The 271,916-nt window shown below is 37.4% G+C and overlaps 2 protein-coding genes and 1 pseudogene across 9 annotated transcripts; 1 reads left to right on the top strand and 2 right to left on the bottom strand.

The window, feature by feature from the left end:
• Positions 1-24,022: 24,022 nt before the first annotated feature.
• SFPQ (splicing factor proline and glutamine rich) lies at positions 24,023-42,886 on the bottom strand. 2 transcript variants are annotated; one of them, XR_011967233.1, is made up of 12 exons: positions 41,970-42,865; positions 41,056-41,244; positions 38,972-39,273; positions 38,563-38,658; positions 35,652-35,848; positions 35,470-35,554; positions 35,040-35,157; positions 34,572-34,617; positions 34,365-34,483; positions 25,321-25,365; positions 24,982-25,050; positions 24,023-24,126 (listed from the first exon to the last, which is right to left on the bottom strand). XR_011967233.1 is itself a non-coding variant. In XM_072610090.1 (10 exons), exons 1-10 carry the CDS (start codon positions 42,774-42,776, stop codon positions 31,801-31,803), a joined length of 2,094 nt encoding a protein of 697 aa, XP_072466191.1. In that variant the 5' UTR covers positions 42,777-42,886; the 3' UTR covers positions 30,967-31,800. The 2 variants fall into 2 exon arrangements, 1 of the variants encoding a protein (XP_072466191.1); XM_072610090.1 differs by lacking the exons at positions 24,023-24,126; positions 24,982-25,050; positions 25,321-25,365 and adding an exon at positions 30,967-31,935 and having other exon boundaries at positions 41,970-42,886.
• Positions 42,887-127,627: 84,741 nt separating this feature from the next.
• On the top strand, positions 127,628-265,739 carry LOC140504754 (zinc finger MYM-type protein 4). 7 transcript variants are annotated; one of them, XM_072610083.1, is made up of 30 exons: positions 127,628-127,774; positions 164,999-165,044; positions 184,026-184,550; positions 189,763-189,827; positions 190,206-190,376; positions 214,173-214,257; positions 214,504-214,756; positions 220,463-220,637; positions 220,725-220,937; positions 225,741-225,891; positions 226,360-226,475; positions 227,035-227,310; positions 227,461-227,611; positions 228,775-228,947; positions 233,080-233,233; positions 233,917-234,051; positions 234,242-234,279; positions 235,281-235,425; positions 245,019-245,137; positions 245,820-245,991; positions 247,082-247,135; positions 247,268-247,447; positions 247,821-247,915; positions 250,089-250,260; positions 250,450-250,536; positions 252,087-252,238; positions 257,643-257,754; positions 258,424-258,672; positions 261,952-262,081; positions 263,872-265,739. In XM_072610083.1, the coding sequence occupies exons 1-30, from the start codon at positions 127,733-127,735 to the stop codon at positions 264,077-264,079; spliced, it is 4,644 nt and encodes a 1,547-aa protein (XP_072466184.1). In that variant the 5' UTR covers positions 127,628-127,732; the 3' UTR covers positions 264,080-265,739. The 7 variants fall into 7 exon arrangements, with proteins under 7 accessions (XP_072466184.1, XP_072466186.1, XP_072466183.1 ...); XM_072610085.1 differs by having other exon boundaries at positions 127,631-127,783; XM_072610082.1 differs by having other exon boundaries at positions 127,637-127,783; positions 189,766-189,827.
• On the bottom strand, positions 169,296-169,819 carry LOC140504755 (MOB kinase activator 1B pseudogene; annotated as a pseudogene).
• Positions 265,740-271,916: the final 6,177 nt, after the last annotated feature.

The following is a 271,916-nucleotide window of genomic DNA, read 5'->3' as shown; positions in this document are numbered from 1 at the left end:
GCCTTTAGTACATATGATGTCAAAGCTCAAAAGGACCTTGTGAATAGAATATGGAAAGGCAGAGCTAGAAGGGAAGGGAACCAAGGAAACTTTTATGTTGGGGAAACAGGGCCAGAAAGGGAAAATGACTCTCCCAAGATCACATAAGGAGTTGAGGAGAGGAAAGGGGCTGGAGCTGCTTGTTCTTCTGAATTCCATCCCAGGGTGCAGAAAAAAGAAAGATCACATCAGCAATGCTTCTGGGATTTTTCCAGTCTCAATTTTCATTTGTCACCCTCCCTCCTGCCTTAAGCTGATAGGTTATAAACCATCTCTAAGCCAGAACAATTTCAGCTTTTCTTTTCTTTGAGGCCTTCTCACTGAAATTATTATCTTGTAATATTCCCTGGGTACGCTCCAGGGCTGATGAGGCAAGTAGGACCAAATGACCACAAATGGAAGTGTTTGGGAATGATTGAACCACAGAATCTGGAATTCAGAAGGGACTTCATTGGCCTTCTAGTCTAACCTATACACAAAAAGGAATCCCTATTGTAACGTACCTCAAAGGGATGAAACTCAAAGAAGCCAGCTGGTACAGCCAGCCAAACTCCCAAGAGCATAGAACCAGATTAAAATGTAATTAAGAAATGTTTAACAAAATAAATAAACAACATAGATGATGTTATTTGTGGTTTTTAAGTCAATATGCCCCACAGAGATCCATTTCTATTTGAGTTTGACCCTGTCGAAATACTTTACAAATGATCGACCAGCCTCTACTTGAAGACCTTTGAGAAAGAACCCACCACCTCCTGAGAGGCACTTTGAGACAGCAATACTGTTGGAAAATTTTTCTTGACATTGAGACTAAATTTCCCTCTTTGTAATTTCTACCCTTTGCTCTTCCCTCTGAGGCCAGACAGGACAAATCAAATCCTCCCCCTCCCACACCCATCAAGGGACAGACATTTCAAATTCTTGAAAACTGTTATGAGTCTTTTCCAACTTAAATATCCAGTTCCTTAGCCAATTCTCATATGACATGGACCCAAGGACCTCCCCTCTGGTCACTTTCCAGTTTGTCACTATTTTTTTTTAATCAATGTCCTTAAACCTGGTGTCCAGAACAGAATACAATATTTCATAGCAGGTCTCATAAGATAGTGCAGGGAGACTCTCATGTCCCAATTCCTAGAAGCTATGGCACTATTAACAAAGCCCAAGATTGCATTAGATTTTATAGCCACTGTTTTGAACAGCGGCCATTAGACTCAGAGTTCCTTGAGATCAGGGAATGGCTTTTATCTTTCTTTATATGCCTAAGGCTTAGCACAGTACCAGGTATATGGTTCATGCTTAATAAATACTTATTGATTGATTGACTGACATATTGCTTACTCCTATCAATCTTTCAGTCCACAAAAGCCACAGATTTTTTCAGAATAATTTCTGTCTATCCATGCTTCTCCCACCTTTTATGTTTGGGTAGTTGACTTTATATTAGAAGTCACTACATTTATCCCAAATTAATTTCATCATATTAAATTAAAACCAATATTCCAGTCCATTGGTGTCCTTCTGGTTCTCTTCTCTGTCTTCCACTGTTGGCTATCCCTCCCAGATTGTGTCATTTACAAATCTGATGAACAGGAACTTTATTCAAGATTAAAATGGTAAACAGGACAAGCCAAACACACATTTCTGGGGCACTTCATTGGAGATCACTTTCCACATTAACACTGAACCATAAACAATGACTCTTTGAGCCCAGCCATCCAACCAGTTCTGAATTCCTCTGTTTTATTACCTAATCCATCTCTCTCTACCTTCTCCACAAGAATAGTTGGAGATACTTTATCAAAAGCTTTGCTAAAATCCAGGTCAACTAAATCTACAGTTTAGTAAATCTGTCTGGTTTAGTAAACCCATCAAACAAGGATATAATGTTAATTTTTTTATGATCTGTTCTTGATGAAACAATGCCAGCTGTTAGTAATCTCTGTTTCCCTTTCTAGGTGTTGACAGGCATCCCTTTAATGATCCATTCTAGGATTTTCCCAGGAATAATATATAATAATAAAATATAATAGGCCAAGCCCATTGACCTATACCCTGTTCTTTTTTCCTTTCCAAAGAATCAGGTCAATAGTTGCCCTTCTTATCTTATATTATATTATATATAATATTATCAGTTAATCTTATAGTACCTCTTCCATTTTCCATGATCTTTAATCAAATCTTCCCTTCTTCCTTTTACCATTGAGGGTATCAGATTCCTTGTTTCCTCACGTTCATCTCAGGCATCCAATCTGACGTTAAACCTTGCTATTTTCACCTTCTTATGTTATAGTGGATAGAGTGTTGAGTCTGGAATCAAAAAGATCTGCATTCAGATGTGACTTCCTAGGCAAGTCACTTAACCTCTGTTTGCCTCAGTTTTCATATCTATTAAATGGGAATAATAATAACAGCTACATCCCAAAATTGTTGTAAGGATCAAAAGATAACAATTATAAAGTGTTTGGCATAGTGTCTGGCACATAGTAAGTACTACAGAAATGTTAGCTATTATTGCTGTTATATTATTATTTTCTCTTATATAAGTCTCCTCTCCACTCAAAGAGCCACCAGCCTAGTACAGACCCTCATCATCTCTTGGCACACCGAATGCAATAGCCTTCCAGTTGTTCTTCCTGCCTCAAGATTCTCTCCATTCCAATCAACCCTCCACTGCCAATGTGAATTTACCTAAAATATAGGTCATGTCCCATCCTACCCCCAACTCAATAAACTCCAGTAGCTCCCTATGACCTCCAAGATCAGATTCCTTACCTTTGCCACTCTTTATTCACTCAACAATACAGCTACACTGACCTACTTGTTCCTCACATAGAACATTCCATCTCCTGACTCCAAGGGTTTGCCCTGGCTATCTCTCATGTGTGGAATGCCTTCCCTTGGCCTCCAAGCTTCCTTCAGGATTCAATGCAAATTCCACCTTCAACAGAAAGTCTTTAAATCCTCCCTTCCTTTGGACCTTACCATTGCACACATCTAGCTTGTAGCCAGCTATTTGCATGTTATCTCGTCCAGAAGAATCTAAGCTCTTTGAGGAGAGAGACTGTATTTCTGCCTTTCTGTATATTCCTGCATTACTTAGTACAGAACCTGTCCTCATAGTAAAGGTTTAACAAATGTTTGTTGACCAACTGACAGACTGATGGTGACTCAGCAGTTCTAACTACCGGTTCTTTCATTATCTAAGCCAGATGACTTGAATTCATCAGGGCAGCTAGGTGCTGTCTTACTATCTCATTACTTATGTTGGCCCTAAACTCCCTATTAGTCATTTTTGTTTTGTCATTTCCAATTTAAAGGTTGATTTGCTTCTTACAGAAGACAAAAACATAAGAACTGAGAAACTCCATCTTCTCTCCATTGTCAACTGCCATCATTCTATCTGCCCTAAGCAAAGGTCCCATGCTCTCTTTGATCTTCCCTGTCTCCCAATATAGCTTAAAAAATAAAAACAAACAAAATGTCTTTTGTTGTCCTTAGCTTTGGTCACCAGCCTCAACTTATTTTGAGTTTTAGAATAGGCTCCCAATTGTTCTTCCTGCCTCGAGACTCTCCTCACTCCAATCCATCCTCCACTTGACTGCCAACATGAATTTACCTAAAGTATAGGTCTGACCATATTCTCCCCAACTCAGTGGCTCCCTATTGCTTCCAGGATCAAATATAAACCTCTCATATTATTTTTATAGGACCATGCTATGCTCTCATATTCACCTCCTTTTAACTAGCCTTTATCTTCTGTACATTTCTTTTTTAAATTTTAAATTTCAATTAGTGCATCAACATCTGTCTCTTTAGACAAATCCCATTTTTTCCTCTTTTCATTAAAAGTTTCCTTTATATCTTCAGAATTTCATTCTTTAGCCTCTTCCATCCCTCCTGAGCTGATTTTCCTTGTTCTGTGGAGTCTCACCTGTCTTTCCACTGAACCTTTTGAAATCTACTTTCCCAAAGCCCACAGTGCTTTCCAGACCATACTCAGATTTCCTCCCCTCAATTACAAATTCTAAGAAGGAATGATCACTCTCCCTCAGGGCTCCCATCATTCCCATTTCAGCAACCAGTTCCTTCCTATTAGTGAGAGTCAGATTTCCCCTTATCAGTTCCTGTACTTTTTGAAGGAGGAAATTATCATCATGACAATTCAAGACATTATCAAATGCTCTGCTTTTGACAGAGACAGCTTGGACAATTGAAGTTCTACATCTTAACTATATGATACCTCTGTGCTGGATTTTGATCTATTTCCCAAGTTTCTCATCTATTTCTTTTTTCCGTCCAAGTGATCTGTAGCATGCTCTGATGACAAAAATCCCTTTCTCTTTCCCCCATCTTTGACCTTCATCCAAATACTCTCCATCTGGCCTCCTCTTTCTGGTTCCTGGATTTCCTCATAAGTATACCTTCTTAATAGACAATGCTACCCTTCCCCCCATTTCCTTTTACCTATCCTGTTTCTTTTGTAAAAGCATACCTAACCAGAGCCATGGTCCAGTCCTAGATTTTAACCCACTAAGTCACAGTAATTCCTGTGAAGTCAAATTTGACCCTTTCTGTTAGGACTTCAAGTACCTTTTGTTTGTTACTTTAACTTTGGGCATTTGTGACTAGACACTTCAGGCCATGGGTTTTAATGCTAGATCATTTCTTGGATTTTGTCTTCTATGAATGTCTGTTTCCACTGTTATTCCTTTCCTTTTCCTTTTTTGGGGGGGAAGGGGCAAAGGAAAGCTCTTCTCTATCTACAATATTTAGTTTTGTGACAACATACTTGCCTGGGTTCTGGATTATGGATGATATTCTTGCATGTTCCTAGTCACCAGTGGAGTGAAAAGGTTTATGTGATGATTCCTATGCTTTTTTTAACATAATATTTTCATTGATGTTGTCAGACACCTTCAATGAGGACAAAAACCACAGTAAGCTGAGCTACAGCACTTAGGGTAAATTTTTGAACTTGAAAAGGCTACAAGCCAAGATTAAAGTGAAGGGAGAGTTGGTGCATGACTTTTTGTTTACAGATAGATTTTGTGTGTGTATGTGCTCTCAATGTAGCCTCTGAAGCTGAGATGCAACAAAATCAGGATTGATTCTCTGCTCCATGTGCTAATTTTGGCCTGACAACACCAAGAAAATAAAGGCTCTCCATCAGTCAGTATCATACCATCCGTATGTGGAACTATCAGTTATAGCAAATGGAAAAATTGTGAAGGCTGTGGATGAGTTCACTTGGTAGAATATAAATATATACATAAATGATGAAGTTTATGCACACATTGCCAGAGCTAGTTTGGAGTTTTGGAGACTCTAAACGAAAGTATGAGAGAGAAGAGATATTAGACGACCTACCAAACAGAAAGTCTACAGAGTCATTATGCTGACTTCATTGTTGTATGCCTGTAAAATCTGGACAGTATACCAGTGCCATGCCAGGAAACTAAATTGCTTCCATTTGAATTGTCGGTAAGATTCTGAAGATCACCTGATGAGATAAGGTGCTGAACCCTGAGGTCGTTTCTTGAGCTAAACAGCCAAGCATTCAAAGTTTACTGCAGAGAGCACAATTCTGATGGGCTGAACATGTTGAAATGCCAAATGTTGCCTAAAAGACTATTTTATGGAGAACTCACACAAGGCAAGTGCTTACATGGTGGTTAGAAAAAGCACTACAAGGACACTCTTAAAGTTTCTCTGATTGTGAGACATGGGAGACACTGGCACAGGATCACCCAGCATGGTGTGCCCTCATCAAAGAAAACTCTGTGCTCTATGAGGAAAGCAGAATTTCATTAGTTCAAAAGAAACATGAGATGTACAAATTTAGAGATATCTCTATTCTAATGTTCATATGAACTTTTTGTGCCTAACCTGTGGTAGAGCCTTCTGAGCTTGTATTAGTCTGATCAGCCACAGGCAGACACAATACGTTAATCCCAACATAGTGATGCCATTTGGTCCTCTTTGAGTACAAAAGACAACAACCAACCATCTATAGTATTTAATTTGGGTGATATACATAGGTGGTCTTCTCTTTATTCCATCCCTACTAATGTTGAGCCTTTTTCATTAGACCTTTAAGACACCTGGCAAACCAACCTTTTGTTAAGCATGGTCAGGAGTCTGCCAACCCTATATTGTAAGCCAAAATCCAAACCCCATTTTTAGACACCTCAGCCAGTTCTTCACTTCCTAGTTTAATTTTACATTTCTGTATCCCTTGCCTTCAATGGGCAATGGTAAGTAAAACCCAGCTTGTGTCCTTATGGTCTTCAGTTCACAATTGATAACCTTTTAGATTCTTTCTGAAAATCCATTTTGACCTATGTGAACCATCAGGAGTGAGTAGTTTTCATCCTTTTTTGATAAGTCTCAGGAGATTCTTTGTTATAAAACTGCTTTCCCCAAAGTTACTAATGATCTCTTAGTTGCCAAATCTTTTCTCATTCCTCATTCTCCTTGACCTCTAGGCTGCCTTTCATACTGTTGATATCTCTGCTCCTTGATACTCTCTTCTGTCTAGGTTTTCAGGACATCCCTCTCTCCTGGTTCTCCTGCTACCTATCTGACCACTTCTACTTCATTTCCTGTGCTGGATCCTCATCAAGATCATGCCCTTTAACTGTAGGTGTCCCTCAGAATTCTGTCCTGTGTTCTCTTCTCTTCTCCCTCTATACTACTGTGTGGATCAGAGACCACTGACTCAAATAAAAATCAGAGACTTCTCAAGGTAGAAGCAAAGCAGCAAGATTTTATTATGATCTCGCGAGAAAGGGCATCTCCTCTCTGATAAGTAGTCAGGAGAGCGAGGCAATTACAGAAAACAAATGTAGAGATTATATAGCCCTAACGCAGATCCCACCCCCACCCCCCACCTCGCTGGTCTTTTACTCCCATTGGCTGGGAGGCAGGCTCACAATCTAAACTTGACAGTCTACTCTGTGAATAGGGGACAAGGTAGCAATGGAATAACCAATAGGCATTATGTTGATGTAGATGTTGATGTGGCAACCCAAGGGGGTTGTGTTGTGGCAATCCAAGGCGAGGGTTTAAGTTTCGTATTCCCAAAAGTCACATGATTTCTGGGAAACCAAAACTTAGACCTAACCATCTACTAAAAGCCTTTTGTTGAGCACTGAGAAGTCTTCACTAACTTCATTCCATTCACTACTTCCCTTGGTGATCTCATCAGTTCCCATGGATTTAATTACCATGTCTGTGTTCATAATTCTCAAATCTAACTTTCCTAACCCATTCTTTCTACTGACCTCCAATCTCATATCTCCAATTGCCTTTCAGATATCCCAAACTGGATGTCAAGAAGACATCTGAAACTCAATATGTCCAAAACTGAACTTATTCTTTGTTCCCCTAAATCCTTCCCACCTTCTATTTTCCCAATGTCTAGAGGGCAATACCATTTTCCTGGTCTTTCAGGTTTACATAGTTTCCTCACCTTGCATCCTGGATTCCTCTTCATCTCTCATTCCCCCATACTCAATCTGTTGCCAAGGCCTGTTGATTTCACCTTTGCAACATCTGTCTAACATGCCCCCTTCTCTTTTCTTGACATTGCCACAACTCTAGCACAGACCCTCATTACCTCACAGCTGGATAGTCATAAGAGCTGATGTGTCTTCCTGCCTCAAGTCTCTCCCCACTCCAATCTATTCTCTATTCAGCCACTTAAGTGGTTTTCCTAAAACATAGGTCTGATCATGTCTCACACCTACACACACACACACACACACACACACACACACACACACACACACTTAGTAAACTCAAGTGGTTTCCTTTTGCCTCCTGGAGTAAATACAATATGCTCTGTTTGGTGTTCAAAACCCTTAATAACCTAATGCCCTCCTACCTTTCCAGTCTTCTCCCTAACACATACTCTTTGGTCCTTCTTGTCCCACAAACAAGACACCCGATCTCTCAATTCTGAACATTTTCTCTGTTTTTCCCCTTATGTCTAGAATGCTCTCCCTCCTCTGCTCTCACTACTGACCTCCCTGACTTCCTTTAAGTTCCAACTAAAATTCTACCTTGTGAAGAAAGCCTTCCTCAACCTCTCTTAATTCCAGTGCCTTCTCTCTGTTAATTACTTTCTATTTACCTTGTGTATAGCTTGCCTTGTATATATTTGTTTGCATGTTGTCTGTCCCAGTAAACTGTAAATTCCTTGAGGGTAGAGGCTATCTCTTTTGCTTCTTTTTGTATCCCCAGAGCTTAGCATAGTGTCTGGCACTTAATAGGCACTTAATAAATGTTTATTGATTGACTGATTGATTATGTCTTGGATACAAGAACCAGGAAGACAAAAGACCTCTCTATTATTGTTCTTAGGTCAACAAATAGTTACTTTGGTACTAAGAAGACTAAGATTGATCCTGTATCATTTTCTTATTAATCCTATTTACAATTAGTTGATTTTGTCCTGTAACTGCTTAAGTCATGATTATTTGTCTCTGAACTTATTTCAGAGTTCAATTGGTCTGTAATGGGTTAAATTTTAAAATCCAGCTTTCTTGTCTCAAGGAATTTTGCTAACATTGGGAATATATGAACACAAAGAAGTTGGGTTTAATATCTTATACTACCAAACTATCCTTCAAGGATGTCTGGTTTTCTGTCTAAAAATCTGTGCCACTACCTCACACCAGGACTCAAACAGAGCACTCATGAGATAAAAAGGGGGAGTGTCATTGCTAGCTCCCATTATCAAACTTCCAACCAATCATGTTGTTTTCTTGGCTTCAGCTCTGTAACCAGTCAAGACACCCTTGAACCCATGATGTTGTCTACCCTCTTCTGTTCTTTGTAATGTGCTCCCCAAACTCTATAAAAGGGGAACTATCTTCTTGCTCTTGGCATTAATGGAAGTGAGCCATTGACTCATTTATTGATAAGTAGCACACCCCCTACTAAGAAATGCTATCTTGCTTGAAGATCTGCCTCAGCTTACCCCTTTGTTAGAATCTCAATCACGACCACCCCCTGAGCAGGGAATCACCAATCATTCTTCTCTTCTTCCTCTGCCCCTTCCTGAATGATCTCATTCCAGATAGTTTCCATAGTACTATTTTATTATTACTGGGAAGAAAAGTAATCTTTCTCTCTCTCCTCCAAGCATCCAGCTCCACTCTCTTCAGGTTGCACCTCTAGTCTTTTAAGCTCTAATTGTATATGTCCTTTTCCTTCTCTTTCTCCTCTGTGTAACACTCTTCCATTTTCTAACCCCTCCTCCACCGCAAACACTTTTTTCTCCATTGAATCCTTCCTTTTATTTCCTTAAGAAACCCCTTCATTCTCCCTGACAACATGGAGTACAGAGAGATGTTCTTGTCTCTTCACCCTTTTTCCTTTGGGAGGGAGATCAGCCCACACTTAGAGCAGAGATAAAAGTCACTTAACTGTGGCAGAAATACAAAAGTGGTCAACTTGATGCTAGTCACTGCACAGTTTCTGCTGCCATTTACAATAGTTAAGATTTTAGCCTTGTTCCTTGAAATTACTTGTGAGTGCTTATGTCCCAATCCTAAGTACCTCAGTGAAACTTTTTATATCCAATTATTAATTTCTAAAAGTAAAACTTTTAACATCCAATTATTAATTTTTAAAATCTAAGACTTTTTAATAACCAACTTGCCCTAACCATTAATCCAGTTTATTAATTTACTTAACTCTCTATTTGTTCCATGTACCTTGTCTTACTTACCTTGCCTCATCTTGCCAGTTACCTTCTCCTTAACCCTGAATCTACCTCTTCAGATTCTACCCCCTGTTATCCTTTTTAATCCTTGTATATACTCCTTAATCATCCTTGATCTTACTTTTCTTAGACTCTGGAGCATAATTTGGGTCTAGAGATTGTCCTCCTTCAAATTTCCCTCAATTTTGATGATTTTTTCCTTCCCAAATTTAATCTCTGACCTGCTTCACTAAACAAGACCCTCCCTAGATATCTACATGATTTTCTTCACCTTATGGGGCTCAAGTCCTCTCTTCTCCTGCTTCTTCCTGCCCTCCCTCCACCCTAAACCAGAATTACATCTGCTTGGGGGTTTTCCTCCATGCTTCTACTGCTGTTGGTATATCCTACCTATAGTGGTCATAATTTAGAATTCATTACTTTTAACCTTCAGCAGGCTTCAAAAACAATTATCCAAGCTTACTAGAATTATATTGGACAGATGAGAATTACTGTTTGTAAATGTAGCCAAGAATGCACATCATAAACTTGGATCTATATATCTTTATGTCTATACATAAAGATACATATCTTTATATCTATGTGTGTATATATGTGCACATAGATAGATAGATAGATAGATAGATAGATAGATAGAAAGAAAGAAAGATAGATAGATAGATAGATAGATAGATAGATAGATAGATAGATAGATAGATCTATATGAGATTTTTTTCAGGTATGACAGCCATTAAACCCAAATGTCTAAATAAACTATTGAATGATAATGTATTAAACCAAGTAATAAATTAAAGATGTTAAAAAAATAAATTAGATAAATAAGAAGACATGAGTCAAAGGCTGAGGTGGGGGATGAGGGCTATGCTCTTCTATCACTACAAGCAAGGATTTTGAGATACATTTTATATATATATATATATATATATATATATATATGTACATATATATGTGTGTGTGTGTGTGTCTGTGTGTATGTATATATATATAGTATATAGTATAAGACATTCCTTTTGGCTACTTGGAAACCTGTTTTGAGCAGGGGGAGGGCTTTCCAATTCTTGCCCAGCACCTACCTCCCAGGGTTCTTATGAGGATCACATGAGATAACAATTATAAAGTCTTAGCACAGTACCTAGGACATAGAATGTCGATGTTAGATACTGTTATTATCATTGTGATAATTTTCATTATTGTGCAAAGGCTTCCAGAGAACTGTGACCTGGACAGGGTTTAACTATTCTTTCTATGCAGATGACTCCCAGACCTACATCTCAAGGCCCAATCTCTCACCTGAACCCCAGTCTCAAATTATTAATTGCCTATTGTATATTTGAAACTGGATGTCCCAGGGAGATCTTAAACACAATATCTTCAAAAATGAACTCATTTTTTTCTCCTGAAATCTTCTCTCTTCCAAACTTCTCTACTTCTGTCAAAGACACTACTATCCACTAAATTCTCCTGCTCCTTCACACCATAGCAGTTACACAAACTTGCCATTTCTACATTATAAACCCTTCTCTCAAATTTTCTCTCTTTCTCCACCTTAATTCAGGCCCTCATCACCTCTTGCCTAGATCACTGCAATAGCCTACTTCTCCACTGGTCTCCATGCCCGGGTCTCTCCCCTTCTATTCCATCCACCACACAACTGCCATGGTAATTTTCCTTAAATTGTGATCTGACCATGGCAGTCGCCTACTTAACCAACTCCAATGACTTCTTATTGCCTTTAGAATAAAATATAAACTCCTTTATAAAACTCTTTATAATCTTGTCCTAACCTATATTTTCAACTTCATTAAACACTACTCCCCCTCCCATACTTTGCAGGCCAATGTCTCTCTCCTCCCCATCTCCTCTCTCTTTCCCTTTCTTCTTGCCTCCCCTCCCTCCCTCCTTGTCCTCCTCATTCTTATCTTCCTTCTCCTTCTTCAACTTCTCTCTGTCTCTCTCTCCCACCTCCTTTCTTCACGATACTGCATTTCCCATCTCTATGCCTTTGAACTGATCATCCCCCATGCCTGACATGCACTTCTCTTACCACTACCCTCCTCTGAGATGCAGTTCAGAACCTATATTCTGTATCCAAACTCCTGATTTCCCCAGCTGCCAGAACCCTTCCTCCCAAACTATCTTGTATTTAACTATTGTGACATTAAATATGTAACATCATAAATTAAAAAGTAATGTTATTATATTATATATTTATTAACCTAGTATTTATGCTGTATATAATTTTTCATGTGATCTTTGTCCTCTACCTTAGAACATAATCTCATTGCAAGTCGGGATCTTTTCACTCTTTGTCCCTGTGTCCCCAGTGCCTAGCACAGTGCCCAGAACAAACAAGGTGCTTAATAAATGCTTATTGATTGATAGGTATCCTTTCTTCCTTCCCTCCTCCCCCACCCAAGGTTTTCTCACTGGGCAAAGTCATTCCACCTGTCACAGAATGACTTTCCAACAGACAGACCATTCCAATAATGATACGGGCATTCAACTCCACAGCCCTTTAAAGCTTCTGAGGTAAGCCTACCTAAACACTAGGTTGCATTAGTATTATCATCACCATTTTAAAGATGACAGAACAGAAGCTCAGAGAGAGAAGGTAATTTGCCCAAGGTCACACAGCTAGTAAGAAATTACTGACTTCCCCTGCCTTGGAGGTCTTCCAGGAAAGACTGGCTATCATAGAGGGAGTTGTGGTACCATTAGAATTTGGGCTTGATAAATGCCTCAAGGAAAGCTTTTGTATGCTTTATAATGCTATGGAAATATGAGTTAATATAATGGTTGACCTTTGATATCCCTTCCAACTCTAAGATTCTATGAAGCCAAGAGGCTCAGACCCCTGGATTACAGCAACCTTAATCATTCACAGCCTCCCACTCCCCAAAGGAAAGCACATGAACCAACTTCAGTAACATTCCATTCCAGTTTGAGGGTTGGGGGAGATATACAAGCAGTCTTTTTTTTTCCACATTCCACATATGGCCTGGAGCTGGTGCAGGGCCTGGAGGAGGAGAAGGAGGGGAAGTGGTTACTGTTGCCAAGTGGGCGTCAGTGCCAACCTCACACATTTACCGCTTGCCCGCCTGTTGCCAACTGCTGTGTAGAGCGCCCTCAGCTCCCCTGATGCTTGGAAAGCCGTGGCTCAGACCCAGAGGGCAGGAACAGGAGGGGCAGAGAGTCAGGGCAATGCCAGCCAGGCAGTAACTACCTTCGAGGCCTCAATCGTTTCCTCCCCCACTTTCCAGATTCGACTGAGCTCTGCTTTCCACTTACTAAAATATGGCGATGACGGTGGTTCTCAATTACATAATACATTAAGCTTTACAAGGCATTTTCCCCATAACAACTTTGCAAGGTAGATAATAGGAGAATTAGTAATCCTCATTTCCCAGAAAAGGAAATTTCTTCAAAGGGAGGGAGTTCTACGCCCAGGATCACTCAGCTTAGTAGGCATCATCACTAGAACTCAACTTTCTGCTCCCAAGGCCAGTGTTCTTGCCATTCTATCATACTGCCTTCTGTTTAAGAAGGCTACCTGACACAAAAGCCATCTTTTTAACACCAATAGAGTTCCAGTGATGTGACTCAAACCTTCACAATCTGCAAAAAATAAATAAATGAAAATCATGGGTGGTCAGAAAGAAAAATGAGGAAATATGCCTGAATGAATGAAAAGCGCTTATTAATTTCTTACTATATACCAAGCGCTGTGCTAAGAGCTGTGGATTTAAAAAAAAAAAAAAGAAGACAGTCTCAGATCTCAAGAAGCTCACATTTTAATTAAGGGCTAGAACCTACACAAGAAAGGTCGGATGCAATACAGACAGAAAGAACCAGAAGTCCTCAGGGTGCAGCAGTAGGGTTGGGTAGCAAGACCTAAGGGCATCTGCCCTTAGGTTATGTAAGCAGGTCAGATAACAGCACCAGGGGGCTACACGATGTAGAGAAAGTGCAGCGGTATGTTGATTAAGTTTAACAACCAACTCTCCAAAAAAAAAAAAAAAAGACCCACTTTTACTTTTCATCAGCATTATGTATATTTTCTCCTTCATTTTCTTAAGTCTAGAGAATCAACAAAGCAATAAACCAAGCCCTGATTTGTAGCATTTGCCAATTTCTGAAGGGTCAAAGCTCACATTGAAAATTTGACACAAATGTTTTATAGGGGTCAAGCAATGCAGATGAAGGGCAAAAGCAAGGGGAGAGTGTACCCCAGTGGTGGCAAGTTTTCTGCCACATCTGGATAGCTTCTGGAAGGGCTAAATAAACCAGGATTACCAATAAGGATGTATGCATATATCTGTGTGTGTGTGTGTGTGTGTGTGTGTGTGTATACATATATACTGTGTAGGTACTATAGGGCAGCTAGGTGGCAAGGTAGATAGAGCGCTGGGCTTGGAGTCAGGAAAAACTGAGTCGAAATCTGGCCTCAGATATTTCTGAGCTACGTGACCCTGAGCAAGTCACTTAACCCTGTTTACCTCAGTTCATCATCTATAAAATGAGCTGGAGAAGGAAATGGATACACACACACACACACACACACACATATTACACAAACACTATACATGTATATAATGTACATACGTACTCTATCCATTGTGCCATCTAGCATATGTACACATAAATTATGCATAAGTACATAAATGCACATAAGCATACGTACATATACACATACAGGTTGTTTCAAAAATCTTATTGCAGTTTGAAGTTTTAATAGTTCATATTGAACTTCAATATGTAGGTGTGAATATATACCGTCGTTCAGTTGTTTCAGTTGTGTTCAACTCTTCGTCACCCCATTTGGGGTTTTCTTGGCAAAAATACTGGAGCGGTTTGCCATTTCCTTCTCTAGCTCATTTTACAGATGAAGAAACCCAGGTAAACAGGGTGAAGTGACTTGCCCAGGGTCACACAGCTAGTAAGTATCTGAGGCTAGATTTGAACCCAGTGCTACTGTGCCACCTAGCTGCCCTGTGAATATATAATATATAGATACACATGCATAAATAATAATACATAAGTATATAAGGGTAAATAAGCATGTAAGCACATACATAATTCTGGATCTGTGCTTTCATCAGCATAAGACTTTTCCAGAATATAAACTCCCTGAACTGATGCCCATCAGCAAGTTATCTGTAACAGTCTGAAAGAATTGCCCAGGGCCCTGTAATTCCCATGGTGACACAGCTAGTATGGGTCAGAGCCAGGGCTGGAAAGCAGTGTTGCTTACTTCAGGCCAGCACCCTATCCACTCTGGTACACTACCTTATGTAAAGAATTTCACCTATGATTTCATTAGAGAAGGGCAAATCGAGAGGGAAAGACAAGAAAATACTCACTCTGGGAGCTGCCATCATCTGGAACATTAAAAATATCGAGGATTGATGGGAAGATAGAAATAAGAATCACATAGAATGAGAAAATGTGGGCAGATTTCAACTGGCTTCTGTGGCAGGAAGACCAATGAGATTTCAGATTCATTAAAGTTTACCTAGAGTCTCAAAGAAAATTTTGAGGCATGTTTACCCAATTCAGATGAACTCTCAGGCACTCATTCGGCTCTGTACAAATGAAGTTAACATTTGAAGAGTCTGAGACCTGTATCTCCTACCAAAAATCAGCAATGTCTCTATACAGAAAAAAACTTAGCTCAACATTGAAGGGCCTCCAGCAGTCAAAAAGTATTTACCATTTAAAGAAATTTTAATAAAATTTAATAATATTTAAAATGATTAAAATTGAAATTTTAGTAAAATTTAAAATAATTTAAAAATTAAAAAGCATTTATTAAGCTCTTATTATGTGCCAGCACTGGGCTAAGAGTTGGAGGTACAAAGAAAGGTAAAAATAGTTCCTGTCCTCAAGTAGCATACATTCTAACTGGGAAGACAATATGTAAATAATTCAATATCTATAAGATATATGCAGAGTAGATGGAAAGTAATCTCTGATCTATCACACTTCTAAAAGCTAGGAGAACCTGGAAAGTCCTTCTACAGAAGGTCAGCTTTGATCTGATTCTTGAAGGAATCCAGGGAAGTCAAGAGCCAGCAGAGTTGAGATTGGAACCCAGTTCCTCTGGTTACTCCAAAGTCAGCCCTTTTGCCACTACACCAAGAAACCCTCAGCTTGCTTGCCTTTTGCCTCTCACCTGGAATACTTTTCTGCCCAACGTCTTCTACTTTTCAAGGCTCCTCCATAGTGACTTCCCTGGTCCTAAAGAAGGAAGTCTTTCAGTATTTTATAGTTCTGTAATGATACTATGTGTACATGAAAAACACACCATAAACATTCTACGATTTCTCCTTCCTTTCTCTCTTCTTCCTTCCTTTCCTTCTTTCTTTTCTTCCTTTCTTTCCTTCCTTCCCTTCTCTTTCTTTTCCTTTTTTCTTTCTTCATTCCTTCCTTTCTTTTACTCTTTCTTGTAAATTCATTTTGGCAGTTGAGTAATGGATGGATCAGAATGAGGAAAATCTTGAGGCAAGAAGAACAAATGGAAGACTATCGCAATAGATGAGGTAAGAGATGATGAGGGCCTATACTATGTGAACGGAAAGGAGACATGTGAGAGATGTGAAGATAGAATCTAGAACACTTGGCAACAGATTGAATATGGAGGGGTGGGATGAAAAGGAGCAAGGAGTCAAGTCTCAGTGACCGAGAGAATGGTGTTACCTTTGATCCTTATAACTATGAAGAGGAGAAGGTCTGGGAGGGAAAGATGAGTTCTGCTTTGGATATGTTTGTGTTTGTGATGGTTACAGGATCCCCAGTTTGAAATGCCCAAAAGGTAGTTGTTGATGGGAGACTAGATCTCAGGAGAAAGGATAGAACTGCATATTTAGAAGAGTAAATCATCTGTATAGAGGTTGATTGTTGATCCTATGGGAACTGATGAAATTATCAAGTGATATAGCATAGAAGGAAAAGAGAAAAGGGTCTGGACACAGTCTTAGAGGATACCCACAATCAGGATCAGTCAGACAAGTAGGTGGAAATCAAGAAGAGGGAGCTGTCATGAACATCTAGAGAAGAGAATATCTAGAAGAGAGTACTGAGAGGTTGAAGGCTGCAGAGGTCAAGAAATATAAGCATTGAGAAGAGGTCATTACAGTTTTCAAAGAAAGAAATCCAAACTATTGCCAACTGTATGAAAAAAATTGCTCCAAATCATTAATAAAGATATGCAAGTTAAAGCAATTCTGAAGTTCTACTTGACACTCAAACTGGCAAAGATGACAAAAAAAAGGGAAATGATAGTTGTTGGAAGAGTTTCAGGGAATACAGGAATACTAATGCACTGCTGGTGGAGCTATGAAATGGTCCAGACATTCTAGAAAGCAATTTGGAACTGTGTCCAAAATGTCACTAGACTGATGTAAACTTGACCTTGGCCTACATTAATAGAAGCTTAATGTCCAAAACTGGGGAGGTCATCATTGTTTTCTACCCTGGTCAGCTTACATCTGCAGTACCAAGTTGAGATCTGGATGCCACATTTTAAGGCCGTTGAAAAACTAGTACCAGTACCTTGAAGAGTGACCCAGTTTAAAGACAAGAAAAGGGCAATCCAGATATCGAGAGAACTAAGGGATAATTAAGCTGGAAAAGATAGCTTCAATGGCTGTTTGAGTGCTTAAAAGTTGTCTAAGGGATTAAATTTATTTAGCTTATCCCCAAAGGAAAGATAAAGGAGAAATGGGAAGTTACAGAGAAGCAGAATTAGGATTCATGTAAAGAAGAATGTCCTAATAATTAGAGCCATCCCAATGTGGAATGCAATGACTTGGGAAATGATGTTTCCTATCACAGTTTTCAGTGATGATGATGTAACTGGGAGGGATCTGGGGACTGAGGAGGTTTGCTGATCTGTTTAGCCTAGGATTACATACCATAAAATGATAGAGGAGTCTGAATTAGGCTAGGTAAGTTTCTATTTACACACTTTTAATTATTGGTAACTGATCACCTCCAGTTTATGGGGTATACCTACTGCAGAGATTGTAACCGCCAGAGGCATTTAGAACTCACATGGCCAAATGCCCATTGGATAAGTCAAACACCTTCCCCACTCAGCCACACAGATATTAATAGCTAGCATTTATACAGTACTTTGAAGTTTGTAAAGCGTTTTATAAATACGATCTCATCTTCACAACAACCCTGGAAAGTAGGTGCTATTATTATCTCCACTCTACAGATGAGGAAACTGAAGCAGTGGTAAAGTGACTTGGTCAGGTTCACCCAGCTAGTATGAGGCTGGATTTGAACTCAGGTCTTAATGACTCCAGACACTTAGCTACCTCTTCAAGGAGTATACTTTCTACCACCATGGATATCTAGCCTTGGCTAAATGGAAGAATATCTCTGTAAATGGTGAGGTCCCCCAGATTAGTGGCCTCCAGAGTGGGGTGCACAAAAAAATATAAGAATCAAGGACAATAGCACAGTCACCTGCCCTTACTACTCTCCTTCCCCTTACCTTTGCCCAATGTGAGCTGCATACATCCTCTTATGTTCCCTGGCCCAGGCTCCCCCCAACTTTTTGATAACATGCCCTTATTGGTTTAAAAAAAATAAAAAAGCACTCACCTCAATATATACTTATTTGCATTACATATGTATATATAAAAGCTATACAAATGTTTTATGTATCATAAAATACGTAAAATAGAATTAAAGTATGAGATGATGAAATATTTTAAAATATTTTATTTAACAATGATACAAAACTTTTCTGCTCACATAAATATATATGCATAAGTATTTAATAAAGACAATGTGAATGAGTCTGCTGTTATTTTTGAAAATCTTTCTTGATTTAATATTTTGGGTTATAGCAACTCAAAGATTTAGTTCCAAGCTCAATTTATTTTGATACTTAGTTGTAACGCTCATCATAAAAAAGAGGTTCCATAAAGATATATAGCCCCAAATGAAATGGATGCAACATTTAAGGTTTCCCTTCACTATACTTATCCTTCAATCCCATTCATTAATTAGGTAAAGGTTTTTATTGAAATTCAGCTAAGTAAAGAAGTACGATCAACATAACGACCAACCACAATTCCAGAGGGCTCAAGATGAAGAAAAAACTTGACTAAGAGAGGGAGTGGAAGGGAATACTGACCTGAAACTAGAATCTGAATTAAAAGAGAAAAAGGAAATTTGGTCAAGTGAATCTGCATTTTCCCTGATGATCGAGGAAAAAGGTAGAGGGTGGTGGGGAATGGTCTCCGGAGGTCATGTCCCAGTTCCAAGTAGAGAGAAGGAAATAGAAGTAGGGCAGATAGCAAGCTGCTCATACAAGCCCTAGTTTCTTGGTGGTGGGCAGCCTTTGTTTCCAAGTTGTCCAGTGCGTTTGGGGGAGTCTTCTGAATTTGAGTCCTTATTACACTGGAGCCACCTCTTTCTCATCTCCTGCTATTTGTGCTCTCCCTCTCTCCTTGGTGAGCTTCCTTAGTTCTCTTGGTGGGGAAGGAAGGCAGCACAAAGTTCACAAGCACATATGGAGCCTCAGGCAAGGAATTATGTGAGGAGTCTACCCCTCCTGCTGTAGTGGAGACAGGAAAGGAAGGCCAGAGGGTAAATGCCTACCTGGGGAGCAGCACAGGCAGTAGATAATCCAGCAGCAGCCACTCTGGGTGCAGGCAGGAGGACAGGCAACAGTCGCAAGTGCACTGAACAGCTGTGCTGCTCCCTTCAATTCTAATAGTTTCTTTGCCCACTCCACAGTGGATCTTGCGCACCCCACTATGGAGACCACTGTTCCGCACCCTCCTGTCCTGGCTCCATCAAGTTGCAGAACACCGCAGAATCTCCAAAATCAATCCAGAAGCATTAGATGCTAGGGATACAAAGATAAATGAAACAATCCCTACTCACCACACTTCGATTTGCATTTAAGATTGAAATAGGAAAAATTAAGAATGCCTTTTCCCTGACACCACATAGAGTTGGATGGACAGATTGCACAATTCAGATATGTTGTTTTAATGACAAGTTTCTTCATGGAACAAAAATCCATCTCATTTTTTAGAATGATCCCTCTGTGACTGAGAATCATTTTGGAACACCAGAGTAGCAAACACCCAAAGGTCTATGGCGAGGTATATTGTTGGCAGTGATAATCTGCAGATATTCCTACAAATTAGGTATATGTTGCACAAAACTATCATCAAAAATCCGTAGCTTTTGCAGGTTAGCAAGTTCACAAAAGACAGATGCACTAGAAAAGGTGGGCTTAAAAAGAAAAAAGGATAACAAACAGACCAAGCCCATATGATGTGTTAATCAAAGGACCTTAGAGGAAGATCCCCAGCACATGAGATGGAATCTTTCCTGTGGACTGGAGGAGATAGGCAAAAAGACAGGGATGGGTACCACAGGAGAGAGGACTTAGCTCATGTTGATGAAATCACAGATTCACCAAAGTACTGAAGGGAAGATTACAGGGGCCAAAGAATGTCCTATTTCACAGATCTGGGTCCCCAATCCAATGATCCCCAGAAATTCAAGTGGCAATCTGGAGGATTCCTGGGAAGCACTCATGTTTCTAGCTACCTTCAATATCCCACCAGCACCTAAAATTCAATGGCCCAAACTTAACAGTATTAAATTCAAGAAGCCTGCTGTTCTCCTTAACCTCGTTATTGGCCTAAATCAATAATTTAGGCTCCTACATTCCAAATGTTCTTTCCTAACCTGTTACCAGAACCCGATTATCTCCATCATAATGCTCACCTGGTTCTGTCTCCTTCATGTTCCCCTAAATTATCAAATAACTTCCTGAACTATTACATTAGCCTACAGAAAACACTTATTGCCTCCACATTCTTCCTTCAGTATAGATCTGACCACATCAGTCCTGTGCCCAATACACAAGGACTATCTAGTAAAATTCATTAACTTCTCACATCTGATGGTAAGGTCTTTCACAATTTTATACCACACCACACTATCTACTCTTCTCTAAAAATTACATTCCAAAGGAACTCGTCTCTACCCACCTTTCCTTATGCCGTGTCCTAAAACCAGCTCTCCCATTCTTCTGTTCTTGAAATCCCACCTTATCTTTATTGTCTAGTTCAAATTCCATGAAACCTTCACTGATCTTTAATAAACATCTAAGCTTTTTCTCTGCTACTAGGGCATGAAATCTATACCCTCGTTAATGCTAGTAATGCTAGTATGTAGGTGGGTGAAAAACAAACACTACATTGTCAGCTTTAATATTAAAGCTAATCTTCCAGTAAGGCTGTGGCCGATGCTCAAAGGAAGGGGATGAGGGCCTAGTAGTCTTTGTAATTGTACAGAGCCCTGGATTGGTGTCAAGGCAATGGGGTTTGATTCCCAGCCTTCGACGGTCACTACTCGCCTGAACAAGAAAAAGTAACAGCATGTACTTATATAGTACTTAGTTTGCAAAAGATCTTTACACATTATCTCACTTAACCTAAGGTAGGATGCTTTTATTATGCACATTTTACAGGCAAGGAAACCTAGACTACGGTCTTTCAAACAGGCAATCTATGCACTGTGCCACCTAATTTATCCTCCTGTGTAACTGTTCCTTGCTTCATAAAATGGGAATTCAACGAAATCAACACCACTACCCATTCCAGCTCTACACACTATGAAACCTACATTCCAGGACTCACAGAAGCATCGAAAGGGGAAAGCAACAAGACAGCAACAAGACATTGGAATGTCTTCAGAAGCCACCCAAGTTTGCTACAGCTGCCACTCAAGACCCTTAGGTCTATTTCCTTAAGAAATGGGGCAGTATAAGTTATGCCTGTGACAACAACAAATTTTTGGGTTTTAGGAACATTCTAACAAGATGGAACTTTATAAAATACAAATTTTGGAAGCTTGAAAACAAGAATTCTCTCCCCCACCATTAGTTGTGGTATTTAAACCAAGTGAATGATTCCAATCCTGCATTCTACCTTGGTAATCACTGATGTCCACAGGCTGACTGAATAAACTGGGAAGCAGTCTCCCTTACACTCGTCCTGATTACCAAGAGCCTGCACCTCCCTCTGGGCCTCTACCGTACAAACACTGCAGATTGATGTTGAAAAGACACCAAACAAATTTCAAACCTAAACTCTAACCCCCAAGTGTTCCCTCATGAGCCTTTTAAAAGACTCCAACTAAAATTCTTTTGGATAAATTGCTTTCTAGTTTAAAAAAATCCAATTAAAATTATTTTTGCTGCCTTGTCTAAATCTGTTATCAAATGAAAAAAAAAATGGTGGTATAGATAATACAAATGGAAAGTTCACCAAAGAGAATTCAAACGACAAGGAACTGAAAAAATAAGGACTCACAAATACACAAGGAAGCTTTCCAAATTATGAGTCATATTTTTACTTCTTTTCAATATTGAAGAGAGTCGGGAATATTCCCAGCAAGTGACTGATAGGGAAAAGAAAAATACTTAAAAGGCATCAAGTTTCCTGATGCCATCACCTAACATTCAAGAGAATTTACTTTGCAGAGAAATCCTGGGTGGGATGACCTCTCCACCCACACACACCCCCACCCCCACCCCTCACACACACCCAATGAGTAAAATTAAGTCAAGGATGCCTAATAACAAAGGCCCTGCATATTCAGAGGGTTTTTTGTACATCAAGTTTCATTAACCTAATGTTTAACAAATGTTAATTCTTCTACAAAATCTCTTTACTGAAAGTCACATATCCAAAACCTCATGTAACCCAAAAGTTCATATGTGTAAGCAGAAATAATAGAAATTCAATGCTTAACTTCTGATGCAAAACTTCCCAGTTGCTTAAAAATATTTCAAAAATTCAACTTTTGAAAACACATGAAAAACCAAATCTGGGTAAACCAGTTAAAATATATGGCAGAAAAATAATTTTACACCGTTAAAAATTAAATGACACACAAAGCTAATTAACTGTTGGGGGAAGCTATGTTGCAAGAAACAGCAAGATGCACAGTATGCTACCATGATCCACATTGTTTCCACTTTTATCTGGACTGAAAGGTAAGCCCCGTCAAGCATGCTCAAATATACTTTGAATGGCATAAAATACTATACACCAAGAGAATCACTTGCAACTGGAGGGATTAGCAGCTTTTACTTCATGCTTACTGGATCTGACACTTGAAAAGGGACTTTCAGGCATCTATTGTCAACTGCCCACTTTCACGGACAAGCAGTTTATTTCCCAGTAGCTGGTGAAATGACACATAGGTTAAAAGCATCTTGAATTGCTCAAACAAGAAATTTTAATAGGCAATGGAGTTATTTTAGATCCTGGACCAGTCTATTAGTGGTATACAGAGTAATGATTTAGCTGAAAAAATGAGGTGAAATGAAGAAATCAGGGAGGGCCATTTTGATTTGAAGTGACTGAAAAAAAGGTATATCTTGGGTAACCAGACCAGTTTGTCTAGAGAACATGCTTGGCAAAACTGAGGACAGCAATAGTTTGGGTAAGGATATATATCATGCACTTGAATCATTCGTAACTAAGTGATTTCTGAATCACACATTTGCTTTCACGAAATTCTTTTTACATAGCCATGATACTCATCACTCTGCTTAAATACTGATTAAAAGTCTTTTATACCGGAGAGAGCCACTTAGAAAGAATTCAATCCTCCAATAACTCAAAGTGACTTTACAACTGGGCTGAACAACTAGGCAGCCTGCAAAAGAAAACATTTAAGAGGATGTTTTCCTCAACATTTTTTGTGGGCCGGCCAAAATCCTTTGGTAGGCCACAGGTTGTGCAGGTCTGCATTACAACCACCTAAACACATCCTACATCATGAATGCAACAAAACCATTATGGTCAAAACAAACTCTTGACAGGAAAAATAAAGGTATGCTCCTATTTTAAACTGGAGCATAACATGTTAACAAGCAGTTCCCAATTTTAAAATGACATTTCTATACCTTCACCAGTTGCGATGTGTAATATGTAAAAAAATGTCAGGATGGTTTTAGAAATAACGTGAACAGCCATAATGGTTCGAATGGATTTTTAAAATGTTGGTACAGAGAGCATGCCTGAACAGGGAATGTTTACAGAACTGGAGACGTCCCATTGGTTACCGGAACTGATGGTGCTTTTGTGCCACCTAGCAGTGAGCTCTGGAACTGCCAGGGGCAATAATGGACCATGTGTTCTTGCCAATCATATTTACTAAAGCATGTTCTCTACTAAAAGCAGAACTACTAAGGTATAGGTTCAAACTTTTTTTATTATTAAGAACAAATTTCTTCAACAATCCTGGCTCCTCTTCATTGCTTTGTGGATTTCCAAAACACTGCCCCTTTTTCCTTGCTCCTGTAAATTCAAAAAAGGCATCATTATCCCAAAAGGCTTTAAAAACTATTAAATTACTAATGTGTTACATGATTCACTAAAAGCCATCTTAAAAATGGCTAACACCAAACATTAAGCCTTAAGTACAGGCAAAGTTTTAGTACCAAACAATTAAGACAAGTGGCCAATATTTTCTATATGCCACTAAGATTGGCAGTACAAAATTACCCAACTAGGAAACACCTAATAGAGTGACCAAGTCCAAAACCACTGTGTTTCAACATCTGGACTACCGAAGTTTCTTTCCATCCTGTATCAGTCTCTATCATCTTCACTCTGTTCAAAAACCTGGAATGGGGCTTTCTACTGTCTTCTTTATGCAACCTAAACTGCTTGGCCTAGCATTCAATTGTCCTTCTTTTAACTGGCAGTCCACCTTCATGATATAAACCCTAGCCTGAGACTTAATTCCTCTTGTAATAAGACCATCCATTCCCAACTCACTGAGAATCTTCTCCCCTTTACTCCTGTATACATTAAACAGCATTCCAAGCAGCTGTACTTCATTAACTACAACAAAATCAAATAGGCATTTATTAAAAAGCACCCATTACCAAGATCTTTGCTATAAAACCAAAATTAATAATCAACATAACTATTAAGTGCCAAGACATAAGCAAAAAAATGCAAAAAATAGTTCCCACTGCTCACCCAAAAAGCTTATAAAATATAACCCCTAGTAAAAAAAAAAACCAGAAGATGGCTAATTCTGATCTTAAAATTTCCTTTTACATTATACACTCGTGATGAATCCCTAGGTCTTGGTATTCAGCAAAGATTGCTGCCTTTTCAAAGTAGGCGATATCAAACACTTACCTATTTATTATTTGATTGGGTGAGTGGCCACGGCTCACAGTCTGGATATGCTCAAGTTGTACTGGAAGACTGAAACCAAAAGTGTAATGTTAGTCATTAAGTGCAATCAAGTCATTATAAAAATATTACTTTCTAGATCTTGAAGTGAGTAGCAAATGAGGACTTAACAAGGAATAATGCCCTTATCACTATCCCTAATAATTGGATTAAGCTTCAAATGACTGGAATGATTCCACAATTTAAGTTCTCAGAACTTGAAGTAGTTCATTATACCCTGGAAATCAATAATTATCATTTGTAATCAATTAGTTCCACAGTTCAAAAAGCAGGTAAACTTACCTCAATGGATGAGCACTGTTTTCATCCTACACCAATCATTCTTACCTAAAGAATAATAAACAAAGTTATTATAGAAGCCAAAGATCCAAATATGCTAGTAATTTCACAATTTAAAAGGTAAAAATTCCAGAGATAAAGATTGATAAATTGGGGGCAAATTATGGCATATGAAAATAGGAGAAAGAAGCTTATGGGGCAGACAGTTTAGTTTACATAATTCTCGTAAAGATGATGTCCAAGAGTAAGCAACTGAATTAAGAGTGAAGAACACTTCCTTTTAAATACAAAATCCTGAACTGCTACTTTCACCAGTCTGAGCACAGTAAAGTTTGATTGCAACCCAAAATATACTATCCCTTATGTGAAGGTATGTGACAACTTTTACCCTAACATCATCAAGCCCTGCTCTTTACATTAAGAAAGCACCTTTCCTGTATTATCTTCCACCAATCAGGCAGACTGACCAATCTCAGCAGAACCTGTTCAAGAGTACTCCCCCCACCCCATTTCAAGTGTGAGATACTTCAGCTGTTGCCCCTTCATTCTGGACAACTCCCTTCTCCCACTCCCAAGTCCTCACTGGGCTTTTATATTAAGGGCAGACTAACAATGCCACTCCAAGGGAACCTGAGTAAGTAAAATACATGGCCTTCCTCATCAGAGGGGGAGGACATCACATTCACGATGCAGGTCCACAGTGCACAAGAACAAGATCAGCCTTAATAAAAGTTGCAATTCCAAGCTTTTCTCCCTCCCTAATTTCCTGTTGCACATGTACCATCCATAAGGGATACTATATCTTTTTGCATCCAACCCCTCTCCAGATTGTCCTATTCTGTCCAGCCCCTTTCACCTGGGGGAGGGGGGGGGAAGAGGAAGAGAAAACCAACTTTGTCAGCACTGGTGTTTTAAAGCGACATTTTATATGTGATGGGTTTTTCAGATGACTGTGGGGTTTCCACAGTTAAGTCTTTTAATTGCCAATCATTATCTAGCAGCAATGACAGATGAAAAGGAGTAGTGAATCCTCCAGATTCTTTCCCTAGTAGGCAGCCATTTGAGAACTGCACGAGCTGACAGAGCACTGACATATCAGCTAAAGGCAAAACCAAATAAGGTCCAGAACAAACAGCATGGCTCTCCAAAAACATGTCACATAACATTTTAGGGAAAGGAAATAAAAACACAGATCTTGCAAATCATGTCACTGCAGCTAACAATGATTAACAATAGGAGACATGCAACCCCCCATTAAAGCTAGAGTCCAAAACTGAGTCACACGCATCTGTTTTAAGTATTGGGGAAACTGCAACCATCATCCATACTTTGTATGTAGCTTTACAGTATTCTCAGTAAAAGCACCCGGTAGTATTTCATCTTTCAAACAGCACCATTATCTTGTTTCCAAGGGCCTAACAAGTACTCAAATACATTCTGGCATCACACCTCTGAGCTTCAAATTTTTTAAATTTTAAAAGCACCAGTTCAATTTTGAATGGTAATGTAAAACCATGAAATACAATGCAAACACCTTGGTATTTCCATTATTACTGAAACCCACTTAATTCCCAACTTTTTTGGCTGAGATAGATGTCTTTATTACTTTTGCTTTTTTCTGGTTTGTTTTTTTTGGGGGGGAGGGGACACCTACTGCATTGAAATTCACATTTGATAGCTAAAGCAAAAGAAAACCCACTTATTTCACAGGTTGCTTGTTCTGTAAGAGTAAAAACCCAAACAGTTTCAAGGATGAAGAACAAAGCAAAGTGATAAACCCCTTCATGATGTTCCTTAAGTCCAAACTGTTATGTCAAGTATGTGCACTTAATTAAGAGCATACTGACTAGTGAAAAAGAAATCCTAAACTTAAAAACTCAAGCACTTGTGATACGGTAGCAAATATGGCCACCGATTTAACGTGTTTTTTTTATGCACAGAAAACCCCACAGTGTAAGAAGCCAGATTTAGTGACACTCATGTCACTTGCTGAGCAACAGAAATACAAACTACATCATGTTACTACTATATTGAGCTAAACTATTCATTAAGAGACATCAAAAGTACAGAAACTACTTGCTTGAATGGATTGGAAAGCAAAGTACAAGTCTGTTTCCAGTTTGGAAACTATGCTAATAATGAGCAAACTATTTTGCTAGGAAATACCTGAAGAAAAATTCTCAAGAAAAGTCTACACCATCATTCATGCAAAGTTGGCACAACTTTGCAGTTACAAAACAGAAATCATTACACCCGAAACCTGCTTCTTATGCATTAGCCAAGAACCAGTTCAGGGATATTAAGTTAAAACTTCAAATTCTAAAACAACAGTGGATACAAGTTTAAGTCCATCCTTCCTAAACAGTAAAGAAGGTGCTTTGGAAGACTTGCATTTTCTGGCAATTGAGTTTAGAATCATCACATTCCTAAAGCTAATCAGAGCCAAGTTCACAAGACTGTTCTGAAGATTATATTCATTCTACATCACGACGAGCTTTTTAAACTGGAAAACCATGATTCCCAGATTTTGTTCAACTGTGGCAATTACTGGGAAGCCATGATTCCCAGATTTTGTTCAACTGTTGGCAATTACTGGGAAGCCATGATTCCCAGATTTTGTTCTACTATTGGCAAATGAACATGCCACACCAATGTCCTCCCACCCAACACCTCAGGGTTTAAATGTAAAGACAGGTTTGGACAAGCCACAAAACTAGAGAACTGTTCACACTGGAAGATTCCCACTTGAACCCATTATTAACAAGCAGAATTCCCAAGGATCCCCCTTTTTAAAAAAAAATGCACAATACAGGAAACTGTATTTTGTATCTTAGTTCACTTATCCTTCAGAAATGGTTACACCAAGATGGTATAATGAAGTCTACACCCATGCTGACCTGGTCGGGTCAGTCTGCTTCTACAGAAGACTACAACATGCTACAAAGTCTGTTTCAAGATCCTAAGAGCAGCCAACTGTATCTAAGTATGGTTTTTTGGTTATGTATACCCTCCTTCCCAGAGCTGCAGTGTTCAATTTTATCTTCAGAGTTATACAATGAAACCAAAGAAAGCCACACAACTGAGTCAGATACCAAGGCATCAGAGGTTTGCGGTTTTTATCTCAGAATTGCAATACAGCACTGAATTCTGCTTACATTACAGCTCTAACCCGAAACCCACGCAGTTTTGATGCGAGCTAACTTCAACATACAAGTGTTGGGTGCTGCACTGTAATTTCATTATCAGAAGTGTGATGTCAGAATGCCCACAGAATAAAAGTACATAGCAAGTCACCAAGTTAGATTATATTGCTTGTTACCTACCTGTATGCAGTCGGCAATGAGAATCTTGGAGCAAGCAGGAATACTACATCCGGGTCCTAATGTCCATTGCCATTTGCGGTACTACGTTCCTCACAGTTACGCACTGCAGAAATGCTGGCTAAATGCAGTTATGTAGCAGGCCACTACTTGCACAATTGCAGTCCAAGAATACCAGAAAAACTTTCTGCCACAATAAAGTGGCTGCCAAGGAGAAGCCAAGAATCTAGATTTTATTCTACCATAAAATGCCACGTAAAGTCTCACAGATGTAATGTTACAATTTCTCATAAATTGTAATGTTTGTTAAATGGTATAATGCATCTATGCAGCTGTGGGATTATGTTCCTACAAGTTTAAAAAGGATGCTTAATACACTAAGTAAAGAGAATTACACTTTCACGGGACAGTGTGTGAAAACATGTTAAGCTTATTTACTACCTAACTGCTAAATCTACCCAGAGTTTGGGGGTTCTACAGAATGCAGTTTAAGATTAGAAGGATTGAAGTATACTTAAAAATATGCTGCATAGAAAGCACCAGTGGTCCTCTTAAAGCCTAATCCAAATCAAAATTATGAGTAAGGGAGAAAAGTGAGAAGGGAATGAGAAAGTTGGGAAGGGAGGGTGTGTGTGAAAAAGTTCTTCTGTTTTAAAAGGAGAAAAATGGCTAACAATGACTATTAATAGATTAGAAACTACCAAAACCCCATAATTATGGACTAGGCTAATCACCACCCTCTCCAAACCCACGTGAATCAAGCTTTTAGAAAACTTCCTTTTAAAATGATTTAAAATCAAATTAGTTAAGGCTACCTTACACCTGTTTAGCACAAGGATCTCAAAAGAACTTTTTGAAAGTCAATTTGAGCAGTTTACAACACTTGGTACACTGCTGTTAACATGACAAGTCAAATGTCAGTTTAACTGAAGTTTTTTGCTAAACTATGTTTAGCAACTTTACTGCCCAAAGTAAGGGTATCAAAAGCCACAACTTTCAGGTTATCGATTAGCATCCTTTACCACTCTTCAAAGGTACAGTACTACTTAAAGCTTATTTTAGGGTCTGTGCCAGCATCTCTTTTATAAAGAAAGGCATGTAATCTGAAAAATAAACTGAAACATTAATTTTACAGGCAGACTTCCCAATTTCCCCCGCCATCCCCCACCCCCCCCACAATCAAGTTCACCCTCCTTGGGTGTCCCAGGAACACCCTCTGAATAGTGTTTTTCGGTTATTAGTTGGGCCCTTACTACAATTCAACCAAGTTATAATAGGACTGGCTTTCAAGCCAAGAGACATGTGTCTATAGAGAAGATCTCATGTGTCAGTGAGAGGGCAAAACTTCCTAACCTTAGATATAATGGTAGAAAAAGTCAACTGCCCTCTTCCCTGTAACTTGGTAGAGAATAGGAACAATGATTAAGATTAGCCAATATCAAAGAGTCTACCTCAATTAAGCACATTGCATGTACCCAGTAACAACTAACATTTTAGTGACAAGACTTGCTTTGCTAGTCTTTACGTTTGGGGACTTACTAACTCACCATTGCCTAAGTGCCCAATTATTTTAACAAAAGGTCTGCCTTTATACATAGGCAAACTACAGAACTAAGCTTTAGCCTTTTAACAAAGGTTTGGCTTAGAATTTCACATTTGCCAATTAGTACCAAGGGAGGGGAAGGGAAAGAGGGAGAACAATACCATAGAACAGCTACATAATGTACAAGTTTTGAAATACATAACTAAGAACAGAGCCAAACCAATCAAAGCAGGATGGTCACACCTCTGCTAATGTATTTAGCACTGGGAAACCAGGTTCCCAGCACTCACAGGCACCCAACTACATTAATGTTACATCATGAGATACTCTAGAGTGAAGGATTCAATGAAGTTGACAATTAACTGGCAACACCATCGAAAACATTCAAAAAGCTTTAAAAGGGAGTAACATTTGTACTGTGTAGCATGAGCTATGCCCTCCAGATTTAGTGCTACTTTATAACTGAGACACCAAATAGCAACTATAGGGATATCTACCAGATCTACAATTCAATACACTTAATTTACAGCCCTGAATGTAATCACCACTAGCTCTCAAAAAGGAGAACTGCTAGGCTCTTGAAGCTTCTAGGTTTAGTATTGCTACGCTGTATTTTGCCCAACAGAAGTAGCACAATGAGCTGTAAGTTACAGAGTACAAATTTGTATGGATCTCCCCTGCTTTAGGTCATTCAACTACCTTGCAGCTTTCTCTGGTAGATTAACTATTTCAGGCAGAACACGCATTCCCTGTTTATAGAGCCACTTAAAAGTAATGCATGAAGTCTTCACATTTAACAATCTTTAATTTGGAAGAGAAGTCAATACAAGCCATTCTTCAGGGTTTGGTCTTGGGGTAAAAGGAGGGGTGAAACGACCTATTTTTTTCCAACTTTAAAAACTACCAAGCACAGGGTAAAAGTCATAGATAGGGCTATTTAAAAAAACTCAGCCAGCCCACCCTCCTCCCCCCACCAACAGTTCTAAAACCCATTCCATAATCTTGTTACATATTCCTGCAGAAGATTTACAGTTCTGCTTCAACTTACATCACCATCTCCAAAATACTCAAGATAGCTTAGCCTCATTGCTGTAGAATATGTAATGCACAGCAAGAAAATAATTACTATTCTTTCAGTAACCATTACTTCTTTAAAACTAGAACTATTTGTGGAAAGAAAACTTGCCTCTAAATATATCTTCCCACAAATGCAAAGTACCTTTCAAAGGCCCAGTCTTAAACTTCCAAGGTATATTCCCTGACCTAATATGATGGAAGCATGAATGGCAAAATTAAAGATCAAATTTATAGCTAGTTTTTTCTATTTATTTGAAGCACAGTAAAAAAAATTGGTACACTTTGGGAATTCAATGGCACAAGGTACACTGCCATAACTTTAGGGACGTTATACATCAAAAAAAAGCTAGATTTTCTCCCTTTTTGAAACACTGCATTACATAATTTTACTCGCCCAAACAGACCATTTACAAATATTAGGTCAATAAATTTCTAACATCCATAAAAATGTAGCTTTCTTACTAAAATGCAAGAATTAAAAAGATCGGTGTCTAAACAAGAAAAGACAAAAAACAAACTGGAATGAAAGCCTAGATATCACATCTAAAATCGGGGCTTTTTGTTTGGGCCTTCATATTCTTCTCTCCCTCTACCATATCCTGGAGTTCCAGGTCCCATTCCTCTAGGGCCCTGCCCACCCACAGGCCCAGCTCCTCCCTGCCCAAAGCGCTCAGTACGCTATTGGAACAGTATTAACAGTTCATTATATGTAGTTGATGTCCATGTGTGTTAAGTAAATATTTTTAGAAGGTTCCGTAGTCAACGTTCGTCGATACAATCACCATTGAGTCGATCCACAGGTACCGGGAACATAGAAAGGAAAAAAGGGTAATTCGAAAATTAGTTTATGGTAATACATGCCTTGAGGTATGTTCCCACTTGATCCATTCTCATACACCTGTGTTTCAAAGAACAGATCTTCCCTGTAGTGCTAAAAAATTTAAGCATTAGTGCAGATGTGAATACCCATTCCAAAATGAGTTCTAGAAATTTTCACACCTCATTAACCCAGAGAAAGGCTTGCATACTCAAGGTCTGAACAAAGAAATTTAGTTGACTCCAGTCAATTTCCAAGAAAGCCTAACCAGAAAGATTCAATTCACTCAGTATGAGTTGACATGAAAGGCCTACTCACCAGTTAGTGGCATGTGCTGCATTAGAGACCTTGTGCTTTTCGAGATGGGCTTAAGACAGATCTGCTGACTAAGCTGCAGATGTCTTAAAAAGTTGAAAGTTTTAATACAGTGCTACTGGACTACAAAAAGAAAAAGCATAAGAGACTAATGGATTTAATGATTTAACCTAACCAGCACAGTAAGTAACTTAATAAAAACTTGTTGCCATATTTCTACTTCAGAGCCATAGCTACGTAGCCAGATAACAATTTCACAGTACCATCTGACTTTCAAGTTAGCTAAAGACACAGGAGTGATGTGCATCCATTAAACAACCCAACACTTCCCCAGGTCTCATGCAAGTCCACTTCGAGACTTCACTGTGATTTCAAGGCTTTATTGGCATTTCCCACACAGCTTTGCCAACAAGCCCAAATGACTGCAATAAAGCAGTGATTTCAAGACTGCATCTAATGTCATATTTTGTACTAAGCAAAAAGGCTAGTGACTGAACAAAGCAGTAGCCCCTTCTATAGGTACAGGAGCACGGAAGCCTAACTTGTTTAGAGTTGCCTATCAAGTAAAATTAGATGTCAACTACTTTCCCACCAACTACTAAAAATAGAATAGAATCAGTATTTACTGGTTCTACAACTAATACCAACAACTAAGAAAACAATCTTTCAAAATACTAGAAGAGATATTGAGAATACTGGCTTCAATTCTTCCAAGTAGTGAACTGTCAAAATCAGTCAAGTTTTCCTGAATTTTTTTGTGATTAATTTTAATTACAGCTAAGAACACAGGAGTTGCCATTAAGTGACATGTGTTACCATGAGCTATATATGGAACACAGAACCTTGTCCACAGGGACTAATTATCAAATTTTTGCTACAAATCTGACAGGCACCTTTTATTAGTACTTTAGTGAGCAGTATGAAGGTGCACTGGTTTTACTAAACCACTCAAAATATTAAACTAAAACATGAAATCTTTTCCTTTTTTATTTTCAAAAGGCCATAAACAGAATTATCAAAGGCCATAAAACTAAACTGACTTCCTCAAGTTGCCTATTTCATTTTAATGTAAAGAGATGATTGTGGTAAGCTACAGCAGCTCACCATAGCCCAAGTCCTATGAAAAATGATCTCAAAGATCCCTGGAATTATTTTTTTTTTATCACCCTCTAAACCCTCCTATGCCACAGTGCACTTTATAATGATGGTGAAAGCCTAAGTCAACCACTCAAACCAATTCAGATTATTATTCCCAAGCATTCTTGTAAGCTATCAGTAGTAAAACTATATTACGATAGCATCAAGAGAGCTAAGATCAAGAGCACACAATTAGTATGTTAAATAATCTATAGTCTTTAAATGTACCCTTGAACAAAATGGAGATGTAAGTTGAATTAAGAGGCTGTAACCACAGACAGACCCAACAAGTGGGAAACGACGAGTCAGAGCACAATCAGAATTCCCTTGTCATGATAGAAGACACAGCAAATAGAGGCCAGAGTCCTATCACTAAAACATGCCTAAAGCTACAAACTATGATTCTAATGCATATGGCAAATACCAGCTTTAAAAAAAATGATACTTTGCCATGTGATTACTCCCACTTAGATATAGAGTAATCTGATATGTTCAATAACACTATAGGTAGGAATTTGGGGTTGCCAAGCACTAAATCAAAAGTGCATCAGCAACAGAATGCAGAACTTCAAACCTAGTTAAATGCCAAAGAAAACTGCAAATATTCCAGAAAGCATTATTTCCGATTCCCTTGTTGGCAACCTTGTCTTCAGCTAAGTTACCACACAGCTGAAAAAGCTTTCTATGTATAGATGCATCGCCACACTAATCTTCCAACACTATTTACAAAGACTAGGGGAACTAAGAAAGTTCAAAGTCATCTGCTTTAAAAAAAAATTAAATTAAAAAAAGGTGAAAATGAGAAATTCCCTCATTAAGTCCCCACAAGATACGTTACCATGTCACTTCCCATCATGGAACCACTCAGGGCTGTTGGTGGAACTCCAGGGCTGGCCTCATAGCCTATGCCACCACCACCTAGAGGTGGAAATTTCTGGCTTCCTGAGCCATAGGGATCTAAGAAACAAAAACACTGGTTATAAATTGAACCCAATTACTCAGTCAACTAATGTTGTTTAAACAAATACACATTTTCAATTTTTACCTCCCATGTTCATTGTTCCTGCACCCATTCTTATCTCTCTCTCACGCTGTAAAAAAGAAAATTGGTAATGCTTAGTTACAAACATGCAAAAACTACTTTCCAACACATTTGGAAAACAAAACTTTCCAAATTCCAACTACAATACTGTAAGTTAAAAAAACAGGAGTTACAAAAAACTTAATACAGATAAATCATGTCAAATGTTAACTTTTATTTCAAGGTCTGTACACAATATAGGTCCTTTCCCCTTTCCCCCATTTTAGTTACCTTCTGGCAATCCATAAAGTTTAAAGAAGAGAGAAGTTAAGCCCACTTTGCCTACTAAACACTTAAACCAAAACTCCCAATAAAAGGTTAAGTTAGGCAAGAGCCTGAAAGTAAGAAATAAAAAAAAAGTATGAATCTTATTCCATACTTCTATTACTGTGGTTCACAGGTATACCAATTTTTAACAACCTCCAAACTTACTGGATCCATGTATCCCATCCGACTATAACTTTCTTCTCTTTGGCGTCTCATTTGCTCTTCCATCTCACGTTGGCGAATCATCATTTCTTCTTCTCTTCTACGCCGCTCTTCCTCTTGCCTAGAAAAATGCACTTTGTTTTAAATCTCAATGACGTTTACATGAACATTCTAGAGATTATCATATAAAAATAAGTATGATGGCTGTTTTACCATGGGGAGGAATGAAGATGGGAGAACAAGTCAGAGAACTGAGCTGAGTATTGGTTCTGTCATTGAACTAGTGGTATATGACAAGTCATTCAAACCTTTCTATGCCTCAGCTCAGTTGTAAAATAGGGGTAATTTTTCCCACTATTTCTTTGGCTGCTAAGCAATGTATCAAATTGTTTTAACAATGACAGATCTCCTTAAAACTACAGACAAATCCTACCTTAACTGTATTTCTTTGCGTTTCTGCATTTCTTGATTGTGAAGTTCCTCCATCCGTCTTAGCTCTTCTTGACGCCTCATTAGATCTGAGTATTTTAAAAATTAAATTTCTTCCCATTAATGCAGTCAATACACAAATTAAGTAGGACCACCTCACATGTGACTTGCGATGAGGATACTTACCCTGGCGTAGAAGATTTGCCTGATGCTCGTGATATGCATCTTCCATTTCACTTTCCAGTTTGTCTTTTGCATCTTTCATGTTTTTCTCAACCTGCTCCCTTTGCTGTTTTTCCATTTCATCTAAAGACTTCCATCTCTGGGAATATTCAAACTCAAAGGTCCCATGCTGAGCAAAACGTGGAGGGTTCTCTCTCTCCCTGAAAATTGCGTTAAGTTTGTCAAGTCATTTTGTAGATGCAATGTATGATTTGGAAAATCTTAGAGCTTGTATCAATGATCATCATTCAACAAAGAGTAAGATTGAGATTTAGCACCCAGGCAACATTTTTAAAGTGTCAGCACTTTCTCACTCACCTTTCTCACAGATGAGCATGTATATGTGAACAAAGAAATTTGCTACTATGTGCTAAGAAAACAGGCGATGATAGATCTGCAACACAGCAGATCAATCACCACATACAGAAAGATCCACTGATGAAGGGAGGAGATAAACACTCCTCAAAGAAGACATAAACCAAAGTCAGAGATGCTATGCTAGGAGCAAATATGCCTCTAAGGGTGTGCCAGGGCACTACCAACAGAGGCAACAAAAGTTTTTCAACATACATTATTAGGTCCTACCGAAGACATCTTACAGAGATCAGGGTCAGCTCAATTGGAAGTAAGGGAGATGTTCCAAAAGGTAAATCGGAATAAAAAGAGACTTTGTGTTAAAGGTAACTATTGTGGATGAGATGGAAAAAGTAGTTCTACAAAAAAAAAAAAAATTAGTGAGCAAAAAGTGGTATCATCCAAGGGTACTGTAACAGACATTTACCCCTCTTTTCACTTGGATAGTAACAGCCTATACTTAAAGATTGTCAGAAGCAAAAACTTGCCCTTCTACTTTTGGAAGACCCACTTGCCTTCTCTACAGCTTCAAAGATTTCTTGACTAAACACCCCCCCCCCCATTCTTTCAACCCATTTCCATATCAGGTTCATGGGCACCCTCCTCTGGATGCATTTCAGTTTCTCAATGCCTTTCATAAAAGATGGCACACCAAATCAATACAGTATTTCAGATATGATCTGACCAGGACAATTTTATAAAATGTAGCTTCTCCTACTATGGACACTATCCTCCTATTTGATGCAGCCTGAAACTACAACACTTTTTTTTTTTTTTTGCTATCACATTTCTAACTCATTTTCACTCAATTTACAATTCACCAGAGTTTTTCACTTCATGAATTGCTGTCACACCTATTCTTAGCTTGAGAATGTCTTGCAAACTACAGTCCGGGAAGTTTGGTTTGGTGGAGAAAGAGACGTGCTGATTAGTTAATACGATTAGAGAAAATTTCAAACAGGTTAAATGGCCATACTCCCAAGAACAGCTGATTATCAAGGGTTCCAACTTGGCCAGTTCTCCAGTGAACCTATTCCATCATGCTTAATTTTTATCTATGATTTGGATAAAGACACAAATGACAAGGTTATCAAATTTGCACTAAACACTTAAACAGAGGGACAGCCGATGAAATGGAAGACAGGATCCAAAGATAACATGAAAGGTGGTTTAACTGGGCTGAACCTAAAAAGAGCAAATGCCATATGTATTTAAAAATTTCCATATGTACACAATGGAAAGACTGCCTGAAAAAAATTTGCAGGTTTAAATCAAGATTACAGAATTAATGAAATCAGCAGTGTAATGTAGAGGCCAAAAAGTTAATGTAACCTTGGGCTGCATAGATTCCAGGAATGAAGCACAAATCTTTGTGTACCCTGGTTTTGTCAGATCTCATCTGGAGTTGTGCTCCATTTTTGGTCACAAACATTTGAGAACACTGATACACTGAAAGTCCAGAGGAAAGCAATCAGGGCAGTGAAGAACTTCAGAGACCAGATTAATTGAAACTAATGCTGAGTTCAGTCTGAGAAGAGAAAAATCAGGGGAGACATGAGTGATTTGAAATATCTGAAGGCCTGGCAAATCAAAGAATTATTTGTTATTTGGCTCTAGAGAGCAGAAATAGGAACAATGGATAGAAATTACAAAGAAAAAAATGTAGATCTGACACGTAAGAGAAAACTTCCTCAATGATTGGAATTGGGGCTAAGTTACACCAAAAGGCTGCCTCAAGGCTTTCAGTTTCCTCTAGGTTCCCTCTTTGGAAATGTTCAAGCAGAGGCTAGACCCCTTCCCCTTTCCCCACTTGTCAAGTGTGTTATAGTACATTCTTTTTTACATGTGGGTTAAACTACACAGCTGGTAGTTCCTGTTTCTTGTAGCAGTTTCTAACACCTCAGCAGCATGTGAATTCTTTAAGAGCAAGCAATGCCTCTGCATTCCTCTGCATAATGCCTGGCGCAAGTAGGAACTTAATGGTTGCTGATACGTACAATTTGAACCTAAGCAGTGACTAGATAGCTACTGAGGTCCCTTTCCAACAGTCAAATCATTAGATTCTGTGGATTTCTTTTAGTTGAGGGGGAAAGCGTTAGATGACTACTTAAGTTGTTTCCAACTTTCATTTCTATAGAAGATTGTCTTTTGTTTTTTAAAATCAAGTGTTTTAAAAAACCACCCCTTAAAAAATAAAAAACCTAGAATTTCACCAGCTATAGTTTGACTCTTATTTCCCACCCCACTCCCCTTTAAAAAAAGAAAATAATACATTTCTTCACTAAAGTAACACTTCAGTGCCTCTGTGGATGTACAAGAGACCCGAAACTCTTGGAAGGCTATTTATTTAGGAACTCTGGAACAGAAAGGCTTTTGAAGAAAAAAAAGATAAATTGTCTACTGATAAGTTAGCTACCAATGAGTGCTTTTTTTAAGGGCCACTACAACTCATCAAACTGTCCTGTAAGGCAGAGATGTATTCTGAAGGAAAAATCACATGAAACTATAAAATAATTCTTACTTTTGATACATTGGATTCTTCTGTGCAAGCTTTTCAGGAAGACCATCTTCATCATCTAGTTGCTCAAGTGGTTCCACAATGACTGGACGAGGAGTTCTAATGAGGCAAAAAATAGTGCTGAAGTTTGTTCAGGTTTCCATACCTTCTTTAGATAAAAATCCTACGCTAGAGGTACCAAACTCAAAATAGAACCAGGGACCACTAAATTGTACGTAAGGATCCCTGTATCAAATTAGAAAAATCACGTTAACATTTACCTGCGGTTTTATTGTATTTATTTTGTTAAAGATGTCCCAAGTACATTTTAATCTGGTTCAGATTACATTTAGGAAGCTCGTGGACCACGTTTGACATCTCTTTTCCACACCAAACTAAATTTAAGAGAACTTAAAAATTTGAGATAGCTTACGTTGTCAACAAAAACACTCCTTCACTGCATCGTTCAAATGCTTTTCTTGCAGCTGGCTTAGAAGCAAATTCAACTATGCCTTTTCCTGTAGATCTTCCTCGATCATCCACAATTACAACAGCCCTTTCAATAGGTCCAAATTGGCTGAATGCTTCTTCCAATAATTCATTGGAAACATACGGTGAAAGATTTCGTACAGAGAGGGCAGCTGCATGCGTGGCAAAACGAACACGAAGTTGTCTCCCTCTCATGGGTGTATCATCAAGTTCTGCTTTTGCAATTTCTGCCAGGGCTCTAGATTCCTGAAAGTATCAAATATTCGAATCTCAATTAACAACTTTGGATTTGACCTAATGTTGAATTGTCAACAAATTTTGAAATGTTATTTAATTCCCCAAGGACAAAAGTGAGAAAAAGGGATTTTCTATGGAATGTGCTGGTCTAAGAGTCAAATGACCCTAAGTCAGAACTTTGAGACCAAAGTTTGCCATCTGTACGATTTCACTTCTTCAGAGTTGTGTACTTGTGTTAAGAGTTGTGTACCAGTCTTAAGTTCCTAAGTGTTCCAAATTTAGCCTCTGACACTACCTGAGAGCCTAGAAACACATCATTTCAGTTCATTTATGAAATGAAGTTAACCCCTAGTATATACCCCAGGAAGTTGTCATGAAACTCACAGGAATGTGCACATAAAATAGTTTACAAATTTTGATACTATATAAATGTCTGCTACTTTTATGCACCTCACATCTATGTACCAAGTAGTATGGAAAGATAAGAGCTCTATAAACTGCTATCTACTCCCAATGGCTCATTTGATAACTCACTCAAATATCTAAATGTATGTAAGTGCTGTGTAACCAGGTGTTGAAACAAAGTTTATATTTACATGGCAGGATCAGTCCTAGTAAAACAGTCTACTAGGTTAAGAAAGTGAAGTTAATACAGCAGTTTCAAAGTTCACAAAATGCATTCTCATTTGACCTGCCCAACGACGTTTGTTCTTTTCTACAGAAAGACAAAAAATCACCAGAGCAAAATGATTTGCTCATGGTCACCAAGTAACTAAACACAAGTGACTCCTGACAAAGTTCTCAAGGCTCTTTCCACTAAATAAGGTTAGGTAAAACACTTTGCAATCTTTAAAGTGATACATAAATATAAGATATTACACCACAGTGCCACTCATAGATCATTACACAAATAACATTGGTAACTGAAAAACAGGCTGTGCAGACAGAGAAAGGAGGTTGTCTGGCAAAATGTCTTAGAAAAAAGAAAGGACTTCCTCAAAACTCCGTATCATACTATGCATAAATATTTGTCCAACTATTATCTCCAATTTTATAAATGAGAAAGATGAAATATACAGGAGGATCACACATGACTTATTTGCTCATGGTCATTGAGCTAAAGTGGCAGAGCCTGGAGATCAACACTTGATTACAGTGCTTTCCATCACAACACACTGCCTCTAGTGGACCAGACTAAAACAGTCACGTTACAGAACCTACTGAGGATGCTCACACCAGCTGTATAAACTGCCAGGGTACCAATATTATGTACATTAAGAAACGTTAGAAATATGCAGCATCAATTTCTGCTAGCTTAATATTTAGCATTTACTCTTTACGTCTCCTCAAGAGGCTTGAAAGTTTGCATAAAAACCTTGGCTGCCCAGGCTATGCCCCTAAAACAAACCCTGCCAAGGTACCAATTCAAGACAGATAAAATCACAATAAGGGCATTATCAAATACCACTTAGCTTCCCCCTAAGCCAGAGCTGAGGAACCTGAGGCCTCCAAGACTTTTATTAAGGGGATTTGTTCTGTGAAGTTTGGATTCATCAGCACTCAAGGATCTAGAGGGCTACATGTGGTCCTAAAATACCAGGTTCCCCTCTCCTGCCCTAAGTCATAAAGGGACTCCTTATCATTTAAGTACATCAACACAGAAATCAGACTTCTGGACTCCTGTATCCCCCCCCCCAAGTCCTAAAGCCAAAATGAAAAACAAGCCACAGAATGATATGTTTTGTATTGCATACATGTGTATCTTCTAGTGACCAAACAGCAGACACTCACCAGTTTGATGAAACCGAATCCTTTGCCTTTGTTAATAAAGACTTCACCAGGTTCTCCATATTTAGCAAATAATCTTTTAAAGTCTTCATCTGTGATATCAGCTGGCAGATTTCCAACAAATAACCTACATCGCTGTGTATAAGTTTTCTCGCCAGGCCTCCTCAACAGAGACAAATTTGCTTTAAAGCCCTAGAAAAGAGGCGGAGGGGTTTGGTCAGGAGGAAAGAAGTACCCACAAAACTAAAAAAACAATTCACTTTTTCTTCCAGACTTGCCAAGGAGGAAGGAAAACTTTCTCTGAATTAACTGTCACTCCCTCCTGCCCTCACCAAAAAAAAAATATATAAAAAAAAAATATTTTCCCTGCCAGGCTAACCTTTAACCCAGGGGGACATTTTATCTTTGCCTCTGGGTTGGTTTTCCTCCTTTCATTCCATCTCGGGGATGGGGGGAGGGGTATATGGAGGGAATAAACAATTACAAGACTACTCTGGAGCGAAAAGAAAAACGGAAATGGAATCTAACAGGAAGGGAAACAGAGGCAGGCCGGTGGTGTGGGCGCGCACGGCCACGGCCCCACCTCCCCCGCTATAGCTCCTCCTTCTCCTCCAACCAGCGCCATCTTACTACATAATATCCCAGCCTCCCCCATCTCTCTCCAGCCACACTAGGATCCGTTACACCCCAAGGTGGAGAAAATGGCGCCGCCGCGTCACCGACCCACCGAGCGGTCCCCGTGCCCCCGCCCCGCCCCCGCCCGCGAGGCCCGGCGCGAGGCGGCCGGCGGGCCCCGCTCACGCATGCGCAGCGCCACCTCGATGCCGACAAAATGGAGTCCGAGGCCTAGAGGGGGAGGGGGAAGGAAGGGGAGCAGGGCCGCAGCCGGACGCCATTTTATCGAGCCGCTCACTCACCTCCGAGTCCGAGATCTTCTCTTCGCTGCGGCCCGCGGGCCCGCCAGGCGAGGGCCCCTGGTGGTGGGGCGGCGGCGGGGGCTGTTGCTGGTGGTACGGCGGGTGGTGCTGCCGACCCCCTCGGGGCTCCCCGCCGCCCCGGTGCGGCGGCTTCGGGTGTCCTCCGGGAGGAGTGAGGCCCGGGCCGCCGGGCTTCGGCCCTCCGGGCATCTTGCCTTTAGGCCCGCCAGGGCTCGGACCCGGCTTGGGCCCCGGGGCGCCCGGCGGCGGAGGGGGTGGGCCCCCACTCGAGCCCGAGGACACTGAGGCTGGCGTCGAAGAAGTCTGCTGAGGGCCCCCGGGGGGGGCCGACGGTCCGGAGGAGGCCTGGGAGGCCGCCGAGCCGGGGCCGGGAGGACCCCCCGAGCCCGGGGGCGGCGCGGACGGCGCGGAGACGGAGGCCGGGGCGGCGGTGCCCACCGTGGGTCCAGGGCTGCTGCCTGGAGGAAGGCCCGGCTTCGGCGGGTCTGGCGACGACGCCTGTTGCTGCTGCGCCGCCGCGGCTGCCGCCGCAGCAGCCGCCGCGGCCGCGGCCGCCTGTTGCGCTTGTTGCTGCGCCAGTACCTGAGCCGGAGGCGGCGGGATGGAAGGCTTAGGTCCGGTCTGGACGGGGCCCGGGCCCAGCGGCCCTCGATTCTGGCTCAGGCCCATGCCCGGCGGCGGCGAACGGAAGTCATGGCTTAGGCCTCCGCCTCGCCCGCCGCCACCACCGCGCCGGTGGAAGCCGCCGCCGCCGCCCCCGCGACTCCGGAACCGGTCCCGGGACATGTCCGTGATCAGCGGGCGGGCGAGGCAAAAGCGGAGAAGTCGCTCGGGGAACGTGGAGGCCACCTTGCTGATCACAAAATGGCGGGGGACACAAGCGCCGTGCCGCCTTTGTCCTCCGTTTATATAGGCCGTCGGCTCTGAGCCCGCCCCTTGCGCTCCCGGACGGACAGCGAAACCAACCAATAGCTAGGCCGCCGCACAATGACGCGTCCCGTCCTCCCTTACTGGTTCGCCGCTAAGGGGTGGGACCCGTGCCAGGACTGATTCTCTGAACCAGCCAATGAACAGCAGAGCAAAGGATTTCTGACTGCTGTGATTTGCTGGCGGAATTTGAATGAGCACTCGGGGGGGACGTGTGTCTGTGTGTCTGTGTCTGTCAAGGTCTTGTGTCTGCCTGCCTGTGTGTGTGTCTGTGTGTGTCTGTGTGTGTGTGTGTGTGTGTGTGTCTGTCTGTCTGTCTCTCTGCGTGTCTGTGTGTGTGTGCGTGCGTGCGCGCGCGTTGGGATGGTTGGAACGTCTTGTCTAGTAAGGGGGCCGTGAGCGTGCCGGTGTCTCGGGAGCAGGATTCAGAACTGGACCGATCCTGAAGCCCCTCTCGTTTGACCTGACAGTGTAACTCCAGCTGACGCAGGTCCTTAAGTCTCCGGGCCTCTAAAGCACCGCTCGAGCCCCCGCCCCCCCCTCATAAAACCGTGAACCCCAGGGACAGATTCTAGGGACTTTCTCTGTGCCTTTGAACTCAGAGTGAAGTAAAACCATGTATTAAGCACTGTGTGCCGGAGGGCCCTGGGCTTAGACTAACTTAAAAATAGATGCGGCCCCTGCCCCCAAAGACCTTACGTTCTAACCAACCATCAGAGCCAGAGACCGACCGAGTCCGACCCTCCGTCCCCCGGGACACGAAGGTGGAAATTCCGGGCCGCGGGCTTGGGGGCCCGGCCAGGTGGGGGTAGAGGACTTGGCTCCTCTGCACGTCCCCAAGCTCTAGCGGTAGACTTGGGCCGCTTCTGCTTCCCCATTCAAGCGCGCTCCCTGGGGGCGGAGGGCCCTCGTGGGCTCCCCGGGGTGGAAGGCCCGGCCTGGGCACGGCAGGCCCCCGGCAGCCTGGCTTTATCTCCTGCTGCCCCCCTCCGCTCTGCATTCTAGCCTCCCTCCGACGCGGCCCCCTGCTTCCCTCGCACTCACAAGCCTCGGGGTCCGACTGATCCCCGCCTTGTCTTGGCTCTCCCTCCCCTTTCCCAGCCTTGCTCAGGGCGGGAGGGACCCTGTCCTTTTCGTTTCTGAATTCACAGGGGTTGTTGAATAAGCCTGGGTCCCAGACAAACGAGGAAAAGCTTGGTTAACAGAAGTGGAAAGGCCGTACAGTAGTGGTGCCAAGCAGGGATGGGGAGGGATAGACTGGGAGCCAGGCCACCTCTGGAGCCTCTTTGCCTCAGTTTACCCTGGACCTTGGGCAAGTCACTCAACCCTTCTGAGTCTGTCTTCTCCGAAGTAAAAAGTAACCTCTAAGGTGCTTTATGGTTACAAATCCTACGGTCTTGTCAGTGGTAGTGAGTTCACCCATCATTAGAGGTTTTTAAATAAAAAGTTGGCCAACAACTAAGCGCTTCATCATGTGCCAGGCAGCACTGCAGATGTTGAGGATACAGAGAAAGATGCAAAAAAAAGAAGACAGGCCAGCTGCCCTCAGCTGTTTAACCGGGGAGACAAAATGCAAACCACTGTTTACAGACAAGACTCGTAGGTTAGATCAACTGGAGAGAACCTGAAAGCCAAGGGTCCAAGAGGAAGGAGGACCAGGAAAGGTTCCTTGCCAAAGGGGGAGCTTTGAAAGAAGCCAGGAGGCAAAGCCATGGAGGAATGGGGGACAGCCAGCGGAAACAGTCCAAGTCTTGAGATGAGTAAGGAACAGGCCGGAGGCCAGGGTACCTGGATCCAAGAGTACATAGAGGGGATTAAGGTATAAGGAGACGGGAAAGGGGAAAAGGGCCAGGTTGTGAAGGACAAAAGCCAAACGGAGAATTTTATATGTGACCACTTAAAACAGGCACAGTTTAGGAATTCTGCCAAGCCATGAAGACATTGTCCCTTCAGGTAACCCTGGTCACTCCCCGGACTGGATAGCATTGTGCATTAAGTAGATGCAGAGCTATGTGCCCTTATTACTGGGCCACGTACATGACACTCCCAGATAGTGTTTCTGAAATGTGGTATGGGTATAAGTGGCACCATAACTAGTCCTGGACTTGGAGGCAAAAGCCCTTGGTTTGAATCTAACTACTAATCTAATTTTAACTACCTCTTCTGACCTTGGATAAAGCCATCTTGCCTCAGTTTACCCATCTGTAAAATGAAGTAGTTACACTAGATAATCTCTAAGGTCTCTTCCGCCTCTGAATTCTAGATTCAATATGTACTAATTCTCCTTAATTATTGTCTGACTAATGTAGGGATTTGTTTTGAGAATACATTTTTGTAACGAGTTTTTTGTTCATTTTGGTTTTTTTTTCTTGATTTCTCAATGGAGGGAGAATGATTTGGAGCTGGGAGGGAGAGAATTTGGACCTGAAAATAAAATGAAATTTAATTTTTTAAAAATTATTGCCTGGCCTCTCCAAAGGACCCAGAACGTTGTAAGCCTTCAATTGATATAGTATTGTGTTATTTTTCTTATTATTAATAGTAACAGCAATAGTAATAATCTGTTCAAGTTTTAGTGTTAGTATTGCAGCTACTATAATAATATTATTTAAAACTTCTGTGTGTTTACCTGTTACAACTCTATTTACCATTTTAAAGTTTGTAAGACACCTTTTTTTTGCTGTAATCATATTTGTGTTTAGGGGTGAGCATGGAGCCCAGACCTGTGATTTCATTGGCATAGGTTAGCAGTTCTCAAAAGTTTTGGTCTCAATACTCCTCTATACCCTTAAAATTTTTTGAAGATCTTCCCCCAAAGGGACTTTTGTTTATGTGGGTTATATCTATCCATATTTCCCATATTGGAAATCAAAATGTCATAGTAATATTATGAAAATAGTTTTGCCCTCAGGGGCTCCCCAGACTACACTTTAAGAATTACTAAGGTCCGGAAGCCTATTATATATATGTCAGAGCAAGACTTGAGCCCAGGCCTTCCTAGTTCCAAGGCCAGTCTTCTGTGGACTACACCAGGATGTGATAAAACAGCAACAATATTAATGAAGTTGATAAATACCTCTTTGTATGAAGTCAGGAAAAAGTTTGTCTTTCCAATTGACCTTGTTTGGTGTTTTTTTATCATGCAAGTACTATAGGCAACATTTTCCTCTTTTCTGCTTTCATAGTGAGGCCTGAAGAAGGACCAGCACCAGAGGATTTAAGCATATAGGATTTGAATTCAGACTTGGGTTGCAATGCCATTTAGAACCTGTGTGACCATGGTTAAGTCAGGTCCTCCCTCCTATTTAAAATTAAAATGACGAGATCACCTGTCATATCCACCTTTAAGGCTGTTGAAGAGAGAGAGATGGGAGAGCTGGTTCAAAATGTGAATGAATTCATTTAGACCTTCTCTGTAGCCTTTGGGAGCTTTATTGATGCAAAAGCAGCAGACCTGAGATTTAGCAAGGAGCTAAACAAAGGCAACGGTAGAGGAAAAGGCCCAGACTTATATAGGAAGATTTTAGGGTTTCCTTGTGAGGGTTGGAGATCTAGGGTAAGTCTTGCAAGATAAAGGTACAGAGTAAGGACTATGAATGACACAAGATAAGGAAATCCTATTCCCCTGGATAAGGGGTGGGGACATGGAATTTTGTGATCCAGGATAAGCAGAAGTTGTGGTAAGGGGAGACTTTAGGGCACCAAGGGCTTCAAAATCAATCAATATTATTTTAACTCTTAGGGCTTTGTTTCTATCCACATCAAGGCTGGGATCCTTTGACTCTCAGTTAAAATGAGTGCTTAACCACTATAATTATCTGATCCCAGTGGCAATGATTTCTCTTCTCCTTGTGAACCACATTTTTTTGGTTTTGTTTTGTTTTCCCAATTTTTGTGCAGCATATAATTTTATAAGCCATTGCAAAGTCTTTTTTGGAAATAACAAGCTTTTAAATAAATAGATAAAGAGAGAGGTAAGAGAGGCCGAGTGGATAAGAGGGCTGGACTTGTCATCGAGAAGACCTGATTTATACTTAATAGTTATATGACCATGGGCCAATCATGGCCCTAAAACTTAACAACTAGATTTTAAATTTTAGACCAATTGCAATCTGCATGAAAAAAATTAGTTTTCTCAATTCTTAAGCAAACAGACAAAATAACCTCTTTCCTCTGATTTCTGCACCTCCTGCCTCCTACTGTCCTATCTCTGTCCACTTCACCACCAATCTTATGGAGTTATCTCTACCTGCTACCTTCATATCCTCACCCGCCTGCTCCTTAAAAGAATCTGGCTTTCAAAACAACTCTGAGGTACCACATCACACCTATAAGATTGGCAAACATGACAGAACAAGAAAATGATAAATATTGGAGAGGATGTGGGAGAGTTGGAACACTAATTCATTGTTGGTGGAGCTGTGAGCGCATCCAACCATTCTGGAGAGCAATTTGGAACTATGCCCAAAGGGCTACAAAAATGTGCATACCCTTTGACCCAGCAATATAGCTACTAGGACTGTATCCCCCAAAATGGGAAAGGGTCCCACATGTACAAAAATATTTATAGCAGCACTCTTTGTAGTTACCAAAAACTGGAAGTAAAGGGGATGCCCATCAGTTGAGGAATGGCTGAATAAATTATGGTATATGAATGTAATGGAGTACTATTGTGCCATAAGAAATGATGAACAAGAAGACTTCAGAGAGGCCTGGAAGGACTTATATGACCTGATGCTGAGTGAAAGGAGCAGAACCAGGAGAACTTTGTGCACAGCAACGACCAAAGTGTGCGAGAGTTTTTTCTGGTAGACTTGGAATTTCGTAATAACGCAAGAACTTCTTAAAAAAAAAAAATCCCAGTGGTGGTTTTCTAAGGCAAAACGCCTTCCACACTCAGAGAAAGAAATATGGAAGTCATTCACAGAATGTAGCTGATCATGTTTGTGTGTGTGTGTGTTTTTGTGTATCATGTTTTGATTTGTTATATGATTTCTTCCATTTATTTTAGTTCGACTACATAGCATGACTATAGTGAAAATGTACTCAATAGGAAAGTATATGTAGAACCTATACAGAATTGTATGCAGTCGTGGGGAGGGAGGGGGGTAGTGGGGAGTAGGTGTGGGGGGGATAAAATCTTCATTTTATGACAGTGATTGTAAAACATTAAAAAATAATAATAATAAAATTAAATTAAAAAAAAAGAATCTGGCTTCCTATCTATACCACTGTAATAGGCCTACTGGAGGGAGGCTAAAGCCTTCAGACTATTTCTGTGGGGGTCATTGTCTCCCAGGACAAGGGCTAGAACAGGGGTGGGGAACCTGCAGCCTCGAGGCTACATGTGCCCTTCTAGGTCCTTGGGTTCAGCCTTTTACAGAATCAATCCTTTTATTAAGGAGATTTGTTCTGTGATGTTTGGATTCAAGTCAAAGAGCTGCACTTAAGGACCTTGACGGTCACATGGGGCCTCGAGGCTGCAGGTTTTCCACCCCAAAACTAGAATATCAAAAGAAGTTACTGAATCTGGCCAAATAAGAAAACAAAAACAAAACCTCTGAACAGCTGAAATAGATGTCACTGCTCTTACATGTAGAATACAAAGAATAACAAAGTCCTAACTCAGAGCCTAATTACATTTGCTTTAATAATAATGGTTAATATTTATGTAGGGTTTATTATGTGCCAGATACTATGCTAAGTGCTTTACAATTATTATCTCCTTTGATCCTTACAACATCCCTGGGAGGTAGGTGTTATTATTACCCTCATTTTACAGAAGAGGAAATTGAGGCAAACAGGTTAAGTGACTTGCCCAGGGTCACACAGCGAGTAGGTATCTGAGGCCACATTTGAACTCAGGTCTTCCTAACTCAGGGCTTGGTGCTCTAACCCTAGCTCTACCTTGCTGCTTTATACAATTCTTTTTTTCCTCTCTTTCCCTCCTATTTCTTTTCTCAATTACATGTAAAAAAATTTTTTTAACATTAGTTTTTTAAAATGTGGAGTTGCAAATTCTCTCCTTCCTCCTCCCCTTCCCCCTCCTTGAGAAGCAAGAAATTTAATATAGATTGTGCATGTTTATACGCAGTTCGAACCAGTTTGGTTATCTGATTGCCAAATCCACAACAGATTAGAAGGAGCAGATTACAGAAAGTGGAAGGAGGTGCTAGAGATAAGCAGACTGGCTCCTATGAAGAAATAGCAAGGGCTAATGAAAAAGTATAAAGGACTCCTGGCAAAATTTTAGAATTATTACGGGGATAGTTTGTTGGCATTTAGACAGCGAAATCCTGGTCACTGTCTTCACGCATTCATCACCAACAGGACCTGCTATGAAAGAAAGCCCTGATTATTATCATTAGTAACGAAGATGGTGATGTTGTTACCAATACTAACTAGAATATTTATAGACTCCGCCGTTTGCAAAGCATTTTACATAGGTTACTCCTGCAAGGGCCAACTCTAGAAGACCAGAGGAGGAAATCTGTTTTCCTTGGTGTGCTGTAAATGCTTAACAACCTGCTATGTGAAAAATAAAATACACACTGGCACACTTTTCATTTTAATCTGCACTATTTTCTCAATAGCTTTCTTAATGAAACAAGAAATCAAGCCCTGATTTGTAGCAGTTGCTGATTTCCAATGTGTACCTGCTCAAGCTGAAAAAAAATTTTTTGATAAATTTTGTGGGTTTTTTTCTCAATTACAGGTAAACAATAATTTTAAATGTTTTTTTTAAATTTTGAGTTCTGTATTCTCTCTGTTCCTCTTTCCCCTTCCCCCCTGCAAAAAAAACCTAACAGTTGCCTCTCCTGGACTCCAACCTGCTTCCACGTGCTTGGCAGAGAGGGAATGGATTAGTGGTACACAACAAGACAAACATTTTCAGACACAGACAATGAATGAATTTGTTTTACTTGACCATATTTTTATTTGTTTTAAGGAAGGACTTTTGGCAGGGAGAGAGAAGGGAGAGGTATAGTGATGCAAAAAAAAAAAAAATAGAAGAAAGAAAAGAATCCCAATGAAAGATTAAAAATATACAAAAGAGAGCAGAAGGAAGCTCAGAAGGGCAAACACAAGTACAACAATATTGGTGCTCTCGTGTTAAGTTCAACATAAACTTAAAAAAATAAACTTCATACAATAAAAATTCACTATTTTATAGATAATGCTCTTTATTCTGTTATTTGTATAGAGAAATTCCTGTATCTATGGGTGTTTGTTCAGCTTATAATTAAATTAGAAATTTTACATTTAAAGATTTGTTTAAAAAAATTTTTTTAAATAAGTTGTATCTTATGTGTTTGTCTTTCATTTTTGAAGAGGACTATGACATCAGAGAAATGATGACAAGACTTGCACTTGCCTTTGTTTTGAGAGAAGGAGGGCTGTGCAAGGTCACCAGCCTTACTTTCTCCTCCAGAGCCATCTGGGTCCAGTGACTAAATATTCATCAGATTGACTGGAGATGGCTCAGAATGCAATGGGAGATCCTTGTCCTTTTAGGCTAAGGTCTTTTCCGGTGCTCACTTAAAGTGAAGTAACATCCATTCAGTGAATGGTCCTATCTAGAAACCATACACACACACACACATACACATGTATGTATATACATATGTAGGTATAGACATATTTTTTTTTGACAAGGCTTCTAAACTTGTAGCATATCTGGATGTCAACAGGGCATTGGACAAAGTATCTCTTAGTGAAGGAGACAGAGACGTAGGGGCTTAGTGATACTACACAATTAGATGGTTTCAGACCTGGTTGAATAAACATCCCTGAAAAGGTATAATGAAAGAATCGATGTTACCCAGAAGGCTTTTAGGATGATAGTTCCATCCACAGAAGGCACCTCAGAGATCACCTAGTCCAACCTGTCTTTATTGGAGTTCCTCAGCAATGAGCTAAGGATCTTCTGCTGTGCCATGTTTTTTATTAATGACTTGGACAACACATAGATGGCACAAAGCTGGGAGGGGTAACTAACACTTTGGATGAAAGGGGTAACAAACCAGCCTGTGGGTTGAATCCAACCAGACAAAATTATAGAGGTTACCTCATACACTTAAATTTAAAACAACTGAGTAAGTGCAGAACAGGAGGAACATAATGTCTGTGGTTCAGTGCTCAAAGTCAGCCTAGTGCCCTAGAGACCAAATTGCTAATCATAGACAGCATTGTGAGAAGCCCATGGTCCAGGATAAGGAAAGTGATTAATCCCAACATCTGACGACATCTGGATTGACATCTGGAGATCTGACTTCAATTCCTGGTGCCACATTTTAGGGAATATATTGATAAACTAGGAACTAATTCCCAGGAAAGTGTAAAAGATTTTGGGAGCACTGGTGGAAATATCATATAAGGATCTGTTGAAGAGACAAGGGATATTTTTTTCTGGAGAAGATGAGACTTGGAAGGAATATCATGACTGTCCCTGTTTCATGGGCTGGCCTATGGAAGGGGCCCAGAGAGCAGAATGGGGAGCCCCTGGAGCATTTCAAAATCATTGTGGGGGCGGAGCCAAGATGGCAGAGTAGAAAGACGCACATACACATAGCTCCAAACCCACAACCCACAGAACGGCTAGAGGGGACCAACTCATGGTGAATCCTGCACCCAGAGGCCACGGAATATTGGAGCGAGGGAGATTTCTGTTCCAGAGAGACCTGCAAACCTCTCGCGGGGGGTCCTTCACGCTGCGGACTGGGTGCCGGGACTGGGAGCTGAGGGCAGCCCTGCAGCAGCCGCGACACCGAGAGGAAAAGATCCAAGTGGGCTACGGGGACGGGATCTCCAGCGGCCACGCGGGTCCCTCCACCCACAGAGGGACCTGCAAACCTCTCGCAAAAGGTCCATCGCGCTGCAGACGCGAAGCCCAGCCCAGACCTGTGGCAGCCACGGCTCCGAGAGGTACAGATCCGAGCAGGCTTCAGGGACGGGATCTCCAGCAGTGGCACAAGCCCCTCCACCCACAGGTGACGGGGGTTGGTGAGAGAGTCTCTTTGGCGGGTCGAGAGGGGAGTGGGGTGCCCCCATGGCTTGGGCCCCCCCGGGAGATAGAAGCTGAGAGGCGGCTGCAGACAGGCGCTCCCCAAGCGGGGCGGGAGCCTGGATCCATTGTGGAAGGTCTGTACATAAACCCCCTGAGGGAACTGAGCCTGAGAGGCAGCCCTGCCCTGACCTGACCACCTGAACTTAATTCTCACACTGAATAGCAGCCCTGCCCCCACCAAAAGCCCTAAGGCAAGAAGCAGCATTTGAATCTCAGTCCCCAAACGCTGGCTGGGAGGACCAGGAGGCGAGGTGGGTGTGAGGAGAATATCCAGAGGTCAAGTCACTGGCTGGGGAGAATGCCCAGAAAAGGGAAAAGAAATAAAACTATTGAAGGGTACTTTCTCGGAGAAAAGACATTTCCTCCCTTCCTTTCTGATGAGGAAGAACAATGCTTACCATCAGGCAAAGACACAGAAATCAAGGATTCTGTGTCCCAGCCCACCCAATGGGCTCAGGCCATAGAAGAGCTCAAAAAGAATTTTGAAAATCAAGTTAGAGAGGTGGAGGAAAAACTGGGAAGAGAAATGAGAGGGATGAAAGAAAAGCATGAAAAGCAGATCAGCTCCCTGCTAAAGGAGAACCAAAAAAATGTTGAAGAAATTAACACCTTGAAAACTAGCCTAACTCAATTGGCAAAAGAGGTTCAAAAAGCCAACGAGGAGAAGAATGCTTTCAAAAGCAGAATTAGCCAAATGGAAAAGGAGATTCAAAAGCTCACTGAAGAAAATAGTTCTTTCAAAACTAGAATGGCACAGATGGACGCTAAGGACTTTATGAGAAAGACAGATATCACAGAACATAGCGAGAAGATTGGAAAAATGGAAGATAATGTGAAATATCTTATTGGAAAAACAACTGACCTGGAAAATAGGTTCAGGAGAGACAATGTAAAAATTCTGGGACTACCTGAAAACCATGATCAAAAGAAGAGCCTAGACATCATCTTCCATGAAATTATCAAGGAAAACTGCCCTGAGATTCTAGAACCAGAGGGCAAAATAAATATTCAAGGAATCCGCAGAACACCACCTGAAAGAGATCCAAAAAGAGAAACCCTAGGAACATTGTGGCCAAATTCCAGAATTCCCAGGTGAAAGAGAAAATATTGCAAGCAGCTAGAAAGAAACAATTCAAGTATTGTGGAAATACAATCAGGATAACACAAGATCTAGCACCCTCTACATTAAGGGATCGAAGGGAATGGAATAGGATATTCCAGAAGTCAAAGGAACTAGGACTAAAACCAAGAATCACCTACCCAGCAAAACTGAGTATAATACTTCAGGAGAAAAAATGGTCTTTCAATGAAATGGAGGATTTTCAGGTTTTCTTGAGGAAAAGACCAGAGCTGAAAAGAAAATGTGACTTTCAAACACAAGAATGAAGAGGACCATGAAAAGGTGAACAGCAAAGAGAAGTCATAAGGGACTTACTAAAGTTGAACTGTTTACATTCCTACATGGAAAGACAATATTTGTAACTCTTGAAACATTTCAGTATCTGGGTACTGGGTGGGAGTACACACACACACATGCACACATGCACACATACATAGAGACAGAGTGCACAGAGAGAATTGAAGAGGAAGGGATCATATCTTAAAAAAAAAATGAAATCAAGCAGTGAGAGAGAAATATTGGGAGGAGAAAGGGTGAAATTGAATGGGGCAAATTATCTCTCATAAAAGAGGCAAGCAAAAGACTTATTAGTGGAGGGATAAAGAGGGGAGGTGAGAGAAAAACATGAGGTCTACTCTCATCACATTCCACTAAAGGAAAGAATAAAATGCACACTCATTTTGATAGGAAAACCTATCTCACAATACAGGAGAGTGGGGGACAAGGGCACAAGCAGGGTGGGGGGGAGGATAGAGGGGAGGGCATGGGGAGGAGAATGCAATCCGAGGTCGACACTCATGGGGAGGGAAAGGATCATAAGAGAATAGAAGTAATGGGGGACAGGATAGGATGGAGGGAAATATAGTTAGTCCTATACAACACAACTAGTATGGAAATCATTTGCAAAACTACACAGATTTGGCCTATGTTGAATTGCTTGTCCTCCAAAGGGAAGGGGTGGAGAGGGAGGGAGCTAAAGAAGTTGGAACTCAAAGTGTTAGGATCAACTGTAATGTTTTTACCACTAGGAAATAAGAAATACAGGTTAAGGGGTAAAGAAAGCTATCTGGCCCTACAGGACAAAAGAGAAGACGGAGACAAGGGCAGAGAGGGAGGATAGAAGAGAGAGCAGATTGGTCACAGGGGCAATTAGAATGCTTGGGTTTGGGGGGGGGGAGGGGAGAAAAGGGGAGAAAATTTGTAACCCAAAATTTTGTGAAAATAAATGTTAAAAGTTAAATAAAAAAAATAAAAAAAAATAAAAAAAATAAAAAATAAAATCATTGTTGTGATCTTGTTTGGGGGTTGGATGCACCTATACTTTTCATTAGTGGAGGAGGCAACTGGCACCTGGGTGCCAGTCTTGGAGTCAGGAAGAACCAGGGGTGTTGGGGGAGGCAATCCTAAAGGAAAGTGATTTGTTTCATTTCCATTTATACCTCAGATTTATTGCTTAGTTGATTGTCTAGACTTAAGAAAATGTTAATATAATAGATTAGACTTAAAAGTATGTGTGCATACATCTCCACCCCACCAAGAATCCAGTTGTTAAACACTTAACAGCATACACACTCAATTGGGTATGGAAATCTATTTTACCTGCAGGAAAGTAGGGGGGAAAGGGATAAGATAGTGGATGATAGAAAAGAGGGAAAATGGGGAGAAGAGCATTCAGAAGCAAACACTTTTGAGGTGGGATAGGGTCAAAAGAGAAAATAGAATAAATAGGGGGCAGGATAGAATGGAGGGGAATATAGTTAGTATTTCACAACATTATTATTCTTGAGCTTAACAGGAGTGCAGAAAGCTCGGGGAAAGGTGAATAAACATTTAAATAAATGATAAACATTTATTAAGTGCCTACTCTGTGCCAGGCCCTGTGGTAAGCGCTGGAGATACAAATAAGAAAAAGAAAGACAGGCCCTACCCTCAAGGATCTTACAATCTAATTGGAAAAGACACAAAGTGAGGGCAGAGGAGGCAGAGAGAAGGGCATGATGATGATGGAGCTGAATCTAAGGAGTGTAGCTGGTAGGAAATGGTGGTAATAATAACTGACATTTTTATTATTATTATATTTTACACTTACTTATAATTACATATTATATATATTACATATAACATATAATATTATTATATATGTTATAATCATAGTTCTAAGATTTGCAGAGTACTTTATTTCCATTATTTCATTTGAACTTCACAATACCCTGGGAAGATCTTAATTTGGAAGCAACAACCCTGCCTCCCGCACACACCCACACCATGTGACCCTGGGTGAGTCACTTAACTTCTGCCTTTCTGTAAAATGGAGATGATAAAAACTTCCTATAAAATGGGGATCATTTTTTAAAATACCTCCCAGGTTCTTGTCAGGAATAACAAATGAAAGGACGTATAGAAAGTGCTTTTCACACTTCAAAATATTTTGTAAATGCTGACTACTACTATTATATCAATTTGAAACTAAGTGTTCTAAGAGTTCTACTGTGACTCATGCAGCAGTTATCACTAAAGCACCTCACCAATGGTATGGCTTCATTCTTCCTTTCCAAAGTCACTAAGGTAACCAACCCTCAGTCTTCTGCAACTCAGGTTAAGCTTGAGCCAACACCACCACTCGCCCACCCACTACAAATGCTTGCCACACACATTTCATTCCTCCATTTCTAAGACAGAAAGCAGAAGTGATCATTACATAAATGTGGTACATAATTTATTAATTATACAGTATATATTTGCGCAATTATGCAGTTCCCTGGAGGGCAAGGAGTCTAGGTAACATGCAAGATGAAACACAACGAGGACACCTAATAAATATGAAGGAGGATTAATATGTTATTAATTAACGGTCTTCACAACATCCTTTGCCTTGGTGACTCCTGCTGGTCTGCATCTGGGCTGACTAGCTTCTTCCACTTCCAACTCCAAAGCAGAAAAGTCTCCATCCTGTTAACACTTTTCTCTGTAGCTCTCTCTGGTCTCTAGCTGGAGTCATGGGCTTGGTCAGAAGCCTCAACCCCTCCTAGATGCAAACATCCATCCCCATAGTTCTCCCTCCTCCTTCCTCCCAATGGGCATCAGTCCACACTTCCACCACTAGGGGTCTCCATAGTCATATGAGAGTCTCCCATCATTCAAAGGCATGATTGAATGGTGAATAAAGGCCAACCCCCTCATTTTCCTGATGTGGAATACATGCCCATAAAAATGAAATGACTCATCCAAAGTCACATTAGGAAAGTAAAGTGAGGAGGTCTGATTCCAAAGCCAGTGCTTTCCCCACTATACCAAAGCCTCAGAGCTGGAAAGTAGGAACTAGAATCAGAATTAGAACCCAGGTCACCTGGATCCTGGTCTAGGATTCTTTCCACAATGGAGAAGTTCATTGATTTTTCTCCTCATTCCAAAGCATGGCTCTGACACAGAGTGCTTCTTCTCTTGTCATTGACCCCTCCAGGTTATTCTGTTACTGCCATTTGAACACATTTGTGTTTGTTTCTCAGACGGTATTATCTATTCCCACACAACTTCTTTTTTTTTTCAGAAGTATAAAAAAAGGGTGTACTCTATTTATTATCTTTGGATTTTTTTCCCCAACATGTATTGACATGAGAAAATATTTTTTCTTAAAAAAATCATTTCTGATAAGCCACCCATGCCCTTCACCATGTTGGCCAATATCTCCTGCAAACCATCAGGCCTGGTTGTTTTCCAGATCCCACAACAATCCTTAAGGGGAAAATTCATTGGCACACAGCTTCTTTTGAAGAGAGCTCTTGGTGACCAAGCAGTGGTCACCCCTCCTTTCTCTCTCCCTCTGTTGGTCTGCAGATTGCTCTGCAGGACAGATATATTTTGCTGTTGTTTTTATCTTGGCCATACTTAATCTTACAGGCATGGTGCCCCACTGTACTGTCTCACTTCTCATATCTACTGAGAAACAGGACCCATTCTAATCTTTATCTGAGCAGGCAATTCAAACCATAAATCACGGTTAGCCATTTCTCTGACACATATACACTGATAAACTTTGTTGAAAAAAGAATCAGAGAGGTCATTGAGAGGACCAACTTTCTGTCCAACGCAGTTCCTCTATAATATCCCTAAGAAAGGACATCTGGTTTCTGACTGAAACCTTCTAGTTACATAGAACTCACTATTTTTTTTTTCTTGGCAGCTTTTCCATACCTGGACAGAATTATAGAGTGTTCAAGTAAGAAGGAACTTCATAGCCTTTCTAGTTCAACCCATGTTGGTAGTGAAAGTCTTTTAACATATCCTCCAAAAGTGGCTCTCCAGACCCATTGTCTACCTAGCCAACCTGTTCCCATTTTGTAGAGTTTTAAGTTGGGAAGTTTTTCTTTACACCAAGTAGAAATCTAAAACCTCCATCTAATTCTAACAAGCAGATCTTGCACAGGAGAGCCTTTCACATACTTAATGACACCTAGTATGTCCTCCTCCCCCTCCCCCAACAAAGTCTTCTTTGGGTTTAACATTTCCATTTCCTTCCCATTCCCATTCCCAAAAAGGCTCTTGGTGGTGCAAATGATCTTCTCCACCGAAACATAATAAAAAGAAAAGAGCTGGTAATAGCTAGGAAGCATGAAGGCTTAAATTAGAAGGGAAGTTCCCTATTGACTAGAAGAAGGTGGACAATCCCCAAGGTAGATCAGGTCTGCTAGAGGGCCTGTAGTGCTAAAGTGTGAAAGACAGAGAGAAAAGCTAACAAACAATCAGACAAATTCACTGTCCAGACAGTTTGAATTAGTTGAGACTTGGAATGGTTGGGAATTGTGATCTCTGAGCCTATAACCCACAGAGTAACAAGGGAAAGGAAAGTCCCTTCTTACATCCTCTCCTGCCTCCATCAGCCATAGCTTTAGCAGCAAAGCCATTGGCCCAGAAGACAGCTGGTAAAGGAGTCAGAAAGTCAGTTCTATATTTGTCATTTCAAGAGTTTAAGGCAAAAATGCGAGAGCAGGCAGACACAAATACAGAGAGACAGTCCCTCAAGGTCAGAAACAGGTTCAAGGAGCAAGACCTCTGGCAACAAAAAATACCTGGCTATGGACTCAGATGACCCTGCCAACAGAGACTTGAGCTGCAGAGACTGGCAGATCCTTCGCTCCTAGCTAAGCAACCTGTAAGCTCTTTGGGCAGGGACTGTCTTCTTATTTGTATCCCCAAACACACTGTGCTTAGCACAATGCATGGCACATAATAGGAGACCAATAAATATTTATTGAAGTGAATATCCTGAGTTTGACTTGACTTTGGTCATGCTTTATATAGACTTTCCAGTGTTTCTGCATTATCTCCCTCTTTGTTACTCTTAATGATCTCAGTTTAGGGGTCCCTTCTAACTCTGAGATTATAATTCTGTGGATGAATAAATCCAGATTGGAGGTATGCACATATATGTAGTCCAGTCATTGATGAAAAATAAATTGATGAATATTGAAGAATATCCATTATCTTTCCTCTTTGACTCACTTCTCCCAATATCTCTCCTTCTGTTAAGGGTACTAGAGTTATTCCAGGCACTAAAGTTCACATCCTCAGATTCATCCTCATCGCTTTACCCTTCCTTACCCACCATAACCAATTAGCTAGTAACTCTTGTCAATTCTACCTCCATTGATCCCTTTCTCTCCACTCCTAAGACAACCACCCTAATTCAGGAGTATTCAGTTCCACAAACATTTATTAAACACTTGTGCTAGCTCCCTGCCTTCAAGGAGTTTGTAGTCTCATAGAATGAGATCTGTACACCATTAAGTTCAGTATAAGTTAGATATTTGTTGAAATGTTGAATTGAATATATTATTGGTAAACATTACATATATGTATGTAAGTATATACATATACATACATACATATATACAAACAATATGATATATATGTTGTCTACCTCTATCTATATATACCCACATATCCATATATCCATTTATGTGTATATGTATATATAAATATAGATGTAGATATGGACACATATACATAGATGTATGTATATAGAGATAGATCTACACATAAACACATACATACAACTCCTCTTCCATAGAAAACAAGTAGAAACAATGTGCTATGAGACCAGAATGGGACGAGATCACTTCTGATTGTGATGGGGTGCTTGGGTGTATATGCTTGACCTCCAATTCTAAAATCACATTTCTCTTTAAAAATCACATTTCTCCCTAGCCTCAAAACACTATCTCAGGCAGTTTCTCCCCAGCCTAAGGACACAGCCTGCCCCAGCAACAACCATTATCTCCCTTCCTGAAACAGCAGCCAGCTGCACCTATAGAACATATTAGTCTGAACCAACTGTGTACTGGCTGAACTGGCTGTGCACTGGGTCATAATGACATTTACTACTCACTGACCAATCATATGTATCCTAGACTTAGACATAACATTTATCTTGTCTAAGAAGACATTAATGAGAGCAGCCTGGGTATTTCTCAGTCAGCCCTGACCAATAGTGATGTTACAGGCCTAAAACCACACCTTCAGGTAATCCCACCTTGGGCTATTTTCCAATGAACTCTGGGTAAAATACCTGCACAGTAGATACCAAAAGTGCATGTTCCTTTAAGGACTAACCACTCCTTAACTACTCCCTAATCCTACCCTGAATCACCTAGTTAGCATATTTGGCACATGTTTCACTATAGAATATCCCATATAAACTTTCCTTGTACCACTCTAAGGTTGTAGGTTCCCTAAGAATTCTTACCTACTGAAAACAGTAATAAAGATTTAATAGCATAATAAATAAATAAGCATAATAAATCTTTATCTTGATCTCAACAATGGTTGAGTCCATGAATTCATTCCAGGCAACTTGCCCAGAGTACTCCAGCCTTTGTAGGGGTCTCACCTCCCCCTTCTAGCTCTCATCAATTGGATTCCGGGTGAGTTGGGGTAGGGGCAGGGAGGGGAGTAAGCCTAGAAGAAGAGAAAAAGGGACAAACCAGAAATCTCATAAAAAAATGCACAGCCTAGATAGTTATTAAAGAAATGCAAATTAAAAGATAAAAGCATACGACTTTCTCCCTTTTTTTGTTGTTTTTTTTTCTCATGGTTTTTCCCTTTGTTCTGATTCTTCTTTCACAACATGACTAATATGGAAATAGGTCTGATATGCACATGCATATCCTATATCAGATTATGTGCTGTCTTGGGGAGGAAGGGAAATTTTTAGAACTCAAAATCTTATAAAAGTGAATGTTGAAAACTAAAAATAAACTAATTAATTAATTAAAAGAAATGCACATTAAAACAACTTGAAAGTATCATTGTATAGCTACTGAACTAGCAACATGACCAGGATTTGACGTAGCCATTGGTGGGTTTGTGGGAGTGTCAGGTTGACTTAAATGTGACCTAGGCTCTTATAAATTAACTCCATCTTTCTGAAGAGCAATCAAGTAAAGTGTAACAAGAGTTATTAAACTCTTCATGCCCTTTGACCCAGCAATTCCATTGTTGGGAATAAGTACACAAGAATTTTTTTTTAATGCAAAGTAATTTGAACACAGGAAATAAGAGGCCCAGCCCAACTTAGTCCTACCCAAGTTAGCCAACAAAGACTTACTAAAAACCTATTATGTACAAGGCCCCTCAGTTAGACTTTAAGGATACAAAGACAATAATTAAATATTCTCAGACCTCAAGGAGTTCAAGTAAGAAAAAGAATAATTAGCATTTACATAACATTTGTAAGGTTTACAAAGTGCTTTGTTGTTGCTGTCTATGGTCTCTCTTTGACTCTATGTGACCTGACCCTATAGACATTGTGTGTGGGGTTTTCTTGGCAAAGACACTGGAATAGTTTCTATTTCCTTCTCCAGTGTGTCCCCATTTTATAGATGAGGAACTGAGGCAAATAAGGGTTAAGTGACTTGCTCAGGATCACACAGCTAGTAAATGTCTGAGCCTAGATTTGAACTCAGTTATTCCTGATTCCAGGCCCAGTGTTCTATCCCTACAAAGTTTAACAAACATTATTTCATTTTATCCTCACAACAACCCTTGGAGGTAGATGCTATTATCACCCCTACTTTATAAATGAAGAAACTGAGGTAGACAGAAAGACTTGCCTAGGGTCATAGAGCCAGCTAAAACTGGAGACAGGATTTAAAGTCAAGTCTTTCAGACTCCAGGTCTGGCATTCTATTCATTTTTCGATCTAGCTGAGTGCATTTTACTAGGGTATGGGAAGGAAGGGGACAAATTTATATTCAATAATTTAATAGGTAGAGAATACTTACAACTACTAGTGACTTCCATTTATATTTAATAGGTAGAGAATACTTACAACTACTAGTGGCTTTTTGCAGGAGGTGTCATGTGAGATAAACCTTCAATAAGGCTAAGGACTCCAAGAGACAGAGATGGAGGTGAAGGGTATTCCTAGAAAAGAGTCAGTTTATACAAAGGGGGAAGTGGGAACATTAAAGGTGAGTTCAAGGAACATTAAATAAATTAGTCGGACTGGAATGGAGAACTCATGAAAGGTGGTGATACTCTAGACATAACTAAGAAAGTCTGGAAAAGGAGGTGGATCAGGGAGGAGAGACAATGAGTTCTGTTTTGCACATATTAAGACTGAGGTTTCTGTCTGTGGGACGTCTAGTTTGAAATGTCCAATAGGCAAAGATGACCAGTAGGGCTGGAGCCATGGGGCTGGATATGTAGAGATCCAGAAATCCTCTACAAAGTGGTGATCACATCTCTATGTAAAAGTTACCTGAGACACCTATTAAATAGTCACTTGCATAATATGGACAATGGCTGTTGGAGGTAGTAGAAAGGAGATGGATACTGGACTTCCTGGAACTAGATCTAGGACTTGGAGGATGAGTTCAAACAAATGGAGAAGAGAATGAGAACATTTTAGGTAAGGTAAGATTGAGGGAGAGCACTGCAAAAAAAGGCTTAGAAATCAAAATAATCCGTGTGTTTGGGCTCTGAGGACCAGCTTGGATAAAGCAGAGAATTCAGGTAGGGGAAAAAGGTTTTAGAGGTAGAGTGAAGCCATGTTTTGGAGAGATGAGAAATAATAGGGAAGCACTGAAGGAAGGTTTGGGGAGAGAAGGGAGATATGACAACAAAGAAATCTGACTGCTGCCTTCTCAAAGACAGTAAACAAGGAATTATGGCATGTAGGCCAACTCTCTTATGAAGTCAGACAAGTGGTTTTTTAGCAGGAATTGCTGCTGTTGGTTGGAGATGGTTTGGTGGAAGGAACACTGCATCTGGAGGCAGAGGACCTTGGGAAAGCAACTCTGGGCTTCAGTTTTATTTTTACAGGTACTTAGAATGAGGAAGGTGGACTAGGTTCCCTCTAAGGTCACCTTCCAAGTTAAAAACCTATGAAAGATAGACGAGAGCAGACAACCTACTTGGCACCCCTTGAACCATATACCATAGACATTTCCTTAGTCTTCCCAGAGTCCACCCAGCTGCCCACAATCCCTATTTTGCTGCCCTTCCACATCTTAGAGGATCACTCTACCTATGCCCACTAAGAATAGTCAATGGACAGAAGATTGACCCAGTAGCCCCAAAGTCTCAATGAGACCCAGCACAAATCTCTTCTAGGAGGAGCTATACAGCATAATGTATAAAAATGCAAGACTTGGAGTTAGGAAGACCTGAGTTTTAATCCTGACAGATACCTCCAACAAGTCACTTAACTGCTCTTTGCCTCAGTTTCCTGATCTGTAAAAATGGAGATAATAATAATAACATCTACCTCATAGGGTTGTTGTGAGGATCAAATCAGTTAAAAACATGGCTTATATGAGTTAAAATATGTAAAGTACTTTATAAACCTTAAAGTGCTAAATAAATACTTATCATTATTATTCTCCTGTGATCACCAATAGGTAATAAAGATTACTCACACTTACTTAGCTCTCTGAGTACAAGACACTTTTGCACGTATTTTCCTGCTTGCTCTTCACAACAATATAGTGAAGTAAGAAGTTAAGGTATTATTATCCCCATTTTACATATGAATAAACCGAGACTCCAAGAGTCAAGAGATTGACTACAGCCCAGGACTGGGATTTTCAGTCCAATATTCTTCCCACAATATCAAGCTTAACAACAGCAAATATGAAGGGTTCACCCCTATATGAAACTACAAAAATTAAAATATACAGTCTCTACCTTTTCAGGGATACTTTTTTTTGGGGGGTCCAGACTTGTGATTTCAAGAGTGTGGGGAGCTCCCAGAAAGGGAAATCCTCCCACTGATGCAGATTGGCAACTATTTTGCAATTTATAGTCTTAAAGAGTGCCCTGAGGCACTGAAAAATTAAATGACTCCACCAGAACCACACAGACAGTAGTATGAGAAGGAAAAATTGAACCAAGCTCATCCTTAAGCTCAGTAGTTCTCTCTCCTGCCTCTCCGATAATTTGTATGCTTTAAAAAATTTGCCTCAGTTTTCCCTATTTAAAAATTGAGAATCAATTCTTTCCTGTTACTTCTTAGATGAGAATAGAAGTTGTTATTGTCATTTTTTCAGTCATGTCCAACTCTTCTTGACCCCACGTAGGGTTTTCTTGGCAGAGATACTGGAGTGGTTTGTCATTTTCTTCTCCGGCTCATTTTACAGATGAGGGAACTGAGACAGAGTCAAGCGACTTGCCCAGGGTCACACTCCTAGTCAGTGTCTGAGACTGAATTTGAACTCGAGAAGATGACTCTTCCTGACTCCAAGTCTGGTACTCTATCCATTGTGCCACCTGACTGCCCAAGAATAGAAGAGATATGTTTAAAAGGACTTTGAAGACTTGGGCGAGGAGCGGAGGGCACTACAAATACTTGGTTCTTTTATTAGCATCCTTACAGCTCCGTTCTACTTGGCCCTCACAGTTCTGTTGTGTGACCATGGAAGGATAAAGCATTTCCTTCTGATTTCAGCCAACGTATTCCACGTGGCACCACTTTATGATGGCTGGGTGAGCTTGCAATTCTGCATGAGCTGATCTGGGCTGCTTTACATAGATGCTGTCCACCTATTTCCATCAAGATGATATTTCTTCCCTTCCCCCTTCCTCATGCATCACTACATTTCAGGCTAAGTGCATTGTGGGTCCCTGTTTCCTCTTGACAAATCCTCCAAACTAGGCCACAGCTGGAAAGAGAATTCAGAATCCCCCGCAGGCACTGTGGGAGTCTGTCAGCAGCAGTGGGGTCCGGGCAGCAGTTGAATATAAATTCTAGTGAACAGGTGTAAATGAGCTCAACTCTACCATGAGAACACACTGAAACAGGGATATTTTCTTCCAAAAATCTTCCTTCCAGGCCCACTTGTTCCAGAAATCCCACATGTGGCAACAGGCCATAATGGAAAAATGGAAAAATCCTGATGTCAGGATTCCTGAATCTGAATCTCTCTTAAGATGCTGGTAACCAAGGACAAATCACTTACCCCTCAGGGCCTCACTGTCTTCATTGACAAAATGGTTTAATGCCTGAACTCTTTACCTCACGGAGCTGTTGGGAGGAAAGTCCTTTGCATACCTTAAAGCACCACATTGCTTTATCTCAGTGCTGGAAGAGACTCCAAGTCTGAACTCTGTCTGAACAAGAACCCCTCAAAAACATGGGGTCATAGATAGGGAGCTCAAAGGCCATATTGTCCAAACCCCTAATTTTACTGATGAGGAAGCTGAGGCCCAAGGGAGGTGAAGAGACTTGTCATATGGTCACATATATAAAATAAGCATTGCATTAGCAGTGGGATTTGAACTTAGCTCCTCTGACTCTCAAGCTATAGCTCCATCCACTGTATCACACTGCCTCCTTACTAGTTAATCGTCTAGCTTTTGTCAGTACAAGGACACTCTCCAAAACCCCAACTGATGTAAGTTAACAGGATATTCTGCCCCTGATAGCTTTATCAGGTGAGAACTGCTCTTTGATTTAGATACAGAACCAAACTGTAACAGAGATAAAGGTCAAGATATGTACCTCTCTATTGAACAGTTAATCAAAGATGTAAACTACGTATGAATTGAATGAAAGTAGATGACTCTGTATTGGGAAATTCCCGGTGCCCAGCTGAAGAGAATTAGTCACTCTGTGGGGGCTTGCCTAAATTGACAAGACAGTTCAGCATATGAGTTTGAAGGAGACTGTCCCAGGGCTCCAGCTAAGCCCCAGAGACAAAGCTGCTTGGGGGCAGGGGTAGACAGAGGCAGTGAGGGAGGTCAGACAGAGCCTCCTCTCTCCTGCCCCCTGCCCTTGATCCCCTTGTAAATGCCAAAAGATTTGGACTTCTCATCATCAGAGGTCCCTGGAACAGCCTTGGTTGACAGTAGCTTCTGCAGCGGAGCCAAGGACAAACGGACACGCTGAGTAAAGGCAGCTTTAGGATTCTACAGGGGCACCTACCCTGGGAGCCCAGCAGAGAGTTTCCCCAATAGGGACCTTCATGGGAACTCCAGGGAGGGAGCAAAGAACTTCTAATAATTAGGAGCCATGAATTTACCCTTTGGCTACTTGAGCTCTCTACATTTCGGTCCATTCTCCTCAGAGACCTTGTGTGTGCCAGACTTTTTTTTTTTTGAGGGGGGAAGTGGAGGTGTTTTGTACCTACTTATCATGCCATATTAATAAATACGCTTTTCTAAAAGCTAATTAAGTCTGGCTAGTAACCACAAAAGGACAAGTACAAAATGGAATAGAAAATCTACTCCAATTCCTCAGGATTACCCCTAGAGTCCTGAAGGGAGGAGTCAAGGTTTTGGGGACCCAACCTTATAGTCCAGCAGAAGATGGGAGAGTGGACCCAAGGTTGGGGGTGGGAGGGTTGGAGTAGAGACCTACTTCCTCTTCAGACCATGCATTCTACTTTGGATAAATTAATATTTTTTTTTTGGCTCTTTTCAGTTTATTACACGAATGAATTATCCTAGTCTAAATTAAACAGAGAGGACCCCAAATAGTTACATTCTACAAGATGCAGCTTTTAAAAACTGATGACAAAGGACAGAAGGAAATTTTTCTACTCCCTGCAAGGAAATCCTCACCTAAACTTCAGTGAGCCAAAGAAACTTAAAATCCTTGAATCTTTAGTTAGTCATTCTTTACTAGTACAATATCAACAAGGAATTGGCATATGTTCTTGTGCTGGTCACCCTGTAGGTGAATTATTTCTCCATATTCTGGATGCTAATAATAGCTAGCATCTATAAAGAGCTTATGGGCCAGGCGCTGGGTTAAGCATGTAACAGTTATTATCTCATTTGATCTTCACAACAACCTTAGAAGGTTGGTGCTATTATTCCCATTTTCCAGTTGAGGCAGGCAGAGGCTAAATGACTCGCCCAAGGTCACACAGTTAGTAAGTGTCTGAGGCCAGATATGAACTTAGTTCTTCTGATTTCAGGCCCAGCGATCTATACACTATACGCTACATACACTATCCTAGGATGCTCAATTACAGGACCATGGCAAGCAAATTTCTTCCTGAATTCCTTCACTAGTGTCTTTTCACCATAATCATCAGTGGTCCCCTGGATAATAATGAGGATCTTCTCTGTAGAATTCTTATACAGATTTAATCCTTAGTCCTAGAAGGAAGCAAGTCATCACCCTTATTTGCAAAGAGCAGAGACTCTTGACAGAGGACGTACAATATAATTCCTTTTCCTTGGTGGGAAATGCATGAAAATGATGGTGGGAGAAGGGGGTCAGAGGACAGAGACAAATTCTCAGAAAAGGAGGGGGCTCCACAAGGAGACTTCTAAGTCTTTGGTAGAGGCTCGGGGACTGGGGACAGATAGATTAGAATAAATTCTTAAGAAGTTTTCCCTACATTTCCCTTAATAAATTTCCCTTAATTTTTATCTTTGCAACTTCTCCTCTGTATTTGTCTCTCTAGAGCATGTCTGACTCCTCCATGAACTTTTACAAGCCAGTGTGTAGTTAGTTCCCCTGCTAGATGCCATGACTGACATGTGGTGACAAAAAGAGGAAGAAATCCCCTCTCCTCCTCCTCCTCCTCTGAAGAGTTCCCTCAGAGGGGGTCACACTCTTCTTCCAGCAATTGGCTCTTGCCAGAGGTGCCTTAAACTGTCCCACTGTCTAACTGTCTCCAGCACTTAGCTATTTAAAGACATAGAGGCATGGCCATTTTTTTTTTATTGGCCTGTCTAATGGCCAGGCTCTCTTTGTGTGTTCGTCCTTCGTTGCTGAAGAAGACCATGACATCAGAGAAATGATGACATGACTTGCACTTGACTTTGTTTTGAGTGAGGGAGGGCTGTGCAGGTCACCAGCCTCACTTCTCCTCCAGAGCCATCTGAATCCAATGACCAGATATTCATCAGGATGACTGGAGATGACCCAGGATGAGCCAATTGGAATTAAGTGACTTGCCCAAGGTCACATAGCTAGTGAGTGTCAAGTGTGAGGTGAGATTTGAACTCAGGTCTTCCTGACTCCTGCCCTATCTACTATACCACCTAGCTACCCCAGGCTCTCTTTAATTCCTCAGAGAAAGATAATAGCAACAATAATGATAGATAGCACATAGTACTCACTAGGTACCAGACACATAGTGATAAGTGCTTTACAATTGTATTGTTCATCCTTTGGTTTCAAAGAATGATGACATCATGGGTGATGTCTTGACTTCCTCTGGAATTGGATTTAAGTGAGACTGAGTTGTACAAAGTCCTCAGTCTCACTCTCTCTTTCAGAATCCTCAAAGTTCAGTGAGAGGACAAAAGTCAAGACTCCTGGAGATGACCCAGGATGCAGAGGATGACCTTGGCATCTTCCATGTTTTACTATGGTCTAAGAGTTCCTTTCTTCATGGTTGCCTTCATAGTGATTGGAACAAATTGTTCTCATGAATCTATTTGTATTAATAAGCACCCCGGGGGACCTGCTGTCACAGGTTCTTTGATCTGCTTTTCTAAAAGGAAAGGCAACTTTTGAGGGTTTCACAATCTCCTTAATCAAGCACACAAATCATTCATTTAGTTCAGGAAATCAATAAACAGCACTTCCAAACTGTCTGACATAAGCAATACACATATCACAAATCAATAGACAGGTCCAACTGTCTGACCATAGTTGCCAGAGAGGGAAGCACAACAACTGAGTTTTCAAAGCAGAGGGGGAGGGGAGGGGGGAATCCTTAGTGCTTTCCTAGAGTCTCGTCTGACACATAAAGCTTCTTCTAAAAACTAAGCCCCAATGTAAAACCTTACCCTCAGAGTATTTATACCTTTTTTAGAGCCAGAGGGCACCCTTGAGAACCTGTGTCCCATTAACAGAAGGGGTGGGCTTTCCCACAAATCTTCCCTCATCAAACTTCCTTTAATCGGAAGGCCCATTAATGGGTGGGGAAGATCTTTAATCACATTAACAATACAAATACATATCCTGTTTCTAGTTAAAGAAACTCTTGCTTCTGTACTTTACTCCTAGTTAGGACTCTTGGTTGATAAAGGCAAGATCTGGATCAGAGGCACTTGATTATACTAAAACAAAAATAGCAAAAAGCTCCTACTTTGCTTGCCCTTACAATTCACTCTTCCAGGATCCTTGGCCTTACAATCTAAATAGCCATGGATCCTGAAACAAGTAGAGGCACTATACATCTTGATTATACTAAAACAAAAACAGTAAAAGATCCTACTTTTCTTGCCCTTACACTATTCTGCTGGGGATTGTCTTCACCTGCTTGGAGTAGACACCCCCCTCCCCAACTCACCAGTGGGTTTGAGGTCTGGTTTAGCTCTTTTGCCAAGACAACTTTACTAGGATGGGGCTGCTGCACATGTTACAGCTTCTTGGAGCCAAAGTTGAGAGTTGGGTGAAGGTGGACACCAAAGGTGAATGAGCAACCATGAGAAGGGCTTGGCAAGCCCTCCCATCAGAGAGGCTAATCCTCCCTGAACACTCTACTTTACAATTATCATCTTATTTGATTCTCACAATAATCCTGGGAGGTAGGTGTTGTTATTTTTCTCATTTTACAGATAAGAAAACTAAGGCAAACAGAGGTTATGCAACTGTTCCAGAGATACACAGCTAGTAAGTACCTGAAACTGGACTTGAACTCAGATATCCCTGGCTCTGGAAAAGTTAGGTGGCAAAATGGATAGAGTGCTGGGTCTGGAGTCAGGAAGAACTGAGTTCAAATCCAGTCTGAAACACTTAGTAGCTGGGCAAGTCATTTAACCCTGTTTGCCTCAGTTCCTCATCTGTAAAATGAGCTGGAGAAGAAAATAGCGAACCACTCCAATATCTTTGCCAAAAAATCCCCCCAAAGGGGTTGAAAACAACAATAACTTCCTGGCTTTAGACCTAGTCTCCAACCACTTCATCACCTAGCTGCCCCATGATACTTATATGTAAAAGGATCAAGGTGGTATTAATAACTTGTTACCATATTAACAACTTGTTCCCTACATGAACAGAGTTGGGGAACCAAATCTCTCTCCTTTCATGTAGAGGGTGGTGTGTGAGTTGAATCTGGAAGGAAAATAGCTATTCTAAGAGATAGAGAAGAGGGAGAGTATTCCTAATATGGGGGACAGTCAATAGAAATGTGGGAGATGGAGTCCTTTGTATGAGGAATGTCATTGATGGGGTATGAGTCCAAGCCAAGACCTTTGTCTCTTGGACCCAGAGGGTTTCAGTCCCATTTGTCTGAAAGGACCCAGAAAGCCTGGCCTTGGGGGCTCCTTGGATTCCCCTTATTTGATTTAGCATTCTCTTGAGGTCCATATTGTCAAGCCTGGATGCACCGCACCTTTGATCCTTATCAAAATCCTATTGTCCCCACTACTGATCACTATTTAGCATTCTCTTGAGGTCCATGTGGCCCAGCCCAGATTGTCTGGCCATTCCAGTCAGGGTCCTCCCTGGATTTGATCCACATTCCAGGCTGACCTCCCCTATCAAGACCATCCTGGGGCCCCAGACTACTTGGAAACACCTGGATTCTTCCCTCAGTCTTTCTCTGTATTTAAGTTCCATCTCATCTCTGTGAAGTTGCTCAGATTCAATCCAACTCAGACTCTGTCTAGTTGAGATTCTATCTGACCCATTTGTTAATATAAGCATTACAAATGCTTAGGCTCCTTAAGAGTCAACCCAGTATGCAAAACTGTAATAAACTTTGTTTTTCTTTGGTTTTAAGAAGGCTTGTGTCAATTTATTCAAGCAGGACCTGGCGTGTCAGAATTTTGGGGGTCCACAGTACCCCTAACCTCAACAGTCACTAAAGTCAGTATGGCTAGACTATATAGAGTATGTGAAAGGGACTAATGTATAATAAGACTATTAAGAACAGGAATGGGAAAAGATGTTGTTAAAAATCAATAGGCATTTAGTAAGCACCTATAGTTAAATACAAAGTTTAAGTTGAAGAGATATTTGAAATAACATATACAAGTGCATAGTTGTCCTTCTTGTTAGCCTAGAAAAAACATCTGAACAAGTCTCTGATGTGCAAGTTATACATCCTGTCTGCTGTAATTTTATACATTGGCTATACATGTGGTGAGTCACATAATGAATCATATGCCTTAACAAATTTAAATGCTTGGAAATGTTATAGGAAAGTCATTTTTTTCTTTCTTTGATTACTTCCATAGCCTTTGCCCCAGTCTCAAACTCTAGCAATATATAGTGTTGTCTGCTTCTCATAGATGTAGAGATATCACTATGTCTCTATTCAGTTCAACTGAGGCAAAGAAAAAGAACTTAATCAAGTTGGGAGGAAAACAAAGGGGCCATTCCCTGACTGGCCTATTCACTGAATGGGCATTACCTCTCCCTAAGTGAGTTATTTTTACTTGATTCTCTGGGATTCTCTAAGTATATCATCTGCAAACAGTGGTAACAGTTTCTTCTTTGCCTGTTCTAATTCCTTCAATTTCTTTTTCTTCTCTTATTGCTACAGCTAGCATTTCTAATACCCTATTGAATAACAGTGGTGATAATGGACATCCTTGTTTCACCCCTGATCTTATTGGAAATACATCTAGCTTATTCCCATTGCATATAATGCTTGCTGATAGTTTTAGGTAGATACTGCTTATTATTTTATGGAAAGTTCCATTTATTCCTGTGCTCTCCAGTGTTTTCAATAGGAATGGGTGTTGTATTTTGTCAAAAGTTTTTTCTGCATCTGCTGAGATAATCATGTGGTTTCTGTTAGTTTTGTTGTTGGTAAGTTCAATAATGCTAATAGTTTTCCTAATATTGAACCAGTCTTTCATTCCTGGTATAAATCCTACCTGACTGGGAAGGGGGGAAAACTGAGCATCCAAGACTCTAAAATAATCATCCACCCATTTTTAAAAAAGAAGATAGAAAGATATATAAGACAATGAGCTTGACTTTGCATGCAGCACCTGAGTTCCCACAGATTCCATAAAAATGAAGTGGAAAGAATGAATTAAGTCCAAAAAGAGACCTACCCTGAGTTAACTTGATATTGAGTATTTAAATTAAAATTCTCCCTTCAAATAAATAATATTCTCCTATCAGAGATAAAATTGAGAATAAAATATACAATGTATCAATCCTGAATTATGCTCCAATAATTGGTTGTAATATGGTTTAGGTAGGATTTCACTTCCATTATTTTGTTTTAATCTTCTTTAAAAAAGAAAACAAAAAAACGTGGTTTTGTTGTTTACATGTTAGAAAATAAATGCATCTGTTAACTCTAAGAGGTGAGACTGCAAGTTGCCTAGCATTTTCTGTGAATCTGCCATTTTAGAAACACTTCGGAGTTTTCATTGACAACTGATAGCTACAATACAAACAATATATTCTGAAAATGCATCCACAATAAATGAAATGTCTCTAAAAAAAAAAAAAATCCTACCTGATCATAATGTATTATTCTCCTGATAAGTTGTTGTTTTCTTTTTTGCTAATATCTTATTTAAAATTTTTGCATCTATATTCATTAGAGAAATTGGTCTATAATTTTCTTTCTCTGTTTTGGCTCTTCCTGGTTTAGGTATTAGAACCAAAAAATTATTTTTAAAAAAGAGAAAAGCAATTATGATATAAGATAGAGGCTTTCAATTTAATAAAGGATATATATATCCTTTATATATATATATATATATATACACACATATATATATATATATATATATATATATATGTATATATATATATATATATATATATATACATACACACACACAAATAAAGGCATAATGTGAGAAGAATAAAGGAAAGGTTCAAACAAATGAAAAATTTGGAGAGAGACTATTTCCAGCTATGGCAATGAGTCAAAACTTCATGGAAAAGATGGCACTTGAATTGGTCCTCTGATTGAACAAATGCTAATGATGATGATGATAGCTGACATTTATTATATAAATTTTGTTAGCAAAAGAGAGAGATAATTGAGAATGGTTATTCTGGTAATGGTATGTATATGGAGATAGGCTAGAATGGGAATGTGAACTATAAAAAAGCAAAGTAAACTACTTTGAGTAAATGTCAACAGCAAAAGAAGCTCCAATTATCTTAGGGTAAAACTTCCACATGACCCTGGGTCATCTTGGCACTATGCCTTCTTTGTTCTGTTTCTATATAATAACTGGCCTGACTTGGCCTAGGGTTGGTATAGCTATCTCTGTTGTTACCCAGTCTTGCTGCCACCCAGGACAACTGTCCTCTTGTGAGTAAACCACCTTAAATAACCCAATCAATCTAATTAACCCTAAGAAAATCTTTTAATACCCAAGCTGGTATGAGCCCCTGTTTCTTTGGTATTTCAGTATTGTCTAGAGCTCTTTCTACCACTCTATATAGTAGTGAAATGGGTCATCTAAGATCAAGGCTTCTTAAACTGTGGGTAGCTACTTGATATGAGATTGTGAAAAATTTGGCAATGGTAAAAGGTTTATGAACATGCAACAACCAAAAATTAATTTAAAAATCAAATATGTAATAAATCTGACATATTCCTAGCAGTGTTTACCTGTGTTCTGAAAACAAAGCATGCGCACTTTGTACTGTGCATGCCCTCAAGCCACACAATGCCAATGAACACTGCCAAAAAGGGGTCAAAAGTGGAAAAAGTTTAAGAAGCCCTGATCTCAGTGAGAGATGGCATATATGCAGTTGGCAAACATGTAGGTCAAGAGTAATAGTTAAAACTATAGGAATCAATTAAATAAGCAAAGAACGAAAGATAATGAGGTCACAGAAAAGGCTGAGAACAGATAGACTTTTAGGGAACACCCATACAAATGTTCTGGAACATTCAGTATTTGCAACCAAGAAGTCACCTTTGACCCTCCAATCTTACTCATCATTCCTCATTTCTAAACCCCTTGCCAAGTTTTATGGAGTTGACCTCTTCTATATCATCCATCTTTTTCTCCTTCTCTCCTTTTCTCAGGTCCCCATGACCCTTCACCTAGACTATTATCAAAGCTTTCTGACTGGTCTCCCAGCATCCAATCTCTCCCTCAATCCATCAAAAATCATTATTGTTTACTGTATAACAGACAATGCACTGAGTGCTAGGGATGCAAAGAAATATGCCTTTTAGACCACTGCCAAATTGATATTCCCAAAAGCTCAACTCTGGACATGCTCCTCCTTGTTCATGAAGTTTGGGGGGCTCCCTATTGTCTCTAAGATAAAACTTCAGACTCTTCTGTTTGATGCTGAAACCTTCCACCAGATGACTCTGGCCTATCTTTCCAGTTCATGTTCTAATTCCCCCGTATGCCCTACGCTTATGGTTCTCTGTCTGCTACATTCCTTCTTCCTTCTCTGTATCCTTGTACAACCTACATCCTATGTTTGGAATTTGCTCCCTCCCTCCACTTCTTAGAATCAATCAAACAATAAATATTTAGTAAGTGCCTGTTGTGCACCAGGCATTGGGTCAAATGCTGGGGGATACAAAAAAAGAATCCCTGCCCTCAAGGAGCAAACAATCTAATGAAGGAGACAAAATGCAAATAAATATACACAAAGCAAGTTATGTACAGGATAGATAGGAAATAATTAAGGTGCTAGAATTAAGAGGGGTTGGGGAAGGCTTTCTGTAGAAAGTAGGTTTGAGTTGAGACTTAAAGCCAAGGAGGTCAGTAGTGGCAGTAGAATGAGAGTATTTCAGGCCTGTAGGACAACCAGAGAAAATGCCTGGAGCAGAGAAAGAGTGTCATTTGTGGAGTGGCCAGGGTCACTGGATAGAAGACTATGTGTTGGAGAGTAAGTTATAAGAAGTTTGGAAAGGTAGGAGGAGTTTAGGTGATGAAGAACTTTGAATGCCAGAGAGTGTTGTATTTGCTCCCAAAGACAACAGGGAGCCACTAGAGTTTATTGAGTAAGAGAAGTGGGAGCAGTGTGATCTGATGCACCTGTGCTTTAGGAAAATCACCTTGGGAGGGAGGATTCTGAGAAGGTAGTGGAATAAGGCAGGAAATTAACGGGCTCTCCTAAATTCCTCCTCACTTTCAAAATATAAAATAATACCTCAAAGTGAACTTAGAGCAGCAGAAATATTTAAAAGTCAAGGTAAAACAGTTGTCCACCTAAGACAATTTGGAAGGACATTAGGAAAGACTTGACCTTCCAAGGAGGTGGTTTGGCATGATTGAAGTGCAAATACCTCCAGGCAGATACAGAGGAATCAATCAACAGCAAGCCCTGAGGGCAGCTGTGTACTGGCAGGAGCCTCAGCTTCAGGAACTTTTACCTCAAGGACAACTGGGGTTCAGACAGCTGATTTGGGGAAGATTGAGGGACCTTGCCCTGGGGCTGGACTCCAGGCCCAGGTGCACTGACCAGATACAGTCCCAGACTGTGGTTATGAGTGAGGAGAAGTGAGCACTTGCTCCTAGTGAGTATAGTTGCAAGGAGTAGGGGCTGTACTGGCTGTGAGGAGAGTGGAGTCCCTGGTTTTGGTTCCAGGGCAGAGAGGTGAGGTGAAACTTGGCAGCAGTGGATGGGACTGCAGGGAGCAAGAGTGTTTGTGGTGACAATGTTCCTGAGAGCCCTGGTCAGCATTGCTGGGGGCCCTGGTCATGGCTCAGGGACAGAGAAGAGTACCTCAGGTCAGACCCCAGATAGAAATCAGAGATAGAGAACAGCATAAAAAACCTAAAGCCTGACCTCCCCTGTACCTCAGGACTAGAGCCTGACTTTGATATAAAGTTAACAGACAAGAAATATGCCACTAAAAATGAGTAAGCAAAAGAGAAAGAGCCTAGTCATAGATAACTGCTAGGGGGATAGAGAAGAGATGGGTTCAAACTCAGAAGAATATAGTGAAGTTAAAAGTGCTACTTCTATCTCAAATAAGAAAGGAAAATGGTCACAAGTGCCAAAAAGAGTTTTTTTTAAAGGGCTTAAAAAGGACTTTAAAAATCAAATAAGAGAGGTTGAGGAAAAAATTAGGAAAAAAAAGAGGGCAAGAAAAAATTTTAAAAATATGAAAAGAAAGTCAACCAATTGGAAAAAGGGATCCAAAAACTTACAGGAGAAAATAACTCCTTAAAAATTAGAACTGGGCAAGGGGAAAGTAATAATTTCATAAGATATCAAGAAATAATAAAACAAAATCAAAAGAATGAAAAAATATAAGAGAGTGTGAAACATGTCATTAAAAAAACAACTGGCCTGGAGAACAGATCAAGGAGAGACAATGTAAGAATTGTGGACTACCTGAAAGTAATGATCAAGAAAAGAGTGTAGGCACTATAATTCAAGAAATTACTAAGGAAAAATTTCCTGAAGTTTTAGAATGAGAGGGTAAAATAGAAATAGAAAAAAAGCCACTGATCACTCCCTAAAAGATATCCCAAGGTGAAAACTCAAAAGAACATCATAGCTAAATTTTGAAGCCCCTAGGTCATGAATAAAATGCTGCAAGCAGCCAGAAAAAATTCTAACAATTTAAATACTGTGACTATAGTCAGGATAACACAAAATTTAGCAGTTTCTACATTAAAAGACCAAAGGAAATGGCACATTATATTCTGAAGAGTAAAAAAGCTGTGTATGCAACCAAGAATAACTTACCCAGCAAAGTTGAGTATCATCCTAAGTGGGAAAAAAATGGATATTTAATGAACTAAAGAATTTTCAGGTATTTGTGAAGAAGAAACCATTACTGAATAGAAAATTTAACCTACTAGATCCAGGAGAAACATAAGAAGGTAAACATTAAAGACCTATTATAAAGCATTTAATAAGGTCAAAATGTTTACTTCTTATATGGAAAAATATTATCTGTTACTCTTAAGAATGTTATCATTACTTGAGTAGTTTGGAAGAGCATACATAGATGGAAGACTTGGGGTTGAGTTGAGTATGATGAGATGATTCTAAAAAGTAAAATTGGGTAGGGAGAAGTAAAATGGGACAATTATTTAATATTGATTGTTGCATTCCTCCTTCGTTGCTGAAGAAGATTGTGCCATCAGAGAAATGATGACATGACTTGCACTTGACTTTGTTTTGAGTGAGGGCTGTGCAGGTCACCAGCCTCACTTCTCCTCCAGAGCCATCTGAATCCAGAGACCTGCTATTCCTCAGGATAACTGAAAATGACCCAGCATGCATTGGCATGAATGGAAGAACTATTACAGTGGAGGCAGGAGGAGGTGAAGAACCAATAGTGCTAGAATTTTTCTCATCAAAATTGGGTTAAAGAGGGAATAACATACATCCAGAAGAGTATAAAAGTCTTCTTAACTTACAGAGAAATGGAAGGCAAAGGGATGAAATAAAGGAGGGACTTTCAGAAGGGTATGCAGATCAAAAAACTGAAGGGTAAGAAGAGAGCATAAGAGAGGAACTCCTACAAGGGTAGGTAAACTAAGGAATAGGAGAGAAAAGGGAGAGGATAAGAAAGGGATTTTTAGAAGGGGTATATAATAGGGAGACAGTGGTTAGAATTCAGTTAAATGTCTGAGGAAGAATAGGATAAAAAGAGAGAGAGAAGGCTAAACAATGGAAAAAATAGAATGGAAGGAAATGCACAGCTAGAAAGCATAACTTTGAATGTGAATGGGATGAACTCACCCATAAAATAAAAATGGATAGCAGAATGGATTAAAAACCAGATTCCAACAATATGTTGTTTATAAGAAACACATTTAAAAGTGAAAGATACATATAGAGTAAAAATAAAGGGCTAGAATAGAACTTGGAACATATTACTTATCAGATTTATGATTGGGAAAAGAATTTATGAATAAACAAGAGATAGCATTGTGAGATGTAAAATCGATACTTTTAATCACACTAAATTAAAAAAGTTTTGTACAAATAAAACCAATGTAGTCACAATTAGAAAGAAAGCAGAGAACTGGGGGGGAATTATAGATAGTTTCTTGGATAAAGGTCTCATATCTCAAATATATAGAGGACTTTGTAAAATTTATAAGAATTTGAATCATTTCCAAATTGATAAATGGTCAAAGGACATGAACAGGTAGTTTTCTGAGAAAGAAGTAAGAACTATACATAGAATTTATTATGCTTCATCTGATGCAAAAAAAGCAGGGGTAGTAATCTTGTTCTCAGACAAAGGTAAAGCTAAAATAGATTTAATTAAGAGATAAACAGAAAAATTACACTATGATAAAAGGTACCATAGATAATAAAGTACTATAAATACCAAACCTATTTGCACCAAACACTATAGCATCCAAGTTGTTTAAGGAAAAGCTAAATGAATTACAGGTGCAAATAGGAAAAACTATAATTGTGAGGAACTTCAACCTTCCCCTCTGAGAACTAGATAAATCTAATTAAAAAAATAAATAAGAAAGAAGTCAAAGAGATGAACAGAATCTTAGACAGGTTAGATAAAGTAGCTATCTGGAGAGAAATGAAAGGGTATAGAAGGGAATACATCCTTTTTCTCAGTAGTATGTGGTACCTTTACAAAAACTGAGCATATATCAGATCTTAAGACTTTATAGTTAAATTCAGAAAAGCAGAAATATTAAATGCATCCTTTTCAGATTATAATGAAATAAAAAATTATATTTAATAAGGGACCACAGAAACTCGTATTAAAAATTAATTGGACACTAAATAACCTAATCTTAAAGAAGGAGTGGGTTAAAGAACAAGTCACAGAAACAATAACTTTATTAAGGAGAATGACAATGAAACAACGTATTAAAACTTATAGGATATAGCAAAAGCAGTAATCAGAGGAAAATTTATATCTCTAAATGCTTACATCAATAAAACAGAGAAAAGATTTGTGTACGAGATTTAAAAAAATGGGAAAAAGAACAAATTTTAAGTTGCCAATTAAATATCAAATTGAAAATCCTAAAAATTAAAGGTGAGATTAATAAAATTAAATGTAAGAAAACCATTAAATTAATAAATAAAACTAGAAGTTTTAGATAAACCATTGGCTAATATGATTTTTAAAAAGAGAAGAAAGTCAAATTACTAGTATCAAAAATGAAAAGGATGAATATATCACTAATGTAAATGAAATCAAAGCAGTTATTAAGAGTTATTTAGCCCAATGACATGTCAATACATTTAACAATTTAAATGAAATAGAAGAATCTTTACAAAAATATAAACTACCTAGATTAACAGAAGAGGAAATAGACAAAATAAACCTATTTAAATAAAAAAACACAATTGAACAAGCCATAAATGAGCTTCCTAAGCATCAGGATTTTACAAATCCTGGATTTACAAGTGGATTCTATCAAACATTTAATGATCAGCTAACTCCAATAGTAAATAAATTATTTGGAATAATAGACGAAGAAGGCATTGTACCAAACTCCTTTTATGCAACAAATATCATACCTAAGCAAGGAAGAGTAAAAATGGAGAAAGAAAATTATAGACCATTTTCACTAATGAATATGGATACAAAAATCCTAAATAAAATGCTAGCCAGAAAACAGCAACAATATGTCACAAAGACTATAGATAGTAACCAAGTGGGATTTATACCAGGAATGAAAGAATGATTTAACATAAAGAAAATTATTAACATAATTGATTATATCAATAACAAAAACAACAAAAATCACATGATTATATCAATAGATGCAGAAAAGGCTTTTGACAAAATGCAACACTCCTTCCTTTAAAAAAGAAAACACTTGAAAACATAGATATAATTTGATTTTTCCTTAAAATGATAAGAAGCATCAACCTAAAACTATCATCAAGCATTATTTGTAATGGGGATAAGTGAGAAACAAGGATACCCATTACCAATATTATTCAATACTGTATTAGAAATACTAGCAATAGCAATAAGAGAAGAAAAAGAAATTGAAGGAATCAGAATGGGTAATGAGGTAATAAAACTATCTCTTTTTGCAGATGATATGGTGATACACTTGGGAAAATCCTAGAGATTCAACTAAAGAGTTATTTGAAACAATAATTTGAAGAGAGTGGTAGCATATAAAATAAACCCACATAAATAATCAGTATTTATATTTATTACCAACAAAACCTTGCAAGAAGAGATAGTAAGAGATACCTAGAGCATACCTGCCAAGACAAACCTCAGAACTATATGAACATAATTATACAAAACCTTTTTATACAAATAAATTCAGATTTAATTAATTGTTCATGGAAAGGCAGAGCCAACATAACAGAAATGACTATCTTATTCTACTAAAACTAATCTATTTATTCAATGTCATCCCAATTAAATTACAAAATTATGTTACAAAAAGTTATTTTATTGAGCTAGAAAAAATAGTAATAAAATTCATTTGGAAGAACAAAAGGGCAAGACTATCAAAGGAATTAATGGAAAAAATGTAAAGGAAGAAAGTCCAGCAGTACCATATCTTGAACTATATTATAAGGCAGTAATTATCAAAACTATCTGGTACTGGCTAAGAAATAGAAAGGTGAATCAATAGAATAGAATAAAAATGCAATACATAGTAGTAAATATTTATAGTAACCTTGTGCTTAACAAATGTAAAGACTTAAGCTTTTGGGATAAGAATGTACTATTTGGTTAAAAAAAAAGATTGTTGGGAAAACTGGAAAGCAGCCTGACAGAAACTGGGTATAGACCAATATCTTATATAATTTACCAAAATAAGGTCAAAATGGATACATGACATACATATAAAGGAAGATATAAGTAAATTGGAAGAACTTGGAACACATTACTTATCAGATTTATGAATGGGAAAAGAATTTATGAATAAACAAGAGGCAGCATTGAGGGATGTAAAATTGATACTTTTAATCACATTAAATTAAAAAGGTTTTGTATAAATAAAACCAATGTAGTCACAATTAGAAAGAAAGCAGAAAACTGGGAGGAAATTATAGATAGTTTCTTGGATAAAGGTCTCATATCTCAAATATATAGAGGACTTTGTCAAATTTATAAGAACTTGAATCATTTCCAAATTGATAAATAGTCAAAGGACAAACAGGAAGTTTTTTAAGGAAGAAGTAAGAACTATATATAGTCATACAAAAATGCTCTAAATCTTTATTGATTAGAGAAATGCAAATTACAACCACTTTGAGAAATCATCTCACACCTATCAGATTGGCTTAAATGGTAGAAAAGGAAAGTGATAAATATTGGAGAGTATGTAAAACAATTGGGACACCAATACATGGTTAATAAAACTGTGAACTGATCCAAACATTATGGAGAACAATCTGAAATTATGCCGAAAGAATTATAAAACTGTCTATTCTTTGACCCAGCAATACCCCCTGTAAGATCTGTTTCCCAAGGTGATAAGGGGAAAAGGAAATGAACCTAAATGTTCTAAAATATTTATGGCAGCTCTCTTGATGGTAGTAAACAGCTGGAAATTTAGGGAATGCTCATCAATTGGAAAATAGTTAAACAAGTGGGGATATTATGATAAAAGACTACTGATTGTGATAAAAGACTACTGCGATGTAAGAAATGATGAACTAGGAAAAAATGATTAGCTGATTGATTTTAGAAAAACATGGAAAAACTTGCATGATATAATGAAAAATGAAATGAGAAACCCAAGAGAATATTGTATGCAGTAATAGCAATATTGTTCAGAGAATAATTGTAAATAGTCAAGTTGTTCTGAGTATTATAAATCTTTAAATCAGCTACAAAGGACCTGTGAAGCTTGATGCTATCTGATCCAGAGAATGATAAATAGAAGTATGAATAGCATGGTTTTACATCTATTTATAAATCTGTGTCATATGGTGGTAGGGTGGGGAGGGAGTGAGAGAGGCAGTTCAAAACTTAAAATGTAACAAAAATAAATAAAAATTTAAAAAATCACTTTAGTGGCTAAATAGAGGATGGACTGATGAAAGATGAGGCAGGTAGACCCACCAGCACGTTATTGTAATAGTCCAGATGTGAGGTGATGAGAGTCTAATTACAGCGGTGGTAGTGTCAGAGAAGAGAAGGGAACATATTTAAGAGATGTTGCAAAGGAGAAATCAACAAGTCTTGGCAATAGCTTGGATATGGGGGGGGGGGGGGGTGAGAGTTCAGGATGACACCTGGTTGTAAGCCTGAGAGACTGGGAGGTGGTATTGCCCCCTACGGTAACAGGAAAGGTGGGGGAAGGGGAAGGTAGATAGGATTTAGAGGAAAAGATAATGAGTTCTGTTTTGGACATATTAAATTTAAGATGTTTACTGGATATCCAATTTGAGATGTCTGAAAAACAATTGGAGAAGAGATTGAAGGTCAGCAGAGTTTGGGGAGGATAGGTAGATTTGATAATCATTAGCTTTGAGATGATCATTAAATCCATGGGAGCTAATGAGGTTACCAAATGAAGTCACACAGAGGGAGAAGAGAAGCCGCCCAGGAGAGATGCTGAGGGATACCTACAGTTTGAGGGCATGACCTGGATGAGGAGCCAGCAAAGGAGACTGAGAAGGAGCAGTCTGATAGGTAGGAGGAGAAGTAGGAGAGAATGGTGTTCCAAAAGACCTAGAGAGAAGAAAGTGTCATGGAGAAGAGAGTACACCATCAAAAGCTGTAGAGAGGTCAAAACAATGAGGCTGTTAGATTTGGCAGCTAAGAGATCATTAGTAACTTTGGAGAAAGTTGTTTCAGTAGAATGATGAGAGGAAGCCAGATTGTAAGAGGTTAAGAAGAGAGGGAGAGAAGAGAAAGTGAAGGCATGCACTGTAGAAACTTTTTGGAGGAGTTTAGTTACCAAGAGGTGAAGAGATATAGGAAAATAGTTAACAGGGATGGAAGCATCAAGTGAGGATTTTTTCAGAATGAGGAAGCCATGGATGTATTTGTAGGCAGTAGGAAATGAGCCAGTAGAGAGAGATTGAAAGTAAATGAAAGAGTGGGGGATGATACAGGGGCTATTTATTGGAGAAGATGAGATGTAATGGGATCACTTGAACAAGTAGAAGGCTTAGCCTTGGTTAGGAGTAAGGCCACTATCATGTGAAACAAGGGAGAAGGAGAAAGAGGTATCATTTTTACAGCACACTTATAATAGATTCCTTAATAAATGTTTGTTGATCATTTAACCCTGACCCTTCTCCCAGCCCTGGAAGGCCAGTTATGTTAGATTTCATCTCTTTCTCAGGGTTTTCTGGCACCCTTTAAGGGGATTAGGGGAACTGAAACTCTCTACAAATGGTTCCAGGCTCCACCAATGATGTTCTCCCAAGTGTAATGGGAGGTCCCTTGCATCCCAGTTCCATTTAGCCACTGAAGATCAGGTTAGCTTTTACAAAGAAACTATTTACTTCAAAAACAATCAAATATTCAAAATTATTTCAGTATGTAGGAGGCATGATCACTATCCCCTCACCTCCACCATAGCACTTTGATCTCTGGGGAGGAGAAAGGGGTTAAGTTCATAGCTTAGATCAGCTCCTATAGAGCAGAATTTCAGTTCAAATTCCAAAACCTCACCTTGGGCTTGAATCTCAGGACTCTTGGCTTTTTCTCCAGGCCTTGAGCTGGCTGACTACACCAAATGACTGGCAATTCTGGCTCCAAGGTCACCAGGGCTCAAACTCCCAGGTCTGGTGAAGATCAGTGTGGCTCCTGAAACTAAAAAGACAAACAACATTGAACAGAAACAAACACCTCCAGGCCCACTTCTCAGCTGAGGTGAAAGAATGAGCAGAGGAAGGAAGTCTTTCCCCTCTTGCTTGTTCAGTTCATGATGTCTGTGCTCTGGATGACCTGAGATCTTCACCCTCTGGACATAGCAGGAAAGAAGGTGGCAGAAATATAGCATCATCTCGGTCTCACCAGTTTTAAAGAGGCAACTTTTTCTGGTTATTCAACCAATCAAAAGAGACTACATTTATCCGCCTGGTGAGAGATAAAAAAATGCCTCAAGAGATCTGGGCATATTCAAGCAAGACTGCTCAGGATACCTCCATGTAGGTGATCTGGACTTGCCCAGACAGTTCTGCCTAGATTACAATCAATTAATTTAAAGGGTCAGCAAAGAAGAGAGAAGAGTTAGAATGAGAAGAGAAGTAAGGGAATATTTTAATTGAGCCATGGGAGGAGTGGTTGATGACCATCAAAAGGAGCAACAAGGTCAGGAAAGATGACCACTTTAAGAAAAAAAAGGATATTCTAATTGTTGATGAAGAGCTCATTTTTGAGAGAGTAATTTCAGTAGGATGGTGAAGATAAAAGCCAGATTATGAAGTTCTAAGGAGAAAATAGTGGCATGTGAAGTGGGACGTAGTGTGTGTTACAACTTTAAAAAAAATTAGCAGTGAAAAAGGAAATGGAGGGGGATAAGAAGAGAGTTCAGATGATAGCCAAATATGCTAGAAGGCTCAAAGGAAGGGAGATATGAGCATATTTGGTGAGTACGAATGTAAAGAAAAGAAGATATTTATGTTACATCAAGGTCCTGGAGAAGAGGAAATCTGTGTAAGAAAAAGATGAACAGTGAAGAAAGGATAGACCCACACCTCAGGGTAGATTGGACTGTAACTAACCACAGAAAGAAGAGGTACTCTGATGCTATTTCTTTCTACTCTACCAAGAAAGATGACCTTTGCACTAGAAATGACAATAAAAGTAAGGAGCTGATACCCTATTAGGTAAATAAGGAGATACAGCTAACTCGCTGCCATGATGATTTTAAGTCATTCAGTGTATATCATTAGGTATTCAAAGAATGGTCAGATAATGAGTACTAAGCCACTGGTTTTGACTTTTATTTTCCAGCCGGGCTGACAAACAATTTCATCTATATATTTATTTCAGTTATTTATCTATCTTTTCCATTTCCTGTCTCCCAAAACAATTTTTAAGAAAAAAGATAAAGAAAACCCTCATTAAAAATATAGATGGTCCAACAAAAAAAAATTCTCATATTGGTCATTTCCAAAAACTAGACAGGAGCCAGGAAAATCTAAGTTTAAATCCAGCCTCAGATATTTTCTAGCAGCAAGACTCTGGGTAAGTCAGTTAACTTCTTTCTGCCTCAGACTCAACTGTAAAATGGGGATAATAAGAACATTTACCTCCCAGGATTGTTGTGAGGATAAAATGAGATAATATTTAGAAAGTACTTTGCAAATCTTAAAGCATGATTTAAATGCTGACAACCACACCCATGTACTATAATTTCTTCATCTCTCTTGCAATAGATGCACCCCTTCAATTTCCAGTTTTTGCCTACTTTAAATGAAAAGAGTTGCTATAAATATTTTTGTTCAAATAAGTACTTTTTTTCTTTCTTTAAAGAGAATTCTCTTTGTGGATAGGCCAAGAAGTGGTGTGTGTTCGTCCTTTGTTGCTGAAGAAGACCATGACATCAGAGAAATGATGACATGACTTGCACTTGACTTTGTTTAGAGTGAGGGGGGGCTGTGCAGGTCACCAGCCTCACTTCTCCTCCAGAGTCATCTGAATCCAGTGACCAGATACTCATCAGGATGACTGGAGATGACCCAGGATGAGGCAGTTGGGGTTAAGTGACTTGCTAAGGTCACACAGCTAGTTAGTATCAAGTGTCTATAGCAGAGGCAAAGATTATGCACAATTTAGTAACTTTTGAAGCCTAATTTCATGTTACTTTCCAGAATAGCTAGACCAATTCATGGAACCATCAACAGTACACTAGTATGTCTGTTTTCTCATAGCCTCTCCAACATTTGTCATTTTCCTTGTATTTTCTCCACATTGCCAATCCAATGGATATGATGTAGACCCTCAGAGTTGCTTCGATTAACATTTCTCTAATTATTAGAGATTTGGGGCACTTTTTCCCTGATTGTTGGTAACTTGGATTTCTTCCTTAGAAAATTGTCTGTTCATATGCCTAAAGGGCTAAAAAACTTTGATCCAGCAATGCCATTGCTATGTCTGTATCTCAAAGAGATTTTTTTAAAAGGTGGGGAGGAGAATCTAGTTGTACAAAAAATATTTATAGCAGCTCTTTTTGTGGTGTCTAAGAATTGAAAATTGAGGGAATGCCTATCAATTGATAAATGACTGAACAGGTTATGGTATATGATTGTAATAGAATATGATTGTGCTATCATAAATGATGAACAGGATGATTTCAGAAAAGCCTGAAAAGAGTTACGTGAACCTCATACAAAGTGAAGTGATTAGAATCAGGAGAACATTGTATACAGTAACAGTAATACTGTATGATGAAGAATTGTGAATGACTTAGATATTGTCAGTACTACAATGATCCAAGACAGTTCCAAACAACTCATGATGAAAAATGCTGTCTGAAAGAACTGATGTTGTCTAAATACTGATTGAAACATACTATTTTTCCCTTTTCTTCCTCCTTCCTTCCTTTCTTCCTTTCCATCTTCTTGCACAAAACAACTAATATGGAAATGTTTTATATGATTGCGTTTATATAACCTATATTGGATTGTTGCCTCAGGTAAAGGAGAGGGGAGGGACAAAGAGATAATATTTAGAATCAAAACTTTAAAAAAAAATGATGAAGAACATTAAAAATCGTTTTTACATGTAATTGGGGAAAAAAATAAAATATTATTTTTAAAAAGAAAATTGACTGTTCATATTCTTTTTTCTTTTTTATTTTTTAATTTAATTTTATTATTATTTTTCAATGTTTTACAATCACTGCCACAAAATTAAGATTTTATCCCCCCCACACCTACACCCCACTACCCCCTTCCCTCCCCACGACAGCATACAATTCTGTATAGGTTCTACATATACTTTCCTATTGAGTACGTTTTCACTGTAGTCATGCTATGTACTCAAACTAAAATAAATGGAAGAAATCATATAACAAGTCAAAACATGACAAAAACACACACACACACAAACATGATCTGCTACATTCTGCGAATGACTTCCATATTTCTTTCTCTGAGTGTGGAAGGCATTTTGCCTTAGAAAGCCACCATTGGGATTTCTTTTTTTTTAAAATAAGTTCTTGCATTATTACAAAATTCCAAGTCTATCAGAAAAAACTTTTGTACACTTTGGTCGTTGCTGTGCATAAAGTTCTCCTGGTTCTGCTCCTTTCACTCAGCATCAGATCATATAAGTCCTTCCAGGCCTCTCTGAAGTCTTCTTGTTCATCATTTTTTATGGCACAATAGTACTCCATTACATTCATATACCATAATTTATTCAGCCATTCCCCAATTGTTGGGCATCCCCTTGACTTCCAGTTTTTGGCAACCACAAAGAGTGCTGCTATAAATATTTTTGTACATGTGGGACCCTTTCCCATTTTTCTGATCTCTTGGGGATACAGTCCTAGTAGCTATATTGCTGGGTCAAAGGGTATTCACATTTTTGTAGCCCTTTGGGCATAGTTTCAAATTGCTCTCCAGAATGGTTGGATGAGCTTCCAGCTCCACCAACAACGAAATAGTGTTCCAACTCTCCCACATCCTCTCCAGCATTTATCATTTTCTTGTTCTGTCATCTTCGCCAATCTTATAGGTGTGATGTGGTACCTCAGAGTTGTTTTGATTTGCATCTCTCTAATCAATAGTGATTTAGAGCATTTTTTCATATGATTATAGATATCTTTAATTTCTTCCTCTGAAAATTGCCTGTTCATATCCTTTGAACATTTATCAATTGGAGATGTTCATATTCTTTTACCATTTATCTATTGGGGAATAACTCAGTCTAAAATTTTGAATTATTTCCAAAAAATATCTTGGATATGACACTTTTATCATAGAAACTTGCTGAAAAGATTTTTCCTCAGTTACTAGTTTCCTTTTTAATTTTAACATTAAATTTCTTTGTGCAAAAACTTTTTAATTTTGTATAATCAAAATTGTCCATTTAATCTTCAGTGATTCTCTCACTTATTTAGTTTTGAACTCTTCTAACCAACTATCTTACAAGTAATTTCTTCCTTACTCCTCTAGCTTACTTATGATATACTCTTTTATATATTTCAGATATCCATTTGGTGTTTATCTTGGTATGTGGAATGTGATTTTTGTCTGTACTAATTATTGTCAAATTGCTTTCTAGCTATTCCAGCAGTTTTTATCAAATAGTGATTCTTTACCTCGGTAACTGAGGTCTTTGGTTATATCAAACACTATGCAACCATGCTTGTTTACTTCTATATGTTAAACAATTTGTCTAATTAGTAAACATTTTTTAGCCACTATCAAATAATTTTAATAGTACTGCTTTATAGGTCAGTTTGCAATCTGGTACTGATAGAACCCTTTCTTTCCTATCTTTTCACCATTATTACCCTTGAGATTCTTGACTATTTGTTCCTTCATGTGAATTCTATTCATTTTTTTTCTAGACCTAAAAAATAATCCTTTGGTGATTTGATTTGTAAAGACCTGAATGATCAAATTAATTTAGGTAATATTGTCGTTTTTATCATATTAGCTTGACCTACTCATGTGAAGCTAATATTCCTCTAGTTATTTAGGTCTGTCTTGATTTCTGCAAAAAGTGTTTTAGAGTTGGATTCATGTTGTTCCTGGCTATATCTGGCTAGATATAAACCCAAATATTTTATACCTTCACTAGTTATTTTGAATGGAATTTCTAGCTCTTCCTGCTGGATTTTGTTGGTAATATATGAAAGTGCTGGTGATTTATATATTGCAACTTTGATGAATTTATTAATTGATTAGTAATTATTTCAGTTAATTTTTGTTTGGTTTTTTAAAGGCTTCCTAAGTGAATCTTTATTTTGTCGGCAAAAAAGCCATAGCTTTGTTTCCTATCAGTGATTTTTCAAAGATCACAAAAGAGGTGAGAGATACCTCAAGACTAGAAATACACAAATGTCCCACTTTTTTAAAAGAAAGAACTATGATCTAGTGAGTCTGATTTGGATTGCCAGTAAAATTCAAGAACATATAATTAAAAGCAATGACTTGTGACCATCTAGAAAAGGAAGTGGTATTCAACAAGTACCTGTATATATTCATCATAAACAGACCATGTCAGCCTAGTCTCATTTCCTTTTTTATCAGGGTTTCTAGGCTGGTGGAGACTGACACAGAAATAATTTACCTAGAGTTTGGCAAAGCATTTGTCAAGTTCCCCATGCTATTATTGTGGACAAGATGGGGAGATATGGGTTAGACAAGAACATAATTAGATCATTCTAAATTGGTCAAGTAAACAGACACAAAGAGTAAATTGACTATAAATTAATGGCTTGATGTTAGTGCAGAAGACTTTCTCCAGTGGAATACCCCGGGAATCTATGTTTGGTCTTGTGACATTTAACGTTTTTATCAATGATTTGAATAATGGCAAAAATGGTGTGTTACCTAATTTGCATATATTACAAATGTTACAATGGATTCCAGAGTCAGAATCCAAAAAGAACTCAGCAGGTGAGAGAACATAGGGCTAAAGAGGGTAAGTTTAAATTTAATTAGAATAAATGGCAAATCATACTGTTGGGTTAAAAGAAAAACAACTTCTCAATTATAAGAATGGTAGAACCCTAAGTAGGCAGCAGTTTGAAAAAAGTTCTGAGGGTTCTAATGGACTTCAAATTTAGTAGGATTCAGTATGATATAGCAGTCAAGAAAACTGAAGTAATTTTAGTCTATGTAGAGAGAAGCATAGCTTCCAGAATTAGAAAGATGACAAATTATACATTATACTCTACCTTAGTCTAGAGTGTTGTGTTCAGTTCTGGGCAACACTACTAGGGAAGGACTTTGATAAACTTGAGACCATGCAGGGAAGAACAATCAGAATGGATAAGAAACATCATATCATATGAATGTCATTTAATTTAATTGGGGGACGTTCAGCCAGGAGAATAGAAAATTTAGGGTACTCAAGACAGTTGTCTCCAAGTCTAAAAGGACAAGAAGGGTTTGCCCCTGACAAATGGATCCCCATTGATAAAGTTACAGCATATAAGTCCCAAGTAACAGACAATAAGACAGATGGGTATTTGACAAACTTTAAGTGGCTCATTTCAATCTTGTAATGGTGAAAAGACTTCTGAGTGGTCAATTTGCATCTCATAAGTCACAGACCGTGGAATGAAGGTAACTAGTGATTGACTAAGAGGGTTAGCCATGCCCCTTGTCACCTAGCCATGTGCCCTACTTATTCCCTAAAGGTTTCTCCTCTCCCCATTGGGTATGAGAAAATATGCTCCAAGTTTTATTGCTTATTGCTTCTCTTTCTAAAATGCCTTTGCTTTGAGCTAATTGTGCCTCGATGGCTGACTATTGTAGAAAAACACTTGGGAAAAAGCTTGTGAGATACTGTTTAAGGAGTATGGACTCAAAGAAAGAATATTTTGAACCTAGGGTAGTAGACTCCGAAGTGACTCAATCTGTGAGTGTAATTTGGGGATAGAGGGAGATTGCCAGAGAGAATAATAATCATTTATATGCAGGGTAGTATGTGTGTTTATCCTTTGTTGCCGCAGAAGACCATGCCATCAGAGAAATGATGATATGGCTTGCACCTGACTGTTTTGAGTGAGGGAGGGCTGTGCAGATCACCAGCCTCACTTCTCCTCCAGAGCCACCTGAATTCATCAGGATGACTGGAGCTGACCTAGGATGAGGCAATTGGGGTTAAGTGACTTGCCCAAGGTCACACAGCTAATGAGTGTCAAGTGTCTGAGGTGAGATTTGAACTCAGGTCCTCCTGACTCCTGCACTGGTGCTCTATTCACTGCACCACCTAGCTGCCCCATTCAGGACAATATAGTCAAGAAGGAATTAGACCTAGAGGAAAGAAATGGGAACTACAGGTGGAAATGGCCAGAGGTAAACTTAGACTTGATATAAGGAAAGAAAAAGCACCTTCCTAGCACATAGTAATTATCCAAAAGGAGAATGGGCTATTTGGTGAGGCAGCAAGTTCCTGATTATTAGAGGTTTTCAAACAAAGGTTGTATAACCGCTAGTCTGGTAGGAAGTCAAGGAGACTCTTGTTCAGGGAAGAGTTGTACTAGATGCTCTCTGAGGTCCTTCCAACTCTGAGAAGCTCTTATTCTGTGAGTTGGTTCAAGGGACCATGGCAAAGAGATTATCCTTAGTGATAAGGATAGAAGGATAAAAGAAGGAGGAAGGTTTCCCTTCTTTAACAGTAGAGAGAAGGAGAAAATAGGCAATATACTGAGGGTAGGGAAGGGAGACATGGATCTGAGGAATGTCATCTCTAAAGACCTTAATTTCAGTGAAAGGATTGAGGTGGACAGAAGGAAAGATCTACAGTTTGTACACACTATGGGGTAGAAGACAGGGAGTTTATGGAGGTGATCAGAGACTTAAAAAGGAAAATGAGAGAGGATTCTGGGAAGATGGTGGAGTAGGTCAGAAAATTTTCAGCTCTCCAAATTTTCTACACAGAAAAAGACAGAACATTGCCTCAGAGGGAATGTAAAAAAGCAGAAATAAATAGAAGGCTAGGTAAAGTAGTTGTTCTCCTAGGACTACCTAAGAATACCCCAGGAAAGACCTGACCTCCAGGGGCAGAGGTTCTGCCTGGGTATAGGACAAATACCTCTAGTACAACTTGGAGGAATCAACAAGCAACAAGCTCTAGGGCCATCTGGGGTTGGGAGGCAGCCTAACAAACACAAACTTTCATCTCGTAACAGTGCAGGGTCTGATAGTTGAGTAGAAGATTGAAGGACCTTCCACTATTCAGGGACAACCAAGCACAGCTGTGCTAACTAGATGCATCCCAGGCTGGGCTGCTGATGCCAGAGCTAGGGTTTGGGGGTGGGGGGAAGGAGCTAGCACACACCTGGTGAATGTAGTAGCAATGGGGTTGGGGACCCTGCTAGTTGTGGGCACTTGAAGAAGAGCAGAGTCCCTGGTTTCAATTCCAGAGAAGAGAGGGCAGCTGTAGTTTGCAGCCACCTGAGGCACCACAGGGAATAAGATCATTTGTGGGCCAGGGTGACCTGGGGCTCTAGCCATGGCTTAGGAGTGGAGAGGCAAGCCCAAGGTTGGGCCCAGGGATAGACCTCAGAAAGTAACAGTTAAAAGAACCTGAGGCTTGGGGCATTATTCACCATACCTCGTACTAGAACTTGATCATACTAATATCTGCTAAAAATAAAATAAATTAAAAAATAAACAAAAATGAGAAAGCAAAGAAGAAAGAAACTAGCCGTAGATAGTTACTATGGGGATTTTCTTTTCTAGCTTCATATTCAGAGGAAGATAATGGAGCTTCAAAAAGCCACTCCTTTTTCAATGAGAAATGTCAAATGGTTCCAAGTATAAAAAGATTTCTTAGAAGAACTTAAAAAGTAATTTTTTTTAAAAAAAAAAAAGCGAGATTGAGAAAAAAATTAGGGGAAAAATAAGAGCAATCCAATAAAATCAAGATAATTATGAAAAGAAAGTCAGCCAACTTGAAATGGAGAACCAAAAACTTAAGGAAGAAAATTCTAAGACACAAAAAAATAATAAAACAATCAAAAGAATGAAAAAATAGAAGAGAATGTGAAACACTCACCAGAAAAACAACTGATCTGGAGAACAGATCAAAGAGAAAAAAATATAAGAAAGTTGGTCTGTTTGAAAATTATGATAAAAAAGAAACTTGATATAATAATACAAGGAATTATCAAGAAAAAATGCCCTAAAGTTCTAGAACAAGAGGTCAAAGCAGAACTAGAAAAAATTCACCAACCACCATTTGAAAGAGACTTAAGGAGGAAAACTTACAGGAATATTATGGCCAAGTTTCAAAGCTCCTAGGTTTAGGAGAAAATATTGGAAGCAACAAGAAAAAAGAAATTTAAACATGGTGGAGCTACAATAAGTATCACACAAGACCTAGCAGCTACTATGTTGAAAGACTATAGGTCGTGGAATACTATATTTCAGAGAATAAAAGAGCTGGGGTTACAACCAAGAATAACTTACCCAACAAAGTAAAATCCTGAAAAAAACCCAAACATTTAACAAACTGAAAGAATTTCAGGTATTTGTGACAAAAACAGCAGAATTTGAAGAAAAAAATCAACATATAACATCCAGGGGAAATATAAACATTAAGGACCCAATGATAAGGGACTCAATAAGATCAAATCACTTATTTCTTATATATGAAAATATTCTCCGTTCTTTTTATGACTGCCATTTTTATTTAGTTAATTTGGAAGAAGGACTTGGGCTGAACTGAATATGATGGGGTGATTCTAAAAAAAAATAAAACTGTATAGGGAAAGATAAAAAGGAGCAATTATCTCATACAAATGAGACAAAAAAAGAAAAATTGATACTGTAGAAGTTAGTAGAGGGGAGGGCAGGTTGTGCTGAAATCTTACTCTTATCAGGAATGGGTTTCAGAGGGAATAACATCTGTGTGTGTGTAAAATCTTCTAAAATCGGAAAGAAATAAGAGGGTAAGGAGATAGGGTGAGAGAAAAGGATAAGGGAGGGATGGGTAAGTTAAGGAAGAGAAGGGCAAAGTGGTAGGTAGAAGTACAGCAGAGGAGTGAGGAGGGATAAAAATAAAGTGAGAAATATAGGAAGGAAAAACAGGAAGGAGGAAAATCTACAAGTAATTACAGCTTAGAATGTGAATGGGATGAATTTACCCATAAAATGGAAACTGATAGATTAAAATTTTGAATTCAACAATATGTTGCTTTCAGGAAATACTATAAAAATGAGGGATACTTACAAACATAAAATTAAGGTCAGGAGAGAATTTATTATATTAAAAAAGCAGGGGTAGTAATCATGATTTCAGACAAAGTTAAAGCTAAAATGTATTTAATCAAAAGAGAAAAATAGGGAAACTACACTGTGTCAGTCATATTATTCAATATTGTTTTAGACCATTTAAATAACTAAACAGTATAAAATACCAGATAGTATACATGCCAAAACATATACAAGAACTATACAAATATAAATAAAACACTTTTTATACAAATAAAGTTAGACCTAAACAATTGAAGCAATATTTATTGTTCATGGGTAGATAAAGTCAACATAATTTTTAAAATGAAAAATTTATCTAACTAATCTATCCCAATTAAATTACAAAAAAATTATCTTATTGATTTAGAAAAAATAAGAAAGTTCATTTAGAAGAACAAAAATCAGGAACTTCAAAGAAACCAAGGGAAAAAAGATGTAGAGGAAGCAGATCCAGTTGTGTCAGACCTTGGACCATATTATAAGATGAGAGTATTGTTGAAGTACAGAATGGATAATTTTGATCCTTTTAAATTAAAAATTTCTTATGTAAATAAAACTTATGCAGTCAAGAATGGAAGGAATGCAGAAAATTGCCAAAAAAAACTTTCAAAGACAATCTTTCAGAAAGAATGTGATTGGGTTGCAGTATTGCTGTGGTATAGGAAATAGTGAACTGGTTGAATAGAAAAACATGAAAAGTCTTGGACTTATGAAAGAAAATGCTATCCACCTTCAGAGAAACAGATGATAAGTAGAAATAAGCATACTATGGCCTTACATGTATGTGTATGAGTGTGTATGTGTATGTTTATGAATATTTATGTGTCTCTCTCTCTATATGTGCATATATACATACACACACATATATATGTGGGTAATTGTAGCCTTCTTGGGGCAGGAGGAGGGGAAAATAAATAAAGTAAAAAGTGCACAGCAGAGAACAAAAGAAAACCTACAAGCAAGCAAAGCAAAGAGACATTTCAACAGAAAAGACAGGAAGAGGGTTGAGTCCATTCCAGGTATATATCCTTGTCCTCCTTTGACCATCTTTAATGCTAGTGCCTTACCTTTGGTGATTAGCCTCAATTTATTATGAATATATCATGCTTGTACATAGTTGATTACATGTTGTGTGCCCCGTTAGACTGTGAGATCTTGGGAACAGGGGGTTATCTTTTTTGCCTTTCTTTCTGGCACATGGTAGGCACTTATTAAATGCTTATGGACTAACTGCTTCCAGTTGCAATAGGATCATTTCACAGTTGGCAAGATAAGTTCTTTCATCAGAGGCCAGTTACAAGAGGCAGATAGAATGTCTAGAGAAAAAAATAAAATACTATCATTTTGTTCTTTGTTAGTAGAATGCTAGTCAACGTTAGATAGGGGTAGGGACAAACCTTGAAAGTCACAGAAATCTTGAGTTTAGACCTTTTCTGTCAGGTTGTCTTAGGTTCCCATTCCCCTGGGTCCTTTGTGAGTGGCGTGACAAACATAGGATAAGGAAGATGAAAGTCTGAGAGACTTGAGCAAATAGTGACTTTCATCTCCCCACAAATCATTTCAGAAATACCTGGTTTCTTCTTAAGTCTGGGGAAGATGAACACTTTTCTAACAATTGCTGTTTCTTCCCTCGCTAACTTCATTCCCTTTTAAGGAGCAGATCTGATCTTTGCTTCAATACAAAGATCAGTTCTCTGCAGGCTGGACTATAGTAAATTTACCTCAGGGCCAGGTCATAACTTGGAGGAGCAAAAGAGGAAGCTAGGCTCATGAATAGTTAAGACTCAATGGGGAGGAGAGACTAAAAAAAAAGAAAAGAAAATGTATAGATAGAGGAAGGGAAAAGAGAAAGAATATTGGAGATTTATTTGCCTAGAAAAGCAAATTTTCAGTAGATACTATGTTTTCCCTTCCATTAAAAGCCTTTTTCTAAAGAGTCATTGTGATATGAAGGAGAATGTTCTCAAAAACTGTCAGTTTGGCAGACCCTACTAAGACCGAAATGATTTGAATATAGGCCTAATAATGGGCCTCTCTCTTTGCCAAAGGCAATCCTCTCTAGTCTACATGGATCCTTGATGCCTTGCCTCAGGTCTTTTCTAGCACATTGCCTCCACTATCATCCCCTCTTTTACTCTAATTTCAATCTCATCCTATCTACTCGTTCTTTTCCCATTGTCTACAGATATACCCAAAATTCCCTCATCCTTAAAATTCCTCATTGGACCCAGCTACCACCTGAAAACTATCATTCTATACCTCTTTTTCCTATCTTAGTCAAACTGTTCTGCATTCATTGAACCTACTTCTTTCTCTGTCTCCTAAAGTTTGCCATCGGGTTTCTGACCTCATCATTCTCTAAACTGCTCTCTCTAAAGTTAGTAATAATCTCTTAATTGCCAGATCTAATGACCTTTTTTCTCTGAGGTCACCCTCCTTGACCTCTCTACAACATTTGACACTTTCGATAACCTTCTCCTATAGGATAATCTTTCCTCTCTGTGCTTTTTGTGAAACTGATCTCTCTTGGTTCTTCACTTATCTGCCTAACTGCTCCTTCTTAGTCTCTTTTGATGGATTAGTTTCTTTGTCATATCCATTAACTATGGGTATACACAGAGGCTCTTTCTGTGACCACTTTTCTTGTTTCAATTTAATTTTTTTATTCTTTGTTTAATGACTACCAAGAAGAAAAAGAACATTTACAAAGTACAAAAGAACTATATATGATACTGTATATCTCTATTTTATACAACTTCCTTAAAAGAAGGATACAATATATTCAACATGTTACTTTCAAAGTTCAATTTTATTTTTTAATTAAAAAAATCTATTTTCCCTCCCATTTCTGCCCTCATTGAAAAAGAACAAAAATTTTGTAACAAATATGAATTGTCAAGCAAAACAAATTGCCATATGACTATGTCCAAATTAATTCATAGTTCTTTTACATTGTTCTTTTTCAACTTTCGATAACCTTCTCCTATAGGATAATCTTTCCTCTCGGTGTTTTTTGTGAAACTGATCTCTCTTGGTTCTTCACTTATCTGCCTGACTGCTCCTTCTTAGTCTCTTTTGATGGATTAGTTTCTTTGTCATCCTTATACAAGGATGAGGTACCTGTAGTCTTAAGGCCACATATGGCCCTCTAGGTCCTCAAGTACAGCCTTTTCACTAAATCCAAACTTCACAGAACAAAAGGATTTGTTCTGTAAAACTTGGACTCAGTCAAAAAGCCACACTTAAAGATCAGAAGGCCACAGTTTCCCATCCCTGCCCTTTCTATCAAGAGATGGGTAGTATATTTCATCATCAGTTCTCTGCATCATGATTGGTCATTTACATTGATAAGAGTTCTTAGATCTTTCAAAGTTATTTGTTTTTAAAATGTTATTATTACATAAATTATTCTGGTTCTGATCATTTCACTCTATCAATTCATACAGGCCTTCTCAGATTTCTCTGAAACTACCGTTTTCATCATTTCTATTACACCATTCATAAGGAAATACAATATGTTAATATACCATAATTTGTTCAGTCATTCTCAAATTGATGAATACTCTCTTAGTTTCCAGGGTTTTGCTACTATAAAATTTTTTGTACATATGAGTCCTTTTCTTCTTTTTGATCTCTTTGGGGTTTGGACCCAAGTAGTGAAATTGTTTTGTCAAAGGTTACATACACATAGTTTAATTACTTTGGGGGCATAGTTCCAAATTACTTTTCAGAATGACTAGACCAGTTTACTGCTCCATCAATAGTGTATTAATGTGCCCATTTTCCCACAGTCCCCCCAACATTTGTTATTTTCCCTTTTTGTCAATTTAAAAAATCTAATGCTTATAAGGTGGAACCTCAGCGTTAATTTAATTTGCATTTGTCTAATTATTAGTGATTTGGGGCATTTTTTAAAAATGTGGCCTAAACAGCTTGAATTTCTTTCCACAAATACCTGTTCATATCCTTAAATCATTTATCAATTTAAGAATGGCTCTTATTCTTATAAATTTCTATGTATCTTAAAAATGAGACCTTTATCAGAGAAACTTGCAGCAAAGATTTTCCCCAGGTACCTATTTCCCTTTTAATTTTATCTGCATTGATTTTGTTTTTGCAAACACTTTAAAATTTTATATGGTAAAATTTGCTCATTTTATCTTTGGTATTACTATCCCTCCTTTTTTTTTTTTTTTTTGGTAATGAAATCTTCTCCTATCCATATATCTGACAGATCCATTAGATTGAAATTTCCTTGAAGACAGGGACTGTCTTTTGTTTCTTTTTTGTATCCCTAGCACTTTAGCACAGTGTCTGACATATAGTAGGCACATATTAAGTATTGATTATTTTAGGTAATTTCTTCCTTGTTCCTTTAATTTGTTTGTGATATCATCCTTTATGTTGAAGGTAACAAGATTTATTAAGCACCTTTATCTCAAACATTACTTCATTTGATTTTCACAACTTTGAGAAGTAGATACTATTATTATTCTTAGTTAACAGATGGGGGAACTGAGACAGAGAAAGTTTAAGTGACCTGCCCAAGGTCACATCGTAAGTGAGGTTGAGTTTGAATCTGAATCAGGTCTTCCTTACTCTAGATCCAGAGTTCTATCTGTTACATGACCTGGCTGCCCTTTTTTATCTAAGTATGTTTCCATTTAGAGCTTCTCTTGCTAGATGGCCTCAGATGTTGATCTATACCTAATTTCTGCCAAGTTACTTTCCAATTCATCCAGGAGTTTTGGTTAAATAATGAGTTCTCACGCTAATAGCTGGGATCTTCCAGTCTAGATTACTATGCTCATATCCTTCTGTGTACTATAAACCTAATCTGTTCCACTAATTGATTTCTCTAATTTTTCACTAGTATCAAATCATTTTGATATTATTAGTGCTTGGTAATATGGTCTGAGATCTGGTATTGCTAGGCTCCATTCCTTTCCTACTACTTTTTTTCCTGGACCTTCTCTTCACATTCTCTTCTGACTATCTCATGCATTCAATAATCATCTCTATGGAAAGATACTCATATTTATATAGAAATGGCCTAGACTGAGCTTTGGTCTTATGTAACCAACTGACATCTTGAATTGTACATCTATCTCATAGTTAATTCAAACTCAAAATAGAGTTTTGTCCAGAACAGAGATCATTGTCTTTTCCTCTCTTGCCCAATCCTCTCCTAAACTCCCCTCTTTCTGTCAAGGACACTACTGAATTCTAGTTACCCAGGTTTGTACCCTGTCTGTCATTTTTGACTCTTTATGGCTCTCCACCCCATATAAGCATTCATTTGTCAAATCTTATTTCTACCTAAGAAACATCTCTGATATCTAGCTCCTCTCTATTCACATATCTTCTTAGTGTACTCTCTCATCCTCTACATCCTGAACTATTGCAAACAGTCATCTGAAGTAATTTGGTCTTCCTGCTTTGTCTCTCCACTCTAATCCATCCTTTGTACAAATACCAAAGTGATTTTCCTAAATTGCAGTTCTGGCCATGTCACTAATCCAATGGCTCCCTATTACTTCCATGACAAATATACACTCCTCTGGCATTAAAACTTGGACCTGGGGGCGGAGCCAAGATGGCGGAGTAGAAACACACAAATACGCTAGCTCTGAACCCACAGCCCATGAAATATCTGTAGAAAAGAGCTGCCAATCAATTCGGGAGCAGGAGAAGCCACAGAACAGCAGAGCAGACAAGATTTCTGTTCCAGAGAGCCTGAAAACCTCTCGCAAAAGGTTCTTCATGCTACGGATGCAGAGCAGAGCCCAGCCCTGTGGTGGCCGCCCAGCGCCGAGAGGAGCGGATCCGAGCAGGCTTCAGGGACAGAATCTCCAGCAGCCGCACAGTTCCCTCCACCCACAGGTGACAAGGGTCAGTGAGAGGGTCTCTCTGGCTGGTCGAGAGGGGAGTGGGGAGCCCCCATGACTCAGGCCCCCTCGGGAGGCACCAGCGGAGGTGGGAGCAGACCAGGGCTCCCCAAGCAGGCAGGAGCCCAGATCCATTGTTGAAGGTCTCTGCATAAACCCCCTGAGGGAACCGCGCCCCATCAGGTGGCCCTGCCCCCACCCCAGCAGCTGAACTTGATCTCACACTGAATAGCAGCCCTGCCCCTGCCCAAAGCCCTGAGGCTGGGAAGCAGCATTTGAGTCTCAGACCCCAAGTGTTGGCTGGGAGGATCCAGAGGCGAGGTGGGTGTGAGGAGAATATTCAGAGCTCAAGTCACTGGCTGGGAAAATGCCCAGAAAAGGGAAAAAAACCAAGACTATAGAGGGTTACTTTCTTGGTGAGCAGGTTTCTCCTCCCCTCCTTTCTGATGAGGAATAGCGGTGCTCACCATCAGGGAAAGACACAGAAGTCAGGGCTTCTGTATCCCAGCCCACTCAATGGGATCAGACCATGGAAAAGCTCAAAAAGAGCTCAGAAAATTTTGAAAATTATGTTAGAGAGGTGGAGGAAAAACTGGGAAGAGCAATGAAAGACATGCAAGCAAAGTATGAACAGCAGGTCAGCACCCTGCTAAAGGAGACCCAAAAAAATGTTGAAGAAAATAACACCCTGAAAAATAGGCTAACTCAATTGGCAAAGGAGGTTCAAGAAGCCAGTGAGGAGAAGAATGCTTTCAAAAGCAGAATTAGCCAAATGGAAAAGGAGATTCAAAAGCTCACTGAAGAAAACAGTTCTTTCAAAATTAGAATGGAACAGATGGAGGTTAATGACTTTATGAGAAACCAAGAAATCACAAAACAAAACCAAAAGAAAGAAAAAATGTGAGATAATGTGAAATATCTCATTGGAAAAACAACTGACCCAGAAAATAGATCCAGGAGAGACAATTTAAAAATTATGGGGCTACCTGAAAGCCATGATCAAAAAAAGAGCCTAGACATCATCTTTCATGAAATTATCAAGGAAAACTGCCCTAATATTCTAGAACCAGAGGGCAAAATAAATATTGAAAGAATCTACCGATCACCACCTGAAAAAGATCCAAAAAGAGAAACTCCTAGGAATATTGTGGCCAAATTCCAGAGTTCCCAGGTCAAGGAGAAAATATTGCAAGCAGCTAGAAAGAAACAATTCAAGTACTGTGGAAATACAATCAGGATAACACAAGATCTAGCAGCTTCTACATTAAGGGATCGAAGGGCATGGAATAGGATATTCCAGAAGTCAAAGGAACTAGGACTAAAACCAAGAATCACCTACCCAGCAAAACTGAGTATAATACTTCAGGGGAAAAATTGGTCTTTCAATGAAATAGAGGACTTTCAAGCATTCCTAATGAAAAGACCAGAGCTAAAAAGAAAATTTGACTTTCAAACACAAGAATGAAGAGAAGCATGAAAAGGTAAACAGCAAAGAGAAGTCATAAGGGACTTATAAAAGTTGAACTGTTTACATTCCTACATGGAAAGACAATATTAGTAACTCTTGAAACTATTCAGTATCTGGGTACTGGGTGGGATTACACACACACACATGCACACGCACACACACATAGAGACAGAGTGCGCAGAGTGAATTGAATAGGATGGGATCATATCTTTAAAAAAATGAAATCAAGCAGTGAGAGAGAAATATATGGGAGGAGAAGGAAGAAATGGAATGGGGCAAATTATCTCTCATAAAAGAGGCAAGCAAAAGACTTTTTTAGTTTGGGGAAAAAGAGGGGAGGTGAGAGAAAAACATGAAGTTTACTCTCATCACATTCCACTAAAGGAAGGAATAAAATGCACACTCATTTTGGTATGAAAACCTATCTTACAATACAGGGAAGTGGTGGATAAGGGGATAAACAGGGTGGAGGGGACGATGGAAGGTAGGGCATGGGGAGGAGGCTACAATTTGAGGTCGACACTCACGGGGAGGGACAGGATCAAAAGAGAGAACAGAAGTAATTGGAAGTAGGATAGGATGGAGGGAAATATAGTTAGTCTTATGCAACATGACTATTATGGAAGTCATTTGCAAAACTACACAGATTTGGCCTATATTGAATTGCTTGCCTTCCAAAGGGAGGGGGTGGGGAGGGAGGGAGGAAAAGAAGTTGGAACTCAAAGTTTTAGGAACAACTGTCGAGTACTGTTCTTGCCGCTAGGAAATAAGAAATACAGGTAAAGGGGTATAGAAAGTTATTTGGCCCTACAGGACAGAGGAGAGGATGGAGACAAGGGCAGAGAGGAATGATGGAGGAGAGCGCAGATTGGTGATGGGGGAATTGGAATGCTCGGTATCTTGGGGTGGGGGGAGGGGACAAGGGGGGAGAAAATTTGGAGCCCAAAATTCTGTGAAAATGAATGTTAAAAGTTAAATAAATAAACAAATTCAAAAAAAAAAACAACAAAAAAAAACTTGGCCCTATTCTACCTTTCCTGATTTATTACACATTACTTTTCTCTACGAACTGTATGATTATATCAAACTCATTTTGCTGTTCCTTACATGACATATTATCTCCTGGAGGATTTCTAAAACTGATCAAAGACTTTTAATTTTTTTCACATTTATTTATTTTATTTTTAATTTATGGAGTAAAATCACATTTCTATAACATAGTATAATATAAAAGCTATTGCATATGAAACCACAAATCTATTGTGTACAACTTACCAGTCCTTTTAAATATATAATAAAGTAAATTTCTTTTTTTCATTTTTTCCTTTCCTTTCTATCTTTTTCTTCCCCTCATCAGAGGTGGCTACCATTAGACTGTATGTGTGTGTGTGTGTGTGTGTGTGTGTGTGTGTGTGTGTGTGTGTGTGTGTATAAAATTGATTGACTCAACTCCAGTCTTTACAATTGCATGAACTTCAAGGTTTCTTCCAGCTCAGAGTCTATGATCCCTGTCTAAATTTATGAGATCTCATATGGGGAATCAGTTTCCTTAACTGTAAGAGATTATATATACATATATATATATATATATATATATATATATATATATATATATATATATATATATATATATATATATATATAGCCATATCTAAAGCCTCTTGCATGTGGCATGAACTTAATATTTGTTGAACTGAAGGAACTGAACTAAATAGTTGTAGAGATTCCTTCCACTTGTGCCATTCTCTGTTCTAGCAAAATTTAAGATGCTTTAAGATGTACAGCTCTGGTATGCAGAGAGGCTTTGAAAACTTGCTTGTGAACACATAGACAGCAAATATCTACTCTAAAATCTAATCTATCTAAATTTTCAAACTCAGGTTTTGACATTAGTTTTTGCCACTGAATCATACTCCCTTTCTAAAATTACATACTGATTTATGAATTTTCAATCTACATAGGACCATAGATTGAGATCCGGAAGGGACCACAACTCACCTAACTCCTTCATTTTGAAAAAAAAAAAGTGAGATCCACAGAAGTTAAGAAACTGGCTCAAGTTCTAGTAGAGTTAGGATTCGAAGTCAAGTTCTCTGAATTTGTGCTCTTTTAGCCTTACATTACAGTGCCTTCCTCATATATGTATATACACATGCATATATATGTATATATATGCATGTGTATATATACATATATGTAGATATAGATATATCATCAGAGATTCATTGGTTTAATACAGTAATGGAATGTAATATTCTATTTAGAGATCATCTTTTTGACCTAGTAATGATCACTTTTCTAGAGAGCTTTCAGGTTTTAAAAAATATTTATAGATTTAATTAAATATTTCCCAATCATGTAGAAAAATGTTAACAATTATTTAAAAAATTTTTGAGTTAAATTATCTCCCTCCCTATAGCTCCTTCCCCCTCCTTAAGAAGGCAAGTAGTTTGATAGTATCTATACACATGAAGTCATACAAAGCATATTTCTATATTAGCCATGCTGCAAAAGAAAACACAAACCAAAAAACCCCAGGGAAAATAAAGTAAAAAAGTATGCTTCAATCTGCATTCGGTGTTCATCATCAGTTTTCTCTCTGGAGGTGGATAACATTTTTTATTTCTCATGCATCCTTTGGAATTGTCTTAGACCATCGTCTTGATTGGCGTTGCTAAGTCTTTCACAGTTGATCATCATTACAATATTGCTGTTACTTTATCTAATGTTCTCCTGGTTTTGCTCACTTCATTTTCCATCAGTTAATATAGGCTTTCCCAGGTTTTTCTGAAACCATTCCCCTTATCATTTATTATCGCAGCATTATATTCCATCACAAATATGTACTATAACTTGTTTAGCCATTCCCCAATTGTGGACATCCCCTCAATTTTCAGTTCTTTGCTAACACAAAAAGATCTGCTATAAATATTTTTTTTATATCTAGAACTTTTCACTTTTCTTTGATCTCTTTGGAATACAGACTTAGTAGTGATATTTCTGGGTCAAAGGCCTGAACAGTTTTATAATTCTTTGGGAGTAGTTCCAAATTATTCTCCAGAATTATTAGGCTAGTTCACAAACTCTCCCAATGATGCATTTGTGTCTCAATTTTTCCACATCCCTCCAGCATTTGTCATTTTCCTTTTCTGTCATGTTAGCCAATCTGATAGGTATATCTCAGAGTAGTTCTGTTTGCATTTCTCTAATCAGCAGAGATTTAGAGCATTGTTTCATTTGACTATTGTTAGCTTTATTTTCTTCTTCTGAAAAATTCTTATTCATATCCTTTGACCATTTATGAACAGGAGAATGGTTCTTACTTTTTTACAAATTTGGTTCACTTCCTATATATTTGATAAATGAGACTTTTATCAGAGAAACTTATTGTAAAAATTCTCCCTCATTTTCCTGTTTTCCTTCTCATTTTTGTTGCATTAGTTTTGTTTGTGCAAAAGCCTTTTAATTCCATGTAATCAAAATTATCTATTTTACTTTCAATAATCCTCTCTGTATTTTGTTTTGTCATAAACACTTCCCTTATCCATAGATCTGACAAACACATTTTTCCATGATACCATAAAATTACTTATGCTGTTACCCTTTATGTCTAAATCATTTATCCATTTTGATCTTATCTTGGTATACATTGTGAGATGTTGGTCTATGCCTAGTTCCTGCTAAACTGCTTTCTAGCTTTTCCAACAATATTTGTCAAATGTTGTGTTTTTACCCCAAACTTAGTCTTTGGGTTTATCAAACACTAGATTATTATGGTCATTTACTTTTGTGGATTGTATAAGTAATCCATTCAAATGATCTACCTCTCTCTTTCTTAGCCAGTACCATACTGTTTTGATGATTGCTATTTTGTAATAGAGTTTGAAATCTGGAACTGGTAGGCTACCTTCCTTCACTTTTTTTTTGTTGATTCCCTTGATAGTCCTGACTTTTTATTCTTCCAGATGAATTTTGTTATTATTTTTTCTAGCTCTACAAAATAATTCTTTGGTAGTTTGATTGGTATGGTATTGAATAAGTAAACTTGGGTAGAATTGTCTTTTTTTTTTTTATGTTGACTTGAACTACCCATGAGCAATTAATATTTCTCCAATTGTTTAGAACTGTCTTTATTTGTGTGAAAAGTGTTCTATAATTGTAATCAAGTAATCCTTGAGTTTTTCTCGGCAAGTAGACTCCCAGGTATTTTATGTTTTCTGCAGTAATTTTAAATGGAATATTTCTTTTGATCTCTTGCTGGTATATTTTGTTGTTAGTATATAGAAATGCTGATGATTTGTGTGAGTTTATTTTATATCTTGCAACTTTTCTGAAGTTGTTAATTGTTTCAGTTAGTTGTTTAGTTGATTCTCTAGGGTTCTTTTATACCATCATATCATCTACAAAGAGTTATGGTTTTGTTTCCTCATTGCCTATTTAAAGTCCTTTGATTTCTTTTTCTTGTCTTATTGCTATAACTAACATTTCTAATACAGTAATGAATAATAATGGTGATAATGGACATCCTTGCTTCACCCTTGATCTTATTGGGAAGGCTTCAAGTTTATCCCCTTTACAGATAATGCTTGCTCTTGATTTTAGTTAGATTACTTATTATTTTAAGAAAGGCTCCATTTATTCCTATGCTTTCTAGTGTTTTTAATAAAAATGGGTATGTTGTATTTGTCAAAGGCTTTTTCTGCATCTGTTGACACATGATTTTATTGCTTTTATTATGCATATGATCAATTATGCTATATTGAACCAGCCCTGCATTCCTGGTATAAATTCTAAGTGTCAACCTACATTTTTTTCAAAGACCAACCTTCTTGACTAGAAAAAACAATTGTAACCTGGATTTTCCTAGTGGCTTATTAGTAGGGCAATCTCCCATTTTAATATGGTGAATATTGGTCAAGGATAGAGAGGCATTGTTGGGGAAAGGAAAGAAAGCTTATTAATTCTCAAGAATAAGAAGAGAGGGAGGCTAATGGGAGAAGGAAGGAAAGCAGATTAATGAATCAGAAAAAAAGAGCTTGGCTAGATTCTTATCCCTTAACATACAAGAAATGGAGGAAGTACTAAGCCAGAAAATCCTTTTGCTCTGTTATTTCACTGAGCTGCCTTAAAGACCCACAAGGTCTGCCGTTAGTTAGGCCAACAGCATTCAGCTGTGCTAACCACTGATAGGTCAACTCAGCTGATACCATCTGGTGTTTTCCAATGAAAAGAAAAAAGAGGAAAATGAAAAGACTTGTTATTGGGCTCCCATCACCAAGGTGTGCTTTAGCTTTGCACATTTAATATCCCATCTGGTGCCTGGATATAACTGAACACAGATTTGCAAGCCAATGTAAAACTGCTCCCATCTAAAAAGAAGCACTTTGTTTCTCGGTAGGTGCTTGGTCCTCCCTGCCTGTGCATGCACAATGTCTGACTGCCCTGGGAGAATGAAGGGGCAAAGCAATTGAAATTCAGGAGGACATCTGTTACAGGAGATGAGTGAGCTAAAAAAATTCTCTTTTCAACTGGGCCTTCCTCCTTTTGTCCCACCCCCTGACCAGGCACTTCCTGGAATCTCCCTCACTGGGGCAGTGGGAGCAGCTGCATGTGTTCTCTCATTTAGCTGGGTTGGGCAGAGCTGAGCTGAACCAAGCTGCTTGTGGGCAATGTGGAGGGAAGTGTGCTGGAGAAAAGGAACAGCTCAGGGAGAAGGGTCTGAGCTTGGGCATTCGCTCTTGTCGATCAGCCACGGGGCCTGGAGATAGTAAGGGATGGGTACCTCACAGTGCCAGGCTAGGGGGAGCCCCTAATCCAGAGCATAAATCCAGGATGATTTCTGGAGGAAGAAATACTAGGAAGCCATTTTTCCCCCTATCTTTTTCCTTTTCCTTTTTTTTCTTTTTTGGCCTGGGGGTTTGTCTCTTTTTTCTTCCACTCCAGCTTGGCTTTCTTTCAAAGGCTTTTTCTCTTAGGGTTTTCATGTATTATTCTGTACCTCATCCTGTGCTCCTCAAGTTTTCCTGGGTTATTCCTTTGGCGTAATATGTATTGATTGGGTTTTTCACTCCAAATCTCTTGTTTTTCATTTCCACACAAATGAAAAATAATGCATGAAAGTTGCTTTGGAAAATAGAAAAAGCAGTATGTGTCAGTTTTTATGTTATAGAATCTTTATAAGAAACAGAACTCATAATAATGTGATTATAAAGATCAGTTAAGAATGAATAAAATAAAAATGTATTCGGTTGTCTTCATGAGGAGACATTTTCTGATATGATCTTGCAATATGAACATTCAACAAACATTAATTCCCTACCTATCTGTGCTAGGTGCTGAGAAAGATGGAAAAATTAATTAAGATTTGTTTTTTGCTCTCATGCAATTTAGAATTTAGATAGAAGAGTGATAAGGATATACATTTTGTACTGATACATAGTGGAAAGGGCATGGGACTTGGGGGAAGGATCCTGACTCAAATTTACACTAGCTATATAACCTTGGGCAAGTTTTGAAGCCCAGTTTCCTCAGTGGTAAAACTGGGAGTAAGACATGAATGAGACCAAAGGCTTGTGTACTACCCAAATGCCTCCTTGGCTATGCATTATGAACACTTTCTTTGAGAAGATGGACATGAGCACTAAATAGCAGCTAAAAATAAAATTGATTATATTTTAACAGACAGGAAATGACTCATTACTGGTGTGCAAATCATTCCTGAATTAGACTTGCTGTGTTAAAGCAAAGATCAAAATTAATGTAAAACTATGTAAGAGATAAAGTAAAAAAACCCAGGATTTAATTAATTTGATGTTTAACTTGCAGTTACACAAAGACTACATAGAGCCTTCCTCCGTATCCATACATGTCAGCCCTTTCCACTTCTAACCTAGCCTTCCATTCTGATGGCTTATTATTTCACATTTTAAGCATTTGCTAATGCTTGCTTATAAAATCTTTAGTGTTTTAAGCATTTCTTTTGTGGTAAAGGAAATAAATAGTTGCCCTGTACCTAATATCTACTTTGTACTTTGAGCATCATTTCTAGAAGAGGACATCCTTTTTTAGGGAAAACCTTAGATATGAACCATAATCAGACTTTGTTAAAGAGATTTCCTTAGGACTCCCAGGAGGAGGCATAAAAAGCCAGGGAGCCCAAAAATCACCACATACCTTATCTTTTTAGGTATATCTTTTCTAATACTGAATCTAGTTGTATTCCAGAACCAGATCTAAAACCTTTGTAGGAGGAGAGAACACTCTATCCTTCAAATTTCATATATATATATAATATATATATATGTGTGTGTGTATACATACTTATATAAATAAATAAACATTATATAAATTAAATTATAACTAGTCATTATAAATTATAGTATGAATAACTAGGAACATATTTGTAAGTTATAAAGAAATTATGCAAAATTGTGTATAAATATATAATATATACATATATAATGTGAAGTGCAGGGTGTTTTCTCCTCCCATAAAAGGTTCCAAATCTGGTTCTATAAATGTGTGCATATAGGTATGTATATATACATGCAGTGTGTATAATATTTAATTTTCTATGTATCTATTTTTGACAATAAAATGTAAGTTCCTTGAAGACTGGTCCCGTTTTATTTTTGTCTTTATACCCCCAGGACCTCATGCAGTGCCCAACACATAGTAGGTGTTTAATAAATGCTTGCTGAAATGGGATAAATTAAAAGAAAGAATAAAAATGAAGGAAAAATGACATGCAATTAAAACAACTCCAACCTGAATTTTTTAAATGAGATGTTGCTAAAAAATGGGAAATGGATGGTGGAGAAGACATCATAACAGATTATATCTGTCTCCTAAAGAATTTTAAGTTATACAAATCAATTGCTGTAACAAAGAGGTTAAAAGAATCTATAAACTTATTCAGCTAGCAAATATTTTATCTCCTTTCCAAGTGGAAATATATGACAACCAGGTTTACAATAACAACTTATTCGCAAGACTTTATGGAGGAGGATGGTGGAAGTTTAGCATTATGAAACAGGAAGAAAATTGGAGGAAAAACATGTTTGCAGAAATTTTGGAAAGAAACCCAAGTAAGCAAAGTCATCCCAAGTGCAATTAAGGATGAAACTAGAATGAGTTTAACAAACTCGAAAAATGGGAAAGATCTGCAAAAAAATTTTCTTATAAACTCTTGTCATCCTCAAGGGCAGCAATATCACTACTAGACATATGCCTCAAAGAAGTTAAAGACAAAGGAAATAGATTTACATACAACAAAATATTTATAGTAGTATATATATATATATATATAAACACATATCAACAAAATTATTTATAGAAGCATTTGTTATAGAAAAATATTGGAAACAAAATGGGTTCTGGTCAGTTCGGGAAAGCTTGAACATGTGGTAGCATATAAAAGTAATTAAATATTATTGGTAAAAAACAATCAGCATTACAATTTGAAAGACTCTTAGAAAAACTTGTATATATTACTTCAGAGTGAAATAAGGACAACAGGAGCACGATTTACAGAATGACCACAATAATGTAAAAGCAACTTTGACAATTCTGCTACAGAATTCTGATCCATGTGTGACTAATCATAACTTCAGATGACTGATGATGAAGCAGCCACCTACCTCTTTTCAAAGAGATGATTGATGGACTAGAGGTGCAGACAAGATGAACATTTTCAGAAATGGCCGATGAGTCAGGTTGCTTTGCTTGACTTTGTTGCAAGTGAGGGCTTCTCTGTGGGACTGGAAGTGAGTAAGTGGATAGCAGTGAAGATTTAAAAGAGAAAAAGACAGAAAATAACATCAATAAAATATTTTTAAATGTACAATACCCAGAAAAAAATAAAAAGAATTTCAGAAGGGGATTCAAACAAACAGGACGATTGCTATCATATTAAATGTAATATACTTCAAAAAATATAACAAAGGTTCAGTTTCATGCAAAATTCTCATTCCTGTTCTGCGTATCTTAAAGGATCATGTTAATTGATTCTTCAGTTCGTAATGAAGAATTTTTTTTAAAATTTAAAGAAACAGTTGAGCTAAGTTATGTATATACAGTAGAAGACCATTATGGAGACAACACGATTTTGAAGGTGTGAGATTAATTCTCAAGGTATCTAAAAAGAAGAAACTTTCAAAGGCATAGAAGTGATTTCATATATTATTATTACTAAAAATTAGGTAATTGAGAGAATGTCAATAAATTCTGACCCATATGCCAACTTTCCCATTGATAAATTTTCTTGTTTTATTTTATCTTTTGAGACTGAGTCTTTCTGTCTCTCCTAGGTTGGAAGTGCAGAGACCAATTATGGGCCTGTCCCTATTGCTGTTTGGCACAGAAATTTTGACCTGCTTTGTTCCCATCTTTGCAGTTTTGCCACTCCTTGGGCAGAGTCTGCTGGCCCCCAGCTCCTAGAGGCTCAATATATTGGTGCCTGTCTTAGGGTGGACATTAGGTTAACTTCAGTTCTGTTGCAGTTCAGAACTCTCAGACTCAAGCTATTCACCAGACCCAGTGTCCCCTAGTAGCAGAAATTATAGGTGTGCATTGACCATGCCAATTTGAAACAAAATTGTTAAAACAAAAATCTGTACATAGTGGGAAACAGCATGTACAGTGGACAGATAACATCTCAGGGTCAGGTAGAGCTGGGTTCAAATCCTGACTGACAAATACCAGTCTCATGAACCTGGCCAAATGATTTAATTTCTTGATGTCCCAGAAAGCTCTCTAAGGCTATAAATTGTGGAGAAGATGCTGATTTGTACAGGTAAAGAAAGTTCTTTGCTTCATCAGGAACTCCCTACAGTGAAACAACTGTCTGTAACACATAAATCAAGGACATCTTTGATGAAGAAGCGAGAAGATAAAAAGGAAGACTTTCACAAATAATATTCTGTAGTGGACTAAATATTTTTAATTTGTTTTTGTGTAGTTTGGTTTTTTCTTCTTGGCTAAGCAATCAGGGTTAAATGATTTGTCAGGTGTCACACAACTAGTAAGCGTTAGACCAAATCTTTATAGGTATACAAGTGACTGAAAGGTGAAGGACATATAAAATCACCTTGTGTTTATTGAATACCAAAAGAAAAAACCCATTTGATTCTGTGGAGGAAAATGTTGCCTTAAAGGCTCTCTAGCTGTCTCCTTGGAGGTCCCACTGAGTGCATAGCTGTGTGACCCTGTGCAGCTGACAACTTCTGAAGTCTGTGTATCTCAGGGATACCAAACATCCCTAGAGCTATCCGTCTTGTTTCTCATTCTTGTTAGTCTTTTCTCTACAAGGTTGTCAGCAATCTCTTAATGCATCCAATGACCTTTTCTTAGTTCTCATCCTCAACCTCTCCATCTCTTGATCTCCACTCACTCCTCATGTACCCTCTTCCATTAGCTTCCAGAATCAAGCTAGCCTGTTCTCCTCCTACCTGTCAGATGATTCCTTCTCAGGCTCCCTTGCTGGTTCATCATCCATCTCCATATCCCCCATATCTCCTTCCTGGGTCCTTTGTTTCTCTAATTTTCCCTCTTGGTCATCTTGTCAGCTTCCAGAGATTCAGCCATCATCTTTTTGCAGATGACTGAATCTAAATACAGTATTCAGTCCTAATTCTAGCTCTGCATCGTAAGCGACATGCTAGACAGCCCCACTTGGATCTCCCATTGGCATCTCAACCTCTACATGTCCAAAATGGATTTTATCATCCTTTCCTAAAACCGTCCATCTTGAAATTTCCCTGTTTATACTAAGGGCATCATCAACTTCTCATTCACCCAAGTTCACAAACTCGAGTTGTCTTTCACTTTTCCCTCTCCCTTGCCTCCCAAATATCCAACAAATTTGCTATGTCTTGTCAATTGTACTTCTACAACATTTCTCACAACCATTCTTCTTCTCTTCCGTCAGAGAGAGATTACTCTAGTTCAAGGTCTTAAAGCCTCTCACCTTATAATAGTCTCTTGATTAGTTTAATTGTTTCCAATCCCTTACCTCTCCAATGCATCATCCATACAACTGCTATAATAATTTTTCTAAAACATAGTTCTGTGTCACTCTTAATCTTAAATCTCCATTAACTTCCTATTTCCTAAATAAATAAATAAATTTATTTTAAAATAAACTAAGTATATGTATTCATTTTAAAATAAACTAGACATTTATTTTTAAAAAACTAAATAAACAGATATTAAAAATAAACTAAATAAATATTATTTCAAAAGTAAACTAAATAAATTGTTTTAAAACAAACTAAACAGATATTTATTTTAAAATGAAAGAGATAAATGTATCTATTTTAAAATAACTAAATAAAAAAGAAGGTAAAATAGAAACTTCTCAATTTGACATTTAAAGCCCCTCTAACCTCCCTTTCCAGGCTTATTTTATATTACCTCCCTTTGTATCCTCTATATTCCTGCCAAATTGGTCTGCCTACTCTTCATTTAGTTGTCATCCCGTTTCCTACCTCTGTTCCTGTTCCCCATACCTGGAATATACTCTCTCCCCACCTCTGCCTCTTTGAATCCTCAACTTCCTTTCATATTTAACTCAGACCTCTCTCTCTCCATGGGAAACCTTTCCTGACACTCCTAGCTGTTAGTGATCCCTCCCTCCTTGAGTTCTATATTGTATTATTTTTCTGCCTTTCCCCAATAGAATTTCATTTCTATGAAGGGCAGAGGTATTCTTTCTGTCTTTTTATCCCCAGTTCCCAGGGCACTTGTTTTGTACAGCAGTTGGCTTAGAGTCAGGAAGACCTGAGTTAAAATTTGGCCTCATAACACTTACTAGCTATGTGACATTGGATGAGTCAATTATCCTCAGTTTCCCCAACTGTAAAATGGAGATAATAATAACATCTACATCCTAGGGTTGTTGTGAGGACCAAATAAGATAATATTTGTAATTAAAATAGTGCTTGACACACAGTAAGTGCTATATAAATGCTTATTCCCTTTTCTGTCTCCCTCATTCTTTAGCAAAGTACAAGTGCATATTAGGCACTTGATAAATGCTTGTTGAATTAACTAAATTGTCAAAGGATGTTAAAAAGCCATTTATTCAACACACACTAATAGGCACCCACTGTGTGCAAAGTACTGTGCTTGACCCTGCAGGAAATATGAAGGAGAAAACACAGATTATTAATAATCATTTGAAAATTATCCAAATCTAATAATCAAAGAAAGTCAAATGAAAAATGTTGAGCTGTCACTTAAGCTTATCAAATTAAAAATATACTTAAATCTTATAATATTCAATATTGGGACTACTTTGGAATAATTTCCACTATTGGTGGAGATATAAATTGGTGTCATTTTTGGAAGGCCCTGAAAATATAAGAATTACAAAACTGACTTTAACTTTCGACCCAGTGACCTTAATATTATAACTATATCCAAAGGGTGTTATTAAATGGGGGTAGAAGACTTATCAGTACACAAATATTCATAGTAGATTTGTATGTAGTCTTTAAAAACTATTAGCTTGTATATACAATTATTGGTGAATGTTTGAATAAACTGCCTTATGCTAATAAAATGGACAATTATGACTTTATAAAAATGACAGATATGAAGACTATAAAGAAATATGGAGAGGCACGTGAAGAAAGAATTGGAATAGTACACACACAGAGAAGAATCAGAACAGCATACACATACAGTAGAACCTCAGTTTACAAGTAACCTGGTTTACTTATGCTTCCCTGGATGAAGAAAAATTTTTCTCAAAATTCATCTTCTAGGACAAACAGAAATTTGCAGTATGAACATCAAAATTTTGTTAAAAAGCATCACCCAAATAAGGCAGTAGCAATGAGAGCCATGAATATTTTTTTTTAACAATAATGAAATGTCTCATTTCCATGACATTCTGAAAAAATGTCAAAAATAAGTGTTGTCAGATTCCTAGTTAGAAGCAAATGTAAAGGGAAAAAAAATCAGTGAGTCAAAACATGAAAGTGATTCTAAAAAACTAAAAACAAGTGAAGGCAGTAGTGTTAGTCTTATTTTTAGTGAAAGTAGTAGAATAAAGAACACTCACCACATTGAAATCCCCGATCATCCAATAGGAGATTCTCCTTCCAAGCAGTAACCCTTCCTCCTCCTCCCTCTACTCTCCCTCATGCCTGTCACGACTCTTTTCAAAGGTAAAGTGCAGGATAATTTATTTTATTTTCGGTTTATATTGTGTACTAATCATTGCTATTGTATTTCAGGCTCATTGGGGACAAAAACTTACTTAAAATTATAAATAATTATTTTTATATAAATATTTTGGGGGATGTGGTATCGATCATCCAAGTTTTCATTATTTCCTATGGGAAAATTCACTTTGCAATTTGTATTGCATGACAAATTGCATGACAAACATAATCTCAGAACGAATTAAATTTGTAAACCGAGGTTCTACTGTATATGCATATATCACAAATAGATGAAAAATGAGAGGGGAAATTCATACAGTAAGAGCTTAATAAATGTTTATTGATTGAATATGGAAGAGTCAAAAGGGACACAATGAAAATAGATTTTTTTTTTAAGTTTATAGAAATGCTTTTTTCTATTTAGCAAATTATAAGTATTTTGGAGTTTAAGGTTTTGTGTCTGATTTTTTCCCATGTTTTGTTCATTTGATTCCTTATTGTTTATATAACACATGCTCTGGACTTAACTCTCCCAACCTCCAGAAGAGTTGGTAGGTTGAGTTCCTAGATGGTAGCCACTGCATCTTCCTTCAGAGTACCTACTAGGGGTAGCCCTGAGGGGGCATAGTTTACAAGCTCAAAAACCCCTACCAGTGTAGTTCTTTGATTATCAATTGATATCAATTAGCCAGATTTAACTGGCTTTTAGAAGTGGGTATTTACTATTCTCTATGTACTATGGTTGTACAAACATTTCCCTAAAATTCTGTAACACACTCTCCCATCAATATGTAGAGAGTCAAGGGGAAAACTTGAAAGTTGTTTTGCTAGAATCCTCAAGAGGTTCTCTTTAGGTATGGCGCAGTATTTTTGCTGGATTCTTTTCAGAGGCTTGAATGTGCCTTTTCTTTTCTTGTTCATTCTGCCTTTGCTCCCTGATATGACTGTTCCAAGGATACTGCCAGGACACCAATGTGAAGTCCAAAATCCTTCAAGCCCTTTGAATCCAGAAGATCCTTTTCCATCCAGCGTAGTGATTGGGAATGAGGAGAATGAGGTTGAAGGTAGGACTTTCTTCTTTTCTCTAAGTCATACTTTTTCAGTACTTTGGTTGAAAGATCCTCCTATATGTTGGGAAAAGTTTGAATCTCTGAATTCTGTACTAGTTGACAACTAGAAGACCCACAGGTCATGGTGAAGTTTCCCACCAATACTAACAGACTTCCTGTCACATTTTGTCAAAATAGGAGGTGTCCAGACCTTGTTCACATCTAATTAATTATGATGGTTGATTTATTCCTGAGATAATAAATAAAATTATAATAATAAAAAGTATCAGGACCAAGTGATGTATGATGACTGTAAGCTCTACCCTTAAATTTATAATAGATGAACATTAATTCAAAATAATTAAATTGAGAATTTTGTACTTAATAACCTCCATGGTCCCTTCTAAGTCTTTAAGAGATGACCTAACCACATCACACCTATAAGATTGGCAAACATGACAGAACAAGAAAATGATAAATGCTGGAAAGGATGTGGGAGAGTTGGAACACTAATTCATTGTTGGTGGAGCTGCGAGCGCATCCACCCATTCTGGAGAGCAATTTGGAACTATGCCCAAAGGGCTACAAAAATGTGCATACCCTTTCACCCAGCAATATAGCTACTAGGACTGTATCCCCAAGAGATCATAAAAATGGGAAAGGGTCCCACATGTACAAAAATATTTATGACAGCACTCTATGTAGGTGCCAAAAACTGGAAGTCAAGGGGATGCCCATCAATTGGGGAATGGCTGAATAAATTATGGTATATGAATGTAATGGAGTACTATTGTGCCATAAGAAATGATGAACAAGAAGACTTCAGAGAGGCCTGGAAGGACTTATATGACCTGATGCTGAGTGAAAGGAGCAGAACCAGGAGAACTTTGTGCACAGCAACGACTACAGTGTGTGAGAGTTTTTTCTGGTAGACTTGGAATTTCGTAATAAAGCAAGAACTTATTTAAAAAAAAAAATCCCAGTGGTGGTTTTCTAAGGCAAAATGCCTTCCACACTCAGAGAAAGAAATATGGAAGTCATTCGCAGAATGTAGTAGATCATGTTTGTGTATGTGTATGTTTTTGTGTATCACGTTTTGATTTGTTATATGATTTCTTCCATTTATTTTAGTTCGACTACATAGCATGACTATAGTGAAAATGTACTCAATAGGAAAGTATATGTAGAACCTATACAGAATTGTATGCAGTCGTGGGGAGGGAGGGGGGTAGTGGGGGGTAGGTGTGGGGGGGATAAAATCTCAATTGTATGGCAGTGAATGTTAAACATTAAAAAATAAAAAAAAAACATTTATAAAAAAAAAAAAAGAGAGATGACCTAATAATCCCCTTAGGGACTCTGTGGAGATACTGAATCCTATCATATCAGATAAAACCTGAATAAAGGGACATAAGCTGGTGGGAGGTATCAAATTTTTAAAATTAATTTTTTTATTTTTGTGACACAAAGCAAAGGGGTATGAATCAGGATAATGATAGCTAGCATTTATAGAGTGCTTTAAAGGTTGCAAAGCACTTTATACAAATTATCTCATTAGATCCTTATAACAACTGTGAGGTAGGAGTTATAATTATCTCCATTTTACAGATGAGGAAACAGGGTGAGAGAGAATAAATGACATGCCTAAAGTCACATAGTTAATAAATGTCTGAAGTTGCCTTAGAATGCATGTCTTTCTGACTCTAAGTCTAATACGCTATTAATTTTCACCACCAACTGTCTCTATCAAGAGGAAATATTTTCAATGGTTCAGTCATAGAGATAAGACTAGGTATGATAAAACCAACAAAAACACTAGACTTGGGTCATAAATCTTGGCAGCTCCATTCACTTTTGTGAACTTCAATCAATCCCTTCCCTCTTTAGGCTTTAGTATATACTTCCTATTAAAATTATGGGACTAAATTAGATATTCTTGAAAGTCTTGGGTCATGTGACATAGTCCATCTCAGCAGTGTTAGGCCCAGAACTCAGATTAAACTGTTCCATTGTAACTATCTAATCCATATCACTTGAGAAGGAAATACATAGTGGAATGTCTTCTTTTGACCTGGATCTGTTCATTTTTATGCATATGAGTTAGACAGAAGCATAAATTCATTTATTCATTCAACTAGCATTTATTAAGTACCTCCCTTTTCCCAGAACTGAGCCAGGTGCTGGAGATACAGAGAAAGACAACTCCTTGCTCTCAAGGAGATCACAGGCTAATAGGGGAGTCAACATACAAACAGGATATACACAGGACAAATTGGAGACCACTTTAGAAGGAAGGCACTAAGATTAAAAAGGACTAGGAAAGACTTATTTTTCATTTTAAATTGAATATTTTCTTATTTTCAGTTCTGAATTCTCTCCCTCCCACTCCACCCCCTCCCTATCCATGGAGAAAACAAGGCAAACAAACCTATTACAAGCATATATAATCAAGCAAAACAAATTCCTGCATTTGCCATGTTAAAAAAATACCTCTGTGCTCTAAGTGACAATCTGTGCTCTAAGTCTATCATCTCTTTATTTGTAGGTGGGGAGCATGGTGAGAAAGTCGTTTTGCAGAAGGTTAAGCTTTAGCTGAGGCTTGAAGTAGGCAAGAGAAGCTAGTTGACAGAGATTAGGAGGGAGATAGTTCCAGGTATGAGGGACAGATAGAGTTGAAGATGGAGCATCTTGTACAGTGAACAATAACAAGGCCAGTGTCAGTGGATTCTTGAGTACAAATGGGAATAAAGTGTAAGAAAACTGGAAAGGTAGGAGAGGGTCAGATTATGATAGGCTTTAAAAACCAAAGAGAAGATTTTATATTTGATCATGGAGGCAACAGAGTTTAGTTAATGTGTGTGTGTGTGTGTGTGTGTGTGTGTGTGTGTGTGTGTGTGTGTGTGAGAGAGAGAGAGAGAGAGAGAGAGAGAGAGAGAGAGAGAGAGAGAGAGAAATGGTTAGACCTGCATTTTAGAAAGATCAGTTTGTTAGCTGAGTAGAGAATAGAGAAATTTGAGGTACAGAAAAATCAGGCTATTGCAATAATCTAGAAGTAAGGTGAAAAGGGTCTGTACCAGAGTGTTTGCAGTGTTAGAGGAGAGAAGGGGAGCATTTATTATGAAGGTAGAAATGATGAGTCTTGACCACTGATTGGATATAGAGAGTGAGAGTGAGAAGGTAAAGATGATATCTAGGCTTTGAGCCTGAATGACTGGGAGGATAGTGGTACCCTTGACAGTAATGGAGAACTTAGAAAGAGGGGAGGATTTGGGAGGAAAAGATAATGAGATCAGTTTTGGATCTGTTGAGATAAAAAGTCTATGAGACATCCAGTTTGAGATGTCTGATAAGCAGCTGGAGATGCAAGATTGAAGAGCAGCAGAAAGGTTAGGGTTGAATAAGTAGGTTTGAAAATCATCAACATAGAGATGATAATTGAATCCACAGAAGCCAATGAGATCACCAAATGAAGTAGTATAAAGGAAGAAGAGAAGAGGGCCCAGAATAGACTCTTAGGGGACAACCACGATTAATGAGGGAATGGAATGAAGATCCAGTAAAGAAGACAGAGGAGTGGTCATATTGGTACAAGGAGAATCAGGAGAAAGCAGTGTCACAAAAAAAAATAATGTTGCAGAAAAAGAGTATCAAGGAAAAGAGAGTGATCAACAGTGTCAAAAGCTAGGTCAAGAAGAATGAGGATTGAAGAAAGGCCATTGGATTTGGAAGTTGAGATAATTAGTTTTCAGTTGAATGATGAAGTTGGAACAATGATGTGAGAAGACTACAAAGTTAAGGAAGAGAGACGAAAGAAAGTGGGGACAACTGTTAAAGACTATCCTCAAGGAATTTAGCCTCAAAAGGGAGAAGATATAGGAAAATAACTAAAATAACTAGCACGGATGAATGAATCAAGGGAGGATTTTTGAAGATGAAAGAGGCATGGGCATATTTGTAAGGAAGCAGTCAATATACAGGGAATGATTGAAAATTAAGGAGAGAATAGGGATAATAGAGAGACAATCTGCTGGAGGAGACAGGATGGAGTGGGATCATTTTTGCATAGCTTTCATGTGAGACAGGGGTGAAGGAGGAGACAATGGCAGAAAGCATCTGGGTGATATGAAATGAAGAGGAGGGAGATTTTTCAGTGAAATTTAGGGTAATTTTCTCAGTTGAAATGGGTGGGGCAGGGGAAAGGTGTAGGAGGTTTGAGAAGGGATGAAAAGTTTTGGAAAAGGAGCTTTGGGGTGTGGGATAGTGAGTTATTTAGAAAAGTGTAAAAGTTTCTTCACCACAGTGAAGGCTCAGCTGAGATTATATAACATTTATAAACTTGTATTGGACTCAGCATAGTTTCATGATTTTCTCAAGTTTCTTTTAGCAAGAGGTAAGCAAAGTGATGGCAAGGGTTGATGGGAGTAATCCAGGGGTTAGGCTCTGGCAAGTTAAGATATATGTATGTATAAAATATTTGGGAGTTTACCTACTAAAAAACACTGGAACTATATGACTATAATTACAAAAAACTCTTTATTAAAATAAACAGACCTAAATAAAAGTAGACAAACGCGAACATATTATAAAGTATAATACTACTTAATTTCCTTATTCAGTGCGATTCAAATCAAACTACCAAAGTATTATTTTTGCAAACGAGAAAACAAAAGATCAAGATATTAAAAGGAAATAAAGAAAAAAGAAACGACCTGAAAGTATAAAATCTCAAACTATACACAAAGCAATTATCATCAAAAATGATTTAGTAATGGTTAAAAAAGAGAGAGGTTAATCAATGGGAAGGTATATAACATGTAGAAACACAAACTTAGTGTTTACTATAGAAGAAGGGAACAAGCATTTATATAGCACCTACCAGGGACTGTGCTATAAGCACTTTACAAATAATCTCATATGATCTTCACAACAACTCAGGGAAGTAGATACTGTTAGTTTCATCTTACAGTTGAAAAAAACTGAGGCAAGCAAAGGCTATGTGACTCACTCAGGGTCACACAGCTAGGATGGCTTCAGTTTCTTTGGCTAGATTTGAATTTATCTTCCTGAACCTAGGCCCGTGGCTCTCTACCGCCAAGCTGCCTCCAATATACCCAAGGTTCTAGCTACTGGGATAAGGACTCCCTATTCAATAAAAAACTGCTGGGAATATTAGAAAGCAATCTGGAAGAAATTCAAACATGACACCCTAACCCCCCTCTCCATTTCAACTCAGTAAACTCCAGTGGCTCCCTATTACCTCCAGGGTAAAACAAAACAAAACAAAAATACTCTGTTTGGCATTCAAGGTCCTTTATAACTTGGCCCTCTCCTATCTTTTAGTCTTCTTACAGCTCTTTCCTCACCATGTCTTCTTAGATACAGTAATATTGGCCTCTTTGCTGCTCTGTGAACAAAAGACTCCATTTCTGTCTTAGGGCATTTTCTTTGGTTGTCCCCCATGCCTAGAATGCTCTCCCTTTTCAACTCTGCCCATTGGCTTCCTTTAATTCCCAACTAAAATGCTACCTTTTACAGGAAGCATTTCCTATCCCTCTTAATTCAAGTGCTTTCTCTATGTTAACCGTTTCCTATTTATCATATATATAGCTTGTTTATATATTTGCATGTTGCCTCCCTTAGATTGTGAGCTCCTTGTGGGCAGGGACTGTCTTTTGCCTCCCTTTGTATCTACAGCTTATCAAGGTACCTGGCACACAGTAGTAAATGCTTAATAAGTGTTTATTGATTGATTGAAAAAATATCTGACACCTTCTACCCAGATAAACTCCAAGTGGATTAATGAACTGGATATAAATTTAAAAGAGCAAGGAAAAAAATACCTTTTGTGTTTATAGATAGGGGAAGAATTCATAACCAAACAAGAAAGAGAGAAGGTCACAGAAGATAAAATGTACTATTTTGTTTATGTAAAATTGAGTTTTTGAGCAAAAAGTCAGTGTAGTTAAAATTAGTAGTGAAACCTTTACCTGAGAAAAAAATCTTTGCAGGAAGTTTCTCTGATAAAGGACTGATATCCAAGATACCCAAGGAAGATTCAAATATATAAGAATATAGCAATTCCCCAAAGATAGATGGCTAAAGGATCTATGAATAGACAGTTCTCTAAGTAAGAAATTCAAACAATCAACAGCCATACAAAAAATACTCCAAATCATTAATAATTAGAGAAATTAAAACAACTGAAGTTTCACTTTATACCTATCAGATTGACAAGAATGGGAAAAGAAAGAATGATAATTGTTGGAGAGGCTGCTAGCAGATAGACACTGGGGCATTCAGTGGAGCTGTGAATTGGTCTAGGCATTCTGAAAAGCAGTTTGGAATTATGCCCTAAAAAGTCTCCAAACTGCTTACTCTTTCTCCCAGCTATATTATCACTAGGTTTACAGTGGTAAGACATCAAAGACAGATAAACAGGACACACAAGCAAAAAAGAAAAGAGAAAAAAATTTACAGCACCACTTTTTATTATACAAAGAACCATAAACAAAGGGTGTGCTCATCAGCCAGGGAATGGCTGAACAAATTATGGTATGTTAACATAATGCAATATTATCATGCCACCAGAAGTGATTTTTTAAAAGTCTATTTCATAGAAGCCTGTGAAAATTGTACAAGAGTGAAGTGAGCAAAACCCAGAGAAGGGTATATAAGGTAGAACAACATTGTAAAGAAAAACAACTTGGAAGACTTAATTTAAGAATTTTAATCAATGCAATGACCAATGAGGACTCTGGAGGAGAGAGGAGAAAGCACGCTACCCAGACAGAGGAATTATGGATTCAAGGCATAAAATAACATTTATTTTTGCACATGGTAAATGTGTGAGAATGTTTTGCTTGCTTACGTTTATTTGTTACAAGGATTGTGTGTGTGGTGGGGGTGGGGGGGGTGTTGTATTTGGGTAGGGGAGGCATCTTGGGGGTAGAGGCAATCTAGTGATAGGGTTTCCAAAAAATAAAAAATGAAAAAAAAAGAGGGACATGGAAGCCTTTTAAAATATGTACAGAAGAGAATTGAAGGAAGTTCCGAAACACAGACGAGCCGGAGAGTTTCGAAAATAACACTGAATTTGTTATACACTCCTTCATTTTCCATTGTTAAAACTCTATTTTCCATCAGCAGCTCTGTTTGGTTTCAATTGCACAGGAACAACATTCCCTTTTTCCCAAACACCCCTTCTCCCCTCTCACCCTTCCTCCTCCCAAGAATAAGCTGATCACTTGAAATCTCATCCCCTTGAATTGAAGATAAAGTCAGGTTTTGATACTCAACAGCTTCTCAACTCACCCTGATACCTCTCTCTTCTGACTGGAGGGTTGGAGAACTGAGCATTTTACTACTCCCAGTCTTCCCTTTATAAAGGGTTCAAAACCTTGGTAACTCCATTTTCTAGCAGCAGACTAGGAACACATTCCCTAAGCTGGATATTCTTGTTCCTTAAGGGCACAAGTTACCTCTTTTTCTTATTATATCTCCAGTGCTTACCACACAGTATCTGGCACATAAGAGGCACTTAGTAAATGGGTCTTTTGAATTGAATTAAAACACTTCAAAAAGCAAGCTATACATAAGACATTTGAATTTTCATATGTAATCTTTTTCTGTTCTACTTTGTATATAGACATTCTCTGTTTTGGGGATGTTTGTTAAATTCAGAATTAAAAATCAAATTAAAAGAAAGACAAGAGAAAAAGAAGGTAATTTGTATTTTTTTAGATGCTGGTGAGGCTTCTTTAGAAGAGAGTAACATGATGAGGCTTGTGCTTCAGGATTGTTGGGGTTTTTTTTCCATCTACATGGAAGATAGATTGGAGAGGAGATGAATTAAAAATATTGCACATATATCAAATTTTCAAATAATTCAAAGCTGAGATGATTGACTAATAAGATAGAGTCAAAATCCAAAATGATCTTAGTTGTCTGGGAAAATGTAGCCAGAAACAAAAAGAGGAAATCTAGCAGGTATAAATCCGATAACCTGCATTTAGTTTCAAGCATTCAATTATATAAGTATTGGGAAACAGGGAAGAGACATGGTTTGATCACAGTTTATGTGTAAAACGATCTGGGGTTTTTGCTTGATCTTTGGTTAACATAAGCCAATAGTGTGGCACAACTTGCTAGAAGGCTAATAAATGGAATTAATTACAGCAGGGTGTTCATACCCTGTGAGGTAATAATCCCACTGAGTTCTCCAGTGTTCAGGCCACACTCCATAGTTGGGACCAAAAATACTCACATAATCTGACTCCTACCACAGTTATATAATAGGTGCTTAATAAATGCTTGGCTAATTGATATGTGCCAAAGTTTAAGGACATTGTAAATCTAGAGAGACTATCTGGGTGACGATGATCAGGATAGTGTCCTATCTGGGAAAATGTCATGGGAGTGATGACTCAGGGAAACTAGTGGTATTGAACCTTGAGAAGATTTGGGTATAGAGAGCTTAGTAACTGTCATCGTGTTATTCAACATAATTCAGTACTACGCAGAGCATTGTGCTAGCCTTAGGGAAAATATCAAATTTTAATAAGAAATAGTTCCTGACCCCATGGAGTTTAGTCTAGTTAGGGGGATAAGACATATATACAAAAGTTTGTTATAACCCACAAAATAATCCATGCAAAGTGTATCAGAGAGTGCTAGGAAAGCAAAGTGTTAGAAACAAAGGAAGGAAAAGGTCATAGGGGTTGGGGAAATCAAAATGATTTCATGTTGGGTTATGTAGAAAGTTCTCTAGAGTCTGAGCTTGAGGGTAAAGGGTGAAATTTACAAGGAACCGGATTTCAGCACAATAGAAAGAGCTTTCTAATAATTAGAGCTGTCCAGCAATGGAATGTACTACCTCATGAAGCCTAGAGCTTCCTGTCTCAGAAGGTTTTCAGTGGATTCTGAATAATCATCAGTCAGGAATAACACAGAAGGAATCCTAGCATGACTAAAAGAATCAATTAATGAGATGAACTTTAATTACCTTATCAATACTAAACTTAAAACTATTTTAGAAATTTTTTATAGATCTTTCTTGTTTTTTTATATCACAATCATTTCCACATATAGCATCCCCCTGAAGGCATTGATTTCAATCTTCTAACAAAGAAAAAGTTATGCAAAACCAATTATAACAGTGACTGTCTGCCACTGCCACAGTCCCCTACCTCTGTATAGAGAGGAGGAAAGTATATTTCACAATTTATTCTCTAGAACCAAGATTGATCATTAGAATTACTGTTTTCTGGCATTCTTTTCATTTATATTATATTCATTATATTATTTTCATTTGTATATATTGTCATGGTATATATTCTTCTTCTACTAGCTTTGCTTGCTTCATTATCCATCAATTCATATATCTTTCTATATAGTTCTCTGAATTTCTCATATTCTTCATCTGAGTAGACAATAACATTCCATTATGTTCATATACCACAGGATTCAGCCATTCTCTAATGGCAGAAATTATGGTATACTTTATACAACTTTGTTTCCAGTTCTTTGCTATGACAAAAAATGTTGCTATGAATATTTTAGTATTTATAGAATCTTTCTATCTTTGTCTCCTCTGCATTATATCTTACTCAGATCACTGAGTAAAAGGGTTTAAGCAGTTTAGTGAATTTTCTTGCAGTTTAAAATTTTTCCAGAACTGTTGTGCCAATTTATAGCTTCACCAAAGGTGTATTAGGATGCTAGTGTTCCCACAGCCCAAAACTCATTTCTTGAAGGTTTGCATTTGGGTCTTAGTATCCCTATTCTCTATCTGTTCTATCTATCCTTTAAGGTCCAGCTCAATTCTCACTTCCTGGACTTCCCAGATCACAGTGATGTTTTCCTTCCTTTGAACTTAATGCTTCTAACTACTCATTAGGCAATTAATTATTGACTCCCTTGTGATATTTTATAGTCTTTTCAACATGCTTTTAAAAAATTCTAACATCTTTATGTCCTATGTTATTGATCAGTTTGCAAGCTCCTGAAGGAAAAGGATGTAGTTGCTACAAAAAGTAGCTGTAGAACATCCAGCTCATGGTGGGCAATACTATATTTTCTGCTTTCTTTCCTCTTTAGGCCTTTATCCTACCAGCAAAAGATTATTTTTCTTCTTCTGTTTCTTATATAAAGCACTTTTCCTCTATACTTGGATTTCTTTTGCTCTTGTACAATTTGTCACAAGGGAGAAGGTTCTGGCAGCTTTCTGTTTAGTCAAGTGAAACCTTTTTCTTCATTCTTTTTTTTCCCCTGGAAGTTCTGTTCCTTCTACCACTCAGGTGCTTAATTAAAAGATAAGCTGGCTTTAGATAGGAATTCTATGTCTGGGAATTTTGTGGACAGTTTAAAGATCAAATGTCACAAATCAAGTGATTTCATTCCTGGATTTCACATTAGCAACAAAATAACAGAAAAATATGAAATTATATTTGGATCTGTTGTAGATCAACCTGGTAAAAGCATATATCTACTAAATACTAAAAATGATTATCCCGTATTCATTTCTGTCCAAACACTTCGACCAGTGGCTGATCCCACTATGTTCTCAGACTCATAATTGGTTTGCTGTGGTCCTGTGGGATCCAGTATGTTAATCATATGACTTAGCTCATGTGTGATAAACTGCTTTCAGTACATTTTTTATTTATTGTTTTAACATTAATTCAATGTACATTTATTAAGTGTCTACTGGGTCTTCAGCCCTGTGCTCAGTGTGGGGAAAACAAAGATAAATAAACATAGTCCTTGTTCTCAAGCATGTGTCCCAGATGTGTGAAACACTTCATTTCTTATGCGATCAAAGAAATTCTGTATATCCTTACTACTGTGTGCAGAGTGTATATTTCTGCTCTTTACCCTCCTTGTGGTTCAATATTCTCACATACAGATCATTACAGGAAATCTTCAGGATTTGAATTCAGCAGGAATTGGACATTTCTACTTGGATTTTCATGATCATCAGTGGTTAGCAATGTGTGAATGGATGGTCCAGAAACTGATACAGGTCTTCTTGCATCTTCTTTCTGACTTTATCTCTGGTCAAGCTGTTATGATCTCTAAATTAACACACATATATATATGTACAGTTGGATTATATATAGATTGATATTCAATAACTGCAATTATTCAAAATACTATTTTTATCTCACATGTACATATTGGGTTTGTTAAGGAAAGGCCTTCAGGGTTTTATTTATTTGTTCTTATCATGGTTCTTCATCCATCAAAACATGCATGGAAATCATAAAGGATAAGAAGATTCTGAGAGTGTGTAAGGAGTTTCAATCTGCACTAGCATCCACACCAATGGCATCACACAGAAGTATCTAATCATTACATTTCTTATGATTCTCCTTTATATTTGATATTGATGATGACAATGACCCATTTTCTACTGACCTGTAGGAAAGCGGAGTAAACAGAAGTATGAAACAAGGACAATCATGCCACCTCTACCACATAGACAGAAACTGATTCTAGAAGACAAGTTTATCTACTTCAGATTTTCATGGCAGAGAGCACCATTTCTCCTACTTTAGCCAAGTTCTCACGTTCTATCAGTAGGAGTGAGAAGCCAAGATGTTCCTATTTCATCAGCTCCGGGAGAACAAAACTGGACTTATTATGATACAGATCCTCCCGTTACTCATCCTCAATCTGGGCTAGGGATGATACTGGCATCTCAGAGATGAAGAACACTCCCTCCACCTTTGGGGTGGGAATGCCGGGCTGCTAGAACCATTAGCTCCAGTAACTGGTCTACTCTTTCTATGCAGACTTGTCTTCATTTGAAGTGTCCTTGCGTTGGGAGGTGCTTGGCTCTTTGGTGCTCCAGGCTCCAGTAAATTCAGTTCCAGCCTCACCTGACCCCTCAGATTGGGGCTACTGAGCCCATGAAAGAAGCTGGGGTTTCCTTTGGGCTGTTGACTGGATCCTTCTGGTTTGGCTCCCAGCCAGGCATTATCCTAGGCCTTTAGAAGAGAGACTTAGATTTGGCAGAGGAGGCTCTGGGTTCCGCCCCTTCACTCATTTTGCTGTTTTGGGCAAATCCCTTTGGCCGAGCCTCAGTTTCCTAATCTGCAAAATGAGGGCGTCAGGTTGAAGCATCTCTAACGCCTTTTCCAGTTCTAACTCCTTGAATCTCCCATTAGACCTGGGTTAGGTGCACTCATCTTGATGATCACCATGGCAAGTCACCATGGGGTCTCAAGACCCCAGACACAAGGCCTTGTACCCATATTCCCCTAAGCCTCTTGTCAAAATTTGTTCCTGGGGCCTTTAAGAGGGCAGCCATAACTCAGTGGAGAGAGCAGCAGCTGGTAGCTAGAGGGCTCCAGGGGTTTGGCCTACCCAAATTTACTCACTGCGCATGCCCAGAAAGGGTGGAGTGATGGGAAGGGAGGGAGGGGCTGGCAGTGCGCAGGCGCTGCGCGCAAGCGCAGTGAAGGCCCGCGCAAGAGGCTGGTTTTGGTGACCGCTTTAAGAAGGGGGCAGGCGGAGGAATTTCTCCGACAGAAAATAATCCTCCACCCAGGGCCCATTAGACACCATTAACCCCCCGAGTCCCGGGCTCCCCGCGCCCCTTCCCCGCACCCGTCCTGCCTCTCCTCCCCAAGCCGGGGAGTCAGACACCCCGCCACCTCCCCTCAGAGTGCGGGACCCGCCCCCTCCCCACTTGAGGGAGGCGAGGTGAGGCCCGGCCCGGGGAGGGCAGCATCGAGGCGCCGGTGCGTGTGCAGGGGCGGGCGGACGGGGGGGCGGCGGCGGGAGGGCAGGGGAAGGGTGGGCAGGGCCGGGCCGGGCCGGGACAGGGGCAGACCACCAGCCCGGGGGCCGCCGCGGCCCGGAGCCAGAGCCGGAGCCGGAGCCGCGCCGAGCGGCGCCTCCGCCGGGGCCCAACATGGCGGAGCGAGAGGCGGAGGAGCCCGGTCCCCGAAAGAGGGTAGGTGAGGTGAGCTGCGGGGCCGGGGTACGGTCGGGGGCGTGAGGAAATGCGCGCTTGGGGCGGGTGGGGGGCGCGCGGCTGGGGAGACCCCAGCGGGCCTGGGGGGCGGGGAGGGAGTCCCAGGAGGAGCGCGAGGGGAGGGGAAGGGGAGGAGGAGGGGCTGACCTAGCCCCCCCTTCCCTGAGCGTGTGCTGGGGGGGCGGGGAAGGGGCCCCCACATGGCGGATCTTGTCTCGGGGTAGGGGCCCCAGAGAGGGGGGGTACGAGTCGAGGAGCCCCAGGCAGGGGCAAGGAGGAGGGGAGACTCAGTCCGGGATGGGGTGGGAAAAGTGGCTCTTAGGCAGGTGGGACAAAGCTCGGCCGGGGGAGGGAGGGGGCAGTTGGTCCCAACTCTTGCCCCGTGGTGGAGTGGCGGTGGTAGTGGTGTGGATCCTCCCTGGAGTGTGCGTGTACGTGTGTGGTGGGAGGGCAGTGGGGGGCGGCGGGGTCCAGGGGGAGTCGACAGATTTGTATTTTCCATATGTAGAAAATCAGTGCTTTTGAAAGCCCTGTGGGGCCTGAGTTGTTCGAAGAAAGGAGGAGCTTGGAGGCTTTCTAGTCAGGAGTTCATTGGAGATCCGTTTTGCCAGAAAAACATTAATTCATTGTTTGTCCGTCCTGCCCCTCTTGGAAACCCCTCCCCCCTTTATTGAGATGAGGGGACGGTGTGTGGCTACCTAGAAGAAGGTAGAGGGTAATGCCAGGTTTGGTCACCCGAAGGGGACTTTGGGCCACCATAATTAAAAATACTGAGGGGTTTTTTGCCTCTAGTTGAGAATCTTGAAGAGTATGACAGAAATTCTGGCAGTTCAAGGATGCAGGTCCATCTATTCTGCAAGAGAGAGAACCAGTTCTGTGTCTAAGTTGAACGTCCTGTTAAAGTTCTCCTCAGAACTTTTATTTGATTTTCAGTTTTCCCTTCAAATTGAAAACAATATGATTGTGTAACCCACTCAGCAGTCTTTTTTACTCTTATTACCTGGTAGCGGACTCAGTACCAGTAAGTTTCTCCCCATGAACAAACAGGTCATGAAACGATGAGAGGAGAGTTGTATGTATTGAGTGAAAAGATGAGCATTTCTAGAATGCCCTTCTGTTCAAAATAAAATCATGTGTGCATTTTCTGGGTGCTTTCTGTGATTATGGTAAACGTTCTCTGTGTTTTGTTTGTCGTCTCTCTGCGTCTTTACATATGTGGGCTGTTACTTGTAAAAGTCTACAGCTGTGAGTTACTACTTTTGTGTCACCCAGATTAGTTCATAGGTAGACAGTAAACTGAGGTTCTTACAGGTCTTTTTTTCTATAAGGTGGAAAGGGATGTGGAGCACAATGCTGTCATAGGGGTTTGTTAAACTTCATTACAGTATCTTCAAATAGTTCACTTAGTATGTGTGTATATATGTACTTATACATATATAATGCAACAGATACAAACTTTTGAGTATTGATTAGTTATTTTTCAAAGTTATGAATGGGTTTAAACTTGGATCTTCATTTTACAGGAATGATGGTATAAGGTAGCTGGGGGGATTATAATGCTTTTCCCAAGAAGTTTTCCAAATATATTTTCAGCAACTCAGAATGTCAAGGTAAAGTACCTCTTTGGATATGTAATGTTCGCTATTAGGAGTTGGATATGTCAAACTAATTAAATACTGTTATTACTATGACAGTTCCTATTTTGCATTTCTGTCAAAGGTTAGTACTTTAGACTTAAAACGATCTTCTGTAGAGTATGTGTTTCTTTGTTTTGAACTGATTTTCATGCTTTTAAAAGATACCAGAATCACTGCAGTGGAAATTGAGGTTATCTTCACACAGTATGTGTAGCATATTTGAATTTCCTTTGCTCAGTTTCCATTGTATGTTGGAGGAAGATTGCTTCTGTTTTGTCAGGGATTAGATAGTTTAAATTTTACATTCTTTCAGTGTTTAGTTTCACATTGGAATAGCCACTTGTGGGGGATGATCATTGATAATATACTCCTAGTTAACTTATACGTACTAAACTGCCAATTAATAGGATAGGACATAGAACTAGAAAGAATAGTCAGACTGCCTCATTTTATGGATGAGGACACTGAAGCCTAGAGAGGTTAAGAATTCAATCACAGTCAAGTTCAGTAAATAACTGGACAAAATGCTGTGTTTTAAAATAATAATATAAATTTTTGCTCTGCTAATGCATCTACTTGGACAAGTCACGTAACCTCTGTGGGCTTTAGTTTCCTAATGTGTAAAGTGAGGGGGTTGAACTGGATGGCTTTCTATGGGTCCCTTCTAGCTCTAAATCTGTGGTCCTTTGACCATTCTTGACATCAAGTTGACTCTGTGGTTTCAAGGAGTACAATCTCTTACTTGTTTTACGGCCTTAGAGATCAGGTGCAGGAATGGTGCACTTTTGGCCCTCAAGGAGCAACCTTGGTAAGTTTGTAGATGACTATACTGGTAGCTTATCCACCAAGCTTTTATTTTTGCCAAAGCTTTTTATGAATGCTATATACTATATAGGAGAGTTGCATTCCACATTAATGGTGTTGTATCCATGCTACATCACAGATGATTAAAATATTATTGTATCTGTTATTAGGCACTAAAAAGACTAATCCATTTAATGAATGATGATTAAATAATAACATAAAGAAACATGATCTTGTAAATTATAATGTATTGGCTGTAATAATAATTTGAATTGATATTTACATAGTTATGATTTGTTTGTAGAGTGCGATCTTTAGAACTGCCCCGTGAAATAGTGCATAGTTTCTATTTTTTCCAAATTAGCAAATAGATCTCAGGATTATAGGACTTTGATTTAGAGAAAACCTCAGAGGTTATGTAGTTCAATCTCCTCATCTTATAGATTAGAAAATTAAGGCTCAGAAAGGTTGCATGTACATGCCCATCTGGTTTGTAAGTAGCAGAGTTGTGATTTGAACCTAAATCCTTGACTTTGTGTTATTGCCTGGTGATAGTTAACTAAATTGCATATATGATACATACACACATACGTATATACATATATATATATTCTTAATGTTTGCAAATATTTACAAAGTGCTTTCGTCATGGTAACCTTTTGAGGTAGTTAGTACATGTATTAAGCAGATTTTATAGATGAAGAAAGTAAGGCTGAGAGTGGTTAAATATTGGAATTATAATTCTTGCATAGATCTTTTGAACCCAAAAATCCAGTTTATTTTCCTTCTAGTCTACTATGCTGCCACATCTTATACTATTTTTTTTTTTGGCTTTCAGAGCTTGGTGGACCACCATATACACAATATACATTCAGGTAGATACTGATTGATTTTGATAGGAAGGATTACTTAACCAGGTGATGTTGGGTATCTATAGACTCAAGTTCAGAGTTTTCATTTTTGGAAGTTGAGTTTTCTCTAAGCTATCTGGTAGCCTTTTGAATCCACGTAGAGTTTAGGATTATAAGGGTCATACTGATATATTATTTTACCAACCTACTGTAGAGAGTCCTCACAGTGCCCTCTTCCAAATATGAATTTTGGCACACCTTGCTATATTAACCTGTCTTGTGGACCCCTGGGATAGTAAATCTCAGTTATGTTTAGAAGTTCCTGTATCCCATTTTATATTTGAGATATTCATTACTATTAATGGCTGGTATTAGCTCAGTCGATTAGTACATAGTACTTAAAGCTCAGATTATTAGTCTGATACCTGTAAGGATGTTAGTTTCATATTATGGATTATACCTATAATTTACCATTAATGCAAATGTATACTGTTGGCCACAGTATACAGTATTTGAAGTGCTAGAGCATTGTTGATCTCTGCAAATCTATTTCCACTACAGGGTTTCTTAACTTAGACCTTGTAATCTATTAGATAGTCCCTTGACAAGAAAGTTAAAGATATTCATTTATGTAGTCCAATTTTCTGGTATGGTTAACCTCCATATAATAAATGAAAAACATTTGGAAGTTACTTTATTTATCAAACTTGATAAAAACTGATAGTTCCTCTCTGATGTCACAAGTATCTCTAACAAGTTAATGAATATTTGAGGGATGTTTTTGCAGTTAGGAGGATAATAGCCAGCATCCGAAACAATAATTTACATTTTCTTTAACTTAAAAAATTATATATTCTGAAGTTAGTTATTTTAACAATATATTTTAAACTTTTACTTTTTCCTTTACAACTTTTTATATCTTTACATTTGAAAGTTAAATTTTTTTTAAAGCAGAATGGGCTTTCAGCAAGGTTAGCATTATAATTTAATATATTTTATTTAGTTGATTCATTAATCTTCGTCTTTACAGGCTGGGAAAGAAATTTGAAGTTTTTTTTTTTCAGTTCCCAAATCTTATTTAGGTTGAATTTATTCATACAAAGGAAATCTTATTTTGATTCCTACAAAAGGAAGCTGTTACTGTTAAAATGGGGATGATACAACATACATAATGTACCTACTATGTCTACTATGAAAATGAAGCAGATAATTAATATGTAGTTCCTGCTCTCATGTAATATAAACATTTAATAACTATATGATAAATATACTATGCATAGTATAAATATATTATAAAGTATAAATATACTGTAAATTATAAATATACTGTAACAGTGTAGTAACTATAATCCAGAATATGGTAAGAGCTTAAGAGAAGATCAGTGCCTTTGTGGTTTGAGTAAGGAAATATATTTGGAGAAGATCAGAGATGGCTTTATGGAAGAAGTGACATTTGAGTTGTGCCTTGAAAAATAAAGATTTCAACAGGTGGAAATGGGGGAGCCAAGAATGAAGGGCATTCCAGGCATGGGGAATAGTATGAGCAAAGACAAGGTAATAATTAACTCTCTTACTCATTTCATTAACCCATTTTGGCTTTAATGTTTAAAGTAACAAGGATTGTTGTGAGGATAAAATGAGATAACATTTGTAAAGTGTTCTGTAAACTTCAAAGTGCTATTTAAATGCTTGTTAGCTAGCATTATTATTATCTTCACTATTATATGTAATATCATAAATATTATATATCAACATTATATTAAGATATATGTTGAAATATTAATATACTGTTACACACAGCATTATTATTATTATTAACAGCAAGTACACTAGGTTTCAAATTCTGACACTTGCTCTGTAATTTATAGTTACCTTAAAGCCCCAGGGAATTACCTTGAGCGCTGAGAAGGTTAAGTTATTTGCCCAAGGTCACATAGTAAATTTCCCAGAGTTGGGACTTGAATCAGATCTTTCTGATTCTGGGGCCAACTCAATACTTACATATATCTCATATGCTCATAATATTCATATGATATTGGAAAACTAGCACTACAGCAAGGCTGGGCTATTGTAGGATGGTAAAAGTACCACTAATGTGCCGTTGAAAATCATAGACTTTTCACATGGTATTGAAAAGAGCATGTAGTGTTTTAACAGATATTGCTTATATATCCTTAGCAGGGCCTGTCTTTTCTATTTGCATTCCCAACCCAGTGTGTTAAGGTGAGTATTCCTGTTTACAAAGATGATCCTTTGGAGCATCCTCTGGTAGGATTCTTATACAGCCTTTCTAGTCTTTGGTTCAGTTGTCTGTGAAGGCACAATCACTTTAGATAGGTCATATTTCAGGGCTAATGTCTTCTGGCTTCCAGGGCCCTTGTTGGAACTAAATTCTTACTGTCTTTCTGTAAGCCATAGCAACACTCAATTGGTCCTTTTTCATGTTGCATTTGTGTAGTATCCTTTAGTTCACATATTTTGTGCTATCTTTGTAGAATATCCTTGTTACAACAAAGAATCAGTTAGCTCTGTTAAGTCTGTGACAGGTTCTTGATGATGGCAGAAGTGGGATCTTTGGTTGGGATTTTCCCATCTGCTAAATCGAATATCTGATTGGTATAAGATCAATGACAGATTGTAAATGACAGTCTTTTTAGTTTAGATAACCTTTTCCTTTTTTGATTTATCTAATATAAATAGCATCTGAGTCCAAATATTACTTCTCCCAATTCACTGTTAATGATCATAAAACTTTAATAGCAAATATATATTTATTGTTGGTATTTTGGAGGTATTCCTTGATGCTCCTAGCCAGCTAACACTTTTCAATAGTTTCAGGTTATTCCTGGTACCAAATAGTCATAGTATGACTAACTCATCCTTTTTTTTCCTAGTCACGTATTTCTTGGTTTAACTTACTGGAGCCTGTTGTTGTTCACCATGTATCTCTGTATTGCCTTTTGGTTGATCTTCAACTTCAGTTTGTAGAACTCCATGATGCACAGCAAAGTTTAGTCAAAATATTTCTCTAGTTTCCTTAATGTAGAGATGCTCAGATGTCTTGAAAAAAGTCACACACCTAGTCATCAGTTGTGCCAAGCCATACGAAGTCTTCTAATTCTAATCAATACTTTATTTGTGAGACTCCATTCAGTAAAGCTTCCTTTCCCTCCCAATTTTGACAGTGCAGCTATTGCTGCCTAATGTCAATTAGTTCTTTGAAAATACATTATCAGGAGAAGGAATCATTTAGAGGGAATTATCTTCATACCTATCTAGGAAGCAATATGACTGTTATAAATTGACTGAAGTAGGGCAGTTAACTGTGATAGATGATTGACTATTTGGTATCAAGATCATCGTAAAACTGCTGGAAAAAGGTTATTTTGCTATGAGCACCCAGGAATTATGCCTCCATAATACCAAATAAGGGTGAATCATTCAATAAATATATTTTCTGTTGAAGTTTTATAATCATTAATAATGAATTCAGGATGACCAATGGATAGTCCTTCTTCTCCATGGATATCTACACAATGTCAAGTAAACATGTTGGATGGACCTAGTGAGGTAAATTTATGGAAGTATCTTGCACAGGAGTGGATGGGGTACAGAATTGCATAATTTGAAAAGATATCGAAAATGAATTAAGATTAAATGCATCACCCAAATGAATAAAATAACCAGATTGACTAATTTTTTGCTGACCGTGTCTTGAACAAACTCACTACTAGTTTTGGTTTTATGTAGACTCAGGTTTTTTGTTTTATCTAGATTTTAATATCTCAGTTTCAATTCTTCCATCAGAAAAAGAATTAATAAGAGTATACTTATTCCAAATGATTTTAGATTCATTACAGAACAGTTTTAGGGCTAGACAGGACTTCAAAATTTATCTAGTCTCAACCCTTTCATTTTACACATGAGAAATCATAAGTTCAAAAGAAATGAAAAGTCAAGTACAAAATGAGTTGATAAGCCCATATTGGAACCCAGTATCTTATAAGGAAAGTTAGAATGCTTATCAATTGGGGAATGGCTTGTTGTGGAATATGTGATTATGATAGAGTAATGTTGTGCTGTAAGAAATCACAACAGGGAGTGGTTTCAGAAAAACATGGCAAGAACTCTGTGAACTGATGCAAAGTGAAGTGAGAAGAACCTGGAGATCATTGTGCAAAGTAACAGCAATGTTAAAATGATGATTAAATGTGAAAGACTTGACTGCTCTGATGAATACAATACAATCAAGACAATTCTAGAGGACTCATAATGAAAAAGTGCTCTCCACCTCCAGAGAGAGAGAACTGAAGAATTGAGTGCAAATTGAAGTATAATTTTCTCATCTTTTTTATTTTTCTTGATTTTTTTGGAAAATTAATATTGAAGTGTTTTACATGATTCACACGTATAATAAGTGTTATATTGTTTGCCTTCTTACTGGAGGTGGAAAGGAGGGAGAAAATTTTGAACTTGAAATGTAAAGTGCTAAAAATAAATAACAAATTAAAATGTTTTTTAAAAATATTTTTATGAAAGACCAAGATAGTATTTTTAATTACAAAATATTCTTATCTATGTGTTTGAATAGTGGGAAATTAAAATTTTTTTGCTGATTTTTAAAAAAATCATATCAGTTTTTCATTTACATTATCATGGAATGAAAATTATATCCTTTGATCCCATAACATTAGACCATCATTATGTAAACTATTCTTCAAAGAAAAATAACTTTGAATCAGTTAGAAGGTATAATCTTCATACCTTTCCATTAGGGAGTATGATTGTGATAAACTAACTGAATTAAGATGGTTAACCCTGATGGATGTTTGGTAGGGCTTCTCATAAAGAAACATTGTGGTACAGAGAGCACTGGATTTGGATCAGATTTCCTATTTTCAAATTGTGTGTGTGTGTGCGCGTCTGTGTGTGTGACCTTTATGTTTGACTGTAGACAAGTCATTTAAACTCAGTTGAACTTTAGTTTCCTCACTTGTAAAATGAAGAGGTTAGACCAGATTGCCTCTGAAGTCTCCCTTTCCAGTTTTAGATCTTTGATCACTAAACCATTTGATTTGTATGATCAGATTAACTTATTTTCCAGTGTGGTTTTCTACAGGGGTAGAGGGATAGAGTTTGGCTCTACTAATAATGGCTGCCATGTATATGTAATTCTTGCTTTATATATGTTCTCATTTGATTTTCATAATAACGACACCTCTGATAATGAACTTATTGCAAAATAACATTGAGGGTAGTGTTATTTTGGAGGTGTGCATATACTTCTTTTCAGTTAGAACTGTTGAAAAATGCATTAAACATAAATTTCATGGGAACTGAATTCCTTTTGTCTAAGTTTCAAGTGTTTATGTTCTTCATGGAGTCTATTGTTCTAAGTTCAGTAATTATGGCTACTTTTTTTGAAAAAAAAGTATACTTTCATTCAGAGTGAGTTCTTGCTTCATTGAGTAACATAGTACTCAGGAGCTGGGAAATACGAAGAAATAAAAATGGATTATTTCTTCTGGTGTGGGAAATGGAATTTGATTTAAGAGGTGGTTAGGATTTGGTTAGGTAGAAGCAAAGGGGAGTAGACATTGTATTTATGAGAGACAAGAAAAGAGGCATATTTTCCCAACATACTACAGCTACACACAGATGACTACCACCCAGAAGTATTCCACATCTCTATTCATAAACACTGAAATTCTTTTATCTGGTCATAATCTTTCATTCATCTTTTTCCTCTGCCTTGCTACTGCAAAAGTTTTTCAACCTTACTACAACCTCTAGTTCCTTCACCTCTCACTTGCTTTCTAGGCCATCACCTCTGCACTGGCTACACTCACCTACCTTTCTTATCTTAACCCCTTAGTGAAGCAGTTAAGATCTGTGCTGTCCTCGAGTCCCTTGTCCTTAGTCCTAGTTAAGAGCTTGTTCTTCTAATCACTAGTCTTGGATCACTGTCACCATCTACTACTATCTTTGCTCATACTCATGCTGTAGACTGAAGCTGGAGAAAATCTTTTAAAAATGTTGATGGGGTTCACTTCAAGTTTATGTTATATAATCTCAACTGGGCCCTCTCTGTAGCAAGGCACTTCTTTTACACCTCCTCAATTAACTCACTCCATCCCTCTCACCATAGCTACTTTTCTATACTTTTTGTCCCTTCTCAGTCATCTCACACCTTTCTCTCCCCCATAGTCTCAGCTGAAAAATTTGCTTCATTTCATTAAAAAAAATCTCTTTTGTTTCTCATCTTGTATCACCCTGATGCCTTCTGCACCAATTTCTACCTTCACTTCTATCTCACATGGAGAGGTGGCCCTTCTTGCCAAGGAAAACCCTTCCACATGCACAAGTCATCCTGTTCTATCCTGTCTTCTCAAGCCTACTGTTTTGCTTATGTTTAGTTTCTCTTCATCTGCTGACTACTTGTCTACCTGCTGGTAACTGTGCCCATGTCCTTTCCATCCTCAAAAACTCTTCATTTGATCTTTCCATCCTTACTTGCTATCCTGCATCTCCCTTCCCTTTTGTGGCTAAAATTCCTTGAATAGACTGTGTATAATAGGTACCTGTACTTCCTTTCCTCTCTTAACCCTTTGCAGTCTTCTGACCTCATCATTACTCCAAAGTTACTAAATGATCTGTTTTAAAATGAAATTTTATTTTATTTTTAGATCCACATTCTCTCCCTCAGCCCTTCTCCCAATTGAGAAAGCCAAGAGGGAAAAACAGGTTACAAACATGTGACATAGGTGAAACAAATTCCTGCACTGACCATGTAAAAACAAAATATGTTTCAGTCTGCACTGAGTTCAGCTCTTCTCATTCAGGAGTTGGTATTAAGACCTGTGGAATTGCAGTTTGTCATTGTGTATTGATCAGAGTTTTTAAGTCTTTCAAAGTTATTTCTCTTTATAATCTTGCTGTTAATGCATAAATTATTCTTCTGGTTTTGCTCACCTCATCAGTTCATTAAAGTCTTCCTAGGTTACTCTGAAACTGTCTTCATAATTTCCTATAGGTCAGTAGTATTATAAATATACCATAATTTGTTCAGCTGTTTCGCATTTGATGGCACACCTTTGGTTGCCAGTTCTTTTCAACTATAAAATAACTGCTGTAAACATTTTTGTACATGTATGTCTTTTAAAAAATTTCTCTGATTACTTTGGAATATAGATTTATTAGTGACATAGCTGTGTCAGAAGGAATGCAGTTTAGTAACCTTCTGGGTGTTTTTCCAAATTGCTCTCCAGAATGGCTGGACCAGTTTTCAGCTCTACTTGATTAAATGTGGATGTTTTCCCACAGCCCGCTTCAGCATTTGTCATTTTCCTTTTTTGACATCTTTGCTACTCTGATGAGTGTGAGGTACAGTTCTCTAGTTATTAGGGGTTTAGAGCATTTTTCTCACATAGTTAATGCTTTTTAAAAAAAATTATTATTAGCTACAGTAATACAGTGAGTTATGTTTATGAAAGGTCTGCTGTCTGAATGAGTTGGGAGAGTATCTATAGAAGTAAAGTTATAAGTATTTTAAATATTGAAACATGATTTATAACATTTCCCAAATACATAGCAATTTTTTATTAAAAACTGAATTTAAATTAAAATTTTTTAAAAGAAAGAGCATTTACATATGTATAGTAGAGTACATAAAAGAAAATTGAATTTGAAATTGACTCCATTTCATGTAATTTATTTGTGAAAAAGTCATATAATAAGTTCCAAATGTTTCTTTCAAAATTATCTGATTTGTCTCTTAACTATTTTGTGCAAAAACAAATTTCAAGGATACTTTTTCTTTGTGGGGGCATCACTGTTACCAGCCTCCTCATCTCAGAGTCCTTCCTAATTAAAAATGGAAGAGGATAAAACTCACTATAACATCAGCATAGTGTAGCAAAACAAATTTACACAGTAGTCACGTTTAAAATGCATCTGCATATGCCGTGAGTCCATCATCTATCAGGAGGTAAGTAACATTTTTTATCATAGGTCCTAAGGAGAATAAAGTTCACGTGACAACTTCTATCCCCTTCCCTTACTCCATGTTTATATAGTCCTCCTCTCATTTATTCCACTTATAAAAAATAGCAAATTTTATCTCCCTTCTTCCTTTTTTCTGTATTAATATATCCTTTTTACCCTCCCTTTGAACAGAACCAATCTGCCCTTAGCTCCACTTTTTTTTTAAATCTTTTTTTCTCTTAAAACTACATAGTTGTATCTTCCCACCATTTACGGGGATGATTTTTATATATTTGAATCTGTTCCTTATCTATCTTAGAAATGAGACCTTTATCAGAGAAATGAGCTGCAAATTTTTTTCCCTCATTTGTCTACTTCTAATTTTCTTATTTGTCTACTTCTAATTTTAGCTGAATTGTTTTTGTTCAAAATTTTTTTCATTTAATGTAATCAGAACTGTCCATTTTACTTTCTGTGTAACTTCCTCATTCTTCTCATTTATTTATGGTGTCTCCCTTTCATGTCTGTCTTGTCTTCATTTGGTATATAGTGAGATGTTGGCCTATATTTGGTTTTTGTCAGACTGCTTTTCAGTTCTTCCAACATTTTTTATTTTATACATTGAATTCTTGCCCTAATAGTAGGCGTCTTTGGGTTTGTCAAACAGGGCAACCTTATTTCTATATATTTTGTACTTACTATGTTCCACTAATCAAGCCTTTTTAATTCATACTCACTACCAAATTGTTTTGATGAGTATAACTTTATACTAGAGTGTAAGATGTGGTACTATTAGGCTTCCTTCCCTGCCAATTTTTTTTCATTAATTCCCTTGATATTCTTGATCTTTTGTTCCACCAGATGAAATGTGTAATTTTTTTAACTCAATAAAGTAATCCTCTATAAAGTAAGTTGATTGCTATTGCACTGAATAAGTAAATCAGTTTCAGTAGTATTGTCATTTTTGTTATATTGACTTGGCCTACTCATGAACAATTAATATTTTTCTAACTCTTTATATGTATTTATTTTTTGGAAACTTTTGTAATTTTGTGTTTGTATGGTTCTAATGTATATCTTGGTAGGTCGATTCCCAGTTATTTTGATATTATGTTGCCAACTATTCTTATGATTATTTTAAATGAAATTTGTCTATTTAGCTTACTGCTAAGTTTTTTTGGGGGGGGATATAAAAATGGTAATTGCTTATGTGGTTCTATTTTGTATTGTTCAACTTTGTTGTTAATTGTTTCATTTAGTTTTTGATTCTCTAAGATTCATCATGCCAAAAAATGATAGTTGATTGTTTTTTTTACCTGTGCTTACTGACTCAATTTCTTTTTCTCGTGTTATTGCTATAAGTAGCATTTCTGGCACCATGGTAATGTTAATAATGAACATCCATCGTATCTTGTAAACTATACCTGTAGTTTTTTATTTATTCATTCAATTTTGTTAATCTTTGATTTTCAAGATTCTTCTTTGAAGGGTTTTAATTTGTTGATTTTCTAGTTTTTTTAGTTGTATGTTTTCTGTGTTGGTCTGTTTTTTTCCCTCTCTTTTATTGATGGGAGCATTTGGAGGTGTAAAATTTCCCCTAATTACTGCTTTGGCTGCATTCCAAAAATTTTGGTATATTAGTCTCATCATTATCTTCAATGAAATTTTTTCTATGATTTGTTCTTTGACCACGTATTCTTTAGAATTAAGTTCTTTAGTCTCCAGTTTTTAATCTTTGCTTCAGAGACTTGTATTGAAAATAATTTTTACTGCATTGTGGCTTGTCAAAGATGTGTTTAATGTTTCTGCTTTTCTGCATTTACTCGTGAGGTTTTTATGCCTTAATTTATATGTAAGGTTTTATTTCATTCAGTTTTTGTGAAGGTTCCATGCACATCTGAGAAATAAGTATGCTTCATTTTGTTTCTGTTGAATAATATCCAGAGATCTATCATTTTTTACTTTTTAAAAATTCTATTTAGTTCTTCATTTCTCTCTTTTTTAAAAAATAAATTTATCTGGGACTAAAAGGAGTAAATTGAGGTTTCTCGCTATTATGGTTTTGCTCTCTATTTCTCAGTATAACTCATTTAATTTTTCCTTTAAAATTTAGATAGCCCAACAGCAAGACATAGAGAAATTCCATTTAAAGCTAAGGTAGACACTACAAAATATTTGGGAGTGTACCCACCAAAACCAGTCTGGGGACTGTATGAACACTTACAAGACACTTTTCTCACAAATAAAGTCAGATCTAAGTAAGTGGAAAAGCTTCAGTTGCTCGTGGGTAGGCCTAGCCAATATGATAAAAATAACAATTCTATCTAAATTAATTTACTTATTTAGTGCCATACCAATCAAACTATGATAATTATTTGCTAGAGCTGGAAAAAATAGTATCAAAATTCATCTGGAAGAACAAAAGGTCCAGAATAGCAAGGGAACTAATGAAAAGAAATGCTAGGGAAGGTGGCCTATCTCTACTAGATCTCAAATTGTATTATAAAGCAGCAATTATCAAAATCTCTTGGTACTGGCTAAGAAACAGAAGGGTAGACAAGTGGAATAGTTTAGGTACTCAAGACACAGTAGGCAATGAATATGGCAGTCTACTGTTTGATAAACCCAAGGACCCCAGCTTCTGGGATAAGAACTCACTGTTTGACAAACATTTCTGGGAAAACTGGATAAAAGTGTGGCAGAAACTAAGCATAGATCAATGCCTGACACCATACACAAGAATAAAGTCCAAACAGGTACATGATCTATATGTAAAGATTGATACTATAAACAAATTAGTAGAGCAAGGAATAGTGTATTTATCAGATTTATGGAAAAAGGAAGAATTTTTGACTAAAGAAGAGATAGAAAGCATTATAAAGTGCAAAATGGATAATTTTGTTTACATTAAATTGAAAAAGGTTTTGCACAACCAAATCCAGTGCAACCAAAATTAGGAGGGAAGCAGAAAACTGGGAAAGAATTTTTGCAACTAGTGTGTGTGATAAAGGCCTCATTTCTAAACTATATAGAGAACTGAGTCAAATGTACAAGAATACAAATCATTCCCCAGTTGATAAATGGTCAAAGGATATGAACAGGCAGTTTTCAGAGGAAGGAATTAAAGATATCTATAATGATATGAAAAAATGCTCTAAATGACTATTGATTAGTGAGATGCAAATCAAAACAACTCTGAGGTACCACATCACACCTGTCAGATTGGCTAACATGACAGAACAGGAAGATCATAAATGATGCAGAAGATGTGGGAGAGTTGGAACACTCATTCATTGTTGGTGGAGCTGTGAGCTGATCCAACCATTCTGGAGAGCAATTTGGAACTGTGCCCAAAGGGCTACAAAAATGTGCATACCCTTTGACCCAGCAATATCACTTCTAGGGCTGTATCCCCAAGAGATCATAAAGATGGGAAAGGGTCCCACATGTACAAAAATATTTATAGCAGCACTCTTTGTGGTGGCCAAAAACTGGAAGTCAAGGGGATGCCCATCAATTGGGAAATGGCTGAATAAATTATGGTATGTGAATGTAATGGAATACTATTATGCTATAAGAAATGATGAATAGGAAGACTTCAGAGAGGCCTGGAAAGACTTAGATGATCAGATGTTGAGCAAAAGGAGCAGAAGCAGGAGAACTTTGCGCACAGCAATGACCACAGTGTGTGAGAGTTTTTTCTGGTAGACTTGGAACTTCATTGCAGTGCAAGGACTTAAAAAAATTCCCAGTGGTCTTTTAAGGCAAAATGTCTTCCATATCCAGAGAAAGAACTTTGGAATTCAATCACAGAATGTAGCAGATCATATTCTTTTGTATTGCGTTTTGGTTTGTTATATGATTTCTCCCATTCATTTTAATTCTTCTACACAACATGACTATAGTGAAAATGCAGTTAATAGGAATGTATGTATAGAACCTATATAAAATTGTATGCCATCTTGGGGAGGGAGGGGGAAAAAGTAATCTAAGTTATATGGTAGTGATTGTAGAACACTGAAAATAAAAACATTAATATTTAAAAAAACAAAACAAAAAAACAAAAAGAATTTAGTTCCTATACCATTGGTATATACATGTTTAGTATTGATATTCATTGTCCATGGCCATGTGCTCAAAGTCAGACAGGATTGGATTCTTGTAGGACATGTATTATTGACTTAGAAAATCACAAATTAACATTATATTGTATTGAATTTTTTTTTTTTAAACATTTCCCTTTTACATTTTGATATGATAGCAATGGGGAGTTTTACCTGCTGTGAATTAAATATCTCTGGTCCCTAATACCTTTCATGGTAGTTTCCCTGTTTACTTCTTTTAACCTAGTTCCTTTTGGTTTCTAAATAGTTTTTTACTGTTGTTTATTTGGCATCATGGTTGCTACTTATACCATTTTTTTAACTTCAGCTTATAGATTGTTATATATTTGTATTATAGATTTTACTCCAGCATTTTATTTTAACTCTGTGCATTTTTTTGTTTCAAGTATATTTCTTGAAAACATATTGTTGGATGACTAATGTGCAAATGTATTTAATAGGAATGCATGTGTAGGGCCCATATAGGATTGCATGCCGTTTTGGGGAGAAAGGGGGAGAAAATTTAAAACTTATGCAAGTGATTGTTGAAAACAGTTTTTTGTTTATAAAGTAAAATAAAACTAATAAATTTGGGGGAAAAAAGAGAAAACCCATTGTTGGATTGTACATTCTTGTCCATTTTACTATGTTTATCCATTTTATGGGTACATCTCCTTCACATTCACACTTTTGGTTGTTAATTGTATATTTCTCTCCATAGTATTTTTAATTCTTGTAACTTTTCTTTGTTTTACATCTCCTCCTTAAGAGTTTTTTCAATTTAAGACTTATGCTTCCCTTAATCTACTCTCCCTTTCCCTTTTAAGTGAGCTATTTCTGTATCTAAGTCGTGTGTGTATATGTGTATGTGCACATGCACACTCATTCTTCCCTCCTTTGACCAGTTCAGATGAAAGCAAGATTAGAGTACGCCCCTTTTCCTTTCCAAGCCTTCTTTTATTTCTTTTTGCTTACCCTAATTATGTGAGAGAATTTTTCTCATTTTTTTCTCCCTCCCTTCCCCTCAAGTGTATTCTACTTCTCCCTTTCCATTTTTCGAAGATCATTAAAATACTCCCACGGCTTCTGTCTAATCAAATTAGACTCTCTCTATGCCCCTATTGACAATAAGAGTTCTGAAGGGATAAATATATCATCTCCTTGTATTACAGTGTAAAGTTTTTCTTTTTAGTTCTTTATGATTGTTCATACGTGTTTCATGTTAGAAGTTGAAGGAAAAAGTAGTTCTTTATGACATTTAGAATACAGTAATATTTTCATCAATACTGATAATATGCCTCATTCTTGCTACATGACCAGCCAATCTTCTTTTCCATTGTTGCATATCCCTAATATCCTTTTATGCTTCTTCTGTTTTACCATTCTTTGCAGCAGACTAATGTTCATCATATATCTCCTAGTTACCCTTTGGGTGGTCCTCCACTTTTAATTCAACAGAGACTAGAATTCCACAATTCATAGCCATATAACATTATCAGAATAATAGTGGTGTTGTACAGTCGTTTCAGTCGTGTCTGACTCTTTATTACCCCTTTGTTCTTGTTTTTTGGCAAAGATACTAGAGTGGTTTGCCCTTTCTTTCTTCAGCTCATTTTACAGATGAGGAAATTGATGCAAACAGGGTCAAATGTTTTGCTCAGGGTCACATAGCCAACATCTGAGGCCAGATTTGAACTCAGAAAAATGAGTCTTCTTGACTCCAGGTCCAGTACTCTATCCATTGCACTACCTAGTTACTCAATATTGGTGTGAGCATAGTTCCAAATTGTTCTTGATGGTTGGACCAGTTCACAACTCCACGAACAGTACATTAGTGTCTCTAATTTCTACATCCCCTCCAGCATGTCATTTTATTTCTGTTGTTTTAACCAATCTGAGAGGTTAGGTGGTACCTCAGAGCTTTGTAAATTTGCATTTTTTTAATCAGTAATGATTTTACAGCATTTTTTTATATGACTATGGATAACTTAAGTTTTTTTCTTCTAAAAAAATGCTTGTTCGTATATCCTTTGACCATTTATCAATTGGGCAATGGTACTTTTGTAAATTTGGCTCCATTTCCTATATACTTGAGAAATAAGACCTGTATCAGAGAAACTTGGCTATAAAATTTTCCCCCAGTTTTCTACTTTCCAATTTTGACTGCATTGATTTTGTTTGTGCAAAATCTTTTTATTTCATGTAATCAAAATTATCCAGTTTACTTGGTGTAATCCTTTTTCTTTGTTTGGTATTAAATGTTTCCCTTATCCATAAATCTGGCAGGTAAAATTTTCCATGCTCCCCTTACTAACTTATGATATCACATTTTATGGCTAAATCATGTACCCGTTTTGATCTTGGTATAACAGTATGAGATGTTGATTTATACCTGTTTTCTACCGGACTGCTTTCCAGTTTTCCTAACAATTTTCATCAGATTTTAAGTTCTTGCCCCAAAAGTTCTTTATTCTTTAGCCCGTACCAAATAGTTTTGATGATTACTGCATCATGGTATAGTTTGACATCTGATAGTACCAGTCCCCATCCATTCCATTGCCCCCCTCGTTTTTCCTTAAGGTTCTTGACCTTTTGTTCTTCCAGTTGAATTTTAACTTTTTCCGCCCCTGTAAATTGATTCTTTGCTAGCTTGATTAATATGACATTTAATAGTCATTTAATTTAGGTAGTTTTACCGTTTTTTATTATATTGGCATGGCCTTGCTTAATATTCTTTTACTATATGTAACTATATAGACTTTGTATTTTCTTATTTGGATATATATTGTTTGTCACTCTAGTTGATTAGTTAGCTTCTTAAGTGCAGAGAATGTTAGGTTTCATCTTTGTATCTCCAGTGCCAAACATAATATTATAGGTATTTTTTTATCTGTAACTGATTACACTGATACAAGGAACTGTCATTGCAGTTATGCATATATGAACTCAGGAAGATGAGTCTTTCTCACTCCAGGCCCTGGGACAACAGACACTGTGCCACCTAGCTAACCTGCAAGGTTGGCGATATTATTATCCTCATTTACAGAGGAGGAAATTGAAGCAGACAGAAGTTAGGTGACTTGCCCGTGGAACTAACAATTGCCATGGGTATCGAGAGGTTAAATAACTTGTTCATAGTCATTTAGCTCTGTGTTAAAAGTAAGATTTGAACCCAGGTCTTCCTGACTGACACTTTCATCCCTACTTCCCTGCTATCTCTCATAATTTACATGTAGTAGGTACTTAATTAATGCAGGATTAAAACATTTTTTCAAAAAAATTCTAACAATCTTTTATAAACACCTTGCATATGGAGAAAAATTTGATTGCTGTCAATAAGTAATTTAAAATTTGGAACATTATTGGATACAGTACAGAGAATCACTTTATGAAGTGTTTCACAATAATTTAATTTTCTCCTATAGACAGTACTTGGGGAGAATTGTTGCAGTCATCACATTTTTACTTCAATGATTAAATTTTTGTATTTTAAAATTTTATGTTGTGTTTGTAAATGACTTTGTAATTTTTCTAGCAATTGAAATTGTTTTATAATTTGATAACAATGTATATGCTATGCATTAGGATCATTAACTGTAGTCCCAAGTTGGAGACCATTGCAGTTCTATTTCTACTTTATTTGGATTTGGCACACATAGTTTGTATATAATTACAGTCCTGATCTGATATTTATTTTTTATATAATTAAGGTTTCCTTTAGTGACCTTTGCAACTGAAAATGGCTACACAAAATTTAGACTTAAAATCACTTTAACCAGATATATAAAGCTGATCTTAAAGTTTTCCAGCCACTGTTTTGTCACTTTTAAAGCACTTGTAGAGTGTATTATGATGTATTGTATATTATAATCACAGTCCTCAGCATTGCACTGCATAACATTTTCTACGTAACATGAAAATTTTAAGGTGTATTGCTAAGGAATCTAGGGTTTGGTTTTTTTTGTAAGTAAAGCTGGAGTTGTCTGGAGCACTTATTGTGTAACTTCCTTTAAAATGAATCCTTCAATTCTGTTAATTTTTTAAAATTATTTTTCCCTTCTTCCTTAAATTAAAATGGTTAAAAATCTCATTTTCTGTATTACAATGCAAAAATGTAACTTTAGATAATGCCTCTTCCTTTTCAAATGGTAAGAAATTGGGAATTTATTATCGTTCATTCATTTCAGTCATGTCTACCTCTTTGTAATCCCATTTGGAGTTTTCTTGGGAAAGATACTGGATTGATTTGTCATTTCCTTCTCCAGCTCACTTTACAGATGAGGAAACTGAGGCAAACAGGGTTAAATGACTTGTCCAGAGTCACACAACTAATTTGTGTCTGAGGCCAGATCTGAACTCAGGAAGATGAGTCTTTCTCACTCCAGGCCCTGGGACACCAAACACTGTGCCATCTAGCTAACCTGGAAGGTTGGCAATGTTATTATCCTCATTTACAGAGGAAGTAATTGAGGTAGACAGAAGTTAGGTGACTTGCCCATGGCCGCACAACTAGTAAGTGTCTGAGACCCATTGGAATCCCAGGTTCAGCATGATATCCCCTGCATTACCTAGCTGCCTCAAAGTTTATTGTAGGCTTATTTAAACCCTTAATTACTAGATTTGATTTAAATGTGTATTTTGATTAAGATTGGTCATGTGTTTCTGGAAGCCTTTGTATTGTTTTAGAAATAAAAATGAAAGAAATAATTTGCCCCAAGAAACACTAATAACAGTCCTGAAGTTCTACCCAGTAAAAGTCATTGGTTATAGGTAGTTAGCCGATCAGTGTAAAAGCTGCTAGGGGGCTCTGTAGAAAAAGACAGCTGACTTTTGTATAGAACTCTATGGTTTTTTCCCCTTGTAGCTGTCTTAAATGTGATACTCTATGGCTTTCTTGATCTCTAGAGGGTTCTCTTCCTGTTGAAAGCTTTTCCTGTTGCAGGTATTTTGCAGACTGGCTAGCTCTTTGTTGTTCCTGTCCCTGTTAATTACATAGGTTACTTTTAAGGTAGGCACAGATGCTTGAAGTTTTTTGCAAAAAAGTGTCCAGTAGATACTAGTAGAATAATTTTAACCATTTGTGTGGTGAAATTTTAATTTGAGAGAGACATGTTGATTGACTGCAGTAACTAATGACCCCTTCTCATGACATCACATACCTTGTCAGGGAGCAGTAATCCAGAAATTGCTTTTTTATCTTCAAGAATTGTAAAGCACCCCCTTTTTAAAAATGTGGTATTTTTCCACTTTGTAAATTAAATTTGGTATGGTAAAGGCGTAATTTAAAAACGTAGGGACAATTGTTGCCTTATTTGCTAAAAGGCTAAATTTAGGCAACCATTGATTTAACTAAGGCTGGGAAAGAGGCTTGCAGATTTTTTTTGCTGGATTTCCCAATCAGGGTTCTGGTTGCTACATTTTCTATTTCGAAAAATCTTTTAAAAATGTTTTTATTGTTGTCTTTTGTTTTTTATATTATCTTAGCTTCCCTGCAGCCTTCCTTCTCCTATCCCTTTCAGAAAGACGTTCCATATAACAAATAGTATTTTTAAAGAGAAAAGAAGAAAAAAAATCTGCATAACTGATCTGTAAACTAAAATAGTATAGATACGTGCAGTGTGAATTTCTGTGGATCTTTCATCTCTGCAAAGAAATGTATTGGAAGTGTCTCTAATATTTCTCTTTTGAGCCATGCTTGTTCTTTATAACTTTGCAACATTAATTTTTTGAGCACAGTTGTTTCATTTACATCATTGTGGTAGGATATATTTTGAGTTTTTCATTTACATTGTTGTAGTCATTCTGTATAATAAGCCTCTTGTTTAATTTCCTCTGCATAAGTACATGTAGGTCTTTACATGTTTCTTTTTAGTCATCAGATTTATAATTTCTTAGAGCATAGTAATATTGTGTTACATTCATGTACCAATTTATTTAGCCATTTTCCAGTTGATAGGCATCTACTTTTTTCCCAGTTCTGTACATATTTATTCATATCAAGCTCCTTGTGGCATAAGCCCAACGATTAAACCCTTGAAGTCTAAGTAATGGAATCTCTGTGTTAAAGGATATATTTGAGTCACTTTATTTGCACAATTCCAAATTGTTTTCCAAAATCATTGTACCAATTAACAGCTCCACCAGCAATGCACTGGTGTGCCTCTTCTAACATCCCCTTCAGTTTGGTTCATTTTCTAGGTCTTTGTAGAGGAATTGTGAGGGAGATCTTATCTGTACTTCCTGTTACTCTACCATCCTGCTCTACCATTTAGCAGTTACTATTTAAGGTTGCAGTTAAGACACGTAGGTGCATAGAAGGCTGGACTTGGAATCTGGACAATTGTGAATTCAAATCCTAACTCATTACTTAACTAGCTGTGTAACTCTGTTGCTTAACTTTTATGGACCTCAGTTTATCTCCAAAATAGGGTTAAAACTGGTGCCTGCCTCACAGAGTTGATAATAAAAAGATAATATTAAAATAAAACATTTTAATATATTTGTTATTTAATATTTATACATAATATGTTTATATAATATATTTAAATATGTTATATAAATATATTTAATACAAAATAAATATATTTTGTATATGAAATATATTTTGTAGTAAATGTAATATGTGGTATAAATGTAAAAGATAACAAAATGCCTTGCAAATCTTCAAGCTTTATATTAGTGTTAGATAGTATTATTTTATGATGATGATTTGTTAGCAGAAAGCCTGCACTTTGCAAAATTTTAGATAAATTAAGTCATCTAAATTTATTCATATAGAAAAAAGCCTATTTAAACCAAGTTTTTATATTTTAGGATTGTAATATGCCCTTGTTGATTTGTAAGCTTGACATTAAAATGTTTAATGTCAAATTTACAAATAATTGCTATATTCTCCAAGCAGTTTAAGTAGAATATCTTCTAACAGAATTGATGCTCTGCTTCATATTCCATCATTTGAAAATAGTTCAGTGGCTATGTAGCATGTTAGATTATTTCATTGTAGTTCAGAGAAATCTGCTATTTTAGGATTCATTTTGCAAAAAGGTTTTTTTGTTTTGAAAGTTGTTTTTTTCTTTTTTCTACTAAGAACTGCTAATGAAACATGTTTTAATCAAGGATTTTGAAAAGCAAATTGTCAGTAACTTACCCACTGGCCTTTTTTATTAGAATGAATGAGTAAAGTAATGCTATTCTTATTCAAAGAAATTAATCTAGCACTATTGGTAGTATTCCATTTCCGTAAATCCTAAAAGGAATAAAAATGCAGAGAAAATTTATTTCCATTCTGAAGCCATTATTTGCTAAATTTATGAACTATTTTCATTTTTTTTTCCAGTTTTGAATGATAACTGTAACTGCTATAAGTTTTCTTAACTTCCTTTTAATCTTTTCAAGAGATCTTTTGGGTGCTGGAAAAACTCAAAAGCAGCATGGCAGAAATTAGGTATGGACCAACGTTTCACAACTTATAACTGCACAAACACCAAATGGATTCATGACCTAGATATAAAATGTCACATCACAAACAAGTCAGAGGATCAAGGAAGGAAATAACTTTTTTGTAACTACAGATAGGGAAAGAATTCATAAGACAAGGGATAGAGAATTTTCTGGAAGATATAAATGAACTATTTTTATTACATAAAATTGAAAATTTTTTACACAAAACCAGTGAAGCTAAAATTAGCAAGGAAAACAGGCAACTGGGAAACATTTCTCAAATTTCTCTGATGAAGGTTTGATAGCCAAGATTACAGGAACTTATTCAGATGTATAATAAGAATGACAGCCATTCTCAAATACATAAATACTCTGAGGATATGAACAAGCAGTTCTCAAAGGATAAATATCCAAGTGATATGAAAAAAAATGCTTCAAATCACTTAATCAAAGGAATGCAAATTAAAACAACTCTGAGATTCCACCTCACAACCATCAGATTAAAAAGACAATAGTAGAAAACCGTCATTGTTCAGGAAGTTGAAGGAAACTGGACACACTGGGGCACTGTTGGTGGAGCTGTGAATTAGTACAGCAACTTTTGAAAGCAATCTAGAACTAGGATCAGAAAAAAATCACTCAACTGTGCATACTTTTTGATCCAGTGATGCTGCATAGACCTATGCCCCAAAGAAATCAGAGAAAGAGGAGAAGGACCAATATACATGAAAATATTAATAGCATCTCTTTTTGTATTGCTAAAGACTAGTATCTAAAGTGATATTCGTTAATCGGGAAATGGCTGAACAAATTATGGTTTTGTAACAGAATGCTGTTGTTGCTTATCAATGATGAAAAAGATGATTTTTAGAGAAACCTGAGAAGACTTTAAAACACTGAGGGAGAATGAAATGAGCAGGTATTTTTTTTAATTATTTTATTTGTTTTCAGTTTTCTACAATCACTTCCATAAGTCTTAGATTTTCTCCCCCTCCCTCCCCCTTCCCTGTCTTAGACGGCATGCAATCTTATATGGGTTCTACACATACATTCTTATTAAATATATTTTCACATTAATCATGTTGCATGGAAGAATTGAAATGAATGGGAGAAATTATGAGAAAAACCCAAACCAATATAACACAAAAGAAAATATTCTGCTTCATTCTGCTTTCCAATTCCATAGTTCTTTCTCTGAATGTGGATGGCATTTTGCCTCGAGTCCTTTAGGGGAGGAGCCAAGATGGTGGAGTAGAAAGACACACATATGCGTGCTCCGAACCCACAGCCCATAAAATATCTGTAAAGAAGAACTCCTAACAAATTCTGGAGCAGCAGAAGCTACAGAACAACAGAGTGGAGGAGATTTCTGTTCCAGAGAGGCCTGAAAAACTGACGCGAAAGGTCTGTGGCTCACTGGACCCAGAGCAGAACCCAGCCTTGCTTTGGCTGCGCAGCACTGAGAGGAGCAGATCTGAGCAGCATTCAGGGACGGAATCTCCAGCGGCCGCACGGGTCCCTCCACCCACAGGTGGCAGGGGTCGGTGAGAGAGTCTTTTTGGGTGGCTGAAAGGGGAATGGGGTGTCCCCATAACTCAGGCCCCCTCGGGAAGCAGCAGCGGAGGCGGTAGCAGACAGGTGCTTCCAGAGCAGGCAGGAGCCTGGATCCATTGTTGAAGGTCTCTGCATAAACCCCCTGAGGGAACTGAGTCCTGTGAGGTGGCCCTTCCCCCACCTGAGCACCTGAACTTAATCTCACACTTAATAGCAGCCCTGCCCCCGCCCAAAGCCCTGAGGCTGGGAAGCAGCATTTGAATCTTAGACCCCAAGCGCTGGCTGGGCGGATCTGGAGGCGAGGTGGGTGTGGAAAGAAAACTCAGAAGGCAGGTCACTGGCTGGGAAAATGCCCAGAAAAGGGAAAAAAAAATAAGACTATAGAAGGTTACTTTCTTGGTGAACAGATAATTCTTCCCTTCCTTTCTGATGAGGAAGAACAGTGCTTACCATCAGGGAAAGACACAGAAGTCAAGGCTTCTGTATCCCACACATCCAAAATAAATATACCGTGGGCTCAGGCCATGGAAGAGCTCAAAAAGGATTTTGAAAATCAAGTAAGAGAGGTGGAGGAAAAACTGGGAAGAGAAATGAGAGAGATGAAAGAAAAGTATGAGAAGCAGGTCAACACCTTGCTAAAGGAGACCCAAAAAAATGCTGAAGAAAATAACACCTTGAAAAATAGGCTAACTCAATTGGCAAAAGAGGTTCAAAAAGCCAATGAGGAGGAGAATGCTTTCAAAAGCAGAATTAGCCAAATGGAAAAGGAGGTTCAAAAGCTCACTGAAGAAAATAGTTCTTTCAAAATTAGAATGGAACATATGGAGGTTAATGACTTTGTGAGAAACCAAAACATCACAAAACAAAACCAAAAGAATGAAAAAATGGAAGATAATGTGAAATATCTCATTGGAAAAACAACTGACCTGGAAAACAGATCCAGGAGAGACAATTTAAAAATTATGAGACTACCTGAAAGCCATGATGAGAAAAAGAGACTAGACATCATCATTCATGAAATTATCAAGGAAAACTGCCCTGAGATTCTAGAACCAGAGGGCAAAATAAGTATTCAAGGAATCCACAGATCACCACCTGAAAGAGATCTATAAGAGAAACTCCTAGGAACATTGTGGCCAAATTCCAGAATTCCCAGGTCAAGGAGAAAATATTGCAAGCAGCTAGAAAGAAACAATTCAAGTACTGTGGAAATACAATCAGGATAACACAAGATCTAGCAGCTTCTACATTAAGGGATCGAAGGGCATGGAATAAGATATTCCAGAAGTCAAAGGAACTAGGACTAAAACCAAGAATCACCTACCCAGCAAAACTGAGTATAATACTTCAGGGGAAAAAAATGGTCTTTCAGTGAAATCAAGGACTTTCAAGCATTCTTGATGCAAAGACCAGAGCTGAAAAGAAAATTTGACTTTCAAACACAAGAATGAAGAGAGGCATGAAAAGGTAAACAGCAAAGAGAAGTCACAAGGAACTTACTAAAGTTGAACTGTTTACATTCCTACATGGAAAGACAATATTTGTAACTCTTGAAACTTCTCAGTATCTGGGAAGTGGGTGGGATTACACGCACACACACGGAGACAGCACAGAGTGAATTGAAGAGGATGGGATCATATCTTAAAAAATGAAATTAAGCAGTGAAAGAGAAATATATTGGGAGGAGAAAGGGAGAAATGGAATGGGGCAAATTATCTCTCATAAAAGAGGCAAGCAAAAGACTTTTTAGTGGAGGGAAAAAGAAGGGAGGTAAGAGAAAAACATGAAGTTTACTCTCATCACATTCCACTAAAGGAAGGAATAAAATGCACACTCATTTTGGTATGAAGACCTATCTTACAATACAGGAAAGTGGGGGAGAAGGGGATAAGCAGGCTGGGGGGGGATGATGGAAGGAAGGGCAGTGGGAGGAAGGAGCAATTAGAAGTCAGCACTCTTGGGGAGGGACAGGAACCAGAGAGAGAATAGAAGCAATGGGGGGCAGGATAGGATGGAGGGAAATATAGTTAGTCTTACACAGCACAACTAATATGGAAGTCATTTGCAAAACTACACGGATATGGCCTATATCGAATTGCTTGCCTTCCAAAAGGAATGGGTGGGGAGGGAAGGATGAAGAGAAGTTGGAACTCAAAGTTTTAGGATCAACTGTTGAGTACTGTTCTTGCTACTAGGAAATAAGAAATACAGGTAAAGGGGTATAGAAAGTTATCTGGCCCTACAGGACAAAAGAGAAGATGGGGACAAGGGAAGGGAGGGATGATAGAAGAGAGGGCAGATTGGTGATAGGGGCAATTAGAATGCTTGGTGTTTTGGGGTGGGGGGAGGGGACAAATGGGGAGAAAATTTGGAACCCAAAATTTTGTGAAAATGAATGTTAAAAGTTAAATAAATTAATTTTAAAAAAAAGAGTCCTTTAGGAATGTTTTAGGTCCTTGCAATGCTGTGAAGGGCTAAGTCTACCAGAAAAATTCCTCACACAATGATCTCCTGGTTCTGTTCTTTCACTCAGCATCAGTTCATAGAAGTCCTTCCAGGCCTCTCTGAAGTCTTCCTGTTCGTCATTTCTTATAGCACAATGGTATTCCATTACATTCATATGCCACAACTTGATCAACCATTCCCCAGTTGATGGGCATCCCCTTGATTTCCAGTTCTTGGCCACCACAAAGAGAGCTGCTATAATATATATTATAATATGTATTATATTTTTATAAAAATGAGTAGGCATTTAATAACAACAACAAAACTTTGAATGACTTAAGAATGTGGATAAATTCAGTGACCAGGATTCCAGAAATCTGATGATGAATACAACCCACCTCCTGACGGGGAGATGATGGACCCAACATGCAGGATAAGAAGTATGTTTTTGAATATAACCAGTAGAGGATTTTATTTTACTTGCTTATGTGTATTTATTATAGGGATGTTTTTCTTTAGCTGTGGTGGGAATAGGATGGAGAAGGGAAGTGATGGGATGATCAAAAATTAAACAAGAAAAGAAAGTAGAGGTGTTTGAAGCTTTTTTCCCTAATCACAAAAGAGAACAAAAGAATGGCCAGAAGAAATCACAGATAAGTAGGACAGCTTTTAAAATTACTGTTGTTTATTTTATCTTTAAAAAGGTGTTTTATGTAACAAAGTTTTGCATTTGTATGTACAATCCTATGTATGTGGAATCATCCATCTTTCTTGGTTGTAAATTCACAATTAAATCTTGTGTGAAATTTTTTTCCAGCATTTTCCATACTATCTAAAAATATAGTAATAAACTTCTCAAGGTCTTAATATTTTAAAACAAAACATTGGGGCTTATGGATCGTAACCTTAGGTTATTTAGTTAGACTGTGTTGATAGTCAAAATACAGTGTGAGAACATGCCAAAAAAACATGACATTTATCAATTGGTATTTATTCAGTTGTGCAACAAAAATGTTACATAAAATTAGCTCAGATGGTTTAAAAACAAAGCAAAAGACATGATTAAGTTAAATATAATTTTGTGTGCCCTGAATGCCAGTGAGGTATGTGCTAAGGCCAATATTGCATTTTGACATAAATATTTCTTTTGCACAGTTGATGTATTATCACAGTCCTCTTTTTAAGACCTCTGATTCCTTCATCTATTCTGTGTTTCTACATTGAAATCTCACTAATTTGGATTGATTGATAGGAGACTAATGTGAATTAAAGAATTTAGAAAAAGAAACAGATTTTCATTTCTTTGAGGTACAATATAGCATCTTGCAACTAAGATAACTTCATTGATTAACTTGCTTTAGTGAATAGATCATTTCTGTTTTAAAAAAATTACTTTGTATTAATATAATTTGTTTTTACATTACCTCTTTCCTGTTATTCTTTATCCTGTCTCAGAACTGTTCCATCCTGTGTAATAAAAATCTTTTAAGAGTAAGAAAATAATTCTGCACATCTCACTAACCTGTCAAAAAAGCCTAACGTGATAATGAAGTGTACTATAGCTGTGGTCCCAGGGCCTACAAAGAAGGAGGAAGATGCCTGTCACAGTTCATTCACTTCGAATCCAAGCTGATAACACTGAGTTCTTCTTAGCATTGCAGAGACAAACTGTGACAAGAACGTCACTACTTTGTTTAATTGGCATTTTAAAAAATGCTATAGAAGAGTTTAGTTTCTTATGCAGATTTCTGATTTAATGTGGTTTACATGTTAAATTTGTAGTTGTCTTTTCTGAATTTTCCTAATTGGAAAAGGTATATGAAAATTGAGGGCATTTTTTTTTTCAACTGGTTGCTTTTAGGAATGTATATTTATTTTTAAGATTAAAGTTGAATACCTTTGTCCTGGGTGCATTTGCTGACAATTTTTTAACCAATGACCCTATAATTAAGTGAGTTCTTACAGATCTTACAGACTGAAAAAACATTTTTAAAAAGGCTATTCTTGTCTCATGTTTTAGAAGTATTTTGGCCTTTTACTTTTTTCTGTATTTTATTATTGATGGTGATAAGCTGTTCCTGTTTTCCAAGGACCGTGTCAGCTTAAGTTTATACAGAGCCTCAACACCTGATTAGTTGCAAGGTCATGAACTTTGATCATCTAACATGTCGGGAGATTGTTGTCTTGGTGAAGGGAGAATCTTTTGTTGACCTCACAAGATCTTTGGAATGATATTTATTGATAAAAAGTAACAGCATACTTTGTGCATATTCATTGACTTTCCTAATTGGTGCATTTATTGGTTGGTGGGTATGTTGAATACTAGACTAATAAGTATTGAGTGATTTACATTTCAAAATATAGTTATGTTTCATGATTTTTTCTGTTAAAGTGCAAGTAAGTGCAAGTAAATAATTGCAATCTGCATAGTTTTAATGAAAATAATTTATAAATTAATCCAGAAATTATTTAGCCATCTAAGTATAACTGAAGTTCAGACTTTTTCTGGGATAAAAATAAGGAAAAACAGTGTATCTTATTTGTTTGTGACGGAAAATAAACATCTCATTAAGGTTTTAAAATACTAGTTAGGAAGACTTGTTCATTGAAAAAAATCCCCCCCCCCCCAAAAAAAAATTAGTTGTAATAACAGCTTACACTTAGTCTTTAAAAATATTTATAATGTGCTTTAAATGCATTATCATCTCATTTGAACCTCATTAACATATCTGGATACTTCTGTTTTACAGCTTAAGAAGATAAGGATCAGGGAGATTAAGTTGTAAGGCTAGTATTGAGCCAAGGATTGTACAAGTCCAATGCATTGTCCACTGCATCATGCTGATTCTTAGATGCACTTGTAAAAGAGATACCTGCTTATAGGCATATACTTTATTTAGCTTATTTTATTCTATTCTTTATCTCTTTATGTCCATATATATTTTTAACAAGTGAGCTATTTCTTGTGTACTCCTTTTTTTCCCCAGACTCACATTGCCTGTGACAGAAAGCGGAATGATTTTATTTATGAAACTTATGGATTTTTTTTTCTTTCTTAGCCTAAGTTTCTAATAATTAATTCTTGAATATTTTATTTTTTCTATTTCAAATTTAAGAAAAACCAATAAAACAAGCATCTCCGTGTACAAAGTAGAGTAAGTAAAAATGGATTTTACCTGAAATTCTGAATCTTTATTACTTATGTGATTTTTCATTTTAAGTATGATAAATTCAGTTTATAACAGGTGAATTGTGATGAAGAGAATATTTTTATATTCTTTCTGTGTAATGATTTCAGCTATCTGTATCAGAGCATGTATGACAAATCTGTAAAAACCACATAAGCAAAAATCTTTCTTAAATATTTTACTGGTAGTCTTGAATCTTATCATAATTGTGATTGCATGAGGAGTAATTTTCGGATACTTCTAAGTCTTAGACAGGCCTTCTTCAGCAGCTCAAAATTTGTGTCATCTGTTATGACCTTTTACAACAATTTTTCAAAGAACATTTCACACATTGACAAGTTACCACCTCCTAGACTGTGTTGAAATTTTTGACCTTTGATATATCTTTTGATTAAAATGATCTTTGTACAGTAGATTATTTGGTAGGCAGCATGGTTAGGAAATGAATTATTTTGTTTAACAAAATATTCTAGTTAGGTTGAGTTTTTCAGATAGGCATCATGAAGTATACCTTTTCAGAGAATTAGAATACAATAAAATAAGCTCAACACTGAAACTATCATGAACATAATTTAGTAATGTTTTCATTGATACTGTCATAATAGCCTGGGGTTATAGGGATCATTATATGAGCTTTTTTAATAATTGTATTGTAGAGGTTCAAAAATGCCTGTTAATAAAGAGTTCCAGCTGATTATTAGATAATAGAATTTAGAGGGGTATCCCTTCTATTTCTAAGAAAACAAACTGCTTTCTTTACTGTACTACAGTCAGTACAGCCATACTGGGACATTTACGTCCCAAAAAATCACCATTCTATGCAAAGTTGAGCAATAAAAAGCACAGGGCTTATGGAAAAAATGGATTTGGAGCACAACACTCAAAAAACATTGTAAGTCGCACATAGGAGAGGAACCTAAAATATTATAATGAAACAATGGAAGTGTCTGCCTTGGGCTATGGCTTGCCCTGTGCCACAGTTCCTAGGTGGTCTGGGCTGTCAAAGTCAAGGACTACTGGGAAAACTCATCTCCCTGAAACTTCAGGAAAGGTTGGAAGGAGGAGAAAAAACCAGGGAGGAGTAGTGTGTAGGGACCAGACCTCTTCTGTCCTCAACTCCTCCTGCATCAGAAGTTTTATAATGACCCTGAGAAAGTTTTACCCTGGTTTGCTTGTGGAAATGGAAGGGTTACAACTTGGGATTTATGAAGTGATTCAGTTTTCTGTGTTCTTGAGGAAAACATTGAACATAAGCAAATGAAGCGAAGTTTATATTAGTGCTCAAATTTCTCCCCTGATATATCAGTTGAATTGGAACAGGCTCTCATTTTCAAAACAAGCATTATAGCAGAATTGGCTATATTTGTCAGTGATATGGGCATCCTTTTTCTTATTGGCCCAGGCACAGAAACATGTTATGCTTTACTCTTTGTGTTCCCTTGCCTTATGTATTCAATCATTTGTAAAGTCATATTGATAATTTTCTTTGAAATGTTTTTAAATATATATTTTTCATTCCATCTTTGCTATCAAAATCCTAATTTAGGCCTTGTAGGCTCCTACATTGCTATGCCACCTGTTTAATTCCTATTCATGGCCCTGGCCGTGACCTCTCAACTATTCTTTATATGAATTACTTCTTTAGATAGAGTTTAGGTATCCCTTGACTGTGCCATGAATTTACTTCCTAAATTAACCTTCCATTTGCCATATGTTTTTCCTTTAGCCTAAAATGTCCCCTCTTTCCCTTAACCTGTTGGGGTTATTATGCCCATATTTAGAGGCTTATTATTAGCTCAGTTCCTTCCATCTAATACAATAAACAAATGTATTAAGCAAGGCATTGTAGATACAAAGACAAAAACGAAATGAAAAATAGACTTTACCCTTGAGCTTACATTCTATAAGAGGAAAGTGCATGTAAGCAGATAAATATATGCTTGATAATTTAAGGATGAAAACAGCACTTTACTGCTAGGGGGATAGGGAATGGTTTCCTGTAGGAGGTAGAACATGAATTGAGCTTTGAAAGAAGTAAAGATTTCTGTGAAGTAGAATGCATTTCAGGCAATGTGGGTAGCCAAAAAAAAAGTCATCAAGGCTGAATGTTGAAACCTTTCCTGACCTCTCCAGGTCCCATTAATCCTTGCACTTGATGATTCCTATAGCTCTTACTGTCTGTATCATTCATTTGGCATCTGTCTTTCCTGATATTACTTTTTTATGTATAGGTATTGTCTTCTTCATCTAGTGGATTACCTAAGAAATGTCATAGATGACCATCTGTGATCACAGGAGAGCCCTCAGTTGATCACCCAGAGCCTGTTAAATTTTGTTTCAAACATATTTCCCCAAAATTGGTTTATCTAGTTTTTAAACCCAAAGTCACTTAGAGGCCGCTAAGGTAGTATATATAGTGCTCAGCGGTATTCAGAAAAATGACTTTTAGTTTCAGTTATACCACTACTTATGTCTATCAAATTAGGCAAATCACCTAACGTCTGGGCATTCAGCTCTTCATCTGTAAAATTAATAAACTGGTTTTTATGACCCTTTCAGCTTTAAGATTTCTTTAATATTAGAGTCAGGAACATACCAGCAGGAAAGATAGTGAAGGACAGATAGAAAAGGCATAGAACAGACATAAGAACTCAAAAAACATAGCCTCTCAGTGCAGAGAACCTTTTAAAGACAGACTTAAGGAATAAATAAATCCCTGACGTCATTTACAGATTTAAACTCGGCAAGGGTGAGCTACTTGCACATTGTTGTACTTACTAACCCAGATCTTCTGGGTTTAAAAGTTTACAATTCTTTTCAGTACACTACTTGGGTTCCTTTACTCTTTTGAGGAAAAAAAGGTCGTTAGAAAGTTTTGGTATTTATTTCACTAAACATTGATCACTTATGTGGGTAGTATTATAAAGCAGTAATTTCTATTCCTTATGACATACTCTGGACTGCAGACTCTTTGGGAGCAGCATGTCTGTTCTTTTTGTTTCCTGCAGTGACCACATGTATAGTAGTAAAGAGGCAGTAGAGTGTAATAAACATTGAACTAGGAATCAGAAGCCTGGAATTTTAATTCCTTGTCTTCTCTTTACTAGTGTTATGATTTAATCTTTCTGAGCCTCAGTTTCCTAATCTGTAAAATGTGGATGAAACTTGTTATTTCTGTTTTATGGAGTTCTTCTCTTTTAAGATGCAGCTTGAGCATCACCTTTTTCATGAAGCCTTTGCTGACAGTACTATTTCTGACAGTAACTTCCCTTTCAGATTATATACTGTATATCTGTAGTACCATATATTTGTACTTATTTACTTCATATCCATGCTTGATAAGGTTTTTTACATTTTTTACTTTTTTCTCAGTTACTTGTAAACAAAAAATTTTGACATTTGTCTTTTAAAGTTTTGAGTTCTAAATTCTCTCCCTCCCCTTCTTGAGAAGGCAAGCAGTTTGATATAGACTATATAACTGCAGTCTTGGAAAACTTTCCATATTAGCCATGTTACAAAAGAAAACACTGACCAAAAAAACCCAAAATAATAAGGTAAATAAATTACCTTTCAATCTTATTTGCCTCAGTTTTTTATTTAAATGTGGATAGCATTTTTCTTGATAAGTCCTTTGGAATTGTTTTGGATCATTGTATTGCTGAGAATAGTGAAGTTGTTCAGAGTGGATCATCATCCAGTATTGCTGTTACTGTGTACAATGTTTACATGGTTCTGCTCATTTCACTTTGCATCAATTTATGTAAGTTTGTCCAGGTTTTTCTGAAAGTATCCTGCTTGTTATCATTTCTTTTTTTACAAAAAGTATTTGTTTTTAGTTATTAACATCCAGTTTCATAAGATTTTGAGTTTCAGATTTTCTCCCTTTCCTTCTCCCCTCTCCCCAAGATGGTGTGCAATCTGATATAGGCTCTACTTATGCATTCACATTAAATATATTTTCACATTATTCGTAGTATAAAGAAGAATTAGAACTAATGGGAGGAATCACAAGAAAGAAGAAACAAAACAGAAGGAGAGTAAATAGTATGCTTTCATCCGTATTCAAACTCCAGAGTTCTTTCTCTGAATATGGATAGCATGAATCTTTCGGAATTGTCTCAGATTCTTGCATTGATGAAAAGAGCTAAGTCTGTCAAAGTCAGTCATTACACAGTGTGGCTGTTACTGTGTACAGTGTTCTGGTTCTGTTCGTTTCACTCAGCATCAGTTCATATAAGTCCAGGTTTTTCTGAAGTGTGCTTGCTTATCATTTCTTACAGCAGAATAGTATTCCCTCACAATCATATAACACAACTTGTTCAGCTGTTCCCCTCAATTTTCAATTCTAAGAGCTGCTAAAAGCATTTTTGTACATATAGGTCCTTTTCCATTTTCTTTTATCTCTTTGGGATATAGACCTAGTAATGATATTGCTGAGTCAAAGTGTATGCACAGTTTTAAGCATAGTTCCAAATTGTTCTCCAAAACTGAGTTGACAACTCTACCAATAATGCATTAGTGTTCCTGTTTTTCCACATCCGCTCCAATATTTGTCACTTTACTTTTCTGCCATATTAGCCAATCTGATAGATGTGAGGTAGTACCTGACAGGTGTTTTAATTTGCATTTTTCTAATCAAAAATGATTTTGAGCATTTTTTCATATGATTAGGTAGCTTTGCTGTTTTCTGAAAACTGCCTGTTCATATCTTTGGACCACCTACCAATTTGGGAATAGCCCTAATTTTTATGAATTTGACTCAGTTCTCCATATATTTGAAGAATGAGGCCTTTATCAGACTTGCTATAAAATTTTTCCCCCAGTTTCCCATTTCCCTTCTAATCTTGGCTACATTGATTTTGTTTGTGCAAAACCTTTTTAATTTGATGTAATCAAAATTATCCATTTTGCATCCTGTAATGTTCTCTTTCTCTTGTTTGGTCATAAATTCTTTATTGATCAATCTGACAGATAAAATATTCCATGCTCCTCTAATTAGTATGATATCACCCTTTATGTCCATAATCATGTACTTATTTTGACATTATCTTAGTATGATAGTGTGACATGTTGTCCTATACCTATTTTCTGCCAGACTGCTTTCCAGGTTTTTTTTAGTGATTTTTTTTGTCCCAAAATCTTAGATCTTTGGGTTTGTCAAACATCAGATCGCATGGTCATTTACTACTGTGTATTACATATTTAAGTTTTTTATTATGTATATGTTGACTCCTATTTTAGTCTTTATGCTTGTATCCCCAGTAGTTGCTTTATTAATAATAGTTGATTAATTGTTTTTTCCTATTGGAAAATGAGCTCCTTGAGAAAAGTGACTGTTTTTTGTCTTTCTTTGTGTCCCCAGAACTTAGAACATTGCCTGGCACAGAGCAAGCCTTTAATAAATGTTTATTGAATGATTATTAACTTTTACTCTGTGCTATCCAGAACCATAAGGATCAAAAGAGAAATAATGTTGACAAAGCACTTTGTAAAGGTGTAAAACGCTACATAAATGTAAGCCGTTATTATGGTAGTATGATTAAATATGTAGGTTAGCAGAGCTGAAGTGTGGTTTGGGGATGGATAGGAGGAGATTTGTATTTTGAAAACACTTCTAACCAAGACAGATTTTATAATATCTTTTTTTTTTAAACAATCAAATTCTTAGTTTTATATGCTCTTTCTTAGAAATACTTATGAATAGGCCCAGACTATAATAACAACTTACTCTTGATTTAACTGTCTAGCTTTCTTATAATTGCTTGTATGTTTTGGGATTCTATGACAATCAATACAATTATGTTTGCGTTAAGCCATTTTTTTCTAAATAATCTAAATTGCTATGGTAAATTAGATATCTTTACTAGCTGTAATATGCTTCCCAAAGTGCTTGGTTTATCCTTAAGAGTTTTGGAATACGAAACAACTCTGATTAAATACAGCATAAAAGTTGCAGTACATTGACATAGAACAATGACTGACCAAAACCTGGCCTTGCATTTGAGGTATAAAATTGTACGAGATTAAAGCAGATAAATCTTTAAACCTTAGAAAGGGCACTGAACTTGGGCCTGAGTTTGAACCTTAGCTTAATACCTGTTACACTGAACAAGGCACTTATCCTCTCTGTACCTCAGTACCCTCATTTGTGAAATGACAAGGTTGCCCTAAGGAGCCTTCTTAGTTCCAAATCTGTGATTGCTTACTCAGTGTATAGATTAGTAGTTGAAAATGTTACAGAGTAGCTGCCAAGGGATCTTAGTTAAAAACATTCGGGAGGGGTGAGGCTTATTTAATATAAGAACCAGAGATGGGCAAATGGTATAATTTTTAGAATAGAATTCAAGTTACTAAGTCATTTTTAGTGCAGCATCAAAGCAAAGTGTTCTTTGCACTGAAATGGGCATAGGATAAAATCTTAGAAAATATCTTTGGCTACTGAAATAAATTTGATAAATTAAGTGGGTTTCCACTCAACCACTGAATAATTTTAAAAACATTTAATAATAGTAATTCTCATTTGCTTGGCATAGGTAATCAGCTAGATGGTGTCTTAGAGACTTGACTTAGTTGAATCCCTAATTTTACAGATGTGGAAACTGAGGCCAAGAGAAGTGACTTGTTCAGGGTTACTTCATGAAGCCCACCCACTCCCAGAGTTATTATGAATATTAAAATAAATTTCTACCATTACTTAATTGTGTTATCAGTTCTAGTATATACCAGGTTCCAGAATGCTGATGGTAAGATTTGGTTGAGAATGGTATAGTAGAAATGAAGGGTAATATTTCCATTTTGTTAAAATTGGTCATCCTAGAAAATCACAAAATAGTCCTAAGTATGGTTGTTTGTGCATATTTTTCAGAGCATTATTTTGAGCTCCTATGATTATTGGGGACTTGCACAAATCTATTTTCCCTTTTAACTTTTTGTTGCTCTGTTTGAAATAAACAGGTATGACATTAGGTATCATTTAGGCTTTTATAATTAGTAGTTTTTCATTGAGAGGATATGTTCCTTGAGTGATAGGAAATCGGGTGCTATGATTATGTTTCCTCTTCAAATATTTTCTCATTAGTTTTTGAAATAACCACATGTATTGGTTATTGCGTTTTTTACACATTTGGATTGAAAAAGACAACCCTTGGGAATGGAGGATGCCAAAAGACATGATTTCTATTTTTTTTTTTTTTAACAGTTTGAACAGAAGGCTGGTGCAGTTTTTGATGAAATTGCAGATAAATGTAAGTATCCTTTTAAAAAAATAATGCCTTAGTTTAAATAATTTTTTAAAGTATATTAGCTTAATTAGTTGCTTGATTGATAAAGATAGATAGCTAATTACTGTAATGAGAAACTTGACCTTTTACTACCAGTTTTACTTGACCTATTATCACCACTTTCATTCAAGTAGTTGAGTTGGTTTACGTAATAAGCAAATTTTATAATTAATGTTTATAATTGATCATCTACAATATATATGTGTTTAATTAGTTAAATGTATTTGTCAAGAGCACTCTTTGAATTCAGGATGGTAATATTTTGGGGAAGATGAGAGTATCTTAGAATGTCTTGTAGTTTTCTAAATCTGGATAAAAAGATCATTATTACTGCCTAAATATTTGTAAGTAAAAGCTATAAAATCATAGGGTTATAGGTTTAGTTAACAAGCATTTGTTAAATGCTCACAATGTGCCAATACTGTGCTAGATGTTGGAGTGTTTGGCCTAGAGGCTGATGGACTACCCGAGCCTTTCTTACCTGTCGTCCAGGTCTTCGGTGATCAGCTGGATTTACGTGTTGAGAGCAGAGACTTTCCAGAGTCGAACAAGGGTTAGGCTTTCTTCAGGGTGTTAGTTACATGTGCAGGGTGAATTCTTCCTCAGGAGAGAGGAATCCTCCTCCTCCCAAGGGGCAAGGATCACACAGCAAGAGGATGGGAGTGGGAGAGGGGAGGGACCCTCTTCCCTCCAAGGGCCCCTCAGCACGAAGAGCGCCTTCAGGCTTTCCTGTCCCTACTTAAGCTCTCCCGCTGCATAGTTTGCACGTGAATACTGTGCGGGCTCTCAGCCCCTAGCTAGTCAACAACAGGTGTGCTCAGACCACGGGCCAATCTCAAGGGTGGGATTCTCTCCCCAGCAAGTTTCCCACTGAGAAGAGGTGGAAATGCACGAGATAGCCGTGTTTCACGCCTCAATTCCCAGCTGTTCCCTGGGAGGCCTCATGAGAACTCTGAGGTTTAGAAGTCCTCACCTTTACCTGCCCAAGACTGTCCACGTGAAAACTGAGCTTACACCCCCAACACTGGAGTACAAAATAAAACAGCTGGAAAGACCCTTAGAGGCCATCAGGTCCAGTCTCTTTTTACAGATTAAGAAACTGAGGCTTAGAGAAAGGTTCATTGACTCACCTAAGATCACACAGCTAGAAATTGTTTTGAGGTGGAATTTGCACATAGATCTTCCTGATTCCATGTCCAGCACCCTAATCCATGAAGTAGTGTCTCTTGTCTTCTGGCTAATGTACTTATTCATTTTTTTGAGCAGAAACAGAGTTGTAGTCTGTTTTCAATTAGATTTGAGACAGCGGTACAGAAGGACAGAGGAAGAGAGGTTTATGTAACATATAATATTATTAATCCTCTTATTACTAATTATTAATCCTGTAATACCAGGATTGATTGGGGGGGAGGGGTAAGGTGAAATTCTATAGGGATTGAGAAGGAAAAAAAATAGGAGACCAGAAAGAGAAGCATATAAAAGTTTGAGCTTACTTTCTTGAAACTTAAAGTAACATCTTTTCCTAGTGTGTTACCTGTAGTTATGGATATCAAGTAAATAGATTCACAGACCTGTTTTATGTCTCTCTGTTTCTAAATACTGGAAAGCCATAAGCTTAATTTCCTACTGGTTATAAAAATGTATGGTCTTTTTGCAACCACAGGCAAGTCTGTTTATAAATTACATGCCATTCAAGTGTTGGGGATCTTATAAAATCAGTCCCTCTAAATCAAAACACAAAATTGCTTCCCTGGAACCTCAGGATATTCAGACGCAGTTTCCAAACAAATACTTGTAATAGTTTCTTTTATACCTTTCTGGGTTATAACTCAAAGCTTATCAATTATGATGCAGAATGATGATATTTTTTCTTTAACAAAGGATGCAATACTTTGAAACTAAATTAAATTGTAAAAACCAGTTTGAACTTCTTTGTAATTTTGTCTTATAGAATTAAAAAAAAACCTCACAGACCACTTAATCCTATCCTATCAAAATCACATTTATTTTTATGTAAATGGACCCTTTATTGGTGGTTAAAAGGTAAAAGTCTTTGTGTGAGCAGTGTTGTTAGTGCTTTATCCTTGTGTGCTTTAGATGTAATTAACTGATTAGTGCTGCTCTCTGAAAATGAAAAAAATTAAATCTCAGGATTAAAAAGTTTGGATAAATATTGAGACGTTTTGAAAATTATTTTGATCTTCATCTCAAGTTTGTTGATGGGGGCATTCTTGATATCTTCTCTCATTTTATTTTTCAGAGAAAAATTGTTTCTACTTTGTTGTGGAGAGTAGATCTCTTTTTAGCAACATTTCTGACTCATTGGATTTAGTGCCTGAAAGAACTTTTAAATATCGTCCTTCATTTTACAGATGAAGAAACTGAGACCTAGAGAACTTAACCCAGGCAGAGTAGGTGGTTTCAGAATCAAAACTCCTTTTATACACGTTATTAACAAAAACCAGTAGGAGCCATATTGATTTGGGCATTTGTTGGAAATGTATTCAGAGTTCCAATTTGGGATACTGCAGACACGTCTTAGTTGGGTGAAGCTGGGGATGGGTTAAATAATGATAAGGTCTGTAAGGAATCAGGAAAGGAAATGAGAAAGAAAAGTGCTGAAAATGCAGCTTTTGGGGCTGTCCAAGAGTATGTACACACACACACACACACACACACACACACACACACACACACGTGTGTGTGTCTGAATTTTTGGATTGCCTGTGTTACATTTTTTTGTAACTGACATCATGCATTGAACAGTTCACTATATCTGTGATTTTATCAGTGTGGCTACTCTTTGGAACCTAATCATACCTTCTTAACCTTTTAGACTAGTTTGATTCTTGTTTGTTTTCTACCAAGAAGAGGGTCTACTTAATGTGCTAGAGGTTTTCTTCCATGTCTCTTAGGTACAGTGCAACGTTGTGACTGGCTATTAATCACCTTGTTCTCATTATATGACAAACCCACTTGTTTTTCAGAGTTAATATTTGCTTAGGCTATTACTACTTGTGAGAAAGTCCTTGTTGGTAACATACTGAAGTCTATTTTCATTGATTCTTTATCTCTTTTGCTCTTGGGGTCATCTCTGGTACTTATTCTTTGGAGATGGTGGCATTCTGTGTATCATTTACAATCATAGTTTATCCTTGGAGCAGTATTGGTGTTTAAAAGAGAAGGTTTTGTGATTCGGGTAATTGAGACTTCTGATGGAGTTTGAATGGTGGCATGGCCACAAAATGAATTCTTCCATTGAGTATAAAACTATGTTCAAATGCATCGTCTTCAGTCTAAATCAACCCTTAAATTGTTGAATTATTAACTGATCTATAGCAGTTTGAGTCTCCCAGATAAGTAAACATTGGATTTTAGTTTAGTTTTATTGATATTTTGGGGTTGGTCTTTTTACACTACAGTCATTTCCTGATATGCTCCCTAGAATCCTCCTTTATAACAAAGAAAACAGTCAAGCAAACCAATCAACACAGTCACTGAATCTGTCAGCCTTTACAACAGTCAGCATCCATAGCTTCCCCCATATTGAGAGGAGGGAGTTATGTTGTCTCATCTGCCCTCTGGAACCAGTATTAGTCATTGCATTTAATTTGAGTTCAACTTCCTTTTAGTGGTGTCATTTTTATTATGATAGTCATGTATATTCTCTTGTTTCTACTTGCTTTGTTTTTATATCAGTTCATTCACTTGTAAACAAACATCTAAAAAATAATAGTATTTTGGTGTCCTATTTCTATTATTGTCATAATGAACAAATAATTTATAATTTTACCAAATACCAAACAGGCAATAGTTTTGTCTTTGACTCAGTGTTTTATATTATTCAAAATTCTACTTTTCACACTTATTTCTGTATGTAGAGTTGCAGGTGAGTTAGCATTAATTAATCATGCTTGAATGTCTTGCATTTCAAGCTGGTTCTTTCGTGTATTCCATAAACAGCATTTTTTTCTCTTCTGATATAGCTTCCTTAAATAGAAAGCATTTCTGTCAATTGATTTACAGATAGAATTTTTTTTTTGTTTTTTGTTACCTCTTAGGTAACAGAAAAGGTTTTCATTTATTTAGGAGGAACAAAAGTAAAGGAAAATAAATTGAAATAATCCTCAAACCAACCAACCAAATACCAACCCCCAGATATATTCCTAAAATCCTGATTTAAGCAAGATATGATCAGAACAGCCCTCCATCCTGTCATCTGTCCTTTGATGTCAGTTTTTCAATCAGTTTTTGGAGTGGGGCAAGTTTACTTCTGTCGGTTAAGTTGAACTCCTGAAAAAAAAATGGGGTGCTTAAATGATGTGTTAAAATGGGCTTCTTTCTGCAGCTGGGTATAGGTCAAAGTGCTAGTGGTAAATATGTACATACCTCCTGAACAGATACTTCAGGATAGTTTTTGCCACTGACATGAAGTTCTTTGGGAAGGAGATACCTCTTTTGGATGGAAATAATGTCTCATCATCCAACTGGTCCTGTACCCAAGTCATCAGGTAATCAATGTACTTTGGTACAGAAAACTTAACAGGCTTCTTTATATTTATTCCTTCTGCCCAGTGATGCTCATATTTTGGGCCAGCTGACATCACAGGGCAGCTTTCTTCAGTACAGAAGTCAGTGATGGTCTCGTAAAGCATATTGATCTGGTTGAAGAAATCCACAGTGTTCACTGCAACCCATTCATTTAAGTCTTCCCCCTCAGGAAGCATAATAGCTGTCTGCAGGTTGCTGTTCCTGAGAATTCCCTTTGTATCTTTCTCATGAAATAAAAAAGCTCAAATCCTGTTAGTTTTGTTTCTGAGCTCAAGATTTATTCTTTATATATTATCTGTTATTTTGATAAACACTTTTGTGTATGAGTTATGGAAGTTGAAAGGAGTCTTGATCTGTTCTTAAAATGGACTTGTCATCTTTTCGATCTTTATTGCATTTGCTAGCAATAGTTTAAATGGAAAAATTTAAAAAAAAAATTTAAGACATTAGTGGAAGAAACAAATCCTGGTTCTTTCAACCTTTTTTAACTTTGGTTTTACAGTATTTTTCCCTTTCTTGTACTTTGCAATCTTAGTAGAGAAAAGGAACTAGCCAGATAGCTAATAACACAATTGTGTGAATTCTTCAGACGAAATTGTACTTATCTTTCTTTAATTTGGAAAACCATATTTTCAGTAAGTATTTATGGAAAAAAAAATGAATGAGGGAAAACTAATATTGCATTAGGAAGAGGGGATAGGAATAAGGATTTCTATAGTGCCTGTTGTGTGTGCCAGACACTGTACTAAGAGGTTTACAATTATCTCATTTGATATAAACAACAACCCTGAAAGGCAGGTAGGTGCTATTATTATTTCCATTTTACAGATGAGGAAACTGAGGCAGACATGTTAAGTAACTAGGGCAGGATCACAGAGCTTATAAGTGAGGCTGGATTTGAACTCAGGTCTTCCTGATTTCAGACCCAGTATTCTATCTACTGTGCCACCTAGTTACCAGGAATTGAGTAAATAAATGAGAGATATCATAATAGCTAATACATGGTCATGTTCCTGGGCTTGGGGTATGTACAGTGTCCTAATGGTGCAATGAGTTAATTATCCTTCAACTACATTATCATTATTGTATTCCTAATTAAATGATGAGGTTCTTAGAATAAGGAAAATTAATCCTGTTGACTTATCAGTATTTCCCTAAATTAGGTAGTCAGTATGATTAAGTTTCTTATAATGGGATTTTATTAATGTTTAGTCTGTCCTGGTAGTAAAAACGATCATTCACAACATATAGTACTTAACATTTGCAAAGTCATTTTTATCTTGGTGTGATAGGTTGTACAATAAGAGATTCGTTTTTTTAGTCATAGACTGGTGGAATTTTAGAAGTTCAGGAGATCTTTTCCTAAGTTTATACATCTGAGAAGCATTGTGGTTTGATGGATAGAGTACTGGAATTGTCAAGAGATCTGGCTTTAGATATTGCCACTGACATTTATGAATTGTGAAACTATGGGCATTTCACTTATCCTCTCACTGACTTGGTTTCCTTTCATGTAAAATGGAAATAATACTTGACTACATTCTTCGTAGTGTTGTTGTGAAGAAGCACTGTGCAAATCTTACAGGGCTTGCAAATATGAGTTGTTACTGAGTAGGAAAGCCTAGAAAAGGTGTGATTTGCTCAAGATCATACATTGTTATGTCTTTTTTAGTAATCATTTCTTGTTAACTCTTAGAAAATCAGGTTTTTTTTCTTCTAACATATTATTGTGGTAAGTTTGAAAGGAGGCAAACAAGTCTGAGTTTTCACTTAGTATAGCTACCAAGTTTAAATATCTTTCAGAGATATTATGACACTCTAGCTCTAGAGCTAGAAGAGACCTCAGAGGCTGTCTAGTCCAGCTCCCTTACTTTATAGATGAGGAATGTGAGGGTAAGAAATATTAATATAAATTCAAACTAGATAGTTAAATTGAGGGTGTTGAACTTGATAATCCCCAGGGGCCCTTCCACCTCTATGATAAATGATCTAATAACCACCTTAGGGACATTCTGGAGATCCTGAATCTTATCTTATTGGGACATTAGCTGATGGCAGGTATAGAAGGTCAGCGGATTTGCAGAAGGAGTTGACATTTTTCTCCAGTGAAGCGGTGGTTACTATAGAAAATGGTTTGGAATAAGGATAATAATACCTAGAATTTATTTAGTGCTTCAAAGCAGAGCATTTTATAAATGTCATCCAGTTTGATCCTCATAAAAATCCTCAGAGGCAAGTGCTTTTATTTTCCCCATTTTATAAATGAGGAAACTGAGGTGAAGAGAAGGTAAGTGACTTGGCCAGGTTCATATAGCTACCAAATGTGACAGGATTTTAACTAAAGTCTTCCTGTCGCTAATTCTGCTTGATGGTTGTTGTCCTTCATTCTTGAAGAGGACCAAAATGACATCACCATGATAAGGTAAAATTTCAGTTGTGTCCAACTGGTTGATCAGACCAATACGAGTTCAGAATGCTCTACCACCAATTGGGTGATAGTCTGTGTGAACGTTTGGGGTGGATACTGCAAGTATGCACATCTTATACTTGTTTTGTGCTGTCTCAGTTCTTTGCTCATAGAGCACAGCACCGTTTTTGGTATGGGCACACTATGCTGAGTGGTCTTGTGCCAGTGTCTCCCATGTTGCACAATCAAATCCAAAGTTTTTGAGAGAGACCTTGAGAGTATCCTTAAGTCACTTCTTCTGACCACCATGTATCACCTGCCCCATGTGAGTTCTCCATAAAATAGTATTTTTGGCAAGCATACATTTTGCATTTGAACAGCTTGGCTAGTCCATTGGAGTTGCACTCTGTGAAACATAGTTTGAATGCTTGGCAGTTTAGTTCGAGCAAGGACCTCAGTGTCTGCCAGGTGATCCTCAGAATCTTCCCAAGACAGTTCAAATGGAGGTAGTTCAGTTTCCTGGCATGGCACTGGTAGACTGTCCATGTTTCACAGGCATACAACAATGAGGTCAGCACAACCTTCAGTTTGTAGACATTCAGTTTGGTAGTCAGTCTAATACCTCTTCTCTCCCATACTTTTCTTTGGAGCCTCCCAAAGGCTAGCGTTGGCCATGTGCACGTCAACCTTATTGTCAATATGTATATCCCTGGAAAGTACACTACCAAGATAAGTGAACTTATCCACAGCATTGAAAACTTCTCCATTTATTGTAACCGATGGTTCCATGTATGGATAGTGTGTGGTGGTGGCTGATGGAGCACCTGTGTTTTCTTGGTGTTAATTTTTAGGTCAAAATTAGCACAGGCAACAGAGAATTGATCCATACTTTATTTTATCTCAGCTTCAGAGGCTTCATTGAGTGCAAACAGAAAATCATGCACCAACACTCCCTCTACTTTGGTGTTGGCTTGTAGCCTTTTCAAATTGAAGAACTTAACCATCAGTATCATAGTTGACCTTGATGCTGTGTTCATCTTCATTGAAAACATTTGACAATATGGCTCAAAACATCATCCTAAAAAGCACGGGAGCAAGCACACAGCCCTGTTTCACTTCATTGGTGACTGGGAGGACACAAAAGCATTGTCCACTATCCAGAACCCGGGCAAACATGCCTTCATGAAATTAACATACAGTACTGATGAACTTCTCTGGGCAACCAAATTTTGACAAAATTTCCCACATGACTAACAGTGTCAAAGGCCTTGATCATATCTACAGACGTTGTGTTACAGACCTCTGTTCTGCTCCTGGCATTTCTCCTGGAGTTGTTGGGCAACAAAGCACCATATCAGCTGTTCCTCAGCCCTTTCTGAACCACACTGGCTCTCAGGGATGTGACCATCTTCCAGGTGAAGGATCAACCTATTAAGGAGGACTCTAACAAGAATCTTGGCAGCAATGACTAAGAGAGAGACACCCCACCCTTGTGATTGTCGCAGGACAATTTATTCCCTTTACCTTTATAGAGATGGACAACAGAGGCATCCTTGAACTCCTGGGGGGATAAACTCCCCTTGCCACATAACCTGGAAAATTTCAGTCTCCTCTTCTCCTTACAATCACATAGTCTGTTAGTGTATTCAGGGAGGACCAATACTTTTGGTGAGATGGCTGCTGGGCCCTTTTCAGGGCTTTCCACCTTTGGTGTCCAACTATTCTACCCAACTCTCACCTGTGGCTCTAAAAAGCTGCAGCATGCGCAGCAGCCACACCCTGGTAAACCATTTCGGCAGACGGGCCAAACCAGGTTGAGGGTAACCAAGGGGTCCCAGGCCCATTAGTGAGTTAGAGGGGTATGTACCCCAAGCATGTGAAGACTTCCCCTGGTGGAATGGGCAGATGAGAACAGTTTGTTCCAACAGCCATGAAGGCAGTTGAAGCAGACGATACGGAGCACCTAGAGCTTGGTTAGGCACTGAAGATGCCAGGGTCATCCACCGCATCCTGAGCCATTACCAGCCTTCTTGACTCTGTCCTGCCACTGGACTGTGATGACTCTGGAGGAGAAAGTGAGGCTGACAACTTTGTGCAACACTGCCTCACTTAAATCCAATTTACGCATGAATCAAAAGACATCATCCATACCATTTTACTATTAACACCTCAAAGTCCTGTGGAAACAGGCAAGTGATGAAGCAGCAGGTGCTGGGAGCTGTTGTCACAACCCTGCACACTGGCGACCCAGGCCATAGGGTCATTTCTCATTGAAAGCAGCAGTGGAACTCGATAGCCCCCTGGGTGTCTGAGCAGCCTTTAAGGATTGCACTGCTCACCTCCTGGTGTGAGGAAGGGGGTTAGACAAGGTGCCCTAAAAATGGCCTGCTTACCCAACCCTGGCCTGATTACGACAGTAGGTGGGGTATCCCACTCAGCAGTCGAAGCACAAAAAAATATGCAAAAACATGTGCAAAGGTGATTCCACTCACCATTGGCACATGGAACTTGTGCACGCTTATAGACAACAAAAAATCTAGTAGACCTGAAAGATGAACTGCTCTTGTTGCAAGGGAAGTCAACAGGTGTTACATCCAAATAGCAGCCCTGAGTGAAACAAGGCTGGCAAATGAAAGCTAGCTTACTGAAGTTGGAGCTTGATACACATTTTCTGGAGTGGTCGCAGTGAAGGGTAGCACCACGAAGCTTCAGGTTTTGCAATCAAAACTAATATAGTCAACAAGCAGGTATGCCTGCCAAAAGGAGTCAATGACAAGCTCATGACAATGCAATTGCTACTTGCAGGAAAACACCATGCCACCATCATCAGTGCCTATGCTCCCATCATGACGAACCCTGATGAGGTCAAAGAAAATTTTTATGAAGACCTTTTTGGTCTTTTCTATTTTTTTTTTTTGGCCCTTATCAATGTGCCAAAATAGGACAAGCTCATCATTCTGGGTGACTTTAATGCTAGAGTAGGCTCAGACTACCAAACTTGGCAGGGAGTCCTAGGGAGGAATGGAGTTGGAAACAGCAAGAGCAGTGGTCATTTACTGCTGAAGACTTGTGCATCACATGACCTTCTCATCACCAACACTGTTTTCCATTTACCTAAATGCAGTAAAGCTTCATGGATGCACCCTTGCAGCAAACATTGGAGTCTTTAATTCTGATATTCTGATGAATATTTCTTACCACCCAGCTGCCTCTATCTAGAGAAAATATTTTCATTGGTTCATTCATGGGGGTAAGGCAGGGTACAATGAAACAAACACTAGACTGGAATCATAAAGCCTGGGTTCTTGACTTACTACCTTTGTAAACTTAGACAAATCATCTCTCTAAGCTTTACTTTTTCCTCCATGAAATTATGAAATAATCTTAAAAGATCTTGAAGTCAGATGATCCCTTTCCATCTAACCAATGTTATATATAAGATTCAGATCAAGCTGTTCCATTGTAACAATCCTTGTTACTTGAGAGGGAAATCTATAGTGGAATGTCACAGGTCCTTCTCCTTTGTCTTTGTTCTGTATATTTTTATGCATATGACTTAGATAACAGCATAAATTTACTTATTTATTCAGCTAGCATTTGTTAAGCACCCTGTTGTACCAGGCACTGTGCTTAGGTGCTGGGTATACAGAATGAGGCAAAAATAGACCCTGCCTTCAAGGTGTTCACAATCAAAAGGGGCAAATAACATGCAAACAAATATAAACAAACAATATAGGCAGGATAAATTGTGAATAGTCTTAGAGGGAGGGCACTAGAATTTGAGAGACTTTGCATTCTGAGTTAGTAATTTTATTTCATTTTTAAAAATATATATCATTTATTTTTCAGTTCTTAACATTCACTTCCATGAAAATTTGAATTCAAAATTTTCTCCCCATCTCTCCCTATCCCTACCCCAGGACAGCATGTACCCCATCCATCCCTTCCTCCAGTCTATCTTCTCTTCCATTACCCTTTTTTTCATCCCCCTCCCCTCTATTTTCCTGTAATGCAAAATAGATTTCTATACCTCATTTCCTGTACATCTTATTTTCTGGTTACGTGCTAAAACAGTTTTTAACATTTATTATTAAAGCTTTGAGTTTCATATTCTCTCCCTTCCTCCCTCCTCACCCACCCTCATTGAGAAAATAAGCAATTCAATATAGGTCATATATGTGTAGCCCTGCAAAACACTTCCATAATAGTTATGTTGCAAAAGACTAACCACATTTCCCTCTGCCCTATCCTGCCCTCCATTTATTCCATTCTCTCCCTTGACCTGTCCTCCCACAATAACCTTTGCTTCTGATCATCCCTTTCCCCAATTTGCTGTCCCTTCTATTGTCTGCCCTCTCCTATTCCCTTTCCCCCTGTCTTTCTGTAGGGTAAAATAGATTTCTATATCCAATTGAGTGTGTGCTATTCCTTCCTTAAGCCAGATCTCATGAGAGTAAGGCTCACTTATTTCCTTTCATCTCTCCCCTCTTCTCCTACATTGTAAAAGTTCGTTCTTTCCTCTTTTATGTGAGATAATTTGCTACATTCTACCTCTCCCTTTCTCTTACTCCTAGTACATTCCACTGAACAGTAAATTTTATTTTTTAGGTGTTCTCCCTTCATATTCAGCTCACTCAGTGCCCTCTGTCTATGTATATACACACACACGACCATGTACATATACATACCTACACATATATAAGATACACATACATACATACCCATACACAGCTACATTTATATAGATATAGATATATATAGATATTCCCTCTAACTACTGCAATACTGAAAAAGGTCTCATGAGTTACAAATAACATCTTTCCATGTAGGAATGTAAACAATTCAATTTTAATGAATTCCTTAAGTCTTCTCTTTCCTGTTTACCTTTTCATGTTTCTCTTGATTCTTGCTTTTAAAAGTCACATTTTCTATTCAGCTCTGGTCTTTTCAATAAGAATGCTTGGAAGTCCTCTGTTTCATTGAAATTCCATTTTTTTTACCCTGGAGTATTATACTCAGTTTTACTGGGTAGGTGATTCTTGGTTTTAATCTTATGTCCTTTGACCTTTGGTATATCATATTCCAAGCCCTTTGATCCCTTGGTGTAGAAGCTGCTAAATCTTCTGTTATTCTAATTATATTTCCATAATATTTGAATTGTTTCTTTCTGGCTGCTTGCAATATTTTCTCCTTGACCTGGGAACTCTGGAATTTGGCTACGATATTCCCAGGAGTTTTCCTTTGGGGATCTCTTTCAGGAGGTGGTTGGTGAATTCTTTCCATTTCTGTTTTACCCTCTGGTTCTAGAATATCAGGGTAGTTTTCCTCAATAATTTCTTGGAAGATGATGTCTAGGCTTTTTCTTTGATAATGGTTTTCAGATAGACCAATAATTTAAAAATTATCTCTACTGGATCTATTTTATTTTCCAGTTTAGTTGTTTTTCCAGTGAGATATTTAACATTGTCTTCTATTTTTTCATTCTTTTGGTTTTGTTTTATAATTTTTTGGTTCCTCATAAAGTCATTAGCTTCCATCTGCTTCATTCTAATTTTCATTTATTTATTTATTTCACTTTTAACATTCATTTTCACAGAATTTTTGGGCTCCAAATTTTCTCCCCCCTTGTCCCCTCCCCCCACCCCAAAACACCGAGCATTCCAATTGCCCCCATCACCACTCCGCTCTCTCCTCCATCATTCCTCTCTGCCCTTGTCTCCATCCTCTCCTCTGTCCTGTTGTGCCAAATAACTTTCTATACCCCTTTATCTGTATTTCTTATTTCCTAGTGGCAAGAACAGTACTCGACAGTTATTCCTAAAACTTTGAGTTCCAACTTCTTTTCCTCCCTCCCTCCCCTCCCCCTCCCTTTGGAAGGCAAGCAATTCAATATAGGCCAAATCTGTGTAGTTTTGCAAATGACTTCCATAATAGTCGTGTTGTATAAGACTAACTATATTTCCCTCCATCCTATCCTGCTTCCAATTACTTCTATTCTCTCTTTTGATCCTGTCCCTCCCTGTGAGTGTCGACCTCAAATTGTACCCTCCTCCCCATGCCCTCCCTTCCATCATCCCCCCCACCCTGTTTATCCCCTTGTCCCCCACCTTCCTGTATTGTAAGATAGGTTTTCATACCAAAATGAGTGTGCATTTTATTCCTTCCTTTAGTGGAATGTGATAAGAGTAAACTTCATGTTTTTCTCTCACCTCCCCTCTTTTTCCCCAAACTAAAAAAATCTTTTGCTTGCCTCTTTTATGAGAGATAATTTGCCCCATTTCATTTCTCCCTTTCTCCTCCCATATATTTCTCTCTCACTGCTTGATTTCATTTTTTTTTAAGATATGATCCCATCCTATTCAATTCACTGTGTGCACTCTGTCTCTATGAGTGTGTGCGTGTGCATGTATGTGTGTGTAATCCCACCAAGTACCCAGATACTGAATAGTTTCAAGAGTTACTAATATTGTCTTTCCATGTAGGAATGTAAACAGTTCAACTTTTATAAGTCCCTTATGACTTCTCTTTGCTGTTTACCTTTTCATGCTTCTCTTCATTCTTGTGTTTGAAAGTCAAATTTTCTTTTTAGCTCTGGTCTTTTCATCAGGAATGCTTGAAAGTCCTCTATTTCATTGAAAGACCAATTTTTCCCCTCAAGTATTATACTCAGTTTTGCTGGGTAGGTGATTCTTGGTTTTAGTCCTAGTTCCTTTGACTTCTGGATTATCCTATTCCATGCCCTTCGATCCCTTAATGTAGAAGCTGCTAGATCTTGTGTTATCCTGATTGTATTTCCACAGTACTTGAATTGTTTCTTTCTAGCTGCTTGCAATATTTTCTCCTTGACCTGGGAATTCTGGAATTTGGCCACAATATTCCTAGGAGTTTCTCTTTTTGGATCTTTTTCAGGTGGTGATCGGTAGATTCTTTCAATATTTATTTTGCCCTCTGGTTCTAGAATCTCAGGGCAGTTTTCCTTGATAATTTCATGAAAGATAATGTCTAGGCTCTTTTTTTGATCATGGCTTTCAGGTAGGCCCATAATTTTTAAATTGTCTCTCCTGGATCCATTTTCCAGGTCAGTTGTTTTTCCAATGAGATATTTCACATTATCTTCCATTTTTTCATTCTTTTGGTTTTGTTTTGTGATGTTTTGGTTTCTCATAAAGTCATTAGCCTCCATCTGTTCCATTCTAATTTTGAAAGAACTATTTTCTTCAGTGAGCTTTTGAATCTCCTTTTCCATTTGGCTAATTCTGCTTTTGAAAGCATTCTTCTCCTCATTGACTTCTTGAACCTACTTTGCCAATTGAGTTAGCCTATTTTTTAGGGTGTTATTTTCTTCAGCATTTTTTGGGGTCTCCTTTAGCAGGGTGCTGATCTGTTGTTCATACTTTGCTTGCAAGTCTTTTATTGCTCTTCCCAGTTTTTCCTCCACCTCTCTAACGTAATTTTGAAAATTTTTTGAGCTCTTTATGACCTTTTCCCAGAACTGATCCCATTGAGTGGGCTGGGATGTAGAAGCACTGACTTCCGTGTCTTCCCCTGATGGTGAGCATCGCTCTTCCTCATCAGAAGGGAGGGGAGGAGAAACCTGCTCACCAAGAAAGTAACCCTCTATAGTCTTGGTTTTTTTCCCTTTTCTAGGCATTTTCCCAGCTAGTGACTTGAGCTCTGAATATTCTCCTCACACCCACCTCGCCTCTGGATCCTCCCAGCCAGCGCTTGGGGTCTGAGACTCAAATGCTGCTTCCCAGCCTCAGGGCTTTGGGCAGGGGCAGGGCTGCTATTCAGTGTGAGATTATGTTCAGGTGCTCAGGTTGGGGCAGGGCCGCCTCACGGGCTCAGTTCCCTCAGGGGGTTTATGCAGACACCTTCAACAATGGATCTGGGCTCCTGCCTGCTTGGGGAGCCCCGGTCTGCTCCTGCCTCCGCTGGTGCCTCCCAAGGGGGCCTGAGTATGGGGGCACTCCACTCCCCTCTCGACCTACCAAAGCGACCTTCTCACCGACCCCCGTCACCTGTGAGTGGAGGGTCCTGCGCAGCCACTGGAGATCCCGTCCCTGAAGTCCACTCGGATCTGCTTCTCTCGGTGCCGGGGCCGGGGCAGTGCTGGGCTGGGCTCCGCGTCCGCAGCACGACGGACCTTTTGCGAGAGGTTTCCAGGTCCCTCTGGAACAGAAATCTTGTCCGCTCTGCTGTTATGTGGCTTCTCCTGCTCCCAAATTTATTGGCAGCTCTTTACTACAGATATTTCATGGGCTGTGGGTTCGGAGCTAGCGTATTTGTGTGTTTCTACTCTGCCATCTTGGCTCGGCCCCCATTCTAATTTTTAAAGAACTATTTTCTTCAGTGAGCTTTTGAACCTCTTTTTCCATTTTGTTAATTCTGCTTTTTAAACCATTCTTTTCCTCATTGGTTTTTTGGATCCCTTTTGTCATTTGGGTTAGTCCATTTTTAAAAGTGTTATTTTCATCATTTTTGCGGTCTTGCTTTTCATGTTTTCTTGAATCACTCTCATTTCTCTTCCCAATTTTTCCCCCACCTCTCTTACTTGATTTTCAAAATCCTTTTTGAGCTCTTCCATGGCCTGAGATCATTGCATATTTTTTTTTTTGTAAGCCTTGACCTTGCTGTCTTCCTCTGATTGTATGTTTTGCTCTTCCTCATCTGAAAGGATGGAAGAAAATACCTTTTCACCAAGAAAGTAACCTATAATCTTATTTTTTTTCCCCCTTCTTGAGCATTTGCCCAGCCAGTTACTTGACTTTTGAGACCTTTGTCAAGTAGAGGGTATACTACTCTAAGCTTCAGAGGTTTTGTACAACTATTCTCTGAGACATCTCTAGGGACCTGTAAGTTCCCAGTTCCTCCAAGCTGGCACAATCAAGGGAAAGGAGTTTATGTTCCTGGCCTGTGCTCTGATCTGTGAGCAACCAAAAGCACTCTTTTCTGCCCTGAAATTGTGAGTAGGATTCCTTTTCTACTGCCGTTACCAGTTCCACCATGCCAGCACTCCTCCTCACCCCAGGACCACCATTTAGGCCTGAGACCCAGGTCAGCTGCTCAATTACCCCAGGATCTTTAGGCTCCGAAAGTAGACACTGCTGCCACAGTGGCTGCCGCCCTAGGGCCGTGGCCTAGCTGGGGCTGGGGCCAGACAGAGCTTTCCACTCATCCAGGTGAAAGAGCTTTCTTAATGACCTTTGAAGCTGTCTTTGGCTTTTGTGGGTTGAGAAATCTGGAAACTGCAGCACCTACGTGTGATTCCATGCCCTGAAGCTTGCTCCATTCCTGTCCCTGCCCTACGTGTGACCCATGCTGGGCTGCTCTCTGCTCTGAGCCCAGTCTGTTTCACTCTTGTCATTTTCTGGCTTCTGCTGCTCTAGAATTTGTTTAGAGTCATTTTTTACAGGTATTTTAAGGGCTATGGAGGAGAACTAGAGCAGGTCCATCCTTCTACTCTGCCATCTTGGCTCCACCCCCAAGTTAGTAATTTTAAAAGAGAGGTAGAACAGATTTAGACTGTGGCTTGGGAAATGGTTTTTGGTTATAAGGAGAGAATTCTGTGCCAGAAAGCAGTATGAACCAAAGTATCAATGTGGTAATGGTCATGGTTGACATATTTGAAATGTGGTGAGGAGCCTGTTTTCATGAGAGCAGAGAATTTATTAGGAAATAATGGTAGATGAGATTGGACAAGTAGAGTTCAGCAGTAGAATGCAAAGCAGAGGAATTTGCACTTCATACTATAGGCAAGAGACAACCATAAAAGATTTTTGCTTAAAGGATATATAATGATGAAAGCAGTGTTTCAGAAAGGATAGTATGTAGGGGGGATTTGAAATAGGAAGTATTAATTCTTGGAGTAGAAGTCCAGGAAGAATTGGTAGGAATTAGTGGTTGAATATGCAATGAAAAAGTGTGAACTAAAGATGGTTGAAGTTTTGAGGCCAGTAGAACAATTGTATCAGTCACAGAGGTAGCAGATTTGTTGAGATACAAGTTTTGGGCAAATATGAAGTATTTGGTTTTAAAATAGCTCATTTTCTACAGCATTAGGTTGGCCTTCTTCTCTCTTTGCCCCACCTCACCCTTCGGTTCAGCAACTCATAAAGACCATCAAATAAATCATAGAGAAGGGCTCTGATATGCTTTGGTGGATGGAGTACCTTACACCAGTTACAAATTTTTTGCTTCTGGGTAAACCCCCTTCGGAGAATATAACTTAATGCGTTACTGTTATGATTGACATTTGTTCTTTGTGTGATTATAGTAGGAAACACTTGCCTGGTAATTAAGCACTAGATATGGGTTCTGGTAGAGGCAGCTAAATAGCTCAGTGCATAAAGCACTGAGTCTGGATTCAGGAAGACCTATGTTTAATTTTGGCCTCAGACACTTTGTAACTGTGTGAAATGGCCAAGTCACACAATCCCTCTTTGCCTTAATCCATTGGAGAAGGACATGACAAGCTACTTCAGTATCCTTGCTAAGAATACCTCATGGATTATGTGGTCCATAGGGTCATAAAGAGTCAGACATGACTGAAAAACAACAGTGGCTTCTAGTACCACCTTACTGATATCTAGCTTTGGGCAAGTCACTTGCCTCTGAAGCTTCTGATTACTTATCTGAAAATGAAGGAGTTAGGCAAGATGATTTCTTAGGTTTCCTCTAGCTTTAATGTCTTTTGATTTGAAGAATCAACAAGCCTTCCTAAACATCTCTCCTTTACAGAACTGGGTAAAATCGAGCTCATGTGACAACATGAAACATGTATCCTTGAAGGACTGAAGATTTGAATATGATGGTGGGAACCCTTAAGGGGATCATAATCAGTAGGCATTTGGAAATAGAAACAGAGCCCTGGAGAAAGATGATAAGATCTGGAGCTATTGTTTTGGGAATTATCCACATAAGAATGAGAATAGGTCAGCTTTGAAAGAGAGAGTTTTATGATGAAAACTGCAATAAGATTTTGGGGACATCATGTATACTGTAGAAAAAAATAAACGATTGAAAACTCTTAGCTAGGTCTGTAGTATTCTTGACTGCTTTTGGAATGAAACCTTTTTCAGGAACAATGTTTCCCACCTTTCATCTTATTTCTTGAAGATCCTGACACTAAAAACCAGGAAACTAAGAATTTTCTGTTCTTTCATTAGCTGCCTTGATTTCGAAATAATTTCTGTGATGCTTTGTTTTTTAGTACTTGGCTTTTAGAGTTGTTAAAAACAAAATCTTTATTTACTACAAATGAAGTGCAAATGAAAAGTTATTATGAAATGTGAATATCAATTGAAGTTTAACTGAAGCAGTTATTTTAACTGAAACAGTACTTGAATTCCAAAACTATGATATCCTGCTTTCATTATATAGTTACTAAGTAAATTCATGCTTTTTAAAATAGGTACTTTGCTTAGGTACTGATAACTCATTGTTAGATAACTTTTTATCACCTATGGGAGCAAAATAAAATTTTTGGATATGTTTTATGAGATAGCAAACACTGCACAAATCAGGATATGTTACTGACATCTGTGATGAGAATTAAACATTTATATTTCTTAATTTAGGCTTTGTAATGCATTTATTGTCTTTATTTTTAGTCTTATAAAATAACCAAAGTACATTTGTCTGTAAAGTCTTGAAGGAGGCATAATGAACTATGTATTGGAAGGAGCCTTTGGAGTGGGTTCTAATCCTAACTCTAATATTGGTTGTCTGTGCTACCTTAGAGAAGTCACTCAGACTTTCTCTGAAGGTTTTCTTATGTGTCAAATTACATAGGAATATGTACTATACCTATTGCAATAAGTTGTTATAAAATTTAAATGAGTAATATATTAAATCTTTTAACATTAAAGTATAATTTAGTGACTCTCTTATTAGATGAAATAATACTTTGAATGTCAGTAAAGTCTTATAATTGATGTCTACTTGAATATTACAAAATTTGTCTAAGAAATTTTTTACTTTTTAAGGTGGTGTTATCATGGATACAGAAATGTCTGAAGACATGGACCACAACTTAACTCCTACTCTTGAAAGCATGTCTTACGGAATGCCGAATCAAACAGGATCTGAAAATTCATTGCTCGATGAAGATGATTATTTTTTGAACTCTGGGGATCTTGCAGGGATTCCAGTTGTTGGTAGTGACAATGAGGATGAACGAGATTTTAGTACAAAGGACAATCTCACATCTGCAATTCATGCTGCTGATAGTTTGGAAGTAGATCGAAGAGTAACACAGCATGAATCAGACAGTGAAAAAGAAATACATATTCAAAATAAAGTTAAAAAGGACTTTCCTAAACAGTTTGATCAGGGTTCTGTATTTAAATCCATTCGGAAAGATTTTAGTCTAGCAAGAGAAAACAACAAAGAGACATTTTCTGGAAAGGAGAAAAATAGAGACATACCTTATCAAGAACGTGAAAAACGGTTGGATAAACCCCCAAAAGAGGTGGATTCCAGGTTGAAAAGCAGTTTTTTTGATAAAGCAGGTAATAGTGTAATATGTTGGAATAAAACTACAGGACAGAGACAACAAGAACTAGATGAAATATCAGTTCAAATAATTGATTGTAGTTAATTCAGCAGCTGCTTGCCATGGATCTGTTTTGTAAAAGGAACTGTTCTGGGCACTGGGTATATGCAGGTTAAACAAACCATAAACGTTTTGACACCCAAGGAGCTTAGGTCTAACGAAATAAGACAGGTAAATGTTAGAATGTGATTAAATTCAAAGGGGAAAGTTGAGACAGATTGCACCAAGAATATTGAGGAAGAAAGCAATGACTTTCAATTGGGTAGGAAAATGGGTTATGGAATACTTCAGTTGTCTCAATTATGCCATGAAAAGAGGGAAGAATTTCATGAGGTGAAGGTGGGTAAAGTCCATTTTATGCAAGAGAGATGCCATGAGATAAGGTACAGAAGCACATAGTGGGGAAAGCTGGGATGAGAATTGGGGTCAGGGGAGGTGCAGATGGAGTGATAAGGAGTAAAGTGAATAGGAGTTAACGTTTGTAAACATGTATTGGAGCCAGATTGCAGACCTACCTTGAATGCCAAGAAAAAACAATTTGATAGTGTTTTTGGTGCCCCACTTTTTCTGGGGAACCAATGAAGATTTTTAATTAGAGTAACAGTATCAGAGTAGTATGTTAGGGAAATTATCTATGCAGTACTATTAAGGGGTCATTTGAGAGGGAAATGACTGAAGTTTTTTTTTGGTAGATTACCAGGACATCAGTGTCAGAGGGAACTAGAACACCATTGCTCCTCAACCAACCCCACCCCACCCCTTCTTTTTTCTGAGGGCAGTGGTGGTGACTCAGGGAAGGCAATCAAAGTTAAGTGACTTGCCCAGGATCACACAGCTAGTACATTCTGAGGCCAGATTTGAATTCAGGTCCTCCTGATTCCAAGGCCAGTGCTCTGTCCACTGTGCCACCTAGTTGCCCTGAGAGTACTGTTTCAATTCTTTTTTGTCTCATGGAACTCTTTGGCTATCTCTTTTCAGAATAATGTTTTTAAATGCATAAGATAAAATACATAGGATTACAAAGGAATGTAATTTTCTTGAAAAATAGTTACTAAAATATTTTTCCTGTCCAAGTTTGTGGCCCTCCTAAATTTATCCGTAGACCCCTTTGGGGTCCATGGACTCCAAGTTAAGAAGCCCTTAGCTTGGAGAGGAAGAGAGATTTTTACAGAATCCAAAGTAGCCTGAAGTAGACTACCTTAAATGAGGATAGTTGGAATATACATTTGTGAAGTAAAATCCATAAGATGTGGTAACTAACAGTGGAGGGATTGAGGAGTCAAAGATAATTCTGAAGAGTCAAAGATAACTGATTGCGACTCTCTGAATGACTGGGAAGATGGTGGTGTTGCTATGGACAGAAATTGGAAAGTTGGGAAGACTAACTTTTTGAGAAAAAGTGATGAATTCAGTTGTGAATATGATGAGTTTGAGGTATTGAGGTAGCACAAGTATGAACTCACAGAACAGGAGTGAGGTTAGAGGTTAGATTTGTAGGTAATCTCTATAGTTAACTGAACTCATGGGAGTAAAGGAGATAGCCTGGGGGAGAGAGTGTTATAGGAGAGAAGTAGGCTAAGGGTCAGCATGGGGATGAGGTTGGCACATTTTATACGTTATAGCAAGAGGAGGATGGAGATGCCGAGGAATTTTTCAAAGAGGTAGGGGGATGACTCTTAAGTACAGGATCACAAAGGCCACGAGAGGCCAAAATATGAAGAACCCTGCCAGCAGTCAAGGAGAATGGAAACAGGAAAAAAAAAAAGTAGCTCTTGGATTTGAGAGGCAGCATGGTGCAATGGAAAGCTGTTGGATTTGGGATGGGAAGACTTGACTTTTGCAAAAGTCAACCATTCTGGGCCTCAGTTTCCTCCTCTCTCAAATGAGGGAATTTCATTGGGTGATCTCAGGTCCTTTCCAACTTTGAAATCCATCATTAGTGACCCTGAAGAGAGAATAGTTAATTGAATGATAGCTAGTGTGGAAGTTTGAATAGTTGAATGATGGGTGAGGAAGTAGAGATGATGAGTATAGGACACTTCTGAAAGGTAGGCAGCTGAGGAAGAGAAAGAAGACAATATCATGAAAGGACCAGCGGAATGCAGGGAATATTTTCAGCTTGAGCAAGCTTGTAAGAAAGAGGAAGGAACTAGTAGAGAGGGAAATGGTGGAGATAATTTGTGAGAGATCTTTGGGCCAAGCTGCATTCTTTTATTTTTTTTCTTTTTTTTTAAGTGATCTCAGGAAATTGGAATGAGGTAGGATAGAGGCAGTGGTGGAGAGTTTGCCTTAATAAAGGGTAGGAGCAGTCTCGTCATCTGAGGTGAGAGGAAGGAGAACAGGGCAGATAAGTATATACTTCAATAGGTTAGAATTGTGGAACTGGAGTTGAAGGAGCTCACTTTGGATACACTCCATTTTCTCAGTAGAAAAAGAGAAGTCAATTGAGAGTGAAGCTTGAGAGAAGATGTGAAACTATGGTTCTGGGAAATGGGAGACTCATTAAGAGACGAGTAAAAAGATTGCCCAGTTAAGGTTACACAGATATATTTGTAGTTAACCCAGTCATTTTCTGTAGCATTCACATGTTCTTAAGGTTGAAATGGCCAATTGAATTTTATGAAGGCATGCTCTTTTTGTCTTATCCTTGTTCTTTGCAAGATAACCAGTTATGTTCTATGTGGTCTGTGTTGAAAAATACTGTTAATCACCATTTCTTTTTCCCTCTTCTCCAGCTTTGCATGGAAAGGCAGAAAGTTACAAATTACTTGTTGCATTTTGTTTGACCATTAAAACATGAAGTTTGATTGAACTTCATTGTTCAAAATTTTTTTCTTCTATTTAGGGAAGTTTCATCTGTTACTATTTAGTTGCCAAACACATTTTCAAGTTGATTATTTGTTGACTGTCTATAGACATGAACAAATATTTGATAAATTAGCTCTAGGTTATCATTACTTTTGGGGAAAAAATGAAAACAAGACCTAGTTATGTTTATGTTATGACTAAAGATGAAATTATAATGAATAAGATTTTACCAAATTCTTTAATTAGAATCTTATTTTGACCTGCATTGTTAATTATAATCTTTTGTTCCTTAAACTCGGGACTCTCTACTTGAAATAAAAATGGCTCACATTTATGTAGTACTTTTTGGTTTACAAAGTGATTTTTTTCACAAGCCCCTAAGGTGCGTAGTATAGATATTATTATCCCCATTTTACAGGTGAAGAAACTGAGACTATACGACTTATGCTCAGGGTCATATGACTGATAAAGGTTAGAGCCTGGAATCAAATCCAAAACTTACCTTACCCTAGACAGTGCTTTTTCCATTGTACCATATTTTTATTACTCTGAGCTCATTAATAAGAGATAATGTGCAGGAAATTTTTTGTATGTGTGAATTCCATAGATATTTCTTAGCAAGAAATATTATATATCTTTAATTGAATAATACTCATGAAAACAGTTAATTTTCAAACTCAAAAATGAGTGTCTATTATCATAGAAGTACAAATATGGGAATAGCTAGGTGAACAGAGCACTGGCCCTGGAGTCAGGAGGACCTGAGTTCAAATCCAGCCTCAGACACTTGACACTTACTAGCTGTGTGACCTTGGGCAAGTCACTTAACCCCACTTGCCTTGCCTTCTCCCCTCCCCCCCCCAAAAAAAATTACAAATGGGTTGTTTAATGAACTGCTAATAGCTGTTGCCTGTTTATTAGCTTAGTCTTAAGCTGATTAAGATCAGTTTCCTCTTATTTAGAGAAATGTTCTTTGATAGGCTTCTTATTTAACCACATTACATCTTTTCCCAATATTCATATCTAGTAATGATATTTTAACAGGACTTTGATATCCAGGAAATTATTGAAACTGGATAGCATCTGTGGAGCAGCATCCAGGAATATGAAAGGTCTGAGGATGATCTGTATTTAATAACATCTATAAGGCATACATAGTATATTGGGTACTATATTTGGACATACTGAAAAATGTGTTTCTGGGCTTCCAAAAGCTTCTCTTCTAAAAGAGACGACACAAAAATGAGTGAGGCTTTGATTGGTTATGCAGCAGACAGCAAGTGTGGTGAAGTACAGTTAGATCTCATTGATTCAAATGAACTGAAAGTAAAAAGTCTGAATTCATATTTTATAGTATGTTTATTATTTTAAGTACATATAAAAGAATGGTTTATAAAAGTATGTTAAAGTAGAGAAATCTTGTCAGAAGTGCCTTGATGAACAGATAAGGATCATGTGTAATTATTAAAGAGGGAAGGATTATATTAAAGTATTCTTCACATTTCATATTTTGTTAAATTCTTTAGGGTTGTATTTTTCATGTTGGAATTATCACATTCAGGATTAATGGTCTGAATAAACAAGGTTTTCATGGTAGGAGTGCTTCGTCTCTTGGAAGGAAAAGAAATGCTAAAAAAAATGAAATTCTGTAAGAAATTAAAGTACATTGAATTCAGAAGGAAAATTCTCAGTGTTTTTGTGACAGGGTGACATTACTAAGGCAGAGTCTTACTAGAGTTAATCTAATTGAATCAGGTAACAAACATTTATTAAATGCCTGTTATGTTTCAGGCACTGTAATTGACGCTGCAGATACAGAGAAAGTTTTAAGTCTCAGGTCTCAAGGAACTGAATAGTTGGGAAAATTTAATGAACATTTATCGAGAACCTACTATATGTAAGGCAATTTGCTGTATGCTTTAGGAATTACAAAGACAGTCTTATCTAGTAAACAGGAAAGATTAAAAAAAGATTTAATTATTCAATATTAAATAACAGTTTAAGGTAGCAGTAGTTGAATTTACTCTTCAAAAAGTTAATAAGTTCAAATAGTAAAATGTTCTGGTGGATGGGGCAAATGGTTGGATCAAAAGCAGCCCTCTAGAGGTGGGAAAGTAATGAAAATTCAGAGGACAGGAAGGAAAGCTTTGTGACATGAGTGGAGGGTTGGTATTGGGGGGAGTAATGGGAGTTGTTTGAAAGGCACCAGCTTGTAGAGGGCCTTGAATCAACTTACCTTTGGGGTTTTTACCTACTTCAGCTTGAATATCTTGCTGAAAAGGGGAACTAATGAATAATTGTTACCCTTCCAAATCGCTTCTTACAAGAATTATATTTATATACACATTTGTTTTTTCCAGTAGCTAATCAAGTTGAGGAAACATTACATACCCAATTACCACAAACCCCAGAAACAAACTTCAGGGTAAGTTTTCAATGTGTATACAGATAGCTATCAATGTGACATAACTCTTGTCAAAAGGTTGCTGTATTCACATCTCTTCCTAACAAAATAATTGATTTAGCTTGTCAGGTCAAGTGCTGATTTCTTTTATGTTTGCCTGTTTGTTTGGCTAAAATTATCTTGAGAGAGGTTCTAAGAAACTTACATTCGTAGCTGCTTTATTTTTATTTTGTTTGTATTCAGAGTTACATAGAACCATTACTCTTAGGTATAGGGAACTTCCTAAGTAGCCATACAGTTAATTCTTTTTTTCCTAGTGAGTTTTGCTGTGGGTGAGAAAATTAGATAAACTTAATATTTAAATGTAAATTTTCATTAATGTTTTATATTATCTTTTAGGAATCAAGCTATTCATTCCCCAGTAAAGAATCTATTGGTCCAGAACTGGGGAATTCCTTTGCACCAAATATTAGAATTAAAGAAGAACCTTTGGATGATGAATATGACAAAGCAATGGCCCCACAGCCAGGACTTCTAGACAAAATTAAAGATGAGCCTGACACTGCTCAAGTAAGCATTTCCTCTTTATTTTTTTATTTCACAAAATAATTTGATTAATTCCATGAGGTAGTTCTTGGTATTGGGTTTGAAATGACTTAAAACACTTATTTCTCTAATTGATGTAGGGATGGGGGTGGGAGGTAGGAAGTGGGGTGGGAAGGGAAAGAAAGGAATAAGTGCCAGGCGTTATGCTAAGCCATTTACAAATTTTATTTCCTTTGATCCTCACAACAGCCTTAGGAGGTAGGTACTATTATTATCTCCATTTTACAGTTGAGGAGACTGAGGCACAGAGAGGCTTAAGGGACTTTCCCAGAGTGATACAGCTAGTTAAGAGCCTGAGGCCAGATTTGAAATTAGGTTTTCCTGACTCCCAACTCAGTGCTCTTTTCTCTTCACCATTAGCTGCCTCTAGAGGTCTAAACACATATATTGGTAAATTAGCAAAGAAACACAAGTGGGGTTATAGCATCCAGTTTTCTTTTCTCTGCAGAAAGAAGGTAATATGTCTTTGGTTTTTTTTTCCTTTGGATCAATTTGTGTTCTCGTTCTCCTCATTTCCTGACCCTCTTTTCTTTTAGAGTAATACTATTGATATGTACTTTTTGTTGGTGTTTCGTTGAGCATATCATTCTTTATTACTTAACAGAGAAGTAACTATTCAGAAATCTCTTGCTATTATTTGCCTAGAAACTTATAAAGAAAAAATAAAATTTGAAGAGATTTTGATATTTGGTATTTGATAATGCTGTTGTTTTGTTTGCTCCACCACCTATAGTGGTGGACAATATGTGCCATCTTTTAGCATGAAATTGTTCTAGTTTGGTGAGCATCAAGTGACTTAGAAGAAAATAACATGAGAATTTTAAAAGCTTGTTAGTCAGACAATGAGTTTACCCTAACAGGCATATATGTGCACATATATACGCCTCATATTATTCTTAATTTGTTATTTTGATGGAGTCATGATTTCATTGCTATGTTTAATCTTATTGTAACTATACATTGCCCTTCTCTTCACAAGGTTTCCTCCTATCCCATTTTCAACAGTCTTTTCCCAAAAATCCTCCATAAAAGATCAGTTTGGTGGATTGGAGGCTTTCCTTTTAGATTTCAGTGTACCACTGAGCCTCTCCACCTGTTATTTCTGATTAATACTACTAATGATGGTTAAAAGATAGTATTTATGTAACAGTTAAAAGTTTGCAAAGTGTTTTATCTTTGTCATCTGATTTGATCTTATTCTCCCTTAACATGAATAGTCCTGTTTTGGTCAAATACATTCTTGATAATGACTTATATTATTCCTCTTGTATAAGTTCTTGGTTGCATGCTGCAGCCTATGTGTCTTTACAATGTAAATGTAATTTTTGAGTTTTGGTAGAATTCTTATATTCTATAATTAACATAGCATCACTGGAAGACGATATAGGTTAAAGATTATAGATCCAGAGCTTGAAGTTTCCTCAAAGATCATCTGTCTACTCCTTTCATTTATAGAGGAGTAAACTGAGATCCTGCTAATATTAAGTGACTTGCTCATGATCATGCACAGAGTAAGTGTCAGGGGTGGCATTTAAATGCAAGTCCTCTGATTCCAGAGTTGTGCTGTTTACCTTGTATAAGCATGTTGCCTTTAGTATTTTTGCTGTGACAGTCACTTTGGGTCATCAAAAGGACTGCATAATTTCCTAAATGTATTTCAGCCTAATTCATTACCCAGATAATTGCATTTGTGGTGTTCTTACTTTAGAGTACATATACATATCCATAGACTTAATTATTTTTTAATTTAAAAATTTTATTTCATTTTCCAAATTCTCTCCATTCTTCCATTTTCTCTCCCAGCTATTAAGAAGGCAAGAAATATGATACCCTTTACGTGTGCATGTGTGTGTGTGTGTGTGTGTGTGTGTATGATCATATAAAATATATTTCTTCAATAGCCATGTTTTAGGAAGAATAAGCAAGAAAAATAAAGAATGTGAAAAAAATGCTTCAATCTGCACTGAAGTCCTTTGGAGTTGGTACATCGAGTTGATCAGAGTAGCTAAATGACTTTCACAGTTGATTATCTTTACAGTATTGCTCTTACTGTGTACATTATTCTTCTGTTTCTGCTCACTTCACTTTTTAACAGTTCATATAAATCTTCCCAGGTTTTTCTGAAACTATCCTCTTTAACATTTCTTACAACACCTTACTTGAACTAGTTTGGCAGACTGGCAGTTTGGCATGTTGTTTGGTCATTTCAGTTGTGTCTGACTATTTGTGACCCTTGAGGTTTTCTTGGCAAAGATACCAGAGTGCTTTGCCATTTTATTCTCCAGTTTATTTTATAGATGAGCAACTGAGGAAAACCAGGGTTAAGTGACTTACTTGTTCAGGGTCACCCAACTAGTAAGTGTTTGAAGGCAGATTTGAATTCAGATCTTCTTGACTCCAGGTTTGGTACTTTATCCACTGTACAGACCTAGCTGCCTCAGTTGAATGGCATAACCTGAGCTATTTCTGTTTTTCATCTGCTTTGTTTTTTTAATGTCAATGGTTAAATTACTTAAAATGCATAGGATTTCACCTAGAAGACTATAGTATTTTGAGGCTCAGTTATTACAATGTCTTTTTCAAATTAGGAGCATTTGTAAAGTCTTTTCCTTTTTTGTTTGTATCTTACTTTGTTATGTCATGTCATGATACTGACTTGAAAATTTTTGGTAAATATACCTCCTTGTTTAAATATCTCACTTGATTTCCATAGTTGGTGGATTTTTACTCATTAAGGCTATCCCTGTTGCTATGTCTCCCATGGAGCTGTGTAAGATTTCAGTGTATGTGCAAGATATCTTGTTTGAAGAGATCCTTCTTGGTTGCATTTTATTCTTAGTCAAATCCTTTTGTGAAACCAATAAGCAGCAAAAACAACATGTTCTTATTGGCTTTGTATAATTTGCTCAGATGTGTGACTATAAAAATGTATTTTACTCTAGAAAATTGCCTATAAAGATTCACTTGTTCTTTCTTTAAAAAAAAAAAAAAGTAAACCAAAACTGTGATTGAAAACATAAATTCTGATTCCTCACAACCTAAAGATAGTAAGTAGCATGATTAAACAAAGAGTTATGGTCATAGAGGCACAGAAATTCACATAGGGAAGGGACTTCACTGACCATCTAGTCTGACCCATACCTGGAAAGAATCTCTGTTATTGCATATCCAATAATACTTGATTAACTATTGCCTCTCCAAACCATCCTGTTTCATCTTGCTAAAGTTCTGATTGTTGGAAAGTTACCTCTTTACATCAAGCTTCAAATTTCTTTTTCTTGTACTTTGAACTCGTTCTTAATTCTGCCCTATAGTTTAATTCCTATTTGAGGTGACACTCCCTCAAGGACTTGAAGATAGTATGCATATATGTCCTCAGGTCTTCCCTGAACATCCTAGATCAGGGATGGGGAAGCTGCAATCTCAAGGCCACATGCAGCTTTTTGACTGAGTCCAAGTTTTACAGAACAAATCCTTTTATTAAGAGTATTTGTTCTGTGAAGTTTGGATTCAGTCAAAGGGCCAATATGGCGAATAAAAGGCTTTCAGTACCTTGGTTATTCCTGTCTGTGCACTCTCCTCCAGTTTATCAGTATTCTTCTTGAAATTTGTCCCTGATAACTGTCTGTAGCACTCTATATGTAGTAGGACCAAGACAGAGGATAGTTAGACTATCACTTTATTCCTCGAAGCATCAGCTGTTGTCTAGTCATACTTCTTTCATCTTGTACTTCTGAAGTTGGTTTTTTGAACCCGTGTGAGAACTTTACATTTATTAGTTTCATTCCAGTTATCTAACCTACAAAGATCTTTTCTAATCTTGAGTGGTATCTAGCATGTTAACTATTCCTCCTAGCTTTGCCTCATCTCCAAATCTGATAAACATAAGTTTTGAGGAAGTTAGGTTGTGGAATAGATAGGGCACTGGGCCTGAAGTCAAGAAGATCTGAGCTCAGATTTAGCCTTAGTCACTTACTAGCTTTGTGACACTGGGTAAGTCACTTAACTTCTGTTTCCCTCAGTTCCCTCATCTGTAACATGATAATAATAATAACACAGGGTTATTGTGGGGATCAAATGAGATAGAATTTGTAAAGCACTTTGCACAGTGCTTGGCGCAAAGTAAGTGCTCTATAAATGTTAGCCATCATTATTATTATTATCTAACCTCAGACATTTAATAGTTATGTGATCCTGTGCAAGTCATCTAACCTCTCTTTGCTTCAATTTTCTCAACTGTAAAGTGGGAATAAATACATGCCTACCTTTCTGCGTTGTTGTGAGGTTCAAATGAGATATTTGTAAAGCACTTAGTGTTGTGCCTGGCACTCTGTAGTAGGTACTTAATAAATCCTTCCTTCTTCCCTTTATCCCTCATTCCATCCTGTTTTTTCCTTCCCTTTCTCTCCCTTTCATCCTGCCTTCTTCTCTTCCTCCTTCCTTCTTTTCTGCCATCTTTTCTTCCCTTCCTCTCTGGCTTCCTTTCTCTCTTTATTCTTTCCCATCTTCCCTCCCTCCTTCTCTCTGATAAAAATATTAAATAGAGCCAAGACAAACATGGAGCCTTGGGACACCCTGTTGGAACCTTGCTTGCAAGTTGACATCATACCATTAATCACATTATTTACTTGTTTCCCATCCATCTAACTCTGGTCATCTTATTACCCATATCTCTCATATTTTCCACAAAAAAAGTAGGAATTGATCAAAATTAGCGAACTGAAATCCAGGTAAACTACATCTACAGCACTCCTTGGCGTACCAGTTTTACGACCTTGTCAAAAAAAGAAGTGAAGTTAATCTGATGTGATCTTTTTGATGAAGTTATTCTGCCTCTTTGTGATTACTCTTTCCTTTTCTACATGTTCACTTAATCATCTCTCATTTGGGGCCATGGTTCCATTTCTTTTTTTTTTTTGTTTTTTTTTTAGTTTTCTCACCTTTGGCAAAGTAAAACTAGGGCATTAATGATTTTCTGGCATAGTCTTGGCCAGTGCAAGTACATTGAACAATAAAGATTAGATCTAAGCTACATATACCTTCTGAGAGGGGTCTTTCAGTTAAGAAAATGCTGTTCCTAGAGCAAGAGTTTCTAAAAAGAGATGGTGGAAGAAAAGGCTAGGGCAGGGGTATTACTCACAAATAGTAAAGAGCCTCAGTCCATACCCTGCTTGAAAAAAGGAGAGAAATGGCATTTTATTTCTTGTTTCTATCCAAGTTGAGATTTTAGTCAATAGAGAGCTCTTGGTCAAAAAAAGTGGCAACTAATCTTTAAATACAAGGGATTTTGAAAAAAGAAAAGAAAGCAATTTGTGCTTCTTTTCTAATCCAGGTAAATAAATATATTCTTCACTAAATTCTTTTGTTCATCAGTTTTTAACAATTCAGTTATAAACCTCTGTTAAAGTTCAACTTCTTTTTGTGCATGTATATACTTTCCCTTATTTTAGAAGGGATTGCTCAGTATCTTTGCTTAATGTCAAATCTTGTTGCAGAATATTTTGTTGGGATGACTTCCATAAAACATATTACTAGTCTGACTTTGTATTTTTCCTCAACTCCTTTAATTGAATATTGTACTTAATTAAAAATGAGGCCTATATTCATAGATTCTAATAATAATGAAAATTAAATATATTTCCATATTCAAATGGAAGAAGTATGTTGTTCTTCTCAAGTATCTAGTTACTATGGTAACATATAAGATTTATACATAACTTTTGAGATAGAATGACCTCACCATTTTCCAAGAGATGGAATATATTCTAAATGCTCTTGCAAATAAAGAAATAATGTAACTACTGTGTTGAACTGTCCTGTCATAATTCACAAATTTAGAGGGAAAATTGTCTTAAAGCTCATCTAGTCTAAGCTTTCATTTTATTTACTCCCTTTTGTCTTTGTTAGTTAATCCCCATTGAATCTTCCATAGTGACAATGAAAAGCTTTTAAATAGAAACACCCAATGCAGAAACGAAGTCTGATATTATACACATTATTTTTCTCTACTAGATATCCACTTTTCTGCCACAAGGGAGGAATTATGTTTAGTTATCTTTTCCTTGGTATTTTCATTATGTAAGAGTTCAAGTTTCTTTTAGTAATCTTTTCATTTATAAGGCTGTATTCATTTAATATATTACTCTCTTTGCTGTACTTATTTTACTTTATGTTAGATCATGTAAATCTTCCTGTTTATTTACATTCACACAACTTTTCCAGCTGTTCCCCAGTTGATGAGTACCCATTGTGCTTCCCAGATTGTTGTTACCACAGAGTGCTGCTTTGAATATTTTGGTAGATACAGTATTGGACTTTTTTTTTTCTGTCCTGGACTCCCCTGGGATATGTGCCTAGTAATGGGTTTACCTTACCTATATATAAAGGATACAAACAACTTAAGAAGTTTAATTGAATAGTTTCAAATAGATTACTATAATGTCATCCTTTAATTTTAAACAGATGAGAAGGGAAACAATGTAAAACTACTGTAAGGAAGTGTTTTGCAAAAAGCTGATATTTTCTAACTTAGTCAATATATAACAAGTGGGTTTCAAAAGTTTGTGGCTTTTAAAAAAGCAGTTATGATAATCATGGCAAGTTTTATCGTGTTGTAAGTATATAGATTTTTTTTTTCCTGCTTTGTGTGGAGTTTGTAGAATTTGGGCCCCAGGGAGAAGGAATTTGTTTCTAGTGTTTATTAAGACACAAAGGTAAGGAGTAACATTCTTAATTACCTTCTAGGAAAGGAGCGATCTACTATGGTAATTTATGTAAAGAATATAAAGAAATAAGTAGACAGGGAGTACAATGAAAAGTCAATGGGTTCTTTGGCCACAATATCTGAAAGTTCTTACTGTGCTGTAAATCTGTTGACCTGTTTGAGACCCAACTTCCTCATCTGTGAAATGGATATCTGACATTTTTGTATAAATCAGTCTAAGCTTATTAGAAAAAGATTTCAAAATATGCATACTGTTATGAACTAGCAAAAAATGAGACAGTGTGAGGCTTTACCATTTGTTAATTTTAAAAAACTATTTGTGAGATACCATTGTGAAATGCAAAATGGATAACTTTGATTACATTAAACTGAGAAGTTTTTGCACAACCAAACCCAATGCAACCAAAATCCAGAGGGATGTAGTAAATTGGGAAAGAATTTTTACAGCTAAGCTCAGGGATAAAGGCCTCATTTCTAGAATATATAGAGAACTGACTCATATGTATAATCATACAAGTCATTCCCCAATTGATAAATGGTCAAAGGATATGAACAGGCAATTTTCAGAGGAAGAAATTAAAGATATCTATAAACATATGAAAAAATGCTCTAAATCACTATTGATTAGAGAGATGCAAATCAAAACAACTCTGAGGTACCACATCACACCTATAAGATTGGCAAACATGACAGAACAAGAAAATGATAAATGCTGGAGAGGATGTGGGAGAGTTGGAACACTAATTCATTGTTGGTGGAGCTGCGAGCGCATCCACCCATTCTGGAGAGCAATTTGGAACTATGCCCAAAGGGCTACAAAAATGTGCATACCCTTTCACCCAGCAATATAGCTACTAGGACTGTATCCCCAAGAGATCATAAAAATGGGAAAGGGTCCCACATGTACAAAAATATTTATGACAGCACTCTATGTAGGTGCCAAAAACTGGAAGTCAAGGGGATGCCCATCAATTGGGGAATGGCTGAATAAATTATGGTATATGAATGTAATGGAGTACTATTGTGCCATAAGAAATGATGAACAAGAAGACTTCAGAGAGGCCTGGAAGGACTTATATGACCTGATGCTGAGTGAAAGGAGCAGAACCAGGAGAACTTTGTGCACAGCAACGACCACAGTGTGTGAGAGTTTTTTCTGGTGGACTTGGAATTTTGTAATAATGCAAAAACTTCTTATTAAAAAAAAAAACCGAAAACCAAAGGTGGTTCTCAAGGCAAAATGCCTTCCACACTCAGAGAAAGAAATATGGAAGTCATTCACAAAATGTAGCAGATCATGTTTGTGTATGTGTGTGTTTGTGTATCATGTTTTGATTTGTTATATGATTTCTTTCATTTATTTTAGTCTGATTACATAGCATGACTATAGTGAAAATATACTCAATAGGAAAGTATATGTAGAACCTATACAGAATTGTATGCAGTCATGGGGAGGGAGGGGGGTAGTGGGGGGTAGGTGTGGGGGGGATAAAATCTCAATTGTATGGCAATGATTGTTAAACATTAAAAAAAAATAATAAAAAAAACTATTTGTGATGCTTCACAAAATTGTGAGAACAGAATTTCGTAGGCTATTAAGTACTATCTAAATGAATTTGTTCCTGTTACTGTTAATAATATTAATAAGATATTTGAAAGATCCCTGTATGCCTATACTTTTTTCTCCATCTTTTTCTTTTTAAAAAAATTTTTTGTTGTTATAAGGGATAGTTCATGACAAGAACAAAGGAAAACATTTAGGCAATATGAAAATAAATATGTCAATAAAATATATTTTAAAATAAAAGGAATAAGATGATGTTGATTGCTGCTCTCACAGATTTAGAATCTAGTTACAGAGAAAAATTTAAGGGATGGAGTTGTATATTGCAAAGAACATTGAACTTTATAAAGTCAAAAAACCTGGTTTTATTCCCATCACTGCCACTGATTGACTCTGACCTTGAACCATTTTACCTCTCTAAGTCTCAGTTTATATTCATATGTAAAATGAGGAGCTTCAGCTAGATGATTTTTAAAGTTTCTTTCAACTCTGAAATTCTACATAGGGTTACTAAGTGCCCTAAGTGGAATTTGAACTCAGGGCCTCTAACTTCTACAGCCAGTGAGTGCTTTTTTTTTGCCATACTATGTTTCCACTCTCCTTTTTTCATGTGGGTCAGAGATAGAAATCTATCTGTTGATATCTTAGATTTCATATACAAATGTTATAATTGATACCTGTTAATGAGAGAATGGCTAAACAAGAATAGTACCTGCATGTAATGGAATAAGACTTAGGAATGATGAAGACAGAGTGCAGAAAAGCAAACAAGTAACAGAACCAGGAGAATAGTATTCACGATAACTACAAGAGTGTAAGTGGAAAGAGCAGCAGCTAAATAATTGAAACAAAATACTGGGAAATTAGAAGGGCCAAACTTGGCCTAAGTAACATGAGAAGAAACCTACTTCCCCTGTTCCTTTGTAGAAATGGGGTTCCATGGATGTGCAGTACTGCATAATGACTCCAGGCTCTTTGGGGTGTACTGGTGGACTTTGTGGAAGTTCTCTTTTCTCCCTTTCTTTCTCTTCTTTTTTATAAGGTATGGCATTCTGGGAAAAGGGGTAACACTACTGTGGGAAATGGAGGTGATGTGAAGAATAAACATGTTGTGTAAGACGTGTTTTAGCAAACATGGTAGTGTCTTAAACACTTCACCTTTCCTGGCCCAGCAGTGTCAGGCTTAGTCATGTCTTGATGAATGTGTAGCTGGTGCCATTATAATTCCACACTAAACCTTTGACTGTTTCTGTGCATGAGCAAAGTTCTTACCCTCCCTGCAGCCCAGCTTTCTTATTTCTACATTGAAACAGACTAATTTTTAAAAGCTCTTTAATCAGTTCAGTTTAAATCAGAATTCAAACTCAAGTTGCCTGAACTCCAAGTCCAATACTCTCTTATTAGGCCACCTGGTTAATCTAGCCCAAGGAGGAAATGCATGCACATGTATGTTTGTAGTATATAAAAATACATACAAAATACATATGAAACGATTTGGAGCGATGTCACTAGAGGAAAGACTTCATTTTAAAGGTGGTATTTGAACATGTTTTGAAGGAAACTAGGAATTCTGAGAGTTAAAAGTGCAGTGGAGTGTCTTCTAGGCATGGGAGGCAGCCAGTGCAGTGCAAAGGCCCAGAAAAGATAGGGTACCATGGATCAAAGATGGTCAGAAAATCATTTGGACTTGACTTTAGTCTGTGTGAGGGGAAATAATGTGACATCAGGCTGGGCTGGGCAAACTAGGTTGTGGAGGGGCTCTGAGAGGTAGAAGGGAGCCACTAGACTTTACTGATTTAGGGGAGTGACGTAATCAGACGTACGGTTAAGGAAAATAGCTTCAGTGGCTATACAGAGAATGGATTGGAAAGGGAGATAGCTGAGAGGGCAACCAATTATGCTAATACATTTGGCCTGGCAAGAGGTCATGGAAGGGCTGAATGAAATAGGCTGATTTTGAGAAGCACATAATGAAATGTTATCCAGGTAGAAAAAAGAAATCAAGCAACTGATTAGATATGTGGAGTGAGTGGTTGAGGAAAACCCTGAGGTTTCAAACCTGGGTGACTGGAAGGATGGTGGTATGTTCAACAGAATCAGACCCTTTCTTTTCTAAATCTTATGCCCTAACCGTACAAGGTAATTCCTGGTTGTTTGCATTGGAATGGCATGAATAAGTGATGTGGGAATTAATCTGAAGGTCACGATTTGTTTTAATAGACTAGAAAGACTTCATGGATTTACTTGGGTCTTAAATGAGCTCTCATTTGAACATTTACAAAGTGCTTTTTTCACAGCGACCTGTGATGTAGGTAATTCGAATATTATCCACATTTTAAAGATGAAGAAACTCACAGAATCTTGCTAGTAGGTTACACAACTCAATAGTCTATAAACTTTTATTAGATCCTACAGATCCTGTGCTGAGTGAACTCTGAGGATATAAACGCCCAGGAAGATACAAATGAGTAAAACATAACAACTCATTAAAAAGTTGGGGCAGTATAAAAAGCCTGTTTAAAACTCAGGTTTTTTTACCTTTTTACTTTTTTTACTCTGTCTCATTGCCACATTTTGAAAGACGATTGGATTTGGTGAGGAAGACAGAAGAAAAGAATAGCAGTGTTGGTGTGTCAGGAATTTTGCACAGTGGTATGAAGTCAGGATGATGCACATAGTGTTCAGAACACAGTGATTAGAGTAGTTTGGCTGGTAAGAGTTCAGGAAATTTCCTACTTGGGGATGGTATTTAAAAGTTTCCTTTTTTCTTTGAAATTAAGAGAGTAAGTGGAGGGAGGAGGAGGAGGAAGTGTGTGTGTGTGTGTGTGTATGTGTGTGTGTGTGAGATATATACACATACATTAAAAACATACATATAGACACATGTGTTTGTCTATGTTTGTGTGTGTGCGTTGCTTATGAATTACTTATGATATACCAGATATTGTAGTAAGAGCTGCAGATATAAAGAAAGACAAATAGTTCCTGCCCTTCATGGAGCTTATATTCTAATTCAGGCCTCAACATATAGATATATAGGTACATACAGAGTAAATGGAAGATAACAAGAGGGGAAGGCTGTAGGACCCAGGGGAGTTGGGAAAGACTTTCTCCAGGAGATGACATTGGAATTTATCTAGAGGAAGTCAGTGATTCTATGATGCTGAGGTGAGGACAAAGTGCATTCCAAGTATAGGACACCCAGCACAAAGGTACAGAGATGTGAGTTCAAGATTTGTATATGAGGACTGTCAAGCAAGCCGGTATGGCTGGATGATCAAGTGTGTAGGGGTTGGTATAGGAAGCAACCAGGTTATGAAAGGTTTTAAATGCCAAACACACAACAGAATAATGTCATGAAGATCTGGAGGAGAGAAAATAGCCAGGAGAAGGAGGTAATCAGTATCATCAAATGCTGTAGAGATGTCAAGAAATTTGAGGTTTGAGAAAAGGCCATTAAAAAGGTAATTCAAAGATGATAGGTTCTTACAGAGAGGGCAATTTCAGTTGAATGAGGTTGGAAGCCAGATTTCAGAGGATGTGAGAATGAGAGGGGAGGAAGTGGAAGTGCCGACTGTAGTTGACTTTCTCAAGTAGTTTAGGTGAGAGGGAGGAGGATAAATACAGTACTATAGCAAGTGGGGATGGCAGGAGTCAGAGAGGGTTTGGTTTTATTTGTTTACTTTATCAGGGAAAGATCAACTATATTTGGGAGAGACTAAAGACTAGAGAGAGTAGGGATGATAGGGGGCCATCTGCTGGAGAAACACAGGACATAGACGGGATGGCCTTGCCATAAAGGACCATCTCTTCATTACAGGAGTAAAGGAAAAGCTATTGGGAGAAGATGTCTTGAATGTTGTGAAATGAGAAGAGAACAATAGCCTCAATGTTTTCAATGAAGTATGAGGTGAGATCTTTAGTAGAGAGTAGGTGAAGGTAAACTGTGGGAGGCTTGAGAAGATATGAGAAGGGTTAGGAACAACCAGTGTAGAATTCAGTGGCAAATTAATTAGGTATGGTGTTATTATTTTGTTATTTTTAGGGCCCCACAAGATTAGAAATTACAAATTTGTTGTGGACCCAATTTTTTTGTGTGATTTCCCCCCAATTTTATTCAGTAGCATGTGAATAGGAGTGCAGAAGGTGGATGGTGGGAATAATCTAGAGTTGGGATGGATGAGCAAGAGATTGGAGAGTAAAGGATAGTGTAGCTTTGAACTGGTTTCTCAAGGTGTTGATGCACAGAAAGGAGTAGAGTGTAGCTACTGCAGGATGTGATGACTTAGGATAGAACTGAGAGGTAGAGAAAATAGAGGCCACACTGAAGATTGAGGCACAGGTGAGGAGTCTTAAAGCATAGAAACAACGGAATGATAAAAGATTATGATCAGATAAAGGAGTTTTGGAGCTCATAAGAACAATGCCTTTAAACTAATGAGGTGGTAGATTGTTTTTCCTAGATTGTAACATTGACTGTCAAATTTGGGACTGATGTAATCCCACTTGTTTCTTCTACTTCTAAGCTTCACAACAGTTTTTCCTGATCAGAGATCATCATTTATCTCAAATGACCAACGCACCCGTCCTTCCTTATTATAGTTAAGAACCAGATCCTTAAGTTTTTATTTTAAAGCACAAGCTAACAAGAACCTGATTTTTTCCCTAACTTCACTGAACTGTTGATGCTTTTTCTATCATTAGAACATTCACACGTACTATGCTGGTGGGGTTTAAAATTGACAGAAAGTTCAAAAGGTCTTATTATCAACATGCTTTACATGGGAGATACATTGTTAGATGGAAACTTTTGACATGTTTTGCTTTTCTGGATCAAATGCTTTGTTATAATTGGTAGTTACTGATTACAATAAATTCTTGTATTCTATATATCCCTATCATAATTATAAAATTGCAGTATCCTATAGAAAATAGTTTTTAAAAACCTATCTTCTTTCTTGTGTGTCAGTTTCCTTCTATAAGAGCAAAAACTATTCTTAAAATGACTTTATAATGATGAGACTACCCCTACTATTTTGTTTTTTACCACAGTCTTCACTGGTTGATTCTCTTTTGAGGGTTAATAATATTTTTCATGATCTTTCGCACTCTTGTAGGATCATCCCAACTTTCAAGCAGCCTAAAAATCCATTGCTCCTCAAACCCATTTCCCTCTTGGATGCCAAAGTGGTGTTACTATAATATGAATCAGATCATGTTGACCCCATGCCTCTAGCTCAGAAATCTTCAGTTATTCCCTATTGTCTCTAGAATAAAATGCAAATTCATGATTTTGACTTTAAAAGCCAAATACAGTTGTTTTTTTTAACCTATTTTATACTGTTCTCTGTGCAATCTCAGTTTCTATCAAATTGGCCTACTAGGTTCTCCAAATATTCCATTTCCTTTGCCCAGTTGGTCCTACTATGTCTAGACTCCACTCCTTCCTCACCTTTAACTCCTAGATCCTTAATTTCTTCAAAGAACCTTTCCAGTGCTATCCCATGTGAGAGGGCTTTCTTGATCTTCCCAATTTTCCCCTCATTTTTCCTCTTGAAAAATTCTTTTAATTTACTCAATTGTAAACAGGTTATATCCCTGCAGTAGAATTAAAATTACTTTAGTCACATGTGTTCTCTTTTTTCTCTGTATTCCCAGTACCTACCATTTTCCATTATGAGTCTTTTGGAGTTGTCTTAGATCTGAGATTAGTCATTGCACAGTGTGCAGTTAATTGTGTTTATTAACCTTCTGGTTCTGCTCACTTCACTCAACATCAGTTCATGCAAGTCTTTCAGGTCTTTCTGAAGTCTGCCTGCTCATCATTTCTTATGAACCATTAATCGTATACCACAACTTATTTAGTCATTTCCCAATTGATAGGTGTCCCCTTAGTTTCCAATTCTCTGCCACTACAAAAAGAGATACCACAAATATTTTTATACCTGTGGGTCCTTTTCCCATTTATGACCTCTTTGGGATACTGAGCTCCAAGTCATGTTGCTGGGTCACAGGGTATGCACAGTTTTATAGCCCTTTGGGCATAACTCCAGATTGCTCACCAGAGTGGTTGGATCCGTTCTTAACTCCGCCAACGATGCGTTAGTGTTCCAGTTTTCCCACGTCTCCCACATTTATCATTTTCTTGTTTTGTCATGTTAGCCAGTCTGATAGGTTTGAGGTGGTACCTCAGAGTTGTTTTAATGTTTATTTCTCTCATCCAATAGTGGTTTATACCAGTTCTAAGTTTTAAGGAGTTATTTTCTTCAAGTTTTTGTTTGCCTTTCTTTTCATAATTTTCTTTTCCGGTATTACTCTTATTCCAGTATTATTATTACTTCTTTTCTCAATTTTTCCTTAACCTCTTTTATTTGATTTTTTTATCACTTTTGGATTTTGATCATTTTACATTTTTCTCTGAAGCTTTACAGGAAGCTTTCCCGGCATGCTGTGTTTTTCCTGATTTTTTTTGTGTGTGTGTGTGTGTGTGTGTGTGCTTGCGTGTATATGGTTTTTTTTAGCTCTCTCTCTCTCTGGGAACCTTTGGCCTCTTAGTTCTTCCATTATTTTATAATCCATGGCCAGGCTGTGTGGTTCCTTTTACTCTGGCTCACACCTTGGTCTGTAAGTCTGTAAGTGAGTCAGGCATATCTCTCTGTCCCTGAGTTGCATCGAGGGCCCCCAGCCCTGCTGCCATCCTGAAAGTTATTGCTACCTATGGTCCCTCACATGGCAAGCATCCACTTACCCCTCTGCCCTGGAACTAAAATCAGAGATTCTGCTCTTCTGCTAGTGACCACAACCAATAGGACCCATTCCCTTCTATGACCACACTCACCAAAGTGACCCATCTGGTCAGTTTACCTGGTGCTCAACCCCCATACTACTTGTGGGATGAAAGCCCCTGAAGTTAAGACTCTCCCAACACAGCTGCCCTGAGGGTTTGTTGTTTGTTGACTCTGCAGTAACTGTCTAGAGGCATCTGTACTTCAATCAGGTCAGACCACCACCTGGGGAGGTCATATCTTTCTTTCCTCACTTCCTCCCAATTGTCTTTGGCTTAATGAATATTTTGCCCTGGCTTTTAATGATTTATACTGCCCTAAAATTTACTTTGAGGCATTATTTTATTTGTTGGGGAACTTTGGAGAGCTAGATAGTTTCTATTTCACTATCTTCTTTTTATTCTCCTAATTTTTTCCTCTAGAACTTCTTTTAAAAATAATTTTTAAAAAACTCTTCATTCCTTACAGGTAATTATGTAATACTTATAGAAAATGCTTTTTAGTTTTTTTAGGGGTTTTTTTTGTTTTGTTTTGTTTGTTTTTTTGATTAAAGGGGCCATCCCTTGAGTAACTTAAAGAAGCCTATTCATTGAATGGATGTATCTCACTCAAAGTGAAATTGTGATAAGACCTTACTGTGAAAGGGCCAGGGTCTCACATTGCCTCCTGGGTCATCTCCAGTTGTCCTGATGAATATCAGGCCACCAAACCCAGATGCCTTAGTAGAAGAAAGTGAGGTTGGTGACCTTGCACAGCTCTCCCTCCCTCAAATCAAAGTCAACTACATGTCATGCCATCATCTTGATGTCATGGTCCTCTTGGAGAACAGACAAACACACACACACAATGCCTTATTCATATCAGGTATTTAATTAATAATTGGTTGATGAATTTAATTGTTGACTTTTGATGCACATAATGTCCAGTTTTAATTTCTTAATCTCAGGTGGGATCAAATTCTGATCCTTTGTTCTGACAAGTCATTGTTCTAACTATGCATAGGCAAGTGTTTCAGGGCATGACTTCCATATCAGTAATAATTTTTTTCTTGGTGAAATGACTTTGTTTGGTCCTTGTCCTGTCTAGCACCATAATCATTCTTTTGCAGAAGAGTTCATGATGTAAGACATGAAGGTTTTATGTTTACAGCTTTTTGCTAGTCTCTTTTGTTCTTGAACCATATTTTTTCTGACATATTTTACTATGGCCTTTCTTATTCCTAGTTTTGCATTAGTCAGAATGTATGTTGATTTAATTTGGAGGGCCTTAGTGAATTCTTCAAATAATTTCTCTACCTCTTCACCATCTGCAGAAAATAGTTGGCATATAATCTACAGTCATTTTCAAGGTGTGATCATTCTGCAAATCTTGGTCTATACTGTAACGAGATGACAGATATCCCTTGAAACAATATTCCTTTTGAACATTGCATCGAACCAATTCCAATTTGCTTCTCTAAGTCTTACTTATGAATTCTCCTTACATTTAGCTACAATTTCCTTCTGGTTTTGTCTATAATGGGGATATTGAAATTGATATGATTCAGTTCCTTCAGCAGTATGTCTACTCTAGGGTCTTTGGACAGTTAATCTCACAGTACCTTAGTTAAAAGTTTGTAAATGGTCTACAAATGGTGTGATTCTTAGTGCCATTCCACTCCACCACCATCACTACAAAAGCTTGAGGGTCTCATAGGACTAAAACACTGTTCTTGGCGTGACAAGTTGCTGCTTCTGAACCCAGGCTACAGCAAAATGGGAAGAAGCAGAGAACCTCACTGGAAGGCCCAAGAAATCTGAGAGACTGGACTGAAATTAAAGCTGGACCACTCAAACTAGCCTGGAGGGCATTGTGATGAGATCTTTACCCAACTTAGTAAACTTGTTTGTAATTTCTTTTGTTTTTCCATTAAATAATTCTTAATCAAATGAAATAGAAGCAATCAAAAAAGATAAAATGAGTTTGGTTGTAAGAAATTGAAAAGCTTTTGCACTTACAAAATCAGCCAAGATAAAAGGGGGAAGCTGTTGTATCTCCACGAAGTGTTTGGTATCCAGAATATCCAAGGACCATTTCCTAGAATAGAATAGGAACAGACATTTCTCAGAGTATTTGCAAACTATTAGCCACCCCATGAAAGAATGCTTCAAATCACTCATTTAGAGAAATGCAAGTCAGAACAACTGAGATTTCATTTCCCATCTGGCAAATTGGTAAAGATGATAAATAATGGAAATAATCAGTATTGAAGGAATTGTGGGAAAGCAGGCACTAATATATTTGTAGAGTTGTGAATTTGTCCATTCATCTTAGATTTGGAATATACTAATACAATAGACCTTTTGATCTAAAGAAACTACTCCTAGTTTCCCCAGAAACTAGGGGTTTTTTTACTCCCAATTTTAACTCCCAAGAAGTTAAAAGAGGCTCTAGTATACCAATATAATTTTAGTGGTACTAGTAGTAGTAACAAAGAAGTGGAAACAAAGTAGATACCAACTGATTGGGAAATGGTTAAATGAATTGTGGTATGTGACTGTAATGATTAAATGAATTTATTAGCATACCATAACAAATGCAGAATATAAAGAATATAGGGAGGGATAGGAATACTTGGATAAACTGATACTAAGTGAAGTAAGCACAGCCAGTGAACAGGTATACACAGTGGCCACAACAATGACATTTTTAAAAAGCCATTATACAATAGATAGTTGATCAAAAGAGATGAACAAACTTTTCTCCCACCTCCCCACAAAAAATAACCGAAAACAAAGACCACAATTATTAACCTTAGGAATGAGTGCTCCCAGGTTAATAAATCACTGATAAGAAAAATACAAATCTAAACATTGAGGTTTCACCTTATATTCAGAAAATTGACATAGATGATATAAAAGCTGGAAAAAGACAGTGTTGTAGAAGTTATAGGAAGAAGGACACACCAGTGCATTTTCTGTGGAGTCATGAATTGGTACAACCATTTTGAAAAGCAATTTGGAATTATGCAACTAAAAGACTAAACATCTATATCATTTTATCCAGAGATTATACTACTAGGTTTTTACTCCAAGGAAGTTATTGATAGGAAGAAAGTCCCCATATGTACTACAAAGCACTTTCTATAGAGGCAGAAAAATTGGGGATGAAGTAGATGTCCATTGATTGAGGAATGCCTTAACGAATTGTGGCACAAGTGCATGAATGTAATGAAATAATAAATATGATGAATATAGAAAAGTATGGAAAATTTTTGGAGAAGGAAATGGCAAACCACTCCAGTATCTTTACCAAGAAAACCACCAATGGGGTCATGAAGAGTCAGACATGACTGAAATGACTGAACAAGTAGAAAATTTTAAATGATGTCAAGTAACATAAGCAGACTCAAAAAATCAGCATACATAATGACAACAGTTAAAAGTGAATGTTGCAAAATTTAGAAAAGACAGTAATGGCCCCAGAGAAAACATGAGAAGATTCTACTCCTTTACAGAGGTGGGAGGTGCATGGGCATGGAGTATCACATATACTTTCAGACTTTTTTGATTTGATGAATGATTGTGCTAGTTTCTCTTTTCTCTCCTTTAAAAATATTATGTGGATTGGCTGTCTGAGAGGGGAGATAGGAAAGGATACTGAGAGAAAGTCTGGTGATATAAAAAAAACAAAGATCAATAGAATTGTATTTTAAGAATATGTAAATGGAAAGAATAATGCAACGCCAAAAAATAAAAACTAAATGTGAAATTATAATCCACAAGACTTGTTCCTGAAGAAGAAATAAGAGAATGCACCTTCATCCCTTCTTTTTAGGCATGGTGGTCTCTGGACTGAAACACTGTATATGCTATTAGACTTGATTGATGTGCTTGGTTGGTTTTGCTGAATTGCTTTTTCCCAAACTTTTAAAAAATGTCCTGTTGTGAAAAATGGGTGGGCAGTGATAGGAGATATGTTTGGGAAATGAAGCAATGTAAAAACAAAAGATTATTATAAAAAAATTTGAGCATATAATGCTCTAGCATATATACACAAAGAAACCAGCTATATAGCTGAGCAGGTCGATTAAATTTGCTTGCTCCTTTGTAAAATGAGCCTGTAATAATACTTAATCACAAGGATGTATTTTTTAAAAGTATACACCTTAATGGACTATATAAATGTGATTATTATTGATAATATTATCGTTATTTTAGCTGTAACAGGGAGTTTGGGGATTCTGTGATCTCTAGAGGGCAGATTGAATAACTGAGACTATCAGTTAGAAACTAGAAATCATTTTTGACTACTATTTCTTTCTTAGCTTGGATATTTCCTTGGACTAGGAAATCTAGTAAAAACATAGTTCACTGAGGGTGGAGAGAAGGAAAAATGAATAGATACCAAGACACACACAACCACCATAGACATATTCTGTCTGTCAGTATATTCCAACTGGTTTTTAATCTGTGAATTTATGACAGATCACTCCCAGTTGAGCAGAGCAGGAAGAAGCTGACAACCCTCCTCTGATAAGATAAGCAACAAAACCCCACCTGTATTTTATTTTACTTGATTAACCTAATTCTTGTCTGTGCAGAAGACACAAAAGGAGTTGGAATGTCTTGTATGAAATGGTTTAATTGCTAGAGAGTGGGTAAAGAAGAAAGGAAATTTAAAATAAGTCTAGAAAGATAAGTTTGAGTCAAATTATGAAGGGATTTAAATTACAAATAGGTGTTTATATTTTATCCTAGAGGCAGTAAGGAACCACTTGATGGGTCTAGAGAGTTACATGGTAAGAACTATGGATTAGGAATAGTACTTTAGCAACCATTTGTAGGTTGGATAGAGGAATGAACCAGGGAGCCCAGCTTGGTGATGAAAACCTGAACTAGAGTGGTAGCCATTGGAATGGTGAGAAGGCAGGTAAATGAGAAAAATGTGCAGGTATAATCAACAGGTTGGGTTTGGGGAATGAAAGAGAGTTGTAGAGTTGAGGATGACTCGAGGTTGTGAATGTTAATTGGAAATGGTGGTGTGCTTGTCAGAAATATGGAATTTAGAAAGAAGGGCTGTTTGGCCATGTTTAGTTCGAGATGGAACATTGAAGTGAAGTTTTGTTGCAAACAGTTGGTGATGTGAGATTGGAGCTTAGGTGAGAGATGATGGCAAATAATGTAGTTATTGGAGTCACATGGCGTAGAGACAGTTGAACTCATAGAAGCTGATGAGATCACCAAAAGGTAGCATAATTTAGAGAAAAAGGGCCCAGGACAGAGGCCTAAGGTATACTTACACAGAGGGGATGGGAGATAGATGATGAATTAGCAAAGAAGTTTGAGAAAGAGCCAAGAGGGAGAGGCACAAAGAAAGTAGATGGAGGAAAGAGTGTCAAGAGGCCAACAGGATCATAGGATGTAGAAAACTCAGGAAAGATGAGTAAGGATGTAGAAAAGGGCTCTTTTAAGATTCAGAAGCCAGTTTTAAGCAGGCTAAAGGAAAGGTCTCTGCAACAACTCCGTTTTCTTTACTAAATCATAACACAGTTCTACAAAACCAACTTATATCATTCTTGACTGAAATAACACAACAGCATGTTGAGTATGAACGTTACAGGAGCGCAGGAACGTTGCTGTCATAAATATTTGAGAGTGAAAAATCAAGTAGTCGTAACACCATGCGTATATCTCTGTAGTTATTATCTCGTTTGATTTCTGCAAGTCTCATGACAGTGTAATGATAATTTAAATGGGAAGATCTTTCCCATTTATTAATAGGCCCATGTGACTTGCTTAAATCACATGGAAGTCTAAGTTATATGTGAGGAGGAGCTAAGTTACAGCTAAGGAGGAGCTTGCTGAATGGGTGGAGCAGAGCTGGGAGGAAGTTGGTCAGGCTAGTCAGAGCTAGGCTCAGGAGTGTTTGTTTATGGGAAGGTCCCAGCCAGGGTGGGAGGCTTGGGAATGGCTTTGTCCCCTGCAGTGATAACCCATATTGACTTCTTGGTTGCTGTGACCAATTTTGCTTTCTAGTTCTGGAATTTGGCTTTCTGGTATCTAAATAAATGTTTTTATTCTGCCTTCTATATGGAGAGTCTGTTATACTTTGAGATTGAGAGCTATGCAGGCATATTCATACTCACCACCAATGTTGTGAATATTTCCTTGGCGATACAGGCACCTCTATTTTACAAATGAGATGAGAGTTTGGTGACTTGGCCAAGGTCACACTGTTGTTAAGAGTCAAAATGACATGGAAACTTAAGACTTCTTCCTGATGTAGTAGTGTCCTAATAATAATAGCTAGTCTTAGAATACTAATTTATTCTTATAGTATTAGTTGATATTAACAACTGGCTTTTATATGGCACTTTAAAGTTTGAAAAGCACTCTCCGTCTGTAACTCATTTGATGTTCACAGCAACCCTGAGTTTTGGGTAAATACTGTTATTACCTTCATTTTTACTTATGAGGAGCCTGAGGCACAGAGAGTGTGGCCTCACCAGGGTGACACAGCCAATGAATGTCTGAGGCAAGATTTGAACTCAAGTGTTTCTGACTCTTAAGTTCTGGGCTTTATCCACTTTTCCACCCAGCTGTATTAATTAATATTAATGAAAGTCACCAGTGCATTTAGCATATAACCAATCCTTTGGAGAGTAAGAGTGTAATTTTGAAAATTCTCTTTTATTCCTTCTGTAACACACATGTTTACTGGGGATTAGTAAATATTAGATGAGCATTATGGTTCTCAAAATATTTTATGTCCATAATAATGATCTTGAAGGTGTTAGTCTTTCTTAGGTGATGGAATATAGAGATTTTACTGTTAGTGAATTGCGTATTTTGGAATGTAGAGGGATACTTTTTTGAAGAATGGGACACTTGAGTTGTTTTCTCCATTTGGAAAATAGAGTGTTTCAATTTCATCATGCCTTTGTAATAAATGACAAAAGCCAAGCATATAGGTTTTTCTTTTCACTGTAGGTAAGGAAGTTCTAAGTTCTGTGCCTGTGCTCATTTTGCTACTAAGACAATAGTTTGAGTGGTGAAATTTTAACATATAAATGTTTTCAGATACTTAAAATTTTAGTAAAAACCATATGTTTTAAGTGAGAACATGTCAATCAAAAATATAGTGAAACCTCATGTATTCTGTTAGTTCAGAAATTCCAACAAAACCAAGTATTTTTCCTGTTTCAAATTAATAGTGACATTGCTTGAAAAAGTGACAAAATCAGATTTTTAAAATAAACATCAAACTTTTCAAGTACTTGGAAGTATATACATGCGTTTAAATTTTTGTTGCTTTTATATCCCCTTTATTTCCCAAATAAATCCTTCTCCATTCCCTTACTCAGTGAGCTATCTCTGATTAGAGTGACTAAAAATAGAGGAGAAAAAAGTAATTAAGAACACCACATCAGTCCACACATAGTATTCCATGTATGCAGTCCCCCACCTGTACAAAGAAGGACAGAGGAGGTAGGAGTACCCATATTAATGTAAACCATTGGTAAGCTAATTACAAATCAGTTTTAATTCATTTAAATAGGTCCTCTTTGTTAGAAAGAAATTTTTATGCATTTTTAAGTTATTGAAGACCTTCTAAAACAGACTTTCTCTGAAGTTAAGAATTTTCAGGCTTCTCATCTAATCTGGTTGTGAACTTTTATTGTATTACAAAATCATACTTTTAAAAAATTCTAGGTAACTGTTCTCTGGGGTTAAAAGTTCCCCCTTTATAGTCTATCAATTTTGGGATTATTTCTTTTACTAAGGACTCAGGACAGTGAGTTTGAAATGAGTCTTGAAAACAACCCCATTAGATTTTTGCTACCCCAACAAGAACTATAAGTATGAGGACTTAAGCAGTTTTTAAACATGCTTCCTGAAGTTTGAACAAATAAAATAAATTTGCCTTGATTTGATAGAATGATCAGATAAGTATGTTTTATAATATAAACTATATAGTTTAAAATGTATTAAAAGCCTATAATTGAACTTTTAAAAAAATATATATTGTAAAAGTTTATTTCAGTTTGATACTGTTCTGAAATAGTGTACTTAAGCATCCTGTTCAGGATAAATTGTAATTTAGAGCATGATTATTCTACCTAAAAAAAAGACAACATTTTGAATGAGAAGTGTAAGACTTGGCCAGGCTGGCCCATACGTTACAGGTCCTTTTGGGCAGCCACTTTAAACCAACCCGGTCATTCAAAAATGTTTAATTCAAATCAAAGATTTCAGTGAAGATTAAATGCCGTGACCCCTTTAAAATACAGCTTAAATTAGGGTATAAGTCGGCCGTCATTTTGCCTTTGCGTTGGCTGTCTTTGGATTTAGTCACGTTTGCCATTCATTCATTTAGCCTCTTTATTTGACCCCAGTAAAATGGGAGATTGTCTTTAGCAACCATAAGAGATCTCAAGGGACTAACAAATCTTCTTTCTTAAGTATCACTAGTAAGCACTGTAAGGTTTTTAAATTTTTTGACTCTAAGGTATTTTGAAGGAATGCTAGGTTTTGTGGGGGTGTGTGTGTGTGTGTGTGTGTGTGTGTGTGTGTGTGTGTGTGTGTGTGTGCGCGCGCGCACGCGCGCTTGCACACCGCGCGCTAAAGGTAATTTTTCTCTCTTGCTTGATTATCTGATTTTCTTGAGGGCATTTTTATCCTTTTTTTCCCCTCCCTTTCTTTCAGGAATACGGTCATGGCCCACCGGGGAAAACTCCAGAAGGAGAACTGAAAATTAGTGCTGTTTTTTCAGTCAGTGGCAGCCCTCTTGGTAAGAACAAGTTTGTAAGTTATCCACTTTACCTATTCTGATCTGTATTAGGAAACATATATCTTCTTATATTAATGATGTAGGCAGTAAGGTCTAATCTTTGCCAGCACTCATTAATTACAGACTACATAATTTATGTGAGACTTCAAGACTGAGATTGGAACTGAAAGAAAAGTAGAATATATGTACTTAATATTCATGGTAAATACCAAAACCTTTTTCCCCTTCCTGTTTTGTTTTTTATAGCTCCACAGTTGACAACAGGCTTTCAGCCTTCTCTGGCATCCTCTGGCATGAACAAAATGCTTCCCTCAGTTCCATCCACAGCTGTTCGAGTTTCCTGTTCTGGTTGTAAAAAAATCCTGCAGAAAGGGCAGACGGCCTATCAGAGAAAAGGGTCTACTCAGCTCTTCTGTTCCACACTGTGCCTCACTGGATACACCGTTCCATCTGCCCGCCCACCAGCCCCTACCAAGAAAACCTGTTCAAGCTGCTCAAAGTACAACAGAGATCTCAATTCTTTTTCTTGTTTATTCATTTTCTCTTTCAGTACAGATTTCTTATCAGCATCTCAGGGTTCAATTTTCCAACCTTCCATCTTTGGGAGGAAATATCCTGTCAGTCCAGTATAACCATGTTGGCTATGCCTTTCACTTTCCCTAACAGAAATAACTTCTTTGCTAGTTAAGAATTTTACAGGTTTTTGGTTTTTTTCAAGTTCTGAATAGCTTGGTTTTCCCTCCACTTTAAACAGTGTGACTTTGCAGTAGCTGAAACCACTTGTATACTTTTTATTTTATATATTCTAAGGAAACATCCACTAATTAGGAAATTATAGTATTTTGACTTAAAGAGTAGGTAACAATTGCTAAAACTGAATTTATTTTAATGATGATAGATCAGGTATTGGCAGGTAACAAAATAATAGAAAACCTATAATTGAAGGTATATTAAATGCCTTAGGCAGAACTCATCGTGGTCATAAATACATTTATTTATCTTTATAATATTCCTGTGTAACTGAATGCAGCTGGGTAGGAAATGTGATATAGTAGAAGGAGTACTGAATTTGCATTCAGTAGTAGTTCTGCTACTTCATACTTTTATGACCTTAGACAAGTTGTTTAACTTCTCTTGGCTTCAATTTCCTCATCTCCAAAATGGGGGAGACTGGGTCAGTTGTCATAAGAATTGATCTACCTCTAAATCTGCGATCCTCTTGGACCTTTCTTGAATAAGTCAAGAAAGTTAGATTTAGAGAGAAGTGATTTTGTCAAAGTTATTCAATGAATCTCTTTTCATAAAACTTAAGGTGCTTTTATTTCTATACCATAAAATGAGATGTTGGAATATTGGGGCTAACAAAAAATGGATATTAATGAAAATCTAGGACTACAGTGTGATATGGTAGTCTGCTAAATTAGTAGAGAATTTCTTAAACTAAAAGTCAGAGAAGTGTTTTAGAAAAAGATAATATGCAAATGCTTTCCTTTTTCTTCTACCTGTATTGATTTGTTAAGACATTTAAAATCACTCATTTCTTAAGATCTTGAGTTGATAGGGGCATTTGTACCTAAAATGGATGCTACTGTGTTCTTTCATTGGTAAGGGGAGGGAAATCTCCCTCTACTGGTGTATTTTGGAAAAGGCTCAACTATATAAGAAAGTTGAATTTTTCCTTTCTTTGATAGATATTTTTACATGATTTTGTTTTTTCAAACTTGGGAAATAGTGTAATCATAAAACTATTTCTTTTTGTATCATTTCCACAGAACTAAACCAAGAAGGAAGATTTTAGGTTAATCTTTTAGGGAATCTTACATTGGTTTGATGCATGAAATTTTTTTTTAAGCATATATTAGAAACATGTGTTTTTCCTTTCAAAAAAAATTTAATTCAGTTATACATTGCTCCAAACAAGTTTTAGAATTGCTGTTTAGAAATGTCCTTTAGAGCATGTACTGTGTTGCTTTGGATTGTTGTGATGGTAGCAGTTTTTCCTGTTTGAGGGGTAGAGTTTTTTAAAAGTCAGAAATTATTGGGAGCCAATTCTTATGAACAAAATAAACATTTGAGCCCTAAGCCTAGCAGTACCACTTTTGGTCCAAAATTTGATGTGACTGGAAAAATGGGATTGATTTCCCTGTGATGGTTTAAAAATTGGTCTTGAAATAAGTTGAAAAATCTTTTGCATAATGGTATCATTGTTCCACTTGTTATGGACCCTCCCAGGGTGAATACTTTTAAGGACAATGCCCATTGAATGGGTATAATCTTATATATTTGTTTGAAATACCAGTTTTGTTACTTCATGATCATGCAGCAACAACAAAAAAAACTCCCATAGATTTATAGGATTTAGTGTTGAAAGGGTCATCTAGTCTGACATCTTTGTACAGATGAAGAAACTGAGGTTCAAGATAATTAAATGTCTCTGCACAGGCACTATGGGAACCAGTTTTAGAGTGAGGAATTCTTGTAATAATATAACTTGTGTGGCCCTGTCTGGTTCTGAAGCAGTTTACCTGTGACAGGGATTATATCCCATAGTCGTTCTCTTCAGTAGCTAACGGCCTCTGATTTATGAGCAAATGAAAAAGGTGCCAAAATTGAATTCTCAGAACCCAAAGTTAGAGGAGCACATGCTTTTTTTCTCTTATATTGTTGTTTGGCTCCTTTATTTGTTTTTCATCAAGTTATAGAATAGAATTTCAGAATTGGAAGAGACCTTAGAAACAATCTGCTTCAACTCTTTCTTCTTATAGATACAGAAACTGATTGAGATCCAAGGAAATAAAAATCACTTACTCAAGGTCATACATAGTTAGACAGTGGCCATTTGGGAAGAAATAGGAATATCTCGACTTCTGATCCCATTCTCCACACTTAGTTTACTGAATAATAATGAAGATCATTTTCAGAATTGACTTTGGGTGGTGTGTACACATCCACTTGTCTAGTTTTTTTAATCACACAAAATTTGCTCTGAGATTTCTCAAGCTTATAAAAAGATTTATTTTTCTTTTCATAATTTGTCACTAAATCCCATTTAGTTTTTCTTTATATTTATGTTTTTATACTTTATCCTTCTGTTGGGAAGCAACACATTGGATACAGATTTATTGCTAGAAATAGTTTTAGACCATGGTTTGATTCTTAGCTCTGCAACTTTGTTTTATAGACTTTGGCAAGTACCTTCTGAGACTCAGTTTTCTAATCTTTAAAATGAAGATATTGTTTGCCTAACAAGTTTGTTGGAGCCACGATAATTTCCTGATCATAGAATACTATATATTTTATTGTTTTTGTTTACCTAATCTATCTTTGAATTATTAAAAAGAAATATGGTCCCTAGAACAAAGAAAGTGATAGTCTCCTTTTTTTGTTAATAACAGTGGATATAAAGTGCAGTTCATGTTACCTTTTGCCATTCGTTATATTTAAGAGATGCTAAAGGATTTGTTTACTGCCCAGTTTGACGGTACAAATCCTAGCAAAGATTTTTGTGGTCTAGCATAGTTTTGTCAGGTTCAGTCTCTGGAGTATTACATATAGATCAGCATGTAGATCACATTTTAGGATATGTATTTACAAATTGGTATGGATTCTAAGGAAGAGTCTGAAAAGACTGGAAACGGTATGTAAAAGGAACTGAGAATGTTTATTCTGGAAAAGAGAAGACCTGATTTCTATCTATAATACATAAAAGTTGGTCACGTGTCAGAGGAATTAGAATTCATTCTGCTTAGTCTCAGAAGATAAACTATACTGTCTATTCATAGATGGAAACTAAGGGAGGACAGTTAACTATTCAAGTTGTCTAAAAATGGAATAGGAGAGGTTGTTAAGGCCCCTTTGCAGAAATCATTCAGGCAAAGGCCAGGTGACTACTTAAGAATATTTGTCAGATGTTATAAAGAGGGTTCTTACTTCAGGTAAAACCCTGAACTAAGTGTCTTAGAAGTCCCTTCCAGCTCTGAGTTCTTATGGCTCTAAGTAACTTTTTCTTAAGTGTTCATGCACTGAAGACAAATTTTGGTGCTAAATTTACTTTATGATGGGAATATTATAGCTTTAACTTTTATAGAGATCACAAAATGTCTTGTTGTAAATTTTTTTTTGTCTACCTCTTGCTCGTTATTTCCTTTGTTCACCTAGTCTTCCTTTCCCACATTTTGTCCACATCCCCCATGTTCATCACTTGCGCTTACTGCTAGCCCAGTTGGTCTTTTTTTACCTTCATAGACAGTATGGCACGTCTTATCTCCCTTTGTTCTTTCCAAAACTTTCCTTTCTTATTCTCTGCCAGCTGTTGTCTCCTCTCCTTCCAGTTTTTACTATATGCTTCCCCCCATCTCTGTGCAAACCTGCCATGCGCCTTCTTTCCCATTGCCTTGCATTTTAATGACCAGCCTTGTTATCAGCCTCATATTCATATTCTTAAGTCCCTTTACTCTTACCTCGTTGCTCCATGATCCTTTTCTCTTCCTACCTTTATTTGTTCTCACCCTTCCCCTCAGCTCCCTCACCATGTTCATTGCCATCTTGTTCTTGGTTTTACATCCTCTTTCAGCACCTTTCTTATACCACTTATACCCTTTTGTTCCACTTGACTTCTTTTGTTCTTATTTAATCCCAACTCAGTATTTCACCACCGCTTCTCCCAGTCTGTTCCCTTTACTGGCTTCTAGGGTGATTGAAAGCGTTAGTGCAGGTGAGATACCCAAGTGTACAACTTTAGAACATTAGAGCTGGAAAGACTTTAGTCTATCTACTAGTACAATTTCCTTTTTTTATAGTTGAGGAAACAGGCCTGGTGAAGTTCACGGATTTGTTCAAGGTCACATGACTATTTCAATTGCAGGACTTACACAATAATGTTCTATTCTGTATATCTCAGACTATAGGGTGGGGTTAGTCTGTAAATCCTTCTTAAATATACAGAAATTTTAATTTGTGAATTATGAATAGGAATGAGAAAAGAAATTCCTTTACCTCTAATGTCAAATTGTCTTTGCCCCAAAACAAGTTAATTTTATGAGCCATAGGAAAGACAACACCATTGTCAGTGTTGGAAAAAGTTACTTAATTTGTCAGAGTAAAAGCTGTGTTTTTTTCTCTTCTACTTCAGGATTTTTCTGCTCTACTTCTTTGTCTTTATTTATATTTGAGGTCTTCTAATTTGCAGCATTCATAAGATAATCTTTTTAAAAAAATATTAAATTGTGTCAGAATGTAGCCGTTATGATGTATAACCTCTCTAGTTTTTTACATGAGAATTTTAAAGATAAGCTTTTAAGTCATTTTATAATGAATTGTTTTTGAGAATCAGGTATCTAAAAAGCAATTTCATCTCTGAATATTGCTTTAGGCAGAGCAGTTATCTCACTTATTTTGAATTAAATTTTTGTTACTATTTTTATGTTGGAACCACAAAAAATCGAGGAAATATGCCCCCATTCCCAAATTCTTTGAATGGCCAAAGGAGATACTCTAAATATTCATGTATTTTCTTCATAAAAGAAGGTCCTAGTTTGAGGTCCTAATTCAGAACTGATATCCTTGTAATAATAATTCTTATAAACTTTTTAATGTTTCCCATCCCTCTACCAAGTAAAGTGGGAGTTAATAGGTATGGAAATAACAGTCTGACGGTCAGTTACTCAACAGGCATTTATTAAGTGCCTGCTGTGTGCCAGGCATTGTTTCAGGCACTAGGATACAGAGAAAGGAGATATAAAAAGTTTAAGACTTAAGAGCTCTAAAACGACATATCTGGGTCAGTTTAATATCAGGTTTCTTATGCTAGGTTCACTGACTCATAAATCATAGAAGCTAAATTATTTTAGCTTCCTTTAAAAATGGAAGGAATAACATGTGCTGGCACATAGTAGGTGCCTAATAAATGTTTGTTGATTGATAGTTGCTATTTTTAAAATTTTTTGACTCTTGAAGCAATAATGTTTCCAGTATCTGGGGAAATACTGTCCAGAATTATTCATTCCCTGAGGGCTCTGATAAGCTGAGATTTTATAGTATTTTAAAATTGTTATCTGTAAATACTCAATATTTCTTTTAAATGAAAAGTAATGCAGTTCTACTATCATTCTAGTAACGCATTTCATTAAATTGTCATTTCAGCACACAAATAGGAATAACAATTGTGATAAAATAGCAATTCATATTTTTCCTCATTATTTTTTAGAGATATTTTAAATCCAAAGGATGTGATCACTGCCCAGTTTGACAATACAAGCTCTAGCAAAGATTTTTGCAGTCAATCATGTCTATCTACATATGAATTAAAAAGAAAACCTATTGTTACCATACATACTAATAGCATTTCAACCAAGTGCAGCATGTGCCAGAAGAATGCAGTTGTAAGTTACGTTTTGAACTTGCTGAAATTCTGTTTAAAGTGGTCAGACATTTGAATGACACTACTTACTGTGGTTTTTCATTCTAAGATTCGGCATGAAGTTAATTACCAAAATGTGGTCCATAAACTTTGTAGTGATGCCTGCTTCTCCAAGTTCCGCTCTGCGAACAACCTCACAATGAACTGCTGTGAGAACTGTGGGGGTTACTGTTACAGTGGCTCAGGCCAGTGCCACCTGCTCCAGATCGAGGGGCAGTCCAAGAAATTCTGCAGCTCAACATGTGTCACTGCATACAAGCAGGTATGTGATCTTGTTTAATCAGGGCACCCAGAGTGACTTATTAAAATAAGATGTGCTAGTATAAGAATAAAATAATTTTTTGTTCATTCCAGGGAAGACTTAAACAGTATTTAAGAAAAACTACAAAATATTTAGAGTGGTAGGTTTTTTAATATATTTATATCATCTTTTAAAAATATAGGTTCACAAAAAATTAGGTGATTATTTGCTATACAAAAGTACATCTTAAGATTTTCATATGTAGTGAAACTCTAAGTCATCTTGAAATACCTTTCAATTTACCAAAATATGATTAGCATAAAGTTTTTTCAGAGATTTTTTCCTGCTGCATAAAGTGAAGTAAAACTTTGTATAATCCTTTAAAAGTATGTTGATGCTTGAAATACACAAAGGGAACTTTTTTTGCATTCTCATGAAAGAAAACTCTACCAGAAAATAGGCCTTGATAATATGAGTCTTTAGAAACTTATAGGAAATGATTGTTGAGGTGATAAGATTAAATTAAATAACTTCTGAAGGTCCTTTCCCTGCCTAAGAACTTATTGACAGATATTATTTCACATTTTGAAGAGGTATGGGGTTAAATTATGGAAGAAAACTTAGATTGATGGCAGTAAGTAATGACTAAGAAATACAAAGAGGGAGAACTTACAAGCTTGTGAAATAGCCATTTAGGAAATTTTCTCTATATCAAACTTGGTTTTGCCTCTTAGCAACTTGCACTCATTGCTTCTGGTTCTGCACTTCATGACCAAGAAGAATAAGTCGGATCACTTTCCCATAGGACAGCCCATCAAATATTTAAAAGACAAGAATTTTGTATGCCCTGTTTGTTCTTCTCCCTACCCCTGCCAATTATTCTCATCTCCAGATAGAACGTAACTATTTTTTCAGCTGACATTTATGGCATTTCTTCATGTCATAAACCTTAAGGTCCTTTACCAGCCTAAATACCTTTCTTGGATGTTCTCTAGCTTAACATGCTTCTTAAAATTTGATTTCCCCAAAGTGAACATAATTTTCCAGATATAATCTGATCTAGGCCCTATGTAATCACATTACTTTTTTTTTTATTATTTCTATACAGTACTTTTAACTCATTGATCTTATAGTCCACTCAAACTCATTAATCTTTTTTAGATAAACTACTATTCAGGGAACCCTTCCTTTTATCTTCATCTTATAAAATTGGTTGTATACCCCACTGTAAAGCATTACCTTTATCCCTATTAAATTCAGCTTTGTATACTTTTTGGATTATGATCCTGTCATCTAATGTCAATCTAATTAGCCATTCCTCCTTATCTGTGTCACTGCAAATTTGATAAGCATGCTGTTTATGTTTATGACTTTATTCAAGTTATTAAGAAATAAATAAGCAGGACAGGGCCAAGTATTAATGCCTAAGAAGAATCTACTGGAAATCTTTCTTTAATTTTTTTTAAAAATATTTTTTGACATTTTATCTTTTTAGTTTATTTTCAGTGTTTTACAGTCACTACCAAATAACTTAGATTTTTTATTCCTCTCCTCTCTGGATGTGGAAGGCACTTTGCCTTAAAAGACCACTGGGAATTTTTTAATTCTTTGCATTGCAATGAAGTTCCAAGTCTACCAGAAAAAACTCTCGCACACTGTGATCGTTACTGTGCACAAAGTTCTCCTGCTTCTGCTCCTTTCACTCAGTATCAGATCATCTAAGTCTTTCCAGGCCTCTCTGAAGTCTTCCTGTTCATCATTATAGCACAATAGTGTTCCATTACATTCATATACCACAATTTATTCAGCCATTCCCCAATTGATGGGCATTCCCTTGAATTCCAGTTTTTGGCCACCACAAAGAGTGCTTCTATGAATATTTTTGTACATGTGGGACCCTTTCCCATTTTTATGATCTTTTGGGGATACAGTCCTAGAAGCAATGTTGCTGGGTCAAAGGGTATGCATATTTTTATAGCCTTTTGGGCATAGTTCCAAATGGTTGGATCAGCTCACAGTTCAACCAACAATGAATTAGTGTTCCAACTCTCCCACATCTTCTCCATACATTTATCATCTTGCTGTTATGTCGCGTTAGCCAATCTGTTAGGTGTGATGTGGTACCTCAGAGTTGTTTTGATTTTCATCTCTCTAATCAGTAGTGATTTAGAGCATTTTTTCATATGACTATAGATATCTTTAATTTCTACTTCTGAAAACTGCCTGTTCAGTTGGGAATGGGAATCTTTCAAATTGACATGCAATCATTAGTGAATACTTTTCAAGTCTATCTATTCAACCAATTCCAAGTCACCTAAGCAGCATCACGTTTCTCTGTTTCCTACAAGAATAACATCAGAAACTTTGCTAGTTTCTTGTAGCAATCTAGGCATACATACTCTAACTATAGCATATCCCTTAACAACAACAGAACTGAGATTCATCAGTGAGAGTGGTAATTGGGATAAGGATCCACAGAGCTCACATATGGGCTCTTCTATATTTCTTGAGGCTATTCTCTTCCATATGACAACCCTTCCAGTATTTCATAACAGATTATCTCCTTCCCTATTAAGTCTTCCAGGCCAAACATGCCAAATTCCTTCACTTTTTCTTTATATGACAGTTTTTTAAGTCCCTTTACCATTCTGATATCTTCTGAATGTGCTCTAGCTTATTTTTGTCCTTAAATTACAGCTCCCAAAACTGAACATCCCTTCTTCTAGTTACTATGCTTCTATTAATGCAGCTTAAATTTGCATGAACTTCTTTGGCTGTCATGCTTTTTTCAGTTGTCATTCTAAAACATTAAATTAAAAAACCCATTAGGTTCATTTAGATTTGCTTTTGAGCAATCAGTAGTACACCTTTGTTAGCAAAATGTATCCCTTTACAGTTAATTTCTTCCTTTGGCAATTCTCTGCTCTGGCCTTTGGGAGGAATACAATTTACATAAAGGTGTTTTCTGTGCCTCAGAAAATAGTTCTAGGGATAAAGGCCTCATTTCTAGAATATATAGAGAACTGACTCAAATGTATAATCATACAAGTCATTCCCCAATTGATAAATGGTCAAAGGATATGAACAGGCAATTTTCAGAGGAAGATATTAAAGATATCTATAATCATATGAAAAAATGCTCTAAATCACTTGATTAGAGAGATGCAAATCAAAACAACTCTGAGGTACTACATCACACCTATAAGATTGGCAAACATGACAGAACAAGAAAATGATAAATGCTGGAGAGGATGTGGGAGAGTTGGAACACTAATTCATTGTTGGTGGAGCTGTGAGCTCATCCAGCCATTCTGGAGAGCGATTTGGAACTATGCTCAAAGGGCTGCAAAAATGTGCATACCCTTTGACCCAGCAATATAGCTACTAGGACTGTATCCCCAAGAGATCATAAAAATGGGAAAGAGTCCCACATGTACAAAAATATTTATGACAGCACTCTTTGTAGTTGCCAAAAACTGGAAGTCAAGGGGATGCCCATCAATTGGGGAATGGCTGAATAAATTATGGTATATGAATGTAATGGAGTACTATTGTGCCATAAGAAATGATGAACAAGAAGACTTCAGAGAGGCCTGGAAGGACTTACATGACCTGATGCTGAGTGAAAGGAGCAGAACCAGGAGAACTTTGTGCACAGCAACTACCACAGTGTGCGAGAGTTTTTTCTAGTAGACTTGGAATTTCGTAATAACACAAGAACTTCTTAAAAAAAAAAAAAAATTCCAATGGTGGTTTTCTAAGGCAAAATGCCTTCCACACTCAGAGAAAGAAATATGGAAGTCATTCGCAGAATGTAGCAGATCATGTTTGTGTGTGTGTGTGTTTGTGTATCATGTTTTGATTTGTTATATGATTTCTTCCATTTATTTTAGTTCTACTACATAGCATGACTATAGTGAAAATGTACTCAATAGGAAAGTATATGTAGAACCTATACAGAATTGTATGCTGTCGTGGGGAGGGAGGGGGGTAGTGGGGGGTAGGTGTGGGGGGGATAAAATCTTCATTTTATGGCAGTGATTGTAAAACATTAAAAAATAATAATAATAAAATAAAATTTAAAAAAAAAGAAAATAGTTCTATTCTAAATGGTCTCTTAGATGTTGTATAGATTAACTAGACTGTATCATATCAGTGAGTGCCATTTCATTTTAGAAATATTCTGTGGGCTCATTTATGCAGTAAAATATGACAGTTCACATTTTCACTGCATTTGTGTCTTTCATCTATACCCATGATATTTCTAAGAAAGCTTATAATACTGCTTCTCCAAACAAGCTTATTCTTACCATCAAGTGTACTCATTGTTGTGAAACCAACCTTGAAGAATGGAAGGTTGCCACAGGATTTTTGTGTGAATTAAAAGCACTTTAAAAAAAATTCTACCAACTAAGGAAGCTTTAAAATGTGTAATAGCACTCAACTATTAATTTCCTGGACACTACCAAGCTATAGTAACAATGAGACGAGAGCCATATGTTCTGATCCATTTCCACGTAGCTTAGTTGGTTGTCTAGGTTGAAGAAAATCTATTGTGACCTGCTGTACGTTTTTTATACTTTGCTTCATTATTGCTAATTTCTTTAAAAATATAATTTAACATTAATTTATTTCCTTAAGTTTGTGTGTTTACTGACATTTGTTAATACCACATAGCATCTGCCAGAAAACCAAAAATGCTGAGTTTTATTCTGGTTAGGTTAATGTGTTTTGAAGACATTTAATAATGCTCTTTTTTTGTATGTCATGCATATATATAATGGAAATTTGAAGTTGATGAATATGATTTTGTTCTCTTAACAGAAATCTGCAAAAATTACTCTCTGTGCTCTTTGCAAATCATTGAGGTCTTCAGCTGAAATGATTGAAAACACCAATAACTTGGGGAAAACAGAACTCTTCTGCTCTGTTAACTGCTTATCTGCTTACAGAGTTAAAATGGTTACTTCTGCAGGTAATATTGGTGCTTTAGAAAATTTACCTTGTAATTTTAGCAAATCTTGTGGTATTGCTTTGTTTCTGTAATTTAGATGCAGATCCAAAATTAGCTACTCTTATGATCAAAGTTTAGTTTCTTTCTAATCTGTTTTGTGTGTGTGCATATTTTAAGGAATATCCTGCCCTCTTCCTAAAGGAATTGAGTTGAGGACATTTCTTAAACATAAAAGTATTTATTTGTATCCAATTTAATTTGGGATTACTCTTTTAGTTGTGTATTTGATAGTGAGGGGAAGGAAAACTTCTAAAGATTGTTCCCTTTAACGTTAATTTACATGTGACTTGATAGATCTTGTTCAGATCCTATGAATAAATTTAGTCTGCAAATTTTATGTTAATGTACAATATTTTATTTACTTTATATATTTTAGTCCCTTTAAATACTTATCTACGTTACTTATTGGTTTTATTCTAACTTCCTAAGGAGTACAAGTCCAGTGTAACAGTTGTAAAACCTCAGCCATCCCTCAGTATCACCTGGCTATGTCTGATGGAAGTATACGCAACTTCTGCAGCTACAGTTGTGTTGTAGCTTTCCAGGTATGGTGTAAGGACTTTTTGCCTCACCTCTTTCCTGCATACTATTTGTTATAGCTCTGGGATTTTATTAGATGCCTTTTAGTGGAGTCAAAACTGGGTGTTAGGAGCTCCGAAATTTTAATCCTAGTTCCATTCATCTTTTATTTTAAAAAATTCTTTCTCTGCCTTTACACATGCTATTTGGAGTCTTTCTGTAAGCTGACTTGCAGTAATTTATGCATATATATGATTTTAGAGGCACAAATCTTTGCTATAAAGAAATTTCCTACTTTTTTCTGATGTTGATCATCTTTTTTATCTACTCATTTATCATTATTATGACTCAATGCTTTATACATTCTCTCATATATTCCATAACCCTCTGAGATAAGCAGGAGAAGGTATTAATTTCACATTTGATAAAATTGAAGCTGAGAAAGTTTGTGACTTGCCCCAAGTCACATACCAAGTAAATGGCAGAGTCTGTACTTAAACCAAAGTTTTTTCTGATTCAAGTCTGATTCTCATCCCACTTTAACATGTAATAAATGAGAGTTATGTCATTTTTGTCTCCTTTCAGAATTTGTTCAACAAGCCAACAGGCATGAACTCTTCAGTAGTACCCCTGTCTCAGGGTCAAGTCATCGTCAGCATTCCTACAGGGACAACGGTGTCAGCAGGGGGAGGAAGCACCTCTGCCGTATCCCCCAGCTCCATCAGTAGCTCCGCTGCAGCTGGTCTCCAGCGGCTTGCTGCACAATCCCAGCAGGTCACTTTTGCCCGTACTGTTGTGAAACTCAAGTGCCAGCACTGTAATAGACTCTTTGCTACAAAACCAGAACTTCTTGATTACAAGGTAAAGCTGCACTTCTTAAAAATAGATTGAATTGAATATAAATCTACTTTGGACTTTTCCTCTTTTGCAGTTGGTCCATTTACTTTAACAATAAAAGATATACAGGATATTTGTCAGATGGAGGAAAAAAAGGATTGTTTTTCATTACAGGGTAAAATGTTTCAATTTTGTGGCAAGACTTGCTGTGATGAATATAAGAAGATAAATAGTGTTATGGCCATGTGTGAATACTGTAAAATTGAGAAAATTATAAAGGAGACTGTGCGATTCTCAGGCATCGATAAGCCGTTCTGCAGTGAAGGTAAAAAAAAAAATCACATTCAGTCAAAGGACATCATGAAAAAACATCTGAAGATATTGTGTTACGGGTTAATTTCCTTGATAATTTTTTTTATTTTATTTTGTCAAGTCAGCAAGCATTTTATTAAGTGCCTGTCATATGCTAGGCATATGACATAAGTTTGTGAGGATGTTTCTGTAGGCTCTCACCCAGTAAATTCGTGGAATTTTAATACTTGCCTTCTCTGTGAGAGGGGAAGGAGAGGTAGGGAGAGAATCTGGAATTCAAAATTTTTTAAAATGTGTTAAAAATTATTTTTTCATGTAATTGAAAAAAATTTAAAGAAAAATAATTAGGAAATAATTAACAAAAGAAAAAATAAAATAAAACATTTTAAAATAGTGGCTTTTCCAATGCTTTGTATTATACATTTGTCACTAAATAGCTTTTCAGATCTATCATTGTACATTGATGTGATTAATATACAGTAAAGTTAACATAGGTATCTTTGGGGAATGCCAGTTTCTTTAGAATTCTTTACACAAAGTTGAATTTGTGCAATGTGAATTTGCATAAAGCAAATTTACGTAAAGTGAGAACTGTTTGTGTGCAGTCACCATCTGATCTGCCCATAGGATGTTTTGATCTTGAAATTAGGATCATCAGTTGAGAAATCAGAAAGGACTTTGTTGTCATCCTTCTCACTCACCTCACATATCCACTCAGTTGCCAAATGGTCCTTTAATTGAAAATTTTAATTTAATTGAAAAATCCTCAAAATGTTATATAGCTATTATAGAGGCAATGTTGCATATTGAATAGGGAGCTGACCTCAAAGCCACTATGACCTGAGTTCAAGTGCTGTCTCTGGTTATGCTGAGTGTGTGACCCTGGGCACACCTGGGCACCCTGACCTGTGTGACTTAACCTCTAAATAATTCTCTTAGAAGTTCAGAGAAGGTACTGACATTGGTTGGAGGAAGTTTCATCACTCTCAGGTTACCTATATCATTGAAATCACAGGTCTGTCTAATCACTATCCCTGTTTCATTTTTTTGTGGCTTTTAATTTATTGTTGAAATGGACTAACCATGTGTTGATAAACATTTAAAATGCAAAATGTACTTTAACTTAGTGATGTCTGAAGTTTGACTTTTTTTCTTACTGTCTTTTTGGGTTTTTAGGTTGCAAATTGCTCTATAAACATGACTTGGCAAAACGCTGGGGAAGTCACTGTAAAATGTGCAGTTACTGTTTACAAACATCTCCCAAATTGGTACAGAATCATTTTGGGGGGAAGATGGAAGAGTTCTGCTGTGAGGAGTGCATGTCCAAGTTTACAGTTTTGTTTTATCAGGTAGATGGTATTTTGTGTTAGTTCGTTTTGAGGTTTGAGCATAGCTTTTTCCCCTGCTTTTTAATTCTTTGTCTAACAGAAAGAAACATTTGATGATTTTAAAAAATTCAATGAAATGAGTTTTCATCTATCAGAAACTGCATTTGTTGTTATGTTTAAAATATTTGAAGTTATTTACTGATCCCAATAGCAGAAAACTATTTTTCTTACTTTTCCTTATCTTGCTATGAAATATATTCACTAATTGTTGTGTAGGAACTCTGAAGTTATAACTTGAGACTGGGGAGCTGATCACATGATTTTCTGTAATCCTTCATCATCTCCTTCAGTTCCATTGCTCCCTGTGCTTTCCTCTTCTTAAGCTTATTCTTCAGTCCCACCAACCTTTAGTATTTCCTAGGCTCTCCCCTCTGCTCTTGCCACACTCTCCTTCTGCCCATTTTTGACCCCTCAGCGATCCAGTTCCATTCTCTTCTGCTTTTGAAATCCTCTTATCATATCACTGTAAGGCAGCCAGGTGGCACAATGGGACATAGAGTGCTAGTCCTGGAGTAAAGAAGATTCATCTACCTGAGTTCAGATCTGCCCCCACACACTTACTAGCTGTGTGGCCCTGGGTGAGTCACTTAATCCTCTTTTCCTCAGTTTTCTGATTTGTCAAATGAACTGAAAAAGGAAATGGCAAACCACTTCATTATCTTTCCCAAGAAAACCCCAAATGGGGTTGAGAAGAGTCAGACATGACTGAAGCGACTAAACTTCAGTCATGTCACTATCCTCTCGTGAAGCAAACTCCTCCCTGTGTCACTCTAATTATCCACCTCCTTCATTTCTGCATATGTACTGTTGAACCTAATTGAAGGAAGTCACATAATTATACTTGACTGGGTTCACTACAAATTTATGTTACCTAATCTCAACTGTGTTCTTATTGAATCAGTTTTTTACTGGTTCAATTTTTATTCCTCCCTGATTGATCCTTTATCTCACAAATGCTTCTCTTTTCTCTTACCTTCCACAGCATCCCACCCTCTCTGGTAGAGACCTTGCCAAGATCAAAGCCATTTGCCATGAAATCCTTTTCCTACCTTCTTTCCCTCCCCCAATTCCTCAAGATCATCCCTCAGGATCTCTAATGAAGAGATGGCCCTTCTCCTTGCCAAGACCAACTCTTTTACATGTAGTCCTTTACATCCCTACAATCAAGCACCTGATCTTGTCTTTCCCTTTCTGTTTTTCCTCAGCTGCCACATATGCCCAGATCTCCTCATCTTTCGGAATCTCTGGGTCCTTGCTTCATAGGTGACTTAGTTATCAATACATATCTCTGGTGCCTTAGTCAGCCAGACTCCTTGAAAAAGCTGCCTGTTCTCTTTATGGCCACCTGTCATTCTCTTCTAAGCCTTCTGCTGTCTGTTTTCTCTTACCCATCACATATAATGGCCTTTTCTCTGTTTCTGTCCTTTTTTCATCTCCCTTTTCCTCCCAGCGTTTGACACCAGGTTCTCACTCTTTCCTCAAGTTATTTGTTCTTTCATGGTTCTCTTCTAACTACTTTTCTCAGTTTTTTGTTACACCATTATCCCTACTGTTCACAACTGTAGTGGATGTCTCACACCCTTAAGATTCTATCCTGAGCCTTTTTTTCTTTATATTCTCTTCATCATCTTGTTATCACACCTGAGTTCGAATATCTGCATGCGTGTGACTCCCTGATGTATCCATTTCTAATCTCCTTTCTGATCTCCAGTACTGACGGTTCTCTCTTTATGTAAGTGGACCATTTTGCAAACCTCTGTGTAAAATATTTTTTATATAGTGTGGTAAGGAGGGAGACAGAGAGGGCACTGGCATGTTATTCAAGGACACATAGGGACTGGGGATAGAGAAACAAGACAGACAGGAAAGAACAGGTGATATGCAGGGTAGGGGACAGACAAGTGGTACCTGAGTGCAGATGGATGGCAGAAAGGAAAGTGGGAGGTCTAGACTTATTGAGCCAGTGAGTGGAGCCTAGGCAAAGGCCTCTTCTATGACAACGGAGATCTCAAGCCAAACCCCTGATCTGCTGGCATTGGCATTTTCTGCTTTCATATCTCTTCTTCTTTCACTTGGAGGTTTTTTGTTTTGTTTTTAGGTATTTTTCTAGTGGGGAATTAGAGCTGAGGGAGGTGGGAGCCTATGGAGTGCAGAGCCAAGTGGCAGGAGCAGAGAGAGAGCTCACAGCGCTGTATAGTAAAGTTAGCATAGGTATCTTTGGGGAATGCCGATTTCTTTCAGAATTCTTTATATAGAGTCGAATTTGTGTAATGTGAATTTACATAAAGCAGATTTACTTAAAGTAAGAATTGTCTATACAGAGTCACCATCTGATCTGCCCATAGGATGTTTAGATCTTGAAATTAGGATCATCGATCTAGAATCAGAGGACCTTACAATTCATCTAGTCCGTCTCAAGCTCACCGAGTCCAAAATGGAATTCGTTATCTTTCCCCCCATACTCACTCTTCTTCCAAATGTCACTGTCCTGCCATTTGCCCAAATTTACAACTTTGGTGTCATCCTTCTCACATACATCCACCATATATTATAGATCTTCTCACCATATACATAGCTATCACGCTTGTTCAGACCCTCATAGTTTCTCTTCTCAGTTGTTGTAATAGTTTCCAACTTGTCTCCTTCCCTCAGGTCTCTCCCTATTCCAGGACATTTTCCACTTAATTACCAGAGTGTTTTTCTCAAGTACAACCCTATTGTCAGATCGCTTTCTCCTCTTCTGTTCCCCTCTCCTACCCTTAGTAATCCTTAGTAGTTCTCTTATTACCTCAAGGATTACAAATAAATTCCTATAATATTTAAAGGTCTTCACAGTATGCCCACATCCTATCTTTACAGTCTTCCATGTCATCTCTGGTTCAGCCATTCTGGACCTCATGGCTGTTCTCATCTAGGTCACTCTCCCACCTGTACCTATGCTGTCCCCTGTGCTGGAAGGTTGTCCCTTCTCACCTTTACCTCTTGGAATCCGTGCCTTCCTGTCAGACTCTTTTCAGGCACCTTCATCAATGAAGCCCTTCCTGTCCTTCAAGCTACCAGTGCTTCCCCTTCCAAAGGCACCTTGTGTCAGCTTTGTATGTGTGTGTTGTGTATCCTGATGTATGTACTGCATGTCTCCTTTTTAAAATGAAGCTCCTTGAGATGTTTCACTTTTGTCTCTGTATCCCTTACACTGAGTGAAGTTCCTGCCATCTAATGGGCAGTTAAGAAATTTGATTTTGAAGATGAACTCTGTTCTAGGCATATAAATGTTCTCTTCTGTATGTAAACAGGCAGTGGTAGAAGGGAGGCTACTAAAAAACAAGTGACATAGTGCAGACCTAACTCTAACTACTCCCTTTTCCTATATTTACCTAACAACCAGTCAACAAGTATTATGCCTGCATACTACTTGGATGCATAAATACAAAAAAAAACCAAAACAATCCCTACTCATAAGTCAGTCAGTGAACATTTATTAAGGGCCTTCCATGTGCCAGGCACTGTGCTAAACACTGGGGTTACAAAAAGAGACCCTTTAGGAGCCCACAATCCAGTGGGGAAACCATTTAACATGTTAAAAACAAAAAAAAACCTGTGCTATCACATTGATGAAGTTTTTGACTATTGTACCCAAATCTTATTTTCTCCATAAGCCCTGTGATTTAGAACTTATTAGTTGAGACCTAACAGAAGCCAGAGTAGTCAGTAATTAGAATGAAGGAGGAAGACTTTTCCAGGCATAGGGAACAGCCAAAGAAAATGCCCAGAGCTAAGAGATGAAGTATCTTGTTCTTGGAACAAGAAGGAAGCCATTGTCACTGGATAGAAGAGAATGTGTCAGGGAATGAGGTGTAAGAAGACTTGAAGGTAGGCGTGGGCTAGGTTATGAAGGGCTTTTGAATGCCAGAGGATTTTGTATTAGATCCTGGAAGGGATAGGGAGCCAGTGGAATTTATTGAGAGGGGAGAAAGAGAATGACCTAGTTTGACTTATGCTTTAGGCATTTGTAGAAGGGGCTAGAAATATTTACCTCTTCTTACCTTGCAATGTAATTTTGCACTTCATCTCTTGTCTCTTGTTTATTTCTTAGATGGCCAAGTGTGATGGTTGTAAGCGACAGGGTAAACTCAGTGAGTCCATGAAATGGCGAGGGGAGGTCAAACATTTTTGTAACCTGCTTTGTATATTGATGTTCTGTAATCAGCACAGTATATGTGACCCACCTACTCTTCAAAATAGTTCAGGTAATTGAATTTGGATATTAGCTCTGTTTCTTATCCAGTTTATTTCACTCATTTGACTTATTCAGTAAAATTAAATAATTACAAGTTGTGTTAAGTGCTTACTTTCATGAGACAACGAGATTTAGTATGTAGTTATATAGATTTCCATATTGAACTGACAGTTACATAAGACAGATTTTTCAAATTTAGGATTAAATCACCAAAATGAATGTACTTAAGTATATTCATCAAGCTGAAAGGACTAGAAAAAGGTATGTATAAAACTATATTGGCATATACATGAATGTATATCCCCCCACTGATCTCCTCAGTTGTCTTTGATAACCAACCCTCAAACTCCAAAATAAGTTATTTTGCATAAGGCAGATTTGTAAAACTTGTAAACTTCTTCAGGCCATAAGATAGGTTAGACTAGAGACAGACTGACAGTTTGCTGTAGGTCACATGACAAACAAGAGAGTATACATTGGCAACCCTACATTTTTCACTGGCCTCTAGAAATCCTTTGGTGGGCCTCAAGTGCCCTGTGGGTTGTATGTTGGGCAGGCCTGACTTAAGGGGAAAAAATTGTCCTATCTAGAACTAAATGTGGTTGGATACTTACGGTGTTTCCAAAAATAATGATTATTAAACTATATCTTTGTGCCAGTTAACATCAGGACTCGATTTTGTTTTGTTTTAAGTTTCCATGATGCCAAGTGCTTCAATTGCACCTCCTTCTCTAAGAAAAGATTCAACTCCAGTTATAGCCAATGTGGTATCTTTGGCAAGTACTCCTGCTGCTCAGCCCACAGTGAACTCTAACAATGTCTTGCAAGGTATGGATTAATTACAAGAAATCTGCCTAGTCTTTTGAGGTTGAAAATTATCAACACAATTATCATAACATAGAATGGCGTATTTGTCCCTATTCAAAGATTTCCTTTTTGTTCACTGACCTGAGAAGCATTTCACTGTTTTGTTTTACTCTAGTGTAAGAACTTAAATTTATATTCTTATTTCTAACAGGTGCTGTTCCTACTGTGACAGCAAAGATCATTGGAGATGTAAGTTTTATTTTTTAATACTTTTACGGTTACTGCTGCTCCTATTTAAATATTTATTTCTACCTAGGTACCATATAGTTGAACATATTCCCAGTACACTTTTTTTCCGTTCTTCAAAATTAACAAAATTTCTATTAAAATAGAAACAGACAAGTAACTAACTAGTTAAGCAGATCTTAGTTGGATTAGATTTGTCTTCCAGGTATGTTGTTCTTTTTTAATACTTCTGATTTTATGCATATTAATTTTGTTTTCGTATTACTGTAAAAAAGCATTTTCCTTTTAAAGTTTAAAAAAGGTTACAGTATATGCTTCCCCCTAGTGGAATTAATACTGCATATCACTAGTTCTTCCTGCTATGGTTAATAAAGTATTTTGAATTAATATGTCAAGCTTAGTCCACAAAAAATTAGGGCATCAGGCAATTGACTCATATATTGACCTATATTCTCTACATTTTTTAGTGCTCTAATTATCTGTAGATTAAACAGACCATATTTCTACTGTATTTGTGATAGGAAAAAAAATCTGCTTTAAGAACACTTCCTTAGAAGTGACTTTTCATGTTGCTTTCTTGTTATCTGGAAATGAAGCCAAGTTTTTTTAAGATTCATAGTATAAGCAAACAACAGTCCTGGAATCTTGTTAATCCCTTCATCTAACTTGTAGGAGTGGTATTTTTCTCATTAAGCTAAACTGATTAGAATTGGGGCATAGTTAATGTACAACAGCCTAGGCTAGCTTCTTTACTATAACCACTCTTATTGGGCAGTTGTATTAATTCAATAATGGCTGTTGTGGCATGGTGTACCTTTTCATTCCAGTAGACTTTCAGCCCCTACAGTAAGTACTGAGGTATTACAATGATAAAGATGATATTTTTCCTTCCTTCAGACAGCTCACCATATCATCATATTGTTCAGATTTTAAAAATTAATTGTAGTTGGTTAAAAATTCGAACAACTTTGAACAGTCATGGTTTCTACATCTGTTTGAATTAGGCAAGTACACAGACAGATGCCCTGAAACTTCCAACTACACAGCCTCCTCGGCTTTTAAAGAACAAAGCATTATTGTGCAAACCCATCACACAGACCAAGGCTACTTCTTGCAAACCACATACGCAAAACAAAGAATGTCAAACAGGTATGTATCCTCGTTCTTATTTTTGGAGGCTTTTTTTCCTTCTATTTTAATTGTAAAAGGAAGCAAAGGTGTTAAAAATTGTTTGAATTTCAAGAATTACATTAATTATTTAATTCTCTATATCAGATAGAGAATTTTACTTATTTTAATGTCATTTTACTTATTTTAACTTATATTTAATGCTATTTGTGTTCAAGTTCTTAATTTGCATAAACAGAGCAAGATAGCTTTTGAATGTGTTCCAATAATGTGTTTAATCATAAGATACACATATTTTCAACTTCTACGTAGAATGGTTAATAAAGACAAATTAGCACGGCAGTCATAAGAATTTTATATCAAGCACCATTTTGGTTTGTATAAGATGGTTTAGTGGTTCGATAAAATCAGTCTAATTTCACAGGAATCTTCTTCTATATTTCCAGTAAATCTAATTGTGTTGGACATTCTCTTAAATATTTGTATATGCATGAATAAAATCATTAGCAACAAAATTTTAAAGCTGGAAAAGACCTTAGAGGTAGCTCCCTTGTGTTATTAATGCCTTATATTTTTATATTCTAATAATTTCCTGCTCACTGTGCTAACAAAAACATTTGACCAAAACCCTAGTAACAAATCTTCTGCATTTGACAGTATTTGTAACATCTTGAATTCATATACACCTTTTCTCACCCCATCCGCAATCTCTGCTGAGAAGGGTTTTACCATCTTCAGGACCAATATTGATTATTGAATTTGATCTGAATTTATTTGCATTTGTGTTGTTTTTCTGTTGTAATCGTTGTGTATTTTGTTTTTCTGGCTCTACTGTCTTTGTCTTGAACCAGTTCATTCAAGTCTCCCCATATTTTTCTGAATGAATTCTTCATTTTTGTCATTCCCTGTGACACAGTACTTTTCCATTACATTTATTTGTCACATTTTGTTCAGTCATTCTCCAGTCAGCAGCTATTGACTTTAGAGTTTATTGCTGCCACAACAAGTGCTGCTTCCAGTATTTTGGTATATGTGGGAACTTTATTTCTATATATAGCCATTGGGATGGCAGGGTTAAGTATATTGAATGACATTTCTTACATAGATCTAAATTGTTTTCTAAAATGGTTTGACCAACTCATAGCTTAATCAGCAGTGTATTTTCATTAGTGATCCTTTTTTGACAAAGCCCACTCTAACATTTGACTGTTTTCATCCTTGCCAATTTGATACATGTGAGGTAAAGGCTTGGAGTTGTTTTAAATTCATTTCTATTATCATTAATGATATAAAACATTTTTTCATATGATGTTAATAGTTTACATTATTTTTAAGAACTGTTTGTTCATAATCTTTGTCCACTTGTCTCTTAAGGAATGACTCTAGGTCTTGTAGAATTGAGATTTCCTATCAATCTTGGACACTAGACTTTTGTCAGAGATAGTTAATATAAAAATTTTTTTCCAATGTTTTTTTGTTACTGTAGCTGCATTATTTTTAATAGATTTCAAGTGATGTTTGTTTTTGTTACCTACATATCATTCCCTCTATTCTTCCCCATTCTCTTACGTTGTTTTAAAAACAAAAGGAATGAAAGGAAAAAAGGGGGGGGGGAAATCAGCAAAACAGATCAATACATCAAAAAGTCTAATGTCATATTCAGTGTTGCCTACTTGTTGACTTCATCCATCTACAGAGTGGTAGGAGAACTTAGTTTCTCATATCTCTTCTTGGGAGTTAAAATTGTTCTTTACAGTTTTGTAACATTCAGTTTTGATTGTTTTATACCTGTAGTTCATTCTGTTTTCATGTAGTTGTAGTCATCATATGTATTGTTTTCCTGGCTTAGATGACTTCCCTCACTTACTTTGCATCAATGCATATAAATCTTTCCATGGTTCTTTTCAACATCTTCATTGTACAGCACAGCCATATTTCATTATACTCATGAACCACAATGTGTGTATCCATTTTACAATCAGTGATCATCTTGTGGCCCAACAATGGAATCTCTGAGCCAAAGGATATTGGCATGTTAGCTTCTTTGTTTACTTAATTCCAGATTGTTCTTCAGAATGGTTATATTGATTGATTTCTCTCCAGGAAATGCTCTAGAGTATTTGTCGTTGCACAGTCTCTCCACCTTGACTATTCATGGTAGATAGACAAGATCCAGAAGCAGCAGTCCAAGATGGTGGCTCAGTGTTGAAAAAGCCCAAGAATATAAACTGTTAACAATGAACCACTTGGAAAAACTGGAAGGCAGCTTGGCTAAAAATAATTCTGGAAGAGTGTGTTATACTATCTGTCACTCTGAGGTTCGATGAATGTACATCCTAGTATAAAAACATTACATCCTAATAGAATTAGAGAATAGGAGAAGATACTTTAATTATTGTTGGGATAGAATTCTTAACAATTCATGGAGTAACAGGGATTGTAAAATAGGTTTTTTTATTACATAAAAGACCTCACACTTTACAGTTGAAGAAGCTGTTTTTAGAATATCCCATTGCTGCTTCAAACTTAACATTGTTTGATTCAAACTACTCTTCCTTTCTCTGAAAATGAAAATTTTCTATTTCTGTAAATGAAGCTTTCACTCTCAGGCACAACCTTTAAATTTCCCTTGATTAACCTTAACCTTTTTATCCAGTTAGCCATCAAGAATTATTGTTTCTTTTTCAAAATATCTCATATTCATTTCTTTCTTGTTCATTCTTCCTGTCATTGTCTACATCTAATCAATGATCACCTTATGCACAGATTATTAGAATGGCTTACTAACAGTGGCTTCTTAGCCTCTGGTCTCTACTTCCTACAGCCCATCTTTTACAGAGCTACTAAGTTAATTTGTTCGTTAAATTTGCAGCTCAGAAGCCTTCTTTGTGTCCCCATATGTTGTTTGGTTTCTCTCTTAGTATGTCCTTTCCACTTTACTAAACCATAGTCATTCTTCAAAGACTAGTCTCTTCCATGAAATTTCTCCCAAATCTTTTAAGGCCACATTGGTCTCTACCTCTTTATCACTTATGTAACATTTGGCATACCTTCTTTCACTAGGGAGTGGGAAGGAGTTTGATTTATTTTGTTGATTCATTGACATTTTTTATTTTGGTGGAAGATGCTTCTAAACAAAGCAATGTAAATCTCCTTTTTAAAAAAAAGGGTGAATTATTTTATTGTTTACAGAAAGGATCATGGATTCATCATAAATCTAGAACTGGGGAGTATCTAATCCAGGTCTCCTATTTTAGAGCTGAGGAAACTGAGGTTAGGTGACATTCCCTAGGTCACACAAGTAGCTAGTAACAAAAAAATATGCCCTTTAACTTGACAGTAAGTATAATACTAACATTTGTCATCATATTTGTCCACATTTTGTTGCATTACCATGTTGACTTATTTACTTTTTTGGAGTTAGGTTATGCTGCCCTTTTGTCTGTACTTTCTTTTTCGTTTCACTTGGTCCAAGTTCTCTCACATTTCTCTGAATGCTTCATATTCATATTTGTTTTATTGTTTTATATACATATACCAAATGTAATAATCCTTTTTATTTTATAGTGTATATAATTCATCTGTTCCTCAGTTTTTAAACATTTTGTTGCTAGCTTTTACCCCCCCAGTGCTTTTTGTGAATATTTTTGTAAATGAGGATCTCTTTTGCAACAAATTGTCTTTATTTAAATATAGTTCAATAGTGCAGTCTATGCATAAAAGAGTTTGAATAATTTAAGAACTTTTCTTGCATTATTCCATTTATTTTCCAGAATAGTTGAACCAATTCCTACCTCTTGCCAGCAGTGAATTAGTGCTCCTGTTTTCTTAGAGCCCTCCAGTAATGAGTTTTCCCATTTTTTAAGCATCCTATACAGCATCTGAGTGGGGGTTGGGGATAATGTAAGACAAGAGCAACCGATCTTTACCTCAACAAACTCATGCATCAGTGCTTCCTCATAATATGAAGTTGACCCTGGGTTCTCAAAAGCTACCAGTGAGTGCAAGTTCTGCCAGCTCCTGTCATGATGGAAGGGCTTTGAATATAGTTCTGGCAACAGCTTGTCCATTTTCTAAAGACTAATCTCCTAACTACAGAGGGGATCGTAACTCATAGACTGTCTGCTTGGTGATAAATTGTTTTGCCATGGTACATACTGGTTGTGGAGCTGAATTGGTGGGTGCTAAGAATCACATTTTACAGGTTGTCTCTAAACATTGGCTCACCTGTTGAATCATTGCCCAGTGACTGATGAGTGGACATACTACTGTAGGAACTGAATCAAATCAGTGCAGTCATTTCTTCTTAAATAGCAGTAGAAGACAAAGGGACATTTCAGAAGTTGTCTCCTGGGTTGTTTTTGGAGAGAGAAATAAAGGAGTTGGCTGAATTGGTTTTATTGTTCAGTGAGAAGCAACAAGAAACATCATTTCATGTGACAACTAGCCATCTCAAGTGTCAGTGTTTGTAATAATTATTTGCAACAAAATCCACCATGAAATCTTTCCATACTAACTTTTGCTGAATAGGCACAGAAATTCTCTATAGTGTTCAATATGATCTTTCGAATTAAATCAAGATATATTTTATGCAGTGACTTGATTGCAGATAGATGATGACAGTGGAAAATACATTGGAAAATGTGGTTTAGGAGTAATGTATGAAGCAGCCCAAAGACTTGTTGACACAAATCTTTTGAGATAAAAGGCATTTAACATGACAAATACCAAATATCACAAAAAATAAAATTGTTATTTTAGTTATCAAAACAAAGTTTGATATTAATGTAAAGCTAGAAGAAAAAGAAGAGAAATGAGAAGAAAAAATAGGATACATTTATACTAGTGATTGGTGCTGAAAATGAGAAACATATGGAATAAAAGATGTTGCCATGAATTATAACAACTTCATGAGAAATTTAATTGATGTTCATCAGTTGTTGTAATGAGTCAGCAAGTATTTATTAAGCACATAGTATGTGCTGGGTACTATTCTAAATACTGGGGATGCAAAGAAAGGCAAAAAATGGTTTTTGCCTTCAAGGAACTAACTCAGGGTCTTATGAGGTGAAACGACGTACACATGATAAAATACAAATAAGATGTATACAAGGTCAACTGAAGAGATCTCAGAGAAAAGACACTCGTATTTTGAAAAAGTTAGGGAAACCAGGAGGTAGAGGTAAGGAAGGAGAGTTCCAGACCTAGGGGTCAGCTAGGGAAAATGCTCAATCAGAAGATGGAATGTCTTGGAAGGAAGCCATTGTTGCTGGATTGCAGAGTACATGGAGGAGACTAAGGTATAAAAAGACAGGAGAGATAGGAAGAGGTCAGGTTTCAAAGGGGTTTAAAAGCTAAAGAGAGAATTTCATATTGGATCCTGGATATAATAGGGAGCTACTAGACTTTTTTGATTGTGGCAGGGTACGTGATTAAGTCCACACTTTTAGGAATAGTAGTTTGATAGCTTAGGGGAAGATAGACTAGAGTAGGAATAGATTTGAAGCAAAGAAACCAACCAGCAAGTCACTGAAAATAGGCTAGGTGGAAGGTGCTAAGGCCCTGCACAAGGGTGGTGGCCATTTCAAAGGAGAGAAGGAAATATATATGGCAGATGTCAGGAAGTTAGAATCAATAGGACTTGTCACCGGATTGGTTTTGAGGGGAAGGGAGTGAGGAATAGCAGAGATGGCACATCTGTTACTAACATGGGTGACTAGGAGGGTGGTGGCATCTTCAAAAGCAATAGGAAAATTAGAAAGAGGGACGGGGGCGGAGATAATGAGTTCAGTTTCAGACATGTTATATCAGACAATTGTTAAGCACGTATTATGTCAGATTCTGAGCTAATAACAAAGAGGCAAAAGATAGTTCCTGCCCTCAAGGAACTTACAGTCTAACGTATAGGACAACATGCAAACAAATATATGCAAATCAAGCTATATACAGGATAAATAGAAAATAATTAACAGAAAAGGCACGAGAATTAAGGGTTGGGAGGAGCTTCTTATAGAAGGTGGGCTTTAAAGGAAGCCAGAGTGACAGGAGCTGCTGAAATCGCCAAGTGAAGTAGCATAAATGAAGAGGACAAGAGGGCCCAGGGCGGAATCCTGAGGGACCCCTACAGGTAGAGGACATGATCTGAAAGAGCACCCAGAGAAAGCAGTTAGGAAAACCAAGAGAGGGTAATGTTCACAAAACATGGAAAAGAAGAGTATTAAGGAGGAGTATTAGTTTTAGAGGCTGCATGGAGGTCAAAGAGAATGAGAATTGAGAAAAGGCCATTGAATTTGGCAACTGAGAGGTTAATAGTAACTTTCAAGAGAGGAGTTTTGGTGGAATCATCTGTCTCTTGGAGGAGACAGGATGGAATGGGATGACTTGAACAAGTACTGAGAACCTCAAAAAAACTTTGGGTTACCAGTTCAACTAGAATTCCTGAAAGACCTGAAGTAGAGGGTTTTTTAAAACTATAAATAAGATGAGCGTGCTAGAGGAAAAAATTAGGAAAGCAGTCAGAACTGTGGAAGAAAGAACTGGGTAAGGACTGGGTAATGGCTTGCCACAGGAGGTATAAAACCTTGCCCCAAGCAACAAAAATTAGAAGGGGCCAAACATAAGCCAATGATTTCATAAGGCAATAACAAATATTAAAGTCAGAGACTGGGGAAAGGAATAGAAAAATATCTAGGATGTTTCATTACAAAAATAACTGATCTGGAAAATGGATCAAGGAGAAAAAAATTTAAGAATCATCAGACCGCCTGAAATCTATGACCAAAGAAAAAGCCTTGACATCATATTTCAAGAAATCTTTTTGTTTATCTATTTTGACCTAACCCCTAGGCTGACCTTCAGTCTTATATCTTCAACTGCCATTCAGACATTTCAAATGAAATATCTAATAGACCTCTTAAACTAAAGATGTCTGAAACATGTTTCTTTTCTTTTTATTATTTTTCTTTATTTCTTTATTATTTTTTCCTTAAACCCTCCCCCTCTCCTACCTGGAGAGGACATCGCCATCCTCCCAGTCCCTCAAGTTCACAACATAGGAATCTTTCTCTTCAAGAAATCTTAAAAGAAAACCACTGAGATCTTTTAGAACCAGAGGAAATAGAATCTATTAGTTATCATCTCAAAGAAACCCTAAATGAATACTCCCAGGAATATTAGAACCAAAATCCAGATCTCCTAGGTCACAAAAAAAAAATACTGCCATCATCCTTGGAGGGGGTCACACTACATAATTTTAGCAGCCACCACAGTGAAGGAAGGAGTAGAATACATATTTCTAATTGGAATACATTATTCCTAAGGCAAAGGATAGACACATAACCAAGAATAACTTGCTCAGCAAAACTGAACATAATCCTACAAGGGAAAAAAAATAGCCTTCTGTGAACTAGAGGATTTCCAAGTATTCCTGATGAAAAGACCAGAGCTGTGTAGGAACTTTGAAGAGAAACATAAAAATAAACAATAGGGACAGAACATGTACAAGATTCTTGTTTTCAAGTATGGAAAGATAATATATGTGTCCCCTCTGAATCCTGTCATCACCAGGTGTCCTAGATTGAGTCTCATTAGACAAAGCCTGGGAATGGTTCTGTTATATCTTGACGATTTTAAGAGAAGAATGGGAAGAGAGGCAAGAGGAATTAATTAGGAAAAAAGGGAAAAAAAGATTAGGGAAGATTATCTCATAAACAAGGTGTACATCTATATTAAGAAGGGGATGAGGAAGAGTGGCTGACCCTTGCACTTCACTTTCATCTGAACTGGTCAAAGGAAAGAAGAAAAAACACATAAAGAGTTGGGTATAGAAATATATTTTGTTCAGTAGGAAAATGAGGGAAAGGGGCGAAAGAAGGAAGAATTGAAGGGAGGAAAATTGAAGGGGGAATTAATCCTAAACAAAACAAACTAGGGATTTACAAAAATGCAGCTCTTTTTGAGGTGGCAAAGAATGGGAATCTGATGGGCACTCAGAAATGGAAAATAGTTGGAAAAGTTCTATAGATGTGATGGAATAGTGTTGTGTTCTTAAGACATGACAAGAATAGTAGCAGAGAACCTAGGAACACTTGTATGACCTGATGCAGAATGTAGTGAATAGAACCAGGAGAGCATTTTATACAGTAACAACAATATAATTAAGACAGCTTTGAAAGAGTTAGGAAGTCTGATCAACATAATGACCATCCGTGATTCCAGAGGACTGGATAAAACATGCTAGCTACTCTTGATGGGAGAGGTGAAGGACTCGAGTGCAGAATGATATGAGGTTTTTTTGGACACATCCAATTCAGGAATCTATTTTGGTTGACTTTACATGTTGAAATAAGAGCAACAGAAGTATCTCTGGTCTGTGAAGCTGCCTGTTACTCTGGGAGTGAGGGAATTGGGAAGGATAGAGAGAGAGAGGTGCCTTCTCTCAAAAGAATGTGAGGGTCCCCCAGCTCTTCCCTTCTCATCTCCAACCTATCCCAGGCTTTTCAATTCCCTCTCTCCTGTTGGTAAACAAACACTACCACCATCCTTACCAGGACCTGTAATTTACAGTGTTTTAAGTCTATTTACCTCAGCCCATTCTGACTGGGGTTGGGGAGGCAAAGGCAGAGGAGACATGCCCCACTCCATGTCTCTTTTCTTTTTTTCTCTCTCAAACCTAAACCTTTTTCTCCCATTTAACACCCCCCATCCCAATCTCTTTTATTTTCATTTTTTTGTTTGTTTGTTTGCAAGGCAGTTGGCATTAAGAGACTTGACCAGGGTTGGAAAGCTAATAAGTGTAAGGTGTCTAAGGCTGGATTTGAATCCTCACTTCAGGACAAGTGCTCTTATCTACTGCACAACCCCTAGCTGCCCCTCCCTTCTTAGTTGTCCATTCCCTTTTTCATTTTGTCTCACTTGGTGGTCATTTTGGTTTCTGTTCCTTCCCAGACTGTCCAAGGGACTTGGGTTCTTATAATTTTTCCCTTTTTCTCTGCCTCCTTTATCTTTCCTCCCACAGATCGGGGGTGGGGGAGGGGGATGTTGCAGAGTTGGCTGGGGGTGATCAGTAAAGAAACCACCAATTTAAAAAGAGGTAGAAAATGTACTCAACAATGTTCAGTTGAAAAAATGGGCTGGATTTTTTGCAAGAATCATGCCCATGTGCACCATTGGTAACTTCATATATATAGACTATCATATATGTATACGTATGTACATATGTATATATACATAGGAAGAACTCAAGGCAGATCTTCAAAATATTGGACAGATCCTCTCTGATTTCACTTTTGGAATTTAGTGATATCGAACATTTTATTTTGGGTGGTAATACCCAAAATAAAATAGTTTGTGTTTCTTATTTGAAAAATGTTTGTATTTCTCCACCAGTCAAGAAATAGCTCTTAATTTATGTAGTTGTGCTATATTCATTTTACTATATAATTATATAACTCCTGACCACTTTGGAAATATAACTGAAATGTCTCCTGAGACTGAGGGTTTTTAGAGTAATAATTTACATTAATGGTCATCTAGTGTAACCTCACCCTGATGTTTAATCCCTGAACAACGTTTTTTTTTCCTTTTTCCTATCTTTATTTTTGTTTCTTCATTAGAAGATATCCCAAGCCCACCCCCAGTCGTCATGGTGCCAGTTCCTGTACCAGTGTTTGTGCCCATACCACTGCATCTTTATACACAGTATGCACCAGTCCCATTTGGGCTTCCAATACCAGTGAGTGATTATTCTAATTTAACTAAAATGTAATTTATGGTTTTCCTGTAGTGTATAGTTTTTCATATCAAATATTGGACTTACTGATAAAAGTGGGAAAACAGCCTTTTTCACAATACACCTGATGATGAGTCTGATAATAATGATAGGTGATATTTAGCGTATTATGTTTACAAGGTGCTATATATATATATCTATATATACATATATACATGATCTCAGTTGGTCCTTACAATCCTGTAAGGTAGGTATATGTAGTCACATTGTTTAGTAATGAGTGCATATTTGTCATCTTCTCGTGTAATCATGAAGATAGATATTAGAGATTGTACGAGAATATTAACATTGATGTTCAGAAAACAGTACTGGAAAATACAAACAGAAATATTCACCTTTTACTTAGATGATCCAAAACTTAATGAAATAAACTGATAGCCAGCCTTAACTTTTTAATAATAATTTTAAAACCCCTTGTATTTGCTCACTCTTCTGTTTCTTTCAAAGCAATTTAACATATCCTTTGATCTTCTCAAAATATTCCCATGAAGTAGGTTTTCTTCTCATCACAAAAGACATCCATTTATAAAAACATACATTCAACAAGAAAATCATTATCTAAATAACTCTCTAATTTTATTACAAAATTAGAGTTCTGTTTTATAACTCTTAAATATTTTTTTAGATGCCAGTCCCCATGCTTATTCCTACAACAGTGGACAGTGCAGATAAGGTCAATGAGACCATCCAAGACATTAAGGAAAATATGTCTCCTCATCCATTTGAGACTGACCTTCTTCAGATGGCAGAAATAATTGCAGAAGATGAAGAGAAGGAAAAAACACTGTCCCATGGAGGTTGGTGTTGTCAAAAAATACTGTGCGAATTTAATAATAATAGACAGTGGTGATAATTTATTAATAATTTCTTAAGGGATGAGAGTTTCTGGTGACTTTTAAGCTTTAAGCCTGTTTGAAAACTTTTTTTAACATTTTTTTTGTATTCTGAGATACCCACAGTGTATATAGTCTTTATCTAGAAACATAATTTGTTTCAGGTTCATTGTCATCTAGTACTCAAAAGCCATCATGATTATTTGTGTAATTTTCTTCTGTGTGTTACCTTTTTTCCTTGATATATGTACTTACTATAAACAAGTTATTTGAAAATCCATAGAACTATAGGCACTGAAAGTAAAAAGAGGTCTCAGAATTTATCTGGAACAACCTCTACTTGAGTAGGAATTCTTCTCTACCATCACACTACACACAACCTACTACCATGCCAATCAGTGATCATTAAATATTCCATCAATTATTAATTAACAAGCATTTACCAGGCACTTAGCATGTACCAAGCATTGTGTCAGGCATTTTGAAATACAAAAACAGAAATCTTTGCCATCAAAGAGCTCATATTCCATCAAAGAAAACTGCATACATGCATGCGTATATGTTGGTAAACAGATATGTTTGCATATACATGTATATAAACACAGGTATGCCATATATACGTAGAGAGTAAATGCAAAATAATTTGGTGGGATTGGAAATAATAGCTGCAGGGGGTATGGTTCAGGTCAAGAAAGGCTTCATATAGATAGTGGCCCAGAAGTTGATGTTTAAAGGGACCTAAGCTCTACTGTGTATTATGTCTTCTTCACTTAGCCTAGCCTGTATATATTCTGAGACAACTGATTCTCTAGTATATGATTTTTTTAAAAAAGGTAAAATGTACATGTATGCCTTCATGAAGTTAATTCTTAACTTTAGTGACTTCAAAAAAATGAATATCTCTTTTTTTTATATGAAGATATACTGCGATTCTTTCTAAATTGGCTCAGGAACCTGCCATAGCTTATCATTTGGGATGAGAAAAAGAAATATGTGTTTATGTGTGAGTGAGCTTAATTTCCTGATCATTATAAATTGTTTCTTTTTTCTTGAGGGTCTCAAACATCTGAGCATGAGCTCTTTCTTGACACCAAGATATTTGAGAAAGGTTTGTACTTTTAAATACATTCTGATTTCTCCCAGTCCTGTTTTTCTAGTCAATAGCAAGATACTGTGCTACATATCTCACTTGGTTTGGTTTGGTTTTGGAAATTTTCTTTTGTCTGTGTTAAAATTTCAGATCAAGGAAGCACATATAGTGGTGATCTTGAATCAGAAGCAGTATCTACTCCACATAGTTGGGAAGAAGAACTTAATCATTATGCCTTAAGGTCAAATACCACACAGGAGTTGGATCTAGAGCTGAAGCAGTCACCAAAAGTAGATACAGAACAAGATCTAGAGGCAGATTTTCCATCAGGTTTGTGCTGAGCTGTAAATTACCTTTCTTAGATTAGAACAATTCTCAAATGATATTTATCAGACAGTCAGAAGGTAGTAGGAATAATTACTTAGGTCATAATGTTGAAAATATATGATTGACACCTTTGCAGAGCTGTTCCTATTTAAATAGTCTATTTCATTTTTATCAGCTTCTGTTTACATATCTTACTAGTTTCAGGGAAGGATTTTTAAAATTCACATTCTAAAACTGCCATACTTCATTTTTCTTAATTGTCTGGGGAATTTTTCCTTCATAATCCTAACAAATAAAGCAATTTATAGGAATCTTCCTGGTACTTTAATTTTTTTTGTCCATTTAAATTCACTTTGTAATTTTCTTTTGGATATAGAAACTTTTGACCCCCTCAATAAGGGAATGGGAATTCAGTCTCGTTCAAGACCAAGACGCCGACACAGAGATGGCTTCCCACAACCCAAACGAAGAGTAAGCAGAAACTGTTTCATTGGGTCTTGATAAGTTTCTCTGATATTCTTTTTCTTCATTTACTCAGTAGACATTTATTGAAATTCTCTATGTATCAGACATTTTTCTAATTGCTCTGTAGATCATTGGTGTCAAATTTAAATAAAAATGATGGCCACTTTTCCATACATAAAAATCCCTGTGGACCACATATTGATTTAGTTTTAAAATATACTATCTGTATTTTATTGCATTTTAATTTTTTAAAATATTTGCCAATTATATTTTAATCTAGTTCAGGCCTCTCTCAGAAGTGTTATGGGCAACATGCATGTTTGACACCTCCAGTGTAGATTATTTTAATTTGTTTTATGGGTTTTTTTGTAGCACTGTTTTCTGAATACATTTTTGCTTCCAATAAAAACAATCTTGGATCAAAGGCAAATTTTCTGTGAAAAATATTTAGAGGGATAAGTCATTTTTTCTACTCATAAGTTTTCTTTACCCCTCAAGTAATTAAAAACCATAGTCTCAAATACACTTCTTCTATCTTTAGTGAAAAATACATAAGTAACTTGCCTTTCCAACCAAAAGGAAGTAGCTGTGTTGGAATTTGAGAACTTAACAATTATTAGCTTTCAGCCATATATAAAGAGTAGAACATGTAACTGTTCCAATGATCTGTTCAATTCAGTAAATTTTTACTAAACATTTATATGTATGAATGTAAGAATCATTGTGTGCTACTTTACTGAGGAAACAAAGGTGAAGAATACCACTTCTGCCCTCAAAGAGCCTTCATACGTGATTTTAGAAGGGTTCAAGAGACATATCTGAATAAATAAGTGATGCAATGTAAAAATGCCACAAGGGGAAAGGATAAAGTGCTGCAAGAAATAGCAGCAGGGAAAACTCATTTGGCAAAGGTGGGTTGGGAAGGTGAGATGGTAGGAAACTCGATTCATGAGATGATGTTGGATTTTGAAGGAAGTTAAAGAGTTCTACGGGCAGCACTGAGGATGGGGGTAGTATGTTCTTAGCATAGGAAATTGCATGGCCCATGAGTTGTCTCTCTGTAGTAGAATCTTAGCTTCTTGAAGATGGGGACCTTTTCATTTTTGTCTTTGCATCCCAAGTCTCAGACAGAGCCTGAAGCTCATAGCAGGTACTTAAATTAATGCTTGTTGATTAAATGGAGTTGGAAGAAGGCAGGACAAGATTGAGGATCAAGCAGTAAGCTTTTGTGCCTGCACCATAGAATGTGTGATGAGAAATAGAGTGAAATACAGTAATTGGAAAAGTAGTTTGGAGTCAGATTGTGGGGAAACAAATGCTAAGGAGTTTGCGTTTTATCCTATGGTCAGTTAAACTAGTGAGAGTTTTTGAGTAGGGAAATGCCGTGGTCATATCTGTGCATTAGGAAAACTGATTGGCAGCTATGTGAAGGATGAATTGGAGAGTGAAGAGCCTGGCGACAGGGATGACTACTAAAATATTCCAAGCCAGAAGTAATGATGTCTTAAAATTGGAGAGAAGAGATTAGACACAAGATTCTCCAGAAATGGTAACAAAAGAATTTGACAGCTGAGTGCATATAGGGTATGAGAGACAGAGAAAAGTCAAAGATAACTCTAAAGTTCAAGCCAGAGTTATTGGGAGCATGATGATAGAGCAAGAGATAATAGATATGTACCCATCAAAAAAGGTCATATGAAGTTTGTTGCCCTTACAAAGAAAACTTTCCAGTATTATAGATGCTAGCATAAATATCCTAAGATTTATTTACTGTTTTGTCTGAATGACCTATAAGATCTGTCAACTCTAACTCTATGCTTTTTACACTCACTTGTGACTACATTGTACTAATACTCCACGAATTTCATCATCACTAATTTTGAAAACCTGACTAATTTATAGAGCCATTAAGGTACTACAAAAGGGGTAAGGAAAGCTTGTCTTTCCATTGCCTACACTTCCTCTTGCTTCCACTGAGAAATAAGAAAGAGGGTAACTTTTCTCTAAAGCAAAGTTGGTTATGTTTCACTCTTTTACTTCATTAGGAGGTAAAAATGGTATGTCTGGTTGTCTCGTCAGTTCATTGTTAATGTTAACAATATTAATATCTTGATATATTAAGTCATTTCTTTCTAAGAAGGGGGCCCAAAGCTAAAAATTATATCCTGTATATTTGTAGGGAAGGAAGAAGTCTATAGTAGCTGCAGAGCCCAAGAATTTTGTTCAAGGAACAATTCAAGGTGGTTCAGTACCCCCAATGACACTGAAATACATGTATGGAGTAAATGCCTGGAAGAATTGGGTTAAGTGGAAAAATGCCAAGGAAGAACAGGGGGAGCAGAAATTTGGAGGTAAACATACGTAGGCTTTCCTTAATAAAGGTGAGCGGCCTGGGGGTGGAGGTAGTCAAAGAGGGCCACAGGTCTATGCAATTAAAATAACTCTATTGGTACAGTAAACTAGGTATAAAGATTTCCAAGTCTAATCTGGGTGTGAAGATTTTTACCCTTTCATTTAAGTTTTTCATCTTTCCTTGTCAGGTGTTGAACCCGTTCCATGCCCTGATTCTTTGGGAAGTGCCCAAGATCATTCACTCTCTCAAGAAACCTCTGAGCCCAGCTGCAGAGGTATAACTATTTTACAAAATCTGTTTTCTTTTCATTTTCTCAGCGTGCTTAGAAATATCAATGTCATTGTACATTTTTTTTGTGTTAATAAATTGTGAAAAAGGAACATTATTGAAAGGGCACTAATTTTTTAGTCAAGACAGGTTTTGTCAACCCTTCCTCTTACTAATTGTGATATTGAGCAAATAATTTTATATCTCTGACTCTGTTTTCTTATTTATAAAAATGAAAGGTGGTACTTGTACTACCTGTTTCACAGGTTTGTGAATACCAAAGGAGATAATATGAAAATATGTTGCAACTATAAATCTTTGCATTAATCTAAACTGTTGGGATTATCAAATATACAGGTGAATTTCTGATCTCATCAATTCAAGAGTTCTCACAACCATACAGATTACAATCCTTCCATGCCCACCTATTCTATGCAATTGTTGTTCATGTCTTTATAAAATTTTGCCTCAGGAGGGCCATCTAACATGCTGGAAGTCTTCCTCATTTCCCCCCAAAACATCACAAGGGTACTGTCCAGTGTAGCACTCTGACCATCCACCTGTCATCCCTTTCTCTCATCACCTGACTAGCCCGTCTTCTCTTCCTGTTCCTTGGAGTACCTTATTGGTCACATATTGCAGCCTGCTTATACCCCACCATATGTCTCTTCATTGACCTCTGAGCGATATTCATACTTAGTTCTTCAAAGGCAGTTGTGTTCCATGTCTTACTGTCATTTAACAATGTTAGCATGTTATTATAATGTTAGTTGTTAGTATTGAAAAGCTGTATCTTTGCTTTCACAGAAAGCTTGGGAGTCAGTAAGTGTGCTTTGTCATTTCCTGAAAGAAATTAAGTGTGCTCTCTTCCTTCAACTCTGGGCCCAAGTTGCTTTTCTGTGCTTTCTGTGCCATACAAGATCCCAGTATGCGGTTGATTATGAAAAAGTGTTTGATTTGGTAGAAAGAAATCCCAAGGGAGAGGCATTTTTACAATGTATATCCTGTCCATGTGCATCAAGATGATTCCAGTCTTTGGATGATATGGCAAGAGAAATAACCCTGTTCCAAAAAATTAGACTAGGCATAAAAGAAGAAAGATATGCATGTCAAGGATTTTCAAGGTTTTTGCGGGGGAAAAGATATAAGGCAAAATATGTGGTCGAAGAGGGATGCTCTGTGATTGGTAAGGTCTTCGAAATGCTCTTCCATCAAGTCCTGTGTCATTTCAGAGGGAAGAGATCTGTATTCACTCCAAGGAGCTTGAGATATCCATCCATACAGGAAACACCAACAGTTTCAACTTTGAGATTATTGTTATGTCAAATAACTGAACAAATTGTCCCAAACATTGCCATTGGGCAGATAAATCAGTATCTCACATGCAGATTTTTGAATGAATGGTTTTATGATGCGGTTCTGTTTTGATTAGTCTCATGTGAGGGCAAGGAATTTGGGGTCATTTTCTAACTGTGCATAACAAACAGCAAGAAGCTATAATGTGGTCTCGGACTTATTAGATGTTGATATTTAGTATTCTTATCCCACCCTCCACAGTCCGCCCTATAAAGCTAAAGGAAGAAATTTTGTCCTGTACTTTTGCTGAATTGAGTTTGGGCTTATGCCAGTTTATCCAAGAGGTGCGGAGACCAAATGGTGAAAAATATGATCCAGACAGCATCTTATACTTGTGCCTTGGAATTCAACAGGTACCAAATTAAATTACTTTTCTTTATTTCTTACTGGTACTGGCAAGTGTTACTTTTTAGTAGTTCTGGAAAAGCCCATGAATCAGTTTGAAAAAATAGTATAATAATTTGTGCTTATTTGGACATTTGTTCTCTGTAACCCAGAAATTAGTTCCTGTGGTTGGTGTAGTATTGTTTTGGGGGCTCTCTTAGGGATGAGGTTCAGATGGCTTTGAAACTACAATCCATCTTATTTTTAAGATTTTAGATTGGTCAAACCTAGTTTTCAGGAAAAAATGTGACAACTGCATTGATTTCCTTCAGGTGCTTGTACTTATTAATATTTTAAAATGATGAGTGTACCCTGTTTAACAGAAACTTACCATAGCCATTTGGGAAAAAAAAATTCTATCAATGATCAGATGAATCAACTATCTATTGTGTGCCTGCTGTTTTTTTAGACTGGGCCATAGACCTTGTTAAAACATATTAATAAGGGATTTCATCCTCACCCTTAAAGAGCTGACATTCTAAATATGTAAAAGTAAATTAACATTAATTGCCAATTGAATCTTATAGAGATATTATTTGTGTGGAAAGATGTCATACTTCTCCATTAAAGAAATCAACATTTATTAAGCAATCACATTAACAATGATTAATAACCCTCAACTCGATTACTAAAGAGTCATAAAATAAATTTTCAAAGTAAGTAATGCCTTTGGAATGAACACTAAAGTTTAAACAATTTAAAGGAACTGATTCATAGATTCAGTATACAGAATTTCATATCTGAATGTATCTCAGGAGGCATCTAATCCAACTCTTTCCATTATAGGAATTCCTTCTACAGTAATCTCAAACTGGGGTAGAGACTTCCTCTCAGACCAGCTCGTTCTGCTTTTTGACAACTTTAATTGTTTGGAGTTTTTCCTTATGTTGACCTAAAACTTGCCTCCATTGTTTCTATTTTTGCCCTATGGAGCCAAGCAGAATAAGTGTAGCCCCTTTTCAGAATGGCAGTTGTTTAAATACTTGGAGACAGTGTTGATGCTATCCCTCTGCCTTCTCTGTTCTTAACATCCCAGGACAGTTGTATGTCCTAACCAGTCATGCAGCCAGATCTAAAGCCATCTAATTGTATTGTCATCTAATCTTTGTTTTACCTTGACGTTAGAGTTCTTACATAAAGTAAATTCTGAGAACCAGATAACACATAAGGGACACTTGTTTTGTGAATATAGTTTTAAGAGAAATTCCTGGTTTTATGATTTAGATTCAGTACAATATTTGTATTTTGTGGTTGATTTCTAAGTTATAGGTAGATGTGAGTTAGTTAAATTATTAATGTTATTAATTTTAAGTGAATTTCCCAGTTAACCAATTATTATCCACTTACATACTAAAATTGTCTGTGGTATGAGGACATAGGACAAAGAAACAAGAAGTGTTAGAGCTTTCTTCCCACTATGCACAATTTTATTTTCTGATTTAAGGGCCTTTCTGCTTCTACATCCAATAATCCTCTGATCAATTCAGTTGTCTTTTAAAAAGTAGAACCCTTTACCAGAAATTAATTTAGCTAGTAAAGTAAGCTAAGAAAGAAAAAGCATCTTCCCTCCAACTTACCTACAGGTAAAAATGGTTAACTTTAGAAATCCATAAGAAAAAGGCACTTTAAAAATAAAGTTTGATTAGAAATCAAACCCTTTCTATCATTTGGGTCCTCTGCTGTGCTCTTTAGCATTTAATTATGTGCTCTATTTTATTCTCTTATTATTTTGTATCTACTTATTGTTTCCCTGGATAAACTAGATTACACTTAACCTAATCTGTTCTCAGAAATTACATAGACTTTATTCTCCATGTCCAGCACTGTAGGCCTGGGTTTCTTTCCTCTTAATAACTGTAATTAACAGGTAAAGTGTTTTATTTTTATGACAGAAACTTTTTTGGTTCTGGGGTTAAGGTCTCCTGAGTTCACTTTAATATTGGCTAGCTCTTTTTAATTTTTTTCCAAAAAAAAGTTCTTTTAAATATTTAAGTTTAAATTGCCTTTACTACGTTTTTAAATGTGATTTTTTTTAAAGTACATACTTGAATCTATTTTAAAATGTTTTGGTATAAATTAAATTCCTTTAAAAACCACTATCTGAGGAACACATCTACTCAGTAAATTTGAAGTGTATTTATATTTTATTATTCATTATCAAGACCGTATGTCATACAAGTTTAGACAATTCTGACCTTATATAAATTTGCTTTATGCAAATTTCAGCTATATAAAGAATTCTGAAAGAAATCTACATTCCCAAAAAACACCTTTGTTAACTTTACTGTACAGTACTATGTGTGCTCGTGCTCTTTCTCTCTCTCTTTCTCTCTCTCTTCTCCCCCCGCCTCCTCCTGCTCCCCAGGTTCAACACTCTGTGGGCTTTCTCTTTCCCCCTCCCCTCAAAAATAAAATTTTTAAAAAAACCTCCAAGTGAAAGCAGATACAGCTTGGCTAGAAACCTCCAGTGCCAAGAGAGAAAACCTTTGCCCTCCTCTGACCATGAGTGTGAGAGGGACAATAATATATTATGAGGCTAGAAATATAAAATAGGACCAAGTTTTGAAATGTTTTACAAGCCAAACAAAATAATTTATATATTATTCTATAGGTGATAGGGAGCCACAGGAATTTCTTGAGTAGAGAAGTGGTATGCCCACTTCTTAAGTGCAGCTCTGCACTTAAGGAAAATTACTTTGGCAGCCATTTGAAGGATAATTTAGAGCAGAGATGGACTTGGAGCAGGGAAACCAAGTAGGAGGCCATCCCAGTAGGTGAAGAGGCCCTAAACTACACTGCTCAGGGAAGGGGTCAGATGGAAGAGATGTTGTGGGGAGGTGGACATGGCCAGATCAGACAGCAGATTGAATGTGAAATTCAGAGGAATAGTGAATGGTTGAGGATAAATGCTGAGGTTGTGAACCCAGGAAACTGGAGGAATAGTGGTACATTTGATCAAAATAGAGAAGTTTGGAAGAGGGGTGGATTTAGGAATAAAAATGATGAGTTCTCTTCTGGGCAGGTTGAATTTGAGATATTTTAGTGACATTCAATTTGAAACATTGGTTAAGAAATTGATGGTGTGATTGATGCTAATTAGAGAAGAGACTAGGCCTGCCTATAAAGATCTATGTGTCATCTGCATAGAAATGATAATTAAATCCTGTGGAGCTGATGAGGTCACAAAGAGGAAAAGAGAGAAAAGAGGGATCAGGACACAGACTTTTGAAACACCCACTTTTGGGGAGGGGCATGATATAGGTAATGGACCAACAGCCAAACTAAGGACTAATCAGACATAGGAAGAGAACCAGGTGAGAGCAGTTTCACCCAGAGTCAAGAGAGTGTCCAGAAGGAAAGGTAGGTCATCATCAGTGTCAAGTGAAGAACAGAGGCTAAGAAAAATTGCAAGTAAATGAATAAAGGCCATCAGATTGGCAATTAAGGGATCAGTAAATTTGGAAGGAGTGATGTAAGTGAAGTGATGAGGTCTGAAGCTGGACTACAAAGGTGTAATGAAAGGAAGTGGAAGAAAGGTGCGTGGGCAGCTTTTTCTAAGGGTTTAGCTGAGAAAAGGACATGTGTTAGGAAAACTTGAAAAGAGATGAAAATTCTTTAATGATGAGAGGGAGAGACTTGGCCATATTTGAGGGAAGTGGGGAAGGAACTAGAGTAGAGACAGAGACTGAAGGTCACGAAGAGGGCAGGCAGTGTGCTGGAATGGAATCAAGGGTACATGTCACGGTGACCTTAGTAAGGATTGTCAGAGATTGGTGAAAAGCATAAGAGATGATGAAGAGAAACAGAAAATAAAGAGCTCCCATGGAATATGACCTCAATTTTATCAGAAAGTTAGAACCGAAATCCTCAGCTAAGAGGGTGGGAGTATGGGGAAGTTTGGGAGGCTTGATGACGCAAGAATAGCTTTGAGATGGGGAATCAGGAAGATATAAAAGGTTTAGTTTTGCTGCAGTGAAAGCCCAGTTGAAGTTTGATAACATAAATTTGTAGTCAAGTAAATCAGTGTAGTTGTGTTACTTCCTCTTGTTCTATTCAGTTGCACAAAACTGGTTTTTATCAGGTGTTAGACAAGATGATGAATTGAGAGTAGAAAACAATATGGAGTTGAATTGACCAGTTATCACATCAAGAGAGAGAGAAAAGTGAAGGTAGAGCACAGGTAATGGCCTGGAAACACACCAAGGGGTGGAGGGGTTAGAGGTCATAAAGAGGGGGATACAGAAGTTTAGAGAGAGTGATGGAGATGTGGAACCTTAGGAACTTATGGTAAGTTTTTGATCAAGACAAGTGAAACACTTTAATGGTGAGGTTCAGCTATGATCCTTTTTGTGTGTGTCTGAGAATTAAGGAATAGATCATGAAATTTAAAGAGATTTGAAGATTTCAAAGGTTGTTTGGGGGAATATTGGCATGGAAATGGAAATCCCCTAGTATCAGAGGAAGAATTGGGAGAGCAAAGACAGTGAGCAAGATACTGAATTCCTTGCTAAAGAAGGGATAATGATTTGTAGACAATTGTCACTCTGAATTATCTGTATTGCATAGAAAGTTAGAATAGTAATATTCAAAGGAGAAATTATTGGTTAATGGTTACAGAGAGATGCTGTGGAGAGCAAGAAATATTTCCAGTTACTCTTGTAGGACCAGTGAGCATCAGGAGTTGTGAGTGAAGACAGAGCCAGTGCTGGAAAGGATGGCCAGCCATGCAGGGACCTTTGGGGGGAGCCAGATCTTTCTAAAAGCAAGTAGACAGAAAGAAAGGGAGAGCAAAGGATCTGCAATGAAAGGAAGTTTGTTCACTCTAGAACTAAAATGCCAGAGGGGCACAGTAGGAAGGATGTGGCCAGATGTGGGAGCTGGGGGCGGGAATGGAGATGAGAGAGGGAGGTAGACTTGCCTCTTGGTAGATCCCACTTGAACACCCACCTGGGTTTTCATACTCTTTCCAGCTTTACTCAGACTTTGCTGATCTGCACACCTCAGGATTGGCAGAAAGGAGTCCTCTTTTCTCTTCATTCAGGGCTCCTAGTCTTAGCTCCTCTGTTAGGGTCATCATTTCTCTTGCTGAAGCATCTCTCTATACTTCAATAAGCTTTCAACAATTCAGAAAACATTTTTTTGAAGTATTTCAGAGTCCAAGGTACGGTTAGATTTTCTGTCTTGAAACTGATATTTTATGTTTCACTGATTTATTTGGAGTAAATGGTAATAGAACATTTCATATTACAGTGGGGTTGGAAATTAAAAGGAATACTTTACCATTTTTTTTCTAATTAAAATGAAAAAGATTAACTTTTGTCCTTTTTCTGTGTACCAACAAATATGTGTCTATCTTTCCTTTTTTATTTGCAGTACCTGTTTGAGAATGGGAGAATAGACAACATTTTTACTGAACCCTATTCCAGATTTATGATTGAACTTACAAAACTTTTGAAAATATGGGAACCTACAATACTTCCTAATGGTAGGACAATGATGGGTTGGGTTTTTTAAAAAAATTTTTATGTGTATTCTTACATATATAAAAATTTTTGGTTTTCTGAGCCTTTTGCCAATCATGTCACAGTGACACTTGTATTCTTGCCATAAGTGTCACCACTCTGTCCCCAAATGTTATATTATGTAAAATTTTCTCTCAGGTCCTAGAGTTCCTTGAAGAAAAGAGAGACTAGAAATTGATTGGTCTTTGGGAATTGTATGCATCTTATCCAAGAAAAATTACATATTTCTTCTGTCTTATTACCAGATAGAAAAACCATATAGTTTTCAGTTAGGCAGAATTCAGCAAGAATTTGAGATGTGTGACATGTTTCCTTTTGCAAAACCTAATACTTAAAGAAATTTCTCATGATTTTAATGGCTTTTAAAACCTTTAAAGCCAAGCACCTTTAAAGGATCTTAAGAAAACCATGCAGTAACAATAACCTTAATGATGTATCAGGGAATGTTGTAGTAGCTCGCCATTTTCCCTTGTACTCCATGTTTATTTGAATATGGAAGAGAAAAATTCACATGGATGCTCCCTCCTCAGGGTTTAGTTGCCACTAAATTGAGATCTTTTTTAGCTTTTCACTTTGTATGGCACAGATGAGTCAGTGCTGTTTCTGTCTCTTTTCTCCACACCCCTTTTCAGGGTACATGTTCTCTCGGATTGAGGAAGAGCATTTATGGGAGTGCAAACAGCTGGGCGCTTACTCACCAATAGTTCTCTTGAATACACTTCTTTTCTTCAATACCAAATACTTTCAACTAAAGAATGTCTCAGAGCACCTGAAGCTTTCCTTTGCCCATGTGATGAGGAGGACCAGGACTTTGAAATCTAATGCCAAGATAACATATTTGAAAGTTTTCCCTCCTTTTCAGAAGCAGGAGGTGGAATCAGGTGTGTGGTGCTATTTTTGAATATCTTTTTAAAGCATATGTGTGTACACTTATGGTGTTCAGATAGATCACTTAACTATTATCTGGGCAGGCTGCTTTGTTTTGAATATTGAAATAACTCCCTGCAGTTTCATTATTAAGCAGGACGATTTGTTACATCTGTCTACCATAGTCAGTCTGAAGTTTTCCAGCATGAACGTTCAATCTCCTTTTGAGTCTTATAGACTGATGTATCATTCTCACATCACCTGTAGGCATCAGATATGACTTATGTTTTTACATTTATTATCTGATTTCCACTATTTCATTTGCCTTTAAGTTAGTATTATTGCTTTTGAGTTAAGAAGGACTTCTCATGTTTTTTTGTTTTTGTCAGGATGTCTAATGCAAACATTTTTTTTGTTCAGCCAACCAGTAGAGGTCATTGCTGAGTGCTGAGTTTAACACCGTACATGCTGTTTAGAGTTTAGTACACGTCAAAGATGAAAACTTATAGCAGCATTAGACTTTGTTTCCCTTATAGTTTGAAATTCATGTAGTTATTTTTTAAAGCAGTACGTAATATTTTTTAAAATTTATTGAAATTTTTTTTTTGCATCACTTTCATTTTCAAGTATATTCCTCCTACTCCATTACCCGAGGAGCCATCTCTTTTAACAAAAAATTTGAGGAAAAAATTGGTGTATGGGGGCTGGGGTAGGGGTGCCAGTTCAGCAGAACTATCCAACAGTTCAGCAAACACATCAACTATGTTGGACAGTGTAGATGATATTTCATATCTGTAATCCCTCACCTCTACACGAAAGGAAGGGTGATACATTCTACCAATTCCTCTCTTGAATCAAGATTGTTTATTATAATTACTAAGCATTGAAGTTTGTTGGGTTTTTTTACATTGTTGTAGTTATTATGTGTATTATTTCCTGGTTCTGTTTAGTTCAGTTTACATCAATTTATATAAATCTTCTCATACATTCCAAATTCTTTATATTCATCATAATGCCTTATAGTTCTCACCAACAAGCAAGAAGTAGTTTGGTGGGGTGGAAACCTTGGGAACCTTAGCAAATGGTGACCATTCCTATTTTCTAAAGTCTGTAATACAGAAGTGAAGGAAAGGGAAATTGGTCATTATCTAACATACCCTCTAAGTTTTGGGGAGATATCTGTAGGGTCCAGAAAAAGAATTGATACCTTCTATAACCTTCTATAAGAGATTCTGTCTACCAAGACTGAAGTTCTGTAAACATAGACAAGTAATTCCAGTCAGAAGAAAAAGGAGCTATGTGAAGAGACCATGGTGGATGCACAGGGATATAACAGCACACATAAGCTAAAAGCAAATCCACAGACTAGAGATAGGTGAATCTGGGGCTAGTGGAAAGGTGGAACCAAAGAATAATCATGGGTAGTCATGTCATGTCTTGGGAATAACAGAGCTTTAGGGATCTGTTTTCATTAGCTCTGTATTCCTTTAATATCAGTTACTTGGATGCAGACATAATTAGAATACATAATTTGGAGGAAACACAAAACTGGAAAGGATAAACAACATACTGAATGACAGAATCAGATCCAGAAACATCTTGACATGCTAAAATATGGGACCTAATTAAATAAGATGAATACAATAGGGACAAATTCCATTTTTGGATTTTAAAAATCAATAATTACAAATCAGGCTGCCATGGCTAAACGGCATTCCTTCTGATGGAGAACTGGAGATTTTATTATATTACAAATTTACCATGTCAACACTGTGATATGGTAGTCAAAAATTAATGTTATCTTAGGCTGCATGAAAAGGGGCATGGCATTTAAGACTGATGAGATTATAATTACTTTCTGCTGTGGTCACTCAACACCTCAAATATTATGTTCAGGTCTGGATGCCTCATTTTTGGAAAGACTGTAGTGCATCCAAAAGAGGATAGCCAAGAGAGTGAAAGAACTTTGGAAGTTTTGCTTGGGAGAAAAAACACTCAGAATTCCTTTACTTGTCTTAATAATGATGGATAAATTAGCAAGAAGTACCACTGTTTTGGATCTCATTCTTGCCAATATAGCAGAACTAGGTGCTTGAGGAGAAATGATGAGAAACTTGGGGAAATATGATTACACCATCTTTGAATTTGATAGAGTAGGAGAAAAAAACCCAGAATGGTCTGTTGTGCAGCCTAGATTTTGAAAGAGCAGGTTTCAAGAGGCTAGTAGAAAGGAGATGAAGAAGCTTGTGCTTTAGAAGGAGAGGACACATGGAGTTAAAATTCTAGGGACACTGCCAGGCTGGAGAGCATCAAGGTGGAGGCAGCTAGCCAGATGAAAGGCCTTGAGTTCTGGGGAGGAAGAAGAGTTGTGAGATTTTTGCTATGTTGAAGAGGGATTGTTCTGCTTAGGCCCAGAGGGCAGAACTAGGATCAGTGGATGAAAATTCCAAAGCAGCAAATTTAGGCTTTTTGGAGGAAAGTCTTTGTAACCATTAGAGCAAAATGGTGAGGGAGGGACAGTGTACAATGGGTTCCCCATCCCTAGAGATCTTCAAAGGAAAAGCTGCATGACTGCTTTTTGGATGTATTATAGAAGAGATTCTGGTTTAGATGTTAGAGTAGATGGCCTCTGAGGGTCTTTCCATCTAATAGATTCTGTGATTATGATATTTACGGAACTCTTCTTATATTTTACAGTCAACAATTTATTTTGTTCTCTGGTTGATAGAAATAGATTTTCCTTTCTTAAGTTCTCCTGGCTTCTTTGTGATAACCTTGGACCTCTGTAGAATATTTTAATTGAAAAATGATTTGTCCATTGTATGTGAGGTGACTTTCACCTGGCACTTCCATTCAGCGCTAATTCTACTTGTGATAATACTCTAGGAGGAAAAAAGTTTGAACAAATAACGCATTGTATATTATGATGACCCATTATATGCCAACAGGAATACTTGGAGGCAGAAGGCTAGTTACTTTCTCGGTTTGCATACTGTAGCAGGAGAGCAGTTCATTTTGGAATGCTTGGCTTGAGCTTATATCTGTTTTCTGTTGCTGTGAATGCCAGGAACCTAGTTAGACCCAGGGAAGGTTTTTGTTTTTGTTTTCTGAGGTGAATGTCAGGTTCTCCAGGAATGAACTACTTCCAACCATCGTGTTCTTCTTTCATGAGAAATGCTCATTAACAGGTAGAATTTATGATTTTGCAGTTAAATCCAGTAAATATTTTTGATCCTTAAAGTGAAGACACTTCATTATTCCCCTAACAATCTTTTCTCCCTCACTGTTTCTAGATAAATTAACTGTGGGAAAGAGAAAACGTAATGAGGATGAAGAGATTTCAGCTGCTGTCGAAATGGTTGAAAATGCAGACAACCCACTAAGATGCCCGGTCCGTCTTTATGAATTTTACCTGTCAAAATGGTAAGTGGTGTGTGGATCCCTAGTGCACAAAGTAGATCATGATGATTCTGATTTCAGTACATTGGAACCCAGGCCTGTGACTGGCTAGTGTGAAGGGCAAAGGTATACTCTTATAGAATAAAGTCAGTTTGGCAGGTCAGATTGCTCAGTTCTTTTGGCCACCTGGTTTGGGAGACAAACTATCTCAGTGGTTCTTAGCACTGTGGACTTTTTAATGCACTAGTCAAAAAGGGAAGGAAGCATTACATACAAAAATCAGGATTTCCTGAGTAACATCTTACAACTTTCAAGGCATGGAGATCTAGAAACAGGAACAAATATATGTTCTGTTGACCTGAAAACTTTGTTAAGAAAAGGCAGCAGGCTGAATGCATTCATTTTATGATTTAATTAATTAATTGATCAATTCCCTATTAAAGAAAACGGTAACATAATGCATTATGGAGCCAGAAATGTTCTGGCTACCCAGTACAGAAATCTTCTGGCTTATATACATTTTGCCGTGAGAAAGGAGTTCTCTTAGATAAACACACTGAAAACAAAGTAGCATCAGTTGGGTTTTATGATCCCAAGCTCTGGGCATCTTCTTTCCCTAGCATGCCTTTGAAGTTGTTTATCTTAACAGAGTTGACAAAGCTGAAGTTACAACCCAAGGTATCTGTGTTTTTCTCTTATCACTAGGATACTAGAAGAAGGGTCTGGTAAGGAAGTCCCATTTGCTTGACATCAAAAGGCATCCTCTAAGTTAAACAGAGAGGACTATTAGGTTCAGGCTCTTCTTAATTCAAACTTTGAACCTTATTAAAGTCTAAAATTTATATTAAATATTATTAGTTCTCAGTGGATACACAGGGCTGATGGTAGGCAGTTCCTTATGTGGAATCTCTCATGCTAAGTCTAGTTCTATAACATCTGGGTATAAATATTATCTTTCCCTTCATTCTTAGTTCTCCTTAAACCATTATATAAAAAAAAGAAATTCACCACCATCACCGCTCAGCTTTTCTGAAAACCTCGTTGCAAATAAGCCTCTCCAGGCAGAGTGACTTTCTGATATCATCTAAACCTTTGTTTTAAAGCCGCTTTTTCACAGAAGCTATTTTTCTTTACTAAATGACTGCTATTCGTAAATAATGATCAATATACATAGTATTGACAAGACCCCTGGCTTCTGAGAAACAGCAATTAATTGATCAGTGACAGAAAGTAGAGAAGATATTTCATTCTGCAAAGTATTTAAGGAGACTGGATCTGTTTTTAAGAATTTTGGAACTTGTCCCCCTCTTCTAGAAGTAGGTTATATAGATCTGGTGTTAAGTACATGACAGTGTTGCTCACAAGATTGATCTCAGTATCATAGGCAGTAGAATCTTTCTGTTAGATATATTTAGATAGACAGTCTTTACCCCATCTCTTTAGTGATTAATCTCATATGTAACTTGAGTATTACTGAGGTTACAACAGTCAAGAAAAGCGCATAGTGAATTACCAACTAACACATTTGGAAAAACTATAGCTACTAGATCTCTATATAGATACTGTAGCTTATAAAATAGAAGTTTCCAGGAATAGAATATAAGACATCCACTGTTTTTAAGTGTCCTCTCTCAGGTTCTAGCCCTGCAAAATTTCGAACTCTAGCTAATGAATAGTTCTCAGAGTCATGAAAGCATTGAGCTTCTCTTCCCAGAAAAGATTTAGCTGAAATTTGTTATAATATTGGCCCATCACTCAAGGAATGGTGGTAATGTTCACCGCTGACTTAAATTTTCTTTTCTTTCTGTGGATAGTTCTGAAAGTGTGAAGCAGAGAAATGATGTATTTTACCTTCAGCCTGAACGCTCCTGTGTACCCAATAGCCCCATGTGGTATTCCACATTCCCAATAGACCCTGGGACCTTGGACACCATGCTAACACGTATTCTCATGGTGAGGGAAGTACATGAAGAACTTGCCAAAGTCAAATCTGAAGACTCTGATGTTGAATTATCAGATTAAAACTGAAGTGGGATTTTATTTTCATACACATTTGTAAGCACCAAACTGTGAATGCGTCCAGCCTTCAGAAAACGGTGTGTATCAGATAAGCCAAGTCCTCTTGACTTGATTATAAAATAAAGGAAAAAAGGCATTTTGTGAACCACAGTGGATGTGCAAACTGGAATGGAAGGAAGCAAATAAGCTGAAAGAGAAGACATCCTTTGGCATTGATAGAGTTCTTAAACAACTAAAGAATGAACTAACCTACTTCTGAGTGGTGCATTATCTTATTTTGTTTGGGAATAACAAATTGTGAGATATTTTTAAGGAAAACTGTTGTATAAAACTCTACCATAGTAAACATATACCTTAGAGAGGTAGGTCACATTACTGTGACTTTGGAGTGAAATTTTGGCTGCTGTTGACTACTGTAGGGCAAGCCCTGCATTAGTCAGGGAATAAACCCATAGAAATTTCATGAGAGATACTAAGTGAGGTATGTGGGGCCCAGATTCAAGGACCTTAAATAAACGCCTAGCTTCTTTTTTTCCGAGGAGTAGAGAATAAAGGTGGTCTTGGTTTTGTTTGCCATGATCATTTAAGTTGGTGAAGGATGACAGCCTCATGTGAGCAGGAAATAACCTTCACTGCTATTATTATAACAATATCCCTGTTTATTTTCCAAATCTGTTCCAGCTCTGGGTATGGGCTATGACTTAAGGTAAGGGAGCTCTGGTTGTAGACAGTGGGAATCTGTGGAACACATGTTAAAGCCCAAGGGTCTTGGAATGTTTAGAAAAATCCACTAAATACTCTTCTGAGGGTTCTGCTGCCCTTTATAATCTGATACCACTATCTCCTAAGTACTGTGGTACACAGAAAAGAGGGGCCCCCTATTTTGTTTTAACTTTTTTTTTTCAAATGGCAGCTTCTCTTTATACTTCTTTTCCTTCCCAGTCCCTGGGTTTTTCTTTTGGCTTGTCTTCTGTGCCAGGTTCCAGAGGCCCTTGTCATTTCAAAACAAATGGTCCCTTTTTCTCCTTTTGGCAAACCCATGTGTGATTAAATAAAGACACAGTATTACTCAGGCTATGAGAACCAAGGTAGAAAAGTACCTAGTATGTTTCCAGCTAAAGCATGTAGAAAAACTTATAGCTATTATATTCCTAAAAGTGAGACTTTCTAGGGTAAAAAACATTCTGTTTCAGGTGTCCACATCCAGGTCCTAGCCCAGCAATGTTTCTGGCTACTCAGTAATCTTAGGGTTGTAAGTCATGGAAGCATTGGGTTATATGAATTTCTCTCTCTTAGAAAAGATTTAGCTGAAGGTTGTTATGATGGCCACTCACCTTCTTTAAGGTTGAATTGGGCCCTATGATAGAAATGTCAGAGTCTCTCAGAAGTTTTAACAGCCTTGAAAAAAATTTTCAAGATTTCCCCTTTTTGAAAGGTGGGAGGGGGTGGGCGGGAACAGAAGGTCCGTGCTTTTTTGTTTGTTTGTTTTTTTAAAAACAGTAACTAAAGGTCATTTAACTACAATAAAAATCAGAAAGTAGCCTTTTGACATTGTGTACCTAGTCGTTTTGTCCCTTTTGCCTGTAACAGATTTCACGGATGTATTTTTAATACCAAGAACTGTGTGAAAGAAGTAAATCTGCCCCGATTCTGTATGATCACATCCATCTGTGTTTGTCATTTCTGACTATAAAACTTGCCTATTTCAAGTCCTTGTTTGAAGTGGAGGGATAAAAATCTGGTATCAGATATTACCTAATAAAGAATCCAAAACTTTCCTGGCAAAGTGGTCCCCATGCAAAGAACATGACAGTGTGGAAGCACTAAGACACTTACCGTTCTACCTGTAGTGGTGTAAAAAATACGCATAGTGAATGTAGTGGATGAATTGTTATAAAGTAACAGAAACAAAGAAAATCTTTATCTTTTAACTTGAGAACTACCGTTACCCAGATAATGTATGATTGATTGTATAAGATCCCAGGATTTCAGGTGCATGTAAGTCTGCAAAGTAGCCCAGAACTTCAGTCTAATGCCTAGGAGAAAATATTGAAGAATTCTTAATCATTACTCATAAGTGTAGCTGTTAATGTTTGTGTGTCTAGTTGTTTGGGTTTTTGTTTTTATTATATTAAAATTATGTGAAATGGGCTTCTCTCCCCCCTCCCTCCCAGGGAGAAAAACAAGAGAAACACCTTAGTCACTTTTAAAAAGCAAAACAAAAAAACTTCTGGGTTTTCCCTTGACAAAAGCCACAGAAATATTCCCCTAGAATAAAATAGTATATTTGTATATAATGGGTGAGTTATTCTTTTTTCCGTCTTGGAAAAACTTTGGCTTTTTTCCCCTTAGGTCCTGTTGGTATCTCTCAGCATATTTTAAAATTACAGGGAAAAAACTCGACCTGATTTACTTGCTTCCAGAAAACATTATTTTTATTCAGTCAGGTAAGCATCCATTATCTCATTAAAAAATCTTTTAACTATTTTTCCCACCAGTGGTTTTAGTGGAGAGAAGGCTAACCTCAAAATCAGAAATATCTCAGTTCTAGACCTTTTGATCATGAACAAGACAGTACTTTTCAGTGTCTCAGGCAATTCAAGAAAAGAGAGAAATTGTGGATCTGTATTAGAGAAGGATGTTTTCATAGTAAGAGTGCTAGCTACCAGTAAAATCACAGGTCTGGATTTTAAATTGTGTGACTTACAGATTCCAAACCTGCTTGGAGTTGAGCATGAAAACTTCCTGAAGTCAAGAAGCATAAACAACATTAGGTGATTGTTCCACTGTTTTGTTGGAAGACTAACTGGCATTTTCCTGATGTGCTGGCAGTCTTCATAGTCTGTGTGCAACTTTTGTTCATAAATAACTTATTTACCCTAAATAGATTTTTCTTCATATATTTTCAAAAAAGTTCAAAGCAGAATTAATTTCTGTTAAGTGAATCATGCTTTCCTTGACTTTCATTACAAATTCAGGGATAAGCCCATGGCAGGGAAACAGTAGCACAATAGATATAACTGAAAACTTTAAGTGGAAAGTTAAGTTAGTGACCGGTCATGTTACACATGGCTGTGCTTGCTGGGATTTGCATTCCCTACCAGGCAGTACCACTTTACCATTTTTTAAAATAATACTCTAGAAATCCCCCTTTAGGTGTCTGTTCAACCTGTGCCTTTGACTCTCTTTTCTTCTTTAACATGATGTACTTCAGAAGTGTCAAACTCACAAGCCATATATAATCCACCAACCTCTCAAGTACGGCCCAAACTAGACTAAAACATAGTTGTTGTTTAATTTTAATGTGTTGATACATTAATAAAAAAAGAAATATATAAATATGTGGTTTTCTAAGTCAACATATGGCCACAAAGATCATTAGGTATGATTTAGTGACCCCCATTACAGTTTGGCACCAGTGATGTACATTATGTCATAGAAATTTCTTCAATGCATTGTTTCAGTTTCTATCAAATGTTAGCTTCCTACTTTGAAAGTTCCACTGGTTTGTGGTATCAGATAATTAGAAAGGAGTCACCTGTGTGCAGCTAAATAACTACAAGTTAGCAGATATTTTATCTGCATGGATTACAGCAAGGTGGTATAGTAAAAAGAGCACAAGATTCGTAGTTCACAAACCTGAGTTTGAATCCTGATTCTTGTTAGCAGTGACCCTAAGCAAGCACTTAACCTTTAGCTTCAGCTTCTCCAACTATAAAATGAGGATTGTTGTAAAGAAAGCCTCTGGTGCTCGTTAGCAAACCCTTCAGCCCAGTCAGAAGATCAAAAACATATATTTGTTCATTTTAACTAGCTTTAGGAAAAGCCATTGAGAAAACTGATTCAACTATCTGTAGTACTATATTCTGTGATTTGGCTGATGAGTATGTGTTAGGCACAAAAAGCCAGTGACCTGTAGGAACCACCCCTGTGGCCACACCAAGCCAACTAATCTATAACTCCACAACTCTTAAAGTGGTCAGATGCTGAATAAATCTTCAATATTTATGAATGTATTGATTTGTAAGATTGTTGTCTTAGGGAATAGTTTTACTATTGCCTTAAAAAACAAAGATGACCTTGTAATACAACCAGTATGCCACAAAAAAAAATTGCATGCCTTTCGCTTCCTTTTGCCACTCCCCCTTCCCCAACCACCCAAAAATAAAAACAATAATAATGATGAAGATAAGAATTGTGGATTGAGAGATGACCCCAGATCAAGTGGTGGAGAGGTGGCCATTAATAAAGTACAAATGAATGGGCCATAATACCTTATATAGAAAACAATTATGAGACTTTGTCAGTCATAGCAGTAGACATTCCACTGTTAGATCAGCTTGGAAGAAAGAACCTTAGGCTGCTGGTGGACATAGGCTGCCAAGATCATTATCATGGAGGTGGGTAATCCAGCTCAGTAGCTTGAATTAAGAGGATAAGTACCCCCAAACTGAAAGAACAGACACATTTCTCAACAGGTAGAGCCCTGGGGTCATTGGCTAAGTTGGCAAACCAAACTACGTTTAGTAAACCAGAGAGTAGACATCAGATCAAGATAAGTTCACTTGTTTGTTCTTGAACCTCAGAGGCAGATACCAGCCTCTGTCTTGGGGTGAAGAATTGGGGAGACGTGGGGGTAAAGTGTCCACAAGCGTTTTGCCACCTGAAGATTGAAAAGAAGAGATGGTGGCATTCCTAGGAGTGACTGTAACATTTGATGTGTTCTGGAACTGAATTACCTTGCACAGGGCAGGCGAGGGAACACACTGAAAAGAGAGGGGTTACACTGACCTGTGGGAATAGTCTGTGGTAAATATTTCCATGCCTTAGGTCTTCCTGACTGGAGGCAAAGAAGAAAGGGAGCCAAGGAAAGTGGCAGTAAAACTTGCCTTTTACCCTTTGATTCTGTGGGCATCTTCCATAATCTAGTAAAGGAGGAAAAACATTTTTTGTTATTGCTGATTACCATGATTTGCCCATTTTTTTCCTGGGGATGGAAGGTTCTCTGCAGGGTACACATAATGAAGAATGTGAAAGGTTGTTCCCCAGAGCTCTTTATAATCTACTTTGGGAAACTCCAGACCTAGTATCCAGAGCCAAAGAAACGTGTCCCACGGGAGTCAGATCTCTTCAAAGCAAATGTGCTAATCTTTTGGACTTGCCTGGAAGTAGAAGACAGTTGTATGATACTGTGTCCAATGAATTCATTGCTCAGACATGTTGCCATGTATCTGAAGATACATATGTACTGGAAGCTGTCAGGTGAAGTCACCAGGAGCCACCTAGAAATTTGAAAAGCCACATGGCAACTCTCCTAAAGGACTACTCACCTATGGGAACTCAGAATGATTATTGGAGAAGCCATTTCCATTTCTAGGAAGTAGTACAGCAAGTCCTTGAATCGTACACATTTTCTTAAGGATTATTCCACATCCCTGGAATTCTTGGGCCCTCCTGCCCTACCTCTTAGCTTCTTTGATTCCCTGGGAGACCCAGCTCAAATCCCACTTTTCTTGCTGCCCCAGATACTAGTGCCTTCCTGTCCCAAAGTAGTGCACCCCTACTCTGTGTGTATCTTACTTGTACCTAGCTACTTGCATGTTGTGTCTCCCTTTCGTCTATCATAAATGCAGAAATTCTTCCTCTCTTTGTATCCCCAGCAATTAGCCCAGTGAAAACACGAAATAAATTTTTGTTGACTGACTTCTAACCCGTGGTACTGATCCATTAGTAAGCATTGTTAAATGCCTGCTGCTTTATTTGGCCTTAGGGCTCAGGTTAAAGAAAATATCTGGGCTGAGGATTTCTAGAAAATTAGTATTCAGGAAATGATAAAATCACAAGGTTTTTGTTACATGAGCAAACAGACAAAGCATATACATGTGCACCATATGGCAGACGTTTGTCCCTACATGTGAGAAACCCCAGCTGGAGGGTGAGGGAGATAGGCTAGGAAGGGAACACCCCTTAAAGTTGGAGTACGTGGGACAAGACTATATACCCTAAAAACATGAGTTTGGTTGAGAACAGCTGATTGGTGCCAGATAGGAGAGGGCATTGCCTATTCAGACCCAAGTGTGGTGGGAAAGTTCTTGGAGTCCCTTGTCAGTACCAGGCTTGGGTAAAGCTCAGATAGAGGGAGTATATCATGATTACAAACTGCTTCCTTAAGGAAGAAAGAGGATGACTCTGGGTCCTCGCAGCAAGACTTTGTCCCATCAAAAACTGCAAGTCTTTTCAAACTAACAAAGTTAGCAATGGACAAGTACAGCTGTCTTTTGCTTACATGGGCATTGGCACCACTTAACCTAAGTGAGTCCTGTCATTATAATATGCTATCTAACATAACATCTGTCTGATGTGTACTTAACCACACCTACCATGCCTGTACTAAATTCTGGGAATACAGAGAAAGACTCATGATCTAGCAGCTGTGTACAGAAAAACTGTATGTGGGGTTGATAGGAAATGATCAACAGAAGGAAGGCAACACAATGAAGAGGGAATAGGAAAGGCTTCCTATGGGAGGTGAGATTTTGGCTGGGACCTAAAGGAAGAAGAGAATTTCAGTCATGGGGGGTAGCCATTGAAAATGCCCAAAGCTAAGAGAAATCCTGTCTTGTTTGAGGAAGAACAGGGAATCCATTGTGGACTGAAGTGTAAGGTTTAAGAAGAGAGGAGGGGGGGTTTAGGTGATGAAGGGTTTTGAATACCAAACAGAGCACTTTACATTTGATGTTGGAGATTATAAGGAGATTATGGACATGACATGGTTGGACTTCTGCTTTAGGAAAATCACATTGGCAGCTGAATGAAGGACAGACTGAAATGGGGAGAGAATTGTGTCAGGCAGATGAACCAGCAGGCCTATGGGAACAGGGGTAAGGAGATGAGCATAGGGACTGGGGATAGGAGAGATAAAGGGGGGTGAGAGAGAGTGAGGAGTCAAAGATGACAAGGTTGAGAGTCTAGAGACTGCAAAGAGTAGTGCCCTTGAAAGCAATAGGGAAATTTGGAAGAGAGAGAAGGGTTTGGTGGTGGAGGCAGTTTAAGATGTCTAATAGGCAGTTGGAGAATTGAGACTGGAGTTCAGCAGTGTCAAGCTGAACTAGTTCATCAAGGGGTGAGGATGAAGTAGGTGAACATATATAGCCAGTGCAGGGCTAATGTCTAGGAGTGGACTGAGAAGGGGTTTGGAAGTCATGCTATGAAAGAAGAACAGGGTTAAAGTAGCATGTAGACGATGAGGTGTAATGACAACAGATTAGGATCAGACGTTTCAGAGTTCATATAGAACTCTTGTGCGTGATGGCAATATCAAGGAGCAAACATTCTAGAAAACATAGTTGGAAGGTTGGGTAACTTTAGACAAAGTTTGTGGGGGGCAGCAGGGAGGGGTTAAGGGAAATGTGATGAGGGAGTGATTGGTGAGGGGAGAGAAAAGGCAATGGGAGTCCAGAATCAACGGGGCGGAAGTATATTAACCATCAAGGAATGAGTTCAGGTGCATTATCATTGTCCATAGAGTTTCTACCTCAGGTGGAATTGTCTCATGGGTCGGGCAAGCTATATGTGTCTAGAAATAGGGTGATGAAGAGATTGGGAAAAGTATGGAAAGTTGCCTAGGTAGAGGCAAGGCAAGCCCTGTGGAACCGTAGGTGATTAGAGAGGGTGCTTGGAGGGCATCCTTACTGGCCATCTGTGTTCCTGTGCTCTCTGTTCTGTAAGCCAGATTTTCAGTCTGTCATCCATCACTCTTGCTCTGTGTCCCATGAAGAAGCCTCTCCTTCCATGATCAAACATGTGAGTACATCACCCTGTCCTGAACTGAACAGCTCTG

Source organism: Notamacropus eugenii, chromosome 5, assembly GCF_028372415.1.
Source record: "Notamacropus eugenii isolate mMacEug1 chromosome 5, mMacEug1.pri_v2, whole genome shotgun sequence".
In the NCBI taxonomy this organism is placed as follows: Eukaryota; Metazoa; Chordata; class Mammalia; order Diprotodontia; family Macropodidae; genus Notamacropus; species Notamacropus eugenii.
The sequence above is the reverse complement of the archived record's forward strand: the minus strand, read 5'-3'. Positions and strand labels throughout refer to the sequence as shown.

Coding starts and splice junctions, on each gene's coding strand:
- SFPQ (XM_072610090.1), bottom strand. CDS start 42,776: ATGTCCCGGGACCGGTTCCGGAGTCGCGGGGGCGGCGGCGGCGGCTTC. Junction 35,555..35,651: donor GGCAAATCTTCTACGCCAGG/GTAAGTATCCTC, acceptor TAAAATACTCAG/ATCTAATGAGGCGTCAAGAA. Junction 34,484..34,571: donor AGGAACAATGAACATGGGAG/GTAAAAATTGAA, acceptor TTTGTTTCTTAG/ATCCCTATGGCTCAGGAAGC.
- LOC140504754 (XM_072610085.1), top strand. CDS start 127,733: ATGGCGGAGCGAGAGGCGGAGGAGCCCGGTCCCCGAAAGAGGGTAGGT. Junction 247,136..247,267: donor CACCAAGATATTTGAGAAAG/GTTTGTACTTTT, acceptor TTAAAATTTCAG/ATCAAGGAAGCACATATAGT. Junction 257,755..258,423: donor ACCTACAATACTTCCTAATG/GTAGGACAATGA, acceptor ACCCCTTTTCAG/GGTACATGTTCTCTCGGATT.